We start from the raw sequence: 261266 nt of genomic DNA on the forward strand, positions 1-261266 counted from the left end.
AACCAAGCCAGACCGGTTTTATTTACATTCAAGTAAGGGGAGCTGAGCAGAGAGCTGACATGACCTGACACGGTTCATAGTTCCTCTAGTAGGGCTGGCTGGGCCTGGGACTCTGGGGTCAAAATGCTCTGCAGCCTCTCCGGGATGAAGGCGGCTGGAGAAACATGTGACTGTGGCCTCTGCTTTAAATCCTGAATTCTAGGATTTGCTTTAGATAAGGGGAGTTCGAAATGGGAACTTGTAACTTGGGGGGATAGATGAAGAATTCATGTGGGAGTGAAAAAAAAACAGCATGCATGCACAAGGAATCAGATTTCCACATTTCCAGACATATGATCGAGCTACAGTATATCATTTTTATCTGAAGATTTATTTGGAAACAGGTGCTCCTCCTCTGGCCGAGCTGCCAGGCAGCAAAAGGAGCACTCAGTCTCCTCTCTGTAACATCTGATTCACATGAACTATAATTTCTGCTTGCCAAATGACAGATCCAAAGGTCAGTGATGTGGCTGTGTCAAATGAGGGTCGTGAGAAAAGCAGAAAGGAGCACGTGCCTAGAATTAGATGAATGTCAGAATTTGCTCTGCTTCTTTCTCAAGGACGATGTGAAAGGAGTCGCTTTAGTACAATTGCAGGTCTCTCTCAGTGAAAATAAATTTCCTCTTTCATTTCAACATTCTTCTCCTTTTTTTCCCCTCAATCTCTCTCCCTTTATTTCTCCCGAACCCAGAGGAATTTCCTTCGATGAGACGATGTGATGTGAGTGGTGTGTGCATGCCTGGAGTTTGTGTGACCCCATCAGTGCTGAGCAGAGTTGGGAAGAACAGATTAGACCAGCCACGGGGGCCGAAAAGCCCTGTGGGACCCGAATTCTGGCCCGGGATCCCGAACCGCTCTGCACCACGTTGGATCTCGGGCTGTAACTCACCCTCTGTCTGTGGTTTGGGATGGTGTGGAGGTAGGGGTGAACTGCAGGTCAGCCATGGAAAAGCTTGCTTTATTGTCTGTCTCAGAGAATGAAGGATAGAGGGAAGAGAGGGAGAGAAAGAGAGAGAGAGAGAGGGATGGTAGGAGGTGAGGGTGGATGGGAGATGAGGGAAACCGGTGGTTGGACAAGAGGAGAGCAAAGCAGGGAGGAAAAGGAACAAATTAAAACTTAGGATAGAAGAAGAGGATTTGAAATGAAGGGAGATGGAAAGAAAATGTATAAAGTAGAAGGTAGAGAGGTGGACACCTATAATTCCATGTCAGTCTCCTTCATCTGTGATTTTCAGCTTTTGCACGTCAGATTGAAAGACAGCTTCCCCTCAGCAGAATGGCTGTAAGTGCATAGCTTTGTTTAAAGCTGAGCCAATTCGCTTGACACAGTATTTGTATCAAACAGCAGATCAAAAAGCAGCTCTTCCAGCATGTATGTGCTGTACACTATAAGTGAAGGGCCCATGAAAGTTGTGTTGAGTGCACTTGACAGTTTTTAAGTGCCTGCACAGAGTAGCACTGATAGGGGAACTCACACACAATGGAGAAAACATGAATCCATCATACACATGAGCAGAATTGTAGAGTTCTCTAGGTTATCAAATGAGATGATTTCTACCAGATTTTGGGTGTCGGAGTTCTTCGCTGAAAGTGATTGATGAGCTCTCCGTAATTGTCCATTGTGAGGAGATGTCAGAGGGAGACGGCATGTCACCTCGCAGTGAGAGTAAAAGAGCCGGCAAATGGAAGTGATTACATCTAATATTCTCCATCTGGGAGTGATTGCCTCAGAAGACGAGTTTCAAAGAGGAGGACGGCGGGGAGAAAAGAAAGAGGCAACAGTAATTTGCACAGGATTTACAGATCTCCTGAATCGAATTTGGGAATCTTTGTGCACATCTTGTTCTATTCCCTCAAGACAATCACTCATGAGGTGCACGCACACATGCATAAACAGCTCTACACATATAACTCACACTGTTCTATTGCAACAATGCATTCACGGCTGGGAGATGGCATGTTGCACAAACTTTTGCAATCCCAGAGGAAAAAAGTTTGCAATCTTCCCTGTAGCATGTTGGATTTTGAGGTTCGCACATCAATACTCAATATATTTTGTTTTCTGCCTGTGAGCAATCACAAACCACCCAAGAAATGGTTGCCAGTGTGTCAGAGCTGAGCTGGAGCCAGGTCAGAAGTGATCAAAGACTCCTGAAGAGAGAGAGGGGGTTATCTGGTCCCAATTACATTCAATCATGGGAAATTGGCAAAGTGCAAAGCGAGAGAGATCTTCATGATGAGAGCAGGAGGCCAGATGAGCCGAGGTGGTCTGCCGACATTTCTGACTTCACAGAGAAGATGGGAAAATGAGGATTGGGACTCAAGTTTAGATTATTATTTTTTTTTTTTTTTCATTTTTTCACTTGGAGAATTTTCTCTACCTCACTGTGCTGTGGATCACAGTGACACAGACATTACGACTATTATGTTTTCATTCTGAATTTTTCATAGTTGGACTAAGGATAAATGACAAGAACCTCACAAAAGGATTATCTTGCCAATGTCAAACATGATGTAAACTGCAGGAGAAACTGAAAAACCACAGTATATAGATAAAAGTGGAGAAAGGGTCTGGAGTTGTGGGGACTCAGTTAGGCACCACCAAAACAGAAGAAATGTATCTCTTGGTAACTCCAAAGATGTATTCATTACACATTGCATTTTGGGATAATTCTATATTCAGCCATCACCATTATTTGGTTAGAGACAGGACTTAATTCACTCGCTGGAGATACGGTTAAGCTTGAGGTTGTCTGCTACACCACAACAGCTTGTTTTCTATTTCTACACATGTAAAATACAAACAAGATGTAAATATAAGATGTAACTTGTGGGTGTGAAGCTGGGCTGAGTAACAAAAATAAACTGACATATAATAATACTAATTATTTTTGCTGTTGAATAATTTGTAAAGTAACACCATTTTTAAATGAGTATTATGAAATGTTTGAATGTAAATGTTTACATTTTTTGGACTTTCAACATTACCGTTAACATATTGCACTGACAAACTGTAAACTTGACCCCTTCTTTAAATGGTTAATAATAGGTGAGATTAGGACTTTAAAACTATTAAGAGCCATGGATTTAAATAATTAACTGTTGATAAGTGGGACAATGTAATGATAAGTTAAGGAAACTTTAAAAGATGATAAAGCTCAAACAAAGGCTTCTCTTTGTATTCAAAGGAATTGAACAGACTACATTTCCCCACCTAATGAATGCTGATAAAGTGAGAGGAGATAACCAAACAGGCATAACAAAAGGGATTTCTCTCACTGAGGGTTTCACTCACGGATTTGTCAAGTAGTTCCTTCTCCCCTCTGATTGGTCAGGAGCGCTCACCAAAGAATGCCAACAAAAAAAGTGACCCTGGAGTGAGCACCTCCTCCCTCAAATCCATCCACCCTCCCACCTCACCCTCCCCACTCTGTGTCCCTCACCCATCCCCCCTTTCTTCTACTGGCTACCTCACCACCACCCCTCTACTCCTATACCACCTCTCTCCCTCCCTCTACCCTCTCCCTCGCTCTCTCCCAGTTGCCTCACGGCTTGCTGTGACCCATCTTGCACCTCCCGAAGCCCACAACAGACGCTTGGTGTGTGAAGAAGGTCAGGAGTTCAGGCTTGGCTGAGGCTCCATCCCTCCCTCTGCACAGAGGAGGCCTGCCCTGCGGGTTTATAATTATCTGCCGTTGGCATTCAGCACAGGTTCAAGCACAGTGCAAGCGCTGGCACCAGCGTGGGGGGATGCGCTTGGCTACACACTTGGTGATTAGTTGTCCCTAATTGTCAGTTCCTTGTTCCTTTTTACCTTTCTCTCCCTCTCCCCGTCTCTCTCCCCCTTAACAGTTAGAACATCTTTACATAAAACTCAGCACTGGATTTATTGTCCCAAAAATGCGCTCGGCTGTGCTTGTTTCTGCTTTGCTGTTTTTTTTTTTTGTTTTGTTTTTTTAATCAGTCTGCCAACATTTTATAATTCCTCGCACAAAAAGCAAATGTCTCATTTCTGGCATCTGGACACAAGGTTCCTTCTCACAGATTCATACAGCCCATAACACTGATCTCAGTCTTCTACATTCGAGTGACAAGAACACGCAGTGCCTACCTATCAATGCGCCGCCAAATTTTTCTTCTCATTGACACACAGGTAAATTCAGATAGCTGGAAATCCTTTATTCTAGACTGAGTGTGGATGATAAATGGATGCTGCTTTACATCCCATTGCTTTTTTATGATAAATTTAAACGTGTAAGTGAATAATTCAAGGTTGTCCTCATAGAGGAATGGTTCCTGAAACCCCACTGATAGCAGATGCAAGAAGCAAGTAATAAAACCCTTCCAAGAGAAGAGATAAAGAGAACTAAACTTGTACAGCCTCCACAGATGGTCTGCATGAGCCACAGTCACTGACATGGGAAAACCAGGTGGCCCTAAAGCTGTTGTATTCTTGTCTACATGTGTTTATGTCTTTGACCAAAATAAGTATTCCTCATACCCACCTTAAACTTGTGGTGTTTATTTTTCAGAATTTAGCAGGGAAACATGCTTAGCAGGACATAATCTGGTCCTGCTATCTGAATTTGTTTTCAGTATTAGAATGAATACCAATCTCTCCCTCTCAGATGTTGTGTACATACTTTATCTTGTGATTCACTGCAGGTTTTCGCCCCAGTTTTGTGGAGCAACTGAGTCAGTTCCACTCAGAGGTGGATGTGTGCTTTCCATCAGGCATTTATATTGGCACTGACAGGCGGTGTGATAAATGACATTGGATAAATCCATTCCTCAATGCCTTCAGGAGTGTCTCCGCGCCATTAGTCACTCACACTAGAGATCTCTGCAAGAGTCCATCATTGCTGGTCTGAGAAACACATCTGCAGACCTTGAGACAGACCCTGAAATGGGCTGACAACTGAACCAATACTGTTGGGGGCTGCTGGGGGAAAAGAAAGAGAGGAACAGCAGTCAGGCAGATGTGGGGCCTGGATGCCTGCCAAGCAGCGCCCTGTCATCCTACAGCAGACCCTTCATCTCCATGTGAGTGAGGGAGAGAGAGAAAGAAAGAGAGAGAGAGAGAGAAAGAGAGAGATGTGGAAAACAGCAGGGAGTAGGAGGAGGAAGGGGGGGACATGGATAGATTTTGTACAAAGGCTCCATGACTATTCCTCCATCTGAGAACATCCTCTAAAGCTCTTGGCATCATTACACCGTGACTGCACACCCACAGTTCAATCAGCAATGCCAGCTGATGTTAAGAAGAAAAAAACAAATTGAATTTGAAATAATTTATTGTGAAAACACCTTGCTGAATGTAGCACCTTGAATGGCCTATTATTCTTTGACATTTTAGTGGAAAGTAGAACTAGTCCTTTGAGCCTTCCATAAAAATCTATATTTAACACATGCACAGATGGTTGGAATAAAAACCCACATTTGCCCCTCTTCCCCTCTGTTTTTGGTGCAAGGAAGAAGTTGAGATTTTTGCCAATTTCCAAGAGCTATGTGAGATGAGACATGGACTTTTGACAGGTGTTTGTTTGAATATCAAACAGAGCCATGGAGGCCTGCAGATGGCAGGCAGATTGCATTCCAGACAGGGGCTTCAGTCTGGGGCTGGAGCAGAGGGGGTGAACCCATCTTAGCTCTTCAATGGTTCTCCAGGGGAATGGACATACAAGCCTCTAGTCTGCATGACCATCATCGTCATCAGCAGCAGCACCATCCTCATCATCATCATTATCATCATGGCCTTCATCACTCGAACACCACAAGTCTTTGAATTTTCCATGAACTGTATGCAGCGTTAGGTCACGACCAAAGACTACAGTTTAGTGTTCAATGGTAGTTGAATCCCCAAACGTCTGAACACTGATGTATCTTGTCTGGATGGACTTTACAGTTGCAATGTCACCGTGTTCCCAGATCTCAGAAATTACTTTCCTGAGTATCATGACTGATGGAAAAGATGGTCAAAAGTACAACACAAGTTGTCACAAAACCATGATTTCTTTTTAAGCAAAATCTAGACTAGTGACTAGTGTAACTGTAACTGTATCACTGAATAAAACGGGTACAAAAAGATTTAGATAGATAGATAGATAGATAGATAGATAGATAGATAGATAGATAGATAGATAGATAGATAGATAGATAGATAGATAGATAGATAGATCTCAGTTCTAGAAAAAGACAGAAAGATTATCTATAGTTTTTAGGGACTGAAGTTCTTGTTTTAGTCTTAAATTTCCCATCTGGGTTTCTGGCCTGGTTAACTGGCTAACTGACTGATTTGCTGGAGAAATAAAATGAGAGTGGGAGGAAGGTATGAATAGCTGGCAAAGTGCACCTTGGTGAGTCAACAGACACTGGGCACAGCCAGAAAAACTCCATGTGCTGTGGACTAATGCAGAGGCAAGTGAGTCAGATTGTTTGTTTTAGCCTGCTTGCTCTGCTTCTTGTCATTAAATTTCTTTTACAAATCTTGATTGTACAGCCTTATTAGTTATAATAGTTTTCACAGTTGTTTGTTTCAAGCCTGTCATGCAAAAGAGGACAACACTGCGCTCAGTTGCGGAGTGGCAAAAACATGCGAAGAATGGGAAACAGTGAAGAAGAGGTGAGAGGCCTGACCACAGGTTTATGTGGTTCCTGTAGACGGGGCCCCGAAGAACATGGCCAATGTCAACAGGAGCCAGGCCACAGCTCGGTGCTTCTGCCCACGCATACATCACCTGTTTGGGGCTCATTACATAACCTCTTTAGAGAACAACTGGTTGAGTGTGGTTCTGTTACTTCTACAGGTTTGTATTCTACAGACTTTTGTAGCTCTGCAGCTGTATATGTGTTCAATTCCGTCCAGGTTCTCTGTGTCCAGGAACAGCTTAGGAACTGAACCAGCAAGAATAAAACCCCAAAGCAAAGGTCCACATTCCCCAAGGTTCTATTTTTAAGTATTATTTTTTGTAGAATGGAGTGATTTTTTAAAGCAATTCAAGACCATCTGTACTTTTAAGACAAAAAAAAAAGTAGTCCACACAACGTGTACCAGATGTGCTTTTAGGCTCCACAGCCAAGTCTCCATCAGCAGCCTGCACTCTCCTTCCCCTGAGGGTGGCAAGCCGGCAGCATGCATAATGCCTGAGCTGTTTCATGCAACAGGTAGCCTCAATTTCCACATTCACCCCCACAGCTTTTTAGAAAAAAAAAAGGTATTCTGCAGATCTCTCACTGTGAACAAACGCAGAGGGGAGAAGAAGAGGGTCTGTTCACCCTACAGTTCCTTTGTGATCGTCCCCATGCTACTTTCTACTGTAACAATGACCTGTGGATGAATGCACGGCCCTCAGCCCCAGCCCCCACCCTCTACTGACCCTGACCCACGCTGAGGTAAAGACATGAGGTTATTTTCTTAACCCTGATTCAAGACAAATAGAACTTCCAGAGAAAGGATCCAGGGCCAAATTTGTCTTTTAATTCTAAAAAGATTGCCAAGGAGGGGGATACACTGGCTGGAATGTTTGACTCCCATCTTTCCACGGGGTGGGGGTCGGACGCTAGTCAAGCAGAACTGAAGAATTAGTGGCTTTTTACCAGGAGGCTTCTCTCTTGAAGTCAGACAACTTCAATCAAGTATCCTGAGAATTGTTCCTCCTATATACACAGAAAGTTTTCATTGTACTTTCACTCTGACAGAAACCACATGACATGGGTAATTGTGAAAAGCCAATAAAATAGCCCACATGCTAATACTGGCCTGACATTATGACAACAGAATGTGACCACATACAGTAAACGAATTGAAACAAGTGATTCCTGCCACTCATCTGTAACTCGGGAACTGTGAGACTTTCGCTGATAGTATAATTCAAATTTCAAGTGTTTATATTTTGTGTCAGACAGGCCAATGAGCTGGCAGTTACTGAGCCTCACCCTGTCTGTGGTTGGTTAAGTCTACTTACCTGCAAAAAGAGTTCAAGGTGAGGAAAGCCCCTCAAACAAACACAAACTTTGAACAAAGGAAGGACGGAGGAATCTGTGCTGAAAGAATGTGACTCCTCTTTCAACTGTTGGTATGCTCGCGGCACCTCCTGTCAAGAGAAGAAAAATCCCAGGAAGAAACAAACTGAAGAAATGCAAAACAATGCCAACCTCCTGCTGCCTGCCGATTGATTGATTAGGACTTGTCGCATTTCTCTTCTTTTCAAACTGCTGAAGGCATTGAAAGGGTAAGTTTAGACCTCTGGGTTGAGTCACATGAAGACCGTTGTAACAGTTATAAAATATAAATCTATAATCCTTAGGATATTCGTGAAATCAGATTAAATTTTTGATACTATTCACGGTCAGCATTTTATCAACAACAGCCATTCAGTGTACTGTATTTACATTCAGTACTGCATTAATACAATACAGTATAGTATAGTATTACCCTCTCTGTATATTAATTCTTACTGTTAGTGGCAGGGTCCACTGCACCATAACTGTGCTGGACTCCAAGTGCCTTCACACATTCACAAGAAACAATTCACTGTAAATTTGAATGAAACAATTTTAAGTATGAGCTTTCTTTTGCATAAAAAGCTAATTTGGGGGAACGTTCCAACCATCTGTGCAAGCAAATTTGTCTTTTCACTTGATAAGACCTCTTTAATTAAGTGCATACATCCTTCTGCCACAATTCTTAAAACAAGATCAAATCACAGTTGCTCTTCTGACAAAATAGCTGCTCAGTGAGAGTTTGCTGTAGAATTAAATCATACCATCATTACCAAGGTAACCATGGGTGTCACCAAATCAGCCAGGACAGACAAAATAAGGAGTATAATTTCAACAGTGCTGAAATTGTGAAAACTAAGTTATAACTTGGAGAAATCCCTGGTGCACTCTAGTATTATAATGAAATAAACCTTTTTAACCTTGCATTGCTTTTTTTTAAAAGCATGAACAAATCTTAACACTATTTTCAAACCCTTTTTGCAAGAAAAAAAAATCTGGTTTAAGCCACACACAAAGCCGATTGTTGGCTTGTTTGTTCTTTTCCTCTTGTTTTCCTTTCCTCTCCTCAAGCTGCAAGTCTTTAGTCAGAGCTTTGCTTTGACAGGTGAAGATCAACCGGAGTCATCGCTATTGGCAACCATGTGGGATTGGAGGGGAGAGGTGGCCGCGGGGTCAGCGGCAGCGGAGTTATTCTATACCTATGCAATAACACACCCGACTGGGGCAGAGTTCATAACATGCCTTTATCCTCTTCCGACAAATAGAGTGCAGCACTATTTCAGGTTTAACTCTAAAGGCATAAACAAGAGAACCACTATACTTGTTTACTAGCTGTGCTGATTTCTCTCTCTTGTCAACAAGAAATGATGGATGTCAACAATGTAAGTGCGCGTGTTAACTTGCTGTATTAGTTCTCCTTTCAAATGTACCATTACAAGAAGACAACTATCCTGTATCCTGTTTTCCTGTCTTGATGAATGGTCAGAGAGGAACGGTTGAGCCTTATTGACTTCCGCCGCAGACACTTAAAAAACAGCAGTTGGAGCGATTAAGCAGCAATCACATTTGTAATTATGATAATGTCAATTGAGCTTGTCAAGGATGAATAATTTCAGGGGAGACAGTAAAATACACCTAACAAGGCTTTTCTCAGCGGTAAACACTGGGCTTTTAAAACTGTAGCTAATTAGCCCTTTAATGTCTAACACATGGCTTACAAGCCATCCATGGGCCCAACTTCCCTTCTCTCAAGCACTTTCCCCGTCTCTCCGTAGGACACACTTTTCACATAGCTGGAAATCTAACCACACAAATAGGAAGCTCTCTCGGTGGGGAGGGGGTGAGGCACAGGCAGGCGTAATTCAGCAATTGTGGGACAAATTGTTATTTTCCTGTGCTTAAAATAGATACGCAGGAGATGCCAAACAATATTCTCACTGGGTTTACCTTTGGCTGCATGCAATGAATTTAATGCTTAACATTTTCTTGACTGTTAATGTGCTTTATTTATTGATTGATGGATTGATTGATTGATTTTAGGCAAATTAGCAAACTAATATGCAAAGAGAAACACTATATGTTCTCATCTGAAACAAACGCAGCACCCTGCTCCCAAACCACCAACAGTGCATCCCAGCTTTTCCTCTCTCTCCCATAACTGCCCTTTATGAGTCCTTTCTATACACCCACCCAAAGTGTTCAAGAATTCCCCCTTGAGAGACAGACACAGATAATTGGTCACAGATTTTTGTTGGCAGGACACAAAGGGACCTCCTATTCACCCCTGCGCAGCTGTCTACTTCCCATTCTCCCATCTCTGCTTCCTACTAGTTGCGTCCCCTCCAATGGTTCCCCCACCACCACCACCACTACCAGCAGCGGACCAGAGCTGAGCCGCTCCTCATACTCAAAACACAGCCCCTTTCACTGCCACAATAAAGCCATCAGGACACATGCCTCTCATGACCCTGACCCAAAGCCCTGTTCTAGCCTCCTTACGCCCCAAGGCCTCGGTGACATCTATGAGACCTTTGAGTCTGTTCCACTAATTAGGGATCCGCTGGCTTTGATTAATGCACCTATAGTGTGACAACTCAAAGTGTTTTCACAACCAGGATCTGGTCCATAGTGACACAGTGTAAATCCTTTTTTTGATTTGAATTTGTGGTAGAAAAATCTACTGTTTGAAGAACTCTTTATCTGTTTAGAGATTGTGGCAGCAGGATGGTGCCACAAGAACAACTACAAACTGTTTATAGTCAAATGTTTATAATATTCCAGATAATATACGGTGTATAGGTGTGGGTTTAAATCAAAACTTCTGAAACCAGACTGATATATTAAAAAAAAAATTATCAAGGATGATAGTTCCTTTCTTTGTCCACAGTGGAGGGAACTGACTGACTGACTGACTGGAGAGGTTTGAGTTTGGAGAATACTACAACAAGCTAAGATAACTGTTGGATTTCCACTGCTTAAAGGAAGTATTTATTGTTAATCTACATCCAAGAGCATCTAAACTATGACCAAACAGTAGGCCGTTTACTATGGTTCTCCAAGCTCCATGTACAGGGGGGTCCAAGTGGTGTCAGACTTTTGGACCCCACTGTATGTAGGGTTACATTAATTTAGAGCAGAAATTTAGAGAACAAGCTTCTACAAAAAGATTAGAAGAGCAGAGTCACATTTACACCACGCTGTGCCCGTTTGTCTCCCTCTGTCCACACAGACCTCTGAGTGTGTGTATGTGACAGAAGTCACAAGTCTTAACCTTACAAGAATGTCACAGAGAGTATTCATTATACAAGACATCATAACTATTGATTATACACGCTGACTCTATACAATTGGTTAAAAGAAATTGATTATGAACAACTTAAACCCACTGATATAATACAGCTGTTGTTCTGTGTCAGCAGTATACAGCACACAGTAACAAAAGTAACACTCTACAGTCATGCAGCTCTGTGAGGCTTTACTTTGCCAGAGATGAGCTTGGGCTCAATGTTAGCACAAAATACTGGTTGATGAATGTCATCAGTTTTGCAGATATTTGGTTCATAAACCAAAGTATTGGCCAAATTAAAATTTTGATAAAAGTGCTGGATGAAAAGTCAGGAAACAGCCAAAGTTATTACAAAGCAAAAGTCATCACCACCATGAGGTAGCACCGCCTCACTGTGCTACAGGGAAAGTTAGAGGATCAGCAAAGTTTTTCAACTTTTCAAAGTCTTTTGTTTGTAATATCATTCTATTATATCATCATGTTGAAGAAGTTAATGTTATTAGGTTATATTTCAAGTAAAGTAAAATTACATTTAAACTCTGATATGTAGCAGTATATAAAGTAGAAGTAAAACATAAAGTAGAAGAACATGGGAATGCTTGAGTAAAGTACAAGTACCTCAAAATTGTCCAGAGAGCAAGTACAGTACTTGAGTCTTTACATTCTGACACCACTCATTGTGTCTCCTCGACACTATAGTGTTTCATTGAGAATGGACCTATTTGAGATTTAATTACATCTCTACAGTCACTGCTGAACAATGTGGCAACAATATTACACCTTATGAAGCCACAGAGAGTAGAACTGTGTTCATGCAGGAAACATACAGAGTAAAAGTAGAGCAACACGTTTCACCTTCAGCTTCCTGTACTTTCTCCCTCTTCTACCTACCGTAATGGATTGCATGTGCAGAGCTGGTGTTACACCGAATACCAAGAAAACTAAAAGAGACACAAGGCAGAAAAAAAGAGGCACAAATAAGAAAATGTACAGTGGTGAAAGAAGGAAAACAGAGAAAGGACAAAAAAGAAAGAACAGCAGAGAGTTCAGTTTGGAGGGGAAGAAAGAGAATCAAGTGATTACAATTCCAGTCACAGCTAGCACAGCAGTTTGTGCAGTGATCCTAGATTTCTTGAGCAATGGAGCAAAGCTGTTCCCAAGGGGCTCATGGGAAGGCATAGGTCAACCACCCCTTTCCTGACTCACCACATGTTAAAGGAATTCAGCATTGCATTGTGGGATATGACACTAGTAACCCCCACAACCGAGTTTCCAAATTACTAACACATACATTCTCCAACCTGTCTGCAATTTCAGCGTTGGAAAAATGACATATGTTGATGTAAAATGGGAAGGAGTAAAGTGTCATGATACAAGTGAGTAAGGCACATGAAGATTAAAAACCCATGCACTGAGTAATGGAGAGAATTATAACACTTTAAAAAAAATTTTTTTCTTTAGTGGATATAAATCTCAGTGCAAAATAAGAAGTCATCGCCTGTTTTTCTTTTGACCTAACCTAAGATGGCCCTTGATGATCCCACTAATGGATGACTTACTGGCACGAGAAGTCCAAATTTAGGTATTTAACAGTTGCTTATCACAGTCTTTTTACTCCTATCTGTTTACCAAATGGAGACAGTACAAGCTATTGTAACAGAAGACAACGATAAAACAGACAAACAAGATTGTTGTTTTGGAGAGACGAATGTTTGTAATTCAGTTTAAAATTCCATCACACAGCTGGAGGATTAAATTTTTATTTGTCGCATTCCTCTTCTCTTCTCTTCTCTTCTCTTCTCTTCTCTTCTCTTCTCTTCTCTTCTCTTTCTCTTTCTCTTCTCTTCACTCCCTAACATGAAAGTAATTACAGGTTATTAGTAATCTAAAGGTTATGGGCTGTAACTATCTGCTTCTTGGCAGGAAATTGAGTTAGGAAGATAATGAATGAAAACTGATCCTTTAAAACTTTTCACAATCAAGGGCATAAAACCGCTTTCTCACATGCATTAATGTTGATAACGTTTCTAGTCACATTGTGCAGTTGTAATAACCATAGCTAAATACAAGTCAGTGAGGGGAGGGTAAATAGAAATCACATGGTACAAACTGAGACAATAAACAATTTTCTGACTGCTGACAGAAGGATTATGGTAACTAAATTTATTATTCATATCATCACTATTATCGTAACAAATATGTCACGCTCGAAGAAAAGCGACTTATTAAACATCATCTCGACTGCCAGAAAGGTGGGTGCCTATTTATAGGGCTGTTTTTCATAGGAGAGTTATTGCCAGTTTTTTGTCGCGCTGTGAGGCCCGAGCTGTGTTGGGGTTGGAGTAAACGATGGAGCTGATGGACATCTGTCAGCCAGCCACAGCAAAATGAGGTGAGGAAGAAACAAACCTGCAAGACTGACAGACAGAGAAGGAACAACGGTGGAAAGAGAAGAAGTGATTACTGGAGAGTGAATTTCTTTTGCATTTGAGGACAAAAAAACAGTAGTGTATGAGGAGGACAGACAGAACAGAGGGATCCAACCAGCCTGGCAGGGCTCTCCCTGTGTTTGGCCATTTCTGACATCCACAGGATGAGTCCATGTGAGCCCAGAGAGACTGTGGAGCCACAACAGGCCTGAGGGACGGCTTGTCCACAGCTGGTGTCCAGCAGCTGCTACGTGTCTATATACACAAATACACACCGCCTGCACTAATGCACATTCTCTGAACATACTCACAAACACACATACCAGCATACTGCATATGTGTGTAAGTGTGTAGAGTGCATGCCAACATAATTGTGTCAAAGGAAGACTCATGGATAGAACCACAAGTATGTAAATGCATGGCACAGTGTGCACACATACAGCACAGTGTGCATACACACACACAGAGATACTGTAAAATAAGGATATTGAATGTACACACATACATGAACACACCCACAGACTTACACAGACATTCCCTGCACAAACATAATGCACTGCTAAGCCAAATGATGCATACTGTACACAAACACCCTTACACCAGGCTATTAATTCAAATATTCGACCCACATCTGGTCTGCACACATGCCAGCACGAAGTGTGCCTGTCACTCAAAAGTGAAGGAGAAAATAAAATTCCCTCATGACACACTGGTATAAACACGCGAAACATATGCACACAACTCCACACTTAAGTTGGATCAGCTGCAAGCCATGCGCACACACAAACACGCACGCACTTAAACTTGAAAAAGAAAAGAAAAAAGTACCTCTGTCTTTCACTCAAAAACAAAAAGTACAGTATGCTCATGTGCACCCATTCTCACACCCACACAGATTCCTGTAAGGAAACTCCAATGCTGCTGTCCATCTTTCAGCTGTAATGCTAGACACACACCCCAAGGAGGGAAAACCCACAACTTTACAGTTTTACTGGCTGGAATTCACTCAGTTTCTGGGTTGTGACAGTCTGCACCGCAACAGCCGACATGCCTGTCTTTATGGCAATTTCAAGTTTGATAAAAAGTCAAGACCACGTAACCTGAATATATCCTGAGTTTTACCAACTTTTCATTGGTCTAAGACTCAAACGGTACATTTCTACACTGATTTAATTATATGGAGTTTGATTTCCAGTTGGTGAGTACAGTACATAGTTTAGTGCAAATGCAATTATGTTGAAATACAGAGTGGAATGGTTTGGCAATCCTTTTTCCTGAAGAAAAAGCAAAATTCCCTCTGTTATATAAACCAGGACAACAAACTCTAATAAATATGGTAAACACTCACTAACTTTCCAAGCAGGACTACCCATTTTGTAAGCAAGATGAACAACAGCGGCAATTTATCCTGGATTCCAGAGCAATGAGGCAACAAATTAAAACAGGCATTAGTGGTGAATTTGAGCTCTCGTACGGAGTAACAAGACACATGACTGACAGAAACGTTATGCAAACCCTCCCACAATTGTCCCTTTCATTGGTCCCAGGATTCAGACTTGTTGTTTTCCAAACGTGTGACTCAAGGAAAGTAAGAGAGCTATGACTAGGCGGGTGGGATTCATTACCAAAAAACAACAAAACAAAAAAAGAGCAGCAGACAGCAAATTTAAACAACTAAAATGCTGTATATGACACAACAAGGGAGATGTAGCTGTGCAGGAGCCTCCAACCACCACTATGTGTTTGCTTATTAGCATCCAAGAGTGTCATGTGTTTTCTCACTGCACTAAACAGAAACAGTGCAGCCTGATGCTTCTAGTTTGTTGTGTGTTTGCAACTAGGCCTTTCGTGACCACCACCCTGTGCCAAAAATGCAGCTGTGAGTCTCATCAGACTTTACCTCCTCACCTCCATCTGTCGGTAGATTGCCTGCTTACATGCAATGGCATGCAAGGGCACAAAAGCCATTTCTTCATTTCTGTTCTGAAGAGGGGCAAAACAACAGAGCAGGACCCAAGGGGGCTGCTAGCTGGGTTCATAAGATCTTCTACACAGGTGAGGGCCAGGAACTGTGTTGTTTGTGCAGTTTGTGCAGATGGAGATGGAGGAAGTGGTCAGGAAATGGGGTGCATCATTGCAAGTAGTCCTCCACCATTCACCCCTAACCTTCCATTCCCCAACCCCTTGAGCTGACACATTTCATGGTTGGCATAAAGACAAGACACTGCCCCCAGTTGCTTATGAAAGAGGCTTAAATAGGGTAGAGTCAACAAAGCATAGTTTCATTCCCAGTGTCTAGGAAAATGTGATCATTGTTGTTGTGTCTGAGAAGAGTACTCCACCGATTTTAGCATTGCACTCCCATAACAACTAACAATGGACAGTTTAAAACAAAAATATCAAATCTGATGCAGCAGAACCAGATTTATTTTTTCCTTTTTTCCTTGTCAAAACCTGGTGTCTACATTACCCACTATACAACCTAGTAGTACCTAATGTAGCCTCGAGCTGCTAGCCTCAAACAGAGATAAGGAATAGGCTACAGAGGTTTAAAAACCAATGCACTGAGTAAAGTTATCTTCTTTCTAACTCTACACCCCCAGATTATTTTTATACCTGTTGTCTTCAGCCCCAACTGACTGCTGCCTCAAGTGACATCACTTGTCAGCAGCTTGTCAGATTTTACACAGCTCCCTCTGGAGTCACAAAAGGCTTTATACAACTTTTTTTCCCCCCTCAAATGCAGTAGAACTCCCCGAGACCTGTAAACAGACTTTGAAAATCAGTGATGTTCCTCCTTAAAGCCACAATCTGCAAGCTCTGGAAATGAGGCTAGCACTAGCAAGAGGCATAACCTCGAGAGTGAAGCTGTAATTCATGTGGTGTCTAAAGAAAGATTAACAACCTTTTTTCTATTTGTCTCTCTCTTTGTTTTGGCTGTGTTGTCCAAAGTGAGTTAAGATGATGGATTTAGGGTGTGTGAATGTTGTCAGGGATGTTGACTCTACAAGCAAAGAGTAAATAAATGCACTGCACATTTGGATCAGTAGATTCAGTAATGCTGATACATGAAAGTTAGGTGGGTGGTTATTTGTCAATACTGCAGGCCTTGTCTTGCCTCTCTCTGCTCAGACGTTACACCGTATATCTCTCATCACATGACTGCGCTGGAGGGAAAAAAGTGGAGCAAGTATTCGTGGCAGCCTGTTTGAAATTATTATTGTGCTCCTCTTATATTTGTATTTGTCTTTCTGGAGGCATGGGGTAAAAAGGGGTGGGGGGCAACTCTGAAATCTGACAAATTGCTGAAAATTGCCTTCACACAGTCATTCCTGTTTGGACACACTTGGCACATCTGGTTGTGATCTGGCAACAAAAGCGCCGTGGCGGAGGGTTCAGCTCTCAGAGTGGTGCCACATATTATCCCCTGCTTCTCCTCCTCCTCTCTCCTGGTTTGGTCTGCAAACATGCTGATGGTCATCCCTCTCTCACCCACTCTCCTCTGTCTCTCTCTCTCTCTTTCTTTCCTTGTTGTGCGCTAGGAGCCGATGGTGTTGTGTAGTGATGCTTGGCAGTTGTCCCATCAGAGCATTCCTGAGCTCCTCTCCAACTTTAAGGCTATCAGCGGGTTGTAATTGAGGCGTCTGCAAAGATGAATGCGGCACTGTGACACTGCAAGCAGCGCATAGTTTCAAAGGGGAAAGCTGCTCGCAATCTGGCAACTTTAAACACAGCCAATAAAAAGATTGCAGAGATAAATTCTCAGTATTTGGCACGATGTAGCTGCACACGCCTCCTCAAACACACACACAATTAGTAGTTCAAAAGTGGAGCATCACAATGTGCAGAGATCTTTCTGTCGGTGTGTGACTCTGATCACAGTGTGCGGTGGAGCAGCATCACCTAACAGCATCTTATAATTTTTCACCTCATTGTTTTACTTTAGTCTTTACTAATCTCTGGGCTCTGGACAACATCTGTTGGGATGATTGCATGTTTTCCGCGTTAGCACTGTGCACGTTTTAATGTCTCCACGGAAAAAAAAAAAGAATAAAAAGTAAGCCGCTCCACTGACTCAAAACTATACTGGAAAAAGATGCCAAGCATAACTTAAAAAACTGGCTTTGGACAATATTTGACATGTTTTTATCATAAATTTTGCATCATGCTGCTACAAAGAGATTTTTCTTAGCTAAACGGTTACGGAACATATTTATGCGTTGGATTGTGAAGTAGAGGAGAGGTCATGGGTAAATACTTGCAGTATTGTCAATCCTGCAGCTGTGTGGCTGGGAGAGAGAAACTGAGTGCACAGCTGCAGAAGGAGGCCTCAGCTTCTCAAATTGCTTCTGCCTCAGTTTCCTGCCCTCTTTACCGACCAGGCCAAACCAGGCCCTTATTAGACCCACCCCCACCTTAATAATCCATGATGTCACCTCAACATCACTTTTTTGTTTTTCTTGATTTTTTTTTCATCCCTACTGCTGGTGCCACCCCCATTGTTTGTTAAATATTAACAGGTGTTGGAGCGGAGGAGGAGAAGCCACTGCATTGGGCTAAGGTTCTTCCGTTCCTGTCCGTCCATCTATCCGTCCATCTACTGCTATCACCACATCTGCTTCAGTTTTGACTTCCCCTGGTTTGTTTGTCCATCTGTATTTGTGTTTCTTCCCCCTCCTTTTCCTCTGCCCCCCCCCTCCCCCTCCCTTTCAGTGGAGGGAGGCTGAGGAATGATCAGTCAGGCTTTGATGCCGCTGGCCCTTGCCCTGCCTTTCCACAGCACATGAGCCCAGGCAATTACGAAAGAGCTCCTAGCCGACTGTTATTACTTTGTAATGCTCCTGTCTGGAGCGAGAGGAAGAGGAGGAGATGGAGGAGAAGAAAGATGAAGAGTAGGAGGAGGAGGTAGTGGAGAAAAGGAAAGTGAGGAACAAGGAGAAAGAGTGAGAGGAGGACGTGCGGTGTGTGATTTGATATAGCACCACAAACTGTGTAAGATTTTAATGCAGTACAGGGGATCCACAGAGATTGGACAGAGAAGATTCATAAATTAGAAGAATTCATCTTAACCTGTAGCTCTGTGATTGACAGCTTTCTTACTTGCTCACCACTGAGAGAAAAAAGTACATGGATGTCTGGATGCTGCAGCACACATGTGGCAGACAGGAAGTACTTCGGTCCGGGGGAAGATGATGGCCCCTTTATCCCCAGCAATCATTAGACAAGACTCCACAGGAAGCCAGAAATCACCATCCCATATGATCCATACTTCCCGTCTTCCCAGAATATAGGATGGGTGCTTTTTAAAAAACATTCATTGTGTGTGTGTGTGTGTGTGTATGTGTGGAAACAGTGAGTCCACAGCTGGTTTAAGCCTGCCATTCAATGTACATAATGGTCTGTCTGTGCAGCGCCCATTACAAATAAATCATGTGGATCATCTCTTTCGTTAGGGACAATTATGCACTTGAGAACTGAGAAAGTCATGGCATCTGCTTAGAATAATGCACAAAGGGACAGCAAGAACAAAAACAAAAAAAGAAAGAAAGAAAACCCAAACTTTACATTGAAAATGACGGCGACTGAGTATTTCACTATGAGTGAGGGAGTGAGGTAAACAGAAACTAAGGCACAGAGTTGTTTTACCTTGAATCTACTGTACCTCATGTCACTGATTGAAATGTGCTGCGTTAGTTTAGGCAGAAGATGTAAAAGGAGAAGGTTTTGGCTATTTCAGCCAAATGATTGATAGTTGCCCTGCAAACTGAAATAAATCTGGAACTATGAATGGATGATAATCTTGCCACATTTCACTCAAATCTGAGCTCATTCTGCTTCCAGAAATGATTGAAAATGCAACTATAAGAGCTGGCAGCACCAGGGATGTTTACTTGCCTGGGGAGTGGGAAAATAATTGCTTGTTCAGCATTTCACAGTCGGGGGGGGGGGGGGGGGGGGGGGGGGGCTTGGTAGGTATCGGAAAGCTATTGTCATATTATACAGAATATCTTCTTTCTTTGCCATGGATTAGTTTTTAATTCCAGCATTTCACTCATGATAATAACTTGGCTTATCCTCGCTATATAAGATTTCTGCAGGAAAGCTATCTTAACATCTGTAATTTTCTGACATGGAACACTGCTCTTCTGCGTCTGAGCTTGAGACTGCAAGTCAAAGTGTCTTCCCATCACACCATCCTCAGCCTCTGCTTCAACTACAGTTTACTGTGGCAGTTTGAGGATGCATTTGATCGGTTGAGTCACCCACGAAAAGAGCTTTCCTTTAACTCAACGCCGTCACTCTCTTTGTCTCTGCAGTTGACCAGACCTGACCGCATAGTAAAACCAGCTTGTCACCATGGATGCATATAAGAATGTTTACTAGTGACAGAAAATGCCAAGAAAATTATAAATGGAAAAAAAACCCCACAACCGTCTGAACGATTCTTTCACATACGGCAAATGTAATTATATCACATTTCATAAATGTGCACGTATTTGTGCTGTCTTGGAAGCCAGAGTGCATGGCCAATGGCATAATCCTATTAAATTTTCCAAATCAATTCCAAAAGAGCACACACATTTGAAACAATAGAAAAGCTGTTCTTAAGACTGCAGATCACCCAGCAACACCCCCACCCAGCCCGGCTCTATCACACCCCGCCTCACACCTGCTGTGTGCCGTGAGAGGACGGAACAACTGGAGGCATGGTCAGTGTGCGAGTGTGTGTGTGTGTGCATTTGGAAGAGAGAGACACAAGTGGGCATGCAAGTTCATGTATGAGTGTGTGTTTACGTGTGCATGGAGACATAAGAATGCATCAGCGCTTGTGGCACAAGGCACGGCCTCGGCTAGATTTAACCCTCAGCCGAATGCCACTGTGACGCCAGTCAGACTTTGTGTGGCCACATACCTCCACTGAAGAAGATATGGAAAAAATCTGTGGACCAGTAAGTCTTGGAGATTACATGGCTCCTCTCTGCTCTGGCCTCAATAATGCCTCAAATCCAACGATGCCGTGTCACTGCAATTTGGGGCTTTTGTCTTTAGAAAAAAGCGAATCTCCATACCATCGCACCATCATTGGTCTCTGACACTCGTGATGGGACTGTTCATGAGCATTTGTGTGTGCGTGTCTGAGATCGAGCTGGTGTGTGTGTGCGTGTGTGTACGTGAAAGAGAGTGGAGGCATGAGAGAGGGGGATTATATGTAGAAATAGCAATGGATCAACTGAAACACAACATTGGCTTGATTTTTTAATTGCCTCTCGGCTGCAGTGAATGGCCAATGCAGCTGTCAGCGTGAACAGCTGCTTGCCTAAAAAGATTGGACAGAACTAACTCTGGGAGGCAGGAAAGAACAATGCTGGATGAATCATGTGCAGCCTATGAGGTTATTTTGCAATTTCACAACTTTGAAAAATGCATGCAGGATTAAGAATCACTTTTATTGGAAATTCACATCTGTTCCGAGACGCATTTCCCAGGGAGCTTGCAAAGATGCATTTTCTATGCTGTCTGGGCAAGACAGAAACAGTATGGTGTATTACTGCATGAAGTAAACTGAAGCAGACAATGTTTTTTTCTTCTTTCAGCTTTGTTAATGTGGAATTTGTGAGTTTACAAGTTGCAATTTACAACTGTGGAAGAACCGGGGGGGTCTGAAAGATTTGATGGAGCAGTCTGTATGGATTTCCTGCAGAATATTTGTCAGACCTGAATTAAGTACTGTTGTTTTGCTCTCTCCCTCTCTCTCCCGCAGCCCGAGGCCTTGTGGCTGACTACTCCACGTCTATAAATCACTAGGAACGCATGCTTATATCCCGGAGCGAGCGCGCTGAGTCAGTCTGGCAAGGTTAATCACATTCACATCTCTTCGGCCTGTTTGCAGCAGCCAAATGATAACCAAACACACATTATGGGGCATGATCCCTCTTGCTTGTGAATTCTGCTCATATCATGCTTTAACAGTGACACCACATGAAAGAGCAGCATGGAGGTAAGACTGTGGCTCCATAATGTTTTGGTGATTGTTACCAAGCATAAACAGCAGAGTGCTCGGTGTTTGAACTACAGAAAAAAAAAAAAAAAAAAAAAAAAAAAAGCCAAAAAATAAATAAAGAATTGCAGTAAAAGAAGAGATACTGTAGGGGTGGGGCTGGGGCAGCAGAGGATGAAGATCTACCGCAATAACAGACAGACGCCTCATTCATGTTGCACACTTGCTCAGCTTACACTGGGGCCAATGGTCGGCTGCACTCATATCCTTCTGTCTGTGTGTTTGATGGACTTTTAGAGAATATGGGAAGCTTTCCAAGTGTGACACATGGTTTCAAGCCTATGAATATCTATGAATATAAGTAGTATAAGTGTAGTATAAGTGTGGGTGTGCATGTTTCTGACTGTGCACGCATGTCATTGTTCTTCAGTCTTTTTTCCATTGAATGCTTTTACTTTTTTTCTCTTCTCAGAAGTGCCCTACCCAGATATGTAGGAATTAGGCCACATCGCTCACTACCATCCTGCTCTAATCAAAGTGCCGATTCTTGAAACAGACAGCTGTTGTCATGTGCCTTGATTCCAATGGCTATCTGTCCCTGTAGCTGCCCAAGTTCTTAGTCGGCCAGCTGAAGTTGTTGGGGGAACGAGGGTTAACGGCTTGTGCTTATTCAAACTCCTGTTTAGAGCAGTGCTCCAATTAACAATTCAGCATATACCGCAAACATACTGATCCAAGGTAAGTTTCTTTTCTTCTCCTCTCCGGCATGACTCATAACGTCCTCAGATTCATAAGTGCCTGAAGATGCTAATCAAGATTTCACACTGATGAAATAATGTTAAGAGGAAAAAATGTTGAAGACTGCCTTCCAGTGTTATTTTTATTGTGTATGTAATCATAATTTTTGTCTAATACAAAATCCACTAATACAGTAGTAAAACTAATATCGATCAAAGAATAACAGAGAGTCAGTAACAACTCATAAGCACATATGTGGCAGCTGATTTTTTTTAACATTGGGATGTTTTACATGTGTCTTCTGCATGGTGTGATGTGCAGGATCCCATACAACCATATAAGATCAGTCTCTTCTATAGACTTAATGTTAATGTGAGAAACATCTGCAGAAAAGAAAAGGAGGGGAAAAACAGCCATATCAATTTCCCAACACTTCATACAGACGTTTCCCCACCTCACAGATTTGTGCTCAGAGTATATAACAGTGAGTCACTCAAACTGGACTGGTAGAAGTGTTCAGCCTTGCCATATTCCTCCACGTTTCACTGCCTTAAACCAACTCAAGCAGGAGGGAACATTCTCTGAATGCTTTCTTGGCTAAAAATTTGGTAGATTAGAATGGCTAAATTTATACTCTCATGAGTTATTGTCTGTCCATCTATTCCTGGTTCAGGGCAGTTGTCTGGGTGGGCCAGGGTAGAAACAATACCAACTGTTGCAGACTAACTGAAGGACATGCTTTATCACAAACACACCTGCAGCTTAAACCTAAAGCTGTCAGGCGTGAGGGGGAACAGTGTGGGTGGAGAAAAAAAACTTAAACTAGTTTTTTTTTTTTTTAATGCTCGGTATTAGGCTTATAGATTTGAGAAGATTTGTCCTCTGTTAGGGGTCATTATCTTTATGACTCCTAACGTGAGAGTTTAAAATAAAAAATTGCTTCAAATCCATTTAAATCTACAAATGAAAGAATTGGGTTAAGCAATTGCTTGATATTTATTTGTCTATGACGTGTACCGCACAGAGGTGAAAGATAGGAAGGAATAATTATTTAGAAACAAAAAGAAAAGCATCCAAAGATTTTTTTGCAGCAAAGAATCAAAAACTATAAAACACAGATTTTAAAAATATACATTTAACATTAGCTAGAGGTCTTTCAAGGAGCTTTGACAAGACTGTTCCTGATTGGTAAATAAAATAAACACTTAAAGTACAATAACAGTAGAAGAAAGTGTATTTCCTGAATTGCACAAACATTCTTTCACACCTATAAAGCGCTTTGAGACAATTTTGATTGTGGAAGGCGCTATATAAATAAAATTGAATTGAATTGAATTGAATTGAACTATACACAAAGTGAAAGTGTATAGGTGTGAAAGAAAATTACTGAGTATTAATTCTCGAGCCTGGCAGATGTAAAGGCACATCAGTGTGTCAATTTCTGGGACCAAAAAGAGTTGTCCTAGATCATTACAGAGCAATTTGCTGCCTGTTCCCATAAGGTGAGGGGGGTTGTCATGAAAAGAGAAAGAAGAGGCATGTTCAAACAAAGTTATGCACTGGAATCAGCTTCACAGGCTGCTCAGTGAAGCAGTGCACTGAACTACTTTTCCTACTTGATTTATTGGTTTAAAATAACTTGGTCGGCGAAATAAAAGCAGAAAAATATTAGAGAATTCAAGGCTGGGGAGAGGTTTAACCCTCAGAACACACACACACAAATACATAGGCAGGGCTTAGGTCAAAGGTCAAATAGCCCTGAACTCTCTCCCTTTAGGCCGAGGACATCAGAGGTCCCTCTGTGTGCTGCTCTCCATTTATTTTACCCATCATCCCTCATCAGGCTGGGATGACCCTGTGACCCCACAGCTAGGGTTACCTGTCAGTTGACTGTCTATTCATGAGCGCGGGGCTTGACGCTGTGTCAACATTTGTTCTGTGAAAAAGGAGGGAGGAAGAAGAGAGGGGTTTGTTTCAGTGTGGTGAGGACCAAAGTAACAAACAGAAAAATGAGAACATGTTCGATTGATGGAATTAACATTATGTTTCAAATAAGTGATTAAAAATCTCTCTAGTTTGTTTTAACTCTCATAAAGTAAGATTTCAGGTAGTGCAGGGCCCTGACTAGTATACTCTCTACACAGATGACATGCATGTGTGATAATTTGTGTTTACTCAGAGACAAAGATCCAAAGGGACACAGCAAACAGATGCCTCCATGGATAACTACTGAGGGGTACCTACAAAAACACTTCAACCCCCCCCCTCCCCACCCACTGTGTGTGCTGTCAGCTATCAATCAGGGTGCCGTAAGTGGGATCCTTGAGTAGAGATGCTATCAGCGCTGCCCGTATATACTCACACCACAGTTTCCCTTATCTCTGCTGAGATAACAGATCCCCCTCTAACAGCGAGAGGCCTGAACCAGACACACTCGCTTTCTGCATCTCTCTCTATTTCTCTCTCAGTCTCAGCTGTGCTATAGGCCACTTCATTTCAGACAGGGGCCCTAAGAAAAAAAAAACAGTCAATTTGCTCTGGTTCCTGTTTAAAATTCAATAAGTGTGTCTCTTATATTGCAACTGTGTGGTGCTAGCAGAGGCCACAGAGGGCGCGTGCTACTCCTGATTCCAATCTCTGATGTTATCAGCCTCTAGAAGAAACATGATACATGTCTCAGTTGACAAATCTAGATGGGCATGAAATTAAACAAAAAATCTGAAGCATGAAACATCAACAGTTTCCTGCAACTGTACTTTTTTTTGTGAACATTGTATTTTTAGAAAAACTAAATTATTTAAGGCTTACAGTCACTGGTAAACATAGATGGTTGAAGGTTGTGCATTGTACTTACAGGTTAGCAAAGTGAAGTACTTGTGCATAATTTACGCACATCAGATTTGAGAACAAATCTGCCAAATTTGCCAGCTTCATCTGCGTATAAATGCATTACCTACAGGTTGTCAAAATAAACTGCATTATTACCGTGTGGCGAAGCAGATATGTGAGGTCAGAGGAGTTATTTTTTTCCTTGGTTTGAGGAAAGCGAGCTGAGGAGATGGTCCCGAACCGGCCCTGTTTTCGGGCTTCCACCAGACCACAGCACGTTAGGCCTAATAACAAAAACAAGCATCCCGGTGTGGAGCTGGTCCCACAGTGTGAGGACCTTAATGAGGAACATGTGGAGCTGCCCAGACACACAGTCAGAGGAAACCCAATCCCTCACTCCCTCTCCTTCTCCCCCTTCCTCCTCCCTTCCCCCCTTTCTCCCATTCTTTCTTTCTCACTCTCTCTTGCCTCACTCTCTGCATTTTCTATCGCCAAGTCTGAAGTTTCAATGATCAAGCACTGCTTTTAGGTCCTCAGGTCTTCTTTGTGTTTCTGTCAGATATTTTTAATATTTATTATAAAGAAAACCTCAAAACCCTTTCCTCTTTTTGCTGAAGCTGATAGAAAGTGGCCCTTTTATTTTTTTCAATTCTACCAGAACAAGTGACCTACTGTCAGCAGGAGAAATACGCTGGCCTTGTTTTTTTTTTGTTTTTTTTTACCTGATACACACTCTTGTAGTCCACCCACAGCCTCACTCTCTCCAGCTTGTTTCAGAGTTGGTAGTGTATACATATTTGCTGGGTCATGCAATGCAATACGCTTATAAGGAAAATACGTGGGAAGAAAGAGGTCTTTCTCCACCCATCAAGCCTGACAGGCGGTCTCAGGGTTTCTTTCATGTGCTGAATTCATCCTCACCATCCACCTGGATCAATTAACTGTTTGCTTCAGTGGCCATCAGTGCCGTGGTGTGGAACCGCGGTTCATTTGGTAGACAGCAGCTTGTTGAGTGAAACTAAGGCTTTGATTTTGTTGTGTAACACACATTAGGCAAGCAAACGTATTATTTCTATCACCTTTTACTCAAACTGAGCATTTTCTGATCTTCAGCAGTTATAAGTTGAATTAAATGTGTTTTCTTCCCTCAGGAAATGTCATCAGTCGCTTCCGAAGGCAAACACAGAGACAGGTGAGACATGCAGCCATTTTAATTTGCTGGGACGCAGTATATCCACACGATCAGCAGAACTCCCTCCTGCACCGCGTCACTGCCCTGCCTCCAAACAGCCATGGCAAATACGAAGTGTAACCTGTTTGAGGGGATTTAAATGTGACCATAAAGCACAGCCATAAAGCAGATCAACCAACCAAGCCTCCAAAATTAGCTGAACAAACACAGTAAGGTAGAGCCCTCTGGGGAGATAAACTTGGCACACTGGATCCAGTGTGACAGAGGCCCTTCTGGCAGCTCAGAACAATCCAAACGTTCCACTTGGGTTGAGCTGTCTTCGTTTCCCCCTCCACTATATATATCAGCCCCACATCAACATGGGCCTGTGAAGACCTTTCACAAGACTGACAGGCCACCTGAATCACACAATTGTGTGGCCGGAGGAGCCTGCATGTGTATAGAAAAACCAGTGATCCAATAACTGTCTGGGTTCACTTCTCTCTCATAAAGTCAGGGGGAAGGCACAGAGGGAGACCCACAGCTACAGCCCAAATGTCCCAGCTGCACCAAAACAAAGCCTTAACTTTTAATCTAATTGTAGAAACTGCACAAACTTTAACTGTTGATTTTCTTAATACCAAGATTTTATTCAGTAATTGGCTGGTGCATCAAAATTCTTTATTTGCATGGCATAAAAACCGCACAGTGTGTTTCAGACTAAAGGCTGAAAACTAGTGAGTCTATGTGCCTTGCAGATGGTCCGGCCTCACAGCAGCTGTGCAAATGAAAGACGGAGTGTCGCTGAAGGAGTGAGAGAGATGGAAAGTTGGCCACAAAAGGAAAAGAGTAACACACAAGTTGCTAGCTGAAAATGTAATGGAAAAATGAATAGCACACAGAGATTTTCTGAGAGAAAATAATCGAGTCAGAGTATTTTTTTTTTCCTGAGTTTTGTAAGTCACAAAAACAGACAACAGCCAGGTTTTGTAAAACACCTCTTTGTAAACAGAAAACAAAACAAAAAAATTTCACAGGAGGAATTTACTGACCCCAAACTCTTTTTACACTTACACTATATTAATGCAGTGGAAAGGACCCCATATAAGAGGTTGCCTTCTCTGTTGAAAATGCCAGTTCTACCTTCAAATTAGAGGTTTCACTAGATAAACTAGGCAAGATACAATCTCAAAGTTTGCACACACAATTGTCAATCAAACCCCATTATTTTAGCACTAAGTCTGGAGTGAGAAAACAACAGGTGAGAAAATCCTGCTTAATGCTGAAAATACACAAACATTTGTCCTCAGGAGGAGGGGGGGTGAGACAGATGTCCCTGAGTGCTTTGTAGTGCAAAGAGTTAACATTTCTACTGGTCTGTTTCACTTCTGCATGAGAAAACTTTTATTACTTGCCACTTCTGAATATGGTGAATTGCCCCATGCATTTTAAACTCAGCATAGACAGGTTATATATTGTATATGTACATTTAATAGCCAGTTGTGTAACTATTGCAACCGCAAAAAAAAAAAAAAAAAAACTGTAATTCCTCAATCATAATCAGGGCAATTATAATTTCTCACCGCCCCCACTGTTATTGAAGGAACTCTTCCACTGTCCTCTGCCGCAGTAATTGCCACTACATGTAAATATCAAGTGGTTAGTGAATAATTAGTCTTTCATTGGCCAGCAATCACCTCTGGGCCCCGTCTACACTTTAGACCCCTCCCTCGTAGAGCCGCCCTGAAGACAGGGGCCCCTTTTGAATGACAGCGCTTGGGAAAGAAGACGAATTTTTGTCTGATTTCCCGCAGCCACAGCGTCGATGAGAAGCAGTCGAGGAACTCCATTCTAACTGAATGGATTGGTATGGGGAGAAGCGGACCTCAAATCACGGCTAAGCGGCAGCTTTGGGACTGTGTAACGTTGACGATGGTTTTACTTTCGCTGCTGTTTCGACCAGGTAAGTCCTGCTTTTTTTTCACCCCCTCCGATCCGTGCTCCTACACCCCTGTCCTGCATGCAAAGCTGTGTCCCGCACTCTCCCGGAATGGAGGTGGTGGGGGGAAAAAAAAGTTAACTTTTCCCTGGCGCTGTGTGGCTAAACTCAAACTCTTTAACGATTCTGAACTTTTCTCACATGTAACCACTGCGGTTTGGGGGCGTTTGGTGTTTAAAGAGAGAGAAATAAAGTCGCTGTTGTTGTTGTTGTTTGAAAGTATCCCATCCGCAGCGGGGACAAAGTAATGCACCCGTAGCTGCGGACTATCCCAGCCTCCAGCCTGCGCTGCACTGCAACGGTTGTGTCGCTGCTAGCCGAGCAGCACGAGTTAACTCACCTATCCATATCTTATATTGACCACTTTACCACATTTCCCACTCTAAACAACGACACCGAACAAGTTGTCACCAACCGCTCAACAGTTAACAAGCTTTAGCCGAACACACGTAGTCGCTGCCGCTAAGTTTTTTTTTGCTAAGTTGTGCGAAGTTACGGCTTAGCTCTGCGTTAGCATAGCTTCGCTAGCAACTGGTGTTCGGCACCCGCAGCCAGACCCAAAGAAAACCACGGAGCGTGTTCTTTTCTTTTCTTTTTTTTCTCTTTAAACCAGAAAATACTGGTAACAGGAAACCGAGCGGTCACATTTTGAGTTCATTTCACGAGTTTTAAATCCACTTTGGATGGTTTGAAACGGTTGTTGTCGAACCTAGTTGGACCACGGTATTTCCCCCCGTTCATGCTTCATTTATTAACTTTGTTAGCTACCATGCATGGGGGTCCAACTTTTTGGCCTCTGAACGTGTTGGTCGCTCCTCTGTCCGAGACTGAGCTCAGAGACCAGCTCACCAACTACACCCGGAGGGCCATGTTTTGTTTGGATTTGATTTATTTCTTATGGTTTGGAGAAGAGATTTAAAAAAAAAAAAAAAAAAAGTTAGACTTGTGTTTTCCCTGTTAGGGAATCAGTATGATCACAACCGTACGGTTTATATGCTTTTATTTTGCTGCCATGCAAAAGTCAACTGCCTTCACTTATGGGCATTAATAACACACGTATAACTGTACGTAGGAGTAATACTTGCATATGGCTATGCATAATGTTAGTATGTTTACTAATATGTTCAAACTCACATGACGAAAAAGTTGTGTTAAAGATCTCCACGTGGCAGAATATAATATTATTTAACTTTGATGTTATTTATTTAGTCATGAAAATTGGAAAACTGCAAACCATGCTTTGATATATGAACTCAGTCCTGACAACTTTATGTGATAAACAGTTCTGTTGGAGCTGTGTCTTGCAACACTTCATTAGACACTGGGAGGCCCCCCAGGTTCGTCTTTATTGTTTTGGTACTTTATAATAGCTTGTTGTAACTTGATTTTCATCTCAAACTTTTTTTTTGTCTCATGGTTGAAATATGTAAAAGTAGTTCTTGGAAGGCATTTAGAGATTGGCTATAGTAAAAACACTATATTGTATGCACATAATAGTTCATTAAAATCGATCCGTGTCCAAAACATTGCTGACTTTCTTAATGTTTGAGTGTTTGATTTACATAGTGTCAAAGTGTAATCACTATTATCTCTTCTGATTTAACTAAAGCCACTATATTTGTTTTTGATTTAATAACAATATATTAGTGTTTACAGCCTTGTTTTGGTCTGATGTTGAGCTGGCTCAGAGTCAAGTGATTCACTCATAGTGGCTGTGTTGGTAAAAATACTTTTTAACACTAGTTAAGCTGCAGTCTAAAGACCAGGCCCAAAAACGTTATATATTAAAACAAACAAACAAACAGTGTCTTTATCTCCTTCTCTGTCTATCCAACTGTAATTTACTAATCTGTAATATACCATCGCTGTTTGTGTGAGTCAGTTTGTTTTCCCTTTTCTGTTCTCCTGTTTCTCATATTGTCCTCACACTTGTTGGTTGCCGACTAAGTGGCGGAGCAAAAAGGCTCTTTAGGGAGATGCGTGGTTGTTGATGGCAGCACAGGCAGTGATTGTCAGAAAGTGTCAATCACAGCGGACTTGGGTGACCTCGCAGCGAGGCGGGGGGAGCCCTGTTGGAATTCAGTGGAGGGATGCAGAATGCCTCTAACTTGACCTCTCACACTCCATCTCAGTTTTTATCAGGGCTGGTGTTGTGAAGTGCAGCGACTGTGAGATGCATTAATCATCTGTCATGCCCCCTCACGCATCAGATGTTTGTGAAAGAGAAGAAATGATTCAAAAATATTTATGTGCACTTGGTGTGAAATCTCCGTGCTTATCTTGTCGTCTTTGTCCGCGCTGTTGGGAGATTTGACAGAGCTTTGGTGTAAACAGAAGGATCCTCTGTTGCAATAGAAGAACAGTCTGTTGCAACTGATCCCAGTCTTGCAGTAGAGGTGATGTATGTGTTGTGGATGCTGGCTGATGTTGATCTGCTGTCTGTTGAAAATGGAAAATTGAAATCCGTCCCACTCAGCACACGAGACGTAACACACTACTGAAATGAACTTGATGAATATCCACACTCTTATTTCCCACAGAAGTAGTTGTAAGTTTTTTGTTTTGCTCGGTAATAAATATCCCATTTGTGAGTCATAACCCGAAGCCCTGAATTCATGCTGATACCACCCAAATATCACATGCTGCGTTTGCAGCCCTTGCCCCCGTCCAGCTTCCAGTTTGGGCCCTGAGTTGTTGAACAAGCGTGATTCTTTCTGATATTCCTCCTGTGATCCTCTTGAGGTTAGCTGCTCCCGTACACCGAGCCCTGCCGTGCCATGTAGCGTTGCTTAATGGACTTCAATTACCTCAGCAACAGCCAAACCACATTCAACACCCTCAGGCAAACTAACACAGGTTGGTTTCCTCCTACGGTGAGGCTACATGCTATTTCTGTGAGGGCTAGTTGGGGGAAATAAGTTTTGACTGACTCCGGAGCACAGTGTGGGATCATGGCCTTGTGAGCTCACGCATTTGGGTTTTAATGGCTCTCCTGATTGAGCTAAACTTGATAGTGGAAAAGTTTTGACTCCGCTTCCTTGTGCACTGAGCTGAGGTAATGTATGTGTAAATGTCAGAGGATTCTTAGGTTCTTATAAGGACTAAACCTCAGTTTGGTTTTTGAGTAGTAGATCTGGCCAGCATCATTTTTGCAGAGAGGGAGGTTACTGAGGAAAATGACCAGAGAAACCCCCCATATAGCAAATGTTCTAATAAATTGTAACGTGGGTTTCGCAGTACAAAATGACTCATTTTCATTGTTTTCTTGTTTTTCAGCTCACTGCCAGCAGTGTCGAATCCAGCGCTGCAATACGGATTACGTGGCTTCTACCTCACCCTCTAGTGGTCTTCAGGAGGATGTGGCTCTGGATGTGGACTACTGCATCGCCTTGCGGGCCTACGCCTTGTGCACCCGGTGGCAGGCGCGCAGCTGCAGGGGTGACTTGGTTTACCACTCAGCTGTCTTCCGCATTAAGGAGTTATTCTCTCAGCATAATTGCTCCAGCGATGGGCCCACATCCTCCGCCAAGGCCCCCAGCACGTCTCGGCCGGCTGTGTCAGAGCTGTGCGACTATGAGAATCGGGTCCTAGTGTCGGGCTCAGCCGGTCAGCAGAAGAAATATGCCCACTGTGGATTATTCGGAGACCCGCACCTACGGACTTTCCGAGGCGAGTTTCAGACCTGTAAGGTGGAAGGGGCGTGGCCTCTGATCGATAACCGCTTCCTGTCGGTGCAGGTGACCAACGTGCCCGTTGTCCTTGGCTCGAGCGCCACGGCAACCAGCAAGGTAAGGATGGCTTCAGAGCAGGGGGGTTCCCTGTCACAGTCTGCATATTTCTTCAAATTACTCTGTATGCTTCCATCAAAAAAGTCGTTTCTTACATAGTTTCATTTGAAGACATTTTAGAGGCCTAATTAAGTGAATCTATTCAGATTTTCACAATAAAAAAAAGCAGAGATTAAAGAAAAACCTGGCAAAAATTAAATATAATTGATTTTCACCCCACAGATTTATATTGTAAGGCCCCACACTCGCACTAAGGAACCACTAGTTGAGAAGGAGCATCCTGTCCAACTTGAACAAAGTGCTGGTCATTGTTTTTTAATATATAATTTTATCCAAGTGGAAATCTACTACTTTTGTCACAACAACCACCTATGTCCATATTAGAAATGAATGCTCACATTATACTAAGTTTGAATCTAATGGCCTATTTGAGTAGGTTGTTTTTGGGTGCTAGCTCAAGTTGCGAGCTCAAGCATTGCCATATAGTATCAAACATGTGAAGTTAATCGTCATTCCACGGTGCCTCTCGAGCCTCCAGCATTCCTCTTGTGTTGGAGCTCCTTCAGATCTGTGAGGGGAACAGAGAGAGGAGGGGAGTCCTTCAGTGGTGTTGAATCACAGACATGCTTGAGTGCTCTACCTTTAACACATGGGTGGTCATATGGTAGTGATTAACGCTCACTCAAACATTTTCCTCCACCGCCACGATTTGGAATGTTTTTTTCACCCCTCTGGTCAAATAATTAACTCGGCACTTTTTGTGTAAATATGGAATAATGTGGAAAAATGAAGGAATAATTGGACGGCAGCAAGGTTTTTTTTTTTTTTAGTTCTGTTAATTAAATAGGCTCGCCTTTCGTGCTTCAGGTTTTTTTTTTGTTGTTGTTGAAACCATTATCATATCTGTATCTTTATCTGGTACTGAAAGTCTCATTCATATATAAAAAAGGGTTTAATAAGCTTATTTTATGTGAATTTTATGCTTAAATAATAAATCTGGCGTTTCCTAAACTTACCATTTTTAAGTCTCCTGTTTGGGAAAAAAAGATATGTAAAACAGCAAATAGTAATAATGCAACAGGGATTTCAGAGTAAACTTTTTCAAAGGCATTTGCAGCTTAATGCAAACCTGTAGTGTGTGTACAGTATGTCTGTGCCAGCACCCGCATGGACCCATCATGCTTTCGGAGTTGTTTTCAACCGCCAGGCTTAAGACAGGAAATCATCCATCAAATACAGTATCCCCGTAAGTGTAAACGTAACCACAGCCAGTGCTTTGTCAAGATATTTTAAAGAAACAGACATTAGGGCCCAATTTTTCAAGGCTCAGCTGGAATACAAATCACAGTCAGTCACTGAGCAAAAAGCAGCAGCGGCAGTGTAGAGGTGATGGAAGATACACGGAGGATTGAGGCAGTTATGAAACAGTGCTGTTTGATCCAGCATTCAAGGACAGCTAGTGGAGTTATAGCTGTTATTTTCAGTGTTAGTGATTTGTTGTGAGTGTAAGAAAAGATAGTGACTGTTTTGGTCGTGGTTCATCTGAGGAGATGTCTCCTTAGATGAACCAGGTTACAGACCTGGCAGCAATTTGTTTTGAATACTTTGCTATAATTATGGATTAATTGGTATAAAATTGCATCAAAGAGGAAAGTCACTGTCACTCTATAGGAAAAAAAAAATGCCATTGAGGGCTCTGAACATTTAAAATTTGTGATTTCCTGCTGCCACCTTGTGGCTTTAATTGATACTGCTCTTACTCAGGATTTATTTAGGCATCTTCTTCAAGTTTGGATGTGCCCTTCTTATCAGTGGCTTTATGTATGTATGGAATAATAAACATAAACATAGATATATATGTATAAACATTTAAACACATAAGCATATAATATAATTATAAATAAACTTTTGTCTTGTACAGTATATAAATATGTTATTTAATACTTATCTTGTGTTTCTCCCCGTTTCAGATCACAGTGATCTTCAAATCCTACCACGGCTGTACAGATCAGAAGGTGTACCAGGCCACCACTGAGGATCTGCCGCTGGCTTTTCAAGACGGGACTCGCAGCGGTGGTGAGAGCGGCAGCCTGACCATCGTAGAGCGAGGCGGTTCTGGCGTGGGCCGGCAGGTGAAGATTCAGGCCCGTTACATCGGCACTTCCATCATCATCCGGCGCGTTGGCAGCTACCTGACCTTTGCCATCCGCATGCCGGAGGACAACCTGGACTTCTCAGAGGACAATGGCGGTCTGCAGCTCTGCCTGCACGGCTGCCCGCGCAACGAGCTCATCAAAGAGCACATGCTGGGCCGCCAGAGCCAGCAGCCCCGCCTGCAGGGCACCAACACAGAGCTGGGTCCTCTGCGGCCTCCTCACCAGGTCTACACGGTGGAGCGGGCCACTGCCAAGTGTAGAGAGACTCTGCAGGTGGAGGACGTGTACTTTCAGTCCTGTGTGTTTGACTTACTGACCACAGGAGACCCCGAATTCTCTATGGCAGCGTACGGCGCTCTGGAGGATTTAAAGGCTCTGCCGCCCAGTAAACTGAAGCAGAACTCCCCGAGGACTCCTCGTCTTTACAACCAAGGGGTGTCACACACGTCGGCTGCAGCAGCAGCAAACAGCCCACTGCTCTCACTCCTACTCCTCATTCTGCTGCTTTTGTAAAGAGAAAAAAACAAAACAAAATTAAATAAATATAAATGATTTTAACAAAAGAGAAACATGGAGGCAAACAGAACATGGAAGCATTACCAGCTTGAGGACAGATTGACTTTTTTTTTTTTTTTTTTTTTTTTTTTTTCAAATTTTTGAATGTTGTTTTCTTTTCTTTGTCATTTGAAGGATTTCACACTCATAAAAGGTGACATTTGTTCTCACTTCACATTTTCTGTGGATTAATACATGGATCACGTCATTTGAAGAAAAACATAAATACATACAGCCGTCGTGGTTTGAGGTCATTTTCACATTCTCTCTGTTAATTGGTTTGCATCAGTGTTTTTTAAAGGTAAAACTCAGAATTGTGTGCTGGCCTCAATGAGTTTGTTTTTTTTTTTGTAAATATTTCATTTTTACTGAGAAAATGCACAACCTTCAAACACTCCACCATGAATGGAGTTGCATATAACTCCGTATATAAGCTGTTTTTGTTGTTGATTTTTTTTGCAGAGCGATGTGGCTTCTAGATCCTGTATAATCCTGTAACATCAATAGCACTTACAGGTTTTAACATCAAGTTTTGTGTATTTAAATGTTGTTTCTTTGTCTATTTCAAACGTTACTTCAGAAATCAGCATGTTAAATACACAGGATCCAACAACTGTATGTAAAAACTACCTATCCATAATATATGATGTGTCAGTGTGATATTCTCAGCAGTTCTCTTCTTCTGTGAAACACTCCTCTTCAAGCTGTTTGGCTTCCAGTTTTAAAGGATTAAAAAAAACCCCCACAAATCTTTATATAATAATATATTAAAAGAGTGTATATATGTGTTTTATATTGTGTACATTTGCCTGTGTATAGATGTTTTAACTGTAATATGTTTTACTTTTGTTTTGTTTCGTAGGTTATTTTGAGACATTGTAAGAAAAGTGAACTAATATGTGTTGTGTTGTATCTGTAATTTTCTGTATTAAAGTGTTGGACACTCTGGACCGAGGACTGTTTTTCCTCTTTTTTTTTCATTCTGTTAACTTATTGTTGCATTAATAGGAAAATGTATTCACTGTTTTTGGGTTATGACCTCAGGTAATCATAAAATGACAAACAAAACATTCAAAATTTCAACAAGTAAAACAGGGTTTCACAGTAGTGCCATGTCATGTCATCATCTGCTGCTTATCTGGGTCTGGGCCCAGGTCACGGGGACGACTGCCGTCCAGTCCACAATGCACCAAAGTCCTACAGCACCTCCCATGGGTGGTGGGCCCATGGGAGGCGGTGCTGTCCGGAGTGGGGCTCAAACCCACGACCCCGAGAGATTGAGCATTTCACAGTAGTGGCATTTCCTGACTCTGTGCCTGTAACACCACTTCTGTCCTGTTGGGGTCCTCGGTCTACAAGGCCTGACAGCTCCAAGTATAAAGACAGTTTTGACAAAGCTGGCTGTGTAGCTGTAGGGATCCACAGTATGTTCTCAGTCCCCTGTGTAAATGTTACCTCTGAGTGCTGAGCTGGCTGCTGGCTCTGCTTTTGTCTGCCAGTGCGCTGCTTGGCTCCAAATAGGATTTAGTCTGTGGTTAACACCAGGTTAGAGTCAACAACAACACACGGTGCTGATATTTGCACTGTATATGAACAATGCAGGCTGTGATTAGAGAGAGAGCGAGAGAGAGGGAGAGAGAGGGATGTGATCAGCTTTTATGGACATCAAAAATGCAATTAAGAAAGCTCCAGCACACTCCTTATGAAGATATTAAGAATTAATGCTCTATAATTAGCAGATGTAAATTCAATTTTAATCTTGAACTCGGTTAAAAGTACCTGAGTGACAGCGTGTTTCGTCACATGCGCAGTCATACTTAATCTCTCCATGTCCCATTTCTTCAAATACCAGGCAGCACCTCAGCGAGCTGTGCAGTTTGGGACACGGCTGATGAAACATGGCGCCATTTTCAGCCTTTCACATGTGAAGCACATTTCAGACGGCCTGAATCCAGTTCAACACTTCATGCCGAATTCTAGGGTAGGGAGAGACAGAGACAGGGCAGGAAGGTGACTGGTGGTAATTTTCTAGCGCCTGAGGTAATGTCATTAATTGTGTTGTTTTGTCCGACTTGAAAAATGACTTTAACGATTAACTGATTAACTGAACTTGTTACAGATTACTTTGCTGTCGATCAGCTAATCGATTCATCTGCTGATTGTTTCAGCTCTAATCATCTCACAGCTCCTCAGATTCGTCCAGGTACTTTTCCTTTTCATACTTTAAGTACGTTTTGCTGTACTTTTACTATTAACAGTATTTTTTCATAGCTGACGTAAATGACCTGAATAATTTTGCCACCTCTGGTCTCACCTTTCATCTAAACACGACTCATTGCTCTGTGCTGCAAATGATGAGATGTGTTCCTCTATGTGCTTTATGGTTTTAAACAAAGCTAAAAAGCTCCAGGCCTTGCCTCGATTCATGTTATCTGTTGAGATGCAGCCATCTGACAGCACTGTCAGGCAGCACCAGCCTTATAGCAACCCCATGTGAGAGCGCCCTCTCCGTCTGTTGAAGGGTGATGAGTTTCTTGACAACTTGAGAACATTTCCAATGTGGAAGCTCCCCTTTTTTTTTTCTAAATACGCTGACATTGAGAACTTTTATTTTTGAATATATCAGAAATGAAGAATATGTAAAAATAAATAAATAAATAAATAAATCTTCAGCACTTTATAGACAGCTCAAGCCTGTATAGATTGCTTGTCCACCCTCTTTGAGCCACCCTGTCTTGACTTTCCCCTGTAAACAAGGACAATTACCGAGCTAATGAGTTGAGAAAAAAACTGCTTGAGTGATTGATACTCTCAATGGGGAAATTAATTTGATATTAATAGAGCACTTGGCAAGATAAATAGATAGTGTTGTGTGAGTCCTCTCCTTGATTGATAATAGATAGATTGATGGCTGTCTTAACGCAAGACGTTCCTTCGACTGAAATGAGGTGGCCTTGATGAAGAAAGACTTTCGTATAACAAGATAGTCGAGCGTAGAAGGCATTACGGGGCTCAAATTTACTGTGATATTGATATTTAAGGTTTAATCGCACCTCACGTTAGAGAGGAGGCTGGAGGCCTCAGATACATATTACATGATAACATTAATAAAAGATAAGGTAGATGATGAATAGTGGTTCTAGCATATGTAGAAAACATCTTAAATGAGTTGCATTCTAGTTTAGACTCTGGTTGGATTTACTGGTGCTAAATGATGCATAAGATGTTGGTCAACCATTGCTGTAAAAACTCATTCAGCTGCTCTTATGAGATTGTGCTGGCCTCCAGTTTCACAAGTGGCTCCTTAAAATGATCACCTTGCGTCATTCCCGCAGTTCCTGACGACTCATGAGACCCCCCCCCCCCCCCCCCCCCAACCCCCCAGCCCTCTCTCGCTCACGCGTTTTGCTTAATGATGCACTCAGAGTCTGATTGTTGCACCGAGTAGGAGACATCCAGCGTATACATACATTACACTCTGTTACATGGGTCACTGCAGCAGAACAAAGAGCGAGAAGTTACTCATTTCTCAGGGAGTTTTGCGGGAGTGTGTGTGTGTGTGTGTGTGTGTGTGTGTGGTTTTTAGACAGCTCTAGCTGCAGCGATTATACAGCTATCTCATACCGCAGGCTCTCTCATACCTGACCAACTCAATCTCTCTGTGTCTCCTCAATAATCAGAGTGACAGCGAGCAACTACACACATCTCACCCACTGGCTCAGTCTAGAATGGGTATTGACCTACATATCAAATCATACGCTCCTGTTTTGTGTGATTTTTCTTTTTTTTTTCGGGGTGGGGGGGGTTTGATTGGCAGCCCTACTTTGGTAAACACATTGCATCCCCTGAGTGTCTGCCTCTTCATATGTATTTATGTTATAGATAAAATACCCCGTCAAATCCTACAAGCGAGGAGTTCCTGCCACTTCAGCAGTGTTTTCTCAGCTACTGTAACAGTAGAGAACAGCTGAGAACACCTGGTTGTCTGAGTGTGTATTTTTATTAACGAGCCTGTGTCACCAAACTTTTAACAAATGGCCCCCCGGCACCCTGACGCCCAGAAAAACCCAGCTCGGAAATTAAGCATCTGCATCATAAATCTTGGAAAGTTACAATAATTTGCAATTCACTCCCTCATCAAAGGCAATATTACCCTAATTTATTATCTCCCCGCACGAGGGGCGCGCAAAGGCCGTGGAGATAAGAGTTTATCAGGAGGGGGATTGATTTTCATTAACTGATTGTAATAAAGATGAACTGCCTGCCGTGCACACTGACCAAGAGCCACACTTTATTGTAATTGGGACAATTTATTTCATGAGCCAGTGGCTCTACTTTTTTTTTTTGTCCCTCCCATTCTTCTACTTTTTTTTTTTTTTCCATATCTGTCTCTGCTCTTCAAAATGTGAATGTGGTGTCTCAGCTGCACTGCTTCTGTTGCCACGGTGAGTGTTGATGTATGAAGATGAAGATTACAAGGTGTTATGTGCAGAGGCAAGTCAACTGTCAACAGACGTTGCATCAGATTGAGCTTCGGGCATCAAAGCAATGCAAAAGTTATGTAAACTTGCCTGATACTCGATGCTTTCCTTATATCAATTTAATGCGTACTGCTTGTCAAAAATGATGATCTTATTTGTTCCCCTGTCTTTCTCCTGCAGCTTCTCTGTGATACCTCACAATTGAGAATGTCTGATGTTTATCTGAGGTGTTTTTTTCCTTCTGTTCACATCTTATACAACATGGCCTGACATAGTTGAGTCATCTCCCTGCAGCAGAGCAGCATCAGGTGACCTGCTAACTGGTAAATCCTTCAGGATCCACAATGACAGATAATCTAAAGGATCCTACACACAGCAGAGTTATATGAGGAGGGAATGGGCACATTTTCACCACTGAAGCATCCCGCACTTTGAGATGATTTCAAACGTCAACCCTTGTCTGCTGTAAGAGCAACAGAAACTGCCTCAGATTGTATGCCGTTGCCACAAATATATGAAATGTAGCATATTCATGTCACGGCCATGACACTCATCATCACAGTTTCATCACTCAACACAGATGAGGTTTCAGGAACAGATTTCAAGGCGGGCGAGGCGAAAGAGGTTGCAACATCTGCATCCTGCAACACTCAAGGTCCTGGAGGGGAGCGATTCCTTGCACAACAACTCCCCCTCTCTTTGCATTGTGGTTCAGCACTTCATTCAATATTGATGTGAGAAACAAAGCATCCAGTTTGGATTTTTATTGTAAAATTGGAAAAAAAGGAGAGAAAGAGAGAAAAGCCCCAATAAGCATTTCTTTTTGATACATATCTTTATCTTACCATAACCTAAAAGAGAAAGAAAAAAAAATAAAAGTGGATAAATAAATAAATAAATAAATAAATAAATAAATAAATAAATAAATAAACACATAAATAAAAAAATAATAAATAAAGAAATAAAGAAATAAAGAAACATCAAGTTACATACTTGACTTGATAATCAAATATAAAATTATTAAATCATTAATCATTAATATGAAGTAATCTAAGCAGCAAGTATTAAGAAATTTCAACAGGGGGAAAAAAGTTTGGTTTCTCAGGCTAATACAGAACACATAGTTGTTGTTTTTTTAAAGTATTTTTTCTTTATATATAAAAAGATACTGCTTTCCCTGTCAGTTAATCCATGCTGTACTGACTGCTGCCACAAAAACAGGTGGCGCTCTCCTCTTTAAAAAGAATCAAGAAAGAAAGAAAAAAAAACGATACAACCTGTAAACAGCATTTTCTCCTCCAGGTTTAAAGAATAGTACTGAGATTCCTCTTTTTGCGCCCTGTATGTCAGTAAAGTCTACTTCACAGACTCCATACTGCTGTTTTATATGTTTTTGTATGCTTTGTGCTGAGAAACCAGAAAGTTAAGATCTTCATAAAGCGAAACCACCCTCCCTCCCTCCCTCCCCAACCCCCACAGCCCCCCCACCACCCAACCCCATTTCAAACCCTAACCTATATTTACCCAAAGAAAGGTCCTGTGCTGATTTTCCATAATATACAGATTTCATATTTATAATAAGCTACTATCCTTAGCATTCAAACCATATTTAAAGAATCATATTGTTAATACAAGTAGTACCATAATCATAATCTTTAACCCTCCCTGCCCCCCATTGAGCATGCTCAGAGACTGAAAGGGCACCATGGTAGGATGACAAATATTATAGAAATAAAATGATAAAAATGGATGCAAGAGTGAAAACAATGGGAGAGATAAACTTGAGCTCAACCACATGCAGCTAATTTATAACACTAATGGAATCATTACTGCCATCTCCTTTCCTTTTTTTTTCAGTCTGGATTTTTCAGTCAAAAATGTTGAAACAACTCAGTTCATTTCACTCATTTCATTACGGTTTTCTGAATCATATAGCAGATATGCATCTACAGGCTTATGCTCTACATACGCAACTGCAAACTCAATCAGGTTGGAAACTGTCTCCATCTCAACTTCACTAATTGCGCTCAATCAAATTTCTTTCTTTCTTTTTTTTTCTCCTCTTTGGCAGAATGAAATTAACTCAACATCTTTTCAAACTCATTAAATTTCAGCCACAGCTGGCATCTTTAATTTGCATTACCCAAGCTGTTGTGAAGGCCAAATTTAATTTGATTTTAATAATTTAAAAAACTCTCCAGTAGAAATCCCATAAGAAAAGATTTTTGAGTGGGTTTATAAGGCCCTGTATGGCCCCGGGGAAAGGAGGGCATATATCACAGCTTCCTAAAGCTGCTGGGCCCTGACAGCAGAGAGGAAACTAACAGTTACTCACCAAGGGGGAAAAAAAAAAGATGTCTTCTGGCAAATATATATGACATCTACCCTTTTCACTGGAAAAGTCTATTGTATCTATTGTATGTCATTACAGCATGAACTGACCCTCCTCTTACACCGTTATACTATATCACAAAACCAAATATTTCATTCTCCTAAGATTTCCTGAAAAAAAAAATGGTAACATGTTTACAATAAGTTATCTTAAAATTTCATGGAATCTGGCACACATTAAAAGTCTGATGAGGAGATGCAGTGGATATGCTTGCATAATTTGGCAATTCATGATGAGAAAAGGCATTTTCAGAGACTTTCTTCTCACAACATCTAAGTACCATCTGCAACACAACAATATACAGTGAACAAGGGTCACATTTGTGAGAGGTCTGCTTTTAAATGACACTTCTCCTCTGATAATACTGATCCAATGAACCAGTAATCAAACAAAACAAAAGTAGGGGTGCAGTCATCAGGACCTGGGAGGTCGATCTGGTGATAACATTTGTTGTACCACACTACAGAGACGCATTGTAGTCCTGTTTTGTGAAAACTCTAGTCGTGCGGATGTGGGGCCACAGAGACAGCATTGTGATTTGATGACTGACGCACTGATGTGTCTAAAAGTTTAGAGCGATGATCAGAGCACTGAGGTCTCACAGAGTCCTGAGGGGCAAGCTGCTTCAGAGAGCAAACTGAGCACATGAGCGGCATGAAAAAATTTTCAAATTAAAAGAGACAAACTGAGTGAAAGTTAACTGAACAAATCTGAGACTAAAATGGTTAAAAAAAAAAAAAAAAAAAAAGGTGAATCACAACTCGTTAAAACCAATATCTCATCTCGGATGTCCTGTGTCTGTTTGTAAAAGCATCGCCACAAGATGATGCAAGTTTATTTAATTAATCAAATCTGATACGGCGTGATGTGTCGTGACCACACTGTATAGGAGCCATGTGTGACCGGCGCTAATGGTAAGCTGTCGTCTTGTTGAAGCAGCAGCAGCTGTAGCGGCTACACTTTCAGGCCTGCTGCTGTCTAATTGATGGATCATTTTGCTCTTAATTTGACCTCCTAAGGCTGGTAATGCCAGGCTGTTCCTCACCGTGTACAAGCTCTTACTGTGCTATTATACCCTTTGGAAAAAAAAAAATATACAGCTGCTCTTCACTGAAGAACTTGTACAATCTACTCTAAACACTATATACAGATTATCTGGCAGCCTTGTGAACCTCTGAGCCTTTTTGTTTTTTTGCGATAACAATGCAGATTTCAGTGCCTTCAATGTGTCCCACAGGACACGTGGGACCTCTGTCGGGTTCTGGGGTCCCCCCTCTGAGACTATGGATGATAGTGAAATAGAGAAAAGACTCTCATCCAGCCACTGAGAGAAAAATGAACTCTGTCACTCAGTCAATTCATTCAAAATGCCAATGTGTAATTGATTGTGCATCTCTTGGCCTGCGGTGCTGCTCCCCATCTGATCAATATTATCATTATCCTAATTATGCTGTGGGTTAGCTCTCGGGCCCCCGTGAACTGATGGTCCCTATTAAGAGAGAGATATGCTGGCACTTGGAGGTGAGGAGGGAGGGAGGGAGGAAGGGAGGGAGGGGGGAAGAAGAGGGGAGTCTGCTCTCGCCTGCTGAGAGCAGCTGGAGGAGCTTGGCAGCGGGAGAGGGCACGACCTGGCAGGGACCGCTGTGACACGCCGATGGAAATTTTTACAACTGCTGTCAGGCTCATTTGTATATTTTATTAAGCAGTTACAGATGCTGTGCTGTTTTACTGCTGCGTATCCAGCTCAGCCGGGTGGCACTTTTACCACAGTGCTTTATGGTCAGATTATCTGTAATATCAAGGTTTTAATGATGACATGGAATGACTCCTGTTTCATTTGTGGAATCGCAATGTGCTGACAAAGAACAGAGGACAGCGTTACATGGCTAAATACACTGCGGAGCCGCGATGTTTCGCTTTGAGAGGCTGTTACTGTGTCGCTTTTTTTTGGCACTACAGGGCTGTTTTCTTCTTTCTTCCTCCGACACAATAAACACCCACAGATCACACCTCCGAGATGAAATACTGCGATGCAGATGGAACGATGAGTGGCAAAAGAACATATCTGAACATGCCCGAAACAATGTCTAACCCACGTATTCTACGCCACTAAAATAGTATAGCTTTTATTTTTTTTAAACATTTTTTTTTTCTGTTTTGCTTTAATATTCTCAAACCCAGTAGCTATAAATGTAAAAGGAAAAGAAACCAAAACCCCTTTCCTCTTTTTTTTTTTTCAACCTGAAGCTAGTATTTCTTCTTAAGTTTAACTTGTAATATTAGTAGTAGTAGTTTGTAGTATTAGTATCATTAATACTATATATTACTGTTCAGAACAATAAAAATGTTTGGTCCTTTGGTCCCTTAGGGGTGAAAGATTTGCAGTTCTACTGTTGCTAATGGAAACCTCAGTGACCTCCAAGAGTCATAGTTCTGCACTTGCTGAGAGAGAAGGTGAGAGAATAAGAGAAAGAGGGAAAGAGAAAGAAAGTCTGTCAGTGGACGTATAGAATAGCTTCTTTTTTTCCACTGTTTTTCTTGATCTTCAAGTTTTAACCCTCATTTGTCCAGTACAGTAAAAGCCACAAGCGCCTCTTTCCTTATATATATGTGTATATAATATGTATATAGAAATCTATTTGTTGTTGCTGCTTTTTTGTTTGTTAGTTTGTTGCTTAATTAACAATTCAAGTCTCAACAAGAAAAAGTTCTGTTGTTCAGTCTCATCACATCTTTTCTCAGTTTTTTTTTTTGTGTTGTCTTTCTTGCACTGTGCCATCTGTTACTGTTAAGTCCCCCGGTGAAGCGCCTCTCCTCCTCCTCTTTCGCATCTTCTTTTTCTGCCATAATCTATATCTTCGTAAGTAAATGCTGATATGTCTTCAAAAATTCCTTATGTGTTGATTTTTTTTTTTTTTAAAACATATTTTGCGTTCAAAGAAAAAAAGTTGAACTCCTCAGAGATATCTTCACGTGTCCTCTAAAACCTGGAAAATAGGAAGAAAAAGGCAATTTCAGATCTCACTGCTCATTAAACTGTCATTCCAAAGATCCATTTCTTTAAACTTTGGATAGTTCAATATGGCTCTATTATATCAGTGTAATGGTCTGGAGAGAGCTAACCCACACTGGCACACCAATCAATCTTTGTCAATCATGATGACGACAGATTTTCCCATAATTAATACGCCTGCTGTGCTGCGTATGAAATCAAATTCTATACTCTCTGCAGATACTAAAACGCTGAACAACTTTAAAGAATTTAGCTTTACATTCACTGAACATATAGTATATTTAATACTTAACTGTCAAATAAATAAGAAAACTATAAGCTCTTAAATTCAGGCCATCCCAAGAAGTGGAAAGTACAACGTGTGGCCATCAACATGCCTGACAAAAACCAACTGACACTCTAAACCTAAATCTTGGACCAGTGGCGGTTCTTTGACACGCTGCGGGCTCACCTGTGCTGCTGCAATGAATACTGAAGGTAGGCTGTGTCAGTAAGGGCGGCTGGCATCCTTCGGTCTCTTTAGCTGGACTTTCAACCTCTTCATCCCAATCTGAAAGCCATTCATGGCTTGAATAGCTGCCTGTGCACTAGCAGGGTTGTCGAAGCTCACAAAACCTGGAAAGAAACACAAATTCATGAACTCCAATGAGAATAAAGTGATTCTGAGTGTTAAAACGTTTTAAGGTGACAGTTTAAGCCGATACTGACATCACTCAGTGTTTTTACTGCTTGATCGTTGCGGCCTGCCTGCCTCCTGATGGAGTCTAGATGGCATTGTTGAGGCAGGCAGCACCTTAGAGCCACCTAGCAAATGCTCAGTGCCTGTGACAACATGCTTTAAAGTTGTTTGAAAAAAATAATATTTCAAGACTGTTTGTTTAAAGAGTTTAGTTTTGTCCACCGTGTAAACCATTGAGTTAGAATTGGATTTCGACCCGCTGCTTCCTGCTGCACAGCTTCTCATCAAGTTAAAGCTAAAATAACGGCGGGGCGCCATGTGCAACAAGTGCGTGGGGGTTACTGTCTAAAGGCATCACTGTCCGAATGCTGTCTCCTGGTTGACAGTTTTTGTCTGGAAGAGATGTAATATCAAACTGCTCTGTGATCCCTCAGAGAGGCATGTAGAAGAGCAAAACACATCCAGAATTTTGAACAAGAAGGAAGCAACTGCCGATTTTAAAGCAAGAATAAAACAGATGTAATGAATCAGTAATTCTAGTAAAACACATTGCTTTTGTAGTGAATAAACAGATGCAAATAGGAATTCGTCAATATTTGGTAGCAGTGAGAGCGTCTTTTACTGCTTTTTACTGTTGAATTTTACTGGGTCTCTTATGCAGGCGCTTTCTGTAAAAATGTTACAGACCAACTGATGATCTGAATTACATCAGCAGATTTAAATAAAATATTTGCTGTTTTTAACTTAATAATGTCCCTTTCAGTGCGGCCTTTTGACATCACTCGAAAGCCCAAAAATACAAAAATGAACGAGGACAAGTCAATGCACAAACTAGTTCGAGGAAAACAAGAGCAAACATAGTTCATCATGAGGAGACAGGTCTGCTGCAGACACAAAAAAACCCCTCAGAGCATTTCCCCCAAAATACACCCCTCCTCAAACCTATGCTGAACATCCTGTTTCCATCATGTGTAAAAATAAAGCCTTGAGAATCCAGTGACCAGAAACTGCACTGAAGTGTGTCTCCGCTTGATGCGCTCCCCTGTGTCTGTGGTGTCATTAGGAACAGTCGATGACCCATGAAAAACAGCAGGAGCCTCTCCACGTCCACAGCCACCTGGGGGAGATGTCTGCCTGGCCTGCTTGGCTCTTGGTTGGCCCATTAGGGCGAAGGCTGGGCAGCTGGGAGGAGGGCTGAATGGAAGTCTGAAGAAAGTACAGAGGCAGGGAAAGGAGGTGACCTCCTAACCCACCATCGGGTTAACACATTCGAGTTGGGGAGTGGAGATGAGATGGAGAGGAGATGCGGGCTTAGAGCTCTAAGCCCTCAGCTCAGTCCTGTCACACACTACAAGTGCGCTTTCTCTCCTTCTCTGTGTTTCCCAGTCTTCTGCACACCATCAATCTAAGTTTATCCCCTCTTTCTCTTTTCTAGATTAATTACACCTGTGTGCTCCCTCCTTCCCCAGGCCTAACATTATGTTGTAAATGCATAGTGTATAAGTCAATACTGCAAATAGCTCTTCTTTCATGAATTTATATGTTATTAAGTCCCCCAAGGGAGACAGGACCAGCGATCAATTTTGCCTAGGGTTCTTTGGTTCCCTGAAGTGAAAACAAATGCTGATCCATAATTGTCCTTTGCCCCCACCCCCCAAAACATCCAACATCCCTGCCTACCTCCTCAAAGTTTTTATAAGCCCTGGGGCTTGCTGGCGTGTGGAGGCTGACATAGCTAAATGGGACAGGAGGTGTGGAGGTGTGTGAATCAGCCTCAGCAGTGAGGGTATTGACAGATATTGGGGTTAGAGAACGGTAATGTGGATGCTGATACAGCACGTCAAGGTTTCCAGGTCACACAGCTGCCAAACAGAAACAAGGACATGGACTCTGATCGACTGCATCATGGCTAGTTTGGCTACAATGTACTCAGCACATTTTTTCCACGGCGCTAACGCTAAAACACAACAGTCATCAAGATGCAAATTCAGGTCAGTCAGTCAGGGTAAGATCATTCAATCCTCCACGTCTGTGTGCTGTCAGATGTCATCAGAATATATCCAACATTTGAGAATATATCTATGTCTATCTATCTATCTATATGATGTACACGTGTATAAAAATGCTGAGCAGCCCAGCTGACTGTGATTTTGTATCAAGATGGCAAGAGGAAAAGATCTAAGTGACTTTGAAAGAGGGTTCACTGTTGGGGCACAGATGGCAGGAGTTTCAGTCATCTGCATTTAGATGTACGGGAAAGATGCCAGCAAAGAGGGTCGGACATTGTGGTCGACGGCGCACATTTGATGACTGTGATGCACGTGCGTTAGTGCGATATGTGAGGAAAAACAGGAGAGCAGCTCTTTCTCAGGTGACTGAGAATGTCAGTGCAGGACACTGGATGGTTTGATGAGTATGAAAATGATGTGAATCATTTTCATGACGCCATGGCCTTCACAGTCACCAGATCTCAACCCAGCTGAACACCTATGGGAAATTTTGAACCAATGTGTTAGACAGTGCTCTCCACTACCATCATCAAAACACCAAATAGTGTTCATCCCTGCAGTACAGTTCAGAGACTTGAAGAATCAATGCCAAGGTGCCTTGAAGCTGTTCTCGTAGCACGTGGAAATGAAAATAATAAATAAAAGCTTCAGCTTTTGTGAAAACTTTCCCTATGAATCTTCACATCTAAGCTGTGAGCTTTTACACAACACCCACAAACGTCTGAATGATTTGAGAAAACTACAAGAGATCAAAAACTGGTTTGTGTTGTGCGAGAGTACGATGCTGTGTGCCCAAGTGCTGAAAGCATCTATTATGCATTTACTTTGAATGTATTTATTAAAACAGGGAGTAAGGCTTTCCCTCTGTATTGGACCCTACTTTTTTAAATATTATAAATCAGAGAAGAGACCTGTGGATCCAGACTTGCAATCAATTCATCTTTAAATAAAATCATCTAAATAAAATAAAAAATCACAAACAATTTCAAAACTTTTCAAAATTTCAAAACTTTTTCTAGGAATGGGTCAATAAAAATGTATTAAAAAAAAAAGGTGACAAAAAAAAGGTTAGTGTGAAAGGCAGAGAATAACACACCGAAGCACTTGCTCTGGTTGGTTGCCCGGTCCATGAAGACCTTAGAAGAGATGACAGTGCCGAAGGGCAAAAACATCTGCATGAGTTCATTGTCTCCAAACTCCTGTGGCAGGTGGTAGATGAACAGGTTACAACCTTCCGGACCTGGATACAGAGAGAGACAGAGAGAGAGGGAGGGAGGGAGAGAGGGAGAGGGTGTTTGGGGGGTGAGGGATAGAGAGAGAAACAGCTGTGAATTAGTTATTTTCATATGCAGTTTCTCATGTCGACTAAATTAAGACAAGTGAAAATAGATTTCCAAGTTGTCTGTGACATTGTCAGTTGCAAAACACATTTTTTGCCTTGACTTGCTGATTCTGTATGGATATTGAAATGTACACTTAACCGAACTTTCATATTAAATAAGGATATGGGGGACTAAATCTAGATGATGATCACGATCTTTAAAGAGCAAATATTTGTAGTGTAACCTATGAGCTGCATGTCAACCCTTTTTAAAATAATAATAGCAATACGTTTTTATATTTGTCCCCATTTCTCCCTACTCTCCCCAAACCAACAGTGGATTCTTCCCTGTACCTGATGTGCAAAACTGAGGGCTTGACTGCTTCACATACGGCCTTCAATCATACTTCAGCACCTCCTGTCTGACACAGTTATTTCTAAATTTGAAAATTGAAGATCTAGTCAATTCCAAAAAAAAAAAAAAAAAAAAAAAAAAAAAGCTGCTGTTACTAATTCACTGTAAATTACACAATTTCAAAGCAACCTGAATTCATTTTGATTTTGTAAACCTGCAGCAGCTGCCAGTGGATATCATCAATTTGAATATCCTCAAATATGATACCAGAATTTTCTTGCAACCTGTCTGTCTACATTTTCATTAATTTTATCCATCCGGGTTGCACTGCCACTATTCTCATAGCTCAGAATTTGATTACATAAGCTTTAATTACTGCGTATGAAAAAAGCATGGGGCTTTGTAGATAATGTATAACCTATTTTCAAGACGAACAGTAGGCTATAATAATACAGTTGTATTAACATTTTTTCTGTCATCCTCATGCTTTATATATCTATTACCTAAGATGGGATGTGAACTGCATTCAGTAATACTGTTCTCTCAGCCGTTCCACTTTATTTATCTATTAGAGAGAATGAGATGTTTACAGTGTAAAAGCAATATTGGTCTCTCATTCTCATCTTCTTTATATATCCATTACACAGGATGAGGTGTGTGAAGTGTAAAAGTAATAATGTTCTCTCACCCTCACCTTCTCTCTGCTGCTGCTGCTGGATGACCTGGGGTGGTTGGGGCAGTGTCTGGCCAATGGGAGTCAGCGTGGTGGCTGGATAGATCGCTGCAGAAAGGTAGAGAGAGGGGGAGAAAGGGGGGAGAAAGAGTGAGGGAGAGGGAGGAGTGTAAAAACAGGGATCCCACAGAGAATGGTGTCAAGGATGCTTAAGGTCGATCACACAAGCATAACATGTGTAATCAAAGGCTCTCTGATGTTATGTTCTAAGGCAGTGTCCTACATTTTCTGAATACATACAGCCTCGCACTCATAAAGTAGTTACCCTGCAGTAATTGTCTCCTTGCTGCCACTCATTTAGTATTTACAGCAGATTGTAAAAACCTCAGAAATACATATAGTAAACAGAGCAATCCCGGCTCTCACCTGTGTATTGCTGTACTCCAGTGAAGGCTTGCTGGAGGGTGTCGGCAGCGGTGGGGCTCTGGGTGGAGTAGGGCGGCAGGCCATTGGTGTACACAGTCTCCACGGCAGGGTGTCCGTTGGGCTGATGAGGGATGCCGGTGAATCCGTTGACGATGGGCGTGACGATGCTGGGCACGGCGGAGGTGGTGATGTTGGCTGGTGGAGAACTGAGGCCTGCTGGGGAAAAAAAGGTCTACTGTTACTGGATCAGGAGGACTCCATCTGCATGGCTCTACATGATGCTACAAAACAGTTCGAGTGTGCTCAGACATAAACAAGTGTACACGTTGAAATGCTTTCCCGTTGTGTACAGAGAGTAAAGACTTGCACGCACACTTGCACAAGCAGATAAACACACGCACGCACAAAGCTCGCGACCAGAAGGTACACTGCATCTCCTCTCTAATGCAAGGACACGGGTGCGACGTGAGTCTGTCACATATCTGCCGTTTGTCGTGACACATCCTGCAGGATAGCTGGGAAGTCAACCTGTGAAAAATGAGCCTGTCTGTAGTGTTTGTGCGATACCCTGCTGGCTCCTACTGCTCAAGATGATGAAACTACTATGCAACTTCTGAGAAGGGGTGGGGGGAGGAGAGAGAGAGAGAGAGAGAGAGAGAGAGAGAGAGAGAGAGAGAGAGATCTGGACCAGATAGAAGGCGATTACATAGGGAGATTTGCTTGAATGAGCAGGTAGCAAAAACACAAAGACGCCTCTTACTTTTATACATCATAAAAAAGGCAAAATAACAACAGTTGGCAGTTTGACAAATGGGTGGGTCATAACATATATGGTACATGCCTGAAAGGCAGCTGCAGGAAGGTTCATGAGTGGAATCGAAATTGGATGCTCCCTGTCCTCTCTCGTTCAATGCATTTTAAAAGGACCCTCCTTTGGAAAGTGTTTCCAATTATGCCGGGAACGTCAAAGTACCCATTTTGAGCAGAATCTCACTGTGTGATGGTCTCTCTAAAACGGCTGCTCCGTGGCAAAGCATCCAAGCTTGTTGAAGTACAGCTCCCCTGAGGACCACCTCTCAATCTGGAAACCCTTGCCCTGATTGGACAGAAAGCCCAGGTTGTCACGGAAACCCTCCAGCATGCCATATCCCCACAATCTGGTGCCTCAGTAAAGAACCCCCTGTGAGAGGTGGTCCAGATAGGGTAAACAATCACATCCAGTATACACATAACACGAGCTGAGATTTATGCTAATGCAATGGTAAATATGCTGTATATCACATGCTGAAACCTCCCACCATGGACTAATATCATCTACATATCCATATGGGGTTGCTTTTCCTCTCCTCTCCTCTCCTTCTCCCTTTCCTTCTCCTTCTTCCTCTCCCTGCCTCAGCATTTAAGTCATGAGGAGGCTGACAGTCAGGCAGGCTGCTGCAGTGACCAGGGGAATTGCCCGAGTCCAGTGAGAGCTGTTGTGTCTTTTGCACTGTTTTTTTTTCTGTTTTTTTTTTAAGCCTCCCCACGATTGCTTGTTTCCTGCGGAGCTGTGATGAATTAGACTGCAGCTTCAGCCCATTCTCCTACCAGGACCCTGGAGACTGCCGCTCTTATTCTGAGGGCTAGAGACAGCTAGTCTGCTCGGGCCACACGCACTCTACTGTACCGCCAGATAATGTACCCTCTCCATCATCAGGCAAATTCATTTTCCAAAGCTTAGCAGTGCTTTGGGAGCGTGCGTCTATGTATGTGTAGCAGTTATAGTGGTAGTAGGAGTAGCAGTGGTAGTAGGTGGTAGTGTGGACCCCCTTACATGCAATTACGTAAGTTCCAGGGTCAGCAGTTGGACTTGACATCTGTGGTAAAGGAGAGCACATGACAGGAGTAACAGATTGGGGCCACCAAGTCCAGTCAGGTTATCATGCTGGAAATGTCACAGCAGGGGACGAGCCTAAGAATCATAAGTGTAATAAGGCAGCATTGATACTGTAAGCGAGGCAAAGCTCTGAAACATTGCACATCCAATAACTAAACTAAACTGAATGCTGACTACTACTACTACTACAATAGATGGGTTGTACATGTACTGGGTCACAGAATGGGGTCATAATAGAAGGAAAAGACAATAAGCAACAGCACGCCCAATAAAACAATGATTACATGAGAAAGCAATTTATGTAGCCCAGTCATCATCTTTATCCTCACTGCCACAATGGCCCAATATCCAACCGCAGCAGACGAGCAGACCCTGGAAATGTTCTCCTCAGTTGAAATGGGGAAGTATTTCCTACTATCCTGAACTAGAAAATAAGAAGACATTTTCATTTTATACCTCAGTGGACATATAGTTCTTGCAGTGTGGAAAATTGTATTCATAGCCTGTTTACAATGCACACACAAGAGTGTGGATATACATGTGGCTGTCAGTGTGTGCTGCGTGTGTTGGCCTGTAATAATGACATGTTGTTCCTCACTCTGGCGAGGCTGAATATGAAGCTGTGGGACAGCAGATTACACTTACATGCAACGAGCACTTAACTATCACGTCTCCATTCTTATTACCACGAGAAAGAAGTCTGCAATGCTAAATAGTATGTATATGTGTATGTCACATATATTTATGTTACGGAAGCAAAATTACATTCACATTCTTGCAGGCCGCTTCTTCAAGAGGAAAACTGTTGATTTGCTCCTTGCAATGATTGCCTCACCAAAGAAGTCTTCACATGCGACAGAAGTATTTATTATGCTAATTATACATTCAAATCAACGAGGAATGCTATACCCATACTGGAGAGTGCAGTCATTACCAGCACAAGGACCGTCTTTCGCTGGAGCAAGTAATAAGCACTCAAAACAGATGCTTTCATCTAACTGATTTAAAATGTCATGCATTGAGATTCAGAGAAAATGTCTGTCTGCTTCTGAAACTGTGAATAATAAATCTGAATATGGCAAGGGCAGCTTTTTCAAAAGCCAGCTATTATACCAAAGAAAAAAAAAATGTCACTTTGAATACTGCCCCTTATATTATTGATAAATATTTGAACCTTGGAGCAAATAAAATGTGACATAAAGTGAACTTTTACATTCATTTTTAATCCATTAAACAGTCAAATGTATATCAAAATTCATGTGTATGATTTAGGATGAATCTTACCAATAATGTCATTCACAACTGCTTGTCGGATCTTTAAGGTCCACTTAAAGGCCGCTGAAAATCTCTCTTGTTTCTGCTATGACTGGTGGTGTCCTACATGAACAACTTTCCATCACAGCAAATATCACTGATGTGCACTTGATCTGTACTCTGTAATTTGATGCAGCTTCTGGTTGGATAGAGTTGCGTTGGTGCCTTAATTAATCTATTAAATCTGATACCTATTTGTCATCTTGATAAGCTTGACAGTGTTTGTGAGAATCCACTTGTATGCTGATGATGCAACTCTGTACAGCCACGTAACGTCTGGCTGAAGTGGACATTATCCTGAACTAATGAATAAATAAATATCTGGAAAAGCAAATAAAAATATATCTGAACATTAATATCCAGAGTCAGTGATGCTCTTGAAGATCTGCACTTCAGTCGTCTACTATGAACTCCCAGCATTCTGGGAGTAACAGTGAACAGCAAACTGCCAAGGTCCTAATCAGCTTTGAGGTTTGGGGAGAACTGCAACTAAACTGAGTTGAGCCTTCATGTAGCTGGCGTGCTTGACATTTTCCAGAAGAAAACCCTAGAAACTGTGAGAATGGACCAGACATCGTTTTCCCTGCTGTTAAGGTCTTGTACAAGATGCAAACCCACCAGCGGACCTCCAAGCAAAGTTCCCTGTGACCATATGTCACTGCACCTATCAGCTATCACGCCGTCTCCACTCAGTCTCACCTCCTCGGACAACAGCTTCCTCTAAACTCTTGTTACAGTGTGGAAAAGCCTCTACTTGCAATCTGTTGGAGAGATAACAGGCAATGGTTCCAAGCCTTTAAGGGCAGAATATCACACCTCCAGACCACACAATGAAAATGTGAGTCTATTCAAATATAACATACGTAGTAATCCCACATGATATTAACAATAAAAAAAAAGTATGTGTGATTTATTTTCAGCGGACATTAAAAGACGATAATGTGAAACTTCAACTATCAACCTTCAGTTTTAAATACAACAACTCTCCACACAAATAAGCCTGTAGTGCTGTCTGCACCACTCCTGAGGCTAATGTACATACAATGCACTGACCATACCAATGTGCTTGACTTTCAGATCCCTGAGCAGAGCAGATGGGCAGCTTGTGAAGCTCTGCTGCTCGTGCAGAGCTCGGTTTTGCTCACACAGACCAGATTTGGTTCAGGCGGGGGCTGTGGCTGTGCTCCCTGAAAGTACTTGCACACACATGGATCAGGGATACCTTTTGCTGTCACAGAGCTGCTCACTTCCGCTCCTGGGATTTGTTGCGATTCTGATGCAACAGACCTGATTTAAACTGAAAGAGGGGAAATTTATATCTGAGGGACAATGGCTCTTTGTGAAACTGGACATGTTTCTAAGCTGATATCTTTGTCCTTGAAGATAAAAAAAAAAAAAAAAACATTGTAAAATTCATCTTGGAAAAGAGTAAAGTCTTAAAGAAAGCAACTACAGTGAAAGCATTTTTACAGTTTGAGATTGGCTGTAAGCTGGAGGTCACACCATCAGTTATGACACACAGGTGTTCGTTTCCCCAGCTGTTTCATCTGGTTCTCCACAGACTACACAACTGTGATTTTGATTCAAACAGCTTGGATGTGATGCGTCACTCTCGCAGTAAATCTTTGGTATTCTCATTCATACCCATCAGCCAAGTCACCGCCATGTATAGTGCTGGTTTTTCAGTATTTTGTTGTGGTTTAGTGAACATCTAACCTTATCCGCCCTCAGCATTTGTCTGTTTTAGAATCAGACATTAAATGCCTGTATGACGTGGATGACGCGTTGTGGAGGGCAGGTGCACGCACTGACAAAGATCACTATGTCAAACAGCTCATTAGGTTCATGGTGTTTGTCACAGTGGAAGTGTTCCGCATCAATGATGTAACCACGCTCGCCTCCAGCAAGGATGTTAAGACACATCCAGCCTGCCTGTGAGTGGGCTGTCTCTGGATGTGGAGCATCTGCAGTATATTTTGTGTAATATGTGCTTGTGCGTGTACATCCTCCTCAGTGTAGAGTAGCGCCATGCAACAGAACATTAGAGTGACTTTGATTACACACTTCTCACATCCTAACAAAGCATCCTTGACACTACGTGTTCCTCACCACATATACCCAGCGGGATCTCCGCGGATCTCCATTTCCCTCTCCCTTCTCACTCTCTGCATCTCTATCTCTCTCTCTGTCTGCTACTCTGGCTTGTCCTCTCTCTCTCCCTTGTTTTGTTTAACTTTTATTTCTTTTGCAGCACTCAGGGAACGGCACCTGGTGAACATTATTTTCAAAAAGCATCATCATGCATCATTGTGAGAATACATGCTCTAATCAGCTGAACCATCTGGCAAACGGCTTATGCACCATCAAGCTTAAATGCTTTGCATCTGTTGATCAAATGGATGTCTCATTGTTTTCAGAGTAACACCCTTAACCTCTGAGCCTCTTTGTGCCTCGGCTTGCTGTCACAAACAAGATTTTTTTTTTTTTTTTATGTTGCAGAGGTTATACTGATCATTGAAATAAAAGATTAATGTCACATATTTACCTCAAGATCAGACAGGGTTTTTCATTTATTAAACTACTATTGGAGCTTTATGTTAATGGATGATCATTTCTCTCATTTTGGGAATGAGAACATTAAGCTCTCTACCTTTTATTCCTCTGTACATTTCACACAGCTGCCAAATGTCAGAATTTATAGATTTGTTTTGAGCACTAATTTGGCTGATGAGATAACTTAATGCATAAATTAAACCTCTGTCGAAGCAGGGAAGCGCTCTGCTCCCACACCCTAAAAACAGACTCTGATATTACAATGAATTATTCCACTGACTCGTGGCAGACATCCTACAATCTCTCAGTAGTGTCAGAGTCTCTTGCCTACTTATACAGACAGCCTTGCCAGTAATGTTATGTATGTCAGTGAAGTCTAAATAAGTCATAGCCACAAGTGTGAAAAAGGAGAGAGAAAATAGCTGTGTATACCAAAGCAGTGAGCTAGACTACCACTCATGCAACTGCTGGCAGCTACACTCAAATTAATGAATGAAGGAATGGGAAATAAAACATTTCATATTTATGACGGTCCTTGAAAATTCAGGAAAGCTGTGCTTTCTCCCCAGGATTAATAATATACTACATTCAATAATAAAAGGTGATCAGTCGACTGTAGTTTGCATAGAGGCATGTCCGAAAGCAGATAAATGGCACCGCTTCACACACATCAGATCTGCAGACTCACAGACAGTCTCCTCTCTTTTCTTCTCTCTCCGTCTCTGAATCACAAGCATAAACATATTTTTCCTTGCCTGAGCCAAGTTGTTAGTATTGCCAACTGATATGAAATTGCCTTAAATTACCATATACATAAGTAATTTTGTTTAACTTTTATAAAATATCTAACAAAATTCAGCAATATTTCCTTTTGAGAAAGGCACTGATTTTGGCTTTTGAGAGGCTTACTGTTCAAAAGAGACACACAAACAGCGCAAACAATGCAATCAGACTGGAGGACAAAGCCCCCTCGCACAAACACACACTCGCACTCACACACATACAGACTGAGTTCCTTGCAATACAGTTGCACTATCTTTCATCAGCACTATTGTGTTTCAAAATACAGGTATGTATGCTGAACACAAAGATCTGAATTGCCTTTCTGTCAGTGCTTTACCCATCAAAATAAGAGCTTCTCAGCAAGACTGAGCTCCACTTTTAATCACTGTCTGATTGATTATGCCCGCTCAAAAGTGCACACTTTGCACCAAAACATCACTGTGAATATTTGACAAATGGTTCTCCTCTCTAGATACATTGCCCAACGTTGAAAATGATATACCATGCACATACAGCATGAGCATCCACTGGCATGTTCTATCATCTGACTTCATGCATGTGCATTTCTTCGGCTTTAGGTGGAGAGATGCTTGATTAAAAGGTTAATATGGGTCCTGCAGCATTTATTTCGGCACAATCTGATCTGTACATTTTCATTCAACAGACTGTTGTGACTTGAAGATTATTATATTAGGACCAAATAAGACTGTCCTTATTTGAGTCTATGGATGAAGAAGTGAGCAGAATATCAACGTACGACAATATTTTTTCTCCCCACAGAAAACCATAGCGCAGAGAAAAGATCTGACATAGCAGTGAGACGTTCGTTTCCTGTGATGACTATAAAGAAAATCTAAGATAGAACTTGTTGCAGACACTGATGGTGGTTCTCTCTCTCACGCTGATTGGTTTAAAGTTACCAAAGTCATCACCTTAAAAACTCAATACTGCAGTGTAGACAAAGTAGGTGAGCGGAGCACAACAAAGACTTGGATACTGTATTATTTATTTCGGCTCGTGCTTTTGTTGAGTGGAGAATCTTGAAGTTTCCTCTGTCTCAAGGAAAATGAAGCTCTGCTGAGTAAGCAAATGTTATGCAGCGGGTAGGTATTTCAAAGTCCCTCTCTTTCCTCTGTAATGTATCTGCATAGGAGGTGTTTGTTATGGAAAACAAAACCAACTGCATGCGGATCATGCGCAAGTGCTTCAAAGCACAAGGTCAAAATACTACAGGGAAATTAGCGCCTTATCTGTAAACTTACTTATTGATATTCCTCATTCGACTGCTACTATCCCCAAATATTTCCTGCATTCACAAACAACATAAACATGCAAATCCTATTGGATGTATTTTTTCATCTTTGTCTCTCTTTCTCTCCAGTAGAATAATTTTGGATTACCAGTAAGCAGGCACTCTTTCTTTTGGCCTTGCTACAGTTCTAGGTTTTTCTCTTTTTTTTTTTTTTTATTCACACACACACACACACAGACAAAAACTCACACACTATTCATATATTCATACAGACATTATCAAAAACACAAGCTGACCTCCTAGAGCAAAATTACTGGCATTGTACACACACACACAATAAAATCCGCACACTTAAAATAAGACATTAGAACAAGCACAAAAGAGACCTTGGTCCTTGCAACACTAACCTACGTCCACTTCACAATACAAATATACACGCACACACACTCAGAGGAGGAAAGGGAATGAAACTGAGAGCTCACCCAGGGTTTGATGAAACTCACCCGACACCGGGGTCATGGGGGTGGGTGGGAGGCTGTTGATGTTGAGCGCCCCCATCTGGTGGATCTGTGTGGCGGGGAAAGCCACGCTAGGCGTGAGGTAACCTCCGTGGCTTGCTGCCATGATGGCTGCCTGCTGCTGCATGAGCTAAAGAAGAGGGACACGGAGAGATGGGTGGAGGAAAGGAGGGTTGGATGGGGTGTGTGAGAGAGCAGGAGGGAGAACGAGGTGCGACAGAGGTGAGGGGAGGACAGATGGTAATGAAAAATATAGTAAGTTGGGAAGGAGTCAGACAAAGACGGGAGAAGGGGAGCGAGAGAGGAGAGAGAATCGTAGCAAGGGTAGAACAGAGGGAGGGATGTATGTTGAGGTTGATGGATGGATAGTGCATGGGAAGTACAGAGAAAGTAGAGCGGAATAAAGGGAAGAAAAAAGAAGCCTGTCAACCTATGTTTAGTGAATCTGTCTATCCTCCCAGCAGGAAGCCTGTCACCAGCTGCAGAAACAATTTAATAGCTGTCTGTTGGGCTCATACAAATCAAGGCATTGACATGTGCACATTATCTCTGCGCTAAGGGAACAGGCAAAGTTTGCAGAAGAGTTGAAATGCTTTTTCCTTACAATTGTCAAACTTCACAATATTCTGTTTGGCTGTATAGAAATGCCACAGATGTCTCCCACTCTCTTCGGTTTTTCCCTGGACTCATCTCTAATTTTTCTGATGTATTTGTAATGATTGCTGCTTGTAGCCCAGCATTCATCCAGAGCTCGCTTTGTTTTATAATTCAGTCGGAACACCACTAGGCCTGTCTGTGGGCTACTTTTGCCAAAATAGAAGGCATTTTGCAAACTGAATACATTTGGGGTTGGAACTTCATTACATGACCACAGACTTTGCCTTGTCTGGAAAGCTGTTGTAGAGACATCATTTTACCAAACAACATTGTGATCTTTGGTAAGTACAGTAGAACTTCACTCTGGCTGCTTTGAGATGTCACTGAATCCACAACCTGAGTCATTAAAACAATACTTTTAAAGTAGGCGTAGCTTGCAGCTCAAAATCCAAAACCTTGTTAGTAATATAGTATGTTATGAGTCAGAAAAATTTCAATGGCAGTCGATTTTCACCCACTGGACAGCCCCACAAAGAGATAAAATCAATATGCTTTCATTCACTCTGCACTTCTACTTAGCATGAAGTGAGAAGTGAGAGCTGAAACTATTCTCCATCAAATGCAGCCCACAGAGTGTTTATTCATATGCATAGGACATGCTCACATGCACCGCTGCCCTGCGTACACACACATACGCACACATACGCATAACATGCATGAAGAGCGATAGAGACTATTTGAGTTTCTGCACTCAGCTTAAATTCTCCTTGTGCAAACCACATGCTGAATGCCTAATTCAGAAGAAAATCCATCATTGTACAATGGCTTTTGCAGCTTGTGAACCAATGGGTTTATCTGGGGAATCAATAATCTTTTGCAGGGTTGTGTAGCTGCCCATCAGGCATGCAGACCTGTGTGATATAGGAATACAAACACAAATGGACCAACCTCCTGCCCCCCACTTTGCATCTGTTTAATACTGCATAGCTGCTGCGTGTCAGGGGAGCTGCTGACGGCCGTGGCCTGAGACTGACTTGTATAAGCAGAAATCAAACTCCTCTGCCACTGGCACTAATGCTAATGACGATATTGCGAGACAGTGGAGGTATAGAATGCCACTCTGCTTGTATTTGCATGGGGACCCTGCAACGGAAAAGCCAATTATTTTCCCTCACTGCCCCTGTCAGGTAACCTGAAAGAGACTGTCCCGCTCTAGAATGCCCAACACTGGCATCTCATCCATTAGTCACATGCCTTGCCACTGCTATCTATTAACGCCTTTTGTCATTTGCATAATTTTATCAACGTGACAAATGGGGATCATCCGCTCCTTTACAAATAAGATGAATAGAGCCTTTAAGGGGGCATAGCTGCAAAAGAAAGCAAAGGAACAAGAAACTAAACAAAAGCAATGACATAAAAACAAACAAAGAGGTCTAGAGGATCTGGGGCTCCCTTGCTTAGGCGATGTTGACCCCCTATTAGGATGTGAACAGGGCTGGACTTCAGGATGAAAGGTCTGACTGGGCTGGTATTACAGAATAAATACACTGTCACACCCCTCACTGTTTTTTTTTTTTTGGGGGGGGGTCTTTTCTCGGGCTCCGCTCACTGCTTTCAGTGAGGACTGGGGACTTAGGTCTGATTCTAATAAGCCTGCAGCCTATTCATTTTGGGCCCCATGGCCTTATACAAGCCGGGGGGCCTGGATGGAGAAATAATGGAGTGGGAGTGAATGCTAGTGACTTCAGAATACTAGCCCCTCTCCCAGTGCATGTCTTAGATAATGCAATTCTTAATGCCATCCGTCAGATTGTCATGGATAACAACTCTGGCATTCATTGATGCTTCGTTTCAAATTAAAATGCAGCAAATTGGAAACTCAAGCATGTAATTATGTTGGAATGCAGTAGTTAATACAAACCGGCTCTGATAAAAAAAAAAAAAAATTAAAAATAAATAAATAAAGAACAAAAAGCAGAGTGGTTATTTTGACAGAGATATTCAAAGTCATTCCATTTTACTTTTCGCATGTATATGCTTTTTTTTTCTTTCTTCTTTTTCAAAATTTCAAAGGCATTACATTCAAAAGCCATTCCCGGTTCTTTATTTATGCACTACCCAGCAGATAGCAAATGTCTCTGGCGGAGAATGAGCACAACTGAGTCTTCATCATCACAGACAAAACCTTTTCTGCTTCCTCTTGAAAAGAAAGGAAGAGGGAAGAAAAGGCAGACAAAAACAAGGGGGACAAAAGAGAAGCGCATGAGATGAAAAGGAGCAAAGAAAGTTGCCCGGGCTTCAGTAGCATTCATTTAGTGTTAGACATCTGCTTTTTTATTGCAACCTGATGGCATTACTCTCCCCTGGTGCCAGCAGGCAATCACCTCTTTATCACATGGCAATTATCTCCGTAGCGCTGCTCTGTGACTTGCTGACTCTCAGCACTGTCACATGTGACCCCTTATAGCCCAACCAGCCGGGGACGGAGGGAGGGGAGGGGGACAAAGAGAGGTAAAGAGAGAGAGAGAGAGAGAGAGAGAGAGAGAGAGAGAGGGTGAGAAAGGTTGAAAAAAATGAGAGAGAGACAGAGGGTCACTGAGGTGAACTAAAAGACTGAAGACAGAGGACTGAAGCTCAAGGGCCTCATTTATTACCCCCCCTCATGCCAGCAGGCTGTATTTCCACACAAAGATTTTAATAGGTTTTTTCATCTCTGATGCACTTTGTTCTGCGTGTGCATGTGTGTGTGCAGACACATGCAGGGGCAGTCAAGTGCTAGTCCTCACAAGTATAATACAGCTAAACCAGGTCACATACATGCTCGTCTGTGTGTGTGGGCAGTTTACTGTACAGCCAAATGTTGCAGTAATCTGTTACCATCACTTCTCATGTGGACTGCTTTGCAAAACTGTTTCCAATGTGAGTCCCTCCAACAGGGGGAGATGTTTCCTAATGTGAGTTTACAGTCGTCATCCTCCCTCTCATCCACCCACACACTGTCACTATTAGCACCAAGTTAAACCATTTTCTCTCCTCTCATTTATCTATCTCACACTCAGTCTACAGCATCTTATAGGGAGGCAAGAGGGGTACGGGGCTGGACAAACTTTTCTCTTGTCCTCTGACAGAGCAGGTTGTCCTCCACCTAACAAGATCAAGCAAAGCCAAAATGGGCTGTCTTCACAAAGAGACATGGCTTTGGAAGACGAGGGAAGGAAAGTGGCTTGAATCAAATCTAATCATGTACAAATATGATGTTTGCGTCTTGAAGGGGAAATCCAAAAGGTAATAAAATCTGGTTTTATTACTTGCATTCAGCGATTCATGGGAGAACTATTATCACTCGCCAACAGTTGGAATGAAACATGGAATCTCACCCTCTCGCTCTCCTTCGGCTTGTGTTTTATGAAATCACCTTTTTGCAAATAGGATGTCTCCTGTCAGAGCGCACCAGTGTCTGTGTCTATCGTGAAAATGGCACATTTCTCATTTTTAGCATATGTTGTCAGTGTTGTACCCCTCCAATTTGTGTTCAGAGCCCCCTCCTTCTCCTGGTTTGACTAAAATCCAATTTACTGGCTGTCAGCTCAACTCTATAATCCTATCCACTGCTGTAGTGGAGAGGTAGCTCTTTGAATTTACCATTTACTGTACTCTCTGGTTATAGCTATATATACCATCTCTCCCCACGTCTGTATTCTATACTGTGCCACCTCCTCTTCTCTTGGCCGGTGTATATGAAGAGTAGGCGAACATGTAGTGTGTCTTTGCAGATAAAGTCCTTTTTCTGTCACTGCAGGTTTTTCGTCTTGGGGGAATATGTGCAGTTTATCTTGCCGTAAAGAAACATTCATCGTATCACTTCAGCACATTCCCGGCGGTTACAGGGGAATCAAGGCTGCGCACCATGTGCAGGCAGCAGTGCCAGTGACTGTAATGTAATCATAACCGCTGCACAGGCTGGACACCCACACTAAAGATAACTAATATTTCCCTTTATTCCACATTATTACGCACCTAGCAGTCCGAACCAGTATTTAGATTTATTAAATAAGTCTTTAGCGAGACAGGAAAACAAGACCCTTGTTGCTAATACATTACTGCCTCTTGTGCACTCATTACTTTATCAAAAGTTGGGGTGTGTTTATCTCCAAGGTTGCCTTCCCTCAGAGCTGCTTGCTTTATTTTGCTGAATTCATTATATGCAGGTACATGGCATCCACAGTCTCTGTGATTCATAATACTAATACAAGGAGAATTTCACCTTCACTACCATCATTCATGCTGTATAATCTTTGTGTCGAGAAACCACATACGTGCAATTTCTCCTCTAGATTTAATGGTAATTGATTCTCTCTAATGCTGAAGTATCCCCCGCGCCCTTGTTACTTTCACTTGGAACTCAATTTCCTAGCATCATCCTGCTCTTTGTCGTATTATATGTGTGTATGAGAGAGAGGGGGGGGGGGGGGGGGGGAGGTAAAAAAGAGAAAGAAAGAACATTTGCTGCGCGGTGTGTGTGAGTGTGTACACTCTTGTGTGCGTCTGTATGAGTCGACACGGGTCTCTGCCACAGTAAATAAGAGTCATGGCCAACCTGAGCGGGGCACAATGGTCTCCCCGCAGACCGCCACTGCCTCCTCCACCCCTTAAACATTTGCATTTCTCCACATTTCCTGGGAAAGGACTGCATTTCATGAATGGTAATGAAGGTGGGAGTTTTACTGGAGAGAGCACAAGAGATGGCCTCGCAATTACTCTGGGATGGTCAATTTGCACATTTCACACTGGGTCCCATGGCTGTGATATGAAAATGAGGTAAATGGATAAGCCCCCAAGACCTGGCTAACGTCAACAATTAATCCTGGCATTTAGAAGCAGCAAAAAAAATATATAACTTTTACATCCAAATAAGTACGGGAAAAAAATGAATGTGTTCCTCCTTCTCTGTAAATAAATACTCTGCTAATGTTTATGTGTATTTATGCAGTGTGTTGTGACAGAGGCCCAGGTTTTTATCTCAACGCTGGATGGAAAGCTTTGCTTAAATTCATTTTAGCCTGCTTCAAGTAGGTTGAGCGTATGCTGGGTGTATTTGCTCGCGTGTGTGTGCTCTGCCTCAGCAGGGGAGAAGAAAGTTTGTGTGCAGATAAGTTGCCCATGGAATATTCTGAGTCAACTGTGGCCCCTGAAGCATCTCATGGGCCCAGAGGGAGGGATGGGGGAGGGAGAGGGAGAGGGGAAGGGTAAAGAATCAGTGTGATAGAGGGTAGAGGGGGGCGCGTGGCAAGAGGGGCTGCATAGGCTGTCTGAACTCATCAAAGAGCCGGGGGTCTGCTGTGTGCGTATGGTGCCATGCCCTGAGGGGGGTACGGTAGGCGAGGGTAGGAGGGCAGAGGGAAGCTGATGAAGGGGTTGGAGGGTACAAGCTAACTAAATGTGTGCGTGCCTACGTGCTGAGGGTAGTGAATGTAATGCCATGGCAGCACTACTTAAGAGGAGAGGAGCAGAGTGGTGCTGAAGGCAATGATGGTAGTTTGGCAAGCTAATTTTCACTTGCAACAATATCTACCAATCAGGGGTCCAAACACAGAAACACTGCCAGCAAAAAGTTTGTGTACAGGAATTACCCTAAACTGCAAATTTTAGTGGCAGATATCCCCTGTTAAACTAACTGATGTTTGTTTCGAGCAAATTACACAATTAAGTTTGAGTGTGTGGATTCTGAGTGGTCCTACCGCAACACTGATCACTAATCAGATCAACAGGGATCACAGGTCAAAATAAAATGCGATCTGGGTGATCTTATTCTGATGGCATACATTTTTTGAAGCAATCCCAGCAAAAAACTAATGCAGTCCATGTGTTACTTTCAATCCATTCATCGCTGGATTCACAGGAAGAGGTTTGTTTGGAAATTTTTAAATTCTACACAAAGCTGCTTTAAGCATATTGTCCACATCAAATATAATTTCCCAGACTTTTTATGTTGGTAAGGATGGTGGAAGAAACAATATGAAAAACAAAGTGAGAGATCTGTATCTGGCAGATATGGAGCAACATTAGGTTAAATGAAGCCCAATATTCGCTCTGGTTTGCTTTCCACCAACTCCTGAGGGAAATATCTGGCTCTTTAGCTGCTAAATTCATCACTGTGTTCACCAGCTAGTCGCTAACTTTGTCTGTCTGTCGTTTGGTGTTGGACACATAGCGTACAGCTGGTTTTAGCTGCTGCTTCAAGTGGCTGAAAATGATGCTGTCAGAGTCAGAGTGGACCAAAACAGTAAAGCTGCATCCCATGAAACCAAAACAATGAGCTGAAAGACGCTATAAGGGGAACTGCAGTGGACTGATAGCACTCAGAGGGTTCATCACTTTGAACAACACCTTTCACATAAGTAGTCATTTGATTCATTGTTAACACAAAAAAATTGATTATAGCAGCTTAAAGAACTTAGATATAAAAAGAAATAATTTCAATGTGACACATTGAAATTGGAGCTTAATCTACTTAAATTCAGCCATCTGAGCAAAATATGTCTTTTCCAACTCACCGCATGTGCGTAAGAGCTGTAGGTGCTGAAGGGAAGGGCGATGGCTGGGTTGAAGATGCCAAACTGCCCAACCATCTGCTGCATACGTCTGATGGTGCGCTCCTTGTCTGTGTCGGCAAACTTGACCACCAAGCTGGAGGAAGCGCCCTGACAGGGGGAACAAAAAAATGAATTACTCAGAGGAAAGATAGCATGGACAGTTAACCCTGCTTTGCTGCAAGCACCTTTAACGCCATTAGTTACGCAGTCAGTCAACAGAAGGATAGAACCGTCTTACAGCGTACATCCACTATCCTCAACAGGCTTTGAGCCACTTCAGGGAATAATTTGCATACGTGACTGTTGTTATTTACTAAACATTTAGAGACAGACACAGTGCGTGTGCACGAAGAATATTGCTCCTTTAATTGCATGTCAGAGTTTTCTTTTTTTTTTTTTTTTTTAGAAATTCTAGATGCAACATCATTGCACATTTGTATTATTGCAGAGAACCGTGCCTCCTCATTCCGTGACTGGCAAACATAAACATGAACCTAATAGAAATGTATGATGAATAAAAATATCCTGCTTATTGAGTGAACAGGTAGATGTAGGCAGATGTGCAGACAGAAGCACTCCATTCCTTCAATCAGAGTTTAACAAATGTACAAAGTCACTCAGGGCAAAGCATCCTTGCCGTGCATGACATAAATACTTTATATTTTCCTCCAGCTTTCTTCCTCTGGTACAGTACATATAACAGTACATGTAACCTTGGTGCTCCTTCCCACAGTTAAGGTTAAAAGATCTGCAAGCTACGATGATTTGAAATAAGGCCTACGATTGGCAGTGGTTTCCGCTGACCTTGGTGAGAGTGTTCTTCAAAGAAAATGTTGCTTTTTTTGGGCAATTTCCTTCATTCTGTTTTAACCTCCCTCTCTATGGCTAACCATCCCTTTATCAACACTATTGCCTCTTTTCTGCAGCCCAATAATGAAACCAGCAGGTGTGTCTGCCACACACCTTTCATTAAGAATCTTCAAATGATTTAGCGCTACAGTTGACCTTTTGTGTGCTCCGCCTCTCCTCCCCTCTGTGCCCCCAAACCGGCCAATCGATCCACATAAAAGGCCGAAATATTACTCTGATCTGACAGTGTAGAAAGGTTGTGTGTCAGTCATTATAAGAGGCCCCCTGAAATTGATGCAAGATTGTCAATAACAGTGGTGACTTGTGAAGTCCTGGGATTGAAGGTTGGGAGTTGGGGGTTGGGGGCTTTAAAGGGCTAAAGGGGTATTTCTTGGTTTGCCTGGATCTGGGTGAAACCTGAAAGGAATTGGACTGAACTGAAGACAAGCATTTAAAAATGACAAATGCAATGATGATTTTTACATATTGCAGTATTGGTTTTCGTTCCCTTTCTTTGCCATTTTTCCCTGACTGAGAACTGAGGGTGTATGCGAATAAAGACATCTACAGAGATGTCTAAAGATGTTCAGAGACAGGCACTGGACCTTTCGACTGTAGCGTATAGATTTTATCCTTTTCTTTTCCCTCTCTCCCCACTTTTTTCAATATTCCCTCAAGCCTTCTCTCTCTCTCTCCCTCCTTTCGCTTGCTCACTGGTTGAATCACTGGGTTGAAGGATTGTAGGTGAGTGGCCAGTTGGTTAGTTCCACTGAGAGACTAAATGGCTGATTGTCTAGTTAGAAGAATGACTGACTAGCAGGTTAGTTGGTTAGATGGTTGGTTGACAGACTAATTGTCTGTTAACATGGCTGACATCTGTACTCTGGCCAGCTGAGTGACTAATTCTTTAGTTTTTTCTGTATGCACCATCCCACCACATTGGAAGAACACTTTTCCTGGTCATTGAAAACCATGTAGGATTTTACAATGAGCAGGATGATATGACAGAAACAAGGAACAGAACAACATAACCTCTTCAGCTTCACCTCATATATTAAAGGCACACATTGTCACTTCAAGGTTAAACTTGGCACGGTTGCACAACAGTGTCTGTTGTGTCTGTCCAGCTTTTTACTATTTGCATCATTAACTTTATTATGAGGTTTAACTTTGGGAGAGTCCAGGACAGGGCAGCGCAAGATCAGAATACAGAGCAGATTTGCTACTACATACTGAATATGTTAACTCCCTTTCACTGTTCCTGCTCTGCTTCTCTAATTTTTGAAGGAGCCTGATTTTTTTTTTAATAATCTGAGTATATCAAGTTGGAAGTTTGCAGTCAACCTATTTTCCATTTTGAACCACACTGGAGTTTGCCTGCTTGAATAATAGAAACATGGTTTATTGTGAATTGACCTGTCTGGTTGCATAAGAGCCTTGTGCCATTCTCTTTCATACTCTTGGATGTACATCCCACACTCTGCAAAGCTTTTTTAAGGAGGTCTATACAGTGAGTTTGCCCTCCCACTGCTTCTCCTCAGGACACCTGAATCCTATGGCTTGTCGGCTAAGCATCCATTGCCACATTTGTTTATGTCCCAGGTTTTCCCAGTTAGGCTTGTCAGAATATCAGTGAGCAGAATCTCCATTGCTATAAAGAGAGGAGGATGAAGTGTGAAGTAAAAGTCTCATTAAATTTTTAAGCTGCCAAGTGTGAGCAGAATCCCCCTGCTAGGCGGCTCCCAGCTGCCTAGAGAGGCACTGAAGGAAGGGGAGTTAAACAGGGAGGATAAAATAGGCAGTACAGAGATTCAGAACCACGTAAGGAAAAGTCTGCCTCTTTACAGTTCCTTCTCTTTGCCAAGGAGGGTTGGTGTGTGTCCAAGCTGCACTCCCTCATGTGAATAAAGGAGATAAAGCTGCATGCCCAGCTATATATTCCACACTTCTTTAACTTTAAACACACAGTATGCCAGCTTGAGTTAGTTTCGGGCAAAGCCAGAAGGAAGGCTGATCCTGTGTTGGTGTATAGCTGTACTGGTTTCAAGTGTCACATGGTGAATGTCTTAATGGTGTCCCAGTCTCTGTAGGGTTAGTAATACTATGATTCAGTCCATTCAAATGCTAGCACAAAAACAAAAATGAAGAAATAGATCCTATCTCTCTGATAAATGTGAAAACAGACATGATTTTTTCATCACTGCCTACAAAATAAAAAAATCCCTCTTTTCATAAGGGTGTACTGCCACTAAAGCTGCCTGTTCCTCCACAACATATGGCATCATATTCCATCCACATTGCTTTATCAAAGAGTCTCCCTGAGCAGCATGTGCTGCTCATCTGGACACCACTGGACATGATTATTTTAAGACTATAGTGAGTTTCACATATCTCATACTGTATATGACACACTTCCATCATCAGTGACTGCTTTATTGTGCCCTCAGTAACACACGGCAAAGACATAGAGTGCTATAATGATGCTGCATGCACAGTTAGCAACTACAGTTTACAACCCATAATTCACACACTTCACATGATGCTATGATATACTTATTACTGTATTCTAATAAGCCATTACCCATTTACTCCACCCCAACTACCCACTAGAATCATATATATATATATATATATATATATATATATATATATATATATATATATATATATATATATATATATATATATATATATATATATATATATATGTATATATATATATGTATATACATATATATATATATATATATATATATATATGTATATACATCCTCTTTGAGCTTGGCTAGCAAAATAATGGATAACTATAATCTTTTAGGATATTAGAATGTAAATTGCCTTGAGTGGAAATACTAGGGGGAGAAATTATAAATCTTAAACAATAAATAATAACTTAAAAATACCAAGGCAGAGCATTGTTTAATGAGTAGAAACACAACAATCTATCATCCTTGTGAAATACTGACATTAAAACTCTGCATCTTCTTGAATACAAAACGAGACCATAACAGTTTTCCAGCTGAAATAAGATTTAATACAATATCAGCTGCTTTTTTTTTCATCTTTCCTTCCTTCATTTTATTACTGTTCAAGGCGATAACAGGCTGATCTGTACATTAAAACAATGTGTCCTGTTGAGTGTTAAATCCTGGCACTCATGGCACGTGCATGTGCGTGTTCACTCTCTGAAGTAATGGAGAAGCTCCCACAGCGGGGGAGTCACATTTAGATGCTTTTTTTTTTCATGTGTTGTTTTTTTTTAACCCTCTACACTCTTCACTTCACTCTCAATCCTAAAGCTCTCTCTTCAATGCAAACTTTACCTCATTTGCTTTCCTTTGTTCTGCTCTTATCCTTCCATCATCCTGCTCCAGTGTTTCTATCTCAGTCCCTGTGTCAGCTGAAACAGCCTCAAACTCAGGCTGAGCTGATGAGGATGTGGAGTGAAAAAAATCAGCACAGCTCTGTGGACCTGACCCCCCTTGTCTCGGTGTAATTCTGTCCCGGGACTTACTTCCTACACGGCCCTGCTGAATCCCGGCAATTTGCTTTACAGCTCTAGCGTTTAAATGTTTAATTGAGCCACTCATATCCTGAACTGTGGCAGAGTGTGTGTGTGCGTGTGATAGCTGTAGGAGGCTGAGGGATAGTGGTGGAGGTCTGCATGCTTGAAATATGATGGGTTAGGGTGTGATGAAGATCGAGCCAAGGTCTTACATGTGACCTGCTGGTGCACTCGTATAATTCATGCACTTACACCATCTTTGTCGTAGTTAGTGATTGGCAAATAATTTTTCTTTTGGTATCCATCACAAATGTACACAGATGACTACATGGAAGTATATGTGCTCCCACTCATGGTATGCATACATAAAGTATATCTTTGCATGCACTGCCATTTATGTACACACTCTCCACATAGGTGCACACTATCCATGCAGATTTCCTTTCTCCTTCCCAACTCACATATACAATACATACAAAATGCCCACTCCCGCTCTACATGAATAACAAATGCATTCAGCTCAAGTCCTCCGAGCTGGAAAATAAGATCAGTCAGGGAGCCTTTGACCCTAGCCCGTGGCTGTACGAGCATGTGACAGTGAAACAGAGAGAGAAGCAATATAGAAAGTGTGTGTGCATGTGCACTCATGCAAATGTGCTACCCACAAAGTGCTTGTTTGTAGATGTTTAGGTATGCACACACATGCATTTGTGTGTGTGTGTGCGTGCGTGCGTGTGTGTGTGTGTGTGCGTGTGTGCACATGAACTCTAAGATGTCAGTGTTCATGCTTTGGGGGATTGGCAGTAGATCTATCAAACTGCTGTAGTTAGCCGCAGCGTTAATATTCAGTGCATTTCAGTACCTCAGCTAGCAATGCTATTGACTGGGATTTATTTCGTGGTCATTTCTCTAACTCTGCTCATCGACCACAGCCTTGGTGGGGCAGCAAATATGCAGACACATATACATATGCTGGCTCACTTTGTCTTAGTTCATTAGAACAATTAATTGTTTCTGTTAGCCTTAGAGAAGTAGGAATGCTGCGATTGCTCATAACAGTTGCCAACTGGATCCAGTGGAGGCATCCACTGATTACAAGTTCAGTGTGTATCCTGTACTGTAGCTGTTTTACTTATTTATTTATGTATATATTTTTTAAATTAATCCTAATGTGCTGTAAACAAAAGATTATTTAAACATTTATTCATTCAATCAAAGAATATGTACGACTTTTATTTATAGCAGCGACTCAGTTGCAGTCAACATGAACTCAAATAGACACAGAGGATGTACGGTTCACGTTTTTCCAGGATCTTTGCTTCACTGATGGACACTTTGCTCTGAATATTGTTGTCCTGCTGAGGCGTAATGGTCCACCGGTGGTCCACTAATCTCAGCAAGGCAGGCACACTGTGCCCTCTCCTCCAGCAGCCACAGGATATGAGATGCTGATCAGATTTCTGTAATCAATTTACCAGAGCAGGAGGTATAAATCCTGTCCATTCACTCATTCTCCCTATGCCCTCTCTCTCTCTCTTTCTCTCTGTCTCGCACTCTCTCTCCAACTCTTCCTCCCCTCCTCCTGGCCTCCTGCTTATAGTAAGATGAATAATTCAGCAGCCAATGTGGTGAAAGGTGGAGTAAACAAGTCTATTGCCTAATATCCCGAGAGGCTGCCAAAAAGAGACGAGCGAGGGCAGAGAGCTAGCAGAGATAGGGGGATGGAGCAACAGAGAAGGAGGGTATCTATGGAGAATGGACATCCATAGTCTTTCCTCCTGACCTGCAGTCATTTGCACTTAGATTGACTCAGAGGTTGCCCCAAAATGGCACAGCTGGTTTCTACTGTTTCTAGTCTCTCCACATTCCTCTCTTGAGCCACACATTGGCAACCATTAATAATGAAATCATACAGTGTAGCTCAACACCTGTGAGATAGGGTGGACGAGAGTTCAGGGTCCCTGTTTCTCTGAGATGAGGGTACCCAAAACAAAAAAGAGGATAAAAGCAGAGTATACTTCAGGCCACTGAATAATATGGGGCGTGACTCTCTGTCCACTTGCCGGATGTCACGGAGAATAACTCTATTCGGGTTTGGAGTGCAGAGTAAGTAGCTTTTATTTTGACACCATCAGGTATAAAGGGACCGTGCCAAAACATGAGGCCCATACAAATGAGCAGCACAGCTTCTGTGCTCATAGTAAATCCAATACAGAGAGAATTCTGAGGACACGCTGTGCTTACATAACGAGCAAATGTAATCTCACACTGGAGTTATATTCACTGATTATGCAAGCAGAACTACTGATTGATGACTCACCCAAAATTCAATTATCACTCTAAACAGTTTTATCTGGAAATTAGATTTGCTTTTTTTTAAAAAAGTACTATGTTAATTAAAGAGACAGAAGGTTATTTCTGGTTGTATCTGTTTGCATTTAAAAAAAAAAAAAAACTTCGGATATTTATGAAGGTGGTTGCATTTTCTATAAGTCGATTAAAAATCTTGAAGTTGGGGTTAAGTTCAAAATTGAGAGTTTACAGCTCTTAATCAAGAGAGGTGGATAGCACATAACTATTGTGAGTGGTAGGCTGTGTCTTGTACGTGTTGTGCATACAAAGGATGCTGCACGCTGCGCATATCTTTCTGTTTCTCTGTGTGTTTTTGGATCAGAGGGAGAGGGCTGTACTCACTGGCATGGTCTGGCTGCCGTGGAGGGCACTGATTGCAGACTGAGCCTCAGTATGTGTGGAGAACTTGACGAAGGCGCAACCTGGAGAAGAGAACAGATGCACACCACACGCATGCAAGTACACACACAGACACACACACACAGGCATACAAAATATATATATATATATATATGTGTGTACACAGTGAATGTATTCAACTGAGTGGTTTAAAAGCCTACAGTATTAATAGAGGATGTTTAATTATATTTGACACCACAGAAATCACTGTGCAGTGAGAAGCTCTCATTGCACAGCAGGCTGCCCCACTCCGGGCATTAGGCAGGCAGACAAGCAGGCAGAAGCTGCAGGCTAAACATTGCACTGATGAAGCAGAAAAGCATGCTATTTAGCACCACATGCCTGTCTGTGCATATTAAACACTAACTAAACTGGCTAAACCCATGATGTTTTCAGGTGGAAAAACCATCCCATTTGAGAATTCAGTAAAGTTTATTGTTCCTACAACAGGATGTTCAGGATCAGAATTAGTGAATATGAAACACAAAGGCTAGAAACCACAGAACCAACACTCTTCGTTCCAACGTCCTTAAGGAATATCGCCAGGGATGGTTAAAGTAAAAACAAGTTGAAGATGGCTTTTGTGGGTTCACAGAGTGCACACTGCTGTTGCACATTAATTATTCAATTATTAGACTGAAGTATGGCTTCCATTGCAGAACTGCAAAATGGATACTATTACAACTTGACATATACCACAATTTGATTCCAAGCTGCATATTTTACCTGTTTAAACATTCTCAGTACTGTGGCATTAACTGCTTGAGCTGAACAAACCTTAAGGCTTCTTTAAATAAACTCATAAAAATACTGTGAAAAGCTTTCAGGACTAGTATGGTGTCCCTGTGTCCTACATCCCCATGTCTAATTCAACATGCAAAAATGAGACCCACTCCCAAATCATAATTTTATCAATTACATAACCAGCATGAAAACTAATGTTAAAATGTTAATTATATTTATGCTGCCTTCATCCAGGTGTTTCCCTGGTTGCACTGAGCACCTGGGACACAAGACCAGTCTAAAGCTAACACTCATCTGCAATGTCACATATAGGCAGATTATACACTAATGCCCAATCCACTGCTGCTGTATGTTTCTGCAGTGAGTTTACAGAACTTGAAGAGGCTGTACGAAGACAGAATTTTTACAGAGAAACGTATGAGGACTGAACCTGGGTCTGCTGCAGCGAGGCAGCAGGACTATCCACTGAGCCACCGTGCCCTCTTATAATTATACCCTATTTCACCTAATTTTATTTCATTTTAAATTTCTTTTCTACTCTTATTTAATCTTTCATACTTTATTCTTCTTATCATCTATCCTGCTTGACCCAGCCGCCCTGCCATTCTTCCCCTCTTAATGGGCTTACCCCTGTGGACACCAGCCAGTCAAGATGCCCATTCAGCTGTCAAACCACTGCCCCCTATTGAGATATGGATAGAAAAGAGCTGGAGCTCGGCATGACCTGTACAAGGACTTTGCTACAGTTGTACAAACTATATGCCGCTATAATTAGGCATTTAACTCCTGATATGCTGGTAATTTGCAAGTCATGCATTGACTGCACTTTGTGAAATAAACCCAACAGGAGCGTTGCAATAGATAATAAAAATATTCTGCTATCAAACTCACTGCGAGATATTGCTGTAGTTAATTTTGAGTATTTTGAAAGCCAAGTGCAAAACAGATCTATATTTGAGAGGAACAGAGATATTGCACACCATTAGCGGACAAAGGTGAATATAATAGTAATGTTTGGAGCCTGATGTTTTGAGTGTTTCAACCCTGAGGCTTGACTTAGAAAGAGCACAAATATTGTGGAGCCACAAAGAGGAATGTAACTTCCCTTGGCTGCCCCCATCCTCACAGTGGGGACACTTGAATTGTTTTGACATCCATCTTTCCCTTCTCCCCCTCCAAACCACTGCCGAGTCTGAATGCTCTGGCTTCAAACCCCCTTAGATATTATTCCACAACAATTTCCATAAGCGCTGGACGGGGAATAGGCTTTAGAGACATGAAAAACCACTAGTCCCTTTGCTCTTTGCTGCATGTCAGAGGGAATTGATGTCTCCAAAAGTTTCTGGCTGTCCTAAAAAGGCCTGCAAGACAGCAACACTACAGTACCCGAGTTACAGTACAGAGCCTGCAGTACATCCATAGGAAAAAAAATGCTTCAGATTAGCATTCAAGGACAACGGCAGAATAGAAATCATGGTTTTGTAATGTAGAGGATTGTTTTGTTTTTTTTTTCCTGAAAACGAAATATGCTGAGAAAGAGTTTGTGATGGCAAAGTCAGCATTTTTAAACTATCATTGCTGTAGCACATGCAATTACAATTATCAATAACACAGGGTGTCCTGTTCTGCTGGTGACTTTTGAACCTGGCCTTTGGATTACATCACAGATTATTCCTCTATCTACCCAAAATCCACTTGTCTGTCTTAAAACAGAGATAATAACTGAATTTTTTTTCCCGTTAAAATACGACAAGATTTTAAAACTTTGGAATTTTGACAATTACTGCCACAAAAAAATCTCTACAAAACAAATCAAATATACTAATTATCCACTTGACATCTTTTAGAGTTCCTAATTAAGAAAGTCAGATATCAGCCAACAGTATTTATTATATATCAGTCTAAACCTTTTTTTGTCACTGCTTGCTGCCACTTCAAACAGTGCAGTGTTAAAAAAGTTAGTAATTATGTGAAAATGCAACTTGACCCACATCTGATGTACGTGTCACATACATTTTACATTTCCCAGCTGTCGTGGACACTCACATACACTGTCACTTCTCTGTCAGTGACCTAAATAATGCTGACAACTGTATCATGGCTCCTACCTTTGCTGTTTCCGTCAGGACCTCTTAGGACCGTGCACTCCTCGATGACTCCGTAGGGTTCGAAGAGGCGGTAGACGTCCTCCTCGGTCTGTTGTTTGTTCAGCATCCCGACAAACAGCTTCCTGTCTTCTGGAACAAACAAAGAGACAAAAGGTTAAATAATAACTTTGACCTCAATTATGAAAATTATTTGAGAACACACAGGAGCGAAATGTCATCGTTGTTGGTGGAAAAAAGATTCATTTAAGAAGAAATCTCTTTTTCCACAGATACACTTTCAAAGAGCCTTAGTATAGCAGAGTAACTGTCCACTTTATTTAGTGCTGGTTGAACTCGAGTCACATTGTATTAGCTCTTTTCCAAGACTGATCATTTTAATCTCTAGTATAAGTGGGTTTAGTCCCATATGGGCACATATAATGTAGCTGCTGGGGGTAAGTGAGTGGTCAGGGGCTGGAGGGAAAGAGCAATGGGAAGACTAATGAAGAGGTTTCACACACACAAGCACAGACACACACAGACACACACAAACTTGGGCACAGAGACCCAAGACAATGAGAAAGTCTTTGGTCCCTTAAAAACACCAGGGGCTCCAGGCTGCTTCAACCTCCTACACACTGTACTGCACTGGCTATAAACTCATGCTCTCGCTCTCTTTTACTCACTGTCTCCCTTGGTCTCTTTCTCTATTCATCTCTCCCCCCTCTCTCTTTTCTGCTCTTCTTTTTCTCTCGCTGATTCTACATTTTTCCCCCCTCATTTTTTTCTCAACTGCCTCCCTCCCTCCCTTCCTCTCTTTATCTCTCTCTTACTCTACTAATTGCTGCTGATCCAGTGTTTTTTGTGTAGCCAGAGAAATATTTCAGTGTACTCTTCAGTGAACAATGGCGTGTCTCTCCTGCGAGCAACAAAGGCTGGGAGACATGCCATGAATAACGCTGACTTTTCAATAGATAGCCTGTATGCTATTGAGTCCTGTTAAATGCTGTGGGATCTGATCTTTACCTTGACCTGACACACTGTGTTTACTGATGTACTCTGGCCTCGTATGATTAATGCTACTGTGCAGAGTGTCTGTGCTGGAAGCAGCAGCATTAAAACGTTCCCTTTGTACAGATTGTTTCTCCAACTCTGACCTGTGAAGTCACAGTGGAGAGACTGAGTGAGAGACAGGACCGGCGGCCGCTGCTGTGAAGCGGTTGAGAGCGGCATAAATCGCTGCCAGAGGTACTGCACGGTGTCAGGGTGACCTGTGACGACTACCGAGTATGTCGCGCTGTTGTCGTTTCCTGACCCAGGCACAAGCTGATACCCACATTCCTGCAGCGGGCACGGTGGCGAGTGTATGCGAACACGGCACCCAGCTAGGGTTTCAGCACTCAGCACCGCCAATGATGCACCTTTAAAATAATCACCCGTGTCAGAGCGTTGTCTAGGGAGGGGCGTCCCTGGCGCTGGCTCCTTATTGCAAGTGGCAGGATCAGAGGCAATGTATCAAAATGGAAGTGATGCAATGTGACATCTGTCAGGGTGGATTGGAGAGCATTTATCTGCAAAAAAAGGAAAGCCCTGAACTGGAAAATGAAAGGCCAAGATGGTCCTTCCTTTTGCTGGAGGGAGAATATAAATTCTGAGGTTGGATGGGGGAGATGAGTCGAGGAGAGGGGGAGGGGCTGGATTGCACAAATTTCTCTGAATGCCGCCAGACCAGATCTTATATACTCTCCCGTAAAGAGCTGGAGAGCCACACACAGCACACAGAACCACCCTGTGCAACCACATTCGTCCTTTGCATACCCCTACTCTGGCTGTAACTCCCCTGTTCAAGTAGATGATGGTGGCCTGACAAGTTTTGAATTAATGTATGACCTTTATCAATTTCATATGAGCTGCACTCTGACGATCACACTGCGAACAGCTCACATGTGGCATGTTTTAAAATACGGCACTGCATCCATCCTTCAGCTGAAAGACTGCTAACTGGCAAGTCACCTCCAGCTGAAAGGAATAATATTTATAGGACTCCAAGTATAACAGGATCATTGGCCACTATATATCACATCCCTGTGTAATATTGCTTCACAGTGAGCTACACAAAAGCCTTACACAGTGGAGTCATGTTCAGTGCGTGGGCATTTTTTGCATAACATCTGAAAATCTGAACATGCATGCAGGAGTCAACTAAGAACAATATGACTTTATATGAATTTTAATTTTTTTTTTTTTACAGCAGTAGCATTTAGTGGGAGTTTTTCATGTGTGGCTGAGAGAGAGAGATGGGGTGGAGGTTCTGAGTGTGCTTTGAAAACAAGCTAACAACGCATGAAAACAGATCATCTAGGAGATCTGTTCCACAGTCTAGGATTCTGCGGTGGCTGCTCTCAACTAAAATGCTACCTTGGGAATTCAGGTCTTGTGTGTTCATAGCCAATAGAAACATTATCACATGTATCTACAACACGACAGCACAGGCAGCGTGCAAACAGACACACACTGGGTGCAAAAAGCCTGGTCAAAATCACATGCACAAACTAGGATACTCCCTCACACCCTGACACAGAGGGTCATTAAATGACAGATCCCTCACTATGACCGCACACACAGCAGACACACAATGAGTTACATGTCCCACCGTTAACTATCTCATAACTACAGTGTATTGACTTTTTTTGTCAGAGCAGCTATGCTTCAGATTACTGTTGTCAAAATTGTGTTGTTTAGAGCACAAAACAAAAAGCTGGGGGTGTCTCACAGAAACCATCTTTACCTGCATGATTACTTACTAAGTCTAGCTAGCTATTGTTGATATCTTCCATCCACCATCCACTGCTTTACAATCATCTCACCATCTTAGCCCTTACCATATTAATCACATTAACGTTATGCTACGACTAACTGCTAAACTGGGTTGTACCTCTGACGTTATCTGCTATAGATTTCTTACTACGGTGTAATTCCGCAGAAGAGCACATAGGTGGGACGGGTAACGTTACACAGGCGAAGTCATGTAGTTCCAAGGGAAATAATGTGAGGTCTTCTGTAGAAAGTAAAGTATTTTTTGTACCAAGTTGGCGAGATAATATCTGTGATGTTATTTATGTTTCATTACTATCGCGGCGTAGATTCGTTCCTCGTGGATGAAGATGTGGAAGAGGGAGAGTAACTGGTTGAACCTGAGGAAGAGGCAGAGGTCGGAGTGCAAATGCTTCCAGCAGCCTGTCCTATGCATGAGCACAAACAGCCCCTGTGGCTGATTTGCTGGAAGAGGGCTTTGTGGCTCGGCTGGAGCCACACAGAACAGATATTCGCTGAATTTGACGTAAAATGTATTGGATTAGAATCGCTGACTTTACCTTTAATCTGCAGTTGAATCTCACATCAGTTTCAATCAAGTTTTCAAATCTGCCTTATACATACAGTGCAGTACATGCTGCATAAAATCTCTCTCTCCGACTGGCCCGAGATGCTACTGTGAACTGGACCACTAAGCCAAACGTATTTTCCATAACTAATAGTAAGCCATGATAGGTATGTTTCTGATTGAATTGTGTTTTTAGCACAGTGAAATGAACCCGTCAGTCTCACACAATCCTGAAACATTCTGTAATACAAAGAGGTTAAAACATGATTAGCAGAAAAGGCTATTCTGGATGGCTCTTTTCTCTTTCGCAGCCTTCAAAAACGGCTGAATCATCTTTCTGTTACAGCTCCTCACCTGTGGTAAATGGTTTCTACTGTATAGATGAATACAAAATAAGACAAGATTTTTTTTTTTTTTTTGGTACTTACATCACAACAGAGCCTAGATTAAATGAGAGCGACTCGCTGCTTTAGCATTTACAGTGAAATGTCATCACCTAAACAATTCAGGGGTCTAATAACCACCAGCAAGTTAACTGTGATAACGGTGCAGCGTGCCGAGTTTAAGATACATTTACAGCTCACTGTGGAGGAGTACTGTATCCAACTTTATTGTGACACACCACTGCTGTCCCCAAACCCCCCCATCATGTTTAATTTACTCTGAGTTATTAAACTGATGCTTGTTTGGAATAAATGCATTGGAAATTAAACTCCAGAATGATGAAATGGCTGTGTGCTGCCTGGTTATACATACTGAAGATTACTGGATGGACAAATGAACCCTTTCTAATCAATATAAGCTTCTCAGTATGTGCACATTGGACTCAGTAATGTTTCATATCTCCAATCTTCGTGCCGTAGTCTGACCATTAAAGCACATGTGTGACTAACAACACCATTGTAATTCTTTCCTTATGCACATGCTCCAAATCTTTACACAGCACCCTCTTTTGTTACATAATGTTTAATTCCACTACAAGTCTGAAGGATCTCCAGTCCACACAACACACATACACACTCTGCAGTATACTGGAGACTTATTACTGTATGTTCCGTGATAACACTGCAGACAGCTGAGGATTTTGACAGTGAAATGAGACTTATTGAATAGCAATGGGGCAGAGTAGGAGTTTTGGAGCAACAAGAGAAAGAAAGAAAAAGAGAGAGCCAGGGGAAGCAGAGACGCAGAGAAAGAATGAGAGAGAGAGAGAGAGAGAGGGAGAGAGGGAGAGAGTCAATGTGTGGGAGAGTGAGAACGATGTGCCCATACTGTAAGTTGCTGTGCATACAGTCCTGCAGTCCTTGATAAGCCAGGATGGATGAAAGAGGTGCACCATAGGAGTTGGTAAATCATTGTCAGGGGTGGGGAGGACGAGGAAAGGCAAGGGTGAGAGGAGAGTGAGAGGGGGAGGGATGGGGATGGAAATGGGGGTGAGGGGTGGAAGAAAAGCACACCGACTGCCTTAGGTGCTCTCTGGTTTTCAAATTTTCTGTCTCTGTCTCTTTCTCAGTCGTTACAACAGCAAGGGAGTGGAGATGGAGGGAGGGAGAGAGATATTGTGACAGAGGGCGAGAGTGTGCTATAGAGAAAAAGCACTTGTCAGAAGGATGAGGAGGTTGCTATGACAACTACTTATACAGCGGGCTGTCAGTCATGTTTCATTGGAGTTTGGAGAGGAGGAGAGGAATGAAGGGAGGAGAGGAGTTAGGGAGGGAGGGGTTGGAAAAGGGTCATTTTTCCATCTGTCTGCTGAGCCGGAGCGCAAATTTGACTGTCAGGCTTGGAGATAAGGACAAATTATGAACAATATTAGCTGGCCGATAAAAGGGAACAATAATGAATGGATAAATATATTAAAACCAAATGAGATAGCATCCAGGCAGAAACAGGGGCCCTGAGAAGCCATCCAGGTTTTCTCATTTGGAGGGGAAGATAAGAGCTGGAGAAAGGCTGTGAGGAAAGGAAGGATCCACCATATTAGAGCTAGCTACTGTTGCGTACTTCCTTGTCAAAAGAAAGAAAGAAGGAATCAAAATCACTTTGTAGCCAGAATACCAAACATTGTGGCTTCCTCTCCCTCCTTCACAAGCCTATTATACTTCTCCAATGAGGAGGATGCCACACAATAACAGTGTCAGCATGTGTTCAAGCATAAAAAACACAGACAGAACGGAATGAAATTAATTAACCCTAAGAGATCACAGTGCTTAGCCAGTGGAATTTAATCCAATTTATTACATATTGGGATCTAACTAGGGTTGTGTTTGCATTAATGAGATGATGTGTATGGAAAGTGTGTATGCGTGTGTGTATCTTCAGTACATAGGAGCGGGCCCAGTTGTGCATAGATGTGCTAAGGTCATCCTTCCCATCCTATGTACAGTAAGGGATTGGCGGTAGGAGTGGCAGAGACCAACGGGGGGAGGGAGTCTAAGGTTTGGCACAGCCTCAGGGTGAGAAATGCCTGCCAAATTAACTCCTGAATAATGAGCCTTTCATGTGCTGCGTTATCACCAGCGAGAGGACGGCCGTGTAGTTTGTCATAACGCTGGAGCCACTTCAGACACAACCCAGTTAGTGGGTTCCACCAGCACACCTTTAGCTGAGGAAGGAATGTGGGTTGATAGAATAGTTTGTTTACCAATTTCTAAAGTAAATGAGCACTCCTGTGTGTGTACGCTGTATCTGCAGCTGTCTTTTGAAGTTTGCATGCTAACCCACAGAGTTGACAGCACAAATTGTAAGGCCTACCATGCACCGGCCCTAATGAGGTAGCTTATTAGCGCTGGTTCCCCTCACAACTTCGGAGCTGTTGCTTGGAAACAGCACTGCAAAGAAAACAATACTGTAGTTCTCACCAAAAAAGCCATCACATCCAGAGCTCCCTGTTGTGCAATTTCACCACCAAAGCAAAGCAATATAGACTTCTATTGAAACATATATGACTGAGTAAAGAATGAAAAAGATAATTACAGAGACTGAACTGACATGTAATCATAGTTGAATGTTACACATACTGTATTTCACAGCGGTTCATGCCAGATTGCTTGGTATGTCTTTATGTTAGGTATGTATTCAGCCCATAATTCAGTTTGCACATGTTCACCTTCTCCAACTCTAGCAGCACCAACAGTGACACTGGCTTGATTTCACGTCATAGTTTCATTATTTTGGTGTCAAGGCTGCTCATTGGCAGCTCAGCTGCGACCCATAAAAGCCATCAGTAAAAATGCCACAGAGAACTGTATGGAGGGCATGATAGCCATGCTGCAGCACATCCTTCACTAAGCACACTGACACTAAGCACAGCAGTGAGACAGATTAGGTCTCACTGCTTTCACATATAGAACTGGTCCAGTGAATAACCTTATATGATGCAAAGGTAAACTGACCAACGTCCTCTGATACATTATTAGGACAATACTGTGCTGTGCAGGAAGTAGTACTAGTACTTATAAATTACACTCTTTACAAAAAGTTGTTATCACTTTCATAGCATCTTCAAACCGTGGTGCTGGAGAAAACACTCTAAAGGCGTTTATTATGTATAAATGCATATTGTGCAGCAGTAGTTTTTCATGACGGTAATGAAATAGACATTACCGTTGCTATTTTTAAATACCCCAGGATATGCATTGCCATATTACTGCCCAGCTCTGCTGTATATTGCAATCAGAATGGTGAGGAAAAAAAGGCAAGCAACAAAAGGAAGACAGACTGGTTGGTCAGGGGTTCGTCCCACAGCAAGATAATGACCCAAAACGTTAGAAGAAAAAGAACTAGACGGTGGCTTCAAATGATGGATGACCAGCACTGTCTCCAGACTTAAACCCCATGGAGCTGGTTTGGGATGAACTGGACAGAAGGTGAAAGCGAAGAGCATCACCTTTGTAGTAACTTCTGCAACAGTGTTGGAAAGAAAGAACTTTCTGAGCTATATTTGATTTCTATGGTAGAGAGAATGTCACGAGTGTGTTCGGCTGCTGAATGAGTCAAAAATTTAGATTGAATTTAGTTTAACAGGAAGATTCCATGATTCCTTGTTTTTAAAATCTCCAACTGTTCATCTGTTTTATGCTTTAATTTCACACTGAGAAACTGAATTATGTTCCTTTAAATAAGAGCTGGAAAAACTGAGCTGCTGGAGTAGAGCACATCATGAGGACACATAGGAACACTGACACTGACTGAACACTGGCTGTTCATGTATGCATACACACCGAAAACACGTAGTACCCACAAAGTAAGCATTAAATTGTATAAACTCAAACTCACATGCAGGCTGTCATAAGGTAATAAAACAGCTTGCAAATACAAGTAGCTATATCAACAAACACATACATAAATAAACGTTCACTCTAAGCGCAGTTCATGCTGCGCTGTATACATACAAACGTACAATATCAAGAGACACTTTCTGCAAACACAATATCCCTGCAGTGAGTGGGAGGCTGCGGTTGGTTAACTGTTGCATCACAAGCCCTATATCGTGTTCGTCAGGCCAGAGAGCTTAAGATCAAACTATAGCATGATACCCAACAGCAGCCTCACAGGAGGAGGGCTTCTGCATTCCAACCGTACACGTTTCCTCCACGCACGCCGACCCAGTCGATTGCATCTCAGAGGGGGATTTGGAGACCAGCGATCATGAATTCTTTCTGTGCTGCCGGCAGAATGGATGATGGATATTATATATGACACCTGAAAGACTCAGCTGCACATCTGTACGTGCACACACAGGATCCTATGCACATATAAACACGCAAGACGCACGTAAAACACAAAGGACAACCTGCATGTCAGTCAATATTCTTCAAAAATCTCCATACATTTTCAGCGCAGTCTAACGGCTGCTCTGCTCAGCGCTGCTGGCCAGGGGATTTTTACCTGCCGGAAGCCTTGAACAGACAACTACAGGCTCACTTGGTTCTCCCTTCTCTAAATGCTCCATGTAAAAATCTCTGAGGTGTGTATAACTGCAGGCGTGCATGTGTGTTTTGTGTGCTCCTTTCACTCGCCTTCTGTACAGTTACAGTCAGCTCATGGCCCAGCCAACAGCTTACACACCCCCCCCTTCCCCTCCATCACCCTCCCCTCCTCCCCTACCTCAGAAGGAGAACAGCTGAAAGGAGAAGAATAGAAGGAGAAATTGCTTAAAATATTTTATCTCCACCATATATGTCTCAGCAAATTTACACTCAATATGATAACAAATGTGAAATATTACTCACAGCCTTGTGTTGACTTCAGTGTGTTACAGCTACGGTCATAAATCCTGAAACTGCTGTGCAACGTGTATATACGTAGCTACTGTATATAAACATTTACAATATGGCAGTGCTATTTATATTGTCTCCCTTCATAATGCCATCTGAAGGGCATTTTGGCATCCGTTATGATATGGATTTTTCTCTCCCCATTTTCCTCTATCCCATTTATTGCCATTTTTCTTTTCCGTCCAGATTGCGTTTCTATACAGTAGAATGGGCCTTTTACCTTTGGCAGTATTTAACACAGCGCTAGCCTGTTTCTTAATTATTTTCTCATCGCTCCACTGACACTGATTCATGAGGGTAATGTTAGACACACCCCCTCGGCCAGCCCCCTCAACCAACCCCCACCTCCCTTCTTCTCCATGCGGCTTCTCTCTCTTTCCTTCCTCTTCCTCACAGCAGAGTTGCTCTTGGCTGCTTCTCCTATCACCTCCCTAACATATTTTTCTTTCTTTGTCTGTTCCCCCATTTTTTGCCCATCTCCCTCTGCTGCACTATCTCCATCTCTCCTCTTTCTCTCATATTACCTTGTGATTATCTTGGATGGCTAATGAGTTACCATGAAGGTAACTCATTAGCCTTCATGGCTGCTCTCAAGTAATTACCTTTTTTTCTTATATGGAAGGACAAAATTGACTACAGCAAGAGACAACAAACTTCATTATACAGTGAGCCAAACTGAGCCCCATGTGATATCCTGCCCCTCCGATCGTATTGTGTTAAATATAGAGTACAATACCAATATCCTCTCACCTCCTCACCTCTGGACAACTGCAATATTATGAAATATAAACTCGTGCTGGAACAAAAGCCTCTATCTGAGAATAGACAATGGAAAGGTTGACAGTCAGACAAAGCCGAAATGGAAGAAAACCGCAAGATAATTCTTAAAGGTTATGGTATTGCTGCTAAATTACAGCAGACAGCAAAACAGAAATATATAGGCGTGGATATAATAAAAGTAGAGAGAAATGAAGAAGAAAGAGATGATGTGAAAATGTGAAAAGGGTGCATGAGCATGAGAGAGAAAGAGAGAGGGAGAAATGAAAGGGAGGAGGCTTAGGAGACAGAGAGTGAGGGGCCATGCCCAACTCCAGCTCAAGAGAGAGTGAGGATGTACCAGAATATGGGCTATCTCTCTGAAGCTTTGTCTGCAAGAGCAACTGAGCTGGCAGATGACTTTGCTGCACATGGACAAAAGAGGCTTACAGGCCACCCTGCATGTCAGCTTTCCCCTGGCCCAATGTGTGAGAGCTGTAGGGGAATATAGGGTGCACTTGAGGACTCACTTGCCTAGACCTACACAGACCTTGGGGAAAGTGGATTCAGATGCGCTCTATACATATGACATCAGCCAGCGGCTTTATTTTGCATATACTCCAGTTTAGCACAGAGCATCTCTTTACTATGAGAAAAAAAAACTGCAGTGTTAACAGTTATAAGATTTGGGGGGTGGGGGGGTGTGGGGGGGCTGTATGAGGTAAAGTTGCAAATACATAAATAAATACATAAGCCCTAAAGTGTGTCACTGGTGTACTTTTATACTTTACCATTTCCATATTATTAGTGGGAGCTGATTCTTGATGGGAGGCGAGATGCTAAACTCGGAGCTTTTCCACTCTGTGCTGTCGTGTGCTTTTTGTATGCATGGCCTCTGTAGTGCTGATGTGACTGCAGGGGGAGAGCCTAACCCTGTCAGTCACACTGACAGCCAAGCTGTCTTATCTGCTCTCTGTTGGCAATGGTGCACTTTAATTAGGCTAGAAGGTCAATCAGCACTTTTTTAGAAGATGGGATTCTACTGAAATCTTTTCATAATGTGGGACAGCCATAGTGTTTTGGGAGCCTACGGCACACACGCGTACGAGGCTCCCACACCTCCTATTCTAACTTTTTTGTTTCCATCCCTACTTGTCTGAATAATCAGATCTACTTGTATCACATATTCTCACAGAGCCCTGCGCTGCTGAACTAATGAACTGCTGCAAAGATTTCCACAGCATCTTGTCTATTACATCTGTGAGAAAAGAAATGTGCTTGATATACTGAAGGTATTTTTCACACTCACTCACCACTAGAGATTCAAGAATTAACAGTGTACCTGCTTATCCTCAAGTTCCTCACATAAAAATCTGACTGAATGACCCCCGCAATGTTCTCTAACTCTCTCTCTCTCACACACACACACACACACACACACACACACACACACACACACACACACACACACACACACACACACACACACACAGGCAGGTTGGCTCTGTCTCTGTCTCTCTTTGTCTTTCTCCTCCGGCTCAATCTTCTTGACAGCCCATTTGTTTTCATTCCCAGGATATTTTGCTTGATATCTAATGAAATAAATATCTATATATTGAACAAATCATCAGGAGAGACGGGTGGAATTCTTCATCGGATGTCAGTTACATTTTCGCGTTGCTGTTTCACTTCATGCATCAGATTTATTGGATTGGTTTATTGTCATAGCAAATCATCTAGTGTCCTGGCATGCATACACTCCGTTGATGAAACCGTTGAGCCGTGAGTCTACTTTACTTTTCGATTTTGCATGTGGAATTGCCTAAATGCAATCTGTACCTTGGAATATGATAGATATGTGAGAGAGCAGACATTTGGACCTGTCAAGCTAACACTTAATAGAATTAGACTGCAAAAGAAGGGCATATTTCTCTTTCCAACTTAGACTAAACTCTCAGGCAGATGGCCTTTTCCTCCGGTCCTCTATCCCTTCCTCTCTCTGTCTCTGATAAACCTTACAGTAAGCATTTTAATTCCCCCTGACCTTTGCTGCTCTCACTCAGGCAGTTTGGCCTGTTGCTTTGGGCCAAAACAAAATGAAATTTGAATTTCAGCTCAGAATAATTTAAGACGATCCTTTCTATGCAGGGAGTCCCAACTATTTTGTATTTTGGGTGCTGCCAACTGACTAAATGAACTTTTCGTAAGAGCTCTCTGTCTCTCTCTATTCCTCTGTTGCCCATGGTGCTTTGGGATCACATACAGTGTGATGCGTGCGTGTGAGAAAGAGGAAGACAGGGGAGAACGAGCGAACATAGTGTCCCCAATATTCACATGTATGCACGCATGAGCACATGGCGCGCACACACACACAAACACGGCCATGCTCCAACTCTAGTACACTGAGCACCAGAGGGCTTTGTGTGCAAGGCTGAGAAATGCCATGTCAGCACGCACCACATGGAAGTTTAGAGGGAAGGGAGAAGCTAAATAGTGTAAAAAAAGGGAGCGTGTGATGAAAAATGCATGGAGGGGAGAGGGGGACAGTTGCTCCCTGTGCACTGTTGTCTGCTAGGAAGCTCCTGCAGATCCTCTCCTCCTCTTTATCCAGTTGCCTCTACTGTCACCTGACTGACACATGCAGAGTCAAAATGTCACACAGACCTAACTCAGATGCACAAACCCTGTACTGAATGTATGTCTACGACCTCAGATGTAAAGAATCAATGAAAATTACAACTTAGACCCTCACTTACATGTCTGCATAACAAACGCTGGCCATGCTGGCTAAAATTGGGATTTTCCCTTACTGTGGTCTGCTCACGCTTAAGTGCCTGTTTCCACAGGCATCTGGTTTTTTGGCAACATCTGCTGATTTCTATACAAATCCTATGAAGTTCAGCGTTGACAGCGCTCAAAGTACCCGGCGCAAAAACGCCCTCAGCGTACAGCTTTTTCTCCCGCTGTGCTCACGATGATTTCAGTTGAAAAGAGTTTAACTTTTGGACCACCGCCGAGCTCGTCAATGCCACTTCTCTCTCTCACCTACCATTCAAAATGAAGAAGGGGGCTCTATAAATGAGGTCATGGGCATTTCCAGCACAAAAACAGCTGCCTGTGGACATAGTAGAATAGAGTATGTGACCTATGTTAGGTAACTTTGTTAACTTGCTTCAAACAGATCCAAACTGATTTATCCACAACATAATGATAAACAAACAAATTTAGAATGTGCTGAGATGCTGCTCTCTGAAACTACTGTACCCACAAGCAAATATTAAACGAAAAGTAAAAAGGATGGTGCTTCAAAGCAAAGCAGAGCAACACATAACCAATGTTCAAAAAACAAAAAAACAAAAAAAAAAAACTCCTGAAAGCATATTTTCAGTGTTTTGGATTGAGAAACCTGTAGGCTGTCAATTCTCAGTCAGGTGTGAGTTATAATCAAAGAAGCTATATTCTGCTCCATTCTCCCCAACAACCTTTGCAACGACTCCTTAATCACACAGTAGAGGTGATGTAACAATAGAGAAACACTGGCAATTAGACACCCGCGAAGCAACTCAATTCATTTTAAGAACCCAAACGTTCTTGTTCAACAGTCATTTAACATATTTCACTCTCTTAAGGTGTAGGTACACATGACAGCATATGTACTTACAGTGTATGCCTCACTTTTGGTACTGCAGATATTCTGGGTTCATTTCTTTCAGAGAACACACTGATGGCTGACATCAGGTCAAGCTGTCAAGAGTTTCCTCCACTGCTATGAAAACAGCATGTTGTCCTTTTCACTCTACAATCGTCTGACAATGTTAATCTGCAGGAGAGGACCATGTTGACAGAACACATTATGGAGCTTTAGGGGGGAAAGGTTAGGCGTCAACACAGAAACAGAATTTAAATTGGTAAACCACTTATAGGGCATGAACTTTTATGAGCTAATGCCCACTAGACTTAACCCTGCCCTTTCAACTTAATTCATTATGGCTTGTACATATATGCAGGCTAATAACTATGGTCCATGCTTAAGGTGATGTCACTGTGCATGTGTTATGTGTATATGACTGTATGTGGGTACAACAGTGGTATTTTGCACGCAGTCACGTCAAACTAGAAAATTGTTTTAATCTTCTCAGAGCTCCATCTGCAGCAGATCAACCGTGCTGCCTTTACCTTTGGGAGGTTTGAGTGTGCAGTGAAATGACTGGCACAAGTCAGAGACGAGGGGTGTCTCCATTTCAAATATCAATTGGCGCTGTCAGCATGGCCCGGTATGTTGAAGGATTATCTGAAATTAGTTTAGTTAATTCATCATTTTAAAGGGCAGTTGCTTTGCCGCTGATTAGTTATTGTGCACACTTGTCAATTAAGGTTCCCTGGAGAGTTTGCCCCACGAGGACTGAAGCCGACATCAAATGCATACACAGGGACAGGAGACAGACAAAACAGAGGGTTTGTGGCAAAGTGAAGGAAGAAGAAGAAAATACAGAAGGAATGAGATGCAGCATAAACCCTAACACAGCCTGATGTGTTTCATATAGAAATCTGTGTTGTGCAACTTGAAATAAATGCTTTGTTCTTGCTACAATTGGTTAGATATGGCCTCAGATTAAATCAAAAAGGAAGGCATTAAATATTTTTCTGTTTCTGTGCAGAGGTGGGTGTTGTGTGGCGGAGGTGGTTATAGACACTGTGAATGAGAAAAATCAATGTGCAAGCCTTTGTAGAAAGAGGCCAAGTGGAGGCCATCACTTTGACCTCTCCACAGGTTTCTATCCCCATAGTTACTGTTGCTACGATACTGGGTTCAGCTCACCAAGCTATAAATGGCCGAATAGAGAAACCCTGGTCAAAACCTTGTCAGAGGCGTGTACACTAAGTTTGAAGACAAGCAGGTTTATTGCTCATACTTTGGATTCAATATTTACAGTTGATTCTCTATATTTTGAACTAAATAAAGATCTAAAACTGACTTCCCTAGATTTATTTATTAACAATATATGTCCAATATTTCCCTGAGAACATCACTCCATTTTCTCTAACAGTTGTTCTTTTAACTCTACTATGAGGTAAATATCCCAGGCCAGAAACTATGAAAAAACATTACTTTTAGTTTATTCAGCACTGAACAAGCATTTCACTGTTGCCCATAATTAATTCATAAAGTGCCTTTCTGGTTAATCCAGGAACCCAGGGGGAAGTATGAGAGACAATGTGCCAATTTTATTCAAGGATATGTAGTAAACACACTCTTATTGGACAATAAATAAATAAATAAATGAAATAGGCTTTTCAAACCTGCATGTTTCCACCGACACACTTTTGGAAAATACAATTCATGTGGGAAAAACAAGCTCTCTGATACATATAAGTTCAAAATTTTTGGAAGCAGCAAGGGTGGAGTTTGAAACTATGGTTTAAACATGATTTTGAATATCTTAAAAAAAAAAAAAAAAAATTTAAAATGTTAACATATGTCACATTGCAAAGCCTACTTCAGATACAGTAACACTGTTCAGTTTATGATCTCTTTTATTCTTTGGTAGGTTTGAAAATTCTCTTGAGCCACATGCTTTTGAAACTCATGCTTTCCAATATACAAACTGTATGTTTTGTCACCACTGATATTGCATTCAACAGTGGCTCTTAGTGCTCTTCCTGTTCTGTTGTTCTCCTGCTGCTTAAACCTATTTTCCACCTACCTTTTTTCCAATTTTTCATGATGTTAACAAAGTGGATAGTAAAGTTAAAGTTAAAGTTCCCAGCATGCAAATGCAGCTATCTATGTTTGACTGTCTCCAATTAGGAGACCCTTTTCACAGCAGACATTTTGACTTGTCGTAGCAGGAAAAGCACAGGTGAATTCAAGTGAGCCAGCATACACAACACCAGATCCCTGAAACTGAAGCAGCTCAGTTGAATTCAGTCATCCTTTATTGTATTATATACATCTGTGCTTCTTCTACTGTAACATATAAAAATTTACTCTGTGAAAACAGCGTGTTTACAAAGAAATGTGTGGTAGTTTTGCCTGCCAGTTAGCACTAGAAGTATCTGCGGTAACGTTATTAACGAATAAAACAAAAATAGCAATACCACGTTTGACATAAAGTCTGATAGTTTGTAGAAACAGTGCTATGCGCCTCAGACATCTCATCCTGAACATCTCAGATTGTGTCTTCAGGCCTTAATATTTTTGTAATGAAGCAATCAATGACTCTCCACAAGAAGTAAAATTTGCTACTGAGACTCTCGCCTCTAATGGAGGTTTTTACCTTTATATTTCAATATATCTTTCTCCTTTCACTTCCAGAGAGAGAGAAATTGTGTTAAGTGAGTTTTCCAAGTCACTTCAATGCAGACATTTTCCTTGAAGCCATTAAAGGGAAATGGATCTCAGAGTGAGCTACATACAGTAGGGTGGTTTCACTGAAGAAAGGTAGGTAAGTAGAAAGGTTGCTGCTGCCACAAACATGCATTTTTTCAGCGCATCGATACATTAAAAATAGTGGTGAAGCTTATAGCGCCCAGTTATAAGTCAAAGCTTGTGTAAGATTAACAGAACATTGAATACAGTGTGTCATGTCAACCCAGACAGCCCCAAACTACCATCACTCACTTTGCTATTACTCTAATACCTCACCCCTTCCCCAAAGGTAAAATATCACTGCAAGCAAACCAACAAAATTTTACCCAATGTTCTCCTTGTAAAGGCAGAGCCAACTCCGTGTGCACAGAGGGAGGGTACATGGCAAAGAAAACGAGAAAGGACTTTCATAAATGCTAACCAATGTGGTCTAAAACCACAGGGGTAAATGCAACCTTTTGCATTAGAGGACAGCGTTATTAGAGAGGCCAAAGTCAGAGCACTCATTTAACCATCCTGGCAGTGACTTCTCTTCCCATTAGTTTTTTTGTGCTGACTTCTGGGTGAGAAAACATACAAATGCCAGAAAAATGTTGTGTTGTAAGTGTTTCTACAATTTCCAATTCAATTTCCTCTCGCTGACCTGCACTAACAAGAGAAATCTATGCAGCTGGGAGTAAACCATTCTGAACTGAGGGATGGCAATAACCTCCTGTTTTTCAAGCAAAACTAAAAGGCCATCTTTGTTTTGGAAGATCACTCAGTGAAAAAAATAAATCACTCACGAGTCAAATACTGGCACTTTGGCTCTTTACAGAAGTAGGCACTAACCCAGACTTGCACTCTCTTCCAATTTCTCCTTATAGAAATGGCATTATTATATCAGAGCTTTTAATCTCCACTTCTGCCCTTTGTATTGTGTCCAGTCTGGTACAGATGAGTGTTTTCTTTAACTGTAAAAATAAATAAATAATGAAATAAATAATAGAAGAAAGAAAGAAGAAAAAGTCTGAACACAAATACACATATTTTGTCTGCATGTGGCAAAATACAAATTAACCTCAAGTGTCTCAGTGGAAGCTGCTTCAACAGAGGCAATTTGAACAAATGTCAATAAAAAGAACCGACTGCGATTTCCCTCCATTTCCTGTGACATCTCGTGTTTGTAGTACATGGGAGAAGGAGCAAAGTGAGAGATCTCTGCCTTTCCTTCCACCAAAGGCAAAACCCATCCATCACTGGCGTTGTCAACACAACAATCTGGCCTATAGGCTTGTGGTGTGAACACCCTTTCCAGGTCTAAATTAAATCTTTGATCAGAGGTGTTACCTGGGATTAATGCAGTTGCCTCCATTGAACACAGGAGGCTTAGACAAGAAATCCGGCTCAGAATTATAGCCACAACTTCCCTCTATAGACATCAAAGACGAAGGGGTAATAGGGAAACGAGAGGGAGAGAATAAGTACTGTCACCATGGCAGCCGGTGATGGAGGCACTGCCCTCTGAGACTGTTAGAGCATCACATCTGGCCTCTTCAGTGAGAGAGGAGACCTTCAGCAGCACTACATCCCAACTTCTGAAGAACAGTTTGGCAAGAAATATAAGGTAGAGACCCAACACAACCCTCTCACAAAGCATCGATCTATCCAGTGCCGTCTCATGTAAATTAATGTGACAGACTTAAATATCTGCAATCATTGAGACTGTTTACTCTATGCACCTTAAGGGAGCTTTAACATGTTGCTCTCATGAGATGTTCACTGTGAATGAATGAGCTGTAATATGTCGAGAGGAATGCATCAGGCTACTTAGTTATGTGATTGGCTTTTCTTTTTACATACGGTATTACAACTTCGATTTGAAAACAGATACAAGAGTAAAACTCGCACTTCAAGCGGTCGAACATTAAGGTACTACACATTAGAGCTGAAACAACTGATTGGTCGATGGACAGAAAATTAATCTGCAACTATTTCGATAATCAGCACATTTTATCGGCTGACTGTCCAGCAATAAATAGAAGCAGTGTATTTAGCCACAGTTTGCCATGAATTTCACGATGTGGAACACAGTGTGCATGTAGAGAAGCAGACTGAGGTGAGAGGTTTCAGAGAAATCTGAGGAGTAAATTCCACGTGACATGAATTTTGGTTGACGAGGGCCGCTCTGAAAGCCACAGCCAACTCTGTGAATGATCAGCAGTTTGGACTGTCCAAAAATCCCTGATGCAAGAAAAGAATATCAGCTGAAGGATCCCATTTTGAGATGAGAGAAAATGGGCCCAGTGGCTTTATATATGAACTCTGACCTGACTGTAAAATTTACCAAGGTCCAGTCCACTTTTGTTTTTGTGCCACAGGGCTCTTACACTCTTGTCAAAATATGGAATATGGTTCGTCTAAACTTGTCTTCGAATGTGCCTTTCAACCGACACTTGTCTTCACAGCAGAGAAAGGAACCTTTGCTTTGAAAGTGTGTCTGCAAGAAAATGAAGGAAGGTGACTCACTGACCACAGAACAGGGAAAAAAAAGGCTAAATAACTATTGAAGCGTGAAAAGTCTGAAATTTTTCTTTTCCTTTTCCTCTTGGAGCAAAAAAAAAAAGCTTTCAAGGTCCAGAGATTGTGAAATGTTACTTTTCATCTCCCTTTTTTGAGGCACAAGGAAACCTGAAAGGCCATGGCTACAGCAGTTTAGTAACCATCCTATTTCAAAATTGAGGTCTTTTTAGATGTTGTGTGCCATTCAGACCTCCTGGGATTCTCTGCAGTCTGCTGTCCTACCATGTCTACAGGCTGGATGAAATTGTGGAAAGCTTTTTTTTTATTTTTTTATGGTATACCATCACATTTTTCCTCCTTTTGCAGCTATAGCGTAGGCCGGAACCATGCAGAGTGGCCATCTAATGCTGCCTGAAGTCTGATCTGTCCCCATGTGAATAAGTCTTCAATCCCACAATCCCCTCTTACTCAGTTTCTCCTTTTATCATATTTTAAATACGTGACCTTTGATGTACATTTCTATTCAAGGTGTTATTCCACTATGCATGACAATTTTATCACTTGTATGGATTTTTTTTTTTTTTTTTTTATCCTTTCTCAACTCGATAGTTAAGTATGTTATGCTGCTGTTGGTTGGTCATTTCCAAGCTCTTAGACGCACAATCTGTGTTTGGGCTCCTAGATGACTTATCTGCTGTAACAAATAACTGTTGAGAAGCAACAACAACAACAACAGCAGATTGCCATGCAGAACAGAGCCTTTATTGCAGCGGCAATACAAAATGAAATAGCTGTGAGGAGGCAGATGTTATAAACCACTCACTTAATTTGCTCCAGAACAGTTTTCTTCCATCATATTAGAGCTGTTAAGCAGGACAGAGTGCTGCACAGGAATGTTATGTCTCCCCTAAATAAAAACTCATCTTCTCATCAGAAGAGGCTCCCAAGACTATTGTCTTCACTCATCAGTGGATGAACAATAAACCTCTGGTGCTCCAGATATCCTTGATAGCCATCTTAAAAAAACACCATTGGGATTAGTCCTGTCAGCCGGCGTGTGAAGTGTACATTATGGTAATGCAACCATCAGAAAAAATATTATATTTCTTGATTTTTACTTAACCCTCTTCCCCACCTCACCCATCTTCAGCTCCAAGAGACAATTTAGACTCGTCCTTGGCTCAAAGGCAGCACTACTTAAAATACCTTTAGATTTGGTGCGCACACACACATCAAAGAGACCAGAAGCTTATTTTCAAGTATTTTGTACCCTGAGGCAAGAAGATACTTCTGAGGCTGCTGTATTCCCTGTAAATAGCTTGGTTTTTCTGTTCCACAGATCCCAGCAAAGCACCATCTACCAGAGAGCTGTGGGCATGGGCCATGTGCTTTCCACCAGAGGTAAATGGGGGAGAAAAAAAAAAAAAAATCACTGTGCATAATAGTTCTGCCAATTGCTTTCCTAAGGTGTTGATCAGTAATGCTCACAACAACTAAACTCAATCTAAGTCTGCTAGGGCAAAGGCAAAAAGAGTATATTCTGCCGCTCTCGCCTTTGAGAGATTTAACTTCCAATTGTGCGTTTGGTGGTGCTACCCTGTGATGTGAATTCAGAGTTTCTTTTATCCAGTGTTCATCTTGTGAGGACATAAAACAGTAACATGCTGTAAGCACGGTAAAGGATGGTCCACAATAAAGATTTTTATCGCTTGACGCTGTTATAATGTCATCACTAACCAAATAACTTTAAGTGTGCGTATGCAAATGTTTCTCATTTGAATATTTACTTGTTACTGTTTAGCATTTTTTTATGGTTATACATAGCTTTGTGTCAGGACATTGCATGATACGAGAACAGTGATTAAACTTGATCAGAACTTTATATAAATTAGATGGTTTTAACAAACAGTCAGCAAGTATTCACCAACTATGGGATATTTTAATTTAAATCTCACTATATGCATGTATGTATCAGCTGACAAAGACGAGGTAGTAACTGAATTGTCAGTGTATGTGTATTGTGGGATTCAGCTCAGAAATTGACCAGGCTGGCTACACTCACTGGAAAGAATACAAAAAAAAAATAGGCCAAGACTTGAATGTCAGAAACTCTCCCTTCCCTATCTCTTTCAAATAGCATCAATCAACATTAAAGATAATGGTACGTTCACTTGGTAGTGTAAGTGTGCCTTTAAAGAGAGCTGTTTCAGTCTGCTGTGCCTATTGCTCTGCTAAGATCATCCCTTCCACAGTGATGCCCTTCTTCTCCGTAATGACTGCTGCCAGCCTGCAATTCTGATGCCTCACAGTGCACAGCATCATTCATAAGAAGACTGCTTGCTGTGATTAGTCCTATGCCTTAAACCATATATGGAAATTCATTTTAAATGTCCTTTAAAAACCCATAAAACATCCACATTGACTTGGGGCTGCCATGCTGTAGGGTGATGCTAATCAATTCCCTCTATGGTCCATTTACCCTCTGTGTCATTAAAGATAATACAAATAAAATAAGTGTTAACATGGAGGCATTTTGAATCCTTTCCCCCTAAATGAAAAAAAATCTGCCTCCGCTCACCAACTGTCAATAATTTGCACTGGAAGAAGATTTTTTTTTTTTTTTTTTTTTTTAGTTTTCAGTTCCCCACGGTTGCAGTGTATTTGTGCTGAACAAATTCCAGTTAATTACAAGGCAAAAGGTACAAAATGTGCTCTGTGACCATTACAATCCTGTTTGCTATGCTCAGCAAGGATGCATCACTCATCACACCCACACAAACACTAGCACGCACAGATAAATGAAAACAGAGATATAAAGACTCCAGTTAACACATTTACACATTTCTGTAAACCACACACATGCACACTGTTTTCTATCTCTCCTGATTAGACACAAGTATCGTTTTAATCTCTCTCAGCTTCACGCAGATGTAAAATTTCAACACTTTGCTCTACCCTCTCTTGACTTTGACCAATATTGTGAGATAGCAGTATTCCAGCAATGGAACTTTAATGAAAGGTTTTGCAACGAGGCATAGACGCTTGGTTGATCTAATGAGATCCCTAACTGTTTCTGCCATCTGCCAGACCCAAGTCATGACATTAACTATGCAGCCATGCTAAGCTTCAAACCTCTTTTAGATGAAGCAACCCTCATCCGCTCTGTGTCGAGTGCTGATGCACAAACAAAGGCTGACCTCACAGAAAGCGCTCGCTGCTTTCAATAACATCATAAGTATAACTGCGGCTCTGCAGCATGCTGTAGAACACGGTTTAAACTTTATTATATTGTATACTCACAAAGAGAAATGCCCCCCTACCCTCTGTCTAATGTAATGTTTTTCTTTGATTTCACTGAGCTTTTTAGAAGTATTGATGTGCCCAGTATATAAGGCCCTGCTTTGAGTCAAACTAATCTGCAGTTTTCGAGGGTGCCATTGTTCGCCCGGCTGGGGAGAGGTCACTGCAAGAGAGGAGAATAAATGCGGAGTGATTGACTAGTCTCTGTTGGAGAAATGAGTTCTCCATTCATTCCCAGGCTTCCAGAGGTGAAATGTCCTTCAGGAAAGTAAACACAATCTGACAGGGCCCTACAACAGACGCAGAGGCACAGCATGGCACAGTCAGTAAGTATGGCACTTTGCTCTCCTCCACCACGTCTCTCGTTTCCTTCCAGCCTCCAGTCTGCACAATGACCCACAACACATCAGGTTGCATTGCTGAATTTGGACTTTTTTTTTTTTTTAAACTCCTGTGTAGACCTATACAATGATCATAATCGAGCACACACTTAACACAGAAATAAAACTGGGAGACATGAATCCTGAGGGATGGGGTGATCATCCATATAAGCGTATTAGTGCAGTTTCCTCAGTAGGCTACAATCCCAGGTCCTACCAGATCCCAGGTTCCTCCTGGAAAGCAAATTGAAAACCCATCAGAGACCAGATTAGGCTGTTTTCCCGACATGCTAAAATTGCAGTAATCTTGAATGCAGATCACATCTGCAGCTAATTGATGGATTTGCCAGAGGATCTGAGAGTGGCTGGGCTCCGCTGTGAGCTCCTGTTCATTTTCAGAAGGCAGATGCTTTAACCCTTCCCTGGCTGCTGCCAGCAAGGACTCGAGGCCAGTGAATCTTGGAGCTTGCAGCACACTGTGATCAACTGTGTCACAACTGTCCAAAGGCTGAGACTAACATTCAGCCACAAACTCTGCCTAATTAGAGTGAAAGATGTGCGTGGTTTTCTGATATATATTGGTTTACTATGAATAATTCAAATCATATAAGGCTTACTGTCGTTCTTCAGGCCCTCTCTTGCCATTCATGGTGGAAGCTCCAGTGAGTGTACAGGTACTTGTCAAACACGCTTACAGTGAAACTGTAGTTAGCAGCTCACCACAGCATTGTCACATGCAGTTCTGTTAGCTGCAGCCATGAGAATTTAAATCTACCATGATCGAGGTCGGCTACGTCAAAAGTCAGAACTGTTCTCTTGTTCCATCTGAAGACAGAGACAACTCCCTTTATTTGCAGACGGACACAAAGGAACACAATAAGGCTTTCAGAGAACCAACCTGAAACTGCAGATCCAATGCCAAATTATGTTCTCACACGCAATTTAAAAAAAAGTGTGTGTGTGCATATATTAGAGAGAGAGAGAGAGAGAGAGAGAGGGGAAATAATGAAATGCTGTACACACGTTTCCACATGTGTAGGTATTTTTGCATGTGATCGCACAAAAAAAAAAAAAGGCATGAACACTGCTTGTGTTTAGGGATGTTCTCTGTGTTGTGGTTGTGCCAAGCAATGATCTATTTTTTCCCATTACCCCACTGCATACGTGTGGTTCATTTACATTCATGGTTATCCAGATAATGAAGCTTTCAATCCGGGGGATCCTGTGGCGAGAACAATGAACCCAATTACCTCCTGCCGCCTGTGAGATGGGATGGCAGACTCTGAGACAGATGGGAGAGGCTGCACTCGGCCGGCAATCCAATCACATTCATCTCGCTTGCTTCCCGTTTCCCCTGTTCATGTGTTCTGCAGCAACTTATCAACAGACAGGGGCCAAAGAACCTGGGATCATTACATCACACACACACCAACAATTCTGCAAACACACACTCACACACTCACACACACACACACACAAGGGCACAAACGCATTCCCTGAGGTCCACTCAATCCCTGCACCCCCCCCCCCCGTTTCCCACCACGACGAGCTCACATACTTCACCTGCTGGAGGAGGAAAAAGAGGTAAGGAAAGGGTTTGTGGACGAGATAATATCTACCTCAATCTTGATCTCCTTATCAGTTAGCCAGGGGTCTGACTAAGAACATCCCTAATGAATTATGTAAGATACTCAAGTTTCCTTTTTCTAGCTTAATATTTCAGTTGTATGCTCTGACTGAATTCACTCCAAGATGTGCTCAGTGAAAGTTAGTGGCTACATTATCGGCCCTCGCGTGTATGTGCAACATGATGGAAGAAAATGGAAATAGTGTTGATCAAGAAAGAAGTTAAACAAGCGTGAAGAGCATCTTTTTTGATCACGTCCCTGATGCAACCCTATGAAATGAAATCAGCAAAGATGGCTGTTAAATAACCTAGACTTGTGTCATCTGGCACCTTGGGGATTTACTAGATGACGATGTCCAACGTAAAAAAAAAAAAAAAATTAAACTAATAATTTAAAAAACTAAAAAAAAAAAAAAAAAAAAAAAAAAAGTGTAGGTACAAACTTAAGTCCCTTATCTAACTCAGACAGTAAATAGTCTTATCAGTACTTTTCTCCAGCTAAAAGCCCGGGCTGCTTTCTATACATCTCCTGGAAGTTTCAGAGGTAAGAAAAAGTATAATGTAGTTCCTCCATGAGAGGACTTGACACTCAACAGTAGCCAGAGATACAGAGTGTGCCTGGACCCAGACAGTGCTTGAGGGAATGTATTCCACTACTAGATAATTAGCTGGTGATTGCACGAGAGCTGATACCAATTCTGCATAATACTCCAATATTTTCAGCATGTTTTATGCAAAATATACCCCTATCACATACCCCTCCCTCTCCCTCTCTTATGGCACCTAATTTTGACATGGTGATCAATAGTAATTGCCTTAGTGATCAATGTGTCTCTTGAAGTTTTCCATCAGTCTGTAACGCCATTAGTTGTGTCAACGCTATTGTAGGGCAGTGTATGGGCTGTTAGTGGGGATCTGCATGCTAATGCTTCTAGCAGCTCCCCTGAGTGGCATATAGGTGTTTTTATGTTAATGAATGTCAGGAGAAGAGCTCTCGCTGGTCATCCCTGGGTACACACAGGTGTGTAGGTACACACACACACCTGCCCAGCCATGCTATGCTCCCACACACACACTCACACACTCATACACACACACATACTTGTCCTGCTTTGTGAGGACGCTCGTTGACATAATGCTCTCCCTAACCCTTTACCATAACCTTAACCATCACAACTACATGTCTAACCCCAACTCTAACCCTAGGTCTAACCTGAACCCTAAAACCAAATATTAACCCTCAAACAATCATTGGATGGTGTGTCAGAAAGTGCCGACCAGCTAAAATGTCCTCATTGTCCCAAAATGTCCTCACTCCGTAAGGTCTACTATTCAAACCGGTCCTCACCAAGATAGAAGTATAAGCACGCAGACACACCGATGCACACAAACACACACAAGCACACAGACTGAGATTGCATACCCACTGAACCCTTGGATGCATTATTGATAAGCTACTAATTACGCTTGTTGCAATTTCAGCTGACCTTTCCCGGGAACATCCCGGATCATTATAAGCTGCATTCTCTCTTGAAACTGCAAAGGTAATCTACTGTCCACCTCCCTCGTTCTCCTTCTCCTTCCAGTCCTAACACCACCACCTCCCTCGCTTCCCTCGACTCACTGCTGGATGAAGACGTGTTCTTATGTCCTGAAATAGCAGGAGAAATTGTTTAAGAAAAAGATACGGGGAGTTAGAGCAGAGGAGAAAATGGAAAGAAAGAGGAAAGATAGATTTTTTAGAGTATCACTTGAAGTTTATGGTTAACGCTGTAATGTACAGTATCATCTCATTCTGTTAAAGGTTAAAAACTGCACCATCTCGGGTTGTTACACCTGTTTGCATGTCATTATGACACTTAAGTCAGAGGCATTCTCATCATAGTTTACCATTATGGCAAATACATTAGTGTAATGGCTCTGCTTAAAGCAGCTTTCCTGCTCAGAAAGTCATCTCATTTTGGAACGGCCAAATGCTATAATGTTAGTGGTTGTGTAGCTGGTGCTCAGGAAGATCAACTGATGATCAGCTGATCTGAGTGGTGCAAATGACCTAATGTTCCTGCCTGAAAACATGAGTTGCATTATAGATTAACAAAAAAAAAAAAAAGATTTTTCATTAATTTCAGAAGAAAGCCACAAAGATTGACTAGGACATGAGGCCATTTGCTGATTTCTTGTAAGGCCGAAACAACAGCTCACAACAGGTACACAGTCTGAGAAAATGACATGAAACAAAGGGCTCCATTATAAATTGCTAAGTACAGCTACTGAGTGCATGTTTTGTGCTATTGTTCATTAATGTGCATATACAGGTACTGTATAGCCTTGCTAAAACAGGCCAATAATATGATAATCCTCTACCTGAAAGATGCATAAATGCAGGTACTTATGGAAAATAGTATCCACAGTAAGCTTAGCATTTGGCATGTGGCATTTTCAGAAAACTGAAAATGAAATGCCACATGCATTGGTATAATGCTGGGGCACTAAGAATGTGAAGGCGCTGTGAATGAATGTGCCCGAAGCTCACATGAAAAAGGTTTAACTACTTCCATGATGTTTTTAACCATTTGCAAAAACTGGAGGTCTGTGCATACTGAGGCACCTGAAGACCAATAAATGAATGAGGGGCATTTCTTTGGTTGCAAACTTACCACTACACATGAAGAGCATGAAAACTTTGATTAGATTTAGTGGAAGTATCCCGCAAGCTTAAGTCCTGTGTTAGTTACTGAAACACTTGGATTCCTTTCCCGGCACTGAATTATCAAATTATGTATTAATAAGATGTGGGTGTGCAGTAAAAGGTCAATCTCCACTGAGTGAGCTGCGCCGAACTTCAAAGAGCTAAGACCCTGCTCTTATTACTGTTACCAATATAGAGTTATCTGTTCAGAATCACAAGCATAATATCAGTGGATTCTGTTGGAAGGGATATCTATTTGAGAAAAAAAAAAACAACAACAAACATTTATTTTTTCAAACCAATCTGAGGTAATGAAGTTAGGGCAGAGAGATTCAGTGAAACTGTAGAAGACGGTTTTTTTAAGATCTGCAAGTCATTTAAACAACAGAACTGCTGTGTCAAGGTCATGGTGACAAACGTCTGTCAGAATTTCATTCTGTGTTATTTTACTACTTAACCAGCTTTTATCCTTCCACCTCCACAACTTTCCTCATTCTCTGAAACACACACACACATGCACACACACAATTTTCCACAGATTCTGCAATTCTCAGTCTAAGGAGGGGAGTCTATATGCCTAAAGAGTTATTCAGCTCTTCCATTCCAATCAGATTTTGTTGGTGATGGGAGCTGACTCGGAACCAAAATAAATAGATAGAACAGGAAAAAGGCTGGGAACAGCAGTTTGCTAGCAGCGCTGTGAACCAGGTGAGCCGGTGCAGGCAGGGACGACACCAGCCAAAGGATTAATAGTCTCAGGGGAAGCCAAGGTAAGCCTGCTGCTCCTGCTTGACATCTTTGTACTTGTAAGAGCACAGAAATTAGCCAGGCAATGCAGTGAGTAATGGCCAGAGTGCTTCCATCAGTCCCATTTAACAATGCATGCAAAGCCAACAGAGGAAAATGCAGGTGGGGGGGTGGGGGGGTGGGGGGGGGGGGGGGGGAGTAAATGTTCTCTCCTGGGCATGTGCGCAGAGTTGCATGGAGCAGTTTATCACACGAGGCTTGTGTTGTAAATGCAGCAAAAGCATTACACTTATGTCCTGTCTTTTTAATTACATGCACTAGCCGTATATATATCAGTGTACAATCATCAGCCTAATGACTCACAGCAGGAAATTAAGTATTAAAACATCCACGGAAGCTCCACAAACTGCTCCAGCAGCCCAGTCCACTTCGCCAGAGCCCATCCATTTGTCTGCTCCAGTCATTGTTAGTCGGTATTGCTGACCTCAGCCACTTTGGCTTGTAGCAAAAAGTTATCATGGGGTGCATGATACTCAAAAGATCAGCATACATACTATGTATATTTATGCTAACTACATATCTTTCCGACACAGAAAGTTTTGCCATCATTTTATAAACTATTGTTGCTTTAATTTAGTAAAATGTGTAATAAATCCAACTGTAATTCAGGCACCAGCTATTTGCCCCCTTTAGAACTCATGTTTTATTTGCTTATCACTTATTTATGCACTTTTTTAAAAAAAAATTGCAAATTACTTTTAAAGCTTAGACTACTCATTGGCATGTTCAGTAGCTGCCTTTTGAAGTGTGATTTAGTTATTTTAAATTTAATGCCCTTGATACTTTTTTTTACCCCTTGTATATCCTTGCAACAGCTGAGTATTCCCCAACCAGCCTCCTTTCTGCCTAATCCATAAACAATGATGCAGGAAAATGTATTATGTATGTATTTCCCAGATAGACATAGAGCTATAATAAAAACCAGGGACAACATATTATGATGAGTGCCGACAGCGGTCCAGACCAATGTGGTGCCTGGGCCCCTCCAGATGTTCACACACTGTATCATACAGACGGGGGCCCGCTCTCCCCACTCCACTCAGCAGAGACTTATGTCTCAGCACACACCAAATGTCAGTGACTCATAAGTCAGATGGTATCGCAACATGCTCAGAAATCCACGCACGCACAAACACACACACAAACAAACACGCACACACATATGTGCCCCTTAACAGGATCACCAGAGAAACTGCAAGGATAAAGCAAACATCAGGGTCTATGTTTACGTATTTCTATCTTATTTAGAATAAGAAAGTATGTATACATTAAATATTTCCTCTTTCAATTTTCCCATCACCCGAGAACAAATCCATATTTCTACCATTTTCTGTTCTCTCACAAAGAATCCACTCAGCAAAATATTCTAGCTGCAAATACACTAAAAGATGCTGGATATGAAACATTTGTATGATTTTGACTTTGGCTGCACCAAGGTCACACTTGCTGTGAAAACAAAGTGGAACGGTACATCCTACTCTACAGTGTGGATAGGGTTTGAAAGTGGATCTTGGCAAATTCTTCATAAATCTTCTTCCCAAGGGCAGCCCCTCTGCATCTGGACTAAAATATAACAAGTGGTGGCACTGTTATGTGGAAAAACACGGAAAATATCCACTTTATTGCTATTGTAAACAACTGTACTGTAGTAATTACAATGCTTTAATTTGGACAGAGTGGGCTTTGTAATAGCCACCTAAGCAGCTAAGCTACAATGTCCCCCTTAAACTATCTATTTTTGGACAATCTGTAAATCTTTTAAATACTCCAAAGAATGGCACAAACTACAACGTCTTCATCCACAGTCTACTTCCCCCTGAATTTGTTTAATTATTAATTAGACTGAAACCACGCACCTCCACCTTTTTTTTCATTCCAAACTTTCCAGAAAAAACACCCAAAAGATCCTTCGTGTGAAAACTCTGTACTTGTCCCACAGCCCAAACTGTCTTTCCTCTCTCCTTCCACACCAGCCACATGGGAATGAGCCTTTCTTAGTGTTGCGTGAGAGCCAAGGGGGTTGAGAATACAGAATCCTTCTTGGCAGGGATGGGGGAATGGATGGACGGAGGAATGAAGGGATGAGGGGTGATAGAGGTCCCCCAGCTGCCTAAGACCCGGGCCCGTCCCAGCACACTGGTTCTCACTAATGACCAGAGGCCCTGAATTCCTGTGGCTCCCTTGGGACAGCAGCTGCTGCCATCCCCAGCTTCTCTGCAGGCTTTGAAGGGGACGTGGCAGCAGTTGAGCTGGCTACACTCCTGCCTAGCAGAGCAGCAACTCAGGGATGGGGACAGACAGGCTTGTTGTGCCAGCAGGGTGGCTAAGCCTGCTGAAACCCCATCCAGCCAATTACTCCCTCCGAATGCCAAGCTGGCTCACTAATGGAGAAACTGGGGACCACACACTGCTAGGTCCTCTCACAGGTTTACAGGTTTTACAGGTAAGCAGTAACACTCCCACTTCAGGTCAGCGTTTTTTTTTCCCTGTCCATTCTGACAGTTCGGAGTAAATGGTGAGAAAAGCTCAGCTTGATTCTCTCCAAACCAATTTGTTTAAAATGACAAATTCCTTTTAGAGCTCTTGTTTCTCTCTGTCGTCCATCCACTCACACATAGCCCCTGGTTAAGCTTACCCTTTAGACTATTTGTAGAGAGAGAACCTGCTGTATAGGAAAAGTAGTGAAAATGGCCCGGCTGGAGGGGGTGGACGCCTATGGTTAGACTACCTAATCATTCCGTTCACGTTCCTGCTGTTCAGATAAGCAGCACAGTGCCTCCAGTGAGCCTTCCCTCCATCGACGGCATACATATACTTTAACACAGCTAATTTGTGCAAGTCTTGCAGCACTTGCACACCATTTAGAGATACACTTCAGATTTCACTAGAGACCCAGTGGACCGTATGGCAGGATGGAGGTCAGAATAAATAGAGCAGCTACAACCCAGGAGAAATAAATTTAAAATGTGTATTGTTTCAGCAACCATTGTTCTCAGTGAAAGCTGTTGAAGTAGCAATCAACAAACAGCAAATGTAGAGTAGCAGCTGTGGGTAAATACAGTAAAACAGGGAATAGTTTTCCCATGCCACACAACCAACACAAAAACTTACATCTAATTAAACCCTTTCATTTAATGTTAAAGGAATACCTGAGTTTCTCTATGACATTTTCTAAACTAAGGGATCAAAACAAATAGAATCAGAGCGAAATATAGAATTACAGGCTGGGAAAATTCATTTTGTTACATGTGACAGCTTCTGGACTGTTCTTCTTTCCTCTGTGTTTACAAAACAATTTGTGGGAGTCTGCTGGACCAACTTTCCTCTAACAATGTGTTATCAGACAGAGAAAAACAAGAGAGAATCAATAGGACCTGTGGTCATGTATAATTTGCAGGGCCAGCACCCGGCTGCCAACGAATAAAGATTTTTTTCCTGCGCGTTGAATTCAAGGATATTGGACAATTTTGTTGGAGGTAGGCGGCTATTTTCACCAAATCCTGGCTGCAGGTCAGCTGAAATGATTGAATCTCTGTAAGCTCTGTGGGAGCACACAGCACTGTCCCCATGTAAACAGGAGGCCTGATTGTGTTCTTCACACTTCTTTGCATGTTATGTTTGTTTCCTTGCACAAGCTCAGCTGAGACACACTGACAAACTGTACCTTGCAGAAATCATAGCCAAACCGCACTGGCGGTAAAATAAATCTTTTTTAATTGCATGGAGAGTAGTGTGTGATTCTCAGCATTTTTTTCTGTGTCCAATCTTCTTAACCATGCACTATGTGATTGTCTGTGTGTGTCTATGTGCGTGTGTGTGTGTGTGTGTGTCAGGTTGGTTGGCAGGCTGTGAGGCTGCCTTGGCTAGTCAGAGAGCTCTTCTCCCTGAACCAGCTGGGCCCTCCTGCCTCCCTCCAAAGCAGTCAGTGCAGACCACATGGTCTCACCACCACTCTGAAAGGTGCCATTCAGCCTGACACAGCTAGACACACATGGACACATACAAGCAGACACACATATACTGTGCACCGAAGCTCTCACATAGAAATATTCCAAAGGAAGAACTCGTGCTGTCCAAACACACACCAAACTAACCTGCTCAGCTGAGCCGCCCATTCACAATAATTCTAATCTAACAAGCCAGCAAAAACATGTACATCATCCAAAGATAGGAATTAAAGCAACATGAATGCAGTGTTAGTAGAAACCAGACCAGACTGCAAGTAAATGTACATAGCTGGCTATTCCAGTGTCCCTTGTTAATATTTCATTGTATAAATACGCTTTGCATTAAAGTCTTTGTCCTAATATTTATTTATTATTATACATTATGTACATAATTTACTGAAGAAATTCTGCGTTCATATCCTAATTCTACTTTTGCTACTCTGTGTATACTCTGTAAAATTGCATGTCTGATTTTGGTTGATCCTCTCATTTCCTATGTTGTACATTGCACCGATATATATATATAAATATACCATTTTTTCCCCAGCATGCTCATTTTGTATTTTGTTGATTTTTCCTTCTTCCTTCATTCTGCACAACTATAAAATGCCATTAGGTAAGAGGCAGTTGTAACTGTAGTATTTGGTCCCTTCAGCTGCATAATTTAAACATGTTCTGTTTTTGTGTGTAGAAAAGGGCCAAACTGGTACTTTGCTTTGTCAACAGTGTTATTCTGCAAAACAGGTGAACTTTTGAACTGAGTCGTGTTTGCTCTCAGAGGTTTCGGTCTCTCTGGATGGGGTCACTGCGGTGGATGGAGATAAAGAGATATATTGTGAAGGAAAAGGTAAAGAAGAGAAGTGCAAGAGCAAGATGTTGGGAGGTCCAGGTCATATGGTGGGCCCCAGGACCTTGTGGTGGGGGTAGCAAACTTCCCTTGAGCTACATTTACCTTTTAGCTGCAGTCAGGCAGGCAGGCTGAGTGGACAGAAGTAGGTGGTGGGGGGGGGGGGGGGGGAGTGAGGGGCACCGAGGGACTGAGAGAGAAAGCGAGACAAGTGAGCTGGAGAGAGAAATGTAGCAGTGAATTCTAATGTCAGATCAGAGCTGAGCTGAGCGGCAAGGAGATCTCTCCTGCCAGCAGCGTACGAACATGCATCAGTATCAAGGGTAAAATATTGTGATCTTTGATTATTCCCTCTTTCACCTTTCATTAATGTCATCCAGATAGAAGGCAAGGCAGCTTGACATGCACAAAGGAAAGGATTTCACAGACATACTGGTGAGATAGCCGAGGATTTTGACAGAACCCTTTGTTTCCTCTGTGCTGTTGCTGTACATTTCTTCTCTGCAGTTGTAGGTCACATTCATTTCACAGTGAGATGGGAGCTTTCTGTCTGGCTTTCTGACTGTTTCCAGCTTTTTATGTTCTGTTTGTGGGCTCATGTGATAAGAACTAAACTAGGCAATTAGCCCTCATCATGTCCAATAACAACAGAAAGGACGAGTCACACATAGTATAATCACTCTCTCTCTCTCTCTCTCACACACACACACACACACACACACACACACACACACACACACACACACTACAATATGTGTGTGTGAGACAACGGACACAGTAAGAGCAACCAAAGGGATGGAAAAGAGGAAGGTGTGTAAGGGTTGGGCTGGGTGATATGGTGGAACTTATCACAGTATTAATTAGGAACATTTCTGGTAGTGATATCTATCACTATATGTCAAATATATGCAAAATCTCTGGTAATAACTCTCTGGTATCTCTGGTATCCAGAGCTGGAAAAGTTCTGCTGTGGCTAGCACTGTTGCCTAACAGTAAGAAGGCTCTGGGTTCGAACCTGCCGACCTACTCGGCAGTGGTTTCAGGCCTGCGCGGTTTCCTCCCATATGTCCAAAGGTTAGATTAACTGCTGATTCTAAATTGCTCATAGTGTGAATGTGAGCGTGAATGGTTGTTTGTGTCTGAATGTCAGCCCTGTGATAGAATGTCGACCTGTCCAGGGTGTACTCCACCTCTCGCCCAATGTCAGCAGGGATTGGCTCAAAAGAAACCCAAGATTATGATTTGGATAAAACTAAACAAATGATAATACAGCGCTTTTGCCGAGCATTAGGTGGGGACGTGGCAAACTTTGTTTATTTTAACGGAATCAAATGGCACAAATAAAATCCTGTTTCACTGTCGTGCAGAGATCCCATTTCTCCAGATAAATAATTCAGACTGTACATGCTGGGAGGCCAAGAATAGATTGCTAAAATAACAGGAGGATGGAGGGGATAGTAGGAAAGAGGACGGCAACTATCTGAGGGGGCTGACAGCCAGCGAGCTGGGGATTTCGTCATCCCTCAGCATCTCAGACTCCAGTCCCTCCTTGACCTAGGAAAGGGAGCATTTCTTGATACCACTGCTGTTCCAGCTATCATTACACCCACCATGCTGCCAGAAGATGCCGTTCCCCTGTCTTACTCCTGATAGGCCCAGATTTAACATGTTCCCCCTGTCATTGGCTGCTGCCCCTGCTGTCAGATTGGTCCTGTTAAACCGAGCTGCCACAGATTAAGACGCCTGATCAGATTAGAATGCCAAATCGCCTCGCAAAAGTACCCCTCGCTCCAACAGTCAAAGTCGGATGGTTGCAGCAGTGCTTCAAGGTTTCACTTCAACATTCAGGAATCAATCCCCGCTTCCAATCCAGCATATTAGGTTGATGTGTGCCAGCAGTCCGGGCAGGCAGCTGTCGAGGGCTGTACCTTTCCCTAAAGCACATTGTGCCTGCACTGCTCCCCGATTCCCTGATAACATTAATGCCAGGCAGATGTCCCTGAACTAGTCCAGACATTTTCTTAATATTAGAGCAATAGACTGGCCTCTTTTCTTTGTCCCTACCAAATTCCTTGAAAATCTCCTGTGGCTTTTAAGAGCAACACAATATTGACCCACAATATCTTCCACATCAACAACAGCCGAGCCATTCGCTTCCCTAATGGTAGGAAAATCAATAGGTAACGAATGGGCTTATTTATATTTCAAGTGATGATGTGTCATGTTTTGGGTTTTGTGACAAGTTTATTGCTGTAGGGGGATACTGAGGATGCGAGAAAGAAGATGTGCAATACAATAAAGATTTAAAAAAAAAAAACAAAACACATGCCTGTGGATCTCTATCAGCTGTTGTCATTCCACAGCAAATAACATCTGTTCCAGATGGGAATCTCTTCCTTATCAAGACACTGCTCCACCACTGTCATTAGTCTAAGTCCAACTCAGCAGCTAATCTAGAATGAAAAGACAGTTTGGGCCCTCAGATCTCACCAAATAACTCCCTGCACTATCAAAGTCTTCTTTGAAGTTCATGTTCTATAAAACTGGCTCAAGTGTCAGGTCAGAGTTCCCGCAGCTGAAGGTACGGCAGTCATTTAAAGCCTCATCCTTCTTTCTATATATTCCCCAAAGCAACCTCGGCTGCCTTTGTATTCTTTATCAGGGACCCTCTTCATGTTGATTGGAAAGAGTCAACCAGGATGGCCTGTGTTTGCACCTGGTCAAAAGCCCCTAAGAACTGAATTGTCTGGGGATATGCTTATTAACCTCTGCACAGATTCGCCAATCATCCTTGACAAGGAGTACAGAAAAAAGAATAAAGGAGAGAAAAGGCAAACAAAGCACACATTAGAGGACAGGATAAACATGACACAAATATCAGTGCAAGCCTTAAGGGATGTACTGAGAGAAAAGGAATGTAGGATAAGTTGAAAGAAACGAGAAAATACAAACTCCCATCACAAGTTACCATGAACCATGGCAAGGCCAGGGCAGTCAGAGCATGTCCACATCAACACTCGTACTTCAGGTGGCAGTGCTGTAATAATGACTCAGTAAGGAATACACACAGACACACACACACACGCACACACACTTGCACGTATACTTATGAATAATGTCAAAACACTCCTTCTTCCTTCATGCACCAAAGCAAAGGTTACCCCAATCATCTTTTCGGCTGCTGCAGTTTTACAGCCCCGGAATGACTGCTTCTCTCTCCATTACCTCTGCACTCGTTTGACTGGCAGATGGGTGGAAAGACGGTGGATGGAGAGTGGGCGGGTGGGTAATCATGGGGCTGTGTGTCACAGTGCGTGCATGTTCGCAGCACTATTTGTCGTCTCAGCAGGTGAGACGGGAAAGGCAGGTGAGACGTGGCTGGGCCTAATTTAAAAGCCTCTTTACGGTGCCCACTGAACCAACGTTGGCATTCCCTAATGGTGCATCACAGGAACGTCATCCCTGCACTGTTCCTCGCCATCCCCACGTCCTATGTCCTTGTCTGTTGTCATTGCTTTAATAGCTGCCACAGCTTTAAGTCACAATGTACGCATGAAAACACATAGCCAAATTTCTAACAGATTCAACGTTCTACTAAGCACTGTATTTTTGTGGCCTGCAGGAGTGCTAATCTCTGTGTAATCCACTGCCTCCATATCTGCGCTCGAATCATTTGGTTGGAGCAGGTGTCCTTTCCAGTCCAATGGTAGCATGACGCAGTGATTTAAGTGAATGGCGTGAACTGACAGCGAGAGAGACAGAGGGTGATATGAGAGGCTAATGGAGTTAATATGCTGAGATGGAGAGATAGAGGAAAGGAGAGGTGAGATTGGAGGGAAAGACATGGAGAGCTAGCTGTGTTACAGATACTGAATCTGAATACAGATCTAATTTTACACCTGATTGTTTCCTCCATAACTTTGTTTCTTGTTTCTCCAACTTTCCGCTGTTGAAACTGGTTTCTACCTTGCAGAGCTTAAATGCACTCAAAAATCTATTACTGTCATCACGCATGCACCTAATGTGTAAAATCTTTACTTTATATTAAAAAATATATGACCTGGCATTTTCATACATCGGGAGGTGGCATATTGTTACATTCAATTTTCCCTACACTAAACTGCTCCGCCAACATTTTCATAGTAAAGTTGTAGTGTGTCGTATTGTGTAAACAAAAATAAAAAGTGAATGCATTGCATATATCTTGAGTTCTCTTTTATTCTGACTGGAAAGGCATTTTCTTTCTGTCCATATCCTGAGGTGCAAAAAGCTCTTGTTTTCTTCTTTCCTGTCTCTTTCTTTGTCATCACTTATTTGCCCTGCCATTCTTGCTCTTGTGCTTGCTCTGTCTCTCATTTTCTATTTGTCACTCATGCTCTTTTCATGTCCCCAACTCATGAGAGATACAAGGTCATTTTTATATAATGGCAACCACAAGAAAAAAAAATATTTAGAAAAAGGAACCCAATTTCTCTTCATATTAAACAATACGGCAAACAATATGAATGTGTAAAAACAGTCGCACCTTTTGAACACTGCAAAGCAATTCATTAGATACAAAGAGCTATTAGCTCTCAACAACTAACAACTATAAACTGCAGCATGGCTTGTGCTCACGAGGGCACATCTGATTATGAGCGTCAGCATGAGAATGTTTGTGTGTATTCAAATGTGCCGGTGTTTGTGTATGAGCAACAATCATTTTTGTTTCTCTCTTGTCAGTTTCTGTACACACCAAAGCTCCTAATAGTATCTGACCTCTCTCTGGGAACAAACAGGACATTTTCTTTCCACATGGAGTGTCGGGAGCAAAGGTCTCACAAAATTAGGGCACAGAATTCAGGGCTGGGAAGAGGCCAGACAGTGAAGAGAGGAGGGCAAAATCTAGTCTAGTCTATTGTTGGGCTGAAAGTGATCAAACCCCAAGAAAAATATCTTACTAACAATCTATTGCCTGTAGGAATAATTATTCCTCTGTTGCAAGCTGCAAATACAAACTTCAGAAACCCAACACTACACACCATGACACTTGTCTAATTCAGTCAAACTCAACCCAAAGTGGAGAGTGGAGCTTGTATCTCTGATGTATAAGTGTTTTTTATATATATATATATATATAAATGTGTGCATGTGTGTGTGTTCATTTGCTTGTCTGCATGTGTCTCCAGCCTGCTTTAATCTCCTCCCATCTGCTGGTGGACCTCCTCTCCCTGTTCTGAGGCCTGCTGCGCCCCGCCCGATCTGCTGAGCCTGACCTCACTGTGTATATGTGTGTGTGTGCGTGTGTGTGTGTGTGTGTATGTGAGTGGGTGGTGGGGTTGCTTGATGAGCCTGGTTCCTTATGAAGTGGTGTCATTAAAGCTGAGAGAAGGAGCAAACGGGTGATTGCGGTGATTTGGCAGAGGTTGCACAGAGTCCGTCCTCCAATCAGAGCCTTCGCCTGGCCTCCTCCAGCTCCACTGCAATCACAGAGCACTAAGTCCACAGAGAGCGCGCGCGCACGCACGCACGCACGCACGCACGCACGCACACACACACAGAAAGACAGACAAATCCACACCACACTAGTTTATCAGCCCAGGTATGGGCTTTTCGTTATCATTATCTGCTTACACTGTGGATACACATTTCACATCAGCAGGTCACAGTCAACTTCTAACAGGGATATAAATAATGTTTTTAATTTATGGAAGGGTACTATGAAGTGTGCAGTGGTGTTGTGAGATTATTACTTGCAAGCCCTCAATCGTCACCAAAGGACCCTTACTAGCAGGTGCCTGTGTAATGAACAGGGAAATGTGACTGACAGTTAAAAAACATGGAATTTATTTTCAGTTAACATCATGTCAATATGTTTTCTTTGACAGTCTAAACCCTTACATTGTAATTATACTGCATAGTATGTGCAGCATAAGTCAAAGAATCTCATTTAACAATGTGATTTTTTCTTTTCTGCCATCATGTCATATCTAAAGAAACTTTCTTAGCTGATATCCAAAATTAAGTGGTGGTGAACCGATGAAAGGCCACCATTTGGCCTAAGTCAAAATATCTTGTATCAGTAACATAACGGTTTATTCTCTTTTTAGTCACATTGAGATATAAAGATTATGTATGTATGACGTCTTTAGAAAATGATAACTCAAAGATCAAAGTGCCACATTTGTGTGGTACAGATCTTAGGAATTTGGAAAACTACTCTATAACATGTTTTGATGTGCTCAAAGGGGTACAGAGAAAATAGGCATGAGAACAAGATGGGAACAAAGAGAGAGGGAGAGAGAGACAGAGAGAGAATGAATTATAAAGTGTAGAGAATTGAGCACTAAATTGATCTGCAGTCTGTCTGTCCCCAAAGAGGTTGAGGTGCTGTAATGAGAATGGCAGACCAGATGCATACGGGGGCCCGTCTCTTCCCCATCTCCATCCCTCTCTCAAAGAAGACAAGTTTGTTTCTCAAGGTGATTGTTGCAGTGATAAGGGAGAGGGTATTATTAAGGGTGACAGCGGAGGGGCTGAGAGGCAGCGGCTGACTGGATAACCTTGTCCCCATCCCCGCCTCGCTTCCTTCTGCATGAGCATCTCCACCACTGGCCTGCCCTGCCTGCTTGCTCGTCTGAACACAATCTGCTGGCTGGAATTACCTCCCGGCCCCAGGAAAACTAAACATGATTTCTGACCTTTCCTTTCTGTGTTCAACAGTAACCTTTGCTGATCCGCCCACGCTACGAGACCATCGCAACGAGCAGGGGACGGAGCGGAAGGGATGTGTGTGTTTTTATTTTATTTTTATAATTTATTTTTTTTTTTTAATGGAGTCAGGATGTCTGTGTGTTTAACTGAATTTATGTATGTGTGCATGTGGCACATTCACAAGCAAGTAGATGCAATAACCGCAATGATGGCGCCTCAAAATGTCCAATTTTTGTCTACCCCGTGTAAGTTGCTGCTGTTTCCATTTGTATATGTACAGACCATGAACCAAAGAACTTGCAATAATAGTGTATTTTGTAGGGGGGGGGGGGGGGGGGGGGGGGGGGAGTATGAGACACTGCGTTTGCAGAAATACCGCATCTTTCAACTAGCTAAATTCATTACATCATCACTCTGCCTTCTCTTGTTGTTCTTTGCTGCGTCAGCAAGTTTTGCATTGCTATTATCATCAGTAGTTTGTTAGATAAGGCTAATTGATCTCCACCTACCCAGTGTATTAGCGAAATGTTGTGATCTACTTCTTCCACTGACTCTGCATAACTGCTTCAGCCTCAGCACAATCTGACCCTCAGGAGCAAAGCACGTCCCTACAGAAATGATTTCATCATCTCTTTCTCTCCCTCTGTTTGTCTGTTGCTCTCCAGCTCTCTCTCCTGTTGTCTGTCTTCCATAGACCTAATTCAGCCCCCCCCCCCAACCCCTCCGCCAGCCCTCCCCTTCAAAACAAACTAGTTTGTGCTGATGTGAGGGTAATTTTTAGAGCTTACAGGCAGAGTGACCTGAACATCCCAGGCTGGCTTGGTGGAGTTAGCTGACTGAACTCTGGGCTAGCAAAGGGCCCGTGTATCAGTATTGTTTGTGTAAGAGCACCAGAGGGGATTTGGACAAGGAGTGGGAGCTCTGAATGTGTGACCCACTGCTGGCCTTACCATTGGATTAGCTCACCCTGATCCCCACAACCTCTGAACATGCTACCTACTATTTCAAGATCTCTCCATTTATGCCCAGCCAAGCACATTGTGACCAGTAATCTATAGTTTTCTTCTCTCCAAAGGGAGAAGATACAGTGTTCAGCTTTCTGCTTTGCCCCTGCCGCCCCTCCCTCTCACTGTTTTATCCACTTTTCTCTGTTTATTTTGCACTTGCCCCCCCCCCCCCCCCCCCCCCAAAACACACACACTTTTAGTGTCTCAGAACAAATTCACTTCTTTCACCTCTCTACTCTCACCATCTGTCTTTTGTACCCCCGCCATTCCTCTCCCCTATAACTGCTCCTCTTTCCTACATTCCTCCTCTCTTTTCTGAAGGGGATCAGTGGAGCTTAGAGGCCTTCCTGCTTGGTTCATTACTGAGCTGCTCTGACACGGGAGCTCGTCTCTCTAGTAAGAAAAGGAGAACACCACTGATGTTTAATACATGGACCACTCTGTTGTCTTTTACGCCAGATAAATTCATCATCAAAAACTGAGCACAGAACAGCAACAGAGCATGTAGCCCCGCTCTCTCAATCTAGATTCCCAATCTCTCTTTTTTTTTGAACTCACTCTCCATTTAACTTATTGCTTTTTACTCTGTCTCTCTCTCAATCCCCCCCCCCCCCCCCCCTCTCTCTCTCTCTTTCTCTTTGTTCCGTCACATCTCAGTGAACTGGAGCAAACCTTTTCCATTGTCCTTCAGTTGGAGTAAACACACAAACACAATGCAACGTTGCTGCTCGGGCCCACAACATGAAACACAGCTCATGAAAAGAAAATTGACCCACTCTATTCGGCATGTGTGTACATTGTGTGTCTGTGTGTAAATATGTAACGTATACTGGACATGGCCCTGTGTGTGCACGTGTTCCTATTATCATGTACATCCAACTTCCCACTGTTTGTGTGTATGTGTTTGCATATGAGGGAGAGAGAGAGAGCAAGAGTGAGTGTGTGTGTGTGTGTGTGTGTGTCAGAGCCGTATGGGTAAGTACGTGTTTGCCTGTTTGTCCTCTCTGTGTGGGTGTGTGCGTGGGCGGCAGGTCTGCCTTGATAATGCCAGAGCCTGTTTCTAATCCAGGCCTCCTCAGTGGGCTGTAGCTCTAGCTGTGCCAGGCAGGCCTGCTGCAACACCAACAGAGCCCCAGCTGACAGCTAGCCTGCTCCTCTCTCTCTACATTCTGGACAATCTCTGAGCACAAAACTTTAACAATGGATTAAGCTGGGGAAGGAGAAGAGCCATTAAGGAACACGAAAAAGCATCATTTGCACAGAGAAACAATTTAGCCCATGAGTAAGACAGGTCTTTTAAGATGAACTAAAAAAAAAACAGATGATACAAAAGACAAAATGAAATGAATTGAAATGGCAGGCTGCAAAAGAAGGAAACAAGCAGTGGGAGATATTAATGGTGGAATTCTATGGGGGTGTGCCGCTGGTAAAGGCTTTAGGATGAAATCAAAGTGGTTAAAGCTGATTCATCCTGTGTAAAGACGCCAAGCCCTCTAAAGAGGCAGTGAACAGCCCTTCAAAAATGAAATATCAGCAGCAGTCAGTGCCAGTCATCAGTGCCATGTGTGAAGGAAAATCAATCTATTTCATATCAGAAACCTGTGAGGAGAAAACGAGAGAGACAGGTCCCCGCTGCTTTCACGCTGCTCTTCTTTAAACGTCTCCCGAACAGAAACATCCCAGAATGGTCTGCGTCATCAGTGACGGAGACATTCGTGGCGCTGGTGGTTCAATGTGTAACGGCTGCTGTTCTGCTAGATTAGGTAGGTGATTGGCCATTAATATTCATTTCACAGTGTGTCTTTGTTAGGTGCCAGCAGGGGCTGACAGAGTGTTTGCATGGATTTACTCTACCATTTCCTTTTAAATTCTATAGGCAAGGTGGTTTACTCATATGGCCTCAGTGAAGCTCCCTGTGGCTGAATGTACTGTAAGTTTTACCTGTTTGTTCTTAGTGTCCGACACGGTAAAAGCTTATGAAGATTTCTATTGGAAAACTCCTCAGTTTTGATCAAATCTCCAAGAGTCATCAAACATTTAGAAGAATTAGCTAGAAGAATATGTTCTACTGTCTTCCTGTTTGATGACTGTAGGAAGGCAGTTTCAGGGAAAGTACAGTGGTCTGGTCTGAACTCGTCTGGTTTTAATAACTGCAGAGACTTGCTCCTTGGAGGAATGGAGGTCCAGAAGGCATAAAACCACAGTAACAGGTCTTTCCCTAATGGTCGGCCAACCTGGCACCAGGTGATCTGAACTGTCCTACCCATAATGAGATTAAGGGACTAATTAGTATGACTGTGTGTGAGCACTGAGGAATATCTGCCCCCTATTGGACTGGAAGTGGCCCCTGAGAGAGCGGGCCAGACTATGTCTGTCCCTAAAGTCCCTCCCTCCGAGAGGCTAATTAATATTTCTTGCATCCGCTCTTCCAGCTCCTTTACACCATGCTGAGCTATAGTTCTTAAGTTATTGATCTGGATTCTGGCAACAGCAGGCACAGAAGAACTGAAATAACAAAAATTTAATCTTGGCAGTTTTGATAGTGTGAAATAAGGAGAGTAATAATTACTAGACCCTGACAGCACAGACAGCACAATGAAATCCTGTTCAGTCTTTTACAGCAAATAAGAAGCAAAGGCTTGTAAAAGTAGGCCATGGAGGAGCATCAGCCACACAGTCCATCAGCCAACAGTAGCAAGAGCAGCTGAAGTCGGAAACAGATAGGGAGAAAACCGAAATTATCTTTGCCAGTGATTATCACAGAAAGAATTAAGGCCAGCAGATTAGAAGCAGGATGAGCATAGGAGAAAGAAATGAAGATCAGATCCATTCCCCTTTGCACGTTCCCTGTCTCGCCTTTCATTCTACTTCCTAACCCATTAAAGTCACGCAAGTGTTTGATTGCCCCTGCGGCGCCACTCTGACCTGTTCATTTAAGATGATGTGCAACTCTCAGGTCTGTTCCAGCACTCATTTGTTCCTCCGTGGGGTCCCCACGGCTGGCCAATAAGAGGACCCCATACTGACCAAAGTGCCCTGGGAGCTCTAAAACTGGCCACTCACAACCAAGTAAAGAGACAGCTGAGTGTCATTGTTAATGTGGACACACAGCACCACAATGGCAAAATCAATGGAGCTATAGGGGACATCAATCTTGACAGCACAAGACCCTCTCGCTTGTCTCACCACTCCTCTAAAGCTCTGAGTGAATACTTGGGAAGAAGGAGAAAGAAAGAGAGAAAGAAAGAAAGAAAAAAGAAAGAAAGAAAGAAAAAAGGAAGCAAGCACGGGCGACTGACAGTGATCTTTATTGGCCTTTCCTCCATCCATCTCAAGGGGTTATGCTGTCCTTTGAAGATTGTGTGCATTTGACAGGCAGCCAAGTGGCCAGCCATCCTAATTCACCCAAAACAGGCAGAGGTTTTTAGGTAAAGCCTCAGAAGTGCAGCACAGCAGCTGTATGCGGTTGGCATCGTTTGAGCATTTTCTCTCCCTGCCCGTTTTTCATTTCCAAGTCTCTCTCTCTTTCTCTCTGTCTCTCCTTCTCCCTCCCGCCTCCACCAGGATGAAAAAGACTGAAAACAGTGTTCCTCCTTTAAATAACAAAAAAAGGCACTTGCTTTGTTACAGGGTGACACATGAGATGCACACCAAAAAAAAAAAAAAAACTAACAGCAAGGTTCATTGTCTCTGCCACTGACTTGAAGGATGCCTCCTCATCTCATTAACATATATGCAGATAGGCAGGGAGTAAATGAAAGCCTCCAAAAGCGGAAGAGATCAAAGACAACAGAATTAAGGCCAAGCAATGAGGATCTTGGCAAGAACCCTGCAAATTTATTGATTGTTTGGCAAGCTGTACGTGCTCCTGCTCCATTTTTTCCCTCCCTCTATACCATTTACTCTCGTGTTTCAGATGCACACAGATCAAGCAGTGTGGGCTTTAACAGGGCCTCTGCGTGGCTGTGGCTCCAGTATTGAGCCTAAACACCATCTAATTTACAGTGCAATGATAATGTACTTGGCATAGGAAACCAGAAAAGAGAGAGCGGCGGCGGGAGAGCCCATCAGAGCCCTACATCCTTTCAATAACATAGACTCTCTAATCAGTTACAACAAATACAAGGGCACAAGCCGGATGAGGCTGTGAAACAAGGAGGGATTATTACATAAACCCAGTGGATATGAACCAGTTACAAATAAAAAAAATATGAGTAAAAAAAATAAAAATATAAGCTGAGAGACATGCAGTCGAATCAAGATTTCATCAAACCTCACATAACGTGTTTGACAACAGTTTGGTTTAAATTATTTGTTAAACTTTGTTTGCAGTGATCAAACTGCCACAACTATGTACGTATGAGCAGCAATACAAAAACGGGAAAAAAAATGGGGAGAAAGACAAAAAAAGAAAGAAAAACTGCATTGAGAGGAGTGGAACAGATGAGATCAGAGGGAAAGAATGAAAAGAATTAGCCTAGATAAGGCAGATGAAAAGGGGGACATGAATAAATGATGAAGAAAAGAAGACAACTACCTCCACGGCTCTCGCTGTCAGCCGGTTTCACCTGGATGGGGCGAGTCATCTGGAGGAGAGAAAAGAAAGGGCAACAGAGAAGTTAGCGCTGGCGACTCGGGCTGTCGTTGCTACAACAAGAGGCCACAAACCAGAGGTGTCAAGAACCTCTCCCCCATACTAAATAGCTGTTCTGCGATACTGATCAAAGTGCCTTGGCTGGAGAGGAAACCAAAACACCATCCTGCAGCTAAGTTGACTTGACACTATGGTGTTTCTGCTGCCTGTTATTCAGTGTAAACAAAACAACCACAGCTCTCATTCACACGTAAAAAAAAATAGGGTGTGTGTGTGCGTCTACACGTGTATTTGTGGTTTTTCATGGCAGGTGCATGGAGAGGTTGAAGGGCTGCATATGTGTGTCTAAGTGAGAAACACCAAGGCAGTCCTAATAAAAGCGAATCCAGCCACAGGAGGAGAGAGATCAATGCAGGCCTATTGATCCAGGCCCTTGGGCTGTGGAGAGTGTCTGGCTGGGAAGGATTCTCTGGTTAGGAGGCTCACTCTAATCCACTGGACCCTGATAAGAATGGCATTGCCTGGATTAGATGCCTCTGTCATCACAGTTTTTGTGTCACGCTCTCCTCCTTCCCCAACTTTACCTCCTTCTCTTTTCATTATTGTTGTTCGAGCTGAACAATTTTACCAGACTTGGGCCCGATTTGTTTGGAGGAAAAGTTTGAAAGATGTAGCTGTGATTTACAATGTTTTTTTTTCTTTTACAGCTGCAGCACCGCTTTTTTTTTTTTATTGAACACATGCCTCCTAGCTACACATTAGCACACAAGCCGAATATATACCCACCCACGCATGTGCATAATATACATATATGTACTACAGCATAAAGCTTACAAGATATTTCATGTTCACAGATCTGTGCCAGTGACCTCCCCCTTTGATTCATCCCTAAACAAATAGATTTAATAATAAAAACACACATATTTTAATAAAACTGGGGCCAAAACTATTTGCCATTACCAGGCATCCAAGTCAAATCACTGAAAACCCTTCAGCACTGATATTTTTATATCTTCATATGTATATTTTGCTCCATCATCCTGTCATGTATCTTTTTTTTTCCGTTCAATTCCAGATCAGGGCTGAAAAGGTCAGATTTAAAGACAGGGCAGTCCAATAAAAGCATGACATGTTCAAGGAGAAACACCATAATGGGATTTTAAAATGTCTTAATAACATGCTGATATATGGGGGAGAGGCCCAGGCCCCGATTCATTAAGTGCTAAACGTATCCATTTTCACCTTGAGGAACTGAGTAACCTTCCTTCACTGAAATTATTCCATAAATTTACCCATTGTAAATAATAACTAGCACCAGCTAAGTCTTTGTACAAAAACAGGGATGATATTGTGCTTGTGAAGGTTGAGGTTTTAGCTTCTTGTTTCTTGGCTTTGTTCCCCATCTTCCTCCCTCCCCATCTACAAGTGCTTTCTTTTCCTTGTACAGCACGAGCAAAGTAACCCTACAGTATGCTAATGCCAAGCCACAGGGTGCACTGCTCCACAGCATGTACAGATAGATTACAGAATCAACCGCGACGCTATCGTGCACGTGTTCAAAGCAACCTCTGAGACAGAAGCACCTCCGAATGGGGGTGGTGGGGAGGGGGAAGGGGGGCATCCGCAAGACAAATTCACAGATAAGTTTACAACCCTCCACTCCTTCACAACAACACAGGAAATCTTTGAATTTGCCTTTGACATGTCAAACGGACAAAAGATGCTTCCATCCTGCCAGTTGATTTTTGTTCAAACGCGTGATGCTATGATCTCAGCCGTCTCTACAGGGCGTCTGTGTGTGGGAGGCAGCTCTCTCTAAAGCTAGTTACTGTTCAGCCTCCAACATGCCAGCTTAATGGTCTATTTATTTGCCTGAAAGCTATGCATCATGGTCCGGAACAGTCACTACTGATGGCTCTCGGTTTGTTCCATTTCCCTTGAACACATATGAAGAAAACCATGTAATTCCAGCAGAAATTAAGTGCATAATGCAAAGCACACTTGTACTATATGCATGCTCACACATGCAGGGACATAGTGGCTTTAAGTAAAATTTATTAAGCGCTACTGTTTCCAAGGAGACCATTCATTAACTTCAGATACTGTAGGGCATGTTTTTTACCCTGTCCTTTGTGGGCTGGAGCTAGTAGCTTCTCGAAACACCCACGAAGGAACTGAGTAGAACAGTCGCTGCTGCTTTCTGTACAAGTAACACACGCTTTAATAGGGATGTTTTTAGCTAAGGGAGTGGTTAGGTGAGGCAGTTGGGAAGCAAGAAGAGGAAAGAGGGAGAGATTGCGTAAAACGACAACAAGAGATGGAGAGAGGGGTAAGAGAGATACAGTACATACAGAGAGAAAGCGAGGGAGAGAGGAAAAAGCTGCCTGCAACTCCTAGATAAGACTGCTCCTCTGTTGAGTGGCGTTTCTACAGCTTTGACTCCACCCTCCTGCCTTTCACTTTCAAACACACACTGAAAAAGACAGCACAACTGCTCTCTACAAACACTGCATATTTACAAACCAACCACCTGCCTCCCTATTGCACCCCGGCCAAAAATGTAGGCTCCCGTTTGCATTTTGTGGGACATTAATTATAAATGGGCCAAATGATGAAAACGCTTTATAAACATAAAAAGTTCCTGACAGAGAAACTTTTGACTGGCCTCGTATTCTGTTTCCATGCCATGTTTATTTACCTGAGGATGTGTGTTTGACTTAAGTACCTTGATTTAATCAATACGGTTTTCCATACCAGGCATGACGTTCCTGGCATTAATATAATAAAAAAGAATTTTTCAAAATACGAATGGTAGGGATGTGTCCAATCCAAATGTGATATTCAGTGAAGCAGAAATAATGTCTCCTACAAATATTTGTTGTTTCTGAATTTGCTCTGTGTTGTTTGCATTTCAATACCCATGAGGAAAACACAGACCAGTGAAAAACACGTTCTTAAAAGACACTGTGCTTTGCATGTTTCAACAACTGACATATTGTGTACATCAACAATTTTTATGTTGTTGACTTCTGTCTTCCAGAAAGCCCTTATTTTCCTTTCATCTGTTCATTTTAGCATTGTATAAACAAGTTCTGAGATATAAAGTTTAATAAAAAAGTTTAATAAAAAAAGACGGGGGGATGAGTGCAGGGAACAATGTGTGGTCATGCAATTGAAAGACACATTTGACAAGTCTTTGCTGACTCACGGTGCATTTACGTGTTGGTGAGAGGCTGTAAAATCCTGTTTATAGTATGTAGAAAAAAAAAAAACAGCCAACATGGACATAAGGGACACTTTCACAGTTGACAGTTTTTTTGCGCTTTTCATTAGATTATTTTGTATCTCACAGGCCATAAACAGGTTTAAGTGAATGTGAGCTAAGCTTCTCCAGTGACTCACAACATCTTACTCATAACCATGAGCCTCATAACCCTCAAATTAGTTACTGCTCTTCATTTTCCTCCTTCCTAGCAGAAAATAGGTTTTTTGTTTTCCTCACTCCACAAGCCGTGCTACTCTGAGGGCTTTGGCAAATCTATAGTTCCATATGCTTTTATTGAGCCACCTCATCTGCCCAGTTAAGCCTCCAGTCAGCTGAATTAAAGCTCTTAGCCATAATATGCTGCTGCTTTATATTGAGGGCGAGATAGAAACCCCCCCTGGCCTACAGTACATAATGTAGTGTGCACTAGGCCTGGAAAACACACACACATAGCCCATTGGTTTGTTTCAGTTTTTTTTTGTTAGCCAGTCTGTATTCTTGACTGAAGCTGGCCACAAAACAATATGCCTAAATGTGAGAAATAGAGACAAATATATGAACATCACACAGATCTATAATTTCTCTGACTTCATTTCTCTGACTTTATCGTACAGGATTCCCAGTGCTCTGGTAAAGTTTGGCCCGGCTGGGTTAGCAAATGTCTTTTTACTGAAACTATCATTACCCACAAAAAGGACCAAAGGCACTGGGCTGCGACCACAAACGACATCCCACTGCCTTATTTCATATTACACCGAGCTAGTCAGGGAACTGTAGTCAGGACTTGGCCTGTTAGTAGTGGGGAGGATTTAGAGTCTACTGTTGGCACTGCCTATGACACTAATGAGTTCACGACTAGTAGAGTTTAGAAAGATTGAGCAGTAGAGTCCCAGAATCCACACTGTTTAAACTCTAGAGAGGGGCCAGTAGCAAGACAATAATACTGCTTTGGAAAGGGTTTCAAAGACCTGGTGCAATTCCAAGCCCCAAACTTTGCTCGTCTTTAACTTTCATATTATTCAAAAAGATGAACCTCCAATTCACAGAAACGCAGTAAACAGAAAATAAAAATGCAATAAATCTTGTCCTGGTTTCTGCAGAAGCTCATCTCTCACTAGTAAAATTCTTTTTACAACAGTTTTGCAACAGCACTTACTTACAGCGCTTGCAATAAAATAACTCTGATAGCTATTCACTGTGTGGTGTCTTCTGGCTTTCACTCAGGTTTAATACAGAGTAATGTTTGTCCTGGGATCATTAATACGTATTAGCGAGCCATCAAAGCTCATATTGCTGCGCTGCTCAGTAACAGGAGCATAAACAGGCCCCTTCTGACTGGGCCATCTTTGCTGATATAATTAATATTTCCAATTATTGATCTGAGAGAGTGCTGAGCGGTGACCGTCCAAGGGCCCCAGCATCAGCTAATAAATCTGTTCTGTATACAGTAAGAGGGAGGATGAAAGAGTAGGAGAGAGAGAGTTACAGTGAGAGATGCTGTGACAGAGAGAGAGAGAGAGAGAGAGAGAGAGAGAGAGAGAGAGAGAGAGAGAGAGAGAGAGCGTGAGAGAGGCATGGTGCAATGATTTACAATTATCAAGTGCTTCATTGCAATCACAATAATTGTTCATTAACACCAAAATTCTAAATGAAGATCAAATTTAAAAGGCTTACTTGAGCTGGTAATGAACAATTTCTTAATATTGTAAATGAACTGAATATGGATATGAAGGGACATCTCACTACTTTTACATGAAAATGTGACAGATTATGCATTTTCCCACCAAAAATTTGCTCATTTTTAGTCGGATAATAAAACACCATGCTAAGAGTGTTTGTAATGAACAAGTACTAGGGGTTCTTCGTTCTTCACGTTTTTGTTAATTTACAAATTATTTAGTCACAGCTCAACCCCCGGGTGAAGCTCCGGGTGAAGCTTCATCTCCAATTACCAAACGCTGCAAGAAATACAGTGAATCAAAGGTAAAATGACCTGTTGTATGTTCTGTATTTATGAAATATTAGTATCCCCTCCACATCTCAGGCTGAGCTGTGCATTCACATGTGGATTTTCTGAAATTCAAGATTGGCTCATATACACGAGAGGGTATGTGCAGGTGCATTGCTGACTGAGTCATCGCTGTACTTTTGAATGAAACGTACTCATTCTATAGTAGCCCTTCCTTGTATGAATGTAATCAATCTATGCTACCGTGTTCATATATGTGCTCGAGCGCATGTGGGAGAATGTTTGTGCAAGTGATTTATAATTTAGCCATATGTGAAAATGTGCTGGCAGCAGCAGTGTGGTGGTCCTGATAAGAAGCATCAGTCAGTGCTGAGGAGATGGCAGCCACTATAAGCTTTGGGATTCCTATCAGAACTGAGAGGATTTAGAGCTTGAGGCGCTGACATGGACTGAGAAAACACCTGCAGACCTCAGCTAGTCGGTATCACGTTTGTATGTGTACCAAAAGTTCGACTCCATGATGCTCTATCCATTCTGAATCAGAAAAAAAAAACATGAACTTTATTATTATTATTTCCTTAAGTATAGAGGCTGCATTCTGTAAAGGTGAGTTTTGTCATTCAGTGACAAAAATGCACAATCTCATTTAGAAAGTGCAATTAGTTTTTTTGCTTTGTGGTTATTTTGCACAAATAAGTGTTACTTTTTTCTTTTCTTTCAAAGGCTGAATAGCTGCTTTTGGAACAAAACTGTTATCCATCTGTTACACTGAATGCTCCTTGCAATACACCAATTAGCAATGAGGCTGCAGCTAACTCGCAAACATGTGCGATATGTAGTACCACTACAACGAGTACCACCGCAACATCTCTGATTAAGTCCATTAGACCTTCTGTTGTCTGATGCCATCCAAGTTCCTGTTTATCTCTTTCCCCAAAACACTAACTGCCTCCCAGACAGCCTGAAGTCCATCTACCGAGTGCTTTCCAAAAGCCTTTCCAACCCTCTCTATTATCATAGCTTTACTAGCTGAAGTGGTTGGCCAGCTGTCTGACTGCTACAGCCCTCATTATACAGACAGCAGAACTCAGCTCTCATCAAGATTTCATGAAGGTGAATGTCACACATCAAAACCACCTCATTTGTGGCGCCCCATGACTCAGCAGAGTTGCATGGCACAAGCCTGTGCTGGTTCCCTTCAAACTCTTTATTACTTCTGTACAGTCTGATTAACTCAAAATACAAAAAAAATCCAATACAAAAATCTCCCTCTCCACCTCTGAGTTTGCAAACCACTGTCCCAACCTTTCGCACAGTCACTCTCTCTCACGCCATGCTTGCCGGTCTAGCTGATTATGTCTTCCTGTCTTGTGGAGTATAAGCTCTCTACCAGTATTTGTATAAGAGACTCTGAGTCCTGCTAGACTTGTGCGCGGTAGACTAGGGTATGTGGGTGACAGAAACAGTGTGCAATCATGAAGGGGAGTAGATTGGGGGATTGAGCTAATGCCTAAATCCTGTCCTACTGAGCCTGTAGCAGGGCGTCCAAGAGATAAAGAGAAACACAGGGAGAGAGGAGTAAGAGACTGAGAGAGAGGGGTGAGGGGGGGGTAGGATCTTAGAGGAAGTGACAGAAAAGGGAAAACTAATGAAAAGATGCTTGAGAAGATGTAGAGATTGAGAGAAAAGAGTGGGTGGGAATTTATTAATAAGAGAAAAGAGAAACAAAAAGACAAAAAAAAAAAAAAATAAAAATCCTTTTCACCCCCCTCTCCTGCCCCTCCTTATCCTCCACTTCCTGACTTATGAGCCACACTTTGGTTATCAGGGGAAGGGCATCACTCCCAGACATCTTTGGCACGGCTGCTTTTCAAGCCCAGAGAGCTATTGACATGGCGTGTTACTGTAATGCGTGAAGCAGTGGGAGACTCATTGTAAATCTGTGTCAACAAATGCTGGAGCAGCAGCAAGCTCAATCTCTCTCTCTCTCTCTCTCTCTCTCTCTCTCTCCCTCTCTGTCTGCCTCACTTTGCCTCTCTCTTGCATTTACCAACCTATCTAATGAATCTTATCTGCACAGCACACTGGAGGCTTAAGCTTTTGGTGGGCTCACATCTCTCCCACACACACACACTCTCTCTCTCTCTCTCTCACTCTCTTTCTTATTCCGCTCGCTGTTTGATGTGGTTTACGCTCTTCAGTTCATTTTTGAGGAACTGTCCTTAGAAAGATAAGATCATGACGACAGACCCAACCCAGAGGCTTCAGAAGGGCAACATCCTGCCAATCCCAGTGTGCGCCACAGCGAGGGTCCGGAGTGAGCAGGAAGTAACGAAATGGCAGAGGATATGTTCCGTGACAGAATTACAGATCTCGAGTTGTGTGAGGCTTTAATGCTTAAAGGTGCCCTTATGCACTGACGCCATGTTCCCTATCTGGCTGCTGCCTTGATATTTGCTTTGAAGATTATGTCCTGCCTGACTGTCAGTGAGTTACAACTATGATAATGATGTACAACATCACAGCAGGAGCACAAGCAAGCATGCTACTGCGAGTGCACTTCGGGGCTAGGTGATCTGACCTGAAAGCCGTATCATAATTAATCGTGACATTTACCTAAATAACAATGAACAAAACATATTATTTGTACTGAACAATAAACAAAATAATTAATAATGACTGTGAGTAACATTTATTTTCATCTGCGGGTTCATTCCAGGATATGGAGTGACATTAGCAAATGCTTATGTAATAGACTAAACATGCTCTGGTGAAGTGAGTGACTTTTTTGTTCTTCCTCAGCCATAAACTGGTCTAACTATAGTTACGTTTCTGTTTATGAAACAAAATTGCTGATGCTTCCTCTAGAAAGGGGAACTATGTAGTAACAGTTAAACTGGGCACGTACATGGTTATTTAAATCGCTATTAAAACTGCTGACTTGACTTCGCCAGTTTGGATTAAAACCCACAGAAATGACGCGAGCGCAGTGATTAGTTTGCATTTCGGATTATACACTATTTGCTGTAGTACTGTCAGCTGCATTAAAGGTGTACGCTACATTGACAACTTACCTAACGGAATCAATTTACTGAACATACCAACATGACTTAAATTGTGACACATGCATCATGTCAGTTTTGGTGAATTTTCCAGTCACTGAGCAGCCCTAGCTTATACATGGAAAACACACATACACATACACACACACACATACAGGGACACACAAACCTTTAGCTGCACGTTTCCTTTACCCTCTGTGTTGAGCCCAGAATGCTCCTGCTGCTGTCACAGCAACTCCAGGATTGTGACAGATTACGGCCTGCTGCCCTGACCAATGGGAGCCAAGAAGTGTTGCCTGCCCACTGACTCATAATTCTTGGCATACCTATGCCGAGTTGACGTTTCTTTAATGGTCCCTAGACCTCCGGTATCCAGCATCCTTGTCCTGAGCACTATGATTGCCTATTAGCAATTCACCAGCTCTTGCACTTTTCTACCCCTGCGCTCCCTATGCCACCCCTCCTGGAAGGGGAGAGGACCAGGAGAAGAAGCAGCCAGAGGGGGATACAGGGGGAGAGGGAGAAAGACAGGGACGCAGCCAAGCATTTTGGCTTTGGATTTGAGAGAGGTCTGTGGGGTGCCAGAAAGAGAGAGGAAAAAAAAAAAGAGACACAAATGGAGATAGTAAAACAATACATCCCTCAACCAACTACCCACCTCTCACTGTACATATACTATGCTTACAGTCTACACACACTCTTCCCCATATCCGGCTATCTCCTCAGATATGCCACTGGAGGTCTTCTCCATTTGGTCTCATTAACCAGCCACATCTGCCGTAGCTACAGATCAGTATGGCACACTGGTTATTAATGATAGGATTATCGACCATTTGTTATCCTATAGGAATATTATCAAGTTGGTAAAATATAGACTCTGCGCAGTTGCCAGGGCCATAGGTATTTGTGTGTGTGTGTGTGTCTGTGTCCATCAAAGGGGGCTTGCGAGAAGGTGCCAGAGCTCACAGGATCGACACAGGGCCAGCCTGCTCTGTCCATCTGCTCCGAGCTTCATTCCCAGCATATCAATACCCCACGTCTACACACACACATACATACACACACACACACACACACACACACACACACAGAGAGCATTCTGTCACCAGCGACTTCTGCTGGTTCCATCACTCTCCCACCACTCCAGCTCTTGGCTGTGAAGCCTGCTTATGTTTCATCCTGACACTTAGAGAAAATCCCTGCTTGTCTATAAGCGCATTCAGCACCAAACAAAAGGGACAGGCCTGTCTTTTAGCCCCGTCTCTCGTCTCCTCCTCCTCCTCTCAAGTCTGACGATGCAACACAGTGAAATTGTTTTCTAAATAAACACAAAAAAAAAACCCTCTCACTGCGTCTGGTTCAACCTTGAACTGCACAGAACCTGAGGGCCGTACAAGCAGCACACCAGCCTGACCTCTCGCCATTTCTCCCAATCTGTAGCAAACACACTCTGACGAAGTGAGAACAAGAAGCACTGGAGTGGAAAACACATTGGAAGTGTGTCTGCCAACTCCCACTCCTCAACCCCCCCCTCCAGGCCTAGGGTGGCTTATTTCATTGGTAGGGTTTGGAGTGGGTGAGTGAGTGTGGTTTGGGGCACTGTTTTGTGTGTTTGTGTGTGTTCATGTCGAAATTTCATCAAAATTCTAAGCGCATAGGGAATAAAATGAGTTATGTCATGTACTATATGTAAAAAAGATGTAAAAATGTATGTGCTGCAGGGCGCACTTATACTGCAGAGTGATCTGAGGTTTGGGAGGGATTTTTGACTTTCAGAACAAGAGAAACATGTTCTTTGGAGACCCAGGGTAAATGTGAGAGCTATAAACACAGATAGATGCAAAAAATCCTGTGAAACTCTTCGAATTGATTTAAGACCACACGTCTTTGTGGGTCCAGACCCAGCCCGTGACCCAAGTCTAACTGGGTCCAGGTAGGGCCTGTTCTATTACTACAGGTTCTGACTGCCCTTGGTTCTCCCTCAGATGAGAAAATGTATGCCATTTCAGAATAGGTCCAAAATTTTGGACCCATGAAAACATCTATTGAGGTGTAAAGGACGTGAGCCCCCACGCTAATCTACAGTAAAATCTCCTGTTATCCAGTTATGATGCCCTAACCCGAGGTTCAAGTGATTTGCTACACACTTGTGTACTCCACCATCTCCACCACTAACCTCACACTGTAACAGCATCCTTGACAGCCCATGACCCCACCTGCCCCTCACGCCTTCCACCATCCAGAAAAATTTGTATGCATGCATGTATTCATGAGCAGGTATTAAATTTAAAGATGTGGGGGTTTTTTTCTAGTCACTGATACACAGCACATGGAGGCCAAGAAGAGAGAGACAGATTGAGGGAGGGAGAAAGGGAGACACTCTGTGCACTCTGAATGAACTCAAGTTAAATCACACTCAGAAGCCTCCCACACTTCCGCCCCTTCCTTGTCTTAGGTTTTATTATTTATTAATTTATCCATTTTAATGATGTTCATCTGAGCACATTCGTCTAACAATTAGTACTTAAAGGTTTAACATCACGCAATATAGGATCTAAAATCCTACTGAAATTACATTTGGGATTTGAGATGAATTCTCCCTTTCTTTACCCTCCTCTGCACCCCTGCAGTCGTGAGGTGGATGTTGTGTCTGTCGTTCCATGAGGTCAGGATTGTTTCCCTCGGTTCTGTGGCTCTGAGGGCAGTCCTGGCTGCTCTAATGGCTTGTTCACACTCTCTGCTTTGCATTTGTTCCTAGCTGCAAATACCAAGGGGCCAAGTCACAGAAAGAGCCCTTCTAAAGCACTTAACAATGTAACCTACATACACTCAAGCATGGACAGAAACAGGCATACATAAACACTAAAGCAAGAATATAAAGCGTGCACACACACACGCAGACAGAAGCACTTTGGCATGGTGGGTGGGGGGGGCTCTTAACTCAATGAGGGGGTCACACAGGGGACACTTTATTTGCTCTCAGACTATGCCACCCACAGAGCTCAGCCAATACAGTGTACAGTACTTATTCCAAAGTAAAGAGGACAGAGAAAAAGAGAGAAATAAGAAAGAAGAGTGCAAAGAAAATGGAAAGGGCCAGAGAAACTGATTTTGCCTCATAGTTCATCTTCATCTGGGTGCCCTGTCCCAAACCCCAGTTCATGAAATAAGTCCTGCTGAAAATCAATGGCAGTCGGAGCCGTGTAAAGGTCAGCCATTCAGCAGCGCTGGCCTTGGTGGACCAGTCAAGCCCAGGCTTGTACTGTGAAGCTCAGCTAAGTAGAATTAATGGAGGGATCGATTATTCTGCACACAACTTAAACTGAACTAAGCAGAGAATCATTTTAAGGCAGGAACTGTACCATGACGTAGAATGAGATGCAATTGCCACAGAGCCAACCCCAGAGCTCATTTAGCAAGCACAAAGTAAAGAAAAGGGTGGAAATAAAAAAAAAAAGAGATTTTTTTAAATGAAGGGTCTCACACTCCCTCTATCCCTGCTCTCTTCTTTTTGAGTTCAGCCACTGTACACTGACCTCCAGATAATACCCTGAACCCACCTGGGACCCAACTCACAGACATGATACATAGAAGTGCTTTTCCTCTTCTCTCTTTCCTCCCCCCAACTCCCTTTCCCCCTTACCTCTTTTTTAATTTCATGTCACCTCCGGCACCTCATTCTTCTTGTATTTTTCCCTTGTTTAAAACAAAATCAATATGGAACCGGAGGAGACAAATCAACGTCCGGTAGCACTGCAGGGGGGAGGCCCAGCAGGCTCTCTGGTCACATGCTCCTCTCTCGCTCGCTCCGTGGTGTGGGGGAAGGGCAAAATAAGTGAAGGAAGGTAGGGCGGATGGGTGGAAGTAAAGATGTAAGGCTTGACTTATGGAAGGATGAAATGATAAGAGACCAAAGGGCTGGAGAGGGATGAAAGGGAGCTGGTGAGGGATGAAACAACACTCCAATGGGAGGGCATATGGAAGGAGAAATGAATGGAGAGAGGGATGAGAGAAAGAGAGGAGTGGGCGGCAGCAGGGGTGGTGGTGGTGAGGGGGTGCGTATCATGGAAAATTCTGCTCCAGTGACTGGAGTGCAGAACGGGAGCCCTCATCTATAATGTATATCATGGATCCGTGAGAGATTTTCATACATATAAAATGGAGCAGCACCAGGAAGTGTCTCTCTGCCACAGCACAGCCGAGAATCGCCCGTGGGGGCAATTTCAATATTCTGTTCTGTTTGTACTTTCATACTGTTAATTCACATATACCCCTGTGTTCCTTAGCGTTGCTTCATACTGTGTAAGTCAAAAAGGATTAAAAGACTCCATGACTATATGTAAACACATTTTATTCAAGATTATTCAAATACCTCCACAACGAGAGAAGCCGGTACTTGTGTATTTAACCTATCTCCGCACTTAAAGAGAACACGCTCTCTTCCAAAAACCTAAAAATAACAACCAACTCCGTTTAAAGATTCACAAGTTTATGAAACACAAACAGACAACAGATCATATATGGTGCTTATATATCCATCAAAGCGCTTGTCTCTCCCTCCGGTCTTGCATTTCTTTCTAAACGGCTTGGACAGCAAACATGGGCATCATGTGGGAATCGGGTAAAAATGAAATAAATAAACATGACAAGTGGCCACTTAGCCACAGCCTCCCTCAATGAAACCTGACGAGGGCCCTGTCTCGGCAAACTTCAACAAACGCTAAGTGACATGCTTAAGTGGGTTCAGGTTGCGCATCCGGGGTAATTCAGTAAAAATACAAATGAGGCTGGCTGGGAAAACAGATCACTATGGACTCATTCAAAATAGAAGGAGAGAGAGAGCCAAGGAGAGAGACAGAGCAAAAGACTTTCATTTCTTTTCTCTGTCCTTCAGAGCATTCTCTCAGTCTCACATCGACCGGCTGGTACACACACACACACACAAACACACACACACCTTGCCCAGCCATAAACAGCACTATATAGACCTGGTGATTTCCCTCATTGGGAATCGATAACAAATAACCTCACTTTTCACTGGCCATTATGGTCGGTGTCGACCATACCCAGTTGTCTTTATCTGCACACCAGTGTCACGCCTGACCTTGAGCTCTTCGCTTGCCTCTCTCTCTGCTCCCCAGGTAGATTTCAAGCAGAGGGTTCGGTCCTGGTTTTTTGGAAAGGTTCAAATTGAGCCCTATGGGAGCGAGGAGCAGGGAGCAGCCATCTCCCATGACAGATCAATGGTGGGTCTCACCACAGGGCAGGGGGCCAGCGACTCGCACAACCTGCTAATAGAATCCCAATGTCATTGCTGACACTACATCGCCGGGGCTGCTTGAGGTTAGCCTGAGGTAGGACAGTAGGACAGCCACAGTTTAAAATGCCTTCAAGGTCTCCATGTTTCACATTCCTATGCCGTGTGCTCAACTGTACATGTAAAAGAAAACAGAGTGAGGAGATATTGTTCTAATTGTACTAAAGTGTAGTATGTTGACATGCATGGTATTTACCAAAAATTCCACATATGGTGGTGCATAAAAAGCAAAACAGTCCATACAACTTTCTTTAACTTCCTTACGCTCCCTGCAAACTCTTTGCTCCCTTGCAGTCTCTGCCTCTCTCTTAAAATGAATTCAGGCTCTTGCCTTCCCTCCTTTTGCATTTTTTAAATTCTCCTCTTCTCCCTCGCAGTTCAAAGATACAGTGGCAATTTTAGGCCTTCATTAACATCCCAGACATCCCACCGCACTGCAGAGCAGTGAAACCCATGATTCATAGCACAAATCATTTCATATGTTCCACTTACAAGTAGGCTGCAGTGGCTGTTAAGCCACTATAAACACCTTTACACACACACAGACACACACACACAGATGTATGAGTGAGCGATGAGTGCAAGGGAAATCTTGGTCACCAGAGGAAACTTGTCTCAGAGAGTCTTAAGAGCTCCTGATGAAGATGAAGAGAGGATTTAGACCTTTGCATATTTTACTCCCACTTTTACTCTCTCTGTGCTCTACAGTGTGTGTCACACATACACAGCATATATAGTATAGGACTTCAGAGCCTTTTCTGCTGCTCTTCTTTTACTGGATTTTCTCTTCAACACCCACACTAAAGTTCTGCAGCTTGAGCCACAAGTTTCAAAATCTTCACACCAGAAACGAAGCTCAATATTACATTTGCTGTCATGTGTCCTGGCCCACAGTGTAACACGCATTTCTAACATGTACAACAACCAACTCTGGGGCAAGTAATATGAAAATATACAAACTGTACCAACAGTTAACACTCAGTCCCATTTTCTTTATCAATTTTAATTACCCACTGACCCATCTAAGCCTACCTCCATCCTCCTGTCAGTGGGAGTCATGGCATTTGCCAGTTGTATAGCATGTCAGCCCCCAGGGGCAGCTTGGAGATCCCCAGCAAACAGCTACTGTACGTTAATTAATTACCATGAAATTAGAGTGCCGTGTTTTCGAATGGGTGCCTCCAATAGACTCCGCCCTCTATTTTTCCATGACTTCACCCACGCCCATATATACCCCTAACAGTATCCTTGAACAACAGAAACAACTGTGTGCTCTGTCACTCCCATCCAGGACAAGGACAGATGGACAGTAAAGGCATCTGAAGGCAGCAGAAAAGAATAACATTTGATACCAATACTTGAGAATGATAAAATACTAGGCCAGTCACTCAGCTGGGCCAATATATCAGACAATATTAGCTTATTGTCGATTTCTCAATATTAGCCCGAGAGCACTGATAAGTTTATCAACTGCTAATTGCGCCACTTAGTCAAAATTCATGAAAAAAAAAAAAGCCTTTGTTAAAGGTTGTCTACAAAATGAATCTAAGCTGATATACTGTAACAATATAATTTTAAAAACTTCTAAGTATTGATTGTGTTATAGACCATAAAAATCCATTTCATGGCTACCAAAACACATGAAGACATGAAGAACAGAAACAAGTGTCATTTATATTGGAATTCTCCAAAATGATCGTTAAATAAAACAATCCATAAAACATCCACAAAACACAAAATTGGATTACTCTTACATTGATTTTGTTAGTGTATCACGGTTACTTGTAAGTATGTGTGTATTTAGCTCAGTGGCGGTCAATTTGCTTAATTCAAATAAAGAAGTACAAACAAGAAGCACTATAGAATGGCCTGTTAATGGTCACATTGAATATCTCTTCAAAATAATACCAAAAAAAAAAGAAACTTCATCATGATGTTGATTGCAAAAGTAAAAATGTTTTCTGCGATGGCAGCAGCAACCACATGAGCGCCACACTAAAGTAATCACACACACAATAATATCCATCCCCGCAAGTGAATCCAGATGGGTATGGATGGTTGGTTAACTTCAGTGCTCAGTGATGTAAAAAAATTCAAAAGCAAACCAACACATGCGCACAAACACACACACACATAGACATACTGTATGCATTCACAAACCAACACTCTGACACTTGCTTCCAGACCAGGCAAGCAGAGAGAAGTTGTGTGTGCTTCTGCCTGCATTAATTCTGTTAATGATCACAGAGGGTCAGCCTGCCTGTGATCCCTGTCCTACCATTAAACAAATAAAAACAACACTGATTACCAGGATGTTCACTGGATGCATCAATCTTGAGTAATTAGAGAGTGGTGTTTTGACTCTCTCCCCTTTTCTTTTCCTCTTTTCTTTCCCTCGCTTATACCAAAGTCAGGCAGCAGCGGCGGCGGGCTCCTTTTAATGAACTAATAAGGGTGCGTGCTTGGCTAACCAAGAATGAGACAGGAAAGAGACAAATAAGCAGGAAGAGAGGGCTGCTTTACCAGCTAAATAAAGCAGCTACAAGCACTAGCTCTGCTGCCTTTCTCTACGAGAGTTCATCGCTCTCCTTTTTAGAACAGAAGAAAGTAGTGCTGTATTTTGTGTGGTGATAATTAGTTATGTGTGCGTGAGTGTGTTGCTGCCTGGAAAAGGACACAGCTGTCACATTAAGATCATGCAGGCCTGTGGCATTAATCTGTCTTGTAAAACCTTGAGACCTAGAGTACTGTGGTACTTAAGGCTATAGTGTTCACTATAGAGTGTGTGTGTGGGGGTGTGTGTGTACATGTCTTTCTATGGTTGTGTGGACAAAATGAGGTTGTCCTCAACATTTTAGGACAACCTCAAAAGGCTGTTTGACGGTTAAGACTCGGTTTAAAGGTATAGCTTAGGGTAAACACTGGGGTTTGGCAATGATTTGTGATGGTTAAAGTTGGGGTAAGGGGCTAGGGAAAGCATTATGTAAGTGAGTGTCCTCACAACTCTAGAAAGACCTGTGTGTGTGTGTGTGTGTGTGAGAACATGTGAGTGGGTTGCATGAGTAAGGAAGGAGTGAGATGAAGATGCTAGTAGGGCATATGGCTCAGGATTCAAATCCAGATGCTCACGCAAAGCAAAGGCGTGAGAATGTAATATGGGAAGAAAACATGGCGGAGGAAGAGAAGCAAAACGTGGGAGGCTGAAAGGAAAGATTGAAAACTGGAGTTTAAATAAGAGCTAGAGCAGAACATGAAGGCCATAAAGAGAAAAAGCAAAAAACTGAAAGAAAAATGATAAGCAGGTGAAAAATGAACAGGAGTGTGGCACAGGATGCTGCACACAACATAAATTTGCACCTAATGATGAGCTGGGTTGTTGCTTATACTGTGCTGTACTGTGCTATGCTGAGCTGTGTTATTCCCGCACTGTGATGTGCAAAGTTTGCTATGCTGTTTGTGCGCTATGCTAACCTGACTGTGCTGTTTCTGTGCTATGCTGTGCAATGCTGTGCTGCGCTGTGATAAGCTGGCTATGTTGTTTCTTTGCTGTGCTGTCCTGGGTGGTGACAGCCTCAGCCACTGACAGGTCCTTTAAATTCACCACTGCCAATTAGAGTCACTCCAGACCTGGTGGTGGGTGTGTGGGGGGAGGAGGGGAAGTAAAAAAAAAACTGCTGGGACGATGGTTGCAGGCCTGACAGGCCTGATGTGGAGATGGAAATACGGTAATTTGGAGTAATTCGGCAACTCGCTGGCGCTTGCCTTGCCTGCCTGTCTGTCTGTCCGCTGAAATAAATGGGGTCAGCAGCGTGTGATCGGCAACTTTCATTTATATGTAAATGACCCCATCGTTGCTGCAGCAGCTGCTGTGGAAGCTGCTGCTAAGTCTGTACACACACTGAGACGCTGGGCCGGAGAGAGAAAGTCGGCCAGCCGGGCTGACTCCTGTCGCTGCTTCTGCTTCTTCCTTTCTCTCTCTCTTGATCTTTGTTGGTCTCTCTCTTGCCCTGCCTCTCTGTATACAGCATAGTCACAATAATCCACACATATACTAAAAATACTTCTGAACTTTTCTTCTTCCTCTGTGTTAACAAATGATCATTTTTTTGCACACAGTCCATTCCACAAAGCCACGAGGGCACACAAATCAAGGCAAACCTTGAAAAAAAACCCTGTAAAATGGGCGAAAAAAAGTGGACTTTGTCAGTGACAAGTACATGCTCAAAAAAAAAGTGATGATAGGCTGTGCCAAAGTTTTTTTTTCTCTGCCTGGAGTGTCAGATTGCATACTTAATCAGTTGTTATGTCAAAATATGCAAATGCATCATGGAAAACTAACTTTCCAAACATCTAATGAATTCTCTGAGATTGTAAAACAAAATGAAAATTTTGAACAGGAATTTTGTTTGCAAATTGTCTTGTCTGATGTCAGCACAATAAGTGCAGGGCTACATCTTACAACTTTGACATGTTTGCTTTAATGAATCAACTAATAACATGAACACAGAGATCAAAAATCTTCATAAAGCATTTTAGTAATTTTTTTAATCCATCATTTCTTTTAGTGAACTTTCCTATTATACTACATTGTATTTTTATTATTATAAACAAATACCAGCAACTTCACAGCTTACAGCTGTGATATACTGCAGACATGTAGAATAGTGTAGCAAAAAGCAACAGTGAAAACAGTGGCAGAGATCAGACAGTGTATTGTAGGGCCTGGAGGTGTGTTCACTTCATTACCTAGCTAGCCACTGTGCTGATGCAGAACCGGGGTCCTGTAAATTCCTGCCTGCGTGTGACACCGTAGATAATTACACTTCCATAAATAATGGAGTGTGCCTTGCCCACTTCCTATAGTACTCTTCTAATGAGATTAATATACAGGAGGCAGCCGAGAACACTTGGTAGGTAAATCCTGAATCTTTTTTCTTAGTTAAAGGAATAAAACACCCTAAAAAATACTGAATGTTTTAAACAGTTTGAGGCAGTGTATTATCAACTCCTGAGGCAAGTTCAGTGCAATCTCCTCTACCACAAATTGGATTACGTGAGAATACCACAAAGAGGACAAGCCATTTGCATCTGTTCCTAATGTTAAATGGTTATGCAAGTAAACAGGGTTAGCATCCAGGCTCAAGTTGAAGTTGAGGCAGCTACGCCTGCAAGGGTAAAGTTAGGCATCTACTGTAAATCAGTTTGATCAGGCAAGTCTTTGATCGTGTTTCTCTCAAGACATCACAAGTATTTCGTGAAATTCAATAGACCGTTCTCCTCTATTCTACTGGTTTTTTTTTTTTTATTCTTATGGATAATTGGCCAAACGTCGACAGCGTAACATCATGCTGAGATTTTCTTCAGTGCAGCTACAATGATGTTTAATGGGAGAAAAGTTTTCAGCTTTCAAAAACATCAATGGTTATCTCCAGGTTTCAGTGTCAGTCCCTAAGAATAAAAGCACAAAGGATTTCTTTGCCAGACTCACTCCTTTGCACAGAGGAATAACACAGAGAGAAATCTATTTCCAAAAGGGAGACATAGCAATTTATTCATCAACAGTGATGTCTATGTCTATGATGCAATGCAGTATGTTTTGAATAAGGCATCACTTTTGCTTTTATCAAACGGTATTGACAGACAGGGCTGGTACTACTGCTCTCTTTGCCTACAAGTAAGAAATTGAAGCGCTTTTTCTCCAACCACACATAGTCGCCACCTGCAACATCAAAATTTACTCATTAGCTCTCTAATGGACAGTCCTGGACACATTAAAATGACCTTTTACATAAATTGCTGCACTGCTTTCATATTTTGCACTGCCTGCGAGTCATGCTTATTTGTCATTACTAATTCATGAAAGAGATATCTTTGATGATGCATTGATTTCATTATCAAAATCTTTAAGTTGTATTTCATCTAGAGCACGTCTTTTCTTTATATCTCATCTTAAAAGAGCTGAAATATGTGCGAAGATCTAATTTGGCTCTATGGGCTGGACTGCTTTGGATTAGAGTCGAGTAAATTATTCATGTGTTGAAATAGTTCCATCTGGTATACATGTGAAGTATGGCAAACATACAGAGAAGAGTCTTGCATCTCTGTTGTGAAAATGAGTTACCTTTTAATAAACTTCTTCTGGTCCCTTTTTCTGTCCCTTTTAAGAGAGAGATCTTAACACAGCACACAGGCTGAACCAAGATCTGTTTAAAGTGTGATATAATCCCACAGAAGATGTTTCAAAGACAACTTTCAAAAACTTTATCTGTCTGTGCCAGATCGTAGGTTGTAACGCATGTCTGTGTGTGTGTGTGTGTGTCTGTGTGTGTGTGGTGTGTGTGTGTGTGTGGAGTCATCAATGAGGACTAAAGACTTCTTAGGGTTACTATTGGGAGGATGTACCATTTCTTTCACAGTAGTGAGCCAACACATAAAGAACCATTCTGCAGCTAGCGAAAATACCTCCAAGAGTGTTATGGGCACACACAAACACACACAGCAACACCGGCCTGCATTTCCATTCTTATAGTTTCCTCTCAGTTATATTCACTCAGCTCTCCAATTCCTTCCCAACTGCCAAGGCAATAAAATCACATCACACTGGAACAGTGGCTAATAAATTTGATTTGTTTGGACGCACGCGCACACACACACACACACCAAAACAAGCTGTTTGTATCTAAAATGTGCAGTTCTGTGACCATTTTCATTTGGAAAAAAATGCATACTCTTATGATCTGCGGTGCTATCTAGAGCTAATGAACATGCAAGTGGAAAAAATGTGGGAAAGCAGTTGTTCTTTAACTGAACAACGGAAAAGAAGAAAGAAATGGTTAACGGTTAATTAAGAAAGAAATGGTAGCAATGAAAGTATGAACTGCACAATAAAATGGTCAGGCGCATTACAAGTGTCCCTCTCATCACCTAAAATGGCATTAAATTATTTCAAAATATCTCAAAATTTGAAGCCAGAAAGTTAACATTAAATGGTCATAAACGCACACTTGATTCAGTGGATCCTACACCAACAAACATGTATTTTGTAGACATCTTACATTCTGTGTGTCAAGGACAGATCAGTGTGAATATTTCTCTCGACGACAGAAGGTAACTGAAGTGTGCAGTATGTCATCAAGTAACATGTGTGGAACACGTATAGCGTGAACTCTCACATTAATATTCTGCATCAGAATCAACTATTACACATCTTCACTTTTAATAGGTGATGCTGATATGCACGGTTTTGTGTGTGAATGTGGGTGTGTGAAATTAAACTGAATACAGTGCATGGTTGTGTACTCTGCACACTCCACATACTCCCTAATGACACCACACTGCGTTACCAATACAATAAACCAACGTGCGCTTCAAAGAGGATAGGGACTGAGTGAAGGGGAGATGGGTGGAAAGAAAGAGTGGGAGGTGGGGAGCGGGGTGGGCTGCCTTTAGACTCAAACCACAGCTCCCCAGTATCCTTTCACTGGCTTAGGTAATGTTGAGGGAGAAAATAGTTCCACTGATGTCTGAATACTCAACCACAATGTCTGGCTGTGGAGGGGAAATAAAGAGAGGGCCTAATTAAAATTTCAGAGGTACCAGCTGGGTGTCTGATCCCCCCCCCCCACAATGTCCTTGTGTCTGGATTGAAACACACTCACCTTGATTTCTTCATTTATTAACCTTGACAGAAACAAATCTGCATCCCCACTCACAGTGCCACAAAGCATGGATAATGGGGCAAGTATGCAAACATACAGTGCATGCACACACTCCCTCATGTACCCACACAAAGCCTCGCACACACGCATACCACTGTACATACACATTTCCACGTATACACACAAAAACGCTCTTTCAAGCACCCTCACGCACACATACTGTACACACATCACATTAATGCACCTGCGCACAGGCACACAGACACAGACACACACACACACACACACACACCCTGTAGGCCCAGACAAGGCCGTTCTTTAATGAACAGCTTAATGGGCAAAGAAAGATACAACAAAGCCGTCTGGGAGGACTGTTTGTAGTGAAGTGATCAAATACACTCAGCAATGATATCCTTAGCATGAATAGTTATGATGATAAGCACGGATGAATATGAAATCAGGTTCATTTTCACTAAATTGAAGCATCATTTGCCACTGCACACAGCATCCAGGGACAGGCAGATCAACTGGAAAACTCATTCTTCATCATTTATCCATTGTAAAATGCAACGTTGATGAAAGATTGAGGTGTCACTTAGCATTTTGATTTACTTTTGAGCTTGATTGCTGTTTCAAAGTTGTTTTTGTTTTGTTTGTACATGGAAACCGAGGGCTGATGTGACAGTGTGAGCACGAGAAATATGCAGAAAGCAGTACAATATGTTTGTATATGTTCATGCGTGTATTGGTGTCTGGGTACATGAGTGCGTGGTGTTCCCATAAGAGTTGCTAAATTGAGGGGCTGCATCTTCATTTGGCCTGCCGGATGGCGACCTTGCAGCCCCGTCTCCGCGTGTTCTATGACTGCCTAATGAAGACTTCAGGGCCACACAAACAAATTCTAATAAACTGCCGTGCTGTGACTGAAAAGTAGCTGTTCCAGTACAAACACACACGCATCAATATTGAAATGCACATACTGTATAAACACAACACACGCACATTAAAAAAATATTTCCTTGCGCGCACACACACACAAACACACAGGTACACGCGCTCATTGAATATTAGACAGTGCATTAATTCTCATCAGCTTGGGAGCAAGAGTGGATGTGACGTGTGTCCTGCGAATGCCTCCTGTTCAAGAGCTGCTTCTCCCTCACAAAACAAGCTCCTTTAATAAAAACATCGCGATCAATATCTGATATCCCAAGTGAAACGTTTAAGAAAAAACCCACCCACCCTCCCACCCAGCCATCGGCAAACCTTCAGCCAATCTTACGCAAGAGAAAACAGAAGAAATCTTCAGAAAGAAAAAAAAAAACAACCACAGTGGAAGGAGAGAGAGGGTCAGGTATGTGTGAGAGCTAGTTTGAGTTTGCACCTGCCTGTTTGTTTTTCTGCAGTGTGTGTGTGTGTATGTGCGAGTGTGTGTATGTACGTGTGTTGCGAGCGGTAGTTGTCACCACAGCGATGTCTGACCTTTAACGGTGTTCCGAAGTTAGGTGAAGTTGTCTTTCTTCTTCACTTAAAGGGGAGTGACATTTAATAGTCCCCAGAGGTCAAAGAGGGTAACAAACACCAAATAAAGGGCTGCCAGATGCCTAAAAAAAAGGAAAAAATCTCACACTGTGAAGCTGAGTGAATGACTTCTGCCTTTTTAATGTATTACAGTGTAAGTCAGCCATTCAGGTAGTACCGTTTCTCTTCTCATTTTTACTCCTTATTACTATTAATTTTTTTTTGTTGACCTCAACACTTCTATACCACTACAGTACCTGTCCAGTCCATGTTCCGGGGCAATTAAGTGTAAGCAATGGAGAGGTGGTGAGATTGAGGGACAGAAAGGAGGAGTGATGGCCCAAGGCGTGCCATGTGCTCCACCAGACAGACCCTGTTGTCATTGGTCACTGTAACAGATCCATGTCTCTGGAGTTTTAAATGATTCAAACATTTGCCCTTCGCTGTTCCTGTGGTGGGCAAAGATGTTCCTCGTCTCCTCTCTTGCCTCCCCTCCCCCCTTTTCTCTCCTTTATTCTCTATGTATTGTTGCTCGGTTTCTCCTCCATCCCTTTATCTGGCCACATCTGCAACTCTGTGGAACACACTTTGTCACGCAAGCAGCACACTAGCTAAGCAATTTACTACTTTCACTTTTTGTTTGTATAGTCTTTCTCACATATATTTATCTTTAAACTCTGTTCCACTGCTAAAGCAGCTCTTGAGGTTTTGAGATTGAGCATGCAAATTTAAATTTAAAAAAAAAAAAAAGCTCCTTGTTGATCATCATTCTCCAAGACCTTTTTCCAGGATGCCCAAAAAGTTTTAAATGTTCAGTAAATGCAATTTTTAATGTCCAACAGAACAAAATGATGCTCCTGGAGCTGTTTTTGCTGGATGCATCATCTAATATCCATCTATATGCATACATACAGTGTGTACAATACAACAGCATTCCATGTGCAAAAAAGCTTATTAAATTTTTGATACAATATAAATTTGGCCACACCACTTTAGTGAACATCAACTAGAGACCAACAGGAGACTGTAAAAAATGAAGCAAGACCATAGCCTAATAAACCCGAAACAATAATAAACCACATCTTGAACCTAAAGCCTGGAATAGCGAGAGATGTATTTGGATATAATTGGCAGACTTTTCTCGGTTCTTGGCAGACACGATAGTGGACTAAAAATGAGGAGAAATGTACTGCATTCAGTTGACAGAGCTCCAGGGAGGTAAGTCGTTCATCCCCCAGAACTAAGCAGCGGAGGTGAGCAGATGAGGGTAGGCCAAGGGTGCAGCAGGCAAACAGCAACGCTGCAGCGCAACAAAACTCCCAAGCCCTAATGACTGACAGACCAAGAGCAGATGAGCTTGCAGTAAATACATTAATTACACAGACCAAGGTCAAGAAGAGCTGAACTGAACTGAGCTGAGTTGAGCTGAGCTGGGCTGAGCTGGGCTGAGCTGGGTCGAGTTGTCTCTCACTAAGCTGAGTTAGGCCTCAGTGCAGGGCTAGTGGAGGATGCTCGGTCTCTGCAGAGTGTGCTTTGCAATCCCCAGGCCTCATTAGGGATGCAGAGAGGTTCTGACTCCCATCACCTGTGAGCTTTTTATATCTGGCATAATCTCTTAGTAGATATTTCTTACATCCAATAATGAGCAAGTTATTACTCCATACAACAGAGAGAGAGAGAGAGAGAGAGAGAGAGAGAGAGAGAGAGAGCAGGGGAAAAGGGGCGAAGGAAGGAGGGCGGAGGCAGGGAAGGAAAGAAATAAAGTGAGCAAATATAAAGAGAGCTGAAATACAAGGAGAGATGGAAAATCCACTCAGATTAGAGATAAGGAGGCATCGCTATTCAGTTTGATTGTTAACATCAGCAGTGTGTTCGCAGCATTATGACCCTGGTAAAATCAAATACCTTGACAGCCCCTGCCTGCTCCCTATTCGGGCCTCGGAGGGAGTGGAGGGGAAAACGGGAGCACAGAAGGGGAGCAGCACTGCCTAATAAATACATAAATAAGTGCATAAATAAACAGAGCATCAGACCTCTGCCTGACATGTCAGAGACAGCACCTGAAGCACTGGAAGACAAGTCATTCTTCTCTCTCTTTCTCTTTTCTCTGCTGTCTGCATTGATTGATGTGAGGGAGGAGGATCAAAGGCTGCTGAACGGTGGTACTCAGGAAGATGGAGAGATGGAGAGATGGGGGGAGGAGGATGGAGGTGAAGGAGGAATGAGGGATGGAGGGGGAAAGGGGGGAAAAGAGAAGAGAAGTTCAGGGCCCTGCTGTCTGTCAGTCAGCTCCACGAAATGACCCTCTAACTACAGGGCTAAGTCAGACATTAAGGCCTCCAGAGTCAAAGAGGATTCACTCATTCTCATTCTCCCTCTCTCCCTCTGTTCACCCCATTCCCTCCCTCTTTTCTCTCCCTCTCCTTTATCTTTTCTCCTCTATGTCCCATCCTGAAGAGGAGGAGCAGGGCCAAGCACCATTAATCTCCTATCTAATAACACTGGTAATGTTACACATTATTGGAAAGAGATGGGCAAAATGAACCAATAAGTTATCTGATATGGGTCTCCCTTCTCCACGCACGCTCCGATCCCAAGGACATTTAGGCAAAAGAACAGACACAGATGCAGTGACTGGGGAAGACAGAGAGAGAGAGAGAGAAGGAAAGAGAGGGAGAAGGAGAATCAGTGATGGAAATAGGGTGGGCAATGTAAAATATTTCCTGCTATCGACCTCTTGGCCAGGGACATGCATAGATTTCTGTATGCGGAAGATAAGTGTCTTTGATAAAGTAGGTTAGCATTGATTAATCCATGAAATCTTGGGGCTGTGGACTTGAAGTTAATGAGTAAGGTTTTCTACTTTCTCTGCAATCTCTCATGACATACGTTCCCAGCACAGGCCCGGGACCCCGCGGCCACAGCATGGCGGCCCCCCTCATTTTATACATCTGTTATTTTGGGCCAAGATGACCAATCAATGAAGTTGACATTTGTTACTGTGAAGGATTCACAATGCAATCAGGGAATAAGGGTTGTAAGGACCTGCTAGGTGCATATAGACGGGGTGGAAAGGTCATGGCTAATCTAAAGGGAACAGGAGTTATTTATCCATACACCAGAATAAAAAGAAGATGAGAGACACAATCTATATATACAGCCCCTGGGGGGTTATGGAGCCCTCGCACACAAATACAGGCACACACACACATGCACACACACACAAACAAAGCGTCCTATCTGCTGCAAAGTAATTTCCCCCCCTATTTCAATTGGTAATAAACACTGTGCATCAAGTGACCTATCTCACAGCCCATAACTGAGTTTTGTAGCAGCATTCAACAGCTCACAAGGATGAGAGAATTTGAATACGCCATTAAATGCTCACCCCGGTATGAGGTTAGGCTGGAGATAACCCTGTCTGAAGCGTCCATCTGCATCGTTTGTGCAGCGTGTTTTTCTGCCACATTTAATATGGTATGACAGTCTTTTTCGCATGCAGCTGTAGTGAAGGAAAGCAAAGCAAACAGCACGTTGGCTGTACACATCAGTCACATTTGGAACAACCTTGAAACAAATAGCACTATGGACGCATCCTCAGGCACAGAGTGCTGGGAGAAAGAAATCAAGGGAGACAGACAGGCGGGCATTGGAGGCAGGCAAACAGGCAGCTTTCTCTTTCTTTCCCTCCCTATCTCTCTTACTGACTGTACATCAACACCTCTGTTGCCCACACTCTTTCACATTCTAGTCTCTCCCTCCTCTCAGTCACATTAATCCATCTCTCTCTCCGCTGTAAATCATCCCTCTCTTCCTCAACCTCAGCAGCAGCTGTGCGGAGGAGGCAGAGTGGATGTCAAAATATTTGGCAGCCATCTCTAGTGCCGGTGTAGCATTTTAACCTCCGTGGTTATTACACATACACAGGTTTGTCTGACATCCCCCCAGGCATTAGCCTTGAAATCTCTCTCTCTCTCTCTCTCCCTCTCTTTCTCCCACTCTCTCCCTCTCTCCATTCATCACATCATTATCCTTACAGCAAGGATACACAAACAACAAGCTCACCCCCACCCTCACTGCTCAACACTCTGTGAATGGCTGAAGCTTTACGCCAAACACAGCATGCCCCTAATCCACCAGAGTAAAAAAAAAAAAAAACTGGAGTAAGGCAGAGGGCTCACCTTTTCAGCTCACTGCAACCACTAGAGTGAGGATGGACAAGCAGAACACATGCGCTCAATCTTAGGTCTTGTGTAATCGCATACCACGCCCCCCAACTGCTCATACACACAAACACACACACACACACTTTAATAAACACTATGTGGTGCTCTCTCTGTCACACACATATCTTCAGTAGCTAATTATCTAATTCCTTCCTTCAGCATTGACTTGGAGTGTGTAAATCAGGAGTGTTGCAGGAACTTTCACCCCCAGGCTCTGCCTCCATCATGCGTATACACACACACATACATAGACACAAGTAGCATCTCCACCCTTAAGTCTTTGTTTCATTGCTTTTTTTTTTTTCAGAGGAGGTGTAGGTTATTCCAGGAAGGGAAGACAGCCCCACAGGGCTCTTGACAGCCCCTGTAAATCAAATGTCACAGAAAGATCTAATGGTGCTGCATGGACCTGATATACAGTGCTGTAGTATGCTGACAGTTGCATGTACTGTGTGTGCACATACACGCAGCACATGCCAACATACGCAGACACACGTATGTGCGTTTACACGCCAGCACAACCAGCATGTAAACTCTAATGCAGTACATAACATCCAGCTTAAATGTGACTGACAGTTGCCTTGCTCAGCAGTACAATGGCTGTTATGTCCCCTTGACTGGACTGAATGTGTCTTTTTTATTGCACACAAAGCCTACACATACACAGGTATACACATATATACAATACAGCATGTGAGCAATTTATTTTTCTCAAATATGAAATACGTCAAGCCTGAAAAAGTCATTCCAAGAGCTCTACTTAGATTCTGTATGAAAGTCTGCCAGTCATTCCTTTACTGCTTGCTCTACACACAAAAAAAAAAACAAATCTTACATTAAACTGAGGTAATTGATTTGTATTTTTTCTGCAGTTTCACCTGAGATTCTTAGAAATAACATGAAAAAGGGAAGTTCAGTGCATTCAAGATTACCATTTGACTTGAGAATATCTTGGGCACAAGTTAATTTGCACTGAAGAAAGTGCAATTATTTCACAACCATGTTTATTTATTTAAGAAATAAGTAAATAAGCAAGTGTTTTAGGAGAGGACTAAAACACATCTAATTAAAATAATGTCCCACATGTACACACACAAAAACACACAGACACACACACACAACATCTGAAAACACATATATGAATGTAAAAGGAAAAAAAAAGAAGAAGAAACATTATTTTTCTCCCATGTTTGTACAGTGTGTACAGTTAGATCAAGGAAAGCACAGGAGCTACTGATGTTACTGTTGTGGTTAAGACACACAAACATATCTCCTCCTTTCCGCCCCATTAAAACCTGTTCTCCTCTCCTGTGCCCTATTATCACCAATCCACCTCTGTTCTTCTGTGTACCATCAAAGATATTTCCCTGCAGTGCTTAATAAACTAACCAAAAAAAACACTTGTTGGCATACTTCTTAGTATACTGTGACACGACCACAACACACCAACAACACAGTAAGACAGTAAAGCAGTAAGGGATTAACTTCTATGGTGGATACGCTAACAGAACATTTTGAATTATGTACGGAAGCAGCTATATACAGGCAGTATGGGGTATGATAAATTTCACATGTGCTTAAGGTTGTACAGAATTACTAACACTCCCATTGATCTCTGTTCCTGCTGTGTTGGTTCACAGTATAGATGAAGAATATATATGAAGTTGCTTGATAGAATAGTGATAGGTACCATTAACACCAATAAAGATAAAAGGGTAGAGAGAAAGTAGACAAGAACTGTGACACTTGAGATGTTAAAGCTTGCGGGTTCAGAAGTGCATGGCTGTAGCTGTCCAAGTTAAATTTATAATTTTCCCCATCTGCCTGATGCTTACTTATGCACATCATGATTCAGCCTGACAACTGATTTGACAGAGGAACCAAGTACAGAACGTGATGACCTGTAGGCTCACCACCCCAAGCATAAATATTTATAGAGAAGCCAGGAGGCCAAGGAGAGTCATTATAACCTTGCGCAGACATGAATACGGCACCCTAGAGTCAGAAATCTTGTTTATCATGATCTTCAGATAATATTTACTTCTGCTGGAGTCATTTGTGAATTAGAAATTGTGAGTAGAGCACTGAAAAAGAAGGAAAAGTCTTGATGGCCACAGCAGGCTTAGGATACCAGTGAGGGGGGAGAAAGTTACACACTGGGACGAGACAGTAAGTGTGGGGGTGTGAGATGAAAAGGTTTGGGGTGAGTGGGGTGAGTGAGGATGATAATGAAGTATGAGTATATGGAGTTGGTCTGAGAGACAGAGCTGGATGCAGAAAGCAGCTTACTCAAACTGGTGGTGAATCATTGCGCCCTGCCTGATAAGCTCTGACTCACTGAGAGGAGGGGAGAACAGATGAGAAAAAAAAAAAAGACTGTAGGTGGAAAACGAGCAGAGTGTGTGTGTGTGTGTGTGTGTGTGTGTGTGTGTGTGTGTGTGTGTGTGTGTGTGTGTGTGTGTGTGTGTGTGTGTGTGTGTGCCCCTGTGTCCACTGCGTGTGTCTGAGCAACACAGATAACTCTCGGCTATGGCTGCAAGAACATGGACCCATGTGAGTGCATGGCACTGTGGTGTGTGTCTGTCTGTGTGTGTGTGTGTTTGCTGCAATGGTGACAGTGAAGGTCAGTAGCGTGGGTGTGTCTCAGGCCTCCCAGCTGTGGCCCGGGGCTAAGGAGCCATCACTGTCACATCTCTGTCTCACTGCTGCGTGCTCCTGGCCCTGCAGTACAGCAGCACACTGACTCACACATATACACATATATACACACACATACATACACACAAAGCCCTGTGGCTCTGAGCACTCACACACATACACAGAAACAACACATAAACTAACCCCAGGATACACAAGTACATGCACACTCACAAATAAATACCCAGAGTGAGATGTCACATGAGTATATACAGCACATGCTCATTCAAAGCAACTTTAGCTACAGCACATACACACGCCATCGAAACACTCACTTTACATTCCTGAGATGGAAAACATAAAGCATGTCCCTCCTCCAATACGTGAGCCCGATGACCTTGTCCACGCTCATTCAATCACCAGTGGAAAGAGCACAATTAATCCAGCAGCTCGGCTCTGTGGTCCCTGCTGTATCGTCTCAGCCTTGCTCTGTGCTGTATTCAGCAAATATGTACAAAGAATCTCATATGGCAGTTCTGTGCTTCTACAACACAGCCTGCTCGACACGATACCTCAATCTCCAATTCTGTGTCTCCGCAGATTTTTTTCGTTTCATTTCATTCGATTCAAAAAGTAAAACTCGTAAAACGAGTCCACCTTTGATCCTCTGTAAGTTCACAACAGATGACAAGGAAATAAACTTGTGGAATCTGCGTAGGTGTAAATACAAACACCAGATGCAAATTGGATGTTATAAATGAAAGACATTAGCAGATATTAGCAATGTACCACAGTAAACTATGACTTATTATATAGCATATATAGCAGTAAGAGTTAAAGGCATGCAGCCAGTTAAGGTGACAGCCTCTTTCATTAGCCCTTACAGAGAAATACAGCAGGGGGTTGGGCCTCTTCCACTCCCCTTCAAAAAAGAAGTATATGTGACCTCTGGCCATGGCAGCCCTGAAATGAGCTGATGCTATAACACACACCTCAGTGTCCCTCTCTCCCAGCCATCCTCGCACTGGCCTCTTTATGGCCCAATGCATGGCACATAAAAAGGAGAGCACATTGCACAATTACTGCCTAATTAACTGGCCGATATTTTATGCGGTCGGAGAGGCCGCAGACAGACTGCAGATCATTTGCCAGGGTTTTAGAGGATGTGTGTCTTACTGGGCAGCTCTTAGCTTGATTTACTGACCCCCACAGCTAATGCGTGTGTGTGTGTGTGTGTTTGTCTACATGTGAGCTTGCTTAAATAAAAGAGGGCACATACTGTGTGTCTTTGGAAGGAGTAGGCTATTTGTCTGAGTCATGGTTTATACTCTACACCGCTCCCCAACCTCCTCCCCTTTCCTCCTTCCAACCCCACCTCCCTCCGCCCTTAACAGCAGCAGGTTTGCATTGGGATTTGAGGTGTAATTAAATTCAATAAATAGGCGAAGGTGAAGAAATAAATCAAGCGGAAACTGATGAACAACAGGAGATTAAATGCCACTGAGCCGTGCAAACAAATATTTCAATAGAATTTTCAACAAAGGGCACTCAGGGCCCCCCTGTAAACCTCGAAAACTTTTTAAACTCAAAGTCAGCTCTCCAAAGCCGCCACAGCTATAATTACTTTTGACGCCGTTGTCCTCATTGACATCATACTATGGCACACAATAAGGAAATAAATAACTATTTGAAGGACATACATTGTAGGAGCTGACAGGCTATGTTCCCTGCCCTCTATCGCTCACACACCTCATCATCCTCCCGCATCATCGTTTATTCAGAGGCCAGCCAACTCTTTATTAATGACTATTGAAGTAGCAGTTAATGCTGCATAATACATGAACTACAGCTGTGCAAATCTGAATAAAGTCTGATTAGGTTCTAAAGAGGATAGGGGAAATGCTGCTGGTGCATATTAATGCTACCATTTTAGAGGGGGGAGGTCAGTAGGGGGCTGCTCTTTGTGCCGGACCAGCCTGATGAAGCCAACAAATCAGTTACCCAGGCAGTCCTAAAAGTCAGTCACCTAACTAGTCAGTAACAAAGAAACTCAGAGGGAGGGAGAGCACAGTACCCATGCTCCCGTTCAATTTTAAGCAGTGTGAGTCATAGTGGCTCGGTTCACACACTGATTTGCTTGCACTACTCCATACCACACCATACTGCCCTCCTGGGCATAACAAGCCTAAGTGCTTAAAGTCCCCAGAATGGAAATGAGGTCTTTTTTTCAACAGGCATCCTTCAAGGCCACACCTGGTGCACTGAAAGCACCCGGGTCCAGTGCTCTATGAATTAATGAAGGATCCTAGCAGCAGGGAGGACAATCTCTGGCTCCAGCTACTCATTCACAGAGCTCAGACCAGGTGTGAGTAACCTTACAAACATGTCTGACTCTATGTAGGTGTGTGTATAGCTCGCCTGCTCATTCTCTCGCCATCGTCTTCATTGAGGCATGCTGTCCAACCCCAGATTAAAATGACAAGGACAAAAATGCTTCCACTCAGGCCTTTTGAAATGATTAGCCATGTCCATTCTTCTCTCCAATCCACTCCCTCTCCCTCTCTGTCTCTTCTTCGCCTCTGCTCTTTCACCACTCAATAAATCTTTAATTCCTAAAAATACAGTCTCTAGTCTTCCCGCAATCTCTCTCTCTCACACAGACACACACACACACACACACTTTCTCAGGCTCTCTCTCCCACTCTTTCCTTCTCTTTTCTCCTCCACTCTTGTCCTCTTTTGAACAGCTGCTCTGCGTTTATTATGTTGCTCTCTCTTTCACTCTCTCCCCCTGTCTGGCCTTTCACTCTAATCCTCCAATGGCCTTTCACATGCACAATATTCGCCCCTGAGCCCCCATTCCTCTGACAGGCTTTCCCATATTAGATTAGGCTTAGCTTTGTTTATTTATATATTTGTTTAGTCGGGGCTATTGTCTCTGAAACTTTTGCCAACACAAAAAAAATAAAGAATTTTAAAAAAGCCACTGACTGTAATTTTCATCTTGTTTCCCTTTTCCAGCAGCAACATTCTGCTACGTATCAATTTGGCTCTCGAATGCTCTATTGCAATCACTCTTTGGTGCGAGTGTTTGGCACTGAACATGGCGGCAGAAACAGAGTGTTTTAGAATAGGCTATCTAATGCAAGCTTGTACCATTTTGTGGTTTCCAATCATTCGGTAGCAACAGAAAGACACAGTAGCAAATGGCTTGAGCAGTCACCCATTAAGCCGGCCACCAGCACCTCAGTCTAATTGTGGTAATGAAGTCCAGGCTGACCCTATAATGCAAGGTCCATGCATGCTGTCATCCTGACGTTTTTATAGACCTGACCTGAGTTATGATCCTCTCTCTGATAGGCCAGTGGCGAGAAAGATGGAGCGAGGGATGGAAGAAGCGTGGGAGGGGGAACAAGAAAAAAAATAAAACAGAATGGGAGAGTGCAAGAGAGAGCAATAGGCTGCTAAAAAGTCAGGCAATGACAGGCGGACACAGGAAGGGGCTTCCACTAAATCATTATAATGAAATGAGTAATTTACCTAAAGGACAGTGTAGTTCCAAGGAACTGTTATTGAAGAGCTCTATCCTGGCCTGGCCCTACCCTTCAGCCTTGCCCCCTTGGCCCATTAGCCCTGGAGCTGGCCTTCTGTCTCTCTCTCTCCATCTCTCTAACCTCTCGAGTGAGCAGGCCCAATCAGGAATCAATAGCCATGTCACAGGGAACCCACGCTGCTTTGACACCACTGGATACGACAAAAAAGTCTATTACACGGCAGTTATCTCCATTACTGCTGAGCAACTTGGTCTCGAAAAGGCACAGAATGGAGGATGGCAGGCTGAGGAAATCAGCGAGGGTGGTGGTGGTGACAGGTTGTGAAACTCTAATTCAGAGTAACATCTCTGATTAACCTGCATCTCTCCTTTGGGATCTGGTCTCTGCGCCCGGGAGAAGACAGAACACACAGACACACATGCTCCAAAACAGACAGACAGACACTTTTACGCTCACTAACTCATCCATTCCCCGCCGGTTCTGACCATACATACAGTGTCCCTCACTGTGGCCTAATAGAGCTGTGAAGTCGGAGAAGCCACTGTTTTCTGGAAGTATTATTCCTCACACTCAATTCCCATTTCAACTTTTTTTCAGTCCTACTTAACATACAAACAAGATAGTCTTCTGGATAATGTAACAATTTTATAATTATTTCAACTGTTTTTTTTTTTTTAAATCCTGCTTTTGCCACCAGCTTGGTATGGCAGATGGCTCTAAAAGTGACAATATCCATGAACCTCAGCCACGGTTGCTATGGAGAAAATGCCATTTAGAAGCGTGAATCAGTAAGAAAATTAAAGTACTTCATCACTGCAGTTGTGAACGAGACACAGCATACTTGCATTCATCCAAAATTAACTCTGAATTGATTCAAGCTGCAGATTGTACGATCGGTTTCCTCAACAGCACAGTCTTTAGTTTCCTCCCACTGTTAGCACACATTAGACAGACACATTAGCAGGATTTTAACAGGCCCTGTGATTGGATGTTCTGACTGAAATGCACCTTGGGAATAAATTCTATTACATCTTTCATTTTTTAAGTGCACACACTTGCCCCTTCAACTTTTTATCAAGCAGCCACAATTTTTTAATGCAGTTGTTGATCTTTTGTACCGTTGATTCAAGAGTTTCCGACCCATCCGCACCATGAAACTGCTCACACCAAATATTGTCCATAGAGGAAATCGGTGGTGCTTTTATTCCCAGAGCAAGGTAGACCTTTGGGCAAGGGCACTGGAAGTAGGGGAGGCCAATGGGCCATTGGTCCTTCCACTCTACGCCCCTGTTCCAGGTTCTTTTAAAGTCGCAGACAACTCTAGCTTCATATCAAACATTCCCATCCACTCTGAGATATTAAATAGCATAAAACAAGCAAATCTAAAATATTTTTAATATTATAATATTTCAATTTTAATCCAGTCAAAGAGGACATTGTGTAACGAGGGGGACTGGCAGCAGCCAGGTGAGCCCAATAAGATGGAACTCCAACTTGGAGGGAAAAGACCTAAGGCTCTGTGACTCAGTTCACCGCAGGAGAACTCTTGCAACATGAGTGTGAGAAAGTCACTCAGGCAGAGAGCAATTCAGAACCTGCACTCTTTCACATCAGTACATTTGTTTTAGAACTCTGTCAGTGGCATTGTGTGGGGAAATGACTCAGGTGTGCAGTTCACAACAATGAGACATGTTATTGCTCAGTTTGACAAAAGAAGCATTGTAGCACATGAAGAATATTTAGGATTATAGCAGGTTTAGACGCATTTACCGACCAGCCTCCCTCCTGCCATTACACACAAGATATGAGCGGTTTCTCTGATGTTTCCACATACGAGTTACTCATTCTGAAATTATAGCTGGTGGTGAAAACCTAATTTTAACCACAGAAGATTTTGACTTAAATCTGGGTGATGTGAAATCCTTTAAAGCAGTGCAGCCAAATGAGAATAAAATGCCTGAAATGATATAAAAAGCACGACTTGATGTTTTAGCCTTCTGATAGCATAACTCATCTGTGTCTACAAGCTGCTGGCGGTGATGTCCTATAGTTTGCAGACATTGTAATTTACCACTGCCTGCTCAAGTGCAGGCTTGGAGAGCACCTAAAACCATCTCTGTGCCTCTCTCACGTTCAGCTTAGTGTCTCGAGCCCTGTACAGAATTGCGCTGCCTATCAAATTCACAATCTTGCGGCCAGTCAGTGGCAACGCTCCGCAGATACAGGCGGCAAGCCAGTAGGAGAAGCGCCTTTCCCTGGTCATCTCCACGCCCCACGTGTTGCGGTCTCTGTAGCAGCAGGGGGTATGCGACTTCAGCGGAGCCATGCATAGAGCTCCATATAGTCAAAAAATGAAGTAATGGATTTGTTGCTCAATATGAGTAGCACACACTTTTTGGCCCCCCCTCCAACACTTATGAAATGAATCCTGCGCCCTTGCCTATGGGACAGAAACCATAAAGCAATGTGACACTGTTCATTGGGCTTCACCTTGGTCCAGTAACCTTGATCAGTCAGGGCATCAGTCAATGTTTAATTGCTGAAATGTTGTGTGTGGGGACATGGGTAGGGGTGGGTCGGTTTGGTCTATTCCCAGAGGGGGAGAATCTGTCCTCAGTGGGTTTCCTCGTTGCGGCACTCTGCACCCCTCCTGCCTCTGGCCTGCTTTATGACACTCATTTGCCTGATTAGCTAAACAAACGCTGACTGCTCCCTCACTCACCTCTACAAATATACTCATGGACCTTCGCTCTCTGCTCACCGCCTGTGTCTACAGCATGTGCATGCGGACTACGCACACACGGACACTTGCGTACTTCCACATAAAACTCCTTGGAATGAACAATGCGCATGATGAAAATAATCAGCTGTAAAGGTGCCCATAAATCGTTACAGGGTCTGAATCAGCAAACAGTGACATTAATCAGTGGATTTAGCACAGATACTACACAATTAATGCAATCTATTCATCTTCATGTGTGGGATGAGCATATTGTACAAGCTCCATGCTTCATGATATATGATAGGTCCAGAATGAACTAAAAAGATTCTAGTAATGTTTTCATCCAGGGCTTTTTGTACGCAGCATGCATGTTTAAAGTATGCAAATGACCATTCAGACCCTCCCACCGTCGAAGACTCACGGCATAACATTTATCTTAGTAAAATATAGCCTTTGATGCACAGAGCTTCGGTGGTAATGAAAGCAATAGGTCTCTGTGAGTAGAGATTGCTTTTCCAGAGCTTCATTTTACAGCCGGTTGTTGAATACACTCCTCTGGCAACTCCTCTTGAATGTTTCATCACAGAGCAGATCCCAGGGGTTGGTACAACCCCCTCATCACACATACATACTCACTATGAGGAGCCTTCACATCATGCATGTGGAGGATATGAGAGTCAACTGGATGCCATTGCATCTGCTAGGGGAGCGATTTGATTGCATAGTGAATGTGGGAGGATACAAACAAGGCAGAACACCAAGCCAGGCAGCTATAGTACCTACAGTTGCCCTGGTGCGTCGAAAATAGGTTTTGGAGGTGTCAAATTATCCCTTCTTATCTATGGTGGAAATCTTAAATACTATTCTCATGTGGCCGAACATACATGGTCACATTTGTGAAAACATGTTTTTACAACACTCTTAACAACAGCTTCTCTGCTGTCTAGAAGATTTGAGTTCAGTACCTTGATATTCTCATTTGACAACAGGGTTTTGTGGCCTGTTGGAAGGGTTTTAGACAACTACAGTAGGTGAAACATATTAATCCTGCTTATTTCCTTGCCAAATAATCAGTCAAATAGTCTTAATATAATTATGGCATCCATAAATATTAGCCACTGCCAAGAAGATGCCAGATGGCTTATTGAGGGATCGTGATTGACGCATCTCTGTACAAAAACAGAGTGATTTTCTTCGACTCAGTAGTTCAACAGAACTATACAGTACATCTGTCTCAGAGAAACAGACAGACAAGACAAGAATGAAACAGAGCCAGTGGAGCCTAGTCTTTGAAGAATGTCGGGACTGTGTCTGGATTGAAACCACCTACCTGGGGAAAGCCTGTATGTGTGTGTTTCTGTGAGCAAGACTGTGTGTATCTACATGCATCAGAGCATGTGAATTAGTGTCTGTGTGCGAGCGGTCTTTGTGCTTGCTTTGCATGAATCCCTGCGTAAAAGCGTGTGGGCGCAATGTTTGTGTAGTGTCAGGTGGAGGAATTTACGTTAGTGAGCTAGAAGCACGTGTACGCTGCTGCCTCTGAACTAGTCTTTAAAGGCACGCTTGGCAGCTGCTTTCATTGTGCTGCACACTCGGCCGTGACTGTAACCCTGAGGTGTGTGAATGGCATTCCTGTACCCCGAATCACACACAACCGCAGACGTGAAATACACAAAGATGAGAACATTTGATAGGAAAAATTTTAAATTATTCATATGAATGAGAAATCCTAATGGGTGCATTGTCTTACGGTCATGCCATGCTGTATGTGCTGTGAAGGCCAGCATGACTGGCATAAAGACAAATTACATTTAATTTTCTTTAGAATTAAAATACTGGCTTGAAAAAACATGGAAGGTCTACAGTTGCATTATTTCACAGTATTCCATATTTACCAGATGCACGGAAAGAAGTCAAAAGTCAGATGTTAGTGGAGCACATGCACATGATAGATTGGTATATCTGCCAAACAGAATCTTGTGCGGACACTGTTGTCACGTCTAGAATTGAACCCACTGCTCACAGGCCAAAGGCTGTGAGTCAACTCTGTCTGCACTGAAATCCCATCCTCAAACACAAACAAACTAAAAACAAAATTGGTATGTACCCTAAACACTCTGACTCTCTCTGTGTATGTATATGTGTATATATGTATATATATATATATATGTGTGTGTGTGTGTGTGTATATGTGTATATGTATATATATGCATATACGTGGGCCATACTAAATGAGAAAGAAATGAATAAAGGAAGGAAGGAAATAAAAGAAAAGGGTCTGACACTTCAAACATAAGCACACAATAAGGGCTAAAGCATTCAGCTTTTAATTAACATTAGCCATATCAGCATAGAGTAATTTGAAATTGTCTTTAGGACTTCAGAGAGAAAGAGTGAGAGACAGAGACTTTAAACCATTAAGCTCAGCTGATAAACCAGTCATACCGGTGGAATCACTATCTCTTGCTATAATTTGATCTCTTTCACTTTGTATTTTGCTTCTTTTTTAGAAACACATGGTGCTTTCCTTCCTTCCTTCCTCCCCCTTATCTTTTTGATCCAGCCCCCTTTTCTTTCCACACTTCTCTTCCTTCAAGCTTCATCTTTTTTTCCACATTCTTTTTTCCCATGTTCTTTATTTCTTCTTGCTCTCAGCTTTTCTCTTGCTTTTATCTCCACTTCATACAGAATAACTGTGCAGCTTGGTGAGTATAATGAGGCTGTTCCTCTACAACTTCAAACCTTCCCTTCACCCGTTTGCCAGGGTTCTAAAACAAACCCGGAACAAATATTTTGACATTCAGACACAAGGGAAGGCGTGTGCAGCGATTCCAAGCATTCTGATTCATCTTCTACTAAGACAAAAAAAAAGTAATAGGGAGAAAAACCCTTTAAAAATACCGTAGAGTAAATGAGAAAGAGAGGCCACTCAAATGCTGATGTGTTTTTTTTTTTCTTTTTTAACTGTAGTGATGATGTGATCCTAATATTAGAAGTCCACTGTAAAATTAGTAAGCATAATACTGGAGCTTATTGAGAGTGAGGGTAATTAAAGCCAAGAACAGGCTCTATATGTTATACTGTAAATGATTTAGCAGGCCAGCAGTGTACCACATTGTCATGGATCACAGTAAATTGGCCTGGGCAGCTTATTGTGCAGATACACAGTCACTGTGGCACGTCTATAACAGTAATTGCTATGAATGAAACACCCATGGTACTGCATAGCACGCCACTCCACAATAAACTTGATTATTATGGTAATTATATAAGTATAAAACACTTTAACATGAAGGCCTAGATTTATCATCACAATTGCTGTAAGTGCATTTACAGAGCTGGGAATTGGGACTCTGGCTATTCAAAGGCCAAACCATTGAGTTGATGGGAGTTCAAAATTAGAAATCCATCTGGAGAAAAGGAAACTTTCTTACTATTGTAATCATAATCATTTTTCTTGTTCTGCTATTGATTTAGCTATGGATGCTCTGGTCGCTTTCTCACAAGGACAGCGAGGAAAGGGAGTGGTTAAGGCAGGATGAAAAGACAGAAGGATGGCGCGATGAGGGGGCGGAGGAGGAGGGTCGGTGATGAGTCTAGAGCTGCCCTGAGCAGTAATGAGGAAGCAGTAAAAATGAGACGGCATTGTGTTGTACTTTAAGGTAGTTCATCTTTAAAATGAATAGTCCCTGAAGGGCCAGGTGGTTAATGCCATTTATTAATAGACAGACAGGGCCAGCAGTTTAGGCTGTGGCCCTCTGAGAGCCCTTAGTTAGGATGGAGAGAGACAATGAGTGACTAAGAGACAAAAAGAAGGAGTTTAGGGTGGGGTGGCAGGGCTGCAACTGAGCAAGTGAAGGACAGAATGGTAGAAGAGGATAGTGCTGAGCCTGCCTATTTATTGCAAGGATGAGCTGTAACAGATGTTAGGGTGTTCTCAACTGTCAATAGAGAATATTTTGATTAAAACGTGAAGCCATTTAAGGTGGGATCAACTCTCTAATGCCAGCTAATCATCAGAGACACACTTCATCTCAGTCCGTTTGGCCAAGGTCAGTGGGTCAGAGGTCAGGGATTATTTGGGAAAATCTCGTTAAAAGAGCATTTAAACATCAATGGATCACATAGGCAATATGAAAAATGAACACGTCACCAGGTGATTTTGTCTCATCAGGTTTAGGAAGCAGAAAGTAAATGCATGAAATGTGTTGTAACATCTCCATTTTGCATTGTGCATACATACACAAAAACACATGCTCACACCAATCAAAAAAAATCAGTAACTGGTTTTCATGATGTGGCAGATCGGTTTATGTTATTTGTGCATATGTAAGAGACCAGTGTATCGGTCCATCAGCCTCAGAGTGAGGAGTTTAGAGCAGTATATGTCTGGTCCTGAGCCCACAGTGACCTGGCCTACTAATGAACCAACAGGTATTACCTCCCTGTTAGCCCGCACAGCGCCCCGCCATTTGTCATAAAGTGGGGGGAGCTGTCACAGGAGGGCTGAGGACTGAGAGGACGCACCACACAACGGCAGGAGCAGTATAGCTGCCTGAGCCGAGCACTGAGCTGTTTTCAACGTGAGCCAGAGCATTTTTTTTTTTCTTCCTCCCAGGACGCCAACATAGCGACAGCTCTTGCCAAATAGCTTTCATTACATGGGAAGTATCAGTCTTGATAAAAGATCCAAACAAAGGAAGAGAGGTGGATTTACTGTGCTGCTCCACCTGGGCTCTGATAATATTGTTGGTGTCTGGAGTAAAATATCACTGCTGCCATTTGCACACATCTAAATCTTTGAGTGTAGACAGTGTCAGTGGGTCGCTAGCTATAGGCCATATTGCTATTGATTGGTGGAATGATAGAACAATTTCTTACCTGATGTTGGAGATGCACCAGAGGCGAAGGCATGGGAGAGAGAAAAAGAGAGAATTTGATTAGTGGTGGCCTTGTACTGTACACAGTACATGCTCAATAGGGAAGTACTAAGGGGGGTTGAGGACACTCCATTATAACACTATTGCAGTCAAAGTCTGCAAACTCCACCCTGAAAATCAATTCAACATTTCCTTTATGGTTTTTCTACATCAAGTGATACAAAAACCGCCATGAGTGAAATCTGACACTTTTATTTAAAAGATCCTAAAGAGTAATTTACTGTTTCACCCTCTGTAAGTGAAGATCATCACCACAATGTGAGTCAAAACCACAGCAGACATACATTTCTAGTCTGAATATTGTATGTATGTACAACTCTTCACTCTTTACAACTCTTTACATGTTAATGTGTGTGTCCTAGAGTTGCAACTATGACCTAAGTTCTACTTGTGCCTCTTTTATTCTCCTCTTCTTTGACTATTTTCTTTACTACACTGTAAATGAAATAAAACATCTTAAAGAAAGCTGGACAGCCCACTCACTTTTACAGAGTATTTGTATTGCATATTCATGTTGCAGTCCCACTGATAAATACATAGACATTTTAAGCCACAAAGCCAGCTGAATAGGAATCCTCATCCCCTTAAGCCACACTCCAATGCCCCTTACGCCCCCCTGACACTCACTAAGGCTCTGAGTCAAAGTCTTGTTCTCATATCCACAGGAGCCTCCCACCACAAATGTGCTTTAAACACATAAATATTCATTGGCATTGCACATAAACCCTACCCATACGCCAGCAGAAGCAGCCATCTGCATTAACAGGACTCAAGCTGTGAGCTAGTCTCCATCCACCAACCTTCTTCATATGTATATACATCAGTGGGAGCTTGGGCAAAGCCAAATCCCAGCACCCAATTCCAAAGCAACCTACACTTGGCAGGTGAGATGGTGAAAAGTACAGCTCAACTATTGATGGTACAGTAGCCCTCTTCCATATATAGCTGTTCCACATGATCTTAGTTTGGAGTGTTTAGTGGGCGTGTGTTACTTTTATGCTAGTTTTTGAAATGCCTCCACACAAAGCTGTAGTGTGAAGACTATAGTGTTTGGTTTGGTTTGTGTACTTTGCTGCTTGTTGGCAATATAAAAACACAGAGAACACTTATTATGTATAGTGTAAAAAGTGTTTCTGTCAGCTCCTCTGTTCTGTTTCTCCACCTGCTTCACCTCACACTGTGTAAACAGCAGCAGCATATTAACACATTACCACACGGAAGCAGAAGGCTGTGTAACTATTCTCATAATGCATCTTTGACTAAAATCACTGGATCTGGAGTGAAAGTCGAGGCCGATGTAGATTTTCAGCAAGTTGCTTTTGTAAATGTTTGTGAGGAAAGCAACAGAGGATCAGTGGGAAAAAGTTCATCTTCACCAAAACAGGCGTAAAAATTAGAAATCACGCAATTTTTCAAGTAACACCCAACCACAGAGAAACCTGACCTCTGATCTGCCTAAACTCTTAAGTACAGATCATCCTCCTTTTTTCAGGCCCTGTCAATCAGCTCTCTGAGCTGACAGATTCCCTTCACAGATAAAGCCTGGGGATCTCCAACCAGATACTCTGTCACTAGAAAGCTGTTTTTCCCACAGATTACATCAGGCTTGGTTTTAAACAGCCAGGCAAACTGACACGGAGACAGTCAGTTTGCCTGGCTGTTTAAAACCAAGTGTGATGTTCACAGCTTCGCCTATCAGTAGCCTGCTTTAAGATGGCATAAACCGCAGCACGGTGAAGGGGTTAAATTTCACTGAGCCCTAGGTTCCCATTCGGCCGCTCTAGAGGACTTCTGTGTGTAATTATTTAAAAACCTTGTATTACAGTCTACAACAGCAGCGAGCAGAGAGAGGGAGATAGAGGAAGATAGAAGAAAGGGAGGATGGATGGAGGGGTACAGGGGAGGGATCAGGCTCCTGCTGAGAGAGTAAAGCCTTTCAAGTTGGTCCTATGCAGAAATAGGGTGGGGGTGAGTTACATGATGTGTGTTACTTCCATGTCGCCATGCTGTGAAGCTGCAACAGTCCACAGCCAACAGCAGGCTCCTGGGATCAGCCACAGGGGTGAACTAACTCCCTCTGAAATCAGAAATGAACCAACAGCACCACTGCACACACATGCGCACACGCATATATACATCGGCGCTAGTCAGGCTGCTAATTCTGATGCAACAACCTGGAGCTAGAATGCTCCAATGATGATAAACAAACAACATTTTGGATGGGGAGGGACGGATGGAGGGCTGGATGGAGAGAAGGAGGGAGAGAGTGTGGCAGTGCTGGGCAAATAAGACTCAGGGGCTTTTTTTTTCTTTTTCTTTTTCTTTTTCTTTCTTTTTTTTTTAAACATGAGATAGTTTTGGTTCTTTTAAAATGTATGTTTGAAGTTGGGGCTCAGCTGAACACAAGCTGTTTGAAAAAGACTGATGCAAGAGTGGAGCAGGAGATGAGAGAGAGGCCAGAAAGAGAGAGAGGGGGAAAGGGGGATGGGGGAAGACAGAAAAGCATCCATGAGAGAAACATGCGCAGACACAGTGTGAGAAATATATGGAAAGAGTATAAGGTTATATTGCAAGACAAGAAAACAGACGGACACAGACAGAAAGGAGGCCTCCAGTGGTACAAGGAGGATGTTGCAGCAGAGATTCAATATGCAGCTGATCTGAAATTAGATGTAAAATGAATTGAGAAATGAACAGGCAAATATAATGCCCCCCCCAGAGGCATTATTATACTACTTCCTAAATTCTTTTTAAAAAAGTAAAAAGGGATAAGCTTAGAAAAGAAGTCTATCACATTCCAATAGCATTAAATTTGATTCAGTAGATTGTGCATTGATTCTGCTCTTGTTAAGGAGGACTCTTATGTGGGAAGGTCAAAGATGACAAAGTGTTCTTTTTCCTTCCTACCATCCAAAGATTTTCTACTGCGCAAGACACACACACATACACACACACACCCACACATTTCTACGACACTTTAATCAGAGCGTGGCATGCTCTCAGTCCAGACAAAGCCCAATCAGGGCGGTGATAATTTGGCCTCTCCTTCAATCAGCAGCACCGTAATTGCATCAGTCACAATCTCCATTTCATCTTTCATCTCTGTGTCAGGGTGGCAGACAGGAGACAGAAGGACACTCTGAAGCTCAGACCTATCATTAAAACAGACAACCAGCAAATCCAGGGAGAACAATACAACAAATTGTTGTCACTTCAATACGGCTCACTCAAGTCCTCCCTACCATCAACGTTCATGCCGAAAAATTTGATCTCATCTCTTTTCCATGTCAATATAATGGCATTCAAAGAAAGACTGCATAAGTAAGTAAGACAGAGAGTATCTGCTTCACAAGTGTATATAAAGACCATAAATTACAACAAAGCAATTATAGGAAATTGCGTGACATAGAGACTGAAAGATAAATAAATCATAAACAACATAAAATGATCAGAGTAATATTGGTAGACTTTGGAGTTCTAGAGTTAGAGAGTTATGCCAATATTTCTCAATCTCTGATATGTATAACCTAGCAGTGGGATACATCAGTGAAAACAGAAAAAGAAATCATGCTCTGATGTATCAAATCAAAGCCTTTGATTTCAAAATTTAAGTATGATGTTGATAATGAAACTATATGCAATTTAATAATTCATTACCGCTCAGTGCAATACAGGAAGAGTGACAGGACAAAGAGAGAGAGCAAGACAGAGGGATTGAAAATGAGAAATCGGGATTGTGGAAACAAAGAAAGAAAAATAAAGAGCTGAGGGTGATAGGTGAAGAAAAATGTATTACTTCTCCTGTCTTGATATCTTTTGGCAAAATTAGTCATATATATGTTTTGCATGTAGCATAATGCATATGTCATGTAGGTGAAATTAGCCTGTGAATGATTAATGGGACATTTGAAATTTTCATAGGGAACACTAAGCGCTGAGAGAGAGAGAGAGAGAGAGAGAGAGAGGGGGGAATGTATTATATATTAAAGTTGAAGGCAGACCCCGCGCATGAAGATTCACGCCTGGATCTATAACTATTACCGTGCACGTTACACATTCATTTATACACAATTTGCTTGAAATGCAATTTATTAATTACACAAAATATTCCAACAAGGACTTAAGACACATACATGCAACTTCATAGGACCACATGGTTGGGAGCCCCAGCTGGACCAAGATAGTCCCTCACCTTGTCTAAGGGAAACATAAATACACACACATGCTTATCTGTCCTGTCCTGTCTATACATAACCAAATACACAACAAGATTGTCCCTCACTCCCAACTAATGGATCCATGCTGGGCAGCCTAGATAAAAGCAGACAGAAGGATCAATTTAGATGATCTATGAAAGTTATTAGTAATGACATTTATGAATATTTTATGGAAGGTAGAGAATGTCATCATAAATTTTTATATAAGGAAATGAGGCAGGAATATAAAACAAACAGCATTAAACATTGAACGTGGCCCCCATGTCAAAAGGATTGTGTCCAGAATAATGGGTGAGTTAACAGGGAAGAGGGGGTGGAATGAAAAGAGAGACGACAATCAGTCGTCCTGGATATTTCTGCTTTTTTGTAGATGGAAAGGTCAAGTAAGTGTGCCTAACGACCATTAGAAAGACAGCCAGGGAGAACCATGTTGTACAGGTATAAGTGTGTGCGTGTGTGCGTGTGTGTGTATATGTGTTCGGGGGTTCCTCGAAAGTAAGAGCCATCATCATTTATTCATTTATTGATTTGATCTGTCCCCACCAGTTGTATTGTTCCTCTTAATGTACTGCATTCAAAATAAAAAAGCCTGCAAAATGTTTTACACTCAATATGCCTCGTCCCCAGTATTAACATGCATCTGCAGCACAGAGAGAGAGAGAGAGAGAGAGAGAGAGAGAGAGAGAGAGAGAGAGAGAGAGAGAGAGAGAGAGAGAGAGAGAGAGAGAAGCCATTTGGGACACTATGGTTCAAACAGTCGGCATATACTCAACCGCATGGAGACAAGAGACACCTGATCCACCAATTCAGACTACACCACACTAACTCAGTATTTCTACTGTTTTGTCTGTGTGCTCCTGGCTTCAGTACATGTTCTGCATGCACTGGCTGTATTGAGAAAGCCTGCTGATTCCTAAAAAGCTGGTACTACTGGTGCTTGGTGCTTTCCAGATTATTTTCCAGATTCAGTCTTCTACCCACCTTGTGCTCACCTTCTTCAACTCCATATTTACATAAGAGTGAGTAGACCTGTGTTTATCCTCTCGTGTATCCCTGTCGTGTCAGATGAGGTCTATTAAAAGCACAGCTGATCCCTGGCACAGATGGCCAAGCAAAAGTATAAATAAAGAGATATTGCTCATTTTCATTGGGATGGCACTCAGGCAAAATACGGTGAAATGCACTATAAATACAGGTAGGGGACCTGACATTTTTACTCCAGACCATAGTCAAAGTGCAGCAGCCAAGGTAATACGCACTGATGTCCTTGCCTCAGTTAGTGTATATCACTTTAAAGAGGCTATATTTTGCCATTTAGTGCTGACGTGAGCAGATTTCGTGGGGACAGGAGAGGCATGGAACATCTGGATAGCGTTTAGGCTGTTTATAAAGACAGGAAGTCCTCTCTGACCTGTTTTTCACACTTCATTTAATGCCATGGATTGATGTCAAATCTCTGTGTGTGTGTGTGTGTGTGTGTGTCTCTGCACTTGTGTTTCTGTGTATGCAGACTAAGCTCATGTACACACATTACCATAAGGAGGAAAGGATGCCATACCATAATTCATACATATGGCCACACACACATCAGTGTACACACTCAACAAAAGCTCTACATTTTAACTACACTTGACATCCCACAACTTAACATCGCTGGGCAGCATAATTATTGTCCACGCGCACGCAGCTCTGAAGGAGTGCGCAGCTTTGGAGTGTCTTTCCTTCTGCCAGTGACAGTTGGTTTGTCAGAGGCCAGGCAGAAGAATAGCATGCGGCCGGGTGGAGGGGATTAGCATTCACATGGCACCTGTTGCCAGCCAGTGTGCCCATGCAGGCTACAGATAATTACAGTGATTTTGTGGGGGAGAGGAGTGCAGGGGTAATTGTAGTCTTGGCAGAGCAAAGGGAGAGGAGAGAAAGGAGGACAGCACTTTCATTATCTCACGTCACAGAGCTGTTGACGAACACACACCCGCTCGTTGCGCATGTGCACATTCGTATACACACAGATATAATGCCGGCTAAAGCTGAGGGCCACGTGCACATGCACGCCGACATACAAACGCATACACACATATAAAAACCATAATTAAGCCTTGGTTACCATAGCAACCCTTTGCTGGACAGATGATAGTGTTAGGCTAAAGCGGTGCAAAACATTTAGAATGGTAATCAGAAGACCTAATGGCACTGATGTCTGCGGGGCTGCTGTAAGTAGACCTGCCAGGACTCAGCTCTCCACCATAGATCCGCTTTAATAAAAAACAACCCTCAGCCATAAAACACTTGCTTCTGCTCACTCACTTAGCGGGCCTGTTGTGCCATCACTTCAGCCATTACAAATTATGTTATTTAGTAAACGTCTGCTGCGACACCCGAGGGATGGCAGCGGGGGAGGGAGTAGGGGTGGATGAAGGGAACATATAATATTACATAAAGCGTTAGCACGGTGTAAAGCTTCAATGATTGGTGTTAAGGTTTTCATTACACAAAATGAGTAATTGCTTGTCATTTGGAGCTGGCATATCCCACAATCATCCTCACTTCTATGTCATCAATCAAGCGTTTAAGTGCTGATGACTCTCCTCACATTTAAAGCAGGGCAGCCGAGCCACAATGCACTGGGGAAACTCATTGTTTGCTTCGTTACTCCTCAAAGCTCAGCTACTATGCGTGTGTGTGTATTCCTGTGTATGCGTGTCTTTGTCTGTGTGTGTAGTTAAGTGCGCTTATTTGCGCGGAGGAGAAATAAGATTGGGATGTGGTCTTGCTTTCCTAAGTAGCACTTCATTCCTCAGTCCATAATATGTCAGGCAGTGCTGTGACAAAGACAATAAACTGTAGACTCACAGTGTGTCATTCATATTGTGTGTGTGTGCGTGTGTGTGTGTGGTCTGCGAGCAAAAGCAAAACGAAAACTTACTGGGACTGACTTTAAAATTTCATAAGCTCCTCATTGACTGTAAAGTGGGACAATTTCCACACACACACACCCACACACACACACATAAACGCAAACAGCAACACTCACAGACACACTTCATTTGGATTATGCGGCTGGAGTGGGGCCACACATTTGCCCCATCTACATCCATACAGCTCAGTGATCTGGAAGTTGTGGCGAGTTATCATTGCTTATACCCTTGCTCATGACCAGCAGGACATAGGGGAAACAGCCACTCACACACCCCACACACAAACACACACCCTTCTCCCCAATCTGGAGGAGAGCGGCAGAGGGCAGAGTGGGACAGGAGATGAGAAGACGGAAGGTGGAGGAAGTGGGGGGGGGGCACACACCATGCCAGTCAACCAAATGATTTGCTCAGTAAAGTAAAACTCAAGTGGAACAACAGCTAACTCTCCAGTCGAGCCCGAGCCATCATCTCTGTCTCTTCCCTCACCTCTCGTCTCCCTCCCTCCCTCATTCCCCCTTTGCTCCTGATTCCCACCAAATCTCAAGCTTGGTTTGACAGCAATAAAGTGTGCTGCTCAGGCAGGGAGAGCTAGTAATATACTTTTTTTCATACAGATCATTTTGGACTGAGATATAGCCAGAAGGCAGAAGATGAATATAGTGTACAAAACGATGACAAGGAATGAGTCACAAACTACAAGGAAAGACAAAGATAGATGGACAAAAAGGGGCTTATACGCCAACACATGAAATGCTTTAAACAGTATTAAAACAAGGTTACAAGCATGCACATTTGATTTGGTACTTTCGACTATAGACAAAAAACGAGAGCCGTGACGCCAGTCAACATGTTGACATACCGACCCACGAGTACTCTGTCGTCATGGCTACACTTTTACGTAAGTACTCAGCACCCATGGGTCAGACCACACCCATCTTCAAACTCAGCCTTCATTTCACTCTCAACTACATACCTGTTAGGTTTCGTGACTGCATCGTACATCGCTGTGGCTCTATTGTTGTGACAAAATATGTTCAGAGACAAACAGGCATATAAACACCTGCCAAAGCACTCAAAACCATCTCTGTGGTAGTTCCCGCCACAGTAGGTGTCTCCAGGACCACATTTTTCCGTGATAACTCATGCGCGCGCACACACACACTCACAAGGTGAAAACAATACCAGCCACATGCTGTCACAGCTGGTAATCATTCACATTCAGAAAAACACCATATATTCTAGTCGTATCAGTAATGTGGCTACCTCTTTTGCGGTAACCAGCTCAGTCAGCATCTCGACTTTGTTGTGCAGTGTGCAAGCTGCTCCTCTTTGTTTGTCCGTGATACACTAGCACCATGTTGAGAGATGTCTGAAAAGTTATTTTTCCTGCTGTAAAAACAGCGGATAGACGGGCAGACGGATGGACAGCATGAAACTGAGCTAGAGCCCTGGGCCCGGGCAAACTAAACAGGTATTCATAGCTAGTGCAGGGCCAAAGCTGAGGCAGCGAGAGATCAATAGCTTAATGGAATTAAACTGGCTTTGAAGCATGACTGGCGATCATATTTACCGAAGGCTGTTTATGTTTGCTATAGAGCCAGACTCGATATTTAAAAGCTAAGCACAGAAACTTGTCCAAGCTGACAACAGGAAGAACAAAATCTTCACTGGTGCTTTAACACAACAGCGGCTGTCTGCAGTCATTTACCCCTGAAGGAATAACAATGAGATTTGAGGCCACATTAAGCCCACGGACACGTCCACGGCTGTTTCACTTGGATTTCATGTCATTTCACGTCTTATCTTTTGTACTAACAATGAGGTTTAAATTAGATTAAATTTAAACTTGCAGTCGGGGCCCATTTCCACAGAGGCCTTTATTCCAGGAGCATCATCAACAACATTCTCCTGTGTACTGTACAATAGTGAAATACAAGATCCTTAAAAACATGGACTTGCCCGTCCACATGACAATGACTGCATGTCAATCTAAATCTGTCTGCTTAAGTTCATCGACAAGTATCAGCTTCCTATAAAAAGTCTTGATGAATTCCTGATTTTGTTTTCAACTTAACTGCGTCAGTGTGAACAAGCCTCAGCCTGTGAAACCAGCCTGCAACTAGAAACTAAATCCCCCTTACCCCTGACTGAAGGCAGCAGAGAGGTGACACACAAAGACACCCATACTGTACACAGATATAAATACATCCCTCCACAAAACCACACACATTCGCACACACAAAAAGCCAAGCTCACCACAGGGATGGCGGGTGCGGCAAGCGATTAAGGGCATGGAACAGATGCCCACCTGCTCCCCCTGAACCTGGCCATGCCTCAGCTATGCCAGGGCGCCCAGGGTTGCCCCTGGGTGCCTTAATACACTGTTTCCATCTGTTGCCTGGAAAGTGAAGGGCAGAGATGTCCAAGTGCATGGGCATTACCCCCCACCCCCCTCTCTCTCTCTCACTCTTTTGCTGTCAACCCTCCCTCTCTAAGCCTGCCATCCCTGTTGCATCCACCTACCAATCCACAGTGAGAAGAAAATTGTACATTATTGGAATAACAAAATGTCTGACTCTCCCCTTCAAGCCATCACACCAACTAAGCAGAGTCTTCAGCTTTCAGCTGACAGACCAGTTCTGTACATTTAGCATAATGATGGCATGAAGGCAGGGAGGGAAGAGATGAAGAAAGCTGCCCAGCATGTCTTCTTTGATTTAGCTCAAGCTCACCCATTCATCAAAGAAAGGCCTGTATTTGCACACTGAACAAAACAGCTGCAAGATGAAAAAGGGGCAGCCCATGTGTAGAGTGAAGTGTGTTTACAGATAGGATAAAACATTGATAACTACATATAGTGTGCTGAACTGCCTGTCCATCAAATAATAGTGATTCTGCTTTTTTTCCCCTCTCTTTTACTGCAGTTGTAAATGATTATTATCAGGACAAAGCCTGCCTTTATTCTAATTACCTTGTAAATAAACTTGCTTGTCATTACTTTTCAAACCAATTACAGGCTGCCTAATGGAAGCGCTTAATTAGCAGACACTCTACCGGAAAAAAAGAGAAAGAGACAGGAGGAAAGAAAAGGAATGAATAGAAAAAAAGGGGAAAATGCTGGTGGGGGAGGGACTGCATTCACTGTGTAATTATACAGTCATCAGATGTTTTTTTTCGTCTCCTCTGCTGTTTTGCAACGGTGCCACAATAGAGGTTGGACCTCTCTCTCCCCTCTCTGCCTGTTAAGCGGGCAGCTGACAATGGAGCGCTCGGCAGGCGGTGACCCAGACCCCCTAATAGTGCTGTGGCAGCCGTGGCCCTCACAGCTGGAGGACAGGAAACAGCAGAATACTGCATGTTGGCCCGGCCCACCCGCTACTGCACGCTTCTTCCAAACTACAACCCCCTATATATCTCCAGTACATCCTCTGCAACACCCCATCATCACCACTATTCACAGAGATGCAATCCCTGCAACTAAAGACATCTTCTTCCTGCATAATAATGTCATCAATGCCATCTGAACACTAGTCCTGCTTTGTTTGATCGTGGAACAGAATGAGCCCGTTTCCATTTTACTGTATTACTATGTAAATATTTGGGATTTGGACTGTACTTCAGATACCTTGCTCTCCAAGAACCTTTGAAAAGCTGCCTGACATTATACAAGACAAACAAAATAAAACTGATTTGTTCGCTGACATTGATATCGCCATGTCTGGGATAATGGCTGGCTTTTTCTATCGACTGTCAGGGTTAGTCACCATTATTATAATTAGAGTCCATTTTCCTTGACAGAGAGCTTTGGGAAAGGAGAATGCCCCTCTGTCATTAGCAGAAAATGTTCCAGCCCTAGTAACTGCCTCCTGAAAGGGTCGTGACTAAGTAGCTGAAGGAACAACTGTCCAGAATTTCTATACCATTCCTTAAGCCATTCCTAATGAATAAGGCAGAAGGTAAGGGAATATAAATATAATACATACAGAACAAAATGGAATATGACATTATATACTATATTGTTGGTGGGCTGGGAAGTGGAAGACTGAAAATAATGCGTGCTGCTGTTAACTGTGACATGTATTCCCCCATTACAACCTCAAAGATGCTCAGAGTAAGTGTGAAACGCATTAAGGAAGAAAGAGGAAAACAGCTGTAACTATCTCCAAGCTGACAGGAGTGCTGGCCTATTCCATGGAGGGAAAAAAATGTTTCTTCAGCGGTGCTGTTATCAGGCACAGTCCATCTGACTGGGGAGGGTTGGGGAGGAGAGGGGGAGGCTGGTGGAGAGAGAGAGAGATGGCGAGGGGTGTGATTACAGCCATGTTAAGACCTGAGAGAGAGATCTGTAACCACAGAGATTAGACACTCTTCATTCACAGAAAGGGAGGGATGGAGGGATGGAGGGATAAAGGGTGGAGGAATGGCGATCGAGGTGGCAGTAGTGTTATACTGGTGTTTGGAGTTTAATATAAGAATTCTGCCAGCATAATTGCATTTCGGGCCTTATCCTCGGCTGCATCAGGCCTCGTTTGGCAACAGTTTCGGGTGCCTTATCTGCTGCCATTCTCTCCCTATCCAGACCCAATCAAATTTGCTCCGGCTAGCTAGGGACAGGCAGAGGAGGGAGGAATACAGCAATGATAACGGAGGGGGGGGGGCACGACTTGTATTTTTTTATGTGAGGGGATTTTTTTTTTTTCTAATTTGAAATGAACAGTTTGCTTGGCATGCTTATCTTGCTTTCATTAGTGGGCTGTCATACTGTGAAGGCAGGCACAGAGTATGGCAGGAGTGTAGGCAGGCAGGGGAGAGAGAGAAAACAGGCAGACAGGCTGTTAGAGGAGTGTGGAGTCATGCAGGTAAGAAAGGAAGACCGGCAGGAAGAGGAAGAGAAGCAGACAGACAGCATAGGGAGAGGGGATGCAGGCAGAAACGGAGACAGGATAGGATGATGTCAGGCCTATAACACATGAATGAGGTAACAGTAATCTAATGAAGGCTGACAAAAAAAATGTAATCTCTATTTGTGAATTTGCCAAGAAGTATCACTCGGAAAGAGACAGAGGATGGACTTACAGAAATTACACAGCTCTAGATTCCCGTAATAACAAATTTATTGCAATTATTTGCTGAGGTCTGGGACCTCAACAAAGTCCCAAAAAACACAATTATCTAGAGCACTTTACTTGGTAGTAAAACCAAAAAGTCAGTAGGTCAAAGATGAACCAGAACGCCGATGGATGTTTACAAAAGACAATTTGTGTAATAATTTTACTGTTAAACTTTATATGTCACCCAAATGAGTTTGTCTAACCTGAGAGTTTGATTAAAACCAATATGATTGTTGTACTACTTGTGTTTCTGTTTCCTTTCTGGCATCTTTTTATGTTGCATTGGGCTCTCAGCATCTAACTTGGTGAGGACAGGTTTATATTACCAAAGGATGTCTTACTTTATAGCACCCATAACATAGTAGTGTGTATTTGAGGAGATCAGAAGATCAGCTGTATTAAATCACGATGTTGCCTGTTGTCCATTAGCAATCACAATGTGATGTATCAGCCTCCTACTGGGGGCCTAGAGAAGCACATAGCCATGCACCCACGCAACACATGTGCACACACATACACACATGCTTTACAACTGTGCTATTGTGTAGGAGGTCTGCGAGCTGCCTGTGCAGTTTCCATTTTAAAATGTATTCTTCTTTGGACCATAAAAAATTGTCTCCTCCACGCTCAAAATATTCCCTGCCATTTTCCCAGCATTAGTCATGGTCCCATCTGAAAGAAAGGGATGAGGAAATCACATACGGTGGCAATGTAAATGCCACATGTACTGCATGGCTGTGTGTGTTTGTGACAACTTACACAGAAGTGTATGAAATGTTCATGTGCATGTGTGTGCATAATGTGTGTCACTTTGCTACTGTACTCGCCACACAGAACAGGCAATTCTGTTCTCATTGTGTGGTTAAATAATTAATTTTAGAGTGAAAGGGAAAAAAAGAAGCCTTTTGAATAGGAAAATTAAATAAACACACATTGATAAATTCTAATAAGTTAGGGGGAAGCCTTCAGGGTATGAAGACGGGTCTGAATTTTAAGGTTAATTTGTGCAAAAGAAATACACAACACAATTACACTGGCCTTGGAAAAAAAAACTGTGTGCAATCAGATGTGCAGTAATATAAGTGAACATGTTCAGCAGTCTTGGGTGAATCCCCCATCATCATGATCTTAGCTCGGCTGATTGCAAATGAAAAGTTGGCGTGTGTACATGCTTTAATTACAAAATAAATTGATTTCTGTCTGCATCAGATTATTATCCTGTGAATTAATTTAACATGAAGGAAAAATATACAGGTATATCATGTCATACTACAGATAGTACAGGAGACAACTCATATCTGAGAATAACATTATCTGTAATTACAAATGTGATATGCCGTAAAGTTCCCTTATTTAACCTTGAAGTTTGACACATATTAGTGCCATGGTGCTTACTTGGAAGACTTTGCAGAGCCAAACATGCTGTGAACGGTAGTCGTAAACCTTAAACAACTTCTTAATTTCATAGTTCTCGAAGTGAAATAGTGCGCAAGTTGATGCAAGAGCTGTTCTACAAATAAAAGGGGGAAAAATGTGCATGGCATGTTATCAACAGAGTGTCAGGGGGCAAATGCGGAATAGATTACAGAATGAATTAAAATGAGCAGAAATGAGCATGAAGTACATTTTTGTTCCTAGCCTGCAGTTTGTCTATATTTGGGCATAAGAACATTTAATAATGCAATCACGTTACGCAGTTGCACTTCAAAGTATTTACTGAATCATCGCCTGGGGTTAGGATTTAAATTCTGAATAAATGTGTTTATGGATGAGGCAGGTAGTGGTGGATCTAATCTGACAGATTGGAACAGAAGAGCAGAATGTATGCTCGAAACCAGGTGAAGGTTAGCATAGCCCCACAAGGCATCAATCTCCATGACAGAACACGACAGACAGATGGAAAGCAAGTGAGGCCCAGGATGGAGAGAGTAACTAAAGACAGGCTGATATGGGGGGGGTGGGGGGGAGAGCGAAGTGGGAGTGAAGGCAAATGTAAAAGGAGATGAGGGCTGGCTAGATCAATAGAGAAGTGTTGCCATGGCAACAGGTCATTGAGAACCATCATTGTCATGTTTTTTTTTTCTTTTTTTCCCCACCAACACCTTCTTCATAAAATAACAAAATATTAATGAGAGGTGTCATTTAAAACAAATAATGTTTGCTGCAACACAGATACAATGAATGCACAAGCCTGGGAGCCTGAAGTAACACGACAGACCTTTATTTGAGTATGTTTGATTGCAGGACTAGGAGCCATTTTCTGGTAACAATGTGTCTAGGCTTAAAGTGGGATTGCTGTTGGTAAATGAAAAGGTGGATGGATTAGGGTGAACAATGTCCAATCAGACTAAAGAGGCCTCGCCTGCGGGTTTAAGGGGAAATTTCTGTATGCCGTAATCACACCTCAGACGTTGACAGCTAAACTATAGGTAAACACAAAGCACAAATAACTCTCGCTCCTCCATCCCACACATTGTTTACGCATCTAAAACCAATTGCATAGTCCAAAAGAAATAAAAAAAAATCTGCATATAAAATGCCTTCAAGATATGCATTTCATTACCACCCCAATTTTTGTTATGGGTGGAGGGTTGAGACTCCCCACGACTACCTATTGTAGTGATTAGCTGCTAGAATTCTTTCTGAGTGTAGGTCGTGTACAGCTGATGCTCTAATCGCCCTGGATCTATGCGATCCATTTTTCAGCAGAAGAGAAGCTGCCGTCTTCCCCGGGCCCAGATGGTGTCATTACTGTGGTTGGGCTGAGTGATTATACAGCGCTCACACTGGGAGAAACAACGGTTGAGAGTTCTATAGGCATCTTTCCTTACACGCGCTGCCTCCCCACGCTTCCACACCCGTCTCCTCACTCTTCTCACTCTTCCTCGAATCTTTGTAGTTTGTTTTATCTCATTTCTTTAAATTTGTAATGCCTCTATTTCTCTATTTTTTTTGGTCTTCCCCGCCACCTCTCTTTCACTTTCTCTTACATGGACAGACCACTAATAGAGGGAAGTCTTAAAGTTGTTGGTGTTGGTTAACACCAACACACATAAATATAAACTTGCCCACACACACGTACGCTCACAGCCCAATCTCAACTCCGTGGCAGGTTGAGATAGGGGCAGCTGACTGGAAGCCGACAGGGTGGCATGGTCAGAGCGCATCAGCCGATGCTTTTGTTGCCAGGCAATCTTGTCAATCCTCGCTGGCAAGGAAAGAGCTGTGAGCGGAGTAATCTCTAAGACAAAGGTCAACAAGTTGAGAGAGCGACGGGGAGAGCCGTGACACACCTGTCACACCTCTGACAGACCAGGGGGTCAGGATGGAGGGGGTGAGAGGACGGCGAAGGAGAGAGGAAAGAAGGAAAAGGGAGGGGAGGGGAGGGAGGCTGCCGGGAGGAGGACAGAAGAGTCAAGAGAGAAAGGCAGCGAAGGAGAACATTACCATGGGTAGAATCCCCCCAAAAATATATGAAACAAAATAAAAGATAAAGGGAAGCAAAGGGAGCCAGTGGTTTGAAACACAAAGGAATGGAGTGAAGAGTGAGCTCGAGCTGCAGTCTGTGATCTGCTGGGAATTGGGGGAGTGTGGAATGGAGGGGGGGGGGGGGTCAGATTTTGTTATTTTTCCCTTTCATGGTCTATTTGGTTTGCCAGACCATGGAGCTTAAATACCTCCCCTCCCTCCTCCCCTTACCAGTAGTGGTGCAAATTCATGATTGAGGTCAAAATACACTCGCTCTTTTACATACAGTAGATGCAATGTCATGCGTGTAAACACACACACAGATGCACGCGTACAACATGCACAAGTGAACCACGTCAGACGCGGCCATTTAATGCTTCAGAGTATTACAAGATAGCTAAATTATTAATAAAACACTGGAGTTACGCTTATCATGTCCTGAGTGGTTTGGAACTTGCTTTCGCACAAGGTTACACTTTAAACGCAAAACACACACACAGTACACACACACACATACACAAGTGTAGACACACATTCCCAGTTTTCCTTCTAAGCCATTTAATCCCTCATCGACCCACTCGCTTTCTGGGACTTTGACTCTCTGTGATGCGTACACTGTACTGTATTCTTTTCTCAAATGCATCACTGCCTCTCACTCATCTCCACATTTTCTCCAGCCTTGGCTCTTTTGCCAGCCACACAAGCCCTTCCAGTCTGTCTTTTCAGACCGCTCCAACCCTTGACACACTCGCTCTAATGTTTTCTTCTATATTTCTTTATGCCTTTCTCAGTATTTCTGTCTGGTATTTTTTATGTCTTGCCTGTCTCCCCTCTGTCTGTCCGCTTTCCCTCCTTCGGGTGACAGAGAGCCTTCCTCGTCTCCAGCTGAAGCCCACAGTTCCCTAGCAGCGGCATCTGCTTATATAACTCAGTTAGCTTGATGCCGGTTTGCTCCTGGTAACCCTCTTGTCTCTCCTTTGTTGTTCTTTGTCTCATAACCTCCCCGTCTTAGTTGTTCCCACCTGCCACGCACCACATTCTTCTCCACCTGTGTTTCCTTTTCACACTTTCTCATTTTAATGTCCTTTCGTATTACGATTGTCTCTTCCTCTTTTCCTCAACCACATCTCTTAGCCTCGCTCCCTGCCCTCACCCATTTGCTGTCTGCAATCATTTTCATTCTCTCTTGTTCATCTCCACTCTCTCTCTTCCCTGTCACAATCTCTCCTTTCTTTTCTCTTTCTTTCCTTTCTGTCTTTTTCACCCCTCCCTGTCTCACATGCTCTGCTCTCTCACACCTCTTTCAGCATGTTGAGATGGGAATCACACAATGCCAGGGAGGAGAAGGGGGTGGCGGAGTGCCATTTCTACACAGTATTCACACCTCTACTGGTGAGGACGTGAGAGAGGGAGCGCTGCAATGTTTGGAAGGAGAAAATATGTGGCAATATCTGACACAACTGAAGGTTATTCAGTGCCACCGGTTCATATTGATATGCAGTGCATTCGGAAAGTTTTCAGACCCCTTCGCTTTTTTTCCCACATTTTTTGTTTCAGCCATATGTTAAAATTGTAACAAATTTCTTTCCTTATCAACTGACATTCAATAACCCATATTGGCAAAGTGGAAACAGAATTTTAGAAATTGTTTTGCAAATTTATTAAGAAGGAAAAATGTAAATATCACATTGATAGAAGAATTCAGACCCTTTGCAATGATACCTGAAATTAAGCTCATATGCATCCAATCTCTCGATACATTGACTGGCATCCACCTGTGGTACATTAAATTGATTTAGGCACACACCTGTCCATAAAGGTCCCACAGCTGACAGTGCAGAGCAAAAACTAAGCCATGAGGCTGAAGGAACACCTGCAGAGCTCAGAGACAGAATTCTGTCCAGGCACAGAGAGGGGGAAGGCTACAAAAAAATTCTGCTGCATTGAAGCTTCCCAAGAGCACAGAGGCTTCCACAATTATTAAATGGAAGAAGTTTGGGAGCAACCAGGGTTCTTTCTAGATGTAGCTGCCTGGCCAAACTTAGCAACCGAGGGGAAGGGGCTTGGTAAGAGAGGTGACCACTCACTCTGGGTGAGTGGAGAAGGGAGAAACCATCACTACAAGGCTCCACCGATCAGGGCTTTATGGCAGAATGGCTGGACAGAAGACGCGTGAAAGTCTTGCAAAAAAAAACAAGATTGAACTGTTCTGCTTCAAAGAAAAAAAAAGAGAATTTTAACATAAGGGTGTATCAAAATGCAAAAAAGTGAAGGGGGCTGAATCATTTCTGAATGCACTGTAACTCCAGAACATTCATGTATAAATAAAATTGCATTTGAGCTATTGACAAACTAGTTTGCATCCTTAAATCCAAAGTTTCACTCACACACACACTCACTTTACATACTCTACAAAGCAACCGAAGCCATAAATTGGTGCCATCCAGGATGCAGTATTGCTGAGAAGACGGCACCTCTGTCTCTACAAGCGAACGTGGCAAAGTGCCTAGACTTCTCATAAGGATGTGAGGAGCGAGGAGCAGTGCAGGGGGACAAAGAGGAGAGAGAGGGATAGAGAATTGGTAATGCACTCCCCCAGCATACAGCGAGCTGCATGGAGGAGCCAGATAAGACACCCTGGCCCCTGCTCTGACTGCTGGAGTAAAGCCTCTCCACCGACGCGAGCGATGACTGCAAGGCTTTGGCCGACGCTTCGCTCTATCCATCTATAGCCCTGTGATGCCTCTATTACAATGGCTGCCCCAGAGCTACGTGGGCCCACGCCAGCTGCACAGGATTATAATTAGAGGAACCATGAAGTGCCCTGGACACTGGCAATTGATCTGACTGACAGTCCAATATTTCCACAGGGGAAATAAACCATAGTTTGCCACTGACAGGGGTGCAAACTCATCAGGGGTGAAAAAGGTGACAAATATGCACCCCCCCCCCCCCCCCCCCCACCACCACCACCACCACCACCACCACCACCGCCCTTTGGACGCGGGGGGGCTAGAAAAAATTAATGTGGTTTTTGGTCTTTACAGCTATTGCAACTGCTGTTTGGTCATTGGGGCTTATGTATGATGTTCATATACCAACTTCACAGCCACTACAACTAAAAGAAAAACTGTCACAAGGTGATTTCAAGTCAGATTGTGTCATTTTCTGTGCACTTGGCATTTGACTTTCTCAAGTGACATAATTAGGCTACTGCAACAAGAGTTCTTTCTCTTTAACTGTATCATAAGTAATGTAGATCCATTTTAGTTAAACCTCTACTCTGTTGTCTCATAAATTAGTCTCATGCTCCAGAACAAATCCAAAAGCTAATCAATCAGTTTTGAGAGAATGAATTAGCCTTGAAACTATTATTTTACAATAAAGAAAGTGAAACAATTAGGGGGCTATAATGTTAACATTAAGCTGGCAGAGGAGCTTAACTTATTGTAATCTTTGGTAAAAAGTTAACATTATACATGTGGAATTTGGAATAAAAAGTAAGCTAGCTAAAGTTAGACTCCACGGAGATCACGGCCCTCTTCAGTCCTCACTCGTGTATTGTACATGCCAAGTACAGAAGCCAGGACTCAGAAGGCGTGGTTCTCATTTTAAATGACCTACTTTAGATTCACAGCGGCAATTTTGGCCAAAAGGTGACCAGTTTTCACCCCTGCACTGAAGCGGGGATGCTTCAGTGCAGGGGTAGTGTGAATGGGGTTGGGAGTGAGAACATTGTGGGCGTAGGGTGTAAGAGGGATAGAAAATGAAATGGTAGGAAACCGGGGGGTCATTTGGAAAATTCTTCCTTGCTGCACTCTTTGTGTTTTCTACTTTCCCTTAACCGAAACGGAAGGCTGATTAAGTTCACATGAGCAAGTCCGTGGACAACAGCATGTGTCCATGTAGGTGTGCCTTTGTGTGTGTGTGTGGACCCACCATTGTGATTTTGGCACTATGACTGAGACTGAGTGCCGCCTTCTCTTGCCTTTAAACGGCGAAGTCTCGTTTGTTGCAGCGAGTTACTCTTGCTCTTAATAACGTTCAGCCTTGAGAAGGGGGTTCCTGCAGATATGTGAGCAGGCGCATCAGCATCTGAAGCGGAGAACTACACTTAACAATGTCAAACCCATCTGTTTTTCTATCTCTCAAAAAAGCAATATGTTGTGTGGTGACAGTTTCCTATGGTAAGACTGAATGCTGTTTTGAGTAAATCCAGGTCAGCCTGACAAATCCATGGGTTTGTGTCGACATTTTGAGGTTGTTCTAATGTTTCCTTCTGTTGTTTCCTCTGTGACTCTGGGGAGGCTTTCAGCTTGACAGCATCACTACAGTCCCCACAAGTCTGATGCTGGGTCACATGCCCCACAGAGAGAGAGAGAGAGAGAGCAAAAGAGAGAGAGTGAGCAAGAGAGAGACAGCTGGAGAGTGAAATCAGAGAGAGAGCGAGACAGAGCAACAACTTTCTAGAACAAAAATGGAGGATGATGACAACTTATTGCAGATTTTAAGGTTGTGAAATGTTGTGGGAATACACATTGGTCTTGCTTTTTATCTATTGAGCTTGCCTACATACTCCATATATATATAACTACTCCTGGTCTAGCATACCCACCCACAGACAAGTGTGAGTTGCTGTTTCACAATGAAGCAGTTCACATGGCCATCAACACATTTGGCATTTTTGTCATTATATCCCTTATAGTCTGCATTAAGCCAGATGGTGCTGTAGGAGGTACAGAGCGTTTCAAAATGGAAAGTCACTGTTATTATTACACATTAAACTGAATTTTTATATGGCAACCCAATCATTCACTTCCTGCGTTTGTCATTCAAAACTTTTTATGTTTTTATATTATCATTAAAATTTGAATAAGAAAAAACTTTTTTTTTTTTTTTTTTTTGGTTCAACTATACAATCTGACTGACTTTCACTGTTTTTATTCACTGAAAAAAAGTACATGATGAATACAGGCACATCATGAACAGAAATGAGCCATTAAATTTGATTCCATTTTAACTGTTCTCTGTCAATGCATTATTTACTGATACCAATTTTGCACTGGAATACTAAAGATTAATAAAGGATGAATGCAGCCAAAGAAAACAGAGGAAAGACTGACGCAAACAACAAGAGCCTACAAGTCTGTTAGGCTGCTGCTCAAACAGATGTATGTGATAAAGGAAAAAGGAACAGTACAATAACGGTTAATATTTTTAATGATAGAAAGAGAAACGGAGATGTCTCTGCATGAACTGAAAGGATTTGTCTGCTCTGTCTTTTTCAACAGATCCTCTTTGTAAAGTCCAGCACTGAATAGATGCACTGCACTTTCTGCATTGATTTGTTAAACATCTCTCTCAAGGAGAGGCTGTGGACGAGCACACCGCTGTACAAGATATAATAAATATTGTGATTTTTCTGTAACTCTTTAATGGCTTTCTTTGTTTTGTTCTATGCTGCTTCCTTTTAGCTATTCTTTTCTTTTCCTCTATTTCTTTTTCTTTCTTAAACTGTCCTTTGATCAAACTTAATTCCACATCTCTTAGCTCTCTTTCTCTGAACCAAATCGCCCTTCTCCTCTTCCCACATTTCTTACTCTATTTTTCTTTCTTTTTTCCAGGCCTCTGCTACCCCCAACGCATCAAGGCTATTCAAAGCAGGCACCCAGAGAAAGCTTCATGTGTCATCTGCCAGGGTGACAGTAATGCACTATTTCTTTTCATCTTCAAGCAATGCCACCATTATCATTGTGTAAGATGTATGGCAAGACAATATTAATGGTCTCTTTCTCCCGTGCGAAATGAAGGAGGCCTCAGCAAAACAAACAATCTGCTCTTTCTTCTCAAGGCAACTGAGCAGGTATATCAAAGGAGAATAAAAAATGACCACGATGTGTGCTGTTTGTCTCTGCTGGGTTATGAGAGGGATGGCTTTCTACAGCAGGAGCCCCAGCTCAAAGCCTCAGCTGCACTTCACACGAGCAGGATCCACTGTTGGACTGTGACTGTTCTGCATGGAGCACTGAATGAGCACTGACACTATATGAGATGATGAAGCTTAGAGTAATGCTTAGCAAGTATCAAAACGCTCAAGTAAAGCAGTATGTGATGCTGACAATGCAGAATATTAATAAGATAAGTAATAAAATCAATTGAATCCTAAGATTTTGTGTTACTGTGCATTGAATCATCATACAGTGTATCACCAGTGTCAGCATTATGCATTCCCCTCTCAGTCACATTCTATATCCATTCAGAGTCCATCTTTAGTGGTATTAGGGTGAAAAGAATCTGAACTTACTAAAGGTAGTCGCATTTTTTTTTTTTTTTTTTTTTTTAAACCACAAAGCTTGTGCACGTAGCAACTGGCTGTGTAGAGCTCGGGGTCTATTTGTCAGGAACAGGGCATGACTATAAAGGACAGAGCTGTCTCTCTGCATTAAAACAAAATGTACTAGAATAGGGGGCTTTCCACGTGAATGAGTGGGCGCAAAGTGACTTAATTTCTCATGCAATGTGGTGGACGGAGTAAATATAAAAAAAATTAAAAAAGGGTTCAGGGGCAAATGAGAGGAGAAAAAAAAAGTAGGATTGAAATTAAGGCATTGAACCCTTTTGGCTAATTATAAAGCATAAGCTTAATTGGAAACCAAAACGGTTATTTCATATCCATAATCCAGTGAATGCATTTTTGTCTATTTTTTTTCTATCTGCTCTACTTACGCAGATCTAAGTTTTAATGAGCCTCTCTTAAAAATTATGCACAGAGACCAAGCCAGTATGATGGAGAATAGGTTAGGAAAAGTGCATTAATAAATTACCCTTTCTGTCCGTATTCATTTTTGTCAGGATCTGCTTTGCCACTGCTGATTCTATGCCTTTATTCCAGCTTAGAGTAAGATCTAAACAGGAAGGCGGGGCAGATTAAATCCCTTTTTATTTATTAGACGTAGACGTTTTAATATTATCGGTGTATTGGAAAGCCAGTGCTGTATTCAGCTGCTTATAATGCTCTCACACACTGGTAATGTATGGAAGGGCTATCTTGCTGCTGAGGAGATATATTACAGCGGGAGATACCTCCCAAGCAAGTTATTAAAAACACTAAACCATTAGCTGGTGAAGCTGGGGCTCACTCCTCCTTCACTCTCCTGATCTCCTCACTGCTCTCTTCTCCCGAGAGCCTAAAATTAGACAGAACATCCCTGACACACACACACACACACAACAACAACACACTCGCCTGCTCGCACGTCCACACACACAACTATTTATAGCACATTACCATAACAGTGACCTATTTGTTTGGTTTTTAAACTGTCTGGGCTACACATCTTATACAGTAGATTTTATACACACTGTGTGCTGAATATTTGAGATGAAATTAGACACAGCATAATGAGGGGCATGTCCATTAGAGGAATTTGACTTTACATTCACTGGTTTTAAAAATAAGTCAGACAAATTGGCATACTGCAGACTGCTGCCTTGGCCTATATTGCAGAACAGATCCTTTGTCCGCCACCCATTGATACAGAATCCAGATATTGGATGGCTGTACTTTATTTAAGCAGGGCTAATATAAAGGAGTCCTGTCTGGTCTTAGACAGAGTGTTTGTAGGCTACGTTCTGGCTCCAGGGAAGCCTGCGGCGCTCTAGCACCCACGGTCCCGAGAGGAGTGCCACCACCGCTGAGTGAGGAGAAAAATGGCTCTGAGACACAGAGATGGAAGTATGTAGAAAAGAGGTAAGAAGAAAGAAAATGTAGAGGGAGGAAAAAAAGGTAGAGAGAAATACAAGAGAGACAAAGAAAGAGGATAATGAATAGAAGACAGTAACGTGTTTTCAGCCAGACCTTTAAAATGTTTCTGTCCTAAACATATAGACAGCCCAAGGGCAGACATAAACAACAGCATATCCACTGTGATTTACAGTAGCCTACTCAAAGGAGCAGCATAATGCACAGTCATCACATAGCACTAATTAACCAAACAAAATAACAATTTAAAACCAAAAAAATTACTATGTGGACCAAAAATGTCTAATTCAAAATGTTTAATCCGTCAACAGCTCAGGGAGAGCTAAGAAAAAAAAACAAAAAAAAATGTCCAGGCCCACATGGGTTCAAGTAATTCAAAGGAGTTCGGAAGCATGACAAAAGACATAAATCAAAAGGTATGCATTTTGGTTTATACAAAGGCTGAGCTAAAATTACAGGTCAGAAAAGCAATTACTCTTTTCTAAGGCTGTCAAATCGAATAAGAAATGTGTTTTAGACAAAAGACGGAAAGCAGCCTACTAGATGGGTGTCATAACACGCTGCAGTTTTGCCCTGAGGTGGTAAGAATTGTTTTGCCTTGCAAAAAAATATTTTCTTTAATGTGCATTTTTCACAGCAAATGGTCTATGGCTCACAACACACACGCATTTCATTCAGGTCACATGTACTGGATTGCGGAGTACTCCTCTGCTACTACGCACTGTCTCTTTATTACTACTAAAAGGCCAGATGGAGAAAAGGAGCTAAGTCCATGTAATTCACACTGAAGAGAAACTGACAAGTTCACATCTAGAAGAAATGGTGCCTATGCCAGCGGCCATTTCAGCACCAGGGACAGCACCACAAGCAGCAGAGTTCAGTACTTTGTTGTTGCAATGGATCCTCCAATGTAACGTCACACTGGTAGGTAGGATTCACTGTTTTTCATATTTTAAGCCACTAAAAATAGCTTTATAGACATAAAAAACAGCAGCAAGCATAAAGCAGTGTCAGATGCCACAGACATTTGATTAGCAGCTTAAACCTATAGCTGCATGACAACATAATTGCAACTCCACCATCGTCTGCACACCCTCTGATTATCCTGCTGGAAAACAACACATAAGCAAACAAACAAACAAGCAAACAAACAAATTAAAATAGCAAGCTACAAAAGCATATAGCCCTGATTTTGGAAGCCAGCACTCCAGTTAAAACCTCCATCTGTTGAAATGCATTCCCGAGGTGCTCCTAGAAACTGTGAACGCCCACACACAGAAAACTCTGCCAGGAGAACAAAGACAAACATTTCAGAACCCCCGTGCACCTCTCGCACCACAGCGCATGCAGAAGAAAAAAGCTTTTCCCCCTGCTAAATATATGGGCTTGACGTGGGAGCGTGTGGGCTGGTGAAAGCTCAAGATGCAATGCTTTACTTCAACACAGATCTGCAGTATTAAGACAGCCATATCTCTTATCATTTCTCCTTATTCTGAACAGTACTCACATTCCCAAAACCGTACCCTGGTTTTGTAGGATACAGTTATCTCACAATATTTTGAGAGGAACAGGGAGAATATGATGCCAGATGGTATAACTAATTTTCGAATAGCTTTGTAGCTATTAGATAAATAGCTAAAATAGATTACAATGATATTTAAGTAAACTGAAGCCTATGATTCTATGTACTTAAATCTCCTGATATTCAGTGTTCCCCTGCTGTCAGTGTTGCTCTTCATAAACATCCACAAATATCTCCCAAAAAAGATTTCTATACAATAATAACCACAGGCCCCAGTCCATTCATATTTATAGTCAACATCAAAGGGAAGAGGCAATGCTTCAGAGCCCATTTTGGCTCAAGGGGAAAAGCCATTTCCACAATTTCTCAACGGGAGAGTAAAACTGCCTTCATCCTGTAACCTATGGCAATCCCAAATATCACAACCAGTGTGATCAACAGTCAAACAAAAATGTTTCATTTGAGGCAACTGTGTTAATTTGATTTAGTCTGACCTATGGTTCTCAATCAGAGGGCTGAAGAGCCATAAGGTTTAACGCTCCAGGCTCAGAGACACACAACGGACACACAAAAGCCCTAGAGACAGGTATCACACAGGGTTGAATGTTGCTTTACGACAGATCTAAACAAACACTTGTGCACAAAGTATATTTGCATAAGCACACATACACAAGGACGCAAAAACCCAAGTACACATTATAAAGATTTGTTTACTATAATGCCTCTGCTTCAATCCTCACTATGTACTTAAGTGTCAATGTCAAATCAAAGGACTGAACTACACAGTTAAATGTAATTTTAACAATGTCATTAAGATTTGTTATACACACACACACACACACACACACACCAAGATAACATCAATGGATGCCATATGATAAAACTGTACAATCAACTGCTCAGTTGTACCACTGTTCGATAATTTTGTGAATTTTGATCACAATTTGAAATTATTTTCTGAACAAAGTAAAACATTTGTAAATTATAAAATGTTACTGCAATATTTCTACAACGGAATTCCACTTCATGTCAGTAAATATACTACTAAATTATCATCCTGCCCTAATTACTAGGCATACTCATAAATCCTTGCATAACCCACAGCAAGTAATGCAACATCAATGTAAAAATACAAAACTCATAGTGACACAGAATGAATGGCAATGCAAACAGATTTCTTTCAGTTGAATCAAAATCACTCTTAAAGACCAAGAATGTGATTGACATGAATGTGAGTTCAAGAATAAGCTAAAGAGCCTGAGTATTTTTTTAAGATCACCTGAATGTTTTTTTTGTCTCTAATATGTAACAGCACATCACCACAACAAGCACACACACACACACAAAACCTTCTATTAACCTCTGTCCACCCATCACTGAGGATGCTAGCAACCAAACAACACACACTTAAAAAGCACAAGCATATCCATTTTGTTCATTCTGTTTGCAATTCACACGGTGGCATTAAGAGATCACATCCACTTCTCTGTGAGAAGAAATCAAACCAAACACTGACATTTGCTGTGTCAAACACACAAGTAGCCTTTACTTTGTTTCACAACAGCGTGATAGCTCCGAATGGTGACTGAATGGTGAATAATTTCAGCTTCTTGCAGAAAAATGCACAATTTGAAACCACCGGAGGGGGGAGGCGCATTTAAATGTCTGTGTTGTTTTAAATCTCAGGAACAGTTTATGCCTTTGGTGATGATTATTGTGTTCATCATTCACTATGGGCTTTTGTGAGTAAGACTGCAGCCACAATACAATATCTTGTTTTATTCACACAGTATTCATTTTTAAAAAGTGAGAGGAAATAGATTCAGGGGCATTACATCTGTGACTACTAAAATGTTTTGACAACATGTGGCACACATGCAAGCTATAAACGTATTTCTATTAAGATGTCTGATTTTGTGTTTTTTGAACACCCTTGTTTCTGAGTCAGTCTGAAAAACATCCTGTCTCTTCCTGCCTTCCAGGCAATAAGAGAGGATGCAGCACCCAGGGCTTTGTTGTTCTCCCTAATGTGAGTTAATCTGGACACTGTCACATCAAACACAGGGACATCTTAGGTGTTATGTAGAGAGCGTTAATAGAAACTTAGCCTGGCTCCGTCCCTGTGGGCCCCTCTCTTGCCTTTTCATTTGTATGGAGGCAGAGAGATAGGCCATCTTCAAAGCCCTGTGTGTCTTCTCTGTATCGACCACGCTCCTCTGCAGCCCTAGAGGCTTCCTATTAGAAAGGATTTGTCTTACAAGCTCTGTGTGCTGCCACTCAAAAAAAAAAAAAAGAAAAATTAAAAAAAACAAATATGTTACTAGGTGTGTTGTTCTGCAGTTGTCCCTTTGCTTCCAGATGCTTTTTAGCTCTAGTTTTGTAACAGCTATGTTATTTCCACCTTGCTGCTCTGCCAGCATACACTACACCTATAGAGACATATCTGACATGGCAAGATATCAGTATGTCTGACCAACAGACCCAGATCCTGCTATCAAACACACACACTGCCGTGATAGCTCCATTCACACATTAACCCAGGCATTATGTCACTGTTCTTGTTTTATTGCAAAAGGGAATAGATCTTTCTGCCTATGTGGTTTGCACCCAAAAAAAAATAAGCCAGGATTTACAGCTCAGTGATGCTGTGTTTTGATAGGGTAGGGCTGAGGTGGGCAGACATTTTTTTGATATTTGTAATTTCTTATTTTCTCTTTAGCTGCGCTCCATGCTGATCCTTAGATAACCTGCCATCTCTTCTACCTTTATTACTGTATGTCCTATTTCTGTAAGCTATAGCCAGACCACTATCAAACATCTTCAATAAAGGTGACTGGGCTGCAAGAGATAGCAGTGTAGACAGAGAAAGAAAGTGCGAGAGAGAAAGAGTTAAAGAGAGACTGGAAGAGAGAGAAAGAGAAAGAAAAGGCTTTTATTCTCTCTTCTTTGCCACAACCTGAAATATACACTGGCAGTGTAACTAAAGCTGGACAGCCTATACCCACGGGGCTCTCACTACGTACGGACACTACAATAAATCTGGCATTATCAGATCCTGGTCATCCAGCAGACACAGCCTAAGTGCTTTTAGATGTGTCAGAGGACATGACAGACTTTCACTGCCCCACTGATGACTTCCCATTCATCCAAGTTAGACAACCGTCCCCTATAGGGCTTTAAATGTTCACAATTATGGTTTTCTTTATATACAGCATTTTTCACCAAAACAGACTGTGCATCCTTAAGGCCTGACAAATACACAGAATGCATTTCCTAAAGCATTTGCAAAGCCTTTCATACTTTCTGATATCTTCATTGTTAGCATCTTCTCCCCTTTTACTGGCACACTAATAAGACATTATCAACCCATGGACCAAAAATATGGACCACGTGACTCCCATTTTCATACAGACATCACGTTAGAACATGTGAAACAAATACCAAAGAGACCACTCATCCAACATTTGATTTAGAGCACCACTAGTGGTCAAAACTCCCGATAGTACCTTTAGTCCTGTCAACTGGTAGAGCAAGAGAAGACTAAAGAGGAGATATTCGGCTACTGGGGAGAAAGTAGTGGTTAGTAGCTAGTGTGGATGAAGAAGTGGGTTGGACACCATGCTCTGTCCTTTCCCAATCTTGAAAGAGGGGCATTGGAGAGTAGTCTTTCAGGAATATATTAATAACACTGCAGTAAAAGCACACCCATGGGTACAAGCTGAACCCATCAAATTAATCTGAGATAAATTTGCAAGTCATCATCATAATTTAAAATGTTTTAGAGACAGAATAAAAGATCAAAGAATAAGAGGAACAAGCCTGATGACAAAGATGTATGCTAGAAAGAGATGAGAGGCAGAATAAAAGAGAAAGAGCGTGAGAAAAGGAGGGAGAGACAGTTTGCATAGCAGACATATTTTGATGGGCAAAGAAGAGGCCTTGTAAGGCCAGACAGACACATAGAAACTGGCAGATGGGAAAATAGGCAGGAAAGAAGCCAAACTATATGCTGCTGCAGAGTCCTACAGATTGATAGATTCATAAATAATGAATCAAGAAAAACAGGCAAAATAAACTCTGTAAATAAATGTGCTGTCTCGTCCTCTGCCCCAGCGCCTAATGGATTGTGCCTGTGCACATCTTTGCTTCAGTCTATATTTATGTGTGTGTGCCTCTGTGCGTGTACACTCATTTAAGCAGTGTGGCGGCCCACGCTGCCAAGGCAATCATTTTCCTGAGCCCCATTACTGATGTTGTGTGATGATGATGATGAGAGACAGCTTTAGTATACCTCATAGAAACACTAACAGACACATGTGCATCCTTATGCATGTCTGTCAGAGAACATATTCATGCACTCATATTCACGTGTCATCTTCTATAGCTATTAAAACATACAGCCAGATTTAGAGAGACACTTCATATACCAAATGTCATAAAACAAAAGCAGAGTATTGCATTTTTCCAGGAGCTTGAAATGAAATGACATCAAGGCAAGTTCAAGACCATTCTCCGCAAAAAATTCCAGGTGAAATATCACCACAGATATAGTATTGTCATTTATATTCAAACTGAGCTTTTTTTTTAGAGCAAAGACAAGAAATGGTATGAAAAGCTATCATTTTTTAATTATTTCCAATTATCAGTGGGTGGATAACAGTCTGCTGTAGACTATGATCTATCCGTCCTGTAGAAGCAAGTATAAAATTGCACATTTTTGTCTTAATTCAAATCACTCAACATTTTATCAAAGATTACTCTTCAGCAGCCAGTGCAGGGGATACACTGACAAAAGAACAATAAAATGGTTTGTTTTATATACCCATTACACTATGGTATATTGTAGTCCAATATACACAGTTGTCCAAGTTACCACAGTTACTTGGTGAGTAAATACATAAATTTAGTTCCCAAGGAAAAAAAAAAAAAACAGAGGCAGAGGAATAGAGGAATAAGTGCTTTGGTCCTGAGCTTTATTGAGAGAATTGCTGAAAGATGTTTTATGGGCCCCGTCAATACCACATATTAATATATTGACAGAACAGAGGAAACAATGGACTCTGGTTCCATATAAAAAACATAGATTATCCTGGGGATGTGAGGGATCAAAGCTGAATGATTGCTTTGGTTCTTAAGTATTTTGTTCATTCTGATTCTCCTGCCTTCTTTTCTCTTTTTTTTTTAAATTCTTTTTTTTTCTTTCAACAAATCCATATATTCTAATAAGAAAATCTGGGAGGCGGTGCATTGTCAGTGAGTGAGCGCCACACTGTTAACCTAATGATTGCCTTTGGGATGCCTTTGGACTTCATCATGGGATTCAGCAAAAGAAGGACCACAGCTGTGCTGCTTTTTTTCCTATTTCACACAGTGCAGGTTAAAACCACCAGTCCTGATCAGGCAGCGAGGCCCTCCATCAGTACCTCCCACTCTCCATTTCCCTCTATCTCACTCCCTCCATCTCATTTCTTAATCTTCACAACTCAGTGATTCAAATATCTTTCCTCTTACTTCTCATTCCATTTCAGTCCCCCTGTCTTCATTTCGACCCATCTCTACTCCTTCTCCTGTCTCCTTCTCTCTCTAATCCACATATCTTCATCTTTTTCTCCCTCTTTTCCATTTTCTCTCTTCCAACTCCAAGCTGACTTCACAGAATCACCTCCAGTCTGAGAACTTCCCGAAAGCACATTAAAGGATGCACACTGGCAAACCCTGCAGAGCAGCGTGACTCTAAATTGCATCCTCCAAAGAGGGCCACACGTTTGTATGTATGTGTGCCACAGCTATGTAGGGAGCCACAAGGCCTGACAAGAGTGAATGACCATGCAGCCTCTGTCCACTGCATACTCACTCTCTCTCATGTACACTCTCACTCGTACAAGGACATATAAACACACATAAATGGAGAGCTATGCTCGGTGCCAAAAAACTCTGCTGCAAACGACCACAGAACCCAGGAATGTGCATGTCCCACAAGCCCTTCGCAGGTATAGGATACAGCCCCACCATGGTTTTGGGGTTGTGGTGTGAGTGAGGGGTAGAGGGGAATTTATTGTTTCACCTAAATGTGAGCTTGCTGCCTGGAAGACATCCAGTATACTGTTTTACTTTGAATTATTAAAAGCTGCCTCTTATTGCAGCTGGGACTGAAATAGTTTAGAGGCCACAGACTATAGCTGTTGGCAATAACTATAAAATTTACAACGATCCGCCACAACATTAAAACCACCTGCCTAATATTGTGTAGGTCCCCCTTGTGCTGCCAAAACAGCTCTCACTCGTCGAGGCGTGGACTCAACAAGACCTCTGAGGGTGTCCTCTGGTATCTGAAACCAAGACATTAGCAGCACATACTTTATGTCCTGTGAGATGCGAGGTGGGGGTGGATCTGACTTGTTTTTTCCAGCACGTCCCACAGATGCTCATTCGGACTGACATCTGGGGAATTTTAGGCAAAGTTAACACCCTGAACTCTTTGATGCACCTCCCCTTTCCACATGATATAAAAGAAAACATAATTCATTCATCTTGGGCGCCCATGAACCTTTTGTCAGTTCACCCGTTGTCATTCCTTGGACCACTTTTGGTACGTACTAGCCACCGCATACCAGAAAAACAAGACATCACAATCTGGCCCTTGTCAAAGTCGTTCAGATCCATGCACTTGCCCATTTTTCCTGCCTCCAACACATCAGCTTCAAAGGACTGAAAGGACTGAAAGGACTGTTCATTTACAGCCTTATATAGCCCACTCCCTGACAGGTGCCATTGTAACAAGATAATCAATGTTATTCACTTCACCTGTCACATTGTGGCCGATCTGTGTATACTTCTATATATTCTGCAGCCATCCAGCTGATTGTAATTTCCTATATGAATGGCTTTAAGGCTGCTATGGTGGACAAAACAGAAACACTGAAATGAAATATAAGGTAAAATCTACCTATGATGAAAATGAAAAACTTTGAAAAAGAATCCAAACACAAAGAAGCGTTGATGTGCCAACATGTTTGATCTTGCTGGCGCTAGCTCAGCTATATGCAGCGTCTGCAGGGCAGACGACAGAAGATTTCACCGCTAGCTATCACCCTGACACTGGCTCTCTGAGCCAGCTCTACTGTCAGCCCTCCTCTGCAATGCAAATACCCACTTCCACATGAGCAGGCCCATCACTAGCACTCCCCATACACATGTATTTCATGTCATTACCCCCAGGGACCCTCACACACATCGTTCCTCACCTCTACCCAATGCCTCATGCTGCTGCCCTTATCTGGGATGGGAAGGGTGCTGGGGCTTAAAACAAATCAGTATGCCTGGCTGATACGTTGGTAGCCATGATGGAGAGCTGCCATAGGCTGTTTCCGCTCATGCCTCCTGTCAGTCACACTCCTCTCCTTGCCCTCCAGCCATGTGTACTGTATTTCATTAGTCCTGATTTTTGCTGACAAATGCTGGCTGTCATGCTGTGCAGCCCCCTTACCCTCTCTGTGGACACTACACCAAAGCACGGGTAGATCTGCCTTACAAATGAGCTCCCTCTGGTTCCACCACACAAGTGTGCCATTTCGGTCCAGCGCAGATATAAAGCACATGCTGTGTGTATATGGACAGAATATACACACACACACACACACACTCTTACACACAGAGACAAGGGAATAGTTGTGAAGGTATGACTTCAAGCTGTCAACATGACCCTGTGCCTCCCTCTCCCTCCCTTCCTCTTTTCTCAATATTTCAACTATTCTGTCACTTCATCCTCCTCTAATCTCTCACACAATCCTTACTCATGCCCCTCTCTCTCCCCCCAACGGCACAAGGTCCACCCAGTGAGATGTCAGCTCCGATTACCCACACTGGGTGACACGTTTTAAGTGTGTCCTTCATTACTGAGTAAAGTGACATGTTCTCAGCAACACTTGCTTGTGACTCCTAAACGTGTCGTCTTGTCTATTTGGATATCCAGTTTTTGTAAGCTAATCTTTTCTACTCTCTCTTTCAACATACACACAAGGACACACACTCACACGGAGACACTTACACACCCCATATTCAGGGCCACAGTTTATCATCCATGTGCGCACCCCACCACTCACTCCCACTGTTCCTCTTTGTGTCTGCAGGCAGTGGCACACCTGTACAAGTCTGTACAGGGACCCGCAGATAGATTGTCAGTCGGTATCTGGGCCTTACCTCTTTCACAGCCCTGCGCAGCCATGCCCGCCGGGCTGGAATAAAACCAGACTCATCTGGTTCGGGTCCCCAGTAGTACAGGTGATGCTTCACAGTGCCAAACTGACATTAGATCATCTGAACTGCGCAGCATCAAAATGAACCAGACCAGCACAAGTTATTCTGGTATGCAGGCAGTGACGATCAAAGCCAAAAAAACAAACCTACCTACACACTTACACAGTTCCCCCCATTACACACAAAACCCAGCTCTATAACCCAGATCACAGCCGTGTCACATGATTGAATCTCACAGACAGGCGGGCGAGCAGTCTCCAGCCACAACCAGAAATAGGTTAAACAGGCTAAAAATATCAAAAACATTAATAATTCAGCTTTTTTGCTAACCTGTACCTCAGGAAAAAAAAATAGCACACTTCTCACTGTGAAGTGGCTTAATGGGCAGGGTGTGCAGCGGATTATTTTGGTATTTCAAGCAATGTCTCCTGCCAAGAGACGGTTAGCGAGATACCCTGAACAGCGAGAGGAAGAGCAGCATTGTAATGTCATCAGTGCTAGTGTCACAGATGGGATCAAACTACGGTCATTTATAACTCAAAGCATGCTCTTTGAACTTTTGAATTTTTGGTGGACTTTGCTTCTATTATAATTATAGAGGGTATTTTACTGCAATTTTTGTTATGTTTTTTTAATATAAAAAAATATAAAAACTAATTTGTATTGTTTGGCAGTCTACCAATATATCACATTTACAATATTGCATCATTTTCATACAAACAACAAATATGGTTTACGCTTTAAATGCAACAAATATTTGATTGTTATAGTTTTCGGCAGCACTCCTTATAGCTACTAAAGAGAGACCACGGCATGTGAATGTAGTATACACTGTATGAAACAAAATGAATTTCATGATGAAACGCATTTTCAGTGTTTCGGTGGATGTTGTTTATTCTCCAAAGGCAGGTGCAGAGTGCAGATCCTGCTCTTTTTTCCAAATACCCTCGGAAGCCAATCCCCTGGGGAGAAGAAGGTTTCTCTAAATATATGGCTAATCTACCACACAGAAAAACGAACCGAACAAAGGAGAGGCGTGTGTGTGTGTGTGTGTGCACGTGTTTTAGAGGGGTACCAGGGGAGCAACAGCGAGACAGAGAGAGACAGAAGGTGGAAAACAAGCAACATTGTGGTGGCTCCAACAGTTTACCTTGTGTGTTTTAGTCTATTTCTAGCCCCTGTGCTTCAGAGGTGTGTATATTCATATATGTGTGTGTGTGTGTGTGAGAAAGAGAGCATTAGTGCATGTTCCGAGGGTGTGGAGATTCAGTTCCCTTAGGAGCACTACGACATTTCTTTATTGTGTGTACATTACACCCATATGCCTTTACAGCACACATACACACGCACATATACACACATAACCATACACAAAAGAAAACTGGTTTTGCTGTGCTTACATACTGTTGCTGGCACTGTAGTAATACCTGTAGCAACCTATAATAAGTACAAAAAAAAAAAGTCTACTCATAACAGCTCCCTACCTCCAGATTTTTTATGATATCACCTGGTCCTTCTATTCATCAGTGTGATAAGTTCAGAGGCAGGCCAGGTTATAGACATAAGACCATTAGAGCTCCAGTATCTACAAAGCCCTCTTTATTCTCATCTCGGTGTATCAACAAAGGTTATAAAACATAAGACATCAGAGGCAAACTTATGTAGCCTCTGAGATCAGCTGCAGCCACTGAACTTGCTGTAGTGCTGAGGTCAGCCGGTGGTATTTTTCCATAAGAGAAAATTCCCACCACGGATGGTGTTGAAATGTTTTAACAGACATCTGGGTCCTTAGATATGTGTTTGTTCATCACAGAGACACAGAGATCTTATAAGAGTGAAACCCAAATAAAACATCTGAGTTCACAAATTACATACATGCCCAAGGCTAATATAAAAAATGAAAAACAAAGTAGAACTTGGGCAGCAAAGATGCAACAGCATTTTACTTTAAACTCAAATATTAAATTCACCACACATACCCCTGTTTAATTCATAGAGCTGAAAAAGAACTTAAAAAAAAAAAAGAAGACCTTGACCATGCCTGTTTCAACTTCCACTCCACAATGATCTTCTTCCTGAAAATACACACACTCGTGTTACCCAAAGGCTAAAGTCTAACGAGTCCCCTCTCCCTGACTACAAGGCCTCCAATCCTGCCAGGACCGATTGGCTTCATGCTGACCGGTCCGCTCCACTCCCGCCCCCACAACACAGACACATACAGTACACACACACACACACACACACACACACACACTATCATACAGTACACTACACTCATACACCTCCAACCTTCACAGAGTGTAGCACTGAATTATTCAGCTTTTGCGGCAGCTAGCCCAGCACACAAGAAAGCTTGGCCGTAGTTGATAAACAGGTGGGTAAGCACGCGCACACACAGAGACGTATAGGTGTATGGTTTTTTTTTTTTGTCTGTGTTCATGAGTGTGCACAAAGCCCAACGGAGGAAGGTTGGGCGGTTTATGTCGTGCCGAGGAACGGCTCTGTGGAACGTCAGCCTCATTTCCACAGCACAAGGTCGGCCACTCTCCACAACACAGCCAGGCTCTGCTCCTCGCTCCTCATGCATCTTATTATGGCTGAACTGAGCACTGACACATACACACAATTACACATACAAATCCACGCAAACTCATGCACTCACACGCATGCAAACAAACAAACACAAGCACGGATGTGCACTCGTGTACAGCAGACCAACAGTGCAGGTATGTGTGCAGCAAAGGGCACAGCGCGAGAGTGAGAGAGCGAGAGAGACAGAAATGGAGACAGAGGGAGACGGAGGCAATTGAGAGGGAGGGGATCTACTTAGAGTGTTGACATTGCAGGAGCCCACATGTGTGTGCCGGAGCATAATCTTCTCCCTGCTCTCATTGGGTTTTTAATGCGGGTGCTATTTCCATAAACCTGCCTCCTGAATCACTGCCAGCCTCTTGCACTCCCCCCAGGTCGAGCTGTATTAATACTAGAAGTAAATGCATGCAGCAAACACGTTTCCACCAAGACAATCACTGTTGTACACAATGCTAGCATGACAAAGAGGGGAGGGTGGCATGTTTTTCTGTGCTACAGCAAATAGACTTGCTGCAGTCACTGAGATTATTTCTTGGATCTGCTGGATTTGAGGAGTGGCAGTGAGAGGACAGAGAGTTTGAGGAGGGAGAGAGGGAGAGAGAGAGAGAGAGGGCGGATGGGGATTGAGGGAGGGGAATGGGTGGGTGGATAGTGTGAAGGATGCAGGATTTTGTCATGATGCTGAGCTGGGTAGAGTAAATCTCCTGCGGACTTGTGTAGAGAGCTGCACTCACACCAACTGCTGCAGAAACAACCACTATGGGCCTTCACTGTCTGTCTGTTTCTGTTGCATGTTTTTTTTTTTTTAAAGAAATATTCAATAAAGGGATCATCAGTAATACTTTTTAGTACTTTTTAGGTCATCAGCTAAAACTTTACTTGATGAGCGGGAAAAAAAATAAATAATGATACTCAGTTTTTAAAGTTAACACACGCAAGCATATTCACATACACAAAATCACCCGTGGTTATGTAATATACAAAGTAGTGCATTTCCATCAGCAGCAAACAAGCACAAAACAGCACACAAATAATATATTCAAGCCTCAGTGTCGTAGGCGGTGTGTGATCACGGCAAGCTGCCATGTGCACATGTTTTTCTTCCCACCTTCATACACTGCTATCTGTATGTACATAGTGCTGGCTGCAATGCAAAGCCAGCTTACCACACAGGCACTGACACACACGGCTAATAGAGCCAAGCAATGCACACCTGGTAAACTGTCAGCTTCTCCTATTCAGTGGCCAAACTTATGTCAGGCACTTGTGTCCCCAAGGTTCCCATCACACTTCACCACAGGAATCTATATTCCAGTCCAGTACACTTCCATTAGGCCATACTGTTCCTTTCAGCAGCTAATGTGTAACATGGGGATGTGGATAATAACATCCAAGAACACAGGCGCTTCTTTCTAATAATAAGAGGACACTAGGTTGTGTGTGTAGTGCCTTTATGCTAGCATCTGAGTTTGTGCAGACATGCAGTATGAATAACAAATATCTGTAGTTAAAGTATCTTCAGGATTAAAGTTATAGTCCTAAAAATTATATTTATCAAAACACATTTTTGACAACAATTTAATTTTGCATTAGCATTTTATAGTTGCCTCTCTACAGCACGTAGTAGTTTTCATTGTTTTGGTAGAGTCAAAGTGCACATGCACACAGGAGCAAACCAAAGGAAACGATCAATACACGTACTGGAAGTCATGCAGAAGTCAAAGGCCAACAACACTTGATCATTGGTTCAGTACAAGAACAACAGATTACACAGTTGACTGTGTTCTTCAGTACATTAAAACATGTTTTTTTTGCAAACCAAAGTTTATCGGTTTGTACAAAGCAGATGCACAAGCTGTTTGTCTTCCTTTGTATATCTGACAAAGCAACACGTCTGCTGCCCCAGGGGCCAATACAACTGTCATTTCAAGCCTCTAAAACATGCCTGCCATTTCCACTGGTAAACACAGATGATGCCAAATCAACCAGGACTGAAGTCTAAAGGGTTTTGATTTTAAAGTAATTTTGTCTTGTCCGCCTGAAACAGGAAAGGCAAGGTAGAAGTCCTGGATTCAATGCTTCTCCCAAGGACACTACAGAAAACCCAGGGCGTGAACCTCCAGCTGGAGACTTACTCAAAAATACTAACACTCCATCTCATAAAATTCAAGTGTGTTTCTGTGTGTGTGGTAATGAGCATGTGCATGCTGGAGTCCATGTGTTCAGCAAGGAGCCCTGCATGACACTCAGACTTGCTTGTTAGGTGCTACGATTTTCATACGTGGTTCTAGTAATTTGCAACACGTAAAATCCAGCAGGATTTTCAGGAATTCAGATTCAAAAATTTAAAGTAACATATATGGATGAGCAGCCATGCCAGTCAAAGCCCTATGCAAGAGAGCAGCAACGCAGGGGTTAATGACAAAACGCAGACGTTAATAACTCATAACTCATCTCTGGAGAATTCATAGTTTACATTAATTACACCATAGCCCCTGGCAAACTGCATATCAAGCAGGATTCTGCAAACAAACAACTGGCACATCTAGTTACCATCAAGCAGAGAAGCAACAGGGGTCAAATCGCAAAAGATTTAGGAGCAGGGAGGATCGAAAGAGAAGGACAGGGGAAGCAGTGGGAGGCACTCGAACACACAAAATGCAGCGTGTATTTTCTTTGTTATATTGCTGAAAATTATCCTTCCACTTCAGGAGTTGCTCCATCAGGATGTAAAACAGGTCTATAAGATGTTTGGAGAGACCGCCATGCTACAGAAATTGTGCGAAGCTAATGTTGTTCCTGCTTGTGCTATGTGTGGCTGCAGTGTTACAGCACACGCTCCCTGTGTTTCCTTGGACCACTGGTGTTTGTTTGTGTGTGTGAGTGAAGTTGAAGGGAAGGGAACAGCAGAGCAACCTCGTCTGTGAGGCCTGACACCCATCAACGTCTGCCTGTTACATTTCTATGACACACTCTGTCTCAGGAAGAGAGGCGGCAGTGGAGCTGTGGGAGAGAGGGGAGACAGGAGGATGTGGGGTGGACAGGACCGGGTGGGGTAGAGGGAAAGTCAGCAGGAGGGCTAAAGTGGGACTGAAAGGTACAAGAAAAGGGTTTTATTTCTCTCGAGTGATACACGGCAACTTTCAGAGTCACTGTGTGAAAAATTCAACATGCAAGGCTGTGTTTGCTCGGTCTCTACATACTCTATGTATCATGGCTGTATAATCATGAAATGTTATTTTTTTCCTGTTAACATAAAGTCGTGCCGTTTATAGCACTCAATTGAGATGATTGTTAAACCTGTCAGGGCCCAGATGGTTTGGAGATATGCTCTTCTCTCAGAACACACTAAGTAAAGGGGGGGGGGGGGGGGGGGGGGGGGGCAAGTATCAGATTTGTTAGTGTCTGCACCCTCATGCCCCTCATTTATACATTCAGCCACATTAACTATTTAATCCCAGTGGTAGGTCAGCCTTAAGGGGATGCCATGCCAAGCTGGTGGGGTGGTGGGAGGGGCTATTTTAAAGACTATGAGATGTGAGGGAGAAACTTACTAGAAAGCCAGACCAGAGACAAAAAAAAAAAAAAACAGAACAACAATCAAATCTTCCTTTTTTTTTTAAACACGCTGCTGAACACAGTTCTAACCTCTCAGGAACACATCCTCTGGCATTATGTGAAATAACTTTTTTCCTCTCCCTCTGTCTTCCATCTTATTATTCAAATACAGAGGAAAACGAGGAGAACAACGTCCTCCAGCCTCCAGCTTGACTAATTTGCAGGATAAACGAAACAACTTGTTTCTCAAGAAAGCCACCAGAAAAATGTTCGGAGTTGGTGGTAGCTGTATTTGCATGTTTGATCTGAAACATGTGGGCTGGCTTTCTCAAGCTCTTAGTTTTCCATTGGAGGGAGGGCTGTGGGTGAGGAGTGATGGGTGAGTTAATCTTTACTGATGTTTCTCCCCGCTGCAGTGCTTGGTCTGACCATGTTGAGCCATGCTGTCTCTACAGGGAGTCATCTCTACCACACCGCATAGAAGAGGTGGTTTACATACATACAAATGCATAAACACCAAAAGGTGAATTCCACTTCAATGAGCACAAATTAAAGTTCACTAGTGTGATTTTCTCTTAATCAAATTAACTTAATGAACCTAAACTCTGACATATTTTCTGTTGGCATCAACTTTGCACAAATCCAGAGCTTTGCCCCCGAAAAACTGTCATTCTATGCTATTGCTTCAAAAGTATGAGGCAGAGTGGGTCTGATCAATGCTGGCAATATCCCCTAGAGAACAGACACATGGAAAAGTTAAAACCAGGCCTTCAAAAAGGCTGAGCTATTGATTGAATTGCTTTCCAAAGTGTTTTTCATCTCTGGGACTATACAAGGAGAATGCCGGCTGGTGTGCAGCCGGGTGCAGATGGCATGGCTGACCACCACAGAGAGCAAAGAGAGAGAGAGAGAGTGAGAAGAGGAAGGGAGAGAGGCAGACAGACAGAGAGAGAAAGAGAGAGAGACAGACACTTACCCCTGGCAGTGTTTTCTGTTCATGGAGGGCGTTCTGGGCTTTGATGGCCGACTCTCGGGCGCAGTAGGTGAGGAATGCACAACCTGCAATAGAGGTACACAACATATAAATCTGGTAATAATCAGATACGTTAAACTGAGGATCAAACAAACATAAGTGATATACAAAACATTTAATATAATTACAAAACCGTGTAGCAATTAAAGAGAAATACCCACTAAGAATATCAGGACAGTAATGAAAATGAATTAAAATGCACTCAGACAATTACTGAGCAATTAAAAAAAATTAAAGAACCAGATCTGTATGGAGAGTCTCATGGGTTACTGAAAACACAAAACTCACTGCAAACATTTCTTGGAAAAAAAATAGAGCAAGTTCATGAAAACAGACAACCGTGCAATACACCAGGCTACATGTGGGTAGTTTGCTATGGTGCCATGGGGACAGGAGCAAAAGTAGGAGATGAGCAGAGAATTCTTTGGATGAATTGCCAGGTCTGTCCAGCCTCCCCATTCCCAGTAACATGTCCTCTCCAAAGCTCCTAGCAGTCTGACCAGAGTCCCAACTCTGAATGGTTGTGACAGGAGCAAAAACAAAGGGAAGGACTGCAGAAGAGTATTTTAGGGGGGTGAAGAGAGTAGAAAAGGAGAAACGTAGGAATGAGATCAGTGTATGGATGGAGGAAAGAGGGAGATAGTGACAGAGATGGAGGGAGGACAGGACGTAGCGTAAAAACTCTCCAGGGTGAATGCCTAACTGCAAGATACATGTATGCCTCCATGCGTACACACACACTTACAAAGATCCACACAGACTGCCTAAAACCAATGTGAAGTATGCAAACACACATATCTGACAAATTCTCTGCAGAAGAGAAGAGAAGGCAGGGAGAACGAGAGATGGAGAGAAACCAGATGGAGTATTGAGGCAATCATTTTCCCCCTGACTGTCTGAATAAATAGATTTGCTTGTGTTCTATTAATGAGGTTCATATGGGTTACCATGCATCATATTTCTGCCACTCTGAAGATGGTTTATTAGCAGCCACTGCATTTTGGATCTCATTTCAATAGCCAAATGTATTCAGTGGGTGGTGATGTATTAAGTGTCTTTACACAGACAATATTCCAATCCGTTTTCCTTGTTGCATATGAGATCACTTTTACCCACTGAAACATGCATCATCCATTTCTGTCTTGTGCCTGCACTTGTGTATTTTTTATTTTTTTTTTGCCATTTCAATAACCTTTGCACTTTGGATACCCCTCCACTGTAACCTCTGCAGGACTGCATCAAAAAGAAGGGTTAAAATGCCATGTCACTCATTGATCTATTGATTGACCTGTAACCTGTTTTGCCTTGCTGCCCTAAGCCTAAAGTACCTGCACATGTGTGTCTGCGCATGCATGTCTGCACATTTACATACAACAAGTATTTGACCACTGTTGACAAAAATCGCATTCAATTCTTTCTGTTCTGTTTCATGAACCTCCTCTGTCTGTTTGGGACAGTCAGTGGTCAATCCTGTCGGACTTTTCAGTACGAGAAAGACAGACAGTGATGGAGTCTGTCCAGGGTCGTGACCTCAGAGGTGGCTGACTGTAGCACTGGTGTGACGGCGTAGCCCTCCCCATCACCTACCTTGGCCCAGCACCCCTAACCTAATGATTTCCGATGGCCACCAAGCAAATCCATCACTCAATCATTCACACTGCTGTCTAATTCCTTTTCTCTTTTCTCCATCAGCTTGTAAAGAAATACCAAGACAAGACTGCGGAAAATGTCACTGCTGTTTTGGGGTTTTTTTTTGTTTGTTTGTTTGTTTCTCAAATGAGTGAGGGTAATAGGAGGGAATGGCTCCATTTTGGTGGTTGTTTTTCTCCCTTCTTCTCTCTCACTGGGCTTGTTGTTGTTGGTTTACTTGACAAATGCTGGCCCTATATCTGAATAAGAAACAAGTGTTTTGCATTACAATCACAAACACGATTTATTTGTTAATGTGTAATGCATAGGGCATTGAGAATAAATTAATAAAAACCCCAACACTGGCAAACAAAAGAGAAACATGAACTCCATTTAAATGTGATTCTGTGTTCTTTAATGTATGGCTTAATAAGAATTTGCAGGCCACAGGCGAAAAAGATTTAACAGCTCCATTATAGGAATCCAAACACGTACAAATTGCCACTGCTGTATTGCATACCAAGTACAAAATTGTGAGGGGGGGGGGGGGGCACATGATGAAATTGTTTGAAACACAACAAAAAGCCACTGTAATCGCAGCCTGCTGACACAGCATTGGGGGAAGCCTTCCCATTGTGAGGAGATGATCCTCTACATCATCTGATAGAAACCTAAAACAGTCTTATCTCACACATTGATTTCAGCTCCAAAGAGAAGAAATTCCTGCTTTCCTCTTTACTCCCCTTCGCTCTTTTCTCCTCTCCTCTCCTCTCCCGGCTTCTTTCTCTTTACCAATGCCAACTCCACTCCGCTCATCTCCTATTTCTTAATGGTATATTTTTAAGTGTGCAGAGTGTGTGTAGTAGGAAATTGGGCTAAGTCTCTCCATCTCCACTGTGTTGAATTGGCATGTAATTAAAGAATCTTACATGGAGAGAAAGTGAGTGAGTGAGACTTAGAGAGAAGAAGAAGAAGAAGAAGAAGATGCTGCTGTATAGCTGTGGTGACAGCAGCCATTTACATTCACAATGGCCACAAGCTCTACTTTAAAAAACTGTGGGTCTGTCTCTGGCATGTGTCTAGTACGTGCGTCAAGTTCACAAATCCTGTAAAGAAAATCCATTTATATTAAAATGCACACACATCTGATCCTGGTCTTCCCTCTCACCATGTCTAAGCACGTCTTTCAAGCACACAATTAGCACAGTGACTATGTCCCAAACCCATATTGCACACTAAAAGGAGACAGTGTTCGATGTACTTCGAACAAATGATCAGTTTACCATTTTTGTAGAACTGAATTTACTAACTTCTCCTTTGACCCAAAAACACACAAATGTTGACACATCCAATGTAAAGAGTATTAAGGTTATAGAATTTAAACTTATTACAAACAAACAGCATTCAACTGTTATCTTTTTCATTCTAAAACAGCACGTCTGACAAAACTTTTACACCTTAACCAGCTACCGAAGGTTACAGCTAAACACTGAGAAAATGCACACACACACACACAGGAGCTACATATCAACCCCAAAACAGTGAGCTAACTGCTCTGTTCTCTAGCCAAACACTACTTCTAGCCACATTCCAATTTAATTTAAGCCACTTTTAACACCACCGCTTATGGCGTAGAACTAATTTACTGATTTCTTGTCATGACTCACCGACTTCAAAGAGCTTTCTCACGGTATATTTTGGTGAACAGGTCCTCCTGAGCACGCACAGCTTCGAGCTCCCAGCAAAGCAGAGCCTTACTTTACATTTCTGATTAAAGTGCAGCGGATACTTAGTATTTTAACGATACTTGCGTTACTTTTTGTCGCTTTGCAGCAAGTCTGGTGGAAGGTTGTAACTCCACAACGGCACCTGTTCTCCGCCGAGAGACGCTGTAATCTGATTGGCTAATTCAAATTCAAATTAGTTTTATTGGCAAGAGTGTAAAAATAACGTTACTGCTAAAGCTACCTTACATATTGTTGAAAAGCTGGAGAAGTCCCCATCTAACACCTACAGAAGGTCTGATATTTTTAGTTATTAATGTCCACTCCACAGGTGCTGGAATGATAGTTAGATGTACTTCTGACGCCAATGTCCTATACAAACTAGTAAATATCCCCATTACAGAGCTGATTGAAAAATATTTAAAAAATACAATACGTGAAATAAATTTAAATACATTTATTTGCTGTTTTATATGGATTAGTAACTTAAGTGTATAGCTTCCATTTCCAAGCACTGTTTCAGAAAGTTATAAATTTATAAGATGGTCACTGTTTTTGATTTTTTGTTTATTTTTTGTTTTTGTTTTTTTTTTTACATTGAGGAAATTTTCTTTGCAAGTGCCTCACAACTACCTAATTGCCTCAGCAGGCAATAAAATTGATATATCCAAGCAAGATCATGAAGAGATTGCACCTGCCACTGTGGCGACTGACTGCTACAAATGTGACGTCAATTGCAGGAGCTCAGTGTGAACGTCCTACTTCACATCATTGGCATTGGGCATAAATCGTGTACTGCAGAATCGTAATGCAATTCCTAGGAGGTTTAAACCACAACCTCTCTCTTTTCACTCCACCTTTCATTCCCTCTTTGCTCCCTTTTCTCCATCTCTTTGCCCCAGAGGAGCCAAGCTGCCCCAGTGTAATGAAAAAGTGTGAACTTGCTCTCAATGTGGCATTTCCTTGGCCAGAAAGTGTGAAGGTAGCAGAAACAGAGCCAGTCCTGGCACCAGTCTCGCCTACTCCCTCACACATCATTTGCACTCTGGAAAATGCTATCACTGTGGGTAGATTACTTGCTTACTTCATTTACTGCCATGTGGGGCTCCGGGGGAACTGATAGCCTTTCAGAGGGGTCGGAAGCTGAAACACACATCATCAGCACTGATACAATGTGATTATGACCTGAATCATTGCCAGCCAGGGAGGCAGGAGGCTCAGTGGCGCAGATTGACCGTGAGGGGGGTAATCAGTCTGGTCTCAGAGAAGCTTTTAACTCATATAATCACTCCCTCACCTTTGAAAAAAAGATCCTCGATCTGTTCACACACTCAAACAATCATGCCAATGTTCAGGGAGAAGGAGGACAGAGCGGGGGAGGACAGACAGAGAGGTATAATAAAGAAGAAGAGCTGGAGCATGGAGTTGGCAGGGACTTTCCAAAATGCTCTCACTCATTGTTCTGACAACAATATTTTCTCTGCCCAGGCCTAATGGGCTTGTAATGAGCGCTGTAATATAAGCAGTAGCCTAGCGTAACCTGTAAACCTTAATTAAGTCAGACAGCCACCTTAAAGTGAGCCAGCGACTGCGCTCAGTCACAATCTCCTGATCCTGAAGCTGACTACACTCTTCCATCACTCCTTCATCAATCACTCCATCCTTTCATCCCTGCTGCCTCCAATTCCAAATCCTTCTCCTGTTCTCCTTTCACTACCCCTCCCATCATCCCCTCACCTTGAGCAATGGCTGGGGGGAGGATGAACGTCACAGAGCACTGAGGAGCATCAGTGTCCATCAAGAGGGCAAGAAATAGTCCCCTGACGCTCCCTCGTATCCTTTCTGACCCCTGAGTAGGAGACCTCAGCCATTGATTTGTTGCTACTCACTCACATAGACTACACTAGCCTCCGAGCAGCAGTCAAACAGATCCATAGGCAGCACATCCCAATGGACACCATGCGTGTGTGAACATGAGTGTGTATTTACAGAACGTATACATACACATGTTATCATGTGGTGTGCATTGCCTAATGAGTGTGACAAATGCAATAAATTCTTTCTGAAAGGCTCCGTACTTGTTTCAGGATCAATACTGGGGCAAAGAAGCCATCATAACAATGCAGGGAGACAGACTTTGACAACTTCACACTCACCATAAATTGTGTGGCACTGAGGTTAAATAGTTCTCTCAGGGCACAAGTGGTGCTTCATATATAATCCAACTGTAGAGTATTTCTCTCAAAAGCCGACATACTACTTATATCTACATTCTGTAGACGTACCAGTATAAAGAAGGCTTAAAACAGTGATACAGTCCCAACTTGTTCCCAATAAAAGTTCCTAAGATAATGCTGTTCGGCAGTGGGTGCAGTTTTGGGAGGTGATGTGATAAATTGCAACCGGCTGCCCAATCCCAAGTTGGCCAGAACTCTTTCAGTATGTGGCTCTGGACACAACACTTGGTATACAGCACTTTGGCATCTTCCACTGTGCTGTAGCCTTTAAAGTCAGCCTTGGCTTTTGCAGACTATCTGGATACTTCATTCCTCTTCTGCTATTAAAGCCAGCGCCCAATCTATAAATACATCTAGTGGCCTGCATCCCTGATGAGCAAGTTAATTGACACTGTTAATGGATGGAGTTTCACAGAGCTGTAAATAATGTGTAGGTTCACACTTACTGCCTCCTGCTGTGTTTCTTCTGGGAGGCCAACAGGAGTTTACCTGCCAAGTTCTGTCTCTCCAGCCCGTTGTCCCTCCCTCCTCCAGCCAAGCTTGCTTGGGCCAGGGGATTTACTCAGAGATCAATAGAAGTTTCTCTGAGCCCCTCCCCACCTACAAAGTCAGAAAACTGCATCTCTTCCTCTTTGTGTACTGCAACAACCTCTAGGAAAAACAAACAAGTCCAGGCAAAAGGAAATAATAAAATTACTTTCACTTGGCTCTCACCCCTTTCCTACGGCTGTGTGGTAGAACACAATGCACTATATTTTCACTGATGAGATGTCTTCATTTCATGCCTCTGATTGGCACATTTGATGCAATATTCTTAACAATGCTTGCCCTCTTTCGAAAGGTGAAAGGCATTTTAACCTTTGAGGCAGATCAAATGATCACAGCGAAGCCACAATCATAGATGACTGGCAGCCGCAAACTGACTCTGGGCTAAGAGAAGGATCAGGTTTTCAGTCACTTTGATTTTACAAATTGAAAGATACCTTTAAAGACAGAGCTTCAAAGGCCCAGGGGTTGCCTGGATGGAGTGACTGAAGGAGGAATGAGGAAGAAAGACATGTGAGGAGGAGAAAAACCGCTACCTGGCAATACTGTACCCTCATATTCTTCTTCATTATCCTGCTGTACACAGGCCACCTTGAGAGGAAACACTAACACATATTTTCAATTATGCCTTGCATGCCAAAAAATACAACTTTGTGTCCTTGTTCCAGCTTACTTTCTTCCTTTATTTATTTATCTCATGTCACCACTGAGCTGAAGAAGAGTAATAATTAACACTAATGGTCTGACTAACAAGCAGGCACCAGGGTGTTAATTGCATTGACGTATATTTCCTAGTAACCACATTCAGCCTAGAGGATTCCTGAAATACTGTTCTGCTAATGACCACCCAAGAAATGAATAATAGATAGACAGACAGACAGACAGACAGACAGACAGATAGATAGATAGATAGATAGATAGATAGATAGATAGATAGATAGATAGATAGATAGATAGATAGATAGATAGATAGATAGATAGATCAGAAGAATAAAGAAGCCAGTGCTCTGAAATGAATCCAAAGAGCAGGCAAAGTGATATGAAAACCCATCAGCCATTAATTAATTTGAGTAGTCTTCTTTAATTACGCCAGATCTACCGTTGAAGAGTGAACCACAGATCGGGTGCCATGTTGGAACTCATATAAAGTCCACATGCTCGGTTCATTCAACCAAATTAACATTTGATCATCAAAAAAGGAACACAAATTCCATCTTTCATCTGTCTCTTCTGCACTATTTGGCTTTCAGCTTGCTTGTATCACGCTAAAAAAAAAAAAAAAAACAAGAAAGAAAATGTGGACGCGATACATCTTCAGTACAAAGCCGCTGACCAGTTTGTGTCTCTGGCAATAAAGCACAGAGACTGTTAGCTACAGCGTTGCTCCTTCAGTGGGAAAGATAGATGGAAGGAGTGAGGGGAGAGATGGCTTTGTGATGGAAGGGACGGGGTGTGAGGGAAAGGGAGGGGAGGGCAGGGGAACGGCGCAAGAGCTGAGGGGGACATGGCCCTACAGTCGCCCACAGATGCTCCCTCTGTCTCTCCCTCATTCTCTCCCTCCTTTTGAGCACAGTATGGGAGCAGTCTTTTGGGGGAGGCTGGCAGGCAATCAGTGATGTCATGCCAGCAGTGCAGCGATGGCAGCTTAACCTATTTTCGGAAATACCACAGAATTTCTATTTATAACCGTGCTGAGCAGCATGTATCTTCACACATCCCTCCCAGGCCTGAGCATTCATAGACATTTTCCAATCTAAACTATGTCTTCATCATTAGATGGGGATTGCTTAATATCTGCAAGAAAGAGGTCTCGATGTTGATCGTGCTGTTTACCATTGTCATAATTGCCATTTACGGAGGTAATGTGGAGAATTATTCATGTTGTCAGAAAAACTGACACTTTTAGCATCTTGTTTTCTGTTGTCTCAACTAATAAGATCATTTTAATTGTTGCTTATATTTGTAGTTTAGGAATAATAATAACAGTAAATCACCACTAAGACAACTGATAGAGGTAGCAGTATTAGTACAAGCAGAGCCAAATGTAATATAGGAATAACTATTACCAGTGTTACTAGAACGATTTTCTTGTGAGAACAGCTTTTAGGTTATTCTTTTATGTGCCTGTCAAACTTGGCCTCTGCTCCTCCTCCTCCACCCTCTGTCCGTCCCGCCCCCTGGTGCCCAAACAGCTCTCAACCTGTCAGAGGGATCGTCCATGTCCCAAGCTCAGCCATCACTCCACTCTCCCACTGCCTTGGGATAAAAGCAACCATTTGTTTGTGCATCTCTGACAAACACTTCATCTTTTCCCCTCCACTTATCCATCTGTCCATACATCCATTGTTCGGTGCCCATGTGTCTGTCTGTCATTTGCCTTGTGGGCCCTGCTGCATACATGTGCCATCCTCCCTGTCCAATTCTTCTCTGTCACATTGGGCTGTGTGACAGAGAGGGATCGAGTGACAGTGCTAAGTCATACCCGCTCAGCTTTGCGTTCACGTGCACTCTCAGACAGATACATGTACGACATTTATGCATTGTTCATTCACACCAGCATCAAGGGCTCAACCATTTGGCAATCAGAGAGATGTGACAGCTTGACTAATCTGTGATTGTTTTTTGGCCAAAACATGGGGGTTAGCGAGCCCTCCAAGGGCACAGCACTATAAGGCAAGACAAATAACTTATTATTTTCCAGGCTTGTACAAGGCTTTATCGCATGAGTTCTCCTGAACCATTCCAAAATGGAGAGGGATTATCACAAAACATTGCATTAAAATCTCCTCTCTCCCCTCTCCCTTGTTATTTCATTTTCCTTCTAAAATGAATCTGTGCCCAGTCAGGCTCAAACACAACATTAAAGAGCTCATGCTATTCTAACACAAACTACCAACCCCCTCCTTCCTCGCTCCCTCCTTTTTTTTCCCTGTGCCTTTATACACCCCCCCTCCATAAGAGTACACTTTGCTCTGTAGGCAATGGCAGTCTCTGCTAAGCTACCCATACAAAATAGATAGGCTTCTATCCCTCTATTTAGACTAAGGAAATAGCTGTGACCTTTGTGAATGAACACGGAGTTGGTACACTTCTCCCCACTCTACCTTTAGAAGAAAAATGTGAACTACAAAGCACAAAAAATAATTCAGCCAAACATCCTCTCTTTAGAATTTGAAAATACTGTTAGCAGCACTGTTGTTGTATCAACTATATCAATAATATTTCTAATATTTCTAATCCCAATTAATATTAGAGAGCCTACCAAAAGCTATTACATCAATATGTGTGCAAACAATTGTGGCAATTTTTAAATACTTTTTTGACCAGTGCTTAATTCGGAGCTATATTTACTGGTATTAACATAAAACATCTACAAGATAATCAAAACATTTGCATCAACAAGTGAAAAAAAAAAGTGAATTTACCAGTGAATTTACTTTCAGGTATCAAAGTGATAAAAATACACAGATACTGCAGGTTTCATAAATGAGTGTCACTGTAATAAAGTTGGTCCATGCTTTCTCTGAAACCTCACAGTACATCCTCCCATGTCTGTCCCTGCTCCAGACACCCATTAACAGCAAACATATTCCACAAAGGTCATGGAATAAAGGCACTTCCAATATACTGAAAGCAAAATATACTGCAAGCCATAATGACTGTTGCATCAGTTCAGGAAATCAATCCATCTGAAAGGCTCTCTTGGGCAGGGATTAAGGGGAAAAAAGCAGTGAAAGAAAAAAAAACCAGGTGAGTCTGGTGTGCGGACACTAACCTCCAGCAGAGTGCGGCCTTGTCGGCATCTGAGATTGGCAATCTCCTTGGAAAACCAACAAAAAAGAGGAGAAGAGAGAAGGAGGCAGCACTCTCATCCTGAAGTCAAGGCCCATAGCGCCCGTCAGTACCAGTTGAGCTGCTGCATCTTTTATGAGGAAAGCCCTGTTGCTTATTACAATATTTACAGATGGTTAAAGATTGCGAAGCGAGTGTTGTTACGGCATTAGCTTGGCTCGGTGGCCTTCGCTCACTAGCCCTGACAGAAGATTTTATTCTAGATTTGTTAAATCGAATCACTGCACAAAACTGCAAGGAGAATGATTATTGTTCTTCCTGAGACTCAGTGTTCCTATACACAGGTGGAATGAAATTTATTTCTCCTTAAAACCTTTATGAAATTATTTAATTTCATTAGCAACCACACAACGGTGACACTGCAAAAGCCCTATGCAACACAGATGTCTATTAAATCAATAAAACCACAGTGCATTTATGTATGTACTATCCATGTCACTTCTACAGCTCTGTTTATGGTCTGTAAGTGAATTTATTCCATCTGTTTCCTCGGGGTGGGGGGGGGGGGGGTGCTGTCCTACAGCAGTGCCATGATCTTTGACACCTTCCATAAGGAATCCACAAAATGGAGACATGGAGATGCACTCACACTTCCATCATATCAACAAGCCAGAGCTTATTTTAATCAGTGCTAATGCCTTTCAGGTTTAATTATATATAGGAACACGTCCGTCTCATATTAATACCCTGTCTTTTTGGTTTGATGCAAATGCTACGTTCCAAATATTCCTATTTCCTTCCTTGTCTCCTTTTTATTGGAAGGACAACCCACAGAGGAATACTATCCATCAAAATGACTCAGAAGGAGAAAAAAAAAATAAAAACTTGAATAAATATTTCATTAGATTATTCTGTGATTTAATGTGCTTCTGCTTGGCTGAGGTCTACGGCAATATCTCTGGTCCATTTATAAATGCATTAACACAATGATACCCGACACTAGCTTAATATTGATACTGGGCTGCCTTTTGCTGGCAGATTGGAGCAGCGTAGGGATTGTTTGGTCTGTCTGTCTTTTTGCTGTGCTGAATCACACCTGCAGAAAAAAAGAAGCTTTTCTTCCTTCTCTATCTCTCTCCTTTGAGTCCATGTTACTTAACTGCAAGAGGGAAGATTAGTAAATCAACCAAACTCATAGGATATAATCAGTCTCTACAAATGCAGCAATTCTAAATAAATAAATAAATAAATAATAAAATAACATTGAAAAAGATTCGGCACTGCTCTGAGGGCATATTCAGTTTTTAAAGGAAAACTGTCAACTTGAAAAAAAAATCTGAAAAACAGCAACCTAAACACAAGAAAAAAATAAGACTACTGATTTGCCTTCGTTCTGCATACATACATGCATGCATGTGCATAAATGTGAAAGTGTGTGTTCTGCATGTGCTATAAGTGGAAGCTAATTAGAGCCAAAGGGAGAAGTTTTCATAGCCTGTGATAAATTCAACATCAGGAAATGCTCTACCTATTAATACCAATTGGGCGACAATAATTGGCAGGCCATCGACAGTGTGGGCAGAATTAATCATTTGAAGAGGCAGACTAGACTGAATTTTTAATTGGCAGAGGCAGCCACTGTTTAGGGAGGCAACCAGCTGATCACCCAAGAGACTGCTGCTTCAGACAATCCACATTTGCTAATCCTCTTGAGTCAAGTTATTATGGCCATGCATTATTATCACGCTTTACAAACTAATTCCATGTTTTCCCTCATGGATTACCATGGGGAAAAAATAGTTGCATAAGAAAAGAGGAAACAATAAACACACAAAGCACAATGTGGATGAAATAAAGAAAATCAAAATGACAGAATAAGTGCAAGGACTACAAATGCACAACATTTAGTATGATGATGATGATGATGTGTGTGTGTGTGTGTGTTTATCCCTCTGTCCGTCAACGTGTTTGTCAGTATGAATGTGCCTCTTTGAGGGTTAGCTGTCCCACTGTTTCCATTGGGATCCATATTCATAATCCTTTCTGCTTAATAACATGATTAACTATAAAATAACCTCATCCGAGATCATTGACATATTAGGGTTTGATTATGTATTGTTAATTGTGTGGCCAGAATTCATTACATTCTAAGCCATTTAATTTCACTGACTTATCTAAAATTAATTAGTTGTTTGTACGTTAATGAATAACGGTAGAAATTCACTTTGAGAAGTAAATTCAGAATGAATCATTTTCAATATATTTACGTACTTTAGAGAGATGATCTCATCCACCTGCATTAAACAAGCAAATGTTTTGTTTTGTTTTTGTTATTTATTAAACTGAATAAATGGTAACAAAACTTATGACTGACATAAAAGTTCACAAGATTTTTTTTCTATTTTATACAAAAAGGGATTTCACTTTGTTACAAGTCTTCTTTGAGCTTGAGTTTTGCATTTCAAACTGAGAAGGGACCTGAGGGGATGATCACACAAACTTTTCACCAAATACAGTACATCACAATTACAGATTTTCATATATATTCAGCTCTTTTACTTTATCACTAGGGCAAGACTGATGTAATAAACACAAAGTTAGTTGTTAAGATAATATGAAGAAAACAGACAAAAAAAATCAAATGTAAAAATATGTGAGCAAATAACTCATTATATTTATGCTAATAATAATATTAGTACTATATATTGTACTATTAGTAATACTACAGCATTTCCATCATAGTAGTTCATAATTAATTGTCACATGACATGACATTTTAGTATATGTATGCACACACATGCACACACATACAAACACACACCGATGAATGCAAAGTGAGTGCTATACTGGAAAACGTCTACAAGCTGACAATATCAACTATGAGATCATGAGCAGTTGCCATCCAGACATGTGGCTTCATGAAATATGTGGCATAATCTAACGCTAGTTATATCTGGCACGAAACCTTCATTAACTTTAACATTCCGTGATACAAATGTGACGAAAGACTGTATGAAATATTTTCGATCTCTGGCTAATCACAGCATGAGCGTGCCCATAAAAAAAAAACAAAAAACATGTTTATATATTTGTTCATTTGTCTTCCTAATTTACGTCGCTTAAATTCCATTTATTATAATTTTACTTTAGTTTGTTACTTTGATTGTTGAAATACTGTGTCTTCTGTCACTTAGCGAGCACTCACCACATTGGGCTTTATTATAGTTGGGTGTAATGGTAACAAATTTCATATCTTCTGATGGTGATTCTATATGTCATAGGAGACATGACACTGTTTGTAATGTTTTCAAATGGCATTTACATTACTGTCACAGATTGTTATTTGTCTTTTCTAAATGTCACTGCAATAAAAGGCTTATCTCCTCTACTAACATCCCTCACATATCAACATCTGCTTTGCAAGAGTGCAAGAAGAAGAATCCAAAATGGCATTCAGAGAGAGCAACGCTGTGACAAAATGACAGTCATGGTTATGTCTCTGGTCCGTAACATGGACGGGGCAGTTTCAGAATCAGGCAATAAACCATAAAGGTTATGGAAAAAGAATAAAGCATATGATGACAACTCTTGTTCAGACAGTGTTGTTTTTGTCTCCCTTTGGATCAGGCTGCAAACAATATCAACAGTGCATTGGCCCAATATGTTAAAATTATGATTGAAACCAATACTTATTATACTCATACCTATATCCATGTCTCTAATTGTCCAGTGTGTCATTATTTTCACCAGCATACAGCCCCACACTCCGCGAGAGCCTATGTATGTGTGTTTTTTTCCCCACATATAAATGTAAAGTAATTAAAGTTGGTTGCAAGTGTTGATGTGATGGATGGTGATGATGATGATGATGATGATTATGATGATGATGATGATGACGTCTACACTGCGTGGATCGACTATAAGGTGGGAGGGGGAGCGAGGGGGGCACGTATTGTGAAATGGTTTTCCCACCCAGGCAGTGATCTCTACCCCCGTATATCCTTGAAAACCAACTTCATTATGGAAGGTGGAAGTTGTCAGTGTATATCGTGAACTGAGTGGATTTACACTCTGCCTCTGCCTGACTCAGTCTTCCATTTCAGCGGCACAGGCAGCGCAGCATCACTGCCCGCTCTCCGTGGCGGCGTCCGTCATCTTGTGACAGTTCTTGCGCCCTTTGGAGACACCGTGGTACTGAACTGATTTCGCTGTGTCGGGTCTGCACCCCCTCCCCAGCCCGCTCCATTCGCACTCGGGGAGATGTTAAAGAAAGCATATGGATGAATAAATGATGGCACCCCTCCGCACAAAAAAAAAAGATGGGCACTGACGAGCGAAGAGGCTCTTTAAAAATGCATCCTTTCCGAGCGCCTCTGCCCCACTTAAGAGCGTGTTAAGAAAAATACTCTTCAATTGCGATAAAATAAAGAACACAGTCAACACAGTTTGTCACCTTCTCATTCGTGATGCTGAATGTACTCATAGTATTCTAATATCTCCCATTTTGACTGCTCGTGCAATAGTAAAAAAAAAAAAGTGGAATTACCAGCATGGAAATACAAAAGCTCAGAGGAATATTCAGTCGTCTTAACATGTAAGGACTTAATAATTTAAAAAATAATAATAACAATAATAATTGGGTCAAAATGGCAAACCTCGTGAGTGTTGGATGGAAATATGTGAGCAATGATGCACATGATGAATGTTTTGGAATAGTAGACTGATATCATTTCTGGATTAAGCCTGATAACATTTTTTAAAAGTGACAAATATCCGTCATTTCCGACTCACTATTTTTTAATGAAAATTTGTTCAAAAGGTGCAGGTAATAATAAGCGATTATTAAGCTATATATGGGCCTCGCAGCCATTTGAGGGGCGACACGTTACCTTTGTGCATGCCGGTGTATCGGTCCTTGAGAACTGTCAGTTCGTGGATTTTCCCAAACTGTTCAAACAGGGGTTTCAGGTCTTTTTCCTCCAAGTTCCGCGGTATCTGCCCGATAAACAGCTTAATGGCATCTTGGTCTTTCATGTTGCCGCTCTCCGGATGAATTGAAATGGGTTCTGACCCGTTCATGGGTTTCGGAAATGTGATCTGAGGGTACTGGTGCTGATGTGGGATAAGTAGTAGTGGTTGTTGGGTCGGTGGTGCCCCCGGTCCGGTGAAAACCAGGCTGGAGTGAGCGGGCTGGGGCTGCTGTGGATGGTGCTGCCTTCTTGTTTCAGTCTGAGTGAATCTGGCCATTCTGAGCTGGGAGCAGAGTGGATAATAATGACAACACACACACACACTGTGAGAGAGCAAGCACTCAGCTGGAAACCAGGCTGACTTTCTATCCGACACACAACACACACGCACACACAGTACAAGGCAGAAGGAGGAGGGGGTGATAGAGGCGGAATAAAGGCACGGGAGCGATATTAGACACTCTGGAGCGACACCCAGTGTCACTTATGAAGTACTTCAACATAGAAACCAAGCCTGTGCTTACTGGAAATATGGACCCTGAGCAGCTTTCAGTACACGACCAGGCATGTTTGTAAAATATATTCCTTCTAAACAGTGATGGAGGAACTATTACAAATCCTTCATATTGGAAAAAAAAATCACACATGTTGACTTGTTGAAGCAGAAAAAGCACAAGTGTCGCTAACATCATTATCAACGGCTCCTTTCTATTTCGGTGTCCAAGTAAGCCATGACAGTCATCATTAATTTCATTATTCACACCTGTGCTTCTCCTACTATGACATGTCAAAATGAATGTCTTCCATGAAAAGGCCAATTTGCATGTAAACATCCTTAATTTAAAATGTTACTTGAATTAAAGTAAACAAGAATTGGCAGCGCATAAGTCATACTACACTGTTTCAAACCACTGGTGTTTTAATGTGACAACAGCATTTCAGTGTAGCTCATATGGGCTGTGCTGAGTCTGACTACACTCAGTCAAGTAAAATGCACAGAGCTGCTGCAGCAATTGGAAAAAAACTTTATTGACAACAACAGAAACACTGTAGATAACTGAATTAACATAGAACAAGGTTTCCCTCTGAAATGTGGGGGAGAAAAGTGTAGACTCATGAAGTTTAAAGTACCAGCGGGTAAAAGATGGAACCTCAACAGTACCCGAATCAAATGGTTATTTTCCAGAGTTAGTGTCTTTTTAGAACAAAATTCCCTCATTGTGTTACTAGACTTCTTTGTGCACTTTTGCACAGAGAGAGAGAGCTGTGGATTTTGTCCCCCCAATTTTTAACATGCAGTTGCACTGGGAAGGGTTCACTTCACAGCCAGCATTGAGAGGAGAAATGATTGCAGTGATCAGTAACTCTTTCAGGGATTTCACTAAATTGTATTATGTGTGCAGGCACGTGAGAGTTGTACTAAGATAGTACAGAAAAAACATGAACCTATCCTTCAATAGCCACTTTTCATTAAAATAAATAATGAAATATAGTCGCAAGCAACAATTTGTGGGTTCCAGTCTTTTTTGTGCACAACAGAAAGAAGCTGCTCAATTGCCCAAAATTAAAGCTGTGAGCAGCAAGGAGCGGGTTTCAGGCTTGATGAAGCCGAGCAAAATCCCTTCAGCTTGTTTAATTCTGTTTAAAGAGGGAGCGAGACCAAACACACACTTGTTTTACCATCAGAATGTATACAGAAAAAAAAAATCTAAATTCTTACCTTGTCTTGTGGAGCTCACAGATGAAAAAAAAAAAAAAAACTTGATGTGTATTAATATTTTCATCCAAATAAATTTCACCAAAAGTAAATACTTTGACTGGAGTACATGACAGGGTTAATGAAAAGTAAAAAAAAGAGTAATGAAATGGAATGTGCTAGTTTGATGTTAAGCTTTTTTTTTGCCCCATTTTAGCTACTATTGATCCAGGTTGCATTGTATGTTTGATTTGCTGTTATTTTACATGTGTGTAACTTACTTATTAAACATATTGATGTTTATGTTAATGATACAGTTCACGGATGGGGGTTAAAATTTAAATTTCTCTTAAAATTTCTCACCTTTTTGACTGTTAATCAGACTAAGACTTCACAGTTTCTCCCCTAATTTAGCTATTTTTGAAAGGACAGTAATCAATACAGAGTCTTTGCTCTCCCTCCTGGAATTTGATGAAAATGTATTAATATTTTAGCTCTAATACCAGGATAATTGGACCAAGAGATTTGTTTGGCAAGTGGGCATGCAATCAAAGTTTTAAAGAGTACAATAAAATCATTTTAAAATCCCTTTCCTTAACCTTAAGAGATATGACTAATACTGAAATACTGAAATGCTGCCCATGATGTAGTAGTTCATTAACTTAAAATAAAACTGAGACTTGATTTACACTTCAAAAAATATAACCTTTGAATTATAAAATAAAGTGCTCATTGTGGTTACATATACACCACTATTAAATACACAAATATAAGCTGAATATAAGCTCTCCTACATTGCATATTAGAAGTTAAAAGACACTGGGTGTCCATGTTGTATAGGGAATGTTACCAGTTATAAGTGACCTATTTATAAGGTGAGTCGTGTTGTCAGTCGAATTGGCAGTCATTCATTGGATTCAAGGGAACAGCAAACATTAACTACAATTAGAAGACTTACTGTAAGTACTTTTCAAATAGCAAGCAGGCTAATCCCCCAAGAGAGGGTGTATTTGCTTCGTTTGCCTTCTCTTTGCAGACACTGTCAATAGACCTCAGATCCAAATCCATCATCTAAATAAAATACTGAAGCGAGAACAACACTGCCAAAACTAATGTACAACAGGCAGCGTAGTCTGACTTAGCCACAAACCAGCCTTTAGCTAAAACACATCTGTTGGACAGATTTCTAATTACAGCCTATTTAACAGTGGATTAAATAAAGTGATATACTGTCTCTGACAGCAGGCTCGAGGCTGTAAGGTGAATCAATATTGCTGCTGGCTGCTGCTGCTGCTTCCCTTACTGTGGCGAAGCGGCACCACAGGGGTCCCCTCCAAGAACTTCGACTTACACGTGGCTACATCATTGTGTGAGAGAGGCTCGGCTGCCTGTGTTGCTCTGAATTCAGCTGTGTACCTGTAAAGCAAGGAAAGGCGCACATCTAAAGGGCCGTGGTTTGCAGTAAAAACAGACTGGTCAACAAAGTTCAGGGCTGAGAAGTTTGGAGAAAGACACGGCTGTTTTCTTTGCGGAGGGAAGTGGGGATAGTTTCAGCTCTATTGAACCGTGCTCATAATATTTCTTTCTAAAAAAGTTCAATAAGTGCAAGTGCAGAGGGAAAGACATGAGCAGGCAGGGGTACACATTGACATTACCAGTCAATAAAGCAGTGGGTGGTAGCTACACAGACACAGGCATTTTTTTATTGTAAACTTGTTCTTTTGAAATGTGAATGTAATTCTTTGAAGCAGTAGGTCCCAGAGTGCAGAGTAAGATAGAGTTGCTGAAACTGCTGTTTGTTTTCGATTTGCACGCCCAAGTCACGGAGTTATTTTATGCTCAGTTCATCATGTTATAAATTTATTGATTAAAAGAGGCAGGGTACTCACTGAATGTGGCTGGCCATCTGAATGGGAGTTGGCAGGGACAGGAGTCGAAGTAGATGTGTTTGGCGGATGGCTCAGCATGTTAGCCTGCTTACATCTGCAGTGAGGAAACAAACAGTGCAGCTCATATCGAATAAGAGCACTGAGCTGTCATGGCACCGGCTCACCAGCCTCTGAGGGAGGTTGAGAGGCTATTTTTAGGGATGTGGTCAACACAGGGGGAGGGGTATTGAGAACTTCCACTTCATGGTTTTTTATTGACCAATGCCATTAGTGTTTCACCGAGCTGAAGGCAAAGACAAGAAATCAATAAAGGTCACACTATTAGTGCGAACTAAAAAGTTACATACAATTTAACCGGCTGGCGTTTATTCTGCTGCTTGTTAACCAGTCTGGACCCTGAGAGGGAGGCAGCCTGGCTGGATCTGTTCAGCTCGGGAAGTCTGGAGGGCCCAGAGGGAGACAAAGGCAGCTAAGGGAGTCATTTTGTATTCTGAGTGCACTTGTAGACATTACAGTCAAGACAGTCAGCTAGCCACACATACACACACTTCCTAATTACTCAAATTCAACATTAATCTCCACATCCCGTACTTTTCTTGCATATTGTGCAAACACAGCAATTCTCATAGGCAAAAAAAAGCATACATACAGTTTAACCCTTCATATGCCATCTACTTATGAGCTGAAGCCTGTAAGTGAATGAGGAGCTTGACAAAACAAAATGTGCAACACTTTGCAGTTAAGGGAAAGCTTCTTCTCTGCTTGGTCTGGCATGGCGAAGCTCTGAAAGTGTAGTGGTGGTTTAATAAGCGGCAAGAGTTGGAGGTGTCCCCCGGTGCCTAATTCACCGTTGCACTCTGGTTATGCATTGCAAAGCATGCTTGTTCAACTGTAAGGTGTTGTTCAAGAAAATTAGGGTGTGATGTGATGATGACATATCACACTGCAGACAGTTTTATGGACCAGTGACTTAACAGGCTGATGAGATGTGATAAGAGCAAGCTGAACTGGGAAGTCAGTGCACAGCACCTTTCTCTCCGGGCCTTAGGACCTTGGTTCTAAAAGTAGAATTGAACTCTTTGATATCGATCATAGCTTTTCCACTAAAGAACACTCACAGCATTGTTTCCTGACACTGGTCCTGCTGCAACCATTAAAAGGATTGGTTCTGTTAAATATGATTAAGCAAATAAACTAAAACTGCACTTAAATAATTGAAAAAGTGAATGTCCGGCATTGTTTTTGAGCCTAAAATATATAAGTGCTATTCTGCTTGATCAGTTTGAATTTACTTTAATGAAACCTCACATCCTGAGCTGTCAAAACATGAAAGAGCAGCGCCCACAAATGATTGTAGGTCTCATAAATTCTCTGTTCCTGTCTGTCTGTGGAGTGTAAATAATCAAAAGACAGAGATAAATGTGAAAGCACGCAGACTATACAAATATTTGCGCAACCCGATGTCACGCTTTTAATTCCAATTAGGATGGAGCATGAATGTAGTCATTAGTGCAAAGGGGGCAGAGAACTGGTTCTTGCAATTGGGCTCACTGTAACTGGCTGTCTTAATAATCACACAGTAAGCTATGATTATATCAACTTTGCTTCACCCACAATTCATTAACAAAATATTGTAATGAAAATAGCAGATGAACTGCATCAGAGGAATTTAGAAAGTGTCTCTTTCTTCAGATTTGCACCACAGCATAACATCTTTGATAATCTTTTACCATTACAGTTTTAAACATTTAAATGTTTCTCAAATTCCTAATTATCCCAGGCTACTTTTGATATTATTGGAATCTGGATAGTTTATGGCAGCTGGCTGATTTGGCTACAACTCTACATAAATCCAAATCCTGTATGTACCTGTATGACTGGCATGAAGCAGACTATTATTTCCAGGACCTGGTCTCTTTATGACTTGCATTATAAGAGAAGGGCAAGAATCGTTGAAACGATGAAACAGTTTTGACATTTTGAAGATTAAATTTATCACCCAAAAACTGCCTCTCATGGAATCCTATCACCCACTGTGTTTGTCGCAGTTTTGTTATTTTTGAAAAAAAAAAAATCATCAGCCTGCAGGGCAATCTTTTTTTTTTTTTTGGCAAATCTAAGTCACTGCTGTGATCTCAGTAGCCTCTACAACTGCCTCAATTTCAAGATCGTCTGGACTGCTGCTGTTTTAGTATTAATACAATTATCTCCAGAAAAACATCATCATATCAACAGACTACATGGTGTTCAAACTCCTGTGTCGTCCCTTCCAGCATCCTTGGCTCAATTTTGTCCATTTTGTAGAGACAATATTTGTCTTTCCCATGATTCAAAGAAAAAATGGCTTGAAATGTAACACAAAACCAAAATTAAGTAAATACTTACAATAATGAAACAGAATATGCAGAAGATACAGAGGATGTGTTCAATGATCCAGGTTCCTACACAGGAATTTTTGACCCTTTTTTGTTGAAAAATTAATATAAATCTGTGCCAGAACAGTGGAAACCACAGTCAACATATGCAGCTGTAAATATAGTAAAATTCATATTAAATGTATCATGTATCTACATAAATACAAATACAATAATCACCGATCAGTTATGAAACTCTGAATCCTGGTCATGGCTGTGGCATGTATCTTTGGAGCACACTAGTCACAGTGAATTGGGGAAAGTGGTTTGATTTTGATCTGGATCACATGGGCATTTTATTATTCAACACTACAACGCATCAACGTGTGAGAAAAAATCAGTGACTCTTACTCTCCAATGTAATGTGTGTGAATTTGTACTTACACTTTCTAACCACCAGATGGAAGCTCCGTTCTGTTGAGGTTTTCCTCTCCATTCCTGCCAGTCACGTAAGGACACCTGAGCCTAAATAATGACTAACCTGATATAAATTATTGCCAATTCCCCCTAAAGCTGTGTCTTAAATTTCACATTTGCTGTTAATAATCCATATCGACAGGAATCAACCAGCCAGCCAAACAAGCAGGGCTTAGCAGATAGCTCTGGATATTTGGCCTCCTTCGTCAGCTGGTTATCTCTCTGCTTTGGCAGAGAAGTGTGTACAGACGAGGCTTTTGCATAACTTTAACTAATGTGTTACTACAAGCAGCTGTGGCTGGAAACTTTGTAATACTGAAGGCTCATGTCATAGTAGTGGTGTGGCATGTAAAAGTGTTGGTGTTTGACAGCATATACAAGTGGTAGTGGTGAAATGTGTTTGCTGCGTTGCGTTGAGGCCAGCTGAAATGGGACTGTTTCAGGATCACTGAACAGCTGCTGTGTATGAGCCACAAGGACACGCTGGTGGAAGGTGCCCCGAAGCACTCCTCCCACACAGATGTCAATATCTGACAGCACGTTTTTCAGCCTTCATTATTTCTTTCAATTTGTGGGTCATTCAAGAAAATACATTTGTGACTACTTTAATTCATGCACAAATAGCACTTGTACCATGGGGTCCTTTTGGCCTTTACTGAGGTGCAAATCTGTAGTATACATTCCTTAAGTATTTCCATTCGATGTCACATTATACTTTTTACTTGAAAGTAAACACAAAGTAGACACATTCTTGTACAGTTAATAAAATAGATAAAATTAGTTCAACCTTGACAACATGACAATGACACTTACACATTAATGTGTCAGCATTAACAATCTAATAATACACCATCTACTAAGAGTAACACTCAGAGGACACAAGGGGACACCCTTGTAAAAGTCATCATCTGGGCAAGCAGCCTATTACGACCCACTATTATGTTTTATAGTTAGGTGTTAAAGGAATAGATAATGACAACTGGAGATTTGCAAACTGCATATTAACGTGTCAAATCACAACATGAACTTACCTCGTAACAGTGAAACTAAGGAGTCCAGTCTGTGTTGACCTTGCACTGCAGTGAACTGTGGAGTACATTTCACACTGGAAGCATGATATGCATTCATCCTAGCTAAAAAAAAAAAAAAAAAAAGGAGGTAATGGAAGGAAGTGGAAGGACTCTTATTGTGAAGCAGCTGCAGGCATGTGACATACATGGGCATTTCTAGTTTGTGCCTCACTTGTTGGTTGCAACTTTGCATCTTCCACTCACTTTTTCTTTCAGTCAGCAACACAAGCAAACTTGACAATGTAAGATTTGATTTCATGGGCGTGCCAATCAATACTTCATTATCATGTAGCATATCTTCACCCCTGCCAAAGCAAGTTTGAAATAAAATAAATGGATAAATGGAGTAACTGGTAGTTTAAGTATAGCATCAAAACAAAAAAAAATAAGATCAAATTTAATGAGAAAAAAAACTTAAAGAAAAAATGTCCATTCGTTTGTTAGTGGGACTCATTGTGACAAGAGAGCAAAGCAGCCTAGGCAGCCTTTTGAGCAGAGGCCCTCAGCTGATTCTCAGACATTCTTATTCAGCTGGGAAAAGAAGTCCCTGCAGCTCGTTTGTGGGTTAGCCCAAAGCAAAGATTCTTCACTGCATGGGGCAGAGACTCCCTCCTGCAAGATGCAATGTTTGAAGCTATTGTTTGTTTTTACTGTCACTCAGAATTTTTCTGAAGCACAGTTGCCATTCACAGCATCTGAAATTACAAGAAAAGCAAATTAGCCGTCTTTTCTTAAAGGAGGTACATGGACAACAGATGGACATTCCTTTTATATGCAAATGATATCAAGAAAGCAGTGATTGATGAAAATGACCTCTAGATGTCACACAAAAACACTTGTACACGGTTGAAGCTGCTAGACGACAGTGGTTGGTTAACAATGGTGCACAATATGAATGTAAAAGAAGAAGATTCCCTTGGACATTGTTTGGGCTAGAGTAGCTTTAACAACCCTGAAAAAAAAAAACCCTGAAAAACCTGAAGGAGCTGGAAACACTGTGATGCAGCCTCACCATGTTAAAACACATAAAGTCACTGAATATTCAGTGCCTTTTATTTTGAATGCCAACAGAGCATGAATGCACATGAGAAGTGGGACCGGTTTTATGTGATGCACCCAAAAGCAATTTAGAAAAACAACCCAGTGAACTGCACACATGAAAAGCGATGTCTCTGAAGCAGAGAGAGATACACGCATGTAGATGCAGAAAAAAAAAAGCAAAGACCTCTGTCAAAGCACAAAATTTAAACTCAGATACAGGTGCAAAATTAACAATGGCTTAATTCCATTTGGATGCTGCTGTGGCATTGCCAGGGCTTTGTTGTTCTGCGTGTTGGCGCACTGACATTGTTTACTGGCAAAGATAAATAAATCTGAGGAATAATGAATGTTATTTGTAACATCAAATGTGAGTCATAATTGGTCAAAATGCCTGTTGGATAAGTCAGTGATGCCAAAAGGCTGACTGAAGCGACATTAGTGCTTTTGACCACAGACAGACAAGACACACTCAAACCATATGTACAGTTCTTTTATACCTCAAGCTACTCATGTTCTTATGACTATACTGTACATGCAAGTGAAAATGAGCAACATGAGCATCCCACACAGGAGTCACAGTCCTCATTCCCAATAGATGTAAGCACAGTATTTACTTTTTTATGCACCAACTCTTGAGAAAGAACTACTGTTTACTTTAGCTTTCTCAGTGACTCTCTTTACCCGTGTTTTGTTTACTTTAGCTCTAGCTAATCCATTTTTCACTTGACTTGAGTGCAATCAGATTGTTTAAGCATAACTGAGTAAACCATACAGACCAGTGAATCACTATAAATGAGCAGAATGAGGCTCAGGGAAAGGTAAGCAGTTAAGGTTTCTGTCCTTCAGTTGTTCAGGTCCAACAGTTTCCTAACGTGGCTTGAAAAAAAGTTTCAAGTTTCTTGTGCTCCTAAGGAATTAAGTGCCACCTCTACCTGCACACACGTGCAGCTTGAGCACATTTCAAACCATGATTGAAAATGTCAGGAAAATGTGAGGCCACTTCAGCACTGCGGGACTGCTTTTATGTTGCAGACTGGAACATATTCGCAGCAGATGCAGAACTGGAGAGACACACATCGATTGTCCTCTCCTTTGCAAACTTTTGTTATGCAAATGCGACTGTAACAAAGACGGTCAAAATGTTTCCCAATTAGAAAATCATGGCTGAAAAGCGAGGTACAGATTCTGCTCAGAGCACAGGACTCGGCATTTAAATCTGGTGACACTCTTTCGCTTACAAAGAAGCACATGGGAGACAGGGGAGGCATCACACATGGGTATAAACACTGCATAGAGGAGCCCTTCGACAATAACAACTCCTGGTGATTGTGAAAGAAGAGAAGGATAAACACAAGCTACAAGGACAGTTACACAGTCTCAAGGTCCAGCTGTGACAATATTCATCACCAAAGTGACTAGACCAGATGGAGTCCTCGGTCAATACTGAAGGCCAACTAACAGAGGTATTCACTAACATCTTCAGCCTCTCACTACAGCAAACTTTAGTCCCCAACTGCCTTAAGTCAGCCACGGTTCCCAAGAAGGCAGCAGTGAATTGTTTGAATGACTGTTGCCCAGTTGTTTTAACCCCCGTCATCATCAAGTGTTTCCAGAGACTGATTCTCTCCCACATCAAGGCTGCTATCCCTGCTGATCTTGATCAACTACCAGTTCACATATCAGACCAACAGATCAACAGCTGGTGCAGTCATAACATCTTTTCACACAGCCCTTACATATCACACTAATTTTAGTTTAGCATTTAATGCAATAATCCTCCACAAACTTTTCCAAAAAAAACGGAGTGACGTGGGCTTAGACAGTTCACTGTGTTCATGGATACAACAGTTTGTCAGCAACAGACCACAAAATGACAAGATTGGAGGTCACACCTCCTCAACTCCGATCCAGAGCACAGGAGCACCAACAGCAACATTTAAGGTGGAATGTTTTTTTTGCAACTCATGAATTTACTCAATTCATGAGTTGACGGAGTGAATCAATAAATACACCTTAAATGTCAATGTGACTTTGACCATTCCATTTGTTTTTATTGGCTCTCTTGCATGTGCTTTAGTGATGATTGGATTTTCAGCTTAAGAAACATAAATGAATTTCAACCGGATCACGTTGTACATCCCCGTGCACAGAGGACATTAGTTGAGTAGATGGTCCTTCAGCGTGGCCCAGGACACATTTGCATTTACATTAAAAGAATATGGTCTAAGTGATCGGAACTAAAATGCGTCTTGGGTGCATTCATACCTGTAATTAGAGCTGTCCACTTCTGATGCATGTTAATACCAGGTCTGAACAGGGCCTGTACTTCTTTAGGAAGTTACAACACTCCCATCTCCCACAGCTGATGCTGGTAAACTTCTACTGTACCACCACTGACAGTCTCCTGAGCAACTGCTTCACAGAGTGGTATTCAGGTGTACTGTGGAAGACCGGAGGGATCTGCAACGGGCAGTGAAGGCAGCTCAGCGTGTCACTGGGACTATACTACCCCCTCTGAAGGACATTTGCACTGGCCGACTACCAAAGAAAGTCGGCCCATCCATGTAAAACAGCTTCTGTCCAAGAGCTGGAACCTCTGTTTACCCCCCACTGCAAGACTGAAAAGGACTGACTGCTGTGAGCAATAACCCCACCAACCAACCCACCCACACATTCATTACTCTCTTCAGTCTTGGACCATGGACCATATTGGACATGGATCATATTGCACACATTGCAGTACTGCACACATTGCAGCTGCACTTTTTGCTTTTATTTATTGAACTTTACTGTTGTTGTTATCGCTGCACACTGCTGGAGAACTAAACGGATTTTCATTTTTTTCTGAGCACTATCACAATAAAGACCTAATCAGGAAGAATAATGAAATGCAAGTGAATTCTTCCATTTAAGTTGTTTTGTTGCAGCCCGACTGAATAATAAGAAAAAAAAAATCACCTTTCTTATTTCCTGTCCATAAAATGGAATTGAATACCCAAGCCACTTCAAAAACAAAATATCCTTAATAAAGTAATTTGAAGGGGTAGGAGGGGCAGCTCAGATTTGTTGCTGTGCTGAAGCTGTTTGTGCTCAGGAATTCATTTTGCCAGAGGCTGATGCATCTCAATGTTGAAGTGAAACTTTACTGATCTGCTATAAGTTCTGATAAAGTTTTTGATATCATTTGTTTATATGGTGGGTACACAGACAATGTCTCAGCTCGTTATTTTTAAGTAGCCCCAACTTCTCAGTCCTTCACTGTTAATTTTGAGGACACCAGTAATGACTGTGACTGTTGATACTTTTTAAAACCAGTGCCGTGAAACTAAATGCCTCCTTATGACCTTCAGTCAGAAATAGGCGTGGTGAAGCATACATTTCATTCTGAGGATAATTCAGTGGTAGAAAAACTTCTATTGTGAAGCTCTTCTTCTTCCCACCACTGCTCGTGGTTTAGATTGGACTGGTTCATGTTGTTTCTCACTACAGGGCTTTTTTCGCTTTCTTCCTGACCTTATGTTCATAGTCCAGTGGGCATGTACAGCTTTACTTTCTGGTAAATGAATGTGTTGATGAATACTAACAAAGTAACAGAATCTTGGTTAAAATATTTATGTCTAGTGCTTTGGACATAAACATACAATGACAAATTACCAGCTCAAAGTGACGTTTAAAAAGTCTCAAGTGATTTTACTTATGTGAAACAAAGAAAATTAAGCCAATTTTAATATTTCAAATTCTTAAACCAGAAAAAACGTTTGTATCTCCAATTGATAAAGAACTTACAATTAGAAGATGGTCAAATCTTTTGTCTAGGATTAATTATCTGTTGATCACAGAATTGACTCATCTAGTCAGTGCTTCTGGCAAGTAGAGCTGAACTTAAGGTCTGTCACAGTTGAAGCCAGAAACACAGGGGAAAGGGACCAAATGCAGACGCCAGAGGCAGAGCTAATTAGTTCAGTGAATGTGTTTACACAGAGAAGAACAAAGGCTTATGGGGTGGTGAGACAGGCAAGGGTCAAAACTGGGGAATGCAGACCAAGCAGGCAAACAAATCCAAAAATACAAAGACAGGAATCCAAAGTTCAATAAACAAGCTGAAGGTCAAAATGTAGGCCAGCAGATACAAGGAGCAAAGACTCGATGCTTGCAGCAAACACAACAAAACAGTCTGGCAAAAAAGGAAGGAAGAGAATATATATAGAGCAGAGTTGATGAGGTAATCAGGTACAAGAGGGGAGAAGTCAGGTGACTGCACAGCTGATGAGAAGTGGCAACAGGTGAGTGGATGGGTGGGGCAGTCAGGTGATGAAAGAAGTAGGGAAAGTCCCTGTGCATCTGGTGGACAGATGGAAAATGACAGCTTACAGGCTAAGATGGAGATGAAAGGTAGAACATGGTTTAGGAGAAGTGAGCAGGGGCTGAGGGGAAACTTGGAAGCAGATCGTGACAAGGCCTTATTATTTTTGTTATACTTGCAGCTACTTCATTCTGCTGCATTCTGCATTCATTTTTTCATCTTTTATCCCCCTTGTTTCTCTGACTGCATATAGTCTCCAACTCCAGAAGCAACTGAGACTCTTTCCCCAAAAAAAATAAAATAAAAAGAAACACCACAACATCAAACAGATCTCAAATCAGGGTTATTCATATAGCCTTGATGTCGACAGCTTAAGCAAGCTGATGCAAATGAGTCGACTGTCACATAGCTAGTCTGATATGCTAATGGTCTTTCGGGGTCAGACCTTGAGTGGCACATTGCATGCTTGGTAGACATACTATCAGCTGCCTCTGTGGTGTATTGTTCAAAAGAATGTTTTCCCCCCATTCATTTAACCACTCTGGCTAAAAGAAGCCATAAGGCACACAACTGTACCGTGAGGAGTTGACAAAGAGAATGTTGCAATAGCCAAAGCACAATACTGCCTTAAGATCTTTTCTAAACTGTTAATAAAAGACATATGAGCTCAGTGATTCATTTTAAAATTTGAATGACTGATATAATAAAATTTTACATTCGAAAGGTCGTAAACAGAGATGAAACACCACTAATGACGTTGCAACACTCTGCTCTATTATACCAATGGAAAACTGTATTACTGAGATACAATGTTCAGTCATGCGGTCGTGCTTGAACACAGTGTTCAAGTACAGTGTTCATGTATGCAAAACATGTTTCAAATAAACACATGAACCAAATGTCACATCCGTCAGCCAAGCCACAGCCAAATCATATTCCATATTATTACAGTATGGAGCTTCTCTATAGTTGTTGTTTTTTTTCTTTTTTTCAGGGGAAATTACTGTTTGCCGGGATTTTTATTACAAATTATGCATGCCACCTGGGAGGTCTTGCAGCGTGACAGACTGGCATTTACTGTAATGATTGGCATTTGACTTCCAGCATCTGTAAATCTCAGTGCGGTGTTGTTTTCAGAGGCTCATTAACTATTTCACCCCCACCACCCCCCAACTCTCATCTCCAAATATGTTGTCATCTGACCCTTTCAGATTACTGAAACATGAAGCACAACAGAGAGTAGTGTTCAAATGGGGAATTAATATCTCTATGTCAAATGTCATATCAACTCATCAACAACAGGCACTATCTGGGCCCTAGTCCATCCAGTTCAGTTAATTCATTATGCATATTTAACTTTTCTTTCCCTTGCAGGGTTTTCATCACTACAGAAGGACAGAATTTAAATGAAATGGTCTGACTTAAGGTAAATTAATAAAAAATGTTATAGTAACAGTAAGTGAAGAACCTGACTGCATCAAATGAATATTTCACAGTGCTGTCAGACTGCTGACCTTATCGTTTGAAGGTAGTGTCTCCTGAGGCATGGGTGTAAGCATGTGCACAGAAGTACAGTATGATCTTGGCATTTATGCATCCCAGCCACTGTTTCACACACACAAAAGAGAGACTCACACAGAAAAACACTGGTTTATTCTGTTGGGCATTTATAATTCAACATAATGAAAAAGGTGGATTTGTGCCGGAGAGGGAGGTGATCTGGAATTGCATTGTTTTTGTTATTCTGTTTTTAGTTTGTTCTCTCTTATTTCTTGCTGTGTAAAGTGCCCAGAAACTATTGGATGGAGTCTCAACACGCAGTTCCTAAAAGCTCAGACTCAGCCATGAATAAGTAATGAAGGTGAAACACTTCTGATCATTCCATGTAATGTTTGTGTTGTTCTTGTTATTGTACATCCATGTTGGGGAAGAGAAATTCAGTTTTACTGAGATGTGTTACAAACTACAACAACCTTGTGAAAAACATTGTGACTGTCTGTACAACCTTTCATGGTAATTCATCCATTAATCACTGAGACATTTCATCTGGTGACCGATCAACAAATAGACTGTCATTGCCATTCCTAGAGCCAGCGCACTGTTACGATAGGGCAAAAATCTTATATATGGTAACACAAGTACTGCTGTGTTTTAAAAATTAAGCCTCTAAATCAAGAGGTACAAATGTAATAAATGTCAGGACTCAAACACAAACTCAGTGAGATTATAAATTCCTGGAGTCAAAGCATGCTGTGTGAGTCAGTGACAAACACACACACACACACACACACATACACACACAGAGCGAGAGATAAGTGGCAAGTTATTGATAACAAAGATGAAGTCGAGTCTATGAAACATGACCGTAACAGATTCTTATTCTACATAACTTTGTGCTCGCACTGAACACTTCTTTTCATGAAGCTTCAAAGCTGAAAAGCTTCTGGACTAATTACAAATCTTTTGCCCTTTGGAATCTTCATCCAATAGATAACGAAGCAATAACGATTACGTAATTCTTCTTTTATGAAAACCCAATAGACTAGTCCTGGCAAGACACTCTACCGCTGTAATGTGTCAGCTGACACCTACCTCATCATGCCCATCAAATCTCAGCGCACAGATCTGGTGGTCTATTTAAAGCCCTTCATTCTCATTTTCACTGTCACTGCTTTGCTGCTACTACTACTCCACAAAAGTCTGCTGCACCACAGCCTGCTCCACTCTGTTTAATACTCCCTGCTGAGATTGCATTGCTAAGTTAAATACAACTGGTTGCTATGCTCCCTCCACTTTATATATTGTCTGTTTTTTTATTTTTTATTTTTTTCTGTACTGCTGCAGCAATGGGCCCAACAGCAGATGGCATGCAATACATGACATCAGTAAGTCTGATAATATGATGGTTACTTGGCAGTGACCTCATTCTACCTTTCTACCCGGTAGTGAGATCAGAGAGGATGTAAGGGTGAGGTTTTGGTGGAACGAAAAGTGGTGGTACTGGAATATTTTGTCTAAATATGACAACATACATACTATTTGGGTGGTCACACACTTGGAGGGAGTTTTGTACACTGGTGAAGCTATGAGAAATCAAAGAAATAGTTTGACACTATGAGTTTTACTTACTTTTTTTTGTTGAGCATTAGATGAGAAGATCTGTACCACTTTCATAAGTGTATAGTAGCTTGAGCCAGCAGCTGGTTAGCTTAGCTTAGCATAAAGACAAAACAAGGCAAACAACTTCAAATTCTGTCTAAGGCCACCTCTAAAGCTCATTAATTCACATGTGTCTTGTCTGTTTAATCCATACAACATGTAAAATGTTTAAAAAATGTCACATTGTGGTTTAAAGATGTTGGTAGGTGTATTTTGTGCCTAAACCAGGTAGCTGTTTCCAGTCTTTATGCTAAGTTCTAGCTAACGGCTACTGGCTATAGCTTCCTATTTGCTGTACAGGCACTAGACTAGTATTAATCTTCTCTTCAAACTTGCAACAAGAAAACAAATAAATATACTTCAAAATATAAAGTCGAAATATTCTATTTAGAGTCATATTCACAGGTTGTCTTTTAAGAAAGTTTTTTTTTCTTCAGTCTGTACAGCTGTACATGAAAGCAACATCTTAGACAACTTTTAAATCAATCTGCCTTTTTGTGTTCATTTACGCAGACATTTATAATAACTATTAAATAACACACGCACCAAAAAAAAAGAAAAAAAAAAAAGAAAAAGGAAACATCTTTCCAGTCAAGGATGAAACTCATAAAAGCTCAAAGTTGCATAACTTCTGTCTCTAGTCAAACCAGTGCTCATCTGTGTGTTTTGTTGTCTTTCTTTTAGTCCAACATAAAATTAAGAACTTCTTGTATTTATCTATCACTACCTCTCTAAGTGGATATTATTGTGCTTTCAGCATCCCTCTACAATGAATTCATTAGTATGTAAACCTGTTGAGCTACACTGTGGGTTTTGAAGCTTGGGTGAAAAAAATAATTAGGCCCTCAAACAAATCACGTAGACTATAAAGAGAGGGTGCAAATTGTTTCCATGTAATTATGTTTTCAACCATTAGTTTGCAGGACATGTTTTAAGCCCCCCATAAAGGCTGATTAGTGCTTTAAGAGGCCCCAGGCTGCTGTGTCTTATTCTCACGTGTTCTGCAAATAAATTATTCCCTTAATAATCCAGTTTCCTCAAGAACTGTCATAACACACTATTATACAAATTTTGTGCAATTATCTATTTACTTTACCAAAAAAACTAAATGTAACTTTTTTTTCCAGTTAACCAATAGATGCGAGACACATATGTAATATATGTGTATGTTTAAGAATTTAATTAAACTAAGATATTTTTAAAAACAAAAAGTGTTGTTGACTTTTGTTTTCTAGAACCTGGCCCTTGTATGCTCATTGTGTTATGAATATATGCCAAAGGTCAGAGCTATCCTTATGTCAATACACTATCAAAAAAATAAAAGGAAGAGAAACAACAGACTTTGACCTTTCTGATGTTTTACATCTTAGTGGAGACTTCTTGTCCTCCGTCCCCAGATAGACCAACTTGTGAAGTTCCTTAGTTGTGCACTCCTGGCTGCCAATCAGATTATATCTCTTCATAGCCAATGGGGATAAAGCAAGCTAGATGGCTGGGTGTGTTGTGTTGGAGTTTAAACTTTGGACCCGAGAGGAAGAGCTGAGAGATACAGTGGAGACCCTTTAGGGACGAAGACAAAGCTACTTCACAACAAAGTGAACTGGATATTTTGGCTGAATCTTTGTTGTCTTGGGGGCTTCTCTAGTGTGCCACACAAACAGAGGAATTATGGAGCACTACCCAGATCAGGTAAATAACTAAATGCTGTCTTTTTTATTGCATTGTAGTTTTACCAGTTATGGGTTACTGGGGCAGTACCAAAGAGCGAAGTTCAGGTTTGGGGAGAAATTAAAAGTTTACCTTCTAAATGTTAAATTTACCTAAATGTTAAATTTACCTAAATGTACAGACAAATCACTTTTTTTTATAATGACATTAAAAGTTTTGTTCATAAAAACTGTCTTACTGATGACAGATATCTGCACAGATTAGGGGAACATGTTGTACAGTACAGTGTATTCAGGGATGATTGTGGTGAGTGGTGGGTCCCCAGCTGTGGTAGCATATGAAACCTTTATAGTCTTGTTGTCTTTTCTTCGAAATGTATGAAAGATATAGGCCTGTGTGTTGTCATTCAATGTCATGATCTCATTTCAGGGTTGTGATGGCATTGAGCTGCTTGACTTGCTGTTTGATCAAAATGATGGAATTCTCCGTCATGAAGATACAGAACACCATGGCAACCATCACACCTGGTCAATCCAGGACCCAAATGTGCGTGGGACTGTGGGATCTATAATGCCACTCATACATGCTACAAATAACTGTTTGCTTTCTGTCTACTGTGTAGTTCATCCATGGTGTGCTGTGAGGCTCTTTGTCTTTTTTCTAAACGACTGTCCCATCTCTTGCCGTGTTGTCACCTCACACAGACAGACTAATGATAGCATTTAGGGTTTTCACCCCACAGATGCTGCAGCCGCCTGAACAGGCAGACGATGACTTCCTCAATGCCCTGCTGAGTGGAAGGGACTCTGTGTCTGGCTCACCTCTCTGGTCCCCATCTCCCAGTGACAGTGGGATCAGTGAGGACCCTCCCTCGGATCAGATGGACAGTCCGCCGCGCCCTGAGAGCCCTCCTGGGGATACTCAATACTTCAGCAATAGGCCACAAAGAAAGGCAGGCCTGGAGGCCAATGTCTCCATTGACCTCAGTAAGTCACAAATATCTGCAGGAAAAACACTCACAAGATAATCCAGATTTTGCCATTTTGCCAGATTTTGTCACTCAGCTGAGCTCCAATAACATTAGTTTATTCTGATCATACTAAAACAAATAATGTTTCCAGTCATGGTTGTGAGTCATTGACAAAAAAAATGGTGAATCTGGAATTTCACTCAGTATATTCTGGCTATATTGCTGCACATGAATCCCAGAATCACAGTGGATAAAGCAGGATATCATACTTTATTTGAGACTGTGTACAATTCAAACTATCAAAGAGACTGACATGAAAAGTACACATGTTCAGGACCAAACAGAGAAACTGCTGTTTGAGCAATGTTCAAGTTCCAAATGTCATTTCTTAGTTTTGTTTTTTGTTGTTGTTATTTATACTAGAATCCAAACAATGACAATAGCATGTCTCATTGGTGTTTGTTTGCATGTGCTTTATGTATATCCTTGTGTCTGTGTGGGTGCAGATGGCTGGGAACCTGCATTTCCAATGTGCAGGACGAGGATTACACAACATCCCTCTAATGTACATAGACCACAGCTGTCCTCTGGCTTCCCGCTAACTGTCAAAGATCTGCTACTGTCAGGCACACCGGAGCCGGTGAGTGTGCCCTGGATGTGGTGGGAGTTTGACAGAGTCAGTGGGGAAGGGACACTAGTGGTGGGGGTCGGCGGGGAGGGGGGCAGTTGGTGGCTTGACTCATGCACAGAAGCTATTGTTTGTTTACCATTTGTGTGAGTGTGCACATGCACATCAGTGAAATCAGGAGGGTGACTATGCTCACTGAAATCATGGATACACCGGGGGTGAGGCGTTTGGAAATGCAAATGAAATTCCTTTTTTTTTCATGGGAGGTGGGGGGGGGGGGGGGGGGGGGGGGGGGGGTTGCAGCCTGCTCAGTATTCATACAGTGAGAGAAGGTCCAAGCAGAAACATTGAATTTAGTATTTTGTTGACATTTATATTTTTCTCAAAGTTACCCATAATTTGTTAGTTCCTTCCTCATTTGTTTGAGATATAACCATTTTAAAGTGTGGGGTAGAAGTTCCATTCTAGATCATATTAAATAATATTTGTCACAATCATTTAATTCCCCAAGAAAATACTCCTAAAAGTTGGAGGTCAACAGGTGAATACAGAAGATCACTGTAAGCGAAATAATGTATATGTTTCCGAGGTCTTGAGGGTACATTGAGGAGTGGATGTCAGCACACTCCGGGTATTGATCCAATCTTCACAGCCCATTTTAATGAGATGAAGGAGACAGTGGCAGAATGCAACTTAGGTGTCTGCACCATAATTACTTTGAGGTAGCCATGAAATGAGAGTGATGAAGGTGGCCTGATAGTCTGCACTGATTTAACTACTTCCTGTGAAGCTCTAGGGGGAGAAAGAGAGAGGGTGGTTGGTGGTGGAGAGGGAGGGAGGGAGGAAGAGCTCTGGGGCCAGAGAGAAAATTTAATCAAACAGCAGTGATGATGTTTTCAAAATTGGTATTCATATCTCACCACCAGCCCCCACAGCCAGCCCAACAGTCCATTCAAGAGTTGATTCTCAATGAAGATGAGAAGAAGCTCTTAGCCAAGGAGGGGGTGACTCTGCCCAGCCAACTACCTCTCACAAAGGTAAATTGCTATCAATACCTGAACAATGAAAACGATTACAAGCTCCCTTGAGTTTACCCCGGAGAGGCTCAAAATGAAAATGTTCCCTTCTCTGTTAATCAGTACGAAGAAAGAATTCTGAAGAAAATACGCCGAAAGATTCGCAACAAGCAGTCTGCCCAGGAGAGCAGGAAGAAGAAGAAGGAATATATTGATGGACTGGAGAGCAGGTAAGAGTCTAATTTAAACAAGCAAAATGGTGATTTTTTTTCTGAGTTTTTTTTTTTTGCATATTAACTACAAATTAAATATGCTTTCCACTACTGGTAACCATTTTCCAAAGCATGCTTTTATGCATTGATTGTTTTCCTGTTGTATCCTCAAGGTAGCCCTTGGCCACTTTACTTTAGTACATTATGAGGGGCATCCTGATGGGCCAGCTGTGACTCCGTGGGCTGATTCTGGCCTTTGCCATATGTCATTCCCCTCTCTTCCCATGTTAACTGTGTCTATTATTAACTGTCAAAGACAAAAATGCCATGAAAATAATTTATAAAATATGAGCCTGGGAAAACTTGAAAGTTGCTTTAGTTATGTGTCATCAGTTTTGTGTCAGAGTTACAGTAGTTACAGTGTGTTAGCATAGTATAATGTTTGTGAGTGGGCACTGCTTAGAAAATTCTTCATACATGGGAGTTTTGAGAGTAAGTTGCTGAACAGGTGGGAAATTAATTCAAGAAATATGGCAGTGCATGCTTTGGAAAATGTGTGACAGTAATGCTAAGTAAAATATTGGACTAAAACATGCAAAGTTACCTGCATGCTCCTTTGAATCCCTTCTTCATGAGAAAGGTGGTTTTAAAACTCTTCCTAAACAGGAAATGTTCACTTGGCTTTATCATTATATTGCTTAATGGGGCTTTAATGAAACGTTTCACTTTGCATCTTCTTTTTTTTCAGTATTACAAATAAGAGCGATAATAGTATTTTTGTCTGTGAGGGATTTCACCTTGTCCTTCTCCTCCTGTCTACTCCCTGTGTATTATCTCCTGCAGGATGGCTGCCTGCAATGCACACAACCAGGAGCTGCAGAGGAAAGTGTCACAGCTGGAGAAATGCAACATGTGAGTGGATTTAAAATAGAACTTCTCTTTCCATTTCACTCCTCTGTGATCTGCTGGCAATGTTGGGTATGACATTTCTTCATTCAGAAAATGCCTTGAGTATTTTGCCTTGCACTTTTCCTTTCCATTTTCCATTTTTTCCTCACTCTTTTGTCTTTGTCTTTCCTTTCTTCTCCATCCATGCAGGTCACTGATGGAACAGTTGCGCAGGCTGCAGGCTCTGGTCATGAATACATCTAGCAAGCCAGCTCAGACTGGGACATGTGTACTGGTATGGATGTCCTCTGTGTGTGTGTGCCAAGCAGATAAACAGACTGCCCAGATCCTCCATATGACTCATTGTTAAAATAAATCACCCTCATAGCAAGCCAAACAGCAACAACTGCTACAGATGGATTTTGAGAAAGGCCAATCTAGATATGTACACAATGGACAAGACATCACAAGGAAGCAAAAAGGCACAGTCACCACAGAGGGAAAATGCACTGTTTGAACATGCAGAAGCCACTGATTGCCTTTGATCATTGCAGTGGAATAAAGTGCAAGACCTGAGGCAACATGAGTGGAAAAGAATTTTCAAAAATTGAATTTTTAATCTATAGAAATGAACAAGTCTCAGCTCCCAGTCACACAATACTTCGCTCTACAGTAAGATTACAGCTTCTTCTGAACATTGTGGAAAGCACATTCACAAAGGGAATATAAAAGCCACGAGCCATACAAAAGTTTTATAGTGTAGAACACATCAGTTTTCTTTGACATCAATGCAGCACAAATTCTATATCTTCCATCTGTTCTGATCATCCTTTTCTCAGCACTCTTCTTCTGTTCCTTGCATTTGATTTTTTTTTTTTTTTTTTTTCCTTCACATTCTTAGGTGCTTCTGCTGTCCTTCTCCCTAATCCTGTTCCCCAGCCTCAAGCCCTTCTCTGACACCAAGGTCAGCCAAGGAGACTTCAGTCCAGTCAGAAGTAAGTATCCTTCAGCACCAAACAGATTTGTGTTCCTTGCCTGCCAGCTAATCCAGAACCTCTCTGTCAAAGCTGAGGAGCTTGTTAGAACTGCTGTCTCACCCACAGCTGGAAAGGTTCTCACCCACAGGGGCTCACAACCTGCTCCACCTGTCTGAGGATTTGCTGTCAACTTAAAAACTTAAAAAAGAGACACAGCAGTGCACAGAGAACTAAGGCCATGTATTATCAATGGAGTTTTTAAACTATTGTTCTGTCAGCAGCCTCTGATGAATTACAATGAATTATTACTCGATTATCAAATTTATTGGCACAAACCCAAAGTCAGTTTTTAATCATGAGGCAAGATGAGGATTTGCACAGCAGTAAGGTGTAATTTGTTCCCATAAGCTGTGTGATAACCATGAAAAATCAATCAGCCCTGAGCTTTCCCTGAGCACTAAAGGCTTTGTTACAAGTTTTTAAAGGTTTAGAGTCTTAAGGGTCAAATTTGCAATAATAATAAGAAAAGGTGCATGTCCACAGAGGCTTGAACTCTTTTCTCAATGTGTTTTTCTCCCACAGTCCAGTCACGGTCCCTCCAGAACCTCCAGGCCTCCCGTGTGCTGCACGTCATTGACGCTCCATTCCCCACTGAGGATGAATCAGAATCTCAGCACCGGCATCTCCCAGGAGACCAGGGATTGGAAGATATTACCACCCTGATGGAAAAGCTGGGGGTAAATCAAGAGCAGTCCACTTTGGAAGCTGTGTCTCTGAACAGCAGTCAGGAGGAAAGAATCGGCCATTTCCACGTAGACCCAATTACTGGTCACATAGCCACTTTGACCTTGGACCCCCACCGCTCTGCCAAGCTGCGACCACATGCTGATGACATGTAAGAAAAACGAAGAAATTATCCCCACATGAATTCCCTAAATCGTCCTCCTCCTCCTAATGGTAGAGCAGGGAATTATCCGGGGCTGCTGTTTACACACAGACAGGGAAATTAAGTTTTAATCATTCCTGTTTTGCCTTTCATATATATATTCAGTCCCTATGCCTTTGCCTTTTTTGTGATACTGTTTTATATCAGTTTATGGATTTGAATCTTACACTAAAATTGCCTGTCAAGATAAACTGTGTATCTTGTGCCTCCCTGGCTTTGATAAAATGCCAGTGTAATTAGTGTGTTTGGGACTGTCAAAAACTGGGTAAATAGAGCTGTGATGATGTGTACAGTCTTGATCTCAACGGATAATTTGTAAAATGTTAAAGGATTTTGAAAGCATGTTTTCAGTGAAGAGTTGATTGGAGCCATTTTAGATTGATTCATGGATAAAACTTCCTCAAATAAAAGATCTCAAAACGAGACTGGTGTGATCAAAACGCTGTGGATTCATTTTCTCAATGATGTTTCATAGCTTTAATAATTAAACAGCGACTTAAACCCAAGGTTATGTGTAATATTGCCCTAGACAGTACTGCCTGAGGAGATGTGGTGTTATGAAAAGATGCAATCCTATGTGTAGACAAGTCATCTCAGCACTCACCATGTCTGTCTCATCAGCACAGACCACACAGTGATGGGATGAAAGTGCTCTTAACCTTGCTGCCACTTGGGCTGGAATTTCATCTATCATAAAAGGTCTGACTTGCTCAGGTTGACATTTTCTGTGGTTGGCCAGACCTAACTTCAAGGGAGAACCGGAGATTCAATTCTGCGATTGAATGATCCCCTGAAGAAACTGACAGGTCTTTTTTTTTGTTGTTGTTTTAACTGAGCAGAGTAATAACAAAACAAGAACAAAGCATCACTAAGGTTTTCAATAAAAATTCATTTCTCACAGAATAAAAAGTATTTATTAAAATATTGCAACATCCCTGACACATGGATTTTTAATACAATTCTTTGAAGTCACAGAAACATATCTTTGCAACCTTTTACTTGGACTTTTACTTTTACTTTATCATCTCAAAATCTACACTTTTAACTGGACCTTAAATAACAGAATCATTTTTTTTCATATTATACCCAAAATGCAAATCGTATTTTTACGTTCCCTGCAATACCGTTTCTTTAACCTGACTTCAGCTTTTCCTTCACTCCTTTATGAAGTTGGCACATCAAGCCAACAGTAGGCTGTCAGGCGCCGTTGGGCTGTCTGTAGCCAACCAAATCAGCTGTCAGCAGATAATTGGCGGAAGCTGTTGCAGTGTGTTCAAGTGAAACTAAAGAAGTGCGGCAACGTCAAGTGATGAACCAGTCAGTCTTTCTTGGCACTAGTTCTTTGAAGTTGGCGTGTGAGGTTCCTGAAGGGTTCAGCTAAAGCACTTGTCAGACTGTTGAACAGCATCTGGCAATTTCTGTAAGTCTGCAAAACCGACAGTCCAACAGTCACACCGTCTTCACACTGAAAGTGGCCATGTGTGGCAACGTAAATGAGACCGAGTTTGCAGCCATGCTAGTGGCTCTGTGAGGCCTTACTTAGGCACAGCAACGTTTTGAGATAAATGCTAATGTTAGCAAGCTAACATACTCACACTGACAATGAAGACATCCTCATGCTAAGAAAGTGTAATGTTTACCATCTTAACCATGTTAGTTTAGAGTATTAATGTGTTAATAATAGCTTATCAGCAGTCAACACAGAGTTCAGCTGAGGCTGATGGGGATGTCATTAGCTTTCCAGGTATTTGATCATAAACCAAAGTATTGGACAAATTGAAATTTTGACCAAGAACAAGTCAGACTATCTGAGAAATTATTAAAGTTAATCCTTGAGAAGAGGAATGTGTGATCCCAATTTTACAACAATCCATCTAATAGTTGCTGAGCTATCTCTGTCTGAACTAAAGTGAACAACATTGCCATCCAAGGCACAATGCAGCCAAGCGGCTTTGGTTTTGAAGTGCACTCTCAAGCGGCCTTGAGAGTGGATTTGTTTGTGTTAGTTTTCATGTATAAAAACAAGTGCAACAGTATGAATGGCTTCTCAGAAAGGCTGTCCAAAAAAGAGCTAATTTTTCACCGCACCCTCAAGGTTGGTTGTTCATTACAGCTATAAACACTTTTGCCTTCAGGCACAGTCAGAAGACACGAACAAATTTGTTTGTTTCGAGCATACGCCTCACTTAAGTCAACTTAAATAAATCACAGCTGTTGATTTTCATCTGTTGATAGTTCAACTTTTGTGGGTTTTACAGACACATAGCATTAAAAATCAGATTCTCCCCCAACAACATCAGATTTTTACTGGACTTCATTTTCATGTAGCTGGAGGCTTTCTCTTCTCCAGTCCTTGCAAAATTGATTAATTGTCACCTTTCAATTTATTGATGGATTTATTAATGGCTGACTTTGCTCTGGGCTCATCCCAAATTTTTGATTTACATACTAATCAGTATCAACTGTCTGCAGAGGTAAGGACAATGTATTCCGTAAAAGTATCAATTTAAAGTAAATAATACCATAATGTAAATCTCGGTATTAAACTTGCATGTAATATGAAAGTGATAAGTACATTTTATGTGCCATTTATAAAAGCACAATATGTTCTGTGTCAGCGTGGACTGATGATGTATCAGCTGGTTGACTGCTCATCTCTCTATCTCTGATCTCCATCTGTCCCCTGTCCTCTTTTATTTGACTCTCTCTTGCTTTGTCTTTAATCAAGGATAGAGTCTCTCAACCATTGGCATCTCTAATCAGCACCTTAACCCGTCCCTTTGATTAGCCAAATCCCTGAGGAGCCAAGAGGCCTCTACACATAGATCGGCTCCCACTGAGTTTGGTTAGCCATAAGGGAATGATGGAAAGACTCAGTGAGTGAATCAAAGAATGCCATCGTCTTCTTCTTTAATCTACAAATGGGGCTTTTGCTTTCAAGGTGTGATGCTGACCCAGATAAAATTGCTGTTGGCTGGAAGATTCTTGAGAACCTCCAAACTTTCTTATTAACAAAATTGTTTTCAGAGAGAGAAGGGGGAGAATTAAAACACCTAACCACAAACTCAAGTTTGAGCCCTCGAACTTAATCAATATCTCACAGACCAGAGAAGTGTGAGTTTTAAGTGTTACTTCGTTGGTCTTTTTTTTCTTTTTTTTTTTGTAGTTATGCTGCAATGTGCTTTTCTGCTGCAGCACGAATCTGAAAAACATGTTGAGCTAACAGGACTCCAGTGGAAGTTTTTTGAATAAAAAGATTTTAAAAGTGGACGTTTTCATATGTTCACTGGTTCTCTGTTAAACTGTACCATAGTCAATTCATCTATAGCATCAAGCAATATATTGGTTGTATGAAATGTGATTATGTCTGCAGGATGAGATGCTAAAACATAGCTTATACTTGCTTTCAGCTGAGCTCATTTTGTTAATGATTAGATTAACCTTTGTAATCACATTACTGTAGCCGGTATTAACTGATATCCATTTTTCTGCAGCCTCTTAATGCCACTTATTTCCATCTGTACTATACACGTGAGCTTTCCAAATATCAGCTGTGGACAACCTCTCTGACTCTTGACCCAAGGCATACATCAGCACAGGAAATTATCAGTGACGTTGCCCTGGTCTAGATTAACTGTGTGATAATGAAGGTCTCTATGAATTACATTTACTGGTTACACTGAAACTGGAAGGCTAAACATTTCTTCTTAATGGATTCTTAGAAAGTGCTCCTCTAATACACATTAATATACATAGCATAATGTGTTTACAGCAGTTAATAGTAAGGGTGCACCACTCAACAAGAGTGACTAATTTGTGAATCAGAATGAATCCATGTATGAGTTAATAGAACATGCAGATATCAGACATTGGTGCAGCTCAACGCGAATAAGGAAATGACTCAGGCTGCCATTAGTTTGTGGAAGTGACTTAATAACTTTTCAAACAATGATTTGGCATTAAGTGCTCAAACTATAAAATTTAATTAAAGTATGAATTAAATGGTTGGATTAAAGGGGACATAAGTGCAGTTTCCATGGCTCAGAAATTGATCAGTCAAGAGGGGCACATAAAGTGTAAATTTATTTATAATTAAGTTAGATTACATATATTTTCAACAGTCATGGAAATTTGCATTTGACTTTTCCCAAATCCATAAAGCAATGATGGTGCACAGTACAAAACAGAAAAGCAATATATTGTATTTAATAATGCATTTTGGGATAAAAATATAAAGGACTGCAGTCTTTTATTTAGTTAGTTTTTCCTTATTTAGTTTTTCCTTGCCACTGTTGCCTTAGACTGCTCTGGGGTCAGGCCCTGGGTCTCTGTAAAGCGCCTTGAGACAATTTTGATTGTGGAAGGCGCTATATAAATAAAATTGAACTGAACTGAATTGAATTGAATCATCATGCATGTGTTTCTGCAAAGTTCCACCGTGTTGCCACACAAACTATGATCCCTGCAGACTTGTTGCATAGCTGTTGCGTGCAGCTTAATCAGGGTGAAGGGCAAACTACTCCAGACAGCCAATTTGTGGGCTCTGAACCCATGTGGCTGATGAACCATAAGTTAAATCAGTGAAATTAAAAAAACTGAAAATTAATTAATTGCTTTGTGCCTCTTTCAGTAAATTAACTTGACTTGAATCTTGAAATGTCATTTATTTATTTGTGTACTTGTGTTAATTAATGTCAGTATCTGTATAATTTATTTATACAGCCTTTTTACTGTGTTAACATAGCTTGAAAAAGGGGTGAAACAACAATGCTGCATAAGTCAGCTTTTCACCCACAGCTAAGAAGCAGTTTCAGAGCATATGCTGTGAAGAGCACAATAAACAGTTCTCACTTGTTTGTCTGTTAAAATTACTGTGATGCAAGCTGTGTAAACAGACTGGCCTTGGCCAGACAGGCTTTGAGTTCAAACTCGACAGAATGACAAATTAACTTTCAGTAAAGACATGCATCCAACGATGAACAAGATATGACTGATCACCGAATTCATAAAATCAGAACTGTCCCAACAGGAGTTGTGCCAGAAATATCATCTGCCATGCAACATTTCTGCAAGCTTCAGCAGACAGTTGGTGCAGCTGTTTTTTTTCCCCCTATGTTTGAGCAAAGCAGAAAAAATGACCCCTGACTGCACATTTTTACTAAAGGCATGGACTATAGCCTAAAAAACACAACACCTTGTTGAAGTAAAAGCTCATATGGGACCGGATGGAGAAATGTAAATAAATTCTGAAGGCGCAGACGGTCTGAAAATGTCTAGAAGTCACTACAATTACTTCTGCCTCTGATCACTCTGTCAGAACTGTAGGCAGAGCGAGTGCTGTAAAATGCAGACAGAGCAGACACCTCTCGGTGAGTAGGAGGCATTCTAAATCAGCTTTGGATCCAGTAACCTTATTAAAATGTTTGGCAGTTTAGAGGTAAAGTGCAATCAACACTCTTAGACTCAACAAGGTAGCATAAACAACGTATATTGCTCCTCCCCAGTTAAGAAGAGTAACATACATTTTAACTGGTTGTCTAAATAAATGAATAACACTCCTGCATAAAGCTTAGTTCTCATTTGCATTAACATGTCAAAAGTACATGAAGTCTCTCTGTAACTTCTAACAATATGTTTTTAAAGTTCTGCAGGGCTTCATGGGGTTTGAAGTGGTTAATGAAATGCAAATCCATGCAGAACGTTCTAAATCAGTTTTTGCCTTTTTGTTTTTTAATCTTCTGGGTCTTCTTTTACGTAAGGTGCATTTCATAATGCCCAAGACACCAGTTTGCTATTTATTGTCCATTTTGATATTATCTGTTGAGCAGAATACTCAGATAAATGACACACACAACGGACTACACCTCAGTCCAGTCAGCTCAGATACAGCATGATAAAGGTCCATTTTGTTGGAGGTGTGGGATGTGGTGGTGAGTCAACACACACCTACACACACACACACACACACACACACACACACACACACACACAGTGCAAACAACTGAAGGTTTCATTAACCGGGCACTGTGTCACCCCATAGCTGGTGACTCCATTCGCCACCAGAAGTGAATCTGAAAGAAGCCTTATAAACAAGTGTAACACACTTTTTTAAACCTCTGTTTGTGCAACTGCTGCAATTACAAATATCAGTCTAATTTCCACAGAGAGTTGTTCTGACAGCAGAAATATACCAAGGAGCTTAGACTTAAAAGACTTAAAACTAGGTCTGGCACTCCATTTTAATGTGAACTTATTCTGTGTATATTATTGAATGGAATTATATATTCTGGAGAACAAATAAAAGCACTCTTGCCCTTGCATGTTCTGAACGAAGGACAGAAACGAAGGAGCTCACTTGTGGTTCAGAAATGTGGACAGAGTCTAAAACCGCATGCATTTAAATTGTCCCTGAAGCACTCTGTCTTGATGTAGAGGTGTCTGGTCATAGATGAATCTCTGACAGCAGAATTGCATGCCCAGAGTTAGGCCTTTACAAAATATTAGCCTAACAGATGACAATTTGAAATTGTTCTTTTTGCACCCTGGAATACTAATCACCGTCAAGGTGATCTTGACTGTGGGCCCGAGGCCAGCTCCGTGAACTTGTAGCCAAACGCTCCAACATGATTTTTTGGCATCAGAAGTATGACATCAGAAATATTATCTCAGACCCCTCTGGGACAAGACAGTAAATGTTCACTCATTTGAAGAGACAGTCAGAACCCCAGGCACAAAGACATCAAAACATATCCATCTAATCATTCTCTCATTTTTTAAAAATGATTCTGTCACACAGGATGAACGAGCCATCCAAGACGGTTTAATGGGCCAGTTAGAGAGGGGTCACTGAAGTATCACCAGTAATAAAACCCAAAAAAAAAAGTTGTGTCATTGAGGAGCTGCATTCAAATTAGTATGATTAACCAGGACAGCTCCGACAACCGCCACCCAGGAACAGGCTGCACTCACAGGCCTAATCTCACATTGACCTCATGTCAGGAAATAAAGGAGAGACACAATGACTAAAGCCTCTTTTAAACAGAGATCCCAATGTATTGCAGTTAAGAAGATCCCTCATTATGCTGGCTTTGCTTGTTTACAATGAAGTAAACAAAGTTGGAATAATGCTGCCCCCGTGTGTGATTTCTGGTGTGACATGTAATACAATAGCGTCAGTCTAGACTGAGTGACGTGCAACATACAAACCGGTGTTGCTTTCAAAACATCAGCGGCAGGTGAACTGAGTGTCGCTAGTCACGCATATTTACACCACTCTTCAAATGTGCAAGTGAGAAAGTAGCGTCGGTACATAGGGAGCGGACTACACCGGCAAGATGACTCGTGGTAGGAATACGAATTTACCAGCTTGATCCCACGGCTTTTAAAAAATACAAAAAAAAAGCAAATAAAACATTTTGTTTTTTCTTAGAGGTTACCGTTTGTGCCGAAATACACTCTCCTCCGCGTGAAAACTTGTTTACCAGTCTCCTCAGAACAGCTATTCATTTAAACGTCTTATTTTTAAAATTATTTAACGAGGGTTTCTCTTGTTAAAAGTGACTTAACCTCAACTTAACGCAGTCAGACTACGGTAAGAGAGTATCTGAATCATAAAAAGCAGCTGTTGACAACAAAGAGTTGTACGCAGGTCACTCACTATAAATACTTACAGATTTAGTAGAGCGCGCTGAGCGATGTTTTGGGAGATCGGATACGTCTGTCGGAGTGTGCGGACAAGACAGCGGGGACGAGGTCCGACCGACCGTCCGTCGGTCTAAAAACAGTCTGAGACTCCACCGTGTTAAGCGTCAACATCAGTGGTGGTTTTTGGCACGGGCGAACCGGACAGCCGCCCGGGGAGGCATCACACGGGGGGCAGCACAACCACGTGAAAAGAAAATCATCTGCGCCGCTAAGCTGTTTTCTATTATCTATCATGTTACTGTGTGGGAAATTGGCCAATTCGCGCCGTCCCCATCTCCCAGCATGCACCACCAGCATATGCATGTAGAAACAGCACCCTGACTCAAGGTGGTGGTTAGGTTGGAAGAGTGTGGGAGTCGTTCCTAGTGATGGTCCTTTAACACGCGAGGCTCCGACACATGCGCGGTTGCGCATGAGGCAGTTGTATTGAACCACTGTGCCAACGTGTGGTTTGGCCACTGACGTTTGAAGCAGGTGAGTGCTTCAGACGTCATACGAATCACCTGATTGGTTTGGTTTGTCATGTGAATCACTTGGCGGGATCGAGTGTGTTCAGAGATAGAATAGCTCTGCATAGTGGTGGTCATTTGAATTTTTCTTTGCAGAGTATGTCGGTTTGTTGCGTTTGTTAGGTGTTTTGAGAGTTAGTTGAAAGACTGTTAGAAAAACTGTTGCTTCTTGATAAAAACTCAGTTACAAATAAACAGTTACACAAGCACACCCACTGCCCTGTTCTTCAAGCACACCCTCTTTACCCACGTACACATAAACCTCTTTACCAACAAAGCCCAAAACATACCATGATATAATCTGTATTTGCACCAGTAGCATGTGAAAATGACATCAGATTATGTAGGGTTACAATCAGCCAAGCAAAATAACAAACATGGTTTTCTATTATTATTATTATTATTGTTGTTGTTATTGTTGTTATTATTATTATTATTATTATTATTATTATTATTATTATTATCTATTATTATCTGGTGCAGTCAAACAGAAAAGTACTATTTATCTAGCTCCAGTCCATCCGACAGTCAGACCCCATCTCCCAGCATATGCATGTATAGACGGCACCGTAACTCAGGGTGGTGTCTGGCTTTATGGAGAGTGTGGGAGCTGTCCCCATCTCCCAGCATGCCCCAGCAGCATATGCATGTATAAATGGCACCCTGACTGACATGAAAGTGCACAGGCTCTCAGGCCCAAGAGAGGAGCGTGAGAGTGCCCGGAGGATATGTGTTGTCAACCAGAGTACTCATTGTTGCATCACCTATTAACGTGCACGTAACGATCTCATTTTTGTCAAGGAGGAGTCATATGATGATCATCCCATTGGCCAGCAGATTCATTTCGCAGATAACAAGAAAAGTAAGTTTGCTTTCAAAAAAACCCAAAACAAATCATTGAAATCCTGATAGTTCTTGTGATTTAACTGCATCTATTCTCATTTAACAGTTGGAATTTGTGAAGAGGACAGCATGCTTCATAGATCTGTTGATGAGCTGCAGCTTCACTCAGGGCACTTAAACAACTTCCCCATGGTGGCTGGCACTGAAACAGAACAATGCACACAGCCAACAATTATGGACAGGTTAATAGGTGATGCAACAGTGAGAACTCTGGTTGACAACACATATCCTCCGGGCACTCTCATGCTCCTCTCTTGGGCTGTGCGACGCCCCCCGAGCAGGCCCGAGAGCCTGTGTCAGGGTGCCGTCTATACATGCATATGCTGGGAGATGGGGAGTCTGATTGTCATGGAGCTAGATAAATAGTACTTTTCTGTTTGACTGCACCAGATGATAAAGTGGAGTAATAATAATAATAATAGAAGACCATGTTTGTTATTTTGCTTGACTGATTGTAACCCTACATAATCTTCACTTATATTTTGTGTTGTGAAACATTGAAATAGTGCTGGTACATTCATGAGATGTGCTCTACAAATACAGACTGATGTCATTTTCACATGCTACTGGTGCAAATACAGATTATGTCATGGCATGTTTAGGGCTTTGTTGGTAAAGAGGTTTATGTGTACGTGGGTAAAGAGGGTGTGCTTGTGTAACTGTTTATTTGTAACTGAGTTTTTATTAAGAAGCAACAGTTTTTCTACAGTTTTTGGACTCAATCGGTTTCTTCTTTTACAAACTATTTCCCCAGCCTTGGAAAAACCCCATTCAGATGGCACAGATGAGGCTGGTATTTATATGTAATGAATCTATATGTCTTATCTATATCTAATGTTTTTAGGATTATATGTCTATATACAACTCAATACAACTGCCTCATGAGCTACCGCGCATGTGTTGGAGCCTCGAGTGTTAGAGGACCATCACTAGGGACGACTCCCACACTCTTCCAAACTAACCACTACCCTGGGTCACGGTGCCGTTTCTACATGCATATGCTGGTGGTGCCTGCTGGGAGATGGGGACGGCGCCAATTTGCCAATTCCCCACACAGTAATATGATAGATAATAGAAAACAGCTTAGCGGTGCAGATGATTTTTTTTTTCACGTGGTTGTGCCGCCCCCCGTGTGATGCCGCCCCGGGCGGCTGTCCGGTTCGCCCGTGCCACTGGCTGCAACAGGTGGCACAGCACATTCCCCCACTTGGTGCCAGCCGGCATCTGAGTACTGAAGAAAGGTGAATTCTGATTATACAGCTATGGTTTTGCAGCACATCATGAGACAGAGGAAGCATGTTTGCATGTACAATTTTGCTGAGCAGAACCACAGAAAAGAGTGGGAAGCTTCATGAGTAGTGATTCTAACCACAACGGTGCAAATTCAGAGCCAGAAAACATTTTACAATCAGTTGTTTGAAGGATTTTATACCAAGAATTCAGTTAAATGGTTCACTCTTTTTGTAATCAGCTCCCTTATGATTTTATTTCTATTTACTTTTTGTGCTGATAGTTTCTGCAAATCTGTCTACTCTCCTGAATGCATTAAACAACTTGATTATTTTGCATGAGAACACAAATCCTCTGTTTTGATCTTTTTTCTCATTTATTACCTAATGGAATTTTACTGAAATATGACGTCCAATACTCAGTACTTTTTTTTTTTTTTTTTTTTTTTTTTTTGTAGTCAGTGGATAGCCATCAACAGTTCGACCATTTTAAAGCTAAAAATGTAAACAACATACAATACAACACGCACACATTACAACACGCACACATTAACTTTATATTCATTCTCCTGACCAGAGAAATGTCCCTTCTTGAAAATTGGCAGCAGCCGGGGAGGGGTGTTAATGAAAAACACATACTGATCTGAATGGTGTATTCATACACACACACCCACACACACATACACATAGTGTGGTTTATCAGTGTTTACTCTAGAGGGAATGACAGACGTTGCTCTTAAAAAAAAAAGCCAACAGTAAGGTTCACTGTGGCGCTTTTATGTTCTGCACCTCCTGATGTGTAGAGTGAGAACATCAAACACAGAACAATATTAAATGTACAGTCGGAACTCAGCACAGGCGTTCTCTCCGCACCTTTGCATCTTTTACGCGCACCATTGTCTCCGCGTCTCCGTCAGCTCCCTTAACCGCAGTATAAAACATGATTATCTTGACGGTGCCGGTGTCGTGTCAAAATACATTAAGCCTCAACCCTGACGGACATGCTGGGTGACTTTGATGTGTCTGCGTCTATCAGAGCGTGAACTCGCTTCGGTCCCATATTCCTTCCTGCTGGAGGAGAGGAGCGTCGACAGCGCGACTGAGCTGTGCGCGTTCACGTGGAGCCTATAAACAGGACGTGGCGCGCAGAGCTGTGAGTAGTCGTGGAGAGAGCGGAGGATAATCGTGGGAGCGGAAAGCATCTGAAGCGCTGTGGGAGACGAGCTGAAACAGAAGGAAGAGGAATGCTCGAAATGACATTCAAAGAAACTTTTTTTTCTCTCTTTGGTAACACATAGCTGTCCAACTTTCCTGTCCAACGTGATATGTGAGCACAGAGTGTCCAGCCATGCAGCTGAATGAGACTGGAGTTCAAACACTGGCTCCAGAGCCATGTGAGCAGCAAATACTACAGGAGGACAATCCTGGAAACTGTAGCGGAGGTTCCACCAGGAACCTGTCGCTGCACTGCTGGCTGCAGCTCCTCACCAAGGAGTCTATCATGGAATTTCAAGGAGACAGCTCCAGTCTAGTGGTGCGTGTGATGATAGCGTGTGTCTACTCTATAGTCTGTGCGCTCGGGCTGGTGGGAAACTCGCTGGCTCTGTATCTGCTGCACTCCCGTTACAGGCAGAAGCAATCATCCATCAACTGCTTTGTGATGGGTCTGGCGATCACAGACCTCCAGTTTGTTCTCACTTTACCTTTCTGGGCAGTGGACACAGCCCTGGACTTCCGCTGGCCGTTTGGCCGTGTGATGTGCAAAATTATCAGCTCTGTCACCACCATGAACATGTACGCCAGTGTGTTCTTTCTCACAGCCATGAGCGCCGCACGCTATTACTCTATCTCCTCTGCAATGAAGATGCACAGCCGACGGGCAGCAGCTGCTAGGGCCAAGTGGACAAGCCTGGGCATCTGGGCTGTCTCTTTGTTGGCCACTTTGCCTCATGCCATCTACTCCACCAGTGCACAGGTGTCAGATGAGGAGTTGTGCCTGGTGCGCTTTCCAGACTCAGGCAGCTGGGATCCGCAGCTTCTTTTGGGTCTATACCAGCTGCAAAAGGTTCTGCTGGGCTTCCTTATTCCTCTGATCATAATCACTGTCTGCTATCTACTGCTGCTGCGCTTGATCCTCACCCGACGCATTACAGGTGTAGCGGGCCCAGAGATCGAGCAGGGCCGGCAAAACCGTCGCTCCAAAGTGACCAAATCCATTGTCATCGTGGTTCTGAGCTTCTTTCTGTGCTGGCTTCCCAATCAGGCACTGACTCTGTGGGGAGTGCTCATTAAGTTTGACCTTGTGCCCTTCAGCAAGGCTTTCTACAATGTGCAGGCCTACGCCTTTCCCCTGACTGTGTGTTTGGCACACACTAACAGCTGCCTCAACCCCGTGCTCTACTGTCTGATTCGCAGGGAGTTTCGGGCTGGTCTCAAGGAACTTCTCCTCCACGCCACTCCATCCTTCAGGAGCCTGACTCATCTGCTTCGTCGCAAGGCCAAAGTGGCTGAGGCACCACCTGTTCTGGTACTGGTCCAAATGGATGTCTGACTAGGACGACTCGCTTTCTGTGATGGGGGCCAGCTGATGGAGAAAATGACTGACTGACAAAGTAAATAAGAGAAAGCTGCCTATAACAGTATTGATCTGGAGCTGTTCTTCATGAGGGTGCATTCATCTCAACCATGTCAACAGAGAAAGTCAAATATCGCTTTGACTTTTGAGAACAACATAATCATAATGGACTACCCAGTGGGACACGCCCCACTTTCACTGTGTGCTCCAAGATTCACTCTGCCACAAATGTTTTTACTTGTTATACAGCGGCTCTCTGGCTGTTTGTCTGTTTCTCTCTCTCTCTCTGCCTCTGACAGGCAATACTCGCACTGCTCTCGGGTAAACTGTCATGAATATGTATAGATGTCAATCATAAACAAGATTTAAATAGTTGTAGCTCTCAGACACGTCTGAGATGAACTCATTTAAAATCTAATAGTAAATTTCAGTGAACATTTGCCACAGAATTGGCATTATGAGTGGAATTAACCATTCTTTACACTCATGGAAGGATGAAAACGACCAACACTATGAACAGTGCATGAGCACTTTGCTGATAAAACTCTCTGACTCTTAATTGTTGAGGGATTTGCTTCGATAAAGCAAGTCTGAATTATGATTTGAGTAATAGTAACATTTCCCAGTGCGCTGGCCAGTTGCTGTGTTTGTGTTTGTTCTATATGATGCATTTGTGTACATTGTTTGATACAGTAAAAGCAAAATAGAAAAAATGAAACCTAAACAAATATTTAAAACATAGGCTAACAGGAGTAGTTTGTACACCTTAAAGACAATAAAAGAGCAAACTAAATGAAAAGCCCATTGGTGCATATTTGTTTGAAACTGAGAATAATGGAAAGGGCACAACATCTGTGCTATTTTGTTTCCTAGGAGTAACAAATCATATAATAGTTGGTTCATTGTCTCAGAGAAAAGGTTCATGCCCAATACTGTGACAAAATAAAAGACCATGAAATTAACAATGAAATCCCACATGTACTGAGAACATACAGTTTACTGTATCGTATGCACACGAATGGGAAAATGTATGCTCACTATTTATCTGCCTCTTGCTCTCCCTGACTGTACGCAACCGCACACAACCACACACAGCCTGGGCACAGGTTCCTCATAGATGTAGATGTGTCAGACTGAACAACATTATGAATAATTTAGCATTTACATTTAACTTGCAGATTTGTGTGTCTTTGCAGCTTATTGGAACCAGGCCATTCATTCATTCATTCATAAAAATGAAGCATTTCTTAACAGGACAGTCCAGTGATGCCAACACCAGCTGTTCCTTCTCTGTCACATTACACAGCCATGTATGTTGCAAGCGCACATAACCAAGTGAATCTGATGTGATAATGTGGTCTGCTGTGAATATGCTGTCTCTTTGTATTCTATCAGGACTGTGACCATAATCAGAATCTTTTATGGAGGACATTTGTTGATTTGATGTTTCAGTGGAAAAATGTATGGACTGACACAATGTAAATGAAGTGAAGTAAAGGTTAAACTATTTACCGCAACTGGAGCTATTTGGAATAACTGGGCCTGGCCAAGTCAGAATAAGGAGCACATACCTATGGAGATGAATTTGAAAGGTGAGCCTCTGAGAGTATAAAAAATAAAGTGGCACCATTGTTGCTGTAAAACCATCCCATGCTGACAGAAGCGCATCCTGCATTAGATAAATACTCTCTCCCCTGTTCTTTTATTAATGGGATCCAATTTTCAGATTCAGCCACACTAAAAACATCAGCACTGAGCTGCACAAAAATAATCCATGAACAAAGGTGCTGACAAAAGTGCTGTTAACAAGAATTAATGTCAAATAGAGAGAAACGCTTTTCTTAATTCTCTCTGATGATCTGTGGTGAAATGCAAATCAGATTTTCACATTTGAGCAAAACGCCTGTAACTATGGTGTTAAATCATGACAAATAATACTCAAAATAAAAAATTTAAGCTAATGGTTAATATCACCTTCAGACATAAGAGTTCCTGTGGTTAGTGACTGGCTGAATTCTGTGCATAGGCACAAAATATTGTTTAAGATTGTTGTTAAAGCCATGGGACTAAGGCTTGAAACTAGGCAAAGCAAGCAACTGCTCCAGGAATCCAAGAAAAAAAGGGTAACTATAACCACTTGATTGCTAATTTGTGTTGGACTAAGCCCCACCCCAAGTATGAAATAATAAGAGCAATATGAGTCCTGCATTATGGCCTAATCCAGACACTGGACAGGACTCTGTCTTGGATGGTGCCCTGTGTCAAAACCTACATTAAGACATTAATAAATCCAATTTATATTTTTGTTCAAATTACCATAAACCAACTGACAGACAGCAAACCTGCAGTCATTTAGTTTATTTCTATCTATTGCTTGGTTTTCTTGGCTCTAGGCAAAATTTATCTGCTATCAGTACTCTACTGTGTGTGCTGTACTCAAAGGCAATCTGGTACACACACAATGCACAAAGAGTGGAAAGAGGGGGATCAACAGGAGCCTCATTCTTGCCCCAAGGCCCCTAGTGGGTTAATCTGGCCATGCTGGGAATATAACAACAAATACAAGAATTAAGTGACTTGTGTAAGCTTCAGTCTGTGCAGTCAGTCAGAGTGCATGTAGAATGACACCATGTGTATATCCTCAAATTCCTAAAATCAAAAAGTCTTTAATGGCAACATTTACTCTGAATCTCGGGAACTCATTAATGTAATAGTGAAGCATGGACTCTAAAATAACTGTGCTCTCTTGGAATTTTGATCATTAAAAGTCATTTTTGCATAGTTTCTTTAACAATCTTGCACTCTGCTTGGTGCATAAAGAGCACGGCCGTTTTTTTTTAAATTTCATTCAGACTGATGCAGTGTCAGACCAGGTTTGACCAGATTTTGAAATCTGTATGTCTCACAACATTGGTGACTCTCCATGAAAAATCACTGGTGTTAAACCAGGGGCTCATTCACTTGGTCCATTGTTTTCACTCAGTAATTATGCATACCTGCATGACTGAGATTTGTAGCCTCAAATGCATCCCGTAAACTCTGCTGGGCAGTTCACAGAAAACTGTTCAGGGTTATCCTTGTTCCAATAACAGCTGGCAGGCTTCCTGGCTTGCAGCCAAATGGCCAGCCATGAAAACTCAGCATGCAGGACTCATAAAATGATAATGAGAAAGATGCCATGTAGAGAAAAACTGTTTATTTGTTTGTTATCCCTCACAGGTCTGCTATCCCTAGACAGAAAAGAAGATCAAGAAAAAGGCAAAAGAACAGATTTAGATTGATGTAAATATTACAGGATCTCACTTCCATTTAAAGGCAATAAATGCTATGCTAAAGTCAACACCTTAGAGGACATGGGATCACAGACTTCTAAACCTCCTAACAATAAAGGGGGAGAGATACCTGTAGGGCAGGACATGGAGGACTGGCTGACTCACAGTGGCAGCAGAAAGACTTTGAGCTCCTTTTTTTTATTACAGTACTGTCAGGTTTATCTTTTATATTACATTATGCTTTGGGTGTAATTCAAAGAACAGTGTGATTTTCTTGCAAGCTCTCAGGAGGCCTTCACAACATAGGTGAATGAAGGTGAAATGGTTGCACATAGGGTCAAAGCATCTTTTTTTTCTCATTTCTGTCTCTTTTTCTTTCTTTTATAGAAGACAAAGAACCACATTGAGCAAACAGAAATATACTGCTACAACAGGGGTTCACAGAGTTTTAACAGTAAGCTAACAGACTTATCAACATGCACTTACCTGCCATTCATGTCAGACTGTTTGATCAATACTCACTCAAGTTCCCCAGGGAACAGGAAGTGGTAGTAGAAGGTTGCACAACACCCTTGGTTCTGACCTTTCGCTAAGGACTAATGACTGCCTAACGACAGTTGCCTCTCTAGAATATTTAATTGTCCTCTCATTAGCGGTAGACGCGCACAGACTCGGCAGAGGCACGGTTGACTTTTTCAACCAGGGATGGGATTATTTAGAAGCAGGTGAGACACATAGCGTGTTAATGTCACATAGTTTGCATCAAAAGATCCTAATGTGAAAGAGACCCCATACAGCTAAATTGATTATCTATACATGCTAGGCAACAAACTGGGCAGCTCATGAAAGATCTGAGAGGCGGGGCTATCACATAAGAGACACAGAATCCTCAGTAGGTAAAGGTCCCATATTTTAAGACTTATAATGTATTTGTACTGTTTATGTGTGTCTATTATATTAAACACTACTGTAGGCTAATGGTCAACTAACAAGGCACCCTGGGATCAGATTTGGCTGTGTGGAAGGCTACGGTAAACATGGCTGCAGGATCGGTAACGGTGGACCATAATATACATATAAACAGCTACATTCCCAATCTACACTGCTCACCAAGGTCTGCAGCGATCAGCAAACTCATGTCCGCCCTGACAGCAGCAACACTGCTGCTTGCTCACTCTCGCTGCTAGTCAAGTGTTAGCTGTTAGCTTGCAGCTAAGACGCTAGTGCTACATAACACTGCCAAGAGTCCTTGCTCTTCAACACAACTGCTAACTAGACTTTCTGTCCATAACTTACTGATGTCTCCATGTTAGCTATGACGCATCTTATTGGCTTGTAAATCTGGAGGACCACCTTGAGGGCATCTTCATATTTTCACAGCTTTTATGTTACACCTCAGAGTTTATTTTACAAAAAAAAAAACAAAAAAACAACACAATTCAAACTCATTTCCAGGTTATGGGACTTTTAACAATTAAAAAGCAGAGCACAAGGCCGTGGTTGTTGAAAATGCCTGAAAACAAACCCACCCATTATTAATCAATGTCAGTGAGTGCACAAACACACCCTTATTATACACTCCGCTTATTTTGCTTTGTTACATTAATCCTCTCCTTTTTCTTTGTGCTTTCTTGTCTCTGTTTGTGACGATCGCACCCCCATGAGACCTGTACGAATGTGTGTTCTGTTTATTCCTCTGTTTATTCCTCCTTTTGGTACGAATGCTATGTGGTGTGTTTTGGCGCTGCCCCCATCACTTAACTGCTTTCATGGGAGGAGGAGTGCACTTGTGTGCAATGTCGTCAGTGGGGTCTTGCTGAGAACACACCTGTGGAGAATCCTAATCAGTAGTTTATTTAGTTTAGGACTGGCAGAATGCTGCTGCTAGAATGATGTTGGTCTTTCCCGAGTTACATATATGTGTTTGTACTGTATTCTTTCCTGTAAACCTACAGTTCCCTGCTGAATATTTTCAGTCTCTTAGTTTCCTGCAATTTGTATTTTACATCGAGATCGATCAGTTTCTTTAGTACTTACCCTATTTGTGAATTCTTCATTAAAGGATTTCCACTTACCTTCTCCTGTGACTCTTAGCGTGTATCTACATTCTATCTTGTGACAGCACAATGGACCCAGCAGACTAGGATGCCCTGAGGCAGGCTTTTGGGTCATTAGGACGGTCATTTCCGTCGCGCTGGCAACTCTCTGCTTGGAACAAACCCAAGCCATGGCGGCAACCTCCTTGCCTGCCTTGCCTTGCCTTCCCAACACCTGCCGTGAGCTCTTAACCCAGTGTCAGATAGCTTTTAGTACCTGGGCTTCTCGCTGTGGCAGCTAGCTATGATGGCTTACACTGAATCTGTTGCAGGGAGCCCCACTTATCTTATATAATGCCCTCTATGGCCAATGTTCCCTCACATCCCTGACATTTGTAGTCTTTGCAGCAGAACTGAAGCGTGTTAATGATGACCCTGTACGGGGGCAGCAACCCCTGATGGAACTGCAGAGGGTTAAGATCAGTGTTTGTGAGTGTGTAGGCAGATTTCATAGTTTGGCAGTAGAGTCTGGTTGCAATAATAACGTGGTTGTAGTTGGTTCCTTGGTTCTGCTTGCCTATCTGTAAAAGTCACGGCACGCCCCTGCTGTATTCCTTGCTGTAAACCTAGAGTTCCTAACTCAGTATTTCCAGTCTGAGTTGTTTTAGTTTTCAGCAACTTCTGTTTTGCATTTAGAGCGGCTAGTTTCTTTTGTACTTAGTTGTGAATTTTTCAGTAAAGGGTTTCCACTTAAATTCTCTTGTGTTTCCAAGTGTGTATCGGGGTCCTTTCACCTACCTTGTGTCACTGTTATTAATATAAACCTCCCTTATCTATTAATTTAAAATTGCAAATTTAATTCCCTATTCATGGGCATTTGTCTTAGGGCACTTTTAAATGAGAGTCTTATAAATAAGAACACACTTATCTCTTTTTCACCAAGCAATAATTTACTTGGGTCTTGACTAATTAATCATTCAAGGCAGCACATTACTCTCCACTGGAGTTGTTTTCATGTCCCAGATCTATATTTTGTACATTTGAAGGAATGAGTTTTGAAAATTTTCAACTAAATAATCTGTGTGGCTCCATTTTTCTGGCCATATCCATTTGCCCATTCATATTAATCACTGAATTCAAGTTACTCTCCTAAAGCAAGAGAATGCAATTATCTCTGACTATTACTACTATTATCTCTGTCTCATGCATGCTGAACAGTAACAGTAGCCAGTATTAGAGGCTGACTCTCTCCCTTGCTCTCAGTCTCTTCCCAGCTTCCAGCTTTGCTAATGACTCCACTTGTGATGCTCACTTGTCACAGTTCATTCATACATTCACGCATTCCCTGTGTGCCTTTTTCATATCACTAACTCTCCTGTCATTTCAGACCCTGCCACTCCCTTCTGCCATGCACTAACCCTGACTTTTCCGCCTTCCTGCCACCTGATTTGTCCCCGCCCACCTACTCACTTGTTCCCAATTCCCTAATCAGCTCATACCATATGCTGGCCCATTTCCACTCATTTTCTGCCAGACTGTCTGCTTTCCATGCTGTAGTTTTCCAGCCTTTCTTAGCTGTCATGCCTGTTTTTGCTTGCCGGTTTTTTACTACCTGCCCAGCTGTAGCAGCTGAAAGTAAGAGGAGATTACTTCCTCCCACTTAGGTCCACCGCTAACTGTTACACGGGGGTCGCTGTTTTTACTAAACTGGACTTGAGAAATGCACATCACTTGGTCCGCATTAGGGAGGGAGGCAAGTGGAAAGCTGCATTTAACACACCCAGTGGTCATTATGAAAATTTGGTCACTACCACCAATTCGTTTGCTGTAAATGATGTGCTCTGTGATATGTTGATAAGTTTAATTTTTAAATCTATTCTTATCTTGTCCATGACCAGGCAGGGGCACCCCCAGCATGTCCTGACTGGTCTCCAGAGGCTGCTGTCGAGACACTCACTTCTTACTTGTTACATGTCATAATTCACATTCTGCCAGATTTTCTGCCTGAGGGTTCTTTGCCCAGCGTGCGTGGCTGTGATCTTGCCTGTGATCTAAGCAAGAGAGGACAGTTCTACCATTTCAGTCTGGCAAACAGATAAACATTTTGCTCCTGCCCACATAAAGAGCTTGAGACTCAAAGCTGTTCTATGGCTGACTTTTAACAAAGAAAAGTGTAAAGAAGAAGAACAAACACATTGTTATATGCACCATATTAGAGCACTAACCCAAATTCCAGATATATTTAATGAAACATTTGTTAATCCTGCTGATATAGCTCAGTAAAATCCTCTCTTGGCTCTTCACTTGTCTGACTCTTTGCTTGTCTGAGTCACTCAAGTGTCATCACAGGCTTTGTGCCCTGAATTATGCAGGCACCGCACAGAGATACAATTCAAGAATCCTGATTTCTTTTATTGTCCCCCAGGGGAAACAAGTCAGTGTCAAGCAACTCCTCTGTGAACCTGAAATCCCTGCAGATTATCAAGGGAGGTTGCCTTATGGTGTTGTTCAGTGAGCATCCTGAAAATAGACCAGAAAATTCTGCAGGTAAGTCAGAGGTTACAAACACCGGGAAATCTTAGGCTCAGTGTGAAAGTCAATGTGTCGGCCAAAAAAGAATCACAAACACGCTCAATTATATATATAGAGAGATAGATAGATAAATAGATAGATAGATATAAATATAAATATAAATATAAATATATATTGCCACATCCATAATTCTAACATGATCTCTCTGACAATACTCACTGGTAACACCAACCTTCTGGTGGGGCCAGACAAGATGTCAGGGGATCACCAGAGACATTAGGATTCATTTTCTGGGGACCATGAATGTACGTACTAACCAACACACCAATATTGTCATACCTAAAGATAAAATGGGTTAAAGCTTATTTTTCGATGCCAATCAAACTTCAAACAAAATTCAAGTGACCTGTGCTCGTTTCACAAAAAGTCTTTGGTTCCTTGCGACAGCTCCAGGGATTAAATCAGCCCCACTGGCTGCTGCAGTCTTTCTGACCTTTCCCTGCCGATGCTGATCTCACCCAGCCTGGAGGAACAATAGATTCGCTAAAATACCAGCCAGTGTTTATCTGTTCTCACTTACCATGTAATGAAGCCCAGGTCAAGACAAAGAACGCTTTACATACAACAAGCCAGAATGGGACAGATCCTGTCATCCGTGTCTGGGGCTATTATTATCACATACACACACCAGGCCAAGCTGGGGAGACAGGTGGGGTGAGTGCAGCCCAACCTCATTTGGCCGGAGGTATGGTTGTCAGGCGTGAAACATGAATGTTAATTTTTGACACTTTGTCATCTTATTTGTAACCATGAATAATAATCAACAGATGTTGTGAGTGATTGTGGTGAAGAAAGATAATTAGATCTATGTATTTTTAGGCACTCCATGTCCCCTTCATCGAGACCACTTTGGTCTTGAGTGAGTTATCTCAACAACTACTGGATGGGTGCCCATAAAATTTTGCACTGACATTCATGTTTCCCAGAGGATGAATCCCAGTGGTTTTGTTGATCTGCTGACTTTTCCCTTGGCATCACAATCAGGTTGCCATTTCTGAT

General features: G+C 42.0%; 4 protein-coding genes across 40 annotated transcripts; 3 read left to right on the forward strand and 1 right to left on the reverse strand.

Moving 5' to 3' along the window:
* Nucleotides 1-26459: 26459 nt before the first annotated feature.
* On the forward strand, nucleotides 26460-35940 carry rgmd (RGM domain family, member D). The gene is made up of 4 exons (XM_041041192.1): nucleotides 26460-26513; nucleotides 28307-28455; nucleotides 31768-32279; nucleotides 34250-35940. The coding sequence occupies exons 1-4, from the start codon at nucleotides 26476-26478 to the stop codon at nucleotides 34946-34948; spliced, it is 1398 nt and encodes a 465-aa protein (XP_040897126.1). The 5' UTR covers nucleotides 26460-26475; the 3' UTR covers nucleotides 34949-35940.
* Nucleotides 35941-45363: 9423 nt separating this feature from the next.
* celf5a (cugbp, Elav-like family member 5a) lies at nucleotides 45364-216430 on the reverse strand. Of its 36 annotated transcripts, none has more exons than XM_041039845.1 (13): nucleotides 216073-216430; nucleotides 201199-201281; nucleotides 119882-119936; nucleotides 97299-97312; nucleotides 82930-82939; nucleotides 75786-75914; nucleotides 72877-72956; nucleotides 65793-65936; nucleotides 58617-58765; nucleotides 50334-50545; nucleotides 49935-50021; nucleotides 48721-48804; nucleotides 45364-45491 (listed from the first exon to the last, which is right to left on the reverse strand). In XM_041039845.1, exons 1-13 carry the CDS (start codon nucleotides 216428-216430, stop codon nucleotides 45364-45366), a joined length of 1533 nt encoding a protein of 510 aa, XP_040895779.1. The 36 variants fall into 36 exon arrangements, with proteins under 36 accessions (XP_040895779.1, XP_040895770.1, XP_040895778.1 ...); XM_041039836.1 differs by having other exon boundaries at nucleotides 50340-50545; nucleotides 65790-65936; XM_041039844.1 differs by having other exon boundaries at nucleotides 65790-65936.
* A 17146-nt stretch (nucleotides 216431-233576) lies between these two features.
* creb3l3a (cAMP responsive element binding protein 3-like 3a) lies at nucleotides 233577-239868 on the forward strand. Of its 2 annotated transcripts, none has more exons than XM_041040541.1 (10): nucleotides 233577-233831; nucleotides 234240-234449; nucleotides 234553-234796; nucleotides 235287-235420; nucleotides 236335-236445; nucleotides 236548-236654; nucleotides 237480-237548; nucleotides 237735-237819; nucleotides 238426-238519; nucleotides 239084-239868. In XM_041040541.1, exons 1-10 carry the CDS (start codon nucleotides 233811-233813, stop codon nucleotides 239398-239400), a joined length of 1392 nt encoding a protein of 463 aa, XP_040896475.1. In that variant the 5' UTR covers nucleotides 233577-233810; the 3' UTR covers nucleotides 239401-239868. The 2 variants fall into 2 exon arrangements, with proteins under 2 accessions (XP_040896475.1, XP_040896476.1); XM_041040542.1 differs by having other exon boundaries at nucleotides 233587-233831; nucleotides 234240-234356.
* Nucleotides 239869-251140: 11272 nt separating this feature from the next.
* On the forward strand, nucleotides 251141-252343 carry rxfp3.2b (relaxin family peptide receptor 3.2b). The gene has a single exon (XM_041040705.1). The coding sequence runs from the start codon at nucleotides 251141-251143 to the stop codon at nucleotides 252341-252343; it is 1203 nt and encodes a 400-aa protein (XP_040896639.1).
* Nucleotides 252344-261266: the final 8923 nt, after the last annotated feature.

Source organism: Toxotes jaculatrix, chromosome 6 (genome assembly GCF_017976425.1).
Source record: "Toxotes jaculatrix isolate fToxJac2 chromosome 6, fToxJac2.pri, whole genome shotgun sequence".
Taxonomy (NCBI): Eukaryota; Metazoa; Chordata; class Actinopteri; family Toxotidae; genus Toxotes; species Toxotes jaculatrix.

What these genes read in the sequence shown, in the direction of transcription:
- rgmd (XM_041041192.1), top strand. Translation starts at nt 26,476, where the DNA reads ATGTCATCAGTCGCTTCCGAAGGCAAACACAGAGACAG. An exon ending in GAAGGCAAACACAGAGACAG is followed by an intron (nt 26,514 to 28,306) that starts GTGAGACATGCA and finishes GATTTCCCGCAG; the next exon opens with CCACAGCGTCGATGAGAAGC. An exon ending in GCGCCACGGCAACCAGCAAG is followed by an intron (nt 32,280 to 34,249) that starts GTAAGGATGGCT and finishes TCCCCGTTTCAG; the next exon opens with ATCACAGTGATCTTCAAATC.
- celf5a (XM_041039825.1), bottom strand. Translation starts at nt 216,430, where the DNA reads ATGGCCAGATTCACTCAGACTGAAACAAGAAGGCAGCACCATCCACAG. An exon ending in ATACACCGGCATGCACAAAG is followed by an intron (nt 201,282 to 216,072) that starts GTAACGTGTCGC and finishes CCTCTATTGCAG; the next exon opens with GTTGTGCATTCCTCACCTAC. An exon ending in ACAGCAATACACAGGTGAGA is followed by an intron (nt 50,022 to 50,333) that starts GCCGGGATTGCT and finishes ACCTTTCTGCAG; the next exon opens with CGATCTATCCAGCCACCACG.
- creb3l3a (XM_041040541.1), top strand. Translation starts at nt 233,811, where the DNA reads ATGGAGCACTACCCAGATCAG. An exon ending in TGGAGCACTACCCAGATCAG is followed by an intron (nt 233,832 to 234,239) that starts GTAAATAACTAA and finishes ATCTCATTTCAG; the next exon opens with GGTTGTGATGGCATTGAGCT. An exon ending in GCCAACTACCTCTCACAAAG is followed by an intron (nt 236,446 to 236,547) that starts GTAAATTGCTAT and finishes TCTGTTAATCAG; the next exon opens with TACGAAGAAAGAATTCTGAA.
- rxfp3.2b (XM_041040705.1), top strand. Translation starts at nt 251,141, where the DNA reads ATGCAGCTGAATGAGACTGGAGTTCAAACACTGGCTCCAGAGCCATGT.